The following is a 265,834-nucleotide window of genomic DNA, read 5'->3' as shown; positions in this document are numbered from 1 at the left end:
CAAGAGAGCTGCAATGCATCATTGCCAAGCAGCTGGTTTCCAGAAACTGATGTTCTTGCCTGTCCAGCTTGCTAGCGATCCCCCACACCGCATCATGCTCTCAGGGCTCCAGCGGAGAGTACATAGTACAAGGCTGAGATTTGGGACGAGTAACTATTTAAAATGTATCCCGCCCGGGGTGTGTGTGTGTGTGTGTGTGTGTGTGTGTGAGTGAAACACTTTAAAAAAAAACAATTCTCCATCTGCGAGAAGCTGTTTTGGAGCAATGCGAAGATTTGAGAATGGTGAGACGCGTTCATCAGACAAATTAAAAAATAATTGTACAATGGTCAACAATTGCACCGAGCTTTCTCTTCAGTTGTTCAATTTTGCAAAGCCCATTTGACAAGTGAAAATAACTCCGTCGTGCCATAACAAGAAAATTGTGTTCACCTTATTTAAATTTCATTTCATAGTTTGGGGGAGAGCAGTGTGAGGGGATTGAAGGTTCCCCCCACACACACTCTTTTTTTTCTTTACCTCAAACCCAGCTGGATTTTGTCAGGAGACTGCATGTGTTTTAAACCCTAAAGACTGAAAACAAAGGTGAGGGCTGGTAGTGTAAGCTGTCCAAAGTTCAAAGATGTGAAATCTCAGTGAGTTTCTATGTGAGGCGAAGAGGAGAAACACAAACAGCATGGAATGTCTTGGGCCAGAAAGTTGCACTATATTGAGAATGAAATGTAAGGTTATTTGGACTAATCTGTCTTTAACTGTTACTCTGTCACAAAGGGTAGAATAATTAGTGGGAAATAACCAGCCAGAACAAAGGCAGTGTTTTTCCTTATCACCCTCCCTTTTTAACTCGTTTTTCAATCTTTTGCCTCCTGAAAATTGACCTTTAGACCTTGGAAATTATAGACAATTGTTCATTCTGTAGTTATTAGTTGTTACACTTATTTGTTGGGAAATTTAGACTCCCGTGCTTTGATTAAGGAGCAATTACTTGACTTACAGCATCACCTGTAAATTTAGTCACCAAGTTAACTGATTTTTTAAGTTATTGATCGGCATCAAGCATTCTATACCCCCAAACTCCCAGTTTAATGCGAGTTTTTGCCTTAGGAATGGAAAATCTAGCCTTAACTGCACACACCAATCAGTATCTATAAGCTATTGTCATGTAATGCTACTTTGTTTATTTGTATATGTTTCCATTGCATGTGTTTTTCCAGTGGAAACAAATTCATATTAAATATATATGTTACTACATGCAATGCATGCATATAAATCCTATATCCCCAGAGAACGTTCCGCTCTCGGTATATAAAAGGGTAATTCTGGCTCATCATTAAGTCAAAATTAACAACCGAACGTGCACTAACAAGTGTGTTTTAACAAGTGTCGTTCCTGTCTTGTGTGTTTTTTAAAGAAACTGTTTCCAAACTGAGTATTTTTTAAAAATCTAGACCCACTATTGTCTCATAGCAAAAAGGAACAGTTATTATGTACACTGCTACTGCAATCAATTGTTTTTACATATAATATTGCTGCAAAATCAACACCCATTCAATTGATTATTTTAAAGGCTAGTTATAGTTACAGCGGAGATAGTTCACTTAGTTCAGGATGCATTGGTTTGTATTGACTGATGATTGACCAATAAAAAAAATCAACCCCTCCCCCCAGTCATTTTAAAACCAGACATGGACATATGTTAAAGTGAGATGTGTTTTCTCGGATTTGACCATATTTACACTTTATTGATGCAGCAAAATTTAAGGCTAAAATAACAGAAAATTCGATTTCTCTCATGATTCCATATAGCGGTTTTTAACTAATTTCTTTCAATAGATATCCACTCTACAATGGTTTTGCTGTTACACATACCAATATTGACCTTGTAGATCAAACAAAACCGAAGAGATATTGTTATATTCCTTTCCTAATATCGATGTGTCTTTCTTCCCACCCATTCGTTGAGTTTCACGATTTCATTGCCCTTCAAAGAAAAATAAGGATTTCCCCGTTTTAAAAAGTGATGCAAATTTAGGGCCTGATCCTGATCTCGCTGCAGTTACTAGTACAACTCCAGTCGTCTTCCGGGGAGCAGGATTGGGCCCAAATTGCTTTATGGAGGAAAAAAAATCCGTATTTCCTTTTAGACCTATGACAATCTGGGCGTGTGTGATTCTTCTCGTTGCTTATAAAACTTGCCAAAGGTACGTTTACCTAGTGTTTTAAAATGATGAAATGAAAAAATTGCTGGCACTGCTTAGGTTGTGCCAGAAGACAAGGAAAGCATGGTCGATTTCCAGATTTGGATCTTTCAAACCATCTAAAATCCACTTAGACCGTTTAAGAGGTCTCATAATATACTGAATTACTCCCTATTTGCATTTAATTAGGTTAAATGAACCTGATGGTTGCCAGTGGTTTTAGCTTTCTAGCATGTGGCTGATTAAAGATAACAGCATTTTTAAAAGGCAGAAATTCCCAGATAAACTGGAAAATAATGCCCGAAAGTCACAGCGCGACTAATCCTGAATTCACCCATTTCCTTGGCGTCCTGTAAGGCAACAGGGAGTAAGACACCGGTCGTTGAAATATAGTAAAACCATGCTCTACAGAATTAATTTGATCCTGGCAGAACAATAGAACTGGCTGAAAATAAAAGCATGAAAGTGATGCATTCACTCCTTCCCATGCAGTCCTGTCTCGAGTTTATTTTTCTGCTGTTACTGAAGGCTTCTTGAGCAGAGGTGTAAAGAGCAGAAGAAGCAGGCACCACAGAACTTGATAGCTGAGCATGAAGCAGAAAATACACGACTTTCCTTCCTTTTTGGTGGCTCTGTCTTGAACTAAGCACAAAAACTGTATTCGCTATATTTAAAAAATATATGCTTTTTACATGCTGGCAATGAATAATTTCCCCTCTACTCTATCTATATGGTTCCCCCATCGTAGTCACTGTTGCTCCATTATAGAAAACAGAGATTCTAACGTAATATCTAATGCATAGCCTGGAAATATATATTATTTATAGTGTAGACTGAATTATAGCTAGATACCTAGATAGCCAGATAGATCATTTTGAACCAGAATGGTCTGGTTAATCATTTTACTATACACACCCATAGTATTTCTTCCAGGCCGATTACATCCTGGCTGTATTCCACAGCTAAGGTCTGAATCCTGATATTTAACCGCTGCGGGTCAATTAGGTTTTCTGTGCAAAGCCCCAAAGCGCTGCACCCGTGTTTTCATTTTGAAGTGGAGTATTATCTTATAGCACTGTTCTATGGAGGACTGGGTACATTCTACTTAAAATGGGCTAGACTGTGTGGTAATTACTGGGGTAAAACTCCCTTTGACAGTGAGTTAGGGCGGCAGACTAGGGCTCATCTGGCCTGATTTGCAGTGGTGCTGAGCAGCCTGCAGCTCCAGGCGGCATAGACAGTGTTATGCGGCGGGGCTGCAAAGTAATGTCATCTAGATACACCGCTAAACATCTCATGTTGCCTACCAGGTGTCGGTTTGCATTCCAGAGTGTTCTACAATACATGATATATCATTTGGAAAACTCATTTTGTAAATCTATATTTGATCAAATATAAGTATGTAGCAAAAGGTGGAATTTATTTCACTGTGTGTGTCTATGTCCTTACACCTCCGTCGGAGTACGGGCTTTCAGTGAATGATCAAACTATTTTTTTAAAGCCCAGAGCTGCTTGCTTTTATATATTTTCCTTTCCTTCTTGGCTGGGCCGCAGGGTTTGAAGAATTGGTTTTGCTATGGGATTTCTGAGGTCCCCCCAAATTTAGTTTGTTTTCAATTTCCCCGACCAGTCAGGGGTCAATTATGTGATAATTAAGAGAATTACACAGTTCTTTTATCTCCTGTTCTTGTATGAAGTAGGCTGATCAAAGTAAAATCTGTTCAAGTTCATACCCCTCGCGATGATGCAGTTCACAAACAAGTGTTGCTTGCTGGGGATCAGCGTTTGCCAGAGCTGTTGTTGTTGTTATTGATGTCAATCTGAGCAAGATCTACAAAGAAGTAGGTGGACTGGAAACTGAGCCTAGTATCTAAGGAGATTAATGATTTTTGTGACTTAGAGCAGCATGTTGGTGTGAAGTTGCATTTAAGAGATTTTCTTCAAGTGTAACAATGACCAACAGCTTAATTCCTGGAAACTGCATCTTTAGAAGAATAGGTACAAAATGTGTTTATACAAAACCACACAGCTGTGTTGCATTCTATACTGCAAACAGTTCTGCATTTCAATACAGAGAGGAATGCACGCTGGCATACATAACAATATCAGCTATGACCAATTCATATTTAGGAACAGCGTTAAGAAGGACAAGCATGTTTTGTTAAATTAGTTATCCACAGCTGCACTTGGAAACATCTGCATAATTTGCAATAAATACAGATTAAATATACAGTAGGTGGCATCGAATGGCATTTAAAATAAAAGCATCCTCTGTTGTGGATTTTTACCGTTTAGATAGTGTAAAATGTTAGTTTTACTTTCCTAGTAAACAGTACACACACTGAGATACTTTCAGTTTCTTTCCTGCCCTAAAATGACAAAAGATTCACAGCACCGGTTAAGATAATTTCTAAACTCTGTAATCTTAAAACTCTAAAGGAAAGGGATATTATACTTTCATCTAATTGCATTTTTTCATAGCAAGTGAATTTTAAATTTAAAGTGGATGTTTATGCATGAATATATTTGCTATCTATAGAGAGCTTGTGTGGTCGGTCTATCTATCTATCTATCTATCTATCTATCTATCGATCTAATCTAATAAAGCAGATATCGCTTTCCTTATTAACGCTAGCATCCCCGTTATGGTTTACAATTTTAGAGTTATTCAACGTTGAATAAGTCTTTCGTTTAAAATTATTATGCCTTCATATCCACCCTCTATTTTTATATTTTATGTAAGTCTATTCTATCCTTCGCACATATGCAATTGAAAGAAAATAGCAGAAATCATTCATTGTTAACATTTGATTTATTTAAAGTCCTTAACTGCAAATGATCAAAAACATACTTCACGGCTTAAATTCTCAGTTATCATTTTAAATCAAAATATTTTTCAATTACAATCACATTTATAAAATTAACATTTTTAAAAAAAATTCATGTGTAATTTTTTACTGTTGTTTAAAGCAATTTCGGCTGTAAAGAAAGAAAATATAAACCATGCAATAAATTAAGAACATTGAGAAAGCGAACAGGAATAATAATAAGACCCGTCTGGCTATGCTAACACCGTGTAAAACTGTGGAAAGTGCATTAACACTGGATGAAACAAGCTAACAATGGCAATAATTAAACGGCCATAAAAAATTCTGGACGTGTTATTCTGAAACACATATAAGGAGAGAGCGAGCTCTCTCGCCTCTTTCTTTGCGTTGGGCTAATAGTCAATATTTTCTGGAAAAAATAACGTTGTTATACATATATAGGTCTAATTTGTACACAATGAAGAGACTCAAATTAAATAAGCATATCATCCACATGTTGAAGAGAGTTCCTGATGAATAAGAATCTTCAGTAACAGCTTGGGAGGAAAAAAATTCAACTGACTGTGACCTCTGTAACTTTATATTAAATCCCAAGGCAGGTAACGCTGGGAAATATCTGGCCCAAATTCTGCGCTCCAAAGCGCCCATTGACATCAATGAGAGTGCAGGATCCGGCCCATGCATCTGTGCTGATGCCTGTTCTGCTACCCGAAGAGTATTTGGCAAGTATCAAAAGGATAATCTGAGAAAGCAAATAGTTTTCTTGTCGCTTAGAGATTAGTGTTTTGCTACTTCACAGTATTGTCCTTCAAACCTTTTTAATTAAAAAAGAACCTTATATGTCTACTTGCTTGCTTCTTCATCTCCGTATTGTTAAAAGTATTGCCACATACCTGTAAACTTGCATGAGATTATAGAGCACAGAAGTGGGGAGTGGGTAGGGATGGAAAAGCACAAACAAATAGTTTACAAGCTCAGCAACCTTTTCTTTCTCTCTCTCTTTAACGTTAATAACACCCTGCAAAGGCTACCGCGATCTTTGGAGGGGCAGAGGCGAGGGGCGGGGGGTATGTACAATAGGGGGTTCGCTCAACTTCGCAGGAGGGCCTGTTTTATAATAACATACACAGCGCGTTTGAATACAATAATAAAGTAACAGTCCTTTTGCACGGAGCGGGCGGAGACGTGACAGTTTAGTTACCGGGCTAGAGAGAGGGAGAATCAGGCTCGCCGTGCGGGAGGTGACGGAGCAGAGCTAAGACGTGTTTAGCACAGGTCTGGAATACACACCTTGATAGTAGGAAGGCTCCAGTGCCGAGGGCTCAATACTACTCCTACCGGCCATGGAGGCGCTGCTCAGCGGCAGCCCGCCCGGGATGCCCGCCCCGTAAGAAGAATATTGCAGAGCCTGCTCGTAGGCTTTAAAGTCCAGCTTGTGCTGCTGTTCCGAGGAGGACATGAGGTTGTTGATAGAAAAGGGGTGGTTGAAGGAATAATGGGGATCGCCTTTCAGGTGGAGCTGGGACTCATGGGCTAGGGAGTGCGGCGGGTGAGGGACGGGGGCCAAGGCGGGGACTGAGCTAATGGCAGAGGCCGCCGCGGAAGCCGAGGTCTTAAGCTCAGTACTTGCTCCATTGTGGTCCATAGACGGGGGGCTGGTGGAAGGGTTGGGATGGGAGACGGAGGTTGCGGTTTCCAGCTGGGCAGGTTTATTGTGACCTCTGTGTAAAGGGGAGTTGGAGCTGGAATTGGAGGCGCCGGAGTGGTCTTTCCTGCCCTCCTGACCGGCTTTGCCGTTCGCCTGCTTTTCGCATTTGAAGCGCTTCTGCCGGCGAAGGTAGCAGCCGTTTTCAAACATGTTGCCTGAATCGGGGTGCAGGGTCCAGTAGGATCCTTTGCCGGGTTTGTCGGGCGAGCGGGCCACTTTGACGAAGCAGTCGTTGAAGGAGAGGGAGTGGCGGATGGAGTTCTGCCACCGCTGCTGGTTCTGCCGGTAGTAGGGGAACAGATCCATGATCCACTGGTAGATCTCGCTCAGCGTCAGCATCTTGCTGGGAGCCTGCTGGATAGCCATTGTAATCAGAGAGATGTAGGAATAGGGGGGCTTGGCATGGGGGTAGCTTCGCTTAAAGGTCTTGGTGTCTCTGGTCCTGGTGAGGTTGGACTGGGCGTAGGCCATGGGACTCATGCATGGGTTCATGCTGGCATAAGGGCTCAGGCCGTTCATTGAAGCTTGCTGAGCCGACATGGCATTCATACTGGTCGGGCTCAGCGCAGTCCCCATGGCCGTCACCCCGGCAGTCATGCTGTTCATGGCGCTTGTGGAGCCAGCAGACATGCCTGCCATGGCGCCCGGGCTCAGTCCTGCCCCAAGCCCTGTGTTAGCGTAGGACATGTTAAAGGAACTGGAGGTCATGTTGCCACTGGTAGTCATAGTGTTCATGGTCATGTAGGTGTTCATGGTGTTCATGGAGCCCAGTCCCGAGTTCATGTTGCTGACGGGAACAGAGGAATAGGCCTACAGCAGGGACACAAGATTAAGAGAGGCGGTTAGCGGAAGAGAAGGCAGGACACTTGATGAAAGCGACCCCCTAAGAGTTCATTACACGAGGGGCCGGGGCGATGTCTCACTGCCTTACACAAAGCCAGAACGCCGCCGAACCCCAGGCAAGTTACCACGGCGATTCTGCAGGCGAGCTGACTGTCCGGGGCAAGACAAGACACCCGGGCTTCATTGAAACTGATTGGCTTCTATACCTCCAGCCTATTTACATACAAAAAGTAATAATATAGAAAAACGAGTATTAGCTGACGTGTCTTACAAATTGCCAGCCAACGTGAATACCTTGTTGCCTTTGATATTGTGTCACTTCATTACTATAATACTGAAACGATGCTGTCTGTATTTTCAGCTGTTTCGTGCACAAGGGTAGTGGGGTGAGAAGAACTATTTTTACACAGAGCTTATCTGGAAAAAGCGCTTGTATTTGTATCCCCAACGGCTGATGCATACGGTTATATTACAAAGTTACGCTAAAGTACCATCTCACCTTTTTATACCAAAACAAGTCGCACACGCACCATACTTACAAATAATGGCAAAACAATTGGCTAAAACAGGATAGATTTTACTCTTAGAATGTGCCCATATTGTTAATGTTTTGATTAGTTAATAAAACTAATACAGCTAATAAAAATGAACAAACGTCTATTTTAGACAAGGCTGAATTAAATTGCCTAGGTTTTGCTACAAAAGAATCATCATACATATGGCTGCCATGTATTTAAATTTGTTGATAAGCAAGCTAATAATATACCATTTCAAGAAATCCAGCAGTTCGTGCTCAGACGGTATTATTTTATTAATACATTTCTGAAAGATAACGTGTGTACCCTTATTTGTGTTATATCTAATGTGTCACATTATTTAACATTTAAAAACACTTCCCAAAGTATAACTACTCTGAATTCTATATTGTGTTTCCTTATGATTTTCTATCATCTTTTATTTTGTGCAATATAATTACGACTCTGACACATTTCAGAACTGTTATAATCTATCGCCAAACTTAGTAAAGGTATAGAAACCGGTACTAAATCTAATTTAATAGAAATGGGGTCGAGGCCTTTTTCGTTCATTTACAATTAAGAGTGAACAAATGCAACTCTGTTAAGTTAAAGCTATGCTTAATTATTTTGTTGATGGACTGTAGTATTTGCAGCTACTTATTATAAGCAACCATGCCTTTTTCTCTTGCAAGCCTGATTTTAATTTATATTGAGATAATTATTTCCCAGAACAGTTTAATACAGGAATGCGTTTCCCTTATAAAAATCTGCACAGTGAGTTTATTATAGTAACAAATAAGGACAAGCTATTGTCGCTAACATAGTAAAAGGGAGGCTTCCAGAACTTTATGGTAGTGAATATTGAATACAGAAAAGCTAAGTATTTAATATGACTTTTATTTTCCCCTTCAACATTATAAATCAGTATATGGGAACACATATACACTCATATATGTGTGTGCAAATATTTAGTATATATCCCGCATTATAGCCCTACACATGTACAATTCTACTGTGAAGTGTCTCCTTTTTATGACTGTAGATATTCTGTTACTTGTCTAATGCTAAGTGTGTTGTTTTTCACAAATATTCCAGTGTGAAAGCTACACGGCCACATCCACAAATGTGCAAACAGCAATCGCTGTTGTGTTTTAATCCATATTCCAAGGGGAGGTAATTCACCCCGTAATGGTGTTTTATTTGCCCTCTATCATTGTTCATTTGTTTATGTTTGATCCTTTCTTTCTGTTCCTTCTGAGCATATTGTAAAAATAAGAACAACATGGAAATGCAAAGGGAATGGAGAAAGAGACAGGTTCCCCGGTGCCAGCCTGATCCGACTCTCAGCAGCGCCACCCTCCGGTCTCAGGCAGAAGCGCACCCACGTTTCAAAAATCTTGTTGCAAAGTGCGAAACGACTGATTATTTTGCCCAGTAAATCACCAGAATTAACAGGTGAGGCCGTTGAAAACGGTGGGTAAAGAAGGCCTTAAAATTCAAGCTCGTCCACAGTGACGGAAGGCGCTAGTGTTTTTCAAGAGTTTTTGCAACTCGTGGCCCTCACACTGCACCATCTGGAGAGCCCAGGGCTCAGGGCGCTCAGAGCTCGGGCACAGTCCTATACACCGAGCCGAGAGTTTACGGGGCGCTTTTGTGTGTGCAAAAGTACAAATGACGCTCCTTAAACGAGCTCGCTAACTCCCCCCTGCACTCCCACTCACTCCAAGCACACGCAGCAGCCCCATTATCACGGAAACGCCATTGGGCTATTGGAAAGCGTGGCGATTTCTTTATTGCTTGGCCGGCTTCAGGGTTGGAAAAGGCACGTTTGCACTGGCAGGATCTAGAGTGCAAACCGCTTCCCCATATTGTTACACACACACCCAGCTCCCCCACCCCCCTCCTCCCCTCGCCCGCCACAGCGGCTCAGGGGCAGCAAACAAGGGAGCTCTTATGATTCACTCACCTCCTGATTGTCGGTGTAGTAGCTGCTCCAGTCGCTAGTTTCATGCCCTTCCATTTTCACAGCACCTAACATCATGGAGCCAACCTGCCCGGTGTAACCATCCAGCCTTTTTGCAAGAGACAGGCAGCAGGAAAGGGAGCGTGACACAGCCCCAGCCTAGCAAGAAGCCAACTCAGGGGGCGGGGGGTAGGAAGGGGGTTGAGATCTGGTCTATAATAAGCCAAAAAGGAGGCAGGGAGCGGTGTGGGGCGAGACACTTGAGAAAGTGAGGAAGTGCCGGCTGGGATGTGAGTGGAGTTGAGCTGATGTGGATCTTACGTCGCAGAAGTGCCCACCTCCTCCTCCTCCTCTCCCCATTTGTCCGCCGCACAAAGACGTTCGCACCTACAAAGCTGGAGATGCACCTGCAAACAAGGCAGTTCCACTCGCTTGCAACTCCCCCGGGGCGTCACTTTATTTGCAAAGCAGTGTAATTGGTTTAAGCTACGGGGAAAGAAGGAGAGACAGAGGTGGGAGGAGGGATGGGGGGGTTGGAGAGTAGAAACGGAAAATACCCTCCTTTCAAATGGCCAGTAGAAATGCTAGCAGGGATCGTTAGAAATTACACGAAGTAGATAAGGAAGGGCAGCCCCCGCTGTTTGAATAGAATACAAAAGGCCACCCAGCCTCCAAACTCGGAGATTACCGAGCTGTGTTTACTGAAGTACAGTAGATGCTCCTTTAACTAGGCGACCGGCATATATTTCAAAGTACTGACTGAGGACTGCAGCCAACACACACCAAGAAATGAGAACTAGTCTTATGATCACATCACACAATACTTTCCACCCCACCCCCCTCGCCTCCCGACACACCAAGACAAATAACTTTGGTGCTTCCAATTTCAATCAAAGTGCTCGAACATGTGTTTCCAAAATTCTACTGACATGTTCATGGACTAAATCCAGTCCAGTCCTTCATACAAGGCTTCGATGTAGCTGTATATTTTATTATTCTTTTACTGTGTCGCACGTTTAGAAACTATGCCATGTGAGTCACAGCGGTGAGGCATGACGCTAAGCCATCCAATAAACACGAACACCGGCTTGAATGCGGATCCACTGACATTAACCTATATTTGACAAACATCAGGTGAGTCACTGAAACCATTTTATATCTTTGTTATAGAAAGCATTCAGCCCAGAAGCTTGCTTGGAAATAGTCACCCACAGTAACAGTGATAATAATGAGTAGCGGATGCCTGATTAGTAACTTAAATTGTGCATTATTCTGACTTCTCACAAGAAATGCGGGTGCCTGCCTGATAATGACCTTACTTGGCTAAAAGGTGAAAAAGCACGTGAGCGATCCATCCAGCCCTTGTAGGGGGGTGAACTGGGTGAACTAAGATATCAATTTCTAGCTTTTGTGATTCTCTGATCTGACGTCAAGATCACAGACTCTTCTTGGGTTTCTTAGCAACATCCTTTATGTTTGTCCCGATGACAGAACTTGTATTACTTCGTAGTAAAAAGCCTTCGGGGAAAGGCAGGGGACAGGGAATAAACCACTTCATAATTTCCTGGACGTTTGAAAATCGATTATATACGAATCATAGCAAACAGATTAAAAATACACAAGTGATCTGAATTTCTTTACCAGTTATCAGATGGGACATGTACAACGGCTTTTGGTTGCTTCCACATTTAACTGTCCTTGTATTTTTACTATTCTCGTGCATCACACCTTAGACAACTTTCTTATTGAAGTACCTAAAAATAAATTAACATTCCAATATATAGTCTCATATATAATATATCTGCTTTGAAGAAATAGGTTTTAAGTTGTCTAGTAAACGCGTTGTTATCCCATCCTTTGTTCTTTTTCTTTCCCTTTTTTCATTAAATCTGGCAACAGAATTAAGTTAAATCCTTGACACAAACAAAACTCTGAAATCAGCAGGCGAGAACAAGGGATGAAAATGTGCCGTTAAAGAAATAAAAAGATAAAGGCATTGGATTACAATCCGCTTTTTAAAATGGCCACACTGTAAATAAAAGATTTAGGTTGAAACAAAATCCACATGGAACGTACTAAGAGACAATATCATTAAACAATGCAGGATCTATCTATCTATCTATCTATCTATCTATCTATCTATCTATCTATCTATCTATCTATCTATCTATCATATGAGTACTAATCAATCTATGAATTAGTACTTTTTGAGTCATTTGTTTATTTCAAAATTTTTGGTTCTGTTTGGATAATACACAAGTACACACAAATGCACTATGAAACTTGCGGGGTTTTCAGCAGCAAAAGGTCCTCTCTATTTCAGGTGACTAGACTACAAACTACTCTTCGTTTATGTGAGATAAGCAAGATAGTATCCTATTTTCCGCAGCAATGTAATTCTAGTGAACAACTGTCTAAATATATTAGCTCCCAAAAGAGATCAGCTAAAACCCACGAAAAGAAGATGACTGTCGACGCCACATGTTTGCTAGATACACTTGCAAAATTATATAGAAACATCACAAGGCAAAGTGCAGCAGAAATATTAGCTGGCTCAAAAGTCAACCTGTTTAAAATTACATTCTCCGTCCATCTAAAACACATAAGCAATGATATCAGCACACATAACTGATTAAAGAATCAGCCCCCTTTTAAATAGTAGGTTTCCTCTACTGAAAGGCAACTGTGAGACAATTTTGTTGCACTGAAATTATAGGTGTACAGGAGACTTATTTGACTAAACAAAGTCACAGCGCCTCCTGTTGTCCAGCTGCTACGTCAAACTCACATACCTGTTTTAAACACAACTACAGGGTGTAATAGCACATGAACAACTGCAGTTTATAATCTTCTTACAACAGTTTTCACTTCTACAAATCAAGCTACCTGAGGCAAAGAATCGGCCGCTACTGGAAATTCCCGCAATGCCCACTCCCCTTTACTGCACTGCAGCCTGCAGTTTGAGAGACTGGCTTCCCATACACTTTCTTGAGTGTAGCGGTGGATCTAACCTTGGGGATCAGGGCGGTTATCTTTTGCGGGTATTTAAAAAGGGTACATGTCAATCGATCGCTCTAGCCAGCTAGCTGTTGAAACGCTATGTAATAACATGCCCGATGATCTGGACGTCAGCTGCATACTTTTAAGTCACTTTAGGCAAGAAAGAAAGGAGACTCTTCTTAAGATGTGAGTGGGTGACTCCAGATAAAACCTCTTGGGATGAGTCTAGTTGCTGAAGTGTGTTTGCTAGGCTATAACAGTGTATCCCTGGTTCCTTCCCTCTTATCGAACTAGTGCGGATTGTGCCTATTTATAACGAATCCCTGAAATCATTTTCTTCAAAGTCGTTTGTTTTGCAGAGTAATAATACAGAACGGGGAGGGGCTTTGAATTGTCTGACGGGGGTCAGAGTCTCAATTCCTTTCAGTGATTTCTCCGCATCAGAATTCGCAGGATGTTGCAGATGGGGGGGGGGGGAGGAATAACAGGATTACAATTAGAAAATATGTTAATGGAAGCTGTTCTTATAAGCGAGTCACAACTTATCCTACTTATTTTACAGAAAACACACAATTTTTTGTACACACAATCAGTTTTGTGCACTATTTCTGAGTAAGGGTATTCCCGGCAGGCCTCAGGTAGGGAAAAAATGACAATGAACAAGGTGAAATGGCATATTTTTGGACTATTTGTCATCTCATTTACTGAAGAATATAGTTGGGGGAAATTAGTGTTTGCCATTCATACTAACTTGCCAGATATAAAAGTTATTTTTATATTCCAACCTCTCCACAGTTTCATTTCTTCACAAACCCTCTAAACCCAGAAACAAAACTTTAAATTATCAGGAGTTATTTTAAAAAAAGAGAGAGAGAGCCAGAGGGGGAAAAGCTGTTTAATTGTTTTTCCTAGAACAAAATAACTTTGTCGCTTAATTAAGGAGAGAGTTTGCTTTTGAAATGGACAGGACCTGCAGGTAATTCTTCAGATTTAATTTGAAGTGGCTTCTTGGTTTTAGCCAAATGAGATCGTCTGATCGACATTAAACAGATGTTCTGTTAAGGGACACATCACTAACATGTGCAGCTGTTTCAATCATCTGTCGTTTTCCATAAAGTTAAGGATATTTTTCTTTTACATTAATGTATAGACTTCGTTTCATTTTCCCGTATATAAATTTAATTGCAGATCTGCACCTTAGAATTGGTCATTATCAGAAAGAATTTCCATATTATTAGAGTATTATGGGGAAGGGTTAAAGTTGTTTGGTCTAAACTTGGTGATGGTATCTATCTATCTATCTATCTATCTATCTATCTATCTATCTATCTATCTATCTATCTGTAAAAAGCAGCTTGCTTTTTTTCTACAGAAGAGAAGAGGCAGAAACAGGAAAATCCTATTACTTCCATTTCATACAAAAACGCACACGAATGGCAATACAACGAAAATCCTGAAGTTGCCAGATCGCAGAGTGTAGCAAGTGTTTCCTTTCAATACTGGGCAGAGACAACGCAAACTGTGAAAGCCTGAATCCTCCTTTCTCACTCCCAGAACGTACTTCGATTGATTTAAAGAGCATCTGAATTCCACGAAGAATCCGGTAAATACCAAGACAAAATGCAATTTTATGCAAGTATCTAGACTGAATAAAACCACTTCGGCAGTGAAATGTCAACAGTGATGAAAAGGTTCACCATAGCAATTTTTGGGCAAAATATAGCGTCGTGCATTTTAACATCTCCCAGGCCAGCCCAGCATATGAAATCTCTTTATTTTAAACGTATGCCTCAGACTCACACGATACCCATTTTCGAATCTGTCTTTGATTTAAGGGCTGAACTCTGAGTCGCTCAGCAGGAGGAGTTCACGAACAGGTGAGATGCGATAAGGTTGCATTTACTTTCCTCTCTTTTGGGATCAGTTTACCTGCCTCGACAGGTAAGAACACTTTATTGGGTCAACGGTTTCTTTTAGTCTTTTCCACATGAACTTTTCTTGCCTCGGATTTTGTCAGTTAAGTAGTTTTTCCTTAACTAATGATCTGCCTTGAAATAATGGAGTGTCTCTTCCCCTAGCTTCTGCTTGCTTTGTTTATCCTGCTAAACTGTAAAAGGAATTTTCTTCTCCTTAAAGTGAACATACAGGGAAGTAGATTTTAAATGTCTGATGAATCATTTGTACAAGTGACATTTAACTACACTACATGGTTCCGTGATCTCACTCAAACGGACAACACTCTTTTTCGTTCTGAATTGAATCCTTTATCTCCTCTGGTGTCTACAGGCAAAAGCCCATTTCGAATACAATGGTACATTTGAAAAATAAATCTCGATTAAGCTATTCAAATGAATCGATTCTTCTACCTTTAATTTCACTCTCATGCAAATAAAGAGGTGTGATTGTAAGATACAGGATTAAAGCAGAACTGTTGTCAACCGCCAGGGCTTAGTGCTATTTCCATATTACAATAAATCCAAACGGAATGGGCGCCTGTAACTATAGACGGTGACAACATATACAGTCCAGAGTCACTCCTTTAAAGAGGAACTATACACAAGTATAAAAGGGACACATTATATGAGAAATTCTGCAAAATTACCAATATTTTGGAATTCACGTGTTATTAATAATGGGTAATTAACTATTACCCGGATCAGGATTCTGGAGAATTGCCAGGAAGTCTGACTGATGAAATCAACACAAATGTCACCAGGGAATTCGTGTGTTTCGCCTCCATCCTCCTCTCCTACCCCCATTTTTGTCGCGCCAGTTGGGTGACTGACTCGCAGATTGTCCAATAATAGAGTAGTCTCCAGCATTTAACCTGTTCTCTTGTATTTTCTCTCTCTCTCTGACACCCCAAACTAGACAGTATGTTTTCCTAATAGAGGAAGCAAAGAATTTGTAGCGCAGATGCACAAGAATTCTTCCCACCAAGCAGTAGTAGGGGTTCCCCGAGTTCTTTATTTTAAATGAAGCAGATAACTTTGCAAGTTGAAGGTTCACCGATAAGTTATTCGCCTACACAGGGCTCGATCCTGCTCACATTGCAGTCGGTGAGAACAGGATCCGGTCCATCAGATTCATGAAGTATCGAGGGGGGAGAAGATATAAAAGAAGACATTGGTTTAGAAAACAGTTACTTCTGGTCCCGATCCTGATCGGTGCTGAGCAGCTCCTGAAAGATGTTGAGTATCAGCAACAACACCGCTAAGGATCCGGCCCTAACAACTCCGGATTCTTTAATTACTTGATTGTGACAATTTAGTCACGTAACAAAGTTCTTTTTTTCCCCCACAGTCATGGGAGATATCGCTTTGCACATTGTTGTAGCGATGCTGTACTGCCAGGAATTTTTTTTATCCTACGTTTTGGATTGATTTGTTAGCATCCATTCTTTTTCTAGATTTAATTCCGGTGTAATTTAGGTATCAGAATATATCTGGTTACATCGTCCACATTCCTGCTCTAAAACCGATCAGAGAATATCTGTGTACTAAACCAGTTACAGAGGGGAACAGATCTTTAAAATTAAAACTACAAATAAATAGTGGCTGTCCAATCATTACAATTGGACACAAAGACCATTGGATAATAAGGAAATGTATGTCTTATTTGTTTAAAGCAACATACTTTTTGGTAAATAGTTTACCATCCAATTAAGCTATGTAGTACATACCTTAAGTTAATTTTTGTGAATGCTGCTAGATATATACATGTTATTTGGATATTTCAAATTGTCAGGATACCCACATTTATATGTGGCCTGGGGTCGATCCTTTTAAGTATGGAAACAGACCTGTTAAAATACATTGGCTTTTTTTCACCAGTGTCAAAAATAAGCATTTATTTTGAATGTTGGGTGTAATGTTTATATTATAATTTATGGAACTGTAAAAATAAACGTTTATCTTGTATATTGGGTGCCCTGTACCCATTCTCACAAATCCAATTTTCAAAACACATTGTTTATTTTGAAAGTTAAGAGTCATAATTGTGCAGTGTGGCTGAAGCTCTGGTGGTCTCAGGATATTAGAGACAAGGTGGGTTAGGTAATATCTTTTATTGGACCAGCTTCTGTTGGCGAAAGAGACAAGATTTCAAGCTTACACAGATCTCTTCTTCAAGTCTGAAGAGCTCTGTGTGAGTTGGAGAGCTTGCCTCTTTCACCAATGGAAGCTGGTCAATAAAAGGTATTACCTTACCCACCTTGTCTCTGGAGTTATCGTAACATACTAGCAGTAGCTAAGGAGAGAATTTGAGTAAAACATGCACAAATCCCTATGGTTTCCTACTGTGGAATCCAACTCAAACAACAAACATGATCTTTCAGGCTTCAGGTGGGGCTTTCAACAGAGAAGTAAGGAAGCAAAACAATCACTGTTATTGAACTGGACCTTTAGCCCTAACAAAGGACCTATTAAATAGGAAATATATGTGGTTTTCCAGGCAAAATGTTGAAATCCTAGAATTGCAGCAGGTTTACCTATCCTAGAAAAAGGTTGGCTCAACTTTAAAGGCCATAATACATCAAATAATTCCATACCACTATAGGCACAAGCTGCAGAACTGTCCGTGGCTGGCAGTGCTTATGCAAATGCTACTAACTCTAGGTGAAATGGCTCTTCTTGAGGGAAGGGTGGGTTTGATAGCTCACATTTTGGGTGATGGGGATTGTGGAAGGTTCTTCCCTCTCACCCCAGGGCTGCCCAGAGGATTCATGGGGCCGGGGGCAAAGCAATTTCGGGCTCCCCTTCCATAAAAAAAAGTTGCAATATTATAGAATACTATATTCTCGTGGGGGCCCCTGCGGGGCCCGGGGCAAATTGCCCCACTTACCCCCCCCCTCTGAGCGGCCCTGTCTCACCCCACCCGATAATTCTCCCACCCCACAGGACTGTGTTTGGACCTTTCTTCCTGGGCTGATGGGGCCTATTCTTTAAGTCAGCTAGAAAGACAGATTTAATTCAGCTGTGTGCCTCTAGCTCTCCATCAGTATTAGAGGGATGTGTGGTAGAGACCAATGGCTGTCATAAATGGTTGTCCTGGAGTGATTTCAGTTTTGAATTCACAGTAATAGAAGAGTTGAATATACCAAAACACAGGGGTAGTTTATTTAAAGTTCCTCCCTGTCTAATGCTACCAGAAATGCTACTCATGCATTTCACAGTTCATAAAACACAAGACTTTCTGCTACAAAAAATTCAGGGCCCTATCACAAATGAGATAAAGATGAATCTCCTTGAGCTGAGTTAGCAATGCTCATGCACTGTGGGTAGTGGGGAAGTATGATTACATATGCAGGAGCAGGTGTGACATTTCATCTATCAGAGGAACACCCTTCACCTCCACTAGCCTCTGCAGTGGAACATCTGTAGCCCCCTTTGAGCATGCCCAGTGGAGTCTATGGAGTACAGGACTTTACTGAGGGGAAGTGAATGTCAGTGATATTTCCTTAGAATAGGAGTCCCAATGAGATTCCATGGCATAGTATGCAGAGGCTGGTTTTGCTTAGGGTTCTATCCAGCTCATTATTGCCCCAGTGACTCCAGGGATCACCCAAGTTCTGTGAACCTCCTGAGCACCACAGCCCTGCTAGCTGTTCCCTATTCTGAAGGTTAGTTCTCCCCTGTAGCTGGCTGTGTGAAGCAGATTTTGGCTTTACACAGCTTCCCCAAACGAAGGGATGGAGCTTCTTATGATACTCAGGATCTAGGAAATCACATCAGAAAAGGCACTTACTACACTAAGTGCCTTCCCTTACCTCTTCATGCGGCATCAGTTCTTCCTCAGCTAAGAGGCAGTCAGTGAAGAGTCAAGCAGCATGAGACCCTCCCACAGGCCGACAGCTCCAAAAGGGAGCTCTCTTTAAAGAGAGATTCTGGAATTTACCCAGCTTCAGATTTCTTCCTTCTCCAAGTGATGAGTGAGAGAAAGCGCCCAAAACAGTGATGGAGGGAACCCAAATTTCTCAGATAGCCCCTAATCGCTGCTGTTGGGAAGGGTTCTATCTCCCCCACACTAGTTACAGGATTGTGGACAGAATCCTTTCTTATTATCATCATAGGGTCGGGGCAAGAGGCCCTTTCCCCATCACCTTTTGCAGGATCACTATCAGGGAGTCGCTCTCACACCAAACCTCAGCCTCTGCAGGCTCACAAACAGAATCCCCACAATTCTTTTTAACAACTTTGGCCCTGGACTCTCCAACCTCTCTGTACTGCTGGAGCCACAGCAGATTTAATCCTCTCTATGCATAGGGTTGACCTTTTAATTGCATAGTCTGCATATATGGGGCTTGTATGCCCCAAAAGACTGAGCTTTTCAGCTATGAAGTCAATGAGAACTACACACACATATATATTCAAGGTCAAAATGTAACCCTTTAGGGAACAGATGAAATGGACTGGGACTGAAGTCTGGAGAATTTGCCAGGATAACACCAAGAAAGTGGAGAGCAGCCAGTAATAAGGTCAACCTTAAAAACTAAATTAAAAGTTCAGGGCTATATCCAGCAAAGATTTCTGCAGGGGCTTAACTTTAAACTCCTGCATAGTCTCATTGAATCAGTGCACAATTAGAGCCTTAATAGATAAATAAGATAGCATATTACCTAAGTGAAAATGCTTTATTTTTACTTGTTGCTTTTGACTTCTATCAAAACAGGAGAGGCTCTGCCCTTCTCACTGTAAGGATTACGACTAACTTGTAAAAGTAAATCAGATATTTTCTCTTAGGGTACGTAATAATATGACACTTACTTAGATTATGAATGGCACAGTTAAAATCTGCCAGATATAAACTTTTGGTTTGTGTTCACTAAAAATGGTCGTAATGTCTCATTAAAAATATTGCTTGAAAATTAAAGGTCATAATCAAATTTCCAACTTTTTAATCAACTCTGCTGCTGTCAAGGACGTGCCAGTGTTTAAATAATATGTTTAAATTGGCAAACAAATAAAGTAAAGCCTAAACACTTAGGAGGAAGAGATATTTATTTACAAAACTATTTCTATTGGTATCATGTTGGCAAGCACAGATATTGTGGAACCACAGAGGAGCTTATCAAAGAAGAGTGTGAATATTTGTTGTGAGTCAGAGATACGATATAATGATTAGAAGAATTACAGCAAAGAATCAGGATTCTTTGCTGCTTTTACAGATCCAGACTAACACGGCTACCCCTCTGATACTAGAAGAATTACAGTTTTCTAAGTACCATAACTCTCAGAAGGTGATGGTCTGAGCTACTTAAGGTACTGAAACTGTAGACCCTTACTACTTTGTATTGCTATAAGTAATCCCAATAGGGGTTGATCAAACACCCATACACTGACACTGGAAAAGCTACCAATGCCTTATACTTCAATGGAGCTGGAGCAGGCTTTTGTAGTTAATGGGACAACTCATAATATTAAGTACTACTCTCAAGAGGTAGCATTTACAGGATTGGGCCCTAAATCAGGTAATTTGAATACCACTATGTATTTTTGCCTGGAATATAAAGTGCATTATTTTACAGTCTACCTTCTTGTAATTCATCAATGATTAAAAACTGCAGTGTTGTTGCAAGTATACACAAGCAATGACAATAACATGGTTTTCCGAGGATAGTTTGGGGCTTGCTACAATAATAATTATAGGCCAAATATTGATTATGAACTTGCAGTTCCCATTAAGGTAACACACAGAAGACATAATTTAGTTCTAAATCAGGCAATTTACAAGTTTATGAGTGAGCACTTTTGCTTGAATTCATGGACTACATATAATGCTATGGTCATAATAAAATCCCATTTCAGGTGATAATGATTTAGAGGCAGAGCAGGTCTCATTGCAGGGCAGATGCCCAACTCAGCCCCTTTTTCCAGTACCACAGAGACTCCCTTGCACAGCACAAATGGCTTCACTAAAACACTGCAGATGAGGTAGTCCTAAATTATAGCAACTAGGAACTGATCAGTTTCCTAAGGTTAAACTGGATAGTGGTTTGTTTTGGAATTTATTTTGTTAATTACCACTCATATGGATTATGGCATTTCAAGAATTAATACTCACTGTATTTATTTATTAATAAGAAGTTGTCTTTGGGATGCTTATGCTTATTTGATTTGTATATATGAGAAAACTGAAATATTAAAATAGAGTTATTGATTTATTTAAACAGCAAATATAGGATTACAATCTGAGTAACTGTATAAAGTTTTTCTATTTATCTGGGATAGAGGCTGTAGAAGAGAAGCACTGTACTAGAAGTTAGGGGACATGGATTCAATTATTGAGTCTGACAATGACTCTCTTTGTGGCCTTAGGAAAGTCATGAAATCACGTTGTACCTCAGTTTTCCAATCTATACAATGGGGATAATGTTACTTAGCCTTCTTTGAGATTCTTAGTGAAAAATAATATACAAGTGATAAAGAATATTATTAATTATTATAGTGGTTGGATAGACAGGTGATTCTGTGCAAACATACTGTTTTTTGCTACAAAGCAGATAATTTCTTTTCTTTTAAAATTATTACTTTTTAGCTTTCCTAGGAATGTTTCTTTAAAGAGCTTGTGTTAATTAGAAACAAAGGAAACTGGTTTGCATTTTCTCTCCATCCAACTGAACACTTTTTAAAAATCACTTTTCTTTTTAAAAGAACAGAGCCTTCCTTGTAATAGTAGTAGCCTGCTAACCTAGAAGGTACAATTTATATGAAGTTAGAAAGCTTAGTAGGCAAAACTCACTGACTACAGTGGAAGTTCTGCTTGGATTATATGTTTGGGCCCAAATTGGTGCTTTTATATAATTTTTTTGGAATGAAAATTGTAACAGTGCTATTGTACAATCTGTTTAGTGTCAACTCATTAGGGCTAGGAAATACAGATCAGTTTCTTACCAGAATATATGTATGTCATACTTTTCCTACAAAAAACTACTCACAGTTTTTGATGTGATTGTCCTTAGGATGAGTACCATGGAGACAATTCACTGCAATATCTTCAGCAGCTATATTAATCCAAGGCATGGAGAAAGCTATTTGCAGCATTATTTTACTTCTCCCTGTCTCAGTGAGACTCATCTGTGTTATTGTTTTATATGTTTTTATTTCAACAGACCTGTACTTTTCATAGCCTTTTGTCTTTATTCCCCTTGAAATGAATCAATGGATCAGTTCAGTCCCCAGTTGCAGTCGTAGCCATAAGATAAATGTCCTGCTCAATACTATTACTAACTTTTCTTGTTTTTTTTTCCATTACACCTCTGACTTTTGCCAGGCTCTTAATCCAGGCATTTGTTCTGCATTTTCTCTTAGCTGTTCCTAGAATCTGTTACATCAAGGGTCTCAGCACTATCTGTATCTGCTGCTCAGTGCATTTGGTTAATTTTCATCTCTCTGCTCCTTAGGTAAATTCCTTCTCTTCAGCTGAAAGTCAGAAGCTGAAGAATCTTATTTGTCTCATTGTGTCTCAATTTCTAAAGATGCTCCTGACAGCTCTGAATCCCCTACCAGTCATTTCCATTATTTTTTTTATTCCAGGGTTCATTCTTATTCACTGTTTCATGTCCATGAACATATGTTTTCTCTGGTAGAGTTCTTTCAGTGATCATCTTGTTGGGCTTGCACTGCAGGGTAATCTCAGACTGGCAAATAGCAAAGGTAGCATGGCCACCCTTAAGCAGACGAAGAAAGGCAAGGTGCTCTCAGAAATGAAAGTGAGAGGAAACTAGGGTGACCAAATGTCCCAGTTTTATAGGGACAGTCCTGATTTTGGGGGCTTTTTCTTATATAGGCACCTATTACCCCCCACCCCGTGTCCCGATTTTTCACACTTGCCCTCTGGTCACCCTAGAGGAAACACCTGGACCTGATGAAATCACAGTTGACAGCTGAGAGCCGACCATTCATATTTTTCCTAAACTGCTCACAGTAGGTCAGCTTCTATCCTTGTCATTCCACATGCAGAACTCCCACTGTTATCAATTAGTTGTAACACCACTTGTTCTTTTACATCTTGGCATACGTTTTCCCATTCCCTGCAAATTTATCTCTCTTAACATTTTATTTTAATCGTAGTTTTTTCCTCACTTTTATCTATGTCATATATAAGTGATCCTCCCCAGAACAATCTCCTTTGGATACTTTCAACCAGGCTCAGTGAGCCTATATACAGCTCTTAAATTTAGACCGAGATCTAGTTTTAGACATTGGATTAAATTTGTGTAGACAGAACATTTTGATACTATTAAAATCAATGGCATAAAAAACAGAGCTTAGAAGGGTGTCAACACAGGGTTGTCCCCTGTCCCTTCTGCTTTTCACCTTGGTAATGGCACTATCTGCCTAGAGGATAAGGGACAACCCTAATATAACTGAAACAGAAGACAGAAAGTAACAGCCCAATATGTACATAATATCATGCTGATGACATCCCAACAGCCCTCTTTCTTCTGGAGTTAGTCCATGAAAAGCAGACACGGTAGTGTCTGGAATTCAAGTAAATCACTAGGTGATAAATTGGCAGCGCTGCCTTTTGGACTAGCCTCTGAGGACAGCCCTACTCACAAAGGAAACTAAATGATATTTGCTATTTAACTTGACATTAGCCCTACAAATGTTTTGCAATGCTCGTTTTCATCTTTCCATCCTCGGTGCCATGGGTGCTGACCCCAGCTAGCTTGCATGGCATTGAGGCCAGGTGGAATAAGGGGAAAACATATGCAAAATAAATCTTGGGCCTTTCTGCAGCCCAAACGAATACTATTAAAGGGGATCCCAGTTTTGCTGGAATCAGTCCCGAGAACGGAACAGATACAGGATGGACAGCATAGAATGCTAATTTTCCTGTAGTGCTCCACCATTGTATTACAACCCTGACCTGGAAGAAGCAATCTCTAAGGTTTTTCCCTCCTTCCTGAAACTTCCTGATGCAAATACCTCTTTCCATTCAGTGCCATCTTCCTAAAGCTTCCTGATGCAAATACCTCTTCATGTTCAGTGCCCTCTCTTCCATCCCCCACAGTGACTCCTGCAGAGAACTATCAAAGATAAAGTGAGATGCTGATTTATTATTTACCATTAGGTTAGTTTGGGACTGAGCTGCTTCCTAGAATCCCAACTATATGGCTCAGCTAATGAGTCTTACCTCAACGAAGAAAGCAATCTCTATCAACTTTTGCTTGCATTCCTATTGTGCAGAATAGTAGCATGATGTCTTGAATGATTAACTAGGTTACTGCAACATAAAACAAATAGCTATTTGTTAATGAGTGTATTGGGGAGAAAGGGAAACAAAGTACGGTACATAGAAAAATAATGGGCTGCAGAGGGCACCCTACACTGATAGACTACTCCATGCTGAAGTCATGCTCCCCAGAGCAAGCAAAAGTTCTTAAAGCTTTAATCACTTACCTTGCTAGTAGGAGCCCTTCCAGTAATCCTGGGTGTAATGTGACAGGCTCATGTTCTCTGTGCTTTCACACATCCTTTGTTGCCTGAAAAAAGTAAAAATCTACCTTCTCGCTTAGTCTAACTTGAACTATTTGGAAGAAATACATTTGTTACTCCCTTGAGCTATAGGAACACAAATAGGTAGAAAAGGCTTCTCAAGGCTATACAGTCAGAAGCAGAATAATCTGAAAAGATACTTACCATATAAAAACCATCATAATATTGGTTCTGTGCTTTTCACTGCCTTTTCACCACTTGGGTCACTAGTTTGAATCTGGTGCAAGTAACTTATCACAAAAGTTCATTATTATCAGACAGATGTTTGGGGACCATGACGAGGTGAAATAAAAGCATCGATTTATAGCGACAATCCATAGACATGACTATATTATGCAAACAGGTATGCAAATTTGCTGCAGCCACAAGGATGACTGACAGGTATGGAAGGAAGGGTATGTGCTGTTTAGAAAAGACCGATGCAAGGTAAAGGTGGGGAGTACTGTATATATCAAATATGAGGTAAAAATGTAAATGAGATAACTAGCGCTGCATGACACAACGGAGTCTGTTTGGGCAATGGTCACACTGGGAAGAAAACTACCAGAGCCTCATCCAGGATAGTGATTGGGAACTGCTTGATCATGGGGACTTTAACTTCCAAACAAATGCAAGTATAATAAATAGGGCTCAGCTTTTCCTAGACGTGATAGCTAATGAATTCCTTCATCAAGTAATGGGAGGATAATCAATAGTGCATCTGAGACTAGGGGCTAATTTTTCAAAAGGCGACGGCCTGTTAGTCTAACATCTGTAGTATGCAAAGTCATGGATCTCATATATCTCTATTTATTGCTGACCTGGGAACGATTTATGACCTTGTAAAACTGATTAGTAGTAACAGGATGAAATTCATAGTGAGAAGTGTAGGTTATGCATTTAGGGATGTCTAACAAGAACTTTAGTTATAGAGTCCTGGTTGAAATTCAACTAGAACAGGTACAAAAGAGGGGCCACTAGATGATCCGAGGAATGGAAGGCCTTTAACCAAAAAAAGGATAAGAGGAGATATGATTTACTCTTTAAATATATCAGAGGGAATATAAAACTCAGTCAGGAAATTCAGGCTTGAAATTATTACGAAGGTTTCTAACCATCAGGGAGCCTTTTTGATTAATTAATTAAGATAAGTTTATGGAGGATGGTATGATAGGATAACGGGCTTAGTCAATAGGTCAAATTATGTGCCTGGTATGATGTAACCTTTTCCAGAGGGTTTGCTGGAGAGTCTAGGGAAGATTGGCCTGCATCTTGCAGGAGGTCAGACTAGATGATCATAATGGTCCCTTCTGATCTTGAATTCTATGATTCTGTGATCCTGGCAAATTGCAACTGTGGCTCTATGTCACAAAAGTGGGACACTTGCCTGCTTATATGTTGATGCTGCAGAGCACCAGGAGGCCAGGGATAACTGGACTGTGGATCCCCCCCCCCCCCGGGGTATTATCTGGTATGTTTAATATCAGGAGATTATTTTAAAGGGAGAAATTAATAAAGGACTATTAAAGGAAAAGCAGGTGCAGGGTATACAAGCCAGTGAATTAGCTGAACTTCAGAAATTTGGCGCTTGGAGCAGCACAATAAGGTAGAAGTCAGTTAATTAGAATCTTGTTAGAGTGCAATGGAATTTCTGCCTCTCAAGGGAGTGGAGAGTACTAAACCCTTCACCTAAATTCAGATTATGGTAAATTATGTGGGGCTTTGCTTTGTATATTTTTCTAATGCATTTGTGATGGCCACCATCTTGGCCAACACTAGAGACTGAACTGATCTGGAAGTGTAAATCTCTAGAGGTTGGGCTAAAGAGCTCTGTAGCTGGGGCCTTAGTAAACTCAAATCCTCTGTTGATCCAGCACAGGGAGGACCTGTAACACACACTGACCTTCACCTCTGGGTTACCCAGCAACCTGGTTTGTTTTGTACATAAATATTAATGGGGGTAAGCACTGTAGTACATAGCAAAACCACTAGGTTGAGAGCCTTCCAAATAGTTTGCACATTAAGTGAAAATAGAAGGAATAAGCATAAAAAATGGAAGGGAAGGGATTCTGCTTTGTATCTGTCACTTGGGTTTGAGTGTCTCTGAATTAAGTGGATTCATCACCAAGCACCTGATGCCTGTCTCCCGGATGTTGTGAACCAGAAATATTTCATCTATGATTCTTCTAGCTTGAAAGAAACAACACTTGCTGAGGCAGTTTCTTTGGAACTTCTTGTTGGTTTCTTTCCCCTCCTACCTTAAAGCTGAATGCAGTGAATGATGACAAACCCTCTTAGAGAGGAGAGAATCATTTTCCATCTTGGGGGTAAACATCTTCCTGAAAATAACAAGACATTTTCTGGGCTTAGATGGACTATCAAAAGAAAATGGAAGGGCATAAGTGTTCAAATTCATTAATCTGTCTCTGTTCTTTCTCTGGGTTCTGTCTTTTGGGTTCTCTTGTGAGAAATATTGCTCTTCTTTCATTTTGAATGATATATAAACCTTGGTGGCGAAGACCATTTACATCAATGATGGGCCAGCCTCAGAGATACCCAGGTTCAGTTTGGATAAGTATCTAAAAGGTTTTGCTATTGCATTGGGTGTGATTATTTTAAGGAAGGGATCCCCATCCTCCCAAATCAGAAATCTCCAAAAGGATTAGTGTTAACATGGAACTCTCAGATCTTAGCTATATCAGGTATAGTGGGTACCTCTATGGATAGGTAACTAGGTTATTATCCACAACCACAGGCACAAGGAAGGCTCCCATTCATAACTGTTTTCTCTACTTTTGACTCCGGTTAGCACTGCAAAGTGGAAACAGTTCTGGGAGCAGGACTGGATTCTGTTCTGTCCCACGGGTCCCCAGCCACCGTTTTAGTTAAATTCCAGTGATCGAAACTTTATTGCTGCTGAAGAATGAGCCAGAAAGAGCCAAGTTTAACCTTCAGCTCCAGGCTGAGTTTGCAGGGCTGGCAGTTAGAAAGAGGTATTTGGACTTTATCTGGAAGTCTCTGAGAGGTAATAAATATGAAACCCCATGAATGCCATTTTGACAGTCAGTCTCAGAGTAGAAATGTCATGGAGCCAGTGCGCATCATCATCCAACGCGCAACAGAGTTTTCTTTATACAGAGATGAAAAGAGGCTGAAGGAAAATCCAGGATTAGACTGAAGGTTGCTTGCTCTCGTGGGTGGGAGACATCCGACCCTGGTCGCTGCCCCTCAGCCAGCGGGTAACCTCAGGGGAAAGTTCCCACCGCTGGATCGCAGCTACAAGGTTTCCCATTGCGTCCCCGCGCGGGGCTGGGGAGGAGACACTCCTCACGCAGCCCGGTGTCCAGACCGCTCCGCCTGCCTCGAAGCCAAGTGTCCCCCTTCGTCGGGTGACCCCGAGATTAGCAGAGCAGGGGCCATATTGGGGGCTGGCCTAAGCGGGTGCAGCTGCACCGACTGCTGGAGGAGCTGGACCCGCTCCGCAGTGAGTCCGGCACCGGTACCCCGCGCTACTCGCTGAAGCCTGGATCTCATCAGCGGGAGCTGCTTCGCCTTTTGCATCCCCGCTGAGACCGGCACAGCTACCGCCGGGGAAATGCAGCCGGGGCCGGGGGAGGTTAATGCGGGCAGGGCTGGAGCATCCCCCCCTCCGCCCTCCATCGCCCCCGTAAGGCGCGCGGCGCTGGACCCTCCCCGGCTGCAGGGGGCGCTCTCGGGGAGCAGGCGCCCCGCGGGTCCCACTCTTCTCCCGCCGGGCCGCACGCACCGAGCCGAGCGGGTCTGTTGCTAGGTTCCCGAGCGCGTCCCCCCGCCCCCCGTCCCGGCCCTGTGTGTGGGCAGAGCCGCCGCCCCGCGGGAAGGGCTGTGGCTGGGGCTCTCCCTGCCCTCCAGCCCGGGGACGCAGGCTGTGCCCAGCTGTCTCCCCGGGGGCAGGTGAGAGCTCGGTCTGGGGCCTCGCTGACCCTTCAGCGCCACGGGCTGTCGTTTAGCCTGCGGGCGCGTCCTTTGGTGGGGACAGCGGGGTACGGGGGTGTCTTGGGGCGGGCCGGGGGACATTTGGGGGCTGGGTGCGTGCTTAGGAGGGGTCCCATCTGGGGGACTTGGGTGGTATATTTCATGTTGGGGAGGTCAGGTTGTATCTCTTTGGGGGTAGCTGGTTTCCTCTGGGGCTGTATCTTTTCCAGCTACTCTTTTAAAGGGAGGTTTCTTTAGGGGGATCTTTTTCTTTGATGGGAGAGAGTAGGATATTTCTGGAGGGGATCATTTATTATTGCAAGTGAAGGCTCCACCTGTTTTTTTTGCGTTTAGGACTCTCGTTTTTAGGCCTCTCTACACAAAATTTCTAGCAGTGGCAGCAATGGCTGGAGTTGCTGTAGATAAAGTGCTAGTGGCTGGTCAGACGTGTTTAACTGTACATACTGTGAGCAGTCCTGTTGAAATGAATGGAACTAAGCGCATTGCATAAAGTTAAGCATGTGCACAAGTCTTTGCAGGCTTGGGGTCTATGCTTGTATATAACATACATAAACACATTTCTGTTTTGCTTTACAGGCCACATACATTAAGAGGAAATGGCTAGAAAACATGAGCACTTTGGACTAAGTTATCTAGAAGAACTAAATATGATTAAGGAGCGTGAGATTATATGCAAGGAATCTCGGCAGGATTTTCTTAAATTCAAACAAGCAGTAGCTACTGCTCATACAAATGTGAGCACTCAGCCCTTACTGGAAGATTTAACATCAGATCAGTCCCATCAGTTAGAGCAGTATCATCTTCAGAGGTCAGAGAGTTCACATAAGCCTATCATTAATATAAATAAAAATGTCCCCAATGAATTCATTGGCAGTTCTGAAATTCACAGAAAAGTAAGGCTCTCTCCTGAAGTAAGAGACATGAAAAAACAAACTCATGATCTCAGTATGATGACTCAAAGAAATAAATCTTCTGTAAAAGAGGACAATGCTGACAAAAATCAGAAAAGTTACTCTGAAAAAATAAATATGGAAAATAGTAGTTGTAGTCATGAAAGTACAAGTGTAAAGATGCCAGTAATAGCATCTTTAGCAGGTACCACTAAAAAAATCACTATGTTAAAACAACCAGCACCACCTCGGAAGCCTAAATATCGCAAACTTATTCTTCGTCCAAGACTAGTAACTTATAACACCCCCATTCAGTTACAGAAAGTCAAAGATACTAGAAAAGTGCAGAGCAAAGCCCATTCTCTAAAAATAAACGTTCAGACTGTAAAAACAAATAGAACTGAAGAAGCTAGCAATGACAGTAAAGAAAGTGATGAATCTAGTTCTACAGATTCTGATTCAAGTGAAAAGGCTTCTAAAAAGAAAAAAGTTATTAGGAAAAAAGATAAAAAAATTGTATGCAGAGAACTTTCAAAAGCAAGTCAACAAGATTCAGTTGTTGAGCTGGGAAGAGTACTGAGTAAAAGAAGCAGTGTCTCCTGCAGCCATCCAAGTGTGAGGTCTGCTTCAGAGCAGTTGGAAGAGACTAGAGACATAACTAGACCAGACACTTCAAAAATATATGAGGAGAACTTCCAGCAGAGCAAACCAGAAGAGCTTACTTCCACACCAAAGTTGCCTGTGAGAGTGGTTGCAAGGTCTATTGATGAAATAATTGCTTCTCTGCAGTCTACTTTTCAGTCTCCCTCAGACCAGATGATCAAAGAACTCCTGGAGAGTGTTCTTGGCCGGAACTACAGCATAAAAATGGAAGTAGGTGAACCAGAACAAGAGCAATATTTTCTGTTAAGTAAATATTACTTTTAGAAAAGTTGTATATTTGTTTTTCAGATCCTACAATGTGTTATAACACAGAGGCCAGACAAAACAAATGGATAAAAACACTGAAGTGTCATAGAACTTCCTTCATTGTTTCTTACTGTCAATTTGCAGTGTCCTTTAAAAGTAAAATCAAGCCAATATTAAAACCAGTTAAAATATAACTTCATTTAAGGGCCTCTTTTTGGACACTGGCCATATTACATTGCTTATAATCTAGATGGTTTTTCTGTTTCCCCTTTAAAGGGATATGCTTGATATTGACAGATTAACAGAAGTGTTAAATGTATTTATAAGCTAACAATATTAAGGGTGTCAGTTTTGAGTTATTGCTTAGTATTGTGAAATCACAGTAAAATTGTTAATATGTTACTGTTAGATTTATTAATGTGGTGTTAGAGATTCCTCTCATCTAATGTGGTAGTGTTTACAGTAAAAGACTACAATAAGGCATCAAGCATTAAAAAAATGCTTCAGAAGACTGTTAATTGGATACGGAGCCTTTTACTTGGCGATTACTGATTCAGTTCCTAAACAGGACAGTAGATATTACTGTCAGATGGCTCTTAGGCCTGTGTGAAATAAGTTGATGAAAGAAGATCTTATTCCATTTCCAAGCGGTCAGGTGATCACATAGAATCCAGTGCCCAGGAATGGGCAGGGAGACTGAACTACTCTTTCATGCAAAGGTGGTTGCTTTAGAACCAGGGCCGGCTCTACAGTTTTTGCCACCCCAAGCAGTGCGCCGAATTGCCGCCACAGGTGGCAGGGGCAGTCCGTGTGCCCTTAGGGCGGCAGGCGCGTTTCCGCGGTGGCGGCAATTCGGTGGCAGCTTCTATGTTTAGCTGAAGCCGCCGCGGAAACGCGCCTGGCGCCCTAAGGGCACACGGACTGCCCCCGCCGCCTGCGGCGGCAATTCGGCACGCTGCTTGGGGGCAAAACAAGGGGGACTGCCGCCCGTTGCAGATTGCCGCCCCAAGCACCAGCTTGGAATGCTGGTGCCTGGAGCCAGCCCTGTTTAGAACAAGGTGAGGCAAATTAGTGGAGCTGTGTGACTGTATGCATGTTATGGCTAGGTAGAGAACATCATTCCCTACGGAATGCAATTATGATCATTACATTCACTTGAGATAACCAACATCATGTAGTTTGATTAAATGCAAAAATTAGGACAGCTACAATAATTGTGTATATTAACCGAACTTCAGTTATAAACAGTAATATATGTGAGCACATCCCATTGTGATTTCCTGTTCAATTTGCATGAACAATTATTATTAGTTTTATGCTATGGTACTTTTTGTCACCTATTTATAAGAACTACACGTCTTAGACCCAATTTTCAAAAGGGCCCAACAACCTATAGTTCCCATTTAGGCACCTAAATAAGTGGCCAAGTTTTTAACAAAGCTCAGTCCCCAGTTTGAGGTGGGGAGGAGAGATTCTCCATTGTTTTCAGTGGGAGTTGCTAGGTGGAGAGCACTTTTTAAAATCTGTACAGTAATCTTGAATTCCTTTCACTTAAAACTTTTCATTGACAGGTTCAGGTTAAAAAAAATCTAAAATGGAGGAGAGTCTTTGCAGGTCTGGTTGTTCTTTAGCATTTTCATCATCTAGAAGATCTGATCCTTAACAAGGGTGATTGCTGCTCTAACAATTGGTGATTAAGTTATGTAAAGTTAAAGGCAGTTGCAGCATGTATTTTCTCAACTGAAGTGACTTTTAAAACAAGATGAAGAATTTATCAATTATTTTAATCTGTTATGCATAGCTTATCTAATATATATTGCTGAGTTTTAGTCCTCGTCTTTACAAACAAGTTATGAAATTTGTTCTTTTAGATGAAATGGAAATATCCAAGAAATATATTTATTGAAATGAAAACAAGCTGTTGTAATTAAATGAGATTTTATTTATTTACATATTTTTCCCTTCTTATCTTATTCTTGATTGGCATTGGCTACTTAATGTTGATAGCTTAGTGTACTGTTACAAGGTTGACCACAATTTACCCAGCACCCTTAAAAAGACACTTGTTATCCAGGGAAAGGTATGCCAGTCCAGCAGTGGGACATGACCCGTCAACCATGTTTTCTTTGGATTCCTCAAGGGGAACTACAGTTGTTATGAATAATAGTTCCCATCATGTTTTGTTGAGAAGTAGAATTTAAATTATAATTTTAATCTGATTGTCAGTGCTTGCTAACTCTTAATATACTGAGTTACCAAGTTACTGTGAGAGGGAGTTTATATTCATTGCAGAAATGTTTTGCTTTTGTTCAGCATTTAACAGCCTGCAGCTGATCATCTTTATTTTTTTCAGTACAATAATTCTTCGGCGGTCCAAATAACCTTCTGGGGTATATGGATGGAAGAAAACCCATTTTGTTAGTAAAATAAAAATCTTGGTAAAATTACCACAAAAATTTGAGCATGCAAATATTGTTATTAAACAAGAACTGTGTAATGAACAGTATCAACCCAACACCAAATATACTTTTATCTTTTAAAATTATGTGTGTGTGTGTCTGTCTCTGGGTACTGTGAGTCCATGTCAGAGTGATGGCCTGTTGAGATCTTCTCCATTATGCTTAACAGTTTGGCTAGTCACACACTAGTCTTCACTACCGGCCAGATCGGCGGGTAGCAATCGATTTATCGGGGATCGATATATCGCGTCTCATCTAGACTCGATATATCGATCCCTGAACACGCTCTTGTCGACTCCAGAACTCCACCAACGTGAACGGCGGTAGCGGAGTTGACATGGGGAGCCGCGGATGTCGATCCCGCGCCGTGAGGACGGTAAGTAATTCGAACTAAGGTACTTCGACTTCAGCTACGCTATTCACGTAGCTGAAGTTGCGTATCTTAGATCGATCCCCCCCCCCACTGTAGACCTGCCCTTACTGTGCTTCAGAAGTGAGTTGATAAGGGTTAGTCACTGTTGACCAACTCTGTTTCCCTTTGACATTTACATCCATTCATGCTATTTATGTTATTTTAATGTTTGCTATTTACATTCTTTATGTTCTAGTTGAGGTTTAAATTATAGTTCAGACATAAATGACTTATACTTCTTGGATAGATCTATGTATGGTTCACCATTAATTGAGAAGGAATTCTTGTGGAAGGTATAAGATAGCTATACCTGCAAGCTTAAGCGGCAATGCTGAAATTGACAGCATGCATTTCCCACCAATTAACCACCTTTCATATATTGCTTGCTGGTAAAGTGAGAACAGTTTCATACAAACAGAGACTATATGCAGATATTTTAAACTTTCTCTTTTTCACTGTTTCCTTGTGGACCAATTCAACTCCCATTGAAGATAAGGGAGTCTTTTCATTGATATGAATTGGATTTGGATCAGGCCTTTAAGAAGGAAGGTCAGACTCTTCGCAGCTTCCTTATTTTCTAGTTAGAGTAGATTTGTGGACTCGGCTCCTACTTGGCTCCTCACTGTTCTTCTGTAAAAGAAACATAATGTTTTTTTCATTACAAGTTTGATTACCAGGGCTATTTGTTGTCGTGGAACTGATGTCCTTACTTTTCTTCATTCTTCTACTGCTTTTGCTTTTTTGTTTAAATGCTAAAGGAATGGTAACATTATTTTGAAATGCAAATATGAGCATCCATTTCATACTGTGTCCAAATGTCTATAACATCTCTAAAATCCAGTCTTTTCACTGTTGTTTAGGCTCTTATTCTTGCCCATCTTGACAATTGCAACCTCCTTTTCTCTGATCTTCTTGACATTCACCCTCGCTTCCCTGAGGTATATTCAAAATACTGCTGCTAAGGTCATCTTCCTGACCCATATGTCTGAACACATCACCCTGCTCTTTGAGTCCTTCCACTGGCTTCACCTTCAGAAGTTCCAGACTTGTTAAGGCTCTTCTCAGTTTAGACCCATCCTTCTTATCTGTATTTGTACTTTATTGTGTTAGCGCCCCATGTCCTCTGCTCTACTAATAATGCTGTTCTTTATACTACATTGGCCAATTATTCACTTGCTTCACAAGCAACATCACACAGTCTTCCATGCAACCCGTATGCATGGTAAACTGTCCCTGAAATAGTGTGGTAAGCCACTACACTTTCCTCCAAATTTCTCTTCAATACATGTCTGTCATGATGCTATGGAAAATTGCCTGGTGTGCCTGGTGATGATGGTCTAGGGACCTCTGATGTTTAAATTATTTGCTTAAATCTTCTTTAAAAAAAAAAACCCTAATCAGCTCCAAATAATTTAGTTATGCAAAGAGATGTTCTATATAAACACATGTTCTTATGCATGCATCCAATGAAGTGGGTATTCACCCACGAAAGCTCATGCTCCAAAACTTCTGTTAGTCTATAAGGTGCCACAGGACTCTTTGCTGCTTTTACATGTTCTTATTACTGTTTCCCTCATCCTTAGTATGCAGGTCCTGTGTGCTGTTGGTGGCCTGTGAAACATACTCTTGGGGGAATTCTGCGCAGAATTAATGGCCCCTGCAGATTTCTTTGCTTCCCCATAGAAAAATGACTTTCTGAAAGGGAAGCTGCAAGAGCAGTCACACACCACTCCCTAGCTGTGCAGGTACATCATTTCAGGCACCTGGAGCAGCCAGTGGAGAGGTAAATCAACACAGGGCTGGGAACATCCCAGCCAGTGGCTCCTATCCTGACCCAGGATCAGGTGTTAATCCTGGCTGGGCGGGAGGCAGGAGAGAATGGGACTTCTTCCCCTGCAAGGAGTGGCTGGGGCTGCATCAGACCCATGCCCAGAAACCTCCCCCAGCTGCAGGAAGCTCAGCATCCTCCCCTGCTTCTTGCTCCCATTGCTCCTCAGCTGCGGGGAGGAGGACTCACCGTATGGGGAAGTGCTCCCCCATCCGTCCAAATCAATTTGGAGTGGAAAAGTTCACTGTTGGGGCTGTATTACTCCAAGCCCTGGTCTACACTATGAGTTTAGGTCGAATTTAGCAGCGTTAGATTGATTTAACCCTGCACCCATCCACACGATGAAGCCATTTTTGTCGACTTAAAGGGCTCTTAAAATTGATTTCTGTACTCCTCCCCAACGAGGGGATTAGTGCTGAAATTGACATTGCCAGATCGAATTTGGGGGTAGTGTGGATGCAATTTGACGGTATTGGTCTCCGGGAGCTTCCAAGAGTGTTCCATTGTGACCGCTCTGGACAGCACTTTCAATTCAGATGCACTGGTCAGGTAGACAGGAAAAGCCCTGCGAACTTTTGAATTTTATTTCCTGTTTGGCCAGCATGGCAAGTTGATCAGCACAGGTGACCATGCAGAGCTCATCAGCACAGGTGACCATGGAGTCCCAGAATCGCAAAAGAGCTCCAGCATGGACCGAATGGGAGGTACTGACTCTGATTGCTGTATGGGGAGATGAATCCGTGCTATCAGAACTCCGTTCCAAAAGACGAAATGCCAAAATATTTGAAAAAATTTCCAAGGGCATGAAGAACAGAGGCTATAACAAGGACCCACAGCAGTGCCGCATGAAACTTAAGGAGCTCAGGCAAGCCTACCAAAAAACCAAAGAGGCAAACGGGTCAGACTCCCAGACATGCCACTTCTATCAGGAGCTGCATGCAATTCTAGGGGGTGCCCCTACAACTACCCCACCCCTGTATGTGGACTCATGCAAGGGAGTGTCACACAACAGGGATGAGGATTTTGGAGACAAGGAAGATGAGGAGGAGGAGGAGGAGGTTGAAGATACCGCACAGCAGGCAAGTGGAGAAACCATTCTTCCAAATGCCAGGAACTGTTTATCACCCTGGAGACATTACCTTCTCAACTCGTGTTCTTGGACCTTGAAGGCGGAGAAGGCCCCTCTGGTGAGTGTACCTTTGTAAATATAATACATGGTTTAAAAGCAAGCATGTTTAATGATTAATTTGCCCTGAAGACTTGGGATGTATTCGTGGCCAGTAAAGCTACTGGAATGCAGTCAAGCAACATCCGTTCTTTATCTCTCTGTGTTATTCTGGTTGAAATAGGGGAATTTTATTAAGGGGACATTCAGAGGTGGCCGTTCCTGCTGGGCAGTGTGCCTGTGGCTGAAAAGAAATCATCCCTGCTGTTAGCCACCACTAGCTGCAGATGTTTCAACGCACACACTATCTTCTCCTTGCCAGAGGCTAGTGAAGATTAGAAGGCGAAAAAACCGCACTCGCGATGAAATGTTCTCTGAGCTCATGCAGTCCTCCTGACTGAAAGAGCCCAGCTGAATGCATGGAGGCAAACAATGTCAGAGTCCAGGAAAGCACAAATGAACACAAGGACAGGAGGGACGTGCAAGATGAGAGGTGGCGGGAGCAAGAGGAGCGGTGGTGGCAGCGTGATGAGAGGAGGCAGGAGGCAATGCTGAGGCTACTGGAGGAACAAACTGATATGCTCCGGCATATGGTTGAGGTGCAGGAAAGGCAGCAGGAGCACAGACCACTGCTGCAGCCCCTGTGTAACCAACCACCCTCCTCCCCAAGTTCCATAGCTTCCTCACCCAGACGCCCAAGAATGCAGGGAGGGGGACTCCGGACACCCAACCACTCCACTCCAGAGGACTGTCCAAGCAACAGAAGGCTGGCATTCAATACGTTTTGAAGTGCAGTGTGGCCTTGTCCATCCCTCCTCACATCCTCCACCACCCCACTTGGTGCTTCACTCCTCCACCCCCCTTCCCAGGCTACCTTGGCAGTTATCCCCCTATTTCTGTGACTAATTAATAAAGAATGCATGAATTTGAAACAACAATGACTTTATTGCTTCTGCAAGCAGTGATCGAAGGCGGGAGGGGAGGGCAGTTGGCGTACAGGGAAGTAGAGTGAACCAAGGGGGTGGGTTTTCATCAAGCGGAAACAAACAGAACTTTCACACCATAGCCTGGTCACTCATTAAACTGGTTTTCAAAGCTTCTCTGATGCACAGCACACTCTGCTGTGCTCTTCTAACCGCCCTGGTGTCGGGCTGCGTGTAATCAGTGGCCAGGCGATTTGCCTCAACCTCCCATCCCACCATAAACGTCTCCCCCTTACTCTCACAGATATTGTGGAGCACACAGGAAGCAGTAATAACAATGGGAATATTGGTTTCGCTGAGGTCTAACCGAGTCAGTAAACTGCGCCAGCGCGCTTTTAAACATCCAAATGCACATTCTACGACTATTCTGCACATGCTCAGCCTATAGTTGAACAGCTCCTGACTACTGTCCAGGCTGCCTGTGTATGGTTTCATGAGCCATGGCATTAAGGGGTAGGCTGGGTCCCTAAGGATAAGTATAGGCATTTCAATGTCCCCAACGGTTATTTTCTGGTCTGGAAAGAAAGTCCCTTGCTGCAGCCATTCAGACAGACCAGTGTTCCTGAAGATGTGAGTGTCATGTACCTTTCCCGGCCATCCCACGTTGATGTTGGTGAAACGTCCCTTGTGATCCACCAGTGCTTGCAGCACCATTGAAAAGTATCCCTTTCGGTTATGTACTCACTGCCTTGGTGCTCCGGTCCCAAGATAGGGATATGCGTTCTGTCTATCACCCCAGCACAGTTAGGGAATCCCATTGCAGCAAAGCCATCCACTATGACCTGCACATTTTCCAGAGTCACTACCCTTGATATCAGCAGCTCAGTGATTATATTGGCTACTTGGATCACAACAGCCCCCACAGTAGATTTGCCCACTCCAAATTGATTCCTGGCTGACTGGTAGCTGTCTGGCGTTGCAAGATTCCTGAGGGCTATCGTCACTTGCTTGTGAAATGTGAGGGCTGCTCTCATCTTGGTATTCTTGCGCTTCAGGGCAGGGGAAAGCAAGTCACAAAGTTCCATGAACGTGCCCATACGCATATAAAAGTTTTTCAGCCACTGGGAATCATCCCAGACCTGCAACACTATGCACTCCCACCAGTCTGTGCTTGTTTCCCGGGCCCAGAATTGGCGTTCCATGGCATGAACCTGCCCCATTACCATCATGATGTCCAAATTGCCAGGGCCCGTGTGTTGAGAGAAGTCTGTGTCCATGTCCTCGTCACTCTCATCACCGCGCTGCTGCTGCTTCCTCGCCTGCTTTTGCAGGTTCTGGTGCTGCATATACTGCAGGATAATGCGCGAGGTGTTTACAGTGCTCATAACTTTCTTGGTGATCTGAGCGGGCTCCATGCTTGCTGTGGTATAGCATCTGCAGGAGAGTAGAGTGGCAGCAGAAGCGTGATAATGTTTTTTCAGCCCAGTTGTACCATCAGCTGCCAGAGCAGGAGAGCAGAGTGGCAGCGGAAGCATTACGATGGTTTGCAGCCCTATTGTACCGTCTGCTGCCAGCAGCACACAGGACACAACAGCGGTGGCTGAGCTGAGCGGGCTGCACGCTTGCCGTGGTATGGCATCTGGGCGGAAAAAATGCGTAAAACGATTGTCTGCCGTTGCTCTCACGGAGGGAGAGGCGACCGATGACGTACCCAAAATCACCCATGACAATGTTTTTGCCTCATCAGGCAGTGGGAGCTCAACCAAGAATTCCAATGGGTGGTGGAGACTGTGGGAACTCTGGGATAGCTACCTACAGTGCAATGCTCCGCTAACCTCGGTACTGTCAATGCTAGGCTCGGTACTGTGGATGCACTCCACCAACTTAATGCGCTTAGTGGGGACACACACAATCGACTGTATAAAATTGCTTCCTAAAAAATCGACTTCTATAAATTTGACCTAATTTCGTAGTGTAGACATACCCCAAGTGTGCAGGGCAATAAATTGCATCCTCCTGCATAGGACCGTGACTCTGGGAAATGTGCATGAAATAGTGGATGGCTTTGCAGAGATGGGTTTCTGATAATTGTGGTGGGGCGATTGATGGCACACACATTCCAATTATAGTGCCAGACCACCTTGCCTCTGAATACATCAGAAGGAAGGGATACGTCTCATGGTGTTGCAAGTGCTTGCGGATCACCGGGGGCATTTCATGGACATCAATGCAGGCTAGTCTGGAAAGGTGCATGACACATACATCTTCAGGAATAGTGGCATGTACAGAGCTGGGGACTTTCTTTCCAGACCACAAGTTCACAGTGGGGGATTTGGAAATGCCCATACTAATCCTGGGAGACCCAGTTTACCCCAACAGCCCTGGTTCATGAAACCTTACACAGGGCACCTGGACAGCAACAAGGAGCATTTTAACAACAGGCTGAGCAGGTGCCGCAAGGTAGTCGAATGTGCCTTTGGCCGTTTGAAAGCTCGCTTGAGGTGTTTAAATGGCAGGGCTAGACCTTACCAGGGATAATATTCCCATGGTCATAGCTGTGTGCTGCACTTTGCATAATGTGTGTGAATCTAAGGGTGAAATATTTGCTCAGGTGTGGAGCACTGAGGCAGAGCACTTGGCTGCAGTTTGAACAGCCAGATGCTAGGGCTGTCAGAGGACCCCGGGGGCTGCTATTAACATCAGAGAGGCTTTGAGGAACCACTTTGACAATGAGGGGCAGTAACACATGTCTGCTTTGGAGTTGCTTCCCTGTTGCATCCATGTACAATTTTGGGGCCCAAGATCCGTGCAACACAATGCTTTAGGAACCTGTTCCCGAGAGTTAATTGACTGCTATATGCTTTTGTAGAACACACAATAAAAACACTTTACCATTAAATACCTTAGCCTTTATTTATTGTTAAAAAAGGTAAAACCTCACAACGGTGTATAGCTTCAGCTATCATTGTGCAAGCTGTGAGAGGGGTGGAGTGATGGGGAAACTCAGGAGTGCTGTGAAGTGAAAAGGAATGTGTGGGCATAGATGGGGGTGGGGTTGGCAAATAATTGTACATCTGCTGCAGTGGCGCTCAAACTCACAGCTGCAGATTGAGCAGACCCATCAGAGACTTGAGCATCTCTGTATGATCCTCCATAACTTTTATCATCCGCTCTGTCGCTTGCCTAGCAAAAGCAGCATTCTCTTTTCTGTCCTGCCTTTTGGCTTCCCAGCAGTCTTTCCATTCCCTGGTCTGTCTCTCATCATGCTGTATAACCTTGTGGAACATGTCATCTTTGCTGTGCCTAGGCTTTTTCTTATGTGCCGCAGCCGGTCTGCGAGGTTGCGTGGTGTCTTCTCCAAGGTCTGTGCTGAACAGAAAAGGGATTGTTACATTTCAGCAAACAATTGAAACATTTTAGTAAAAAGGGTATTTTGCTAGTAGAAATCACTTTCTCTCTGAGACTCTAGGCAGGCACACAGCTCCGCGAGCACCCCAGTCATGGTGAGTTTCGGGAGTGGGGGAACGCTGTTGTGCATATGGACAAAAAGGTCATGGCTTGCAGGGCACCTTTGCAGGGATCTCATTCTAAAATTATCCCACACTTTTTCACAAGCAGCTAACCTGCTGGCTGACATCTTGCTGCTGAGGGTGACCAGAGAAACCAGGGCTCAGCTGCTGAATGCTTGCGGCTTTCACCTCGGTCTATATGCAGCTCAGCTATGTGCCGTTTTGGTCCCAGCTACAGTGCTCGCTAAATGGCATGGTACAGTTTCCTACAATGGAGGAACTAACAAGGCTGCAATCCCTTGGAATCTGCGGCAGAGGATTAACAAGTACCTCTTGGAAACTTTCCAGAGCCTCTCCCTGGAGGATTCCCTGCAGGTCTCAACGTCCATCGACACCCTGCCTTCATAAAATTTTGAAACTCCTGAGAGACGAACTGTGGTCCGTTGTCGCTCACAAGTTGTTCTGGCAGACCGAAACGACTAAAGAGTCTCCGTAGTTTTTGGATAGTACTCTCTGCAGTAGTGGACTGCATTATATAGACTTCTGGTCATTTAGAATGGGCATCTACCACCACCAAGAACATGCTTCCTTCAAGGGGGCCAGCGAAGTCAACGTGAATACATTTCCACGGGTTTTTAGGCCAGTCCCAGGGGTGTAGGGGCACCCACTGGCCTGCATTCCTGACACCCTGACATGACATACAAATTCTTGCCTTCTCTTCAATAGCAGTGTCCAATCCAGGCCACCAAAAATAGCTTTGTGCAATTTCCTTCATGCGCTCTATTCCACAGTGACCGGAATGTAGCTGTTCTAACATCTGTGATCTCAGTGGTGGTGGGATAATGACACATCTCCCCCAAAACAAACAACCAGATTGGATTGATAACTCCATTGTCTTGGACATGTAGGTAACAAGGTCAGGTGAGACTGGAGAGGTTCGTCAAGATTTGCCATGCATCACCAGATCTGTAACTTGGGACAATACTGGGTCAACGTGAGTTGCCTTCTTTGTCTGAGTAGCAGTGATGGGTGTATTCTCTCCCTGTTCAAAGTAGAAGATTTCCTTTTGGGCAGTATCTTGATGTTTGACTAGCAAAGGCAACCTTGAGAGACCATTTGCATTGCTGTGCAGAGTGGATTTCCTATATTTGATTTCATATATGTGCGCTGAAAGTAACAATGTCCAGTGTTGCATACGACTAGCAGCTAATGGGGGAATGCCTGTGTAGGGTCCAAAAATTGATGTCAGAGGTCTGTGGTCTGTGAGAAGAGTAAACTTCCGCCCAAACAGGTACTTATTAAACTTCCAAATTCCAAAAACGATTCCCAACGCCTCACGTTCGATTTGGGCATAGTTAGTTTCTGCTTTGCTTAGAGTGTGTGAAGTAAAAGCAATAGGTCTTTCTTCTCCCGAAGGCATAATGTGTGACACGACTGCTCCCACTCCATATGGGGAGGCATCGCAGGCCAATTGTAGGAGTAAGGATGGATCAAAGTGTGTTAGAACTTCAGAATTTAGCAATGCATCCTTAGCTTTATTAAATGCAACGTTACAGGCTTCAGTCCCACTTCTGCCCAAGGAGTTCGTGAAGTGGTTTTAACAGTGTGAGATGAACTTTCCATAATAGTTCAATAGTCCTAGAAACGAGCGTAGCTGGCTAACATTTTGAGGTTGGGGAGCCTTCACAATAGCCTTAACTTTTGCAGGGGCCTTATGAAGACCCACAGCATCAGTGATGTGTCCCAGATATTCAATAGAGGGCTGGAAGAATTCACACTTGTCTTTGCGGACTCATAGGCCATACTCTTCCAGTCTTTGTAGGGTAGCCTCTAAATTCTTTAAGTGATCCTCTTCATTTCTTCCAGTGACCAGGATGTTGTCCAGATAGCACTGAACTCTTGGCAAGCCACACAAGATCTGGTCCATAGCCCTCTGGAACAGGGCAGGAGCAGACGTTATTCCGAAGGGTAGGCGACAGTATCGATAAAGCCCCTTATGAGTCACAATAGTCAACAGCTCTTGGGACTTTTCATCGGCATGCATCTGCAAATACGCTTGACTCAGATCAATCTTACTGAACTTTTGTCCCCCAGCCAGGCCTGCGAAGAGGTCATCGATGCGGGGAAGTGGGTATTGCTCTGCACACAACACCGGGCTGACAGTGACTTTAAAATCACTGCAAATCTGGAGGGAGCCATCTTTCTTCACTATTGGAACTATAGGAATGGCCCATGGGCTAAGGGTAACTGGTATTAAGACTCCATTGGTGACCAGGCGCTCCAGGTCCACTTCAACTTTTTGCCTGATGGCATATGGCACAGGTCGGACTTTCAGATATTTTGGTTGACTGTCAGGTTTAATGTTCAATGTCACAGTGATCCCTTCATACTTCCCAGATCCTCTCCAAAAACAGCAGCATGTTTCCTTAGTATAGTAGTGTGATGAACTGAGACTGTTCTTACTGTGGTCTGTGAATGCTGAGTGGGGAGTGTTGGTCTGGGAGGACGATCTATATTGGGGGATGGGAGACTGGCCTTGAGGGATGATGCCTGAGCATGTAATGTGAGAACCCAGGAAGGGGTTAGAGGCCAGGTGACACCTCTGTCCGGGAAGCTGAACAAAAGCTGGGGGGAGGAGACGCTGGGGAGTGAGAGGGGTTTTCAGGAGTTGGCTGGGGAATGGAGGGAAGCACAGACAGGGCTCTGACCCCCCAATGGGGCTGTGGTGCTCCTTGGACCCTAAGATGGACCTAATTGGGGAGGATCCTGTTGTCTGTGCCTGCAAGACCTGTCTTGGACTGTGTTCCTGTCATCTAAATAAACCTTCTGCTTTGCTGGCTGGCTGAGAGTCATGGTGAATTGCAGGAAGCCGGGGGTGCAGGGCCCTGACTCCCCCACACTCCGTGACAAGTGGTCAGTCTGGTTTCTTCTTTAGTCATTTGGTGCACTTCTGTCCAGTTCAGTTGAATCTTCCCAAGCCAAGACCTACCCATTAAGGCTGGGTAATTACCTCTCATCACAAACAGTGGCAATTTAGCAGCCTGTCCATTGAGCTCCATCTTAACATCAATAGTGCCCAACATGGGCACAGCTTCTCCTGTATACATCTTCAGAACAGTTTTTGTTACTTTAAGTGGAAGATGCTGTAGCTTTTCTTTATACACAGTCTCGGAGACTAGCAAGACAGCTGCACCAGTGTCCAGTTCCATGCGTATAGGTTTGCCATCCAACAACGGGGTTACCCAGTATTCATGTGAGCCCACTGCCAAAGACAAAACATGCAGTGGCACTTCTTCTTGTGATGAGGTGTCACCTTGGTCATCCTGAGTCTGCTCTAGGGTATGCAGGGTTCCCCTTTTGGTCGGCCAGACCACAGGCCTCTTTTTCCTTTGTTTACAGGCACACACAATGTGTCCCTTTTTGCCACAGTGTCGACACACCAGGTCCTTACACCAGCATTCTGATGCCTGGTGACCCGGCTTACCACAGCGGTAACATTCCTGACTCTGCACAGTTTTGTGCATAGGTTCTTGTGACACTTTATGCACCTTAGGAGATGCACAGATGTATTGTGCTTCCTTTGTAGCCAGTTCCATGGAGACTGCAATATCAACAGCCTTCTGTAAAGTAAGCTGAGCCTCTGTCAGTAGGCGCTTCCGTATAGCTTCACTGTACAGGCCACACACTAACCTGTCATGCAGGGCATCCTTTAACATCTCCTTAAATTCACAGTGTTCTGCTAGCTTTTTTAAAGTTGCTACAAATTGTACAACTGTTTTATCTTCTTTTTGGTCTCTTTTGTGGAACCTATATCTTTCAGCAATTACTAGTGGTTTTGGGGAAAAATGAGACCCCAGGATTTCCACAATGTCGCTGTAAGATTTGGTCTCAGGCGTAACAGGGTGTAGTAAGCTGCGTAGCAGGGAGTAGGTTTTAGTTCCTACAACACTTAAGAATATTGCACCTTCCTCGCTTCCGTAATGTCATTTGCAATAACAAAAAGCTCAAAACGCTCAGTATACACATGCCATTGCACCATATCTTCCTCAAAAGGTTCCAGTGGCCCTGTAAGTGTAGCCATGGTTTTAGTTTCAGTTTCACAGTTGGTGCCAGCAAGAAGCAGCTAAAAGAGTTTGGTGGTAGTCTTTTTTTTTTCTTTCTTTACCTTGACTTCTACTTCCTTCTGTTGCTGGCGCAGCACAGGTGTTCTATCCTCATTGCCACTTTGTTGTATCCTTGGGGGGCAGCAGGTTTAGGAAGAAATCACTGGAGACCAGAGAGCTGTAAGCCTTAAAAAGCAACCATTTATTTACACACACTGAACTAACCAAACCAGCCAAAACTGGCTGGGCTATCCCCTAATAATCTAACTCAGTTGCCATAGCAACAACAAGGGGCTATTACCAGGACAACCAAATACACAATACTAAGCATACTGATGGTGGCCAGTAAATGATAGTCCATTATTGACTATGCTTGCAATATGTGCAGATGTTGCAAAAGGAGGAAGGTTGTGTGTTCCAGCTTGGGAAGATGATGTTGAATGTGTTCTATCTGTTCTTATATGTCAGGAGCTATTATCTCATTCCACTGCTTTGATACACTTTTTGATCATTAGTAGGATGAATAGCAACCTCTTTATATACTTTTATTGCAAACCTGAAGTTTTAAGCATATCTACTACTCAAAATGTGTTAGTGGGATCTTCATGATGTATGTTCCATGTTATGACTCCCACAGAATGCAAACATGTTTTGGGCCAGCTCTTCAGCATGTGTAAATCAATGGAGCTATCCTGATTTAGTACAGCTGAAGCGCTGGTCTTTGGGTTTTCAGGACATGTCTATTCAGTGAATATAAATAGAATATAGATTAAATATAAATATAGATTTTTCCTTAAACTTATTTTAACATTTTCTATCTTATCGAAGAACAAATGTGATCTCTTGTGTAAAATAAAACTGCTATGTAAAATATAAAATTTTCAGACATAGTGAGATACATTTATTAAAGGTTGATAACATGAGCATGACTTTAGGAAGAAAAAAACTGGGAGATTAAACAGAGGAATTTATTTTAGTTACAATAAATAATCTGCACAGTTCAGTTCCTTGCCTTTGAAGCAGGGAAAAACTAACGATTGCCTTGACAAGCATAGTTTTTCCTTTGTTTGTTGTAGCAAGTCATTGGTGAATTATAAAGGTTGTTGTAATAAACATACATCAGGGTCCCTTTCAGAACATTGTATAGCTTTTCAGATTAAATTTGTGGGGTAGGAGCAGACCCAGCTCTCTTTTTTTTGGCCTCTGGACAGCTTTTTTACTCAACATCATTGATAAGTCACAATTTCGAAAATACATGGTCTCTGATGCTTATTTTCAATGTACTCTCAATTAAATGTTACTCGGTGGATTAAAATTAAATTGAGTATTACATGCAAAAAAACTATTTGCGTGTATATTTTAAAATCTTCACTATGCTAGATTGAAAATGTACCCAATAAGAGAAAACTGCATTGTCTTGAAAAATTGTACATTTAACTTGAAAATAAGTGGTATCAATCCCAGTAGGAGTTTTGTTGCTGAAGGGTTCTTTTATCTTTTCTTCCATTTATGTTCTCTAACATGTTTTGTTGAAGGCTTTAATGAGCTCTTGCATTTACTTGCGGTTATGAATTGTTTAGATTATAAATGTTTCTAATTTCTTTGTGATTTTTAAAGCATTTTAAAGAAACGTTCTGAAATAAAAATATAGCTTTAGCTATAAAACTCACACTAGCTAGTGCTGTCTTTAGGACTTGACCCCAAAAGCAAAATGGCATATGTTGAGCACAGACATGGTATGACTCCACACCCCAACTTTACGAGAGGATGATTGGTTCTGCAAGGAGCTGAGCACCCTTATAAAACCCTGTAGTAACTCTTTTGCTGGCTCTGCCTGCAGAATTCTGCATGTGAGGTGGTTCGTCAAGAAATTACTCAACATCCTGCTCTTGAGGGCTCCGATCCTGCAAATGCTTTTGCATGTGCTTAACTTTACTACCATAAGTAAGTCCATTGAGGGATTACTCATGGTAGTAAAATTAAGCATGTGCAAAAGTGTTTGTAGGATAGGGGCCTAAGATCATTTGTCCATAAACGTACTTACTAGTTTCAAAATAATTAATCAGCGTTTGCAGTGAAAAACAAAACTCATGCTGATGAGAATATATCACTTCGTTGGTGTTTTGTTTTGTAGGATAAAAATATAAGTCATAAAATCATACTTAATTTTCTTTCTTCTTTGCAAAGCAGACATCAGCTGAATCTCAGGAAAAGAAGACTGAATCTGAAGCTAATGAAGAAGTAGTGACAAGTTTTCAGCAACCGAGCCTGGTAAAGTTCAGTGTTATCTAGGAATGTTAAAACATAATAAGTTATTGTGCTTGTGTTTGCTTGCTCTCTTGCTCAGATAGGCAGTTCATGTTTCAAACTGATAAAAGTGAAAGGAAATGAAATAGTGTTTTACAACATTTATAATACTGCATAAAAGTCAAATATGCAGTTCTTTTTCTTGCTTTCTTTTTCTCTGTCTCCCCCGGGATCTGATTCTCCTACTACTGGACATATGCAAAATCCCACTGAAATCAATGGCAAGTACTTTTGAGAGCCAGGACAGTACACTACTCTGTACAGTGCCAGCGCAAGGGGTCCCTGTTCTTGGTTGGTCCCTAAGCACTACAAATAATAAACATGATTAATCAGTTATTCGAGTTAAGTGCTTGTATTGAGTGGGCCCTTGAGTGAATAAAAGTTCTTATATATTTGTGTGTATATTTTATTTTTCTGTAACCTACATTCTAGCTATATATGGTTACACATTTAAGCTTAGACAAGTTCTTTGTGTTGCTCACAGTTGTAAACTGAGCAGCTGAGAGATATATAATGTATTTGAGTAGTATATGTCTTTGTTGTATGTCTCTTTTCAAGTTTTCAGGTCACAGATTGTAGGAACCATAGACGAGACCATGCCATCAATTTTTCAGCAAAAATCCCCATTAGTATTAATATTTAGAGCAATTGATTGTAGTTCCTTTTGGTTACTATTCCACCTTTCTTTGTAAGTCCATTTATCCATAGAGGAATTGATTGCTTTTAGTCTTAACTTATCAAATACTGCAGATGCTGTATAAAATAAATATAGGCAATGAAGGAAAAATTGCACAGCAGGAAACATTATGTTGAGAAATTTGTCCTGTAGGATACAAATATCTGTAGCCTAGTGTCTCGTGCAGTTCTGGATGCCTGGGTGGCTTACATCTCTCTGCAGCTCATGGAGGCTGATCAGTGTTGTGGCGCTGCCTGGTCTGGCCAAACTCACTGTACTTCTGCTTGCCACCAGATTCTCTGCCTCTGCATCAGAATACAGTAGCAGTTTCGTTTGCTTCCATCCTTACTCCTTCTATTTTAACTTTTCTGTTGAGTTTTCTGGGCAGTGGGGAGCAGCGCTCCTCCCTGGGTTGGTTAACTTCTCTGGTTTAACGCTCTCTGAGTTTCCACTACAGTGTCTTCCCTGCTGGCTATTCTGACCCTTACAGGCATGGCAGAGCAGCCAAGAAAGCACCAGGTCAAATCCAAGTGGTGCTCTATATATGAGGCAGCCTTCTGAGGCTCGGAAGATAGTGAGTTGTGTTCACCCTGCTTCCAGCCTCTCTTAAGTCCCGTGACTACGAGTCAGACAGGTGGGTGAGGGTCACCCAGTCACCGAGGCAGCCATGATGCTAATTGGGGAAAAATGGACCAGGAACCCCCAGTGCAGAGCTAGGAGAGGCTCAAAAAACAAGGAGGACCCGGACCACTTGATTCAGGGGTAAATACTAGGGGACCACTGCAGAACAAAAAGAGGAGGCTTTTGGGGCCACAAGTCCCATCCCCCACACTCGTAAAGTAGGTCAGAGCACCATGGGGAAAGAAGCAGGGCTTCTAATAAGCCCCCTCCCTTCCAAGCTCAGGAAGGCTCTGACAATGAGTTTCCCCCTCCCTGCTCTGAGAGGAAATGGGACCCAGTAGGCAGATTCTGAGACAGACCTCTTGAGAGGATTCCAGGTTCTAAGGAAAACAAGCCACAAAAGTCCTCACCAAATCTGCAGCAGAGCTTCTGTGCTACCAAAGAGCACAGAAGGGTTTAAAAAAAATCTAAAAAGGGAAAGAAAAAGTTCAAAAAATTCAGGTGATATAGGTTCAAAACTCCTCTTCCTCCTTCACTCCTCCTCTGAAGAAGGTGAGCTGTCTGCCTCTGAAACCTGAGCAGGTTCCTGTGAGTAAGCCCCAGAGTAAATTTCTCCCCTCAAAAACTTCCCCTGAGATGGCAATAGCCCTTCACTCTGCCTTCGATGAAGTGTTTAGGAATGAATGGAGTGAGCCTGATAAGGCCAACCACATTAACAAGAGTGACCTCAGGCTATATAATATTCAAGAACTAAAGGGCTCTATTGCAGACACCCCAAAGGTGGATGCCACTGCAGCATCCTTTGCCAGGGATATGGTATTCCCTTGGGGAGTTCTACCTTACGGACCCCACAGATATGAAGACGGAGACCACTTTCAAAAGGACTTTGAAGCCTCCTCTGAGTGTCCCTGGCAACTACCACTTTGCAGGAGCATCTTGTTCCTGGCTGAATAATCTCAAAGCTTTAAGGGCAGAGATCACCTTGACTTTGGCTCCACTTTAAAGAAAGTCTCCCTAGCAACAGTATTTGCAGCTGATGCATCAATGGATGCCATGAGGTGTCAGCCTGATTCATGGCTTCCAGCTCACTAGCTGGGCACACCTATGGCTTTGTCCCTTGAAGGTGGACGCTCACTCTAAACAGGTCCTATGCTTGGCCAAGTTTACAGGCTCCCTCCATTTTGGAGAAAAGCTGGAAAAGATGGTGGCTGATGACACAACAATATCCAAACAGTGTCTCCCTTCCCCACTAAGGGTGCTCAGGAGAGAGACTATAGACCAGCCTTCAGCGGGAGGCACTTCTTTCTCTCCTTGTCCCTTTGCTGGTATCTCTGTGAGGACAATAGATTCCCCACTGGAAAACAGTGGAATCGAGGTCTTGGAGGGAAATCCAGAGGGACCTCAGCCCTCCAGAAAAATCCACTTTACGACAAAAATTGCACAGGCCTCTGCCCAGAGCAGATGTTATGGGGCAGGTTTTCCCATTTCCTAGAGGAATTTTTCATTGACCACAGAAAAGTGGGCCAGGGAAATAGTGAACCAGGGATGCTCCCCGAATTGCAGGCTCCACCCCATGCATTCTTCATCCAGCTACAACGATGCCATATAACACAATCTGATCCAGAATTAATTATCTCATCTTCTGGATATCGGACTAATAGAGAGTGTTCCCTCAAAAGAAAAGTTATCTGGGTTCTACTCCATCTTCTTCATTGTACAGAAGTATATGGGGGGTATCAGAGCTCACCTCAAAAGGCTCAATTAGTGGATGAAAAAAATGAAAGTTTTGGATGTTGATACTGGCATCTATGATGCTACCCTGCCCCCATACCTATGGTGGAGGGGAGGAGACTTCTTGACTTCAGTAGATCTAACGGTGCATATTTCCATATTCCAATCACACCATGCCACTACAGCCTTCTGAGATTCACCTATGTCAGGAGACATCAGTACTGAATGCTCAGGTTCAGCCTGTCCTTGGCCTCCAGGATTTTGATAAAGATATTAGTGGTTATAATCGCCAGAGTCAAGTTGCAAGGAACTCACCTGTACCCCTTTCTGGATGACATCTAATCAGAGCTCCATCACAGTCAGCAGTGCACAGGTCCCTATGTTGGATGTTGAATTGCCTCCAGGTGCATGGCTTCCTCATCAGTGCCAAGAAAAGTTCTCTGGTTCCACCCAGGAATTTATTTTCTTGTTCCAGAGTCACAGGAGGTCCACCATAGAACTATATCTCCAACTGCTAGGACTCCTGATGTTATGCATAGGGATTGCTCCATGGGCAGTCACACATCAAAAGCCTTCATACTAAAGGTCTGGGACCACTCTACAGAACCCCTGAAAGATCAAGTATGGCTCCCAACATAGGTGTTCAACTCTTACAGTGGTGGTCAGACCATGACAAGGTCGTAAAGGCATGCTGATCTACCTTCCAGCTCCTTTAGTCCTCACAACCAACGCTAGCGTGGAGAGCTGGGGAGCTTACTTGGAGATCCAAGCAGCCAATGGCCTCCGAAGGAAAGAGGAAAAATCTCACAGGATAAAGTTTCTAGAGCTGAGAGAGGTCAAGCTAGCACTGAACAGGTTCCAGCCACCCTAAAGGGGGACTACATTCTGGCTCAATCAGACAATACAACTATGGTCATGTATTTAAACAGTTAAAAGGGAACAAAGAATCTGACACTACACACAGAAGCAATAGAAATAATGAGGTCGGCAGAACAGTTTCTCCTTTTCCTCAGAGCGATCCATATCATAGGGGACCTGAACCAAAAAGCAAACTGGCTCAGCAGGTGTAGGGTCAATAACTCTGAGTGGTGCCTAAATCAGTTTTTCTATCTCATTGTTCAGGTGTTTGGCCTCCCTTCAGCTGACCTGTTCACAAAAAGAGGCCAAAATATTTCACATACAAGGCAGACCCCAGAGCCATTGGAACAGTGCCTTATCACACAGTTGGCCATAGGGCCTATTTTATGTGTTTTACCCTTTCCTCTACTGTGGAAGGTTGTCCAGAAAATAAAATGAGCACAGGAAATGGGTAATACTGATAATTCCTCATTAGCTGAGGAGACCTTGGTTCTCAGACCTGATAGAGCTGATGTGAAAGCTCCCACTCCAGGTTTAATGGAGACTGGACATTCTTTTGCAATATCCTCTCCATCATCTGGATTTGAAACAGCTCACCTAATAGCCTGGCTATTGAAAGGGAACTACTAAAAGGTCTTGGTCTGTCCTCCACTGTTATTAAGATATTGCTTTAATTTAGGAGGGTATCAACACTAAAAGCTTACTCTTCTATCTGGTCCAGAGTTGTCAACTGGTGCCAAGAGCACAATGCAAATCCCAGAAATTCAGGAATTCCAACTGTTTTGGACTTTCTACAAGAAGCCCTAGACAGATTATCCCAGTACCAGTGCACATCGGCTGTCTGCTTTTAGTAGCATACTATTTGCAGGATCCTTGGGCTCCCTGGCAAACAATCCACAGATTCCTTTGAGCACTGGCAGTCGATTAGTCAGGCCACTCTTTCCAAAATGGGACCTTCCACTAGTTTTGAGAGGCCAGCCAAGGTATCCCTTCCAGTGTCTGACTTCAGTGTTAGCCTTTTTTAAAAATCCATTAAAACTTGCTTCCTAGTAGCTGTCACATTCACAAGGCATGTGTAAGAGCTGGCAGCTTTATCTATACAGGAGCCTTCCTGCTTGTTACATGAGGACAAGCTGGTGCTCAGAATACCAGAATCCTTTCTTCCTAAGGTAAATTTCTCCTTCCACACTTCCAAAGTGGTTGTGCTTCCTTTATTATGTCCCAAACCACAAAATACAACTGAAAAGGCATGGCATATCTTAGGCCTGGTCTACACTAGGGGGTGGGTTCGAACTAAGGTATGCAAGTTCAGCTACGCTACTCGAAGTACCTTAGTTCGAAGTACTTACCCGTCCTCACGGTGCGGGATCGAAGTCCGCGGCTCCCCCATCGACTCCGCCACCGCCGTTCGCGGTGGTGGAGTTCCGGAGTCGATGGGAGCGCGTTCGGAGTTCGATATATCGCGTCTAGATGAGACGCGATATATCAATCTCTGAGAAGTCGATCGCTACCCGCCGACCCGGGCGGGTAGTATGGACGTACCCTTTGATATCAGATGAGTGTTGAAAAATCCATCTCAGGCATGCAGAATCCATGAGAGGATCAGGTTCCCTATTTGTGCCCTTTCATGCGAAATTCCAAGCCCTCCATTGCTATGTGGATTCAACTATGTATTGTGGAATCCTTCAAATCAGAGGTTCCTGTCTTGGAAGGTATCAAGGCACGCTACATGAGATCATTAGGAGCATCATGGGCAGAACGAACAGGTGTGTGCACTTCAGAAATTTGCAAAGCAGCCACTTGGTCTACAGCTAACAACTTTATTATTCACATATTCTGTCTTCTGCAGAAGGTCTTCTTTGGCAGAAAGATGCTGCAGGAGGTAGCCCATAAATAACACAAACTTTTGCATGACCTCATAAAAAAGGGGGATACTTCTTTCCTACCAAACTTTTGTCTCATAACCCTTCCTATATTTGTTCACTGCTCGCTACTTCCCAGTCATTGAGAATTGTGAGAGACGCTGGGCTTCAGAATATAAAATTTCTTACTGATAATTTCCTTTCTGCTAGTAGCGTTTCTCACAGTTCTATCCACCCTGGATGGCTCATGAACAAAGGATCAGATATTATGTGGAACCATTACCATATGACAGTCTTCCTTGTTCTAATGTACCTAGTTATTTACTTATCTCTGGAATATTTGTTAATAATGATGTCATGCAAGTTTTATAGCATGGGAATAAGTCATCTGGCAGCATGAGGGAGCTGAGTTGGTGTGGTCAGACCATGTGGCACCAAAACACCGAACCACCTCTTTGAGCTGCAGAGAGAATATTTTAGCCTAAATGTTCAGAATTGTGGGAGCTGCTCCTAGCAGAAAGGAAGTAATTGTTAGAAATTTTCCAGTCTCAGCACAAAATACATCTCAAGCTAAAAAAGAACTACTAACAGATTTTCAACAACTGAAACAGGTGAAGTTTAACACTATTATGGAAGGACAGTAGAATTTCCATAGTTTAGATTATAGACAGCTACTATAAAAAAACCTTATTTAGGTCCCCTTTGTGATTTTGGTTTAAAAAATTAGTTTGGCCTTACAATTGTTATGTGTATTCTGAAGGCCCTATTCTGAAAAAATAATATTTGCCAGTATAGGCCCTAGATTTGTAAAATTTTTGGTAGGGGTTAGAGGGCAAAGGGGAGTAAGGTAGAGAGTCCCCTATATTTGGGAGTCTGGGGAAGGGTGAAGCCTGCCAGGTAGGAATAAAATTGGAAAATAACTTCTGGACCTGCATCCATGCTCCAGAAGGAAAGTTGGCAGCTCAGTAACCTGGGCACAATCCAGGGGAAACTCCTGGCTTGGCTTCCCACTCCATTAGGAGAGGTCATAGAATCACAGACTCGTAGGACTGGAAGGGACTTGAGAGGTCTTCTAGTCCAGTCCCCTGCACTTAGGGCAGGCGTTAGTATTATCTAGACCATCCCTGACAGGTTTTTGTCTAATCTGTTCTTAAAAATCTCCAATGATAACTTCCCTAGGCAATTTATTCCAGTGCTTACCACCTTGACAGTTAGAAAGCTTTTCCTAACATCCAACCTAAACTGCTCTTGCTGCAATTTCAGATCATTCTTGTCCTAATCTCAGATGTTAAAGAGAACAATTTTTTTTCTCTCTCCTCCTTGTAACGACCTTTTAGATACTTGAAAACTGGCATCATGTCGCCCCTCAGTCTTCTCTTCTCCAGACTAAACAAACCCAATTTTTTCAGTTTTCCTTCAGAGGTCATGTTTTCTAGACCTTTAATCATTTGTGTTGCTCTTCTCTGGACTTTCTCTAATTTGTCCAAATCTTTCCTGAAAAGTAGCACCCAGAACTGGACACAATAGTTCATCTGAGACCTAATCAGTGCAGAATAAAGTGGAAGAATTTCTTGTATCTTGCCTATAACACTGCTGCGAATACAGACCAGAATAATGTTTGCTTTTTTTGCAACAGTTTTACACTTCTGACTCATATTTAGCTTGTGGTCCACTATGACCCCTAGATCCCTCACCAGAGTACTCCTTCCTAGGCAGTCATTTCCCATTTTGTATGTGTACAACTGATAGTTCCTTCCTAAGTGGAAGGATGGTGGCTTGGTAACCTGGGAAGACCCCTGGGGAGCTCCCAGACCTGGCTTCCCACTCCAGAAGGAGAGATGGCAGCTCAGTCACCTGGGCAATCTCCAGGGCAACCCAAGAGCGTCCTCAGGATTTGGCTCCCTGCTCAGCAATTACAGGCCAGTAAGCCTGACGTCAGTACTGGACAAGCTGGTTGAAACTATAGTAAAGAACAGAATTGTCAGACACATAGATGAACATAATTTGTTGGGGAAGAGTAAACATTTTTTGTAATGGGAAATCATGCCTCACTAATCTACTAGAATTCTTTGAGGGGGTCAACAGGCATGTGGACAAGGGGGACCCAGGGGATATAGTGTACTTAGATTTTCAGAAAGCATTTGACAAGGATTCTCACCAAAGGCTTTTAATCAAAATAAGCTGTCATGGGTTAAGAGGGAAGAAAAGATAGGAAGCAAAGGGTAGGAATAAATGGTCAGTTTTTAGAATGGAGAGAGGTAAACCATGGTGCCCCCAGGGATCTGTACTGGGACCAGTCCTATTCAACTTATTCATAAATGATCTGGAAAAAGGTGTAAACAGTGAGGTGGCAAAATTTGCAGATGATACAAAACTACTCAAGATAGTTAAGTTCAAAGAAGACTGCAAAGGGCTACAAATGGAGCTCACAAAACTGGGTGACTGGGCAACAAAATGGCAGATAAAATTTAATGTTGATAAATGCAAAGTAATGCACATTGGAAAACATAACCCAACTATACATATAAAATGATGGGGTCTAATTTAGCTGTTACCACTCAAGAAAGAGTCATTGTGGATAGTTCTCTGAAAAATCCACTCAATGTGCAGCAGCAGTCAAAAAAGCAAACAGAATGTTGGGAATCATTAAGAAAGGGATAGATAATAAGACAGAAAATATCATATTGACTCTATATAAATCCATTATACGCCTATATCTTGGATACTGCCTGCAGGTGTGGTTGCCTCATCTCAAAATAGGTATATTGGAATTGAAAAGGTTCAGAAAAGGGCAATCAAAATGATTAGGGGTATGAAATGGTTTCCGTATGAGGAGAGATTAATAAGATTGGGACTTTTCAGCTTGAAAAAGAGACGATTAGGAGTGGATATGATAGAGGTTTATAAAATCATGACTGGTATGGAGAAAGTAAATAAGGAAATTTTAGTTACTTCTCATAACACAGGGGGTCACCCAATGAAATTAATAGGCAGCAGGATTAAAACAAACAAAAGGAAATATTTCTTCACACAATGCACAGTCAACCTGTGGAACTCTTTGCCTGAGGATGGTGTGAAGGTCAAGACTATAACAGGGTTCAAAAAAGAACTAGATAAATTCATGGAGTATAGGTCCATCAATGGCTATTAGCCAGGATGGGCAGGGATGGTGTCCCCAGACTCTGTTTGCCAGAAGCTGGGAATTGGTGACAGTGGATGGATCATTTGATGATTACCTGTTCTGTTCATTCCCTCTGGGGCACCTGGCATTGGCCACTGTCAGAAGACAGGATACTGGGCTAGATGGACCTTTGGTCTGACCAGCTCTTATGTTCTTGTGAGTGAGGGCAGCTCATTAAACGAGCCACCTTCTCTACTTCTGGAGCAGTGAGCTGAGTTAGAAGTACCAGGCTATGTTCTGGCTCCCCCCAAAAAGTGCTGGAACGCTGTTACACAGCTTGAGCTCTGGTATGGGCCTTTTTCCTCTGAGTGGTGCCAGCTCCAATCCACTCCCAGGATATTGGTGGGGCCTTGGCCCAAAGGCCCATATAACCGGTACCCATTTTTGCTTGCGCTTGTGAAGGCCTTGTGTTCATTTTGATGACATTTCTCTGTCTATCTGTGACACAATAACTTTTGAATTCCAAACCTGATCATTTTCCTAATTTCAGGGCATGTTCTAGGCATCTGTAGCCAGAACCCTGGTGATTCTAGGTGCAATCAGAACACAGGAAGAAGAAAAATGGAGGACACTTGTAGTTGCTATCGTCTGCTTAACAGTACCTCTGATCATTTTGCCAATAGAATTCAACATGTTGACACCCTGAATGACAAAAGAGAAACAGTTACTCTCTCTGCTTGGAGCTTTTGAGCAGGTATTCAGCCAGCAGGGGCAGCCAGAGAGAGAAGAGAGAGAAATCTTTCTTCCTTGCTTTGTAATGTCCTGCCTTCTCAAAGCCTGTACCAGGTGTGGGGCGAGAGCACCTCCTGGCATCCACCCCTCCCAATCTAGGGGAATGAAAGGTACTTCGGGGGCAAAGGGACGAGAGAGACACAAAGCCCTTAGCACAGTGCAGATAAGAGGGGACCTTGGTGTGAGGGAAGGGGAAAATGGTGGGGGAGGGACTGTACCCTTGGCATGGTGTAGAGAATGGTGGGCCCTGCTGTGGGGGAGGGAGAGGAACAGAGCCCTTGGCAAAGTAAAAAGTACAGAAAAAGGCAACAAAAATGATTAAGGGTATGGAACAGCTTCCTTATGAGTGGAGATTAAAAAGACTAGCACTGTTATGCTTAGAAAAGAGACTACTAAGGGGAGATATGATAGAGGCCTCTAAAATCATGAATGGTGTGGAGAAAGTGAACAGGGAAGTGTTATTTACCCCTTCCCATAACACGAAAACCAGGGGTGACCCAATGAAATTAATAGGCAGCAGGTTTACAACTAGTATAAGGAGGTATTTTTTCACACAACACACAGTCAACCCGTGGAACTCATTGCCAGGGGATGTTGTGAAGGCTAAAAGTATAACTGGGTTAAAAAAAGAATTAGATAAGTTCCTGGAGGATAGGTCCATCAATGGCTTTTAGCCTAGATGTTCAGGGATGCAACCCCATGCTCTGAGTGTTCCTAAACCTCCAACTGCCAGAAGCTGGGACTGGACGATGGAATGGATCGCTTGATAAATTGCTCTGTTCTGTTCATTCCCTGTGAAGCATCTGGTCACTGTTGGAAGACAGGATACTGGGCCAGATGGACAATTTGTTGGACTCAGTATGGCCATTCTTATATTCTTCTCTGAATGATTATTATCTATTTCAGTCAGGAGTGGTAACGGTTGTTTATGATTCTCTTTCACAAGCCAGGAAGGGCATGGGTCAGATTTCCCAAGTTTTGGGTTGAGACTCCTTTAGGGTGTCCAGAACTCCTTGCTGAGGGAATGTTCTGAACTCTGGGAATGCAGGTGGGCTGTTGGATAGTGGGTATAGGCAGCATGGATCCAGGCTGTTTGAGGAGGCTTCCTGAATTTGTCTAATCTTTTCAGAGAAGCAAGATGATAGGTCTTTGTGGTGCTTGATGCCCAGCTCTAATGCAGGTTGTGGGCATTCAGGATTGATAAAGCACTTTACCACCCTTGGTAGCCCCTTGGGACAGGATTTGGCAGCCTCAGTGCAGGCTGAAAGAAAAGTTCTTTTGGCCTGTTATACAGCCTCAGCTTTGAGGAATTATTGCATTTCATCTTGTCAGAATCAGCCTTTCTCCCCCACCATTAGCACTTGAGTTTCTGCTCTTCTCTCTTCAGCTGGTGCAGGGTCTCAGAAAACCAAGGAGATCTGTGAGTGATGGGAAGAAAGGTGCCATTTGCAGGCAGACATGTTAGTTGTTGAGGCTAGTGTAGAATGGCAGTGATTCACCAGGTCATCAGCTCCTGATCTTATGGCTGGAGTGCTGTCATCCCTTAGCAGGTTTTGTAATTTGTTGGAATCCATGGCTGAATCAGGATAATTGCTCTTTCTGGTTGCCTGGGCATTGAAAGATCTCTGACCAGTGCTTTAATGAGGTGATGGTCTGTCCAAGACAGTGACCGAGTTGTTATGTCTTCTATCTTGACATCTAGGCCAAAGATCAGGTCTCAGGGGTAACTAGCTGTGTGGATGGACCAAAGATCACCTGTGAAAGTCCTAGGGACATAAGTGAGGAGATGAGTTTTTGGATCCTTAGTAAGGTTTTTGAGTCTTTTTCTTCCCCTCCTCCATTTTGATATTGTTCCTCTCTTCTCTGTTTTACTAGCTACTCTTTCCTTTCATTCTTCAGTTTCTTGGCTCTACTACCTCTCTACACTCTCCTCCATTTCATGGGCAAGCATCTAAGTGAAGTTTAGTAGAATCCTGATTGTCTGTAGTACCATTAATCAATGCTTTAGTAAGGACTTTCACAACTTTTCTTCAGCTGTCAGCATATAGTGAGGGGCAATGTGGGAAAACAGCACAAGAACATGGATTCTTAAAATAATTGTTCTGAAGGATCTAGCTCTTTAAAAGAAGACTCCTGAGAAGTCATGAACTTTTAGCCTAAACCCGCCAATTCTCTTCTTGTGTACATAAAAAATCATCATGATATCATAGCAATGTTCATGGCTAAAATACCTTGAACTGTTCTGAAAATTAATTTTAGGATTTTAATGGTCTTTTGATGATTTTGTGTTTACGTTCTATATTTCAGAAAAGTCATATTAGAAGTATTAAAATGTCATGTCTACAAAAAAACAAATTTTTAACTTTTTTTCCCCTCTTAGACCAAAGAATCACTTAGTGGAACAACTCCTTTTGAGGCACCAGGAACTTCACATACACTTTCAGAGGATATGCCTAGTTCTGTAGAAACTGAGGAATATAAATTAAAGTTCTCTTCTTCAGACATTTCACGCTTATATGAACCAGCTTTTCCAGTGCCCAAAATTTCAGAGGATGCAGAGAGAAAACAAGAATCACAGACATCTATAACATCGCCTTTAGAGGTAACATTTGTATATCTAATTAATTATAGTCTTAGAGGTGGATTGTGTTGTGCCTCTCTGGTTATGTCTACATTGCAGCTGAGAGCATGCTTCCCATGTGGGTAGACTGGCATGTGCTAGTTCTGCTTGGGTTATTGTGCTGAAAATAGCAGCATAGCCAGCATAGCTGAGGCAGCTGGGGACAGACTACTGAGTACAAACCTGCCTGGACCCCTTGGATACGTACTCTATGTAATCCCCAGATACTCCGCTGTTTGTAGTGCTCTACCTCAAGCAGAGCTAGCAGGTTTGTCTACCCATGTCGGGAAGCACACTTCCAATCTCAGAGTATGTCTGTGCTACAAACCTAAGTCAACCTATATTAGGTTGACTATGTAATTACTGTGGTGGTGCATGTCCATACTACCCTCCTTGGGTTGGTAGTGCATGTCCTCCCAAGAGCGCTTCCACTGACCTAAGAGGGGCAGTGTGCGGAGCTGAGAGACGGGTTTCTCAGCTCTGATGGCAGCTCCCTGACAGAAGCCTGGCTGCTCCACAGGCTCCCGGGCTCCTGGCAGGCTCCCCCCCCATTACTCCCTGTTCCTGGTAGGGAGCTGGGGAAACCACCCAGGGTTTCTCATCCCTTCATTTCCCGCCAGGAGCAAGAGGGAAGCTGCCTGGGGTTTCTCTCCTCCCTGTTCCCCACCGTGAAATTGAAAAGATAGCTGATGTAACGGATGCAGTGTCTGTAGACACTGCATCTCCCTAAGTACACCAACATAAGTCTTATGCCTTTTGTGAAGGTGGAGTCAGTGTACTTACATTGGTGGGAGGAAGACTGTAGTGAAGACACTGACATAAGGCAGCTTATGTTGACCTAACTGCGTAGTGTAGACCAGCCCTCAGTGTAGACATACCCTCAGAAAGTAAAGCCTGGGGAGGAGCATGGCAAATTTGTGCCTCCCAGATTCTGGATTTCCCCTGGAGCTGATGTAACAAATGGAGTAAGTTACAGCAGTCACTATGGCTACTCTAATTTATAGCAACCTTAACTGTCTGCTATGGTTTGCTCTGAAGTGTGGAATTGCCAGAGTTCAGAGTACTTCAACATGGATAAAAAAAATCCATATACTATTTAGTTTTTTATAATACGGTTTTTACCCTTCAGCTTTATTGCTTTTTAGGCTGTAGCCGCAGACATACTACAGGTGAAAGGAGAAGCAATCATAAAGGCTAAACCATTTGAAGTTCAGCAAAAGCCATCAGAAGAAGATCTTCAGCAACCGCAATCACTGTCTTCGCTGTCCACATGGACTCCAGAGATCAAGTACCTTTTAGAACATTTCATTGCTATTGAAGTGAATGTTATGGAAAATATTTTTGCAGTTATTTTAAACACTGTTGGAAAAATTAGTATAGTACATGTTTAAAGTAGGCATAGGGCCATTTTCTAAACTCTGGATCTGAACATCCAGAACTTTGGAGAAGTTCAGATTCAAACTTTGTAGCTCAGAATCAACTGTAGTTTGAATTTGCTGTTCATCTTCTTAAAATAGTTTTTAGTTACAACTTTTTAAACATATAGGCCCAAACTCAGCCCTGGCATTGACTCAGCAGGAGTTGGAGGCACTTATGCTGGGGTAGAACTTGGTCCATACAATCCTAAACATAATCTAATTAAAATATTAAAAAACAAACTATGGAAAATACCACAAATGTAATATAAACAATTCCAGATTTTAGCCATCTTCTTTACTTATGTACTAAGAATTCGTTGACTTGTATTTGTATTACAGTCAGTGCTTATTATTTCAGGTGCAGCAGTAGAGGCGGGTGAAATATTTTGGATGAAATATTTTTAGCTAAAAAATGTAGATTCAGGTTGACTGACACTTTCTTTAATTCATGTCAAATTTGCCATATTAAACACAAATTCAGAAAAAGTCTAAATGTTTTGTTTCAATATTTTTTAAATTAAACACATCTTCACATTTTGATTGGAAATTATTTTTCATTTCAGATTTTACTTGCATTTTAATTATTTAAAAAAGGCAAAAAAAATCCACCACCCTGAAGCAAAATGAAATGATTTATTTTGTGTTAAATTAAACAGTCATTTCAACCCAAAATTAATTTTTTTAGACTTTTTTGGTTCACTCAAATTTGTTTGTTTTGGGTTGACTCAAAACAAAATTATTTTGTTTGGTTTTTTTTGGTTCAGCTACCGAGCCAAAAAATCAGATGTTTGTACAGCTCTATTTAGCAGTTTTTAGTTGAAGAGCTGTAATTTGAGGACAGCTCCTATTTATCCTGCTGTTGTCATAGGTGGCATATGTCGTTCTGTAGCACGTGTGCAGGTATAGAAAGAAGTACAGTTTATACACTAATTTGTCTGATCCTGTTCACTTCATGACAAGTGATATTCTCTGGTTTTACAGTCTTCCCTGTCAATTAGATCTTTATGGCCAGGTTGGTTTTGGTGTACCTTAAGTTGTGCCTCCATTTCACTCTTTATTGAGGTGAAAAAAAAAAAGCTTTAATTATTAGCTTTTGTTGGGCTTAAGGCCCTGAAAGGTTTGCTGGACACAGAAGAGAGCCTTTTTATGGCAGGCCTAAAGTTTGTAAATGGATATTACTTTCAATTAAGTAGCTGAGACTAGACTCATGGTAAAAGAATGCCTAAGTTTATGAAACAGTCAAATTGGTATTTAAGTGACCCTCTGCATGCCATTGCTTATCTACATGGCTTAAAGATCATTTGGTTAGCAAGATTATATATTAAAACAAATAGTGACTGCAGACAATGAGTATTTTACCTTCAATAAATAGTTATTGTCAGATTATCAATGGTGCAGAAACTGCATGATTTTCTAAAAAAACTTTATTTAGTGCATTAGATGAAGGTAATGTAGGCCACACACATAGTATTGTTTTTTCATGTCCTCTTTTTCAAAGAATGATAAATAGTCTTCTTAAGGGAGACTGTGCTGTAAAAACACACCTTTACCTGCAACATGCCCCAAATATTTTAGTTTTTATTGCTTATACTTCCAGCTTGTCCATCTAGGGAAATGATGAACTTCTGTACTAGAAGAATAAGAATATGACCCAATTAAATTTATACTCAGACTGTTTTTATCTATTTAAAATAAGTAAATGAGAAATTTTCAGTTATTTCACTTTTCTTTATTTACAGAAATTACTGAAACGAATATATCTTAAAGAAAATTTAAGAAACTCTTTGCCCTTAGATGTCTTATCTCTCTCAGTTATTTTTTTAATTTTCAGGTGAATTGTACTGTGGGGAAAATGTAGTTTTAGTGATTGGTTTTAAATAAGCCAGGCTATTGCATAAATTTATGGAGTATATACAATATTTCCCCCTTTTAGAAATACCGTGTCAAATCTTTCTTCTCTTCTCTAAAATAAACCACTGTGTAAGCGTCTCATTAAAATATTGGTCTGCAATTTCACTCTCCTGAATCTAAGCTGACTCTGCTTTCAATCCTACTATGCTGCAAAATTTATGAAATCTTGTCCTGAAAATGTCCCCTCCACTGCTTGTGTTTCCAGGGGGTATCCTTTAATCCAGACTAGCCCATTCATCTCATGTGTGCCATGCCTGTGAATCCCCTTCTTTCATGGATACTCCTTTCTTTTTTATCCTTTTAAATTTTATCCCAAAGGCTTGATTCTGTACTCTTTATGCAGGAAAAGGTCCTACTGAGTTCAGTGAGCTTTTCCTTGGGTTGTAGGATCTGGTGAAATTTTGCATTGTTGTATTTTGCATTGTTGAGGGAACTAAGGCCTTGTCTACACCACAAAAGTTGCACTTGTTTAACTAAAATCAGTTTTTAAATTATTTTAGTTAAACTGGTCCAAATGCTTTTGTGGGTGTTGGCTGAAAACTATATTTGTTTAACTTGTGCCTGTACATTTACTGACACATGCTAAATCAGTATGAACCAGATTTAAAATTACAAAAGAGTGTCCACACAAGGTTTTGCATTAATTTAACTAAATCATTTTAAAAAACACTTCTTTAGTTAAACCTAACCTTTTTGCATAGAATAGACATAAATAGTTTGGTTTCCCACCAGGAATGGTTTCTCTTTCATATAACAATTAATTAAAACATATTGAAGTATATTCCCAAATAAAAATTAAACTGTAGTTTAAGGTTTTTCAGATATTGACAAACTAAGTGGGTGCTGCAGTTTTCTTTAAAATCCATTGATGTCATTGCTGAACTGTATGATAACAATTTTCTGGTTCTTGAGTTGTATTATTTTCTTCTGAGTGTTGTTGTATGTTATGCATATCACCTTGCCTTCATTTTCTATGGCTTCTTTATCTTTTCTCTTTGCTTTAATTCTTTTTGTAATATTTTTATAACGTAAATATAAAATAGTATTTTAGAACATGACAAATATGGCTTTGGGTTATACTAACCTCTGTATTTTTCTAATTTCGTTGTCATTATTAGTACTGCTTTTCCCCTGCATAAAGTAAAAAACATTATATTCTAGTTTGTGGAGTTAGGCACAGCCCTGAGCAAGAGGGTGATGTGTAAGCTTCATGACTCTAGGGGTAGCCCTGTGAGGTGTCAAGTAAGTTACTTGGTGTAACTTTAACTTTGAATTTCCAGCATTTTCATACAGATGTTTCCCTTAAGTAATTGATAATCTGGAATTAAGTTTGTAAATACAAAATAATTTTGTTTGCCTGTTAATTTCCTTAGATCCTAAAACGAAAACAAAAGACAATATATGTAAGAACAATTCAGTGAAAGGACCTTTGGTAGAATTTGTAACCTGCACAGAGATGGATTCTGCTTCTTTCTAAAAATCCACCCTCTCTAAAATCCACCCTTTCTCTCACTCACTCTCTGACCAAATGCCTCTTCCCCATTAACCCCCTCATGGGTCTCTGCTACCCATTTTCTTTCTTCATGGTAATGGCTTCTTTGCATCTGGAGGATGATGGGGTGCATGTAACGTGGAAACGTGGGAGTCTCTGCATCATCACTTAGACCCTCTTTACTTCCCAGACCATCCTCATTCACCCCAGTTTCCTGCCTGCCAGCGCCCCCCGCATCATAGCTGTCTGCATCCTGAACATTTATTAACTCTGTGGAGCTCATAAAATGGATGGACATGCCTTTTAGGTCCTGATACATTGCCAGTTAAGTTAGTAGAAAGAATCTCATTGACTTCAAGGAGTTTTGGATCAGGATCTTAAACGGTGGAAGTAAATAATTTTAACTTTCCAAAGTTAATCAAAGGCATCAGGTCTTACAAAGCCAACAGATGAAAATGAATGTATAGTTTATGTGACAGACTGTTTTGGATTTATGAACTGAAAGAAGTTAGGAAAATGTTCAAGTGAAGATAGTATCTCATTAACATAATTAGCTCCAAAACTTTATAAACATTATTTTCAAGGAACTCTGTCAAAAGAGTTAGGGTTCATCTACACTGCAGCTAGGAGCGTGCTTCCCAGGTAGACAGATACATGCTCGCTTTGCTCAAGGTAGTAGTGTGGCTGTGGGTAGAATGGGTAGCTGCCTGAGGACAAACCCACCTGGACTCCTTGAGTGGCTAGCCCAAGTTGCTGCTCATGCTACTTGCAGCTACACTGCTATTTTTAGCACTCTAGCTCCAGCAGAACTAGCATGTGTTTGTCTACCCACCCTGGGTACACACCCATAGTCTTACTCATGAGTTTGTGTAATGTTTCAGCATATTTACATATGTGTACAATTTAGGGGTCTGATCCTAAGTACTTACACAAGTGAAACTCTCAGTGAACTCATGAAAGTTGTGCTTGAATCAGAAGAGTATGACTTTGTCCTGTGTAATTACTTTCTACTTTAAAGCTGTTGTCAGGGATTTTAGCATCTTCTTTTCTTTTCTGTTAGTTGTACAATAATTTTTGATAATTATAGGTATTAAAACTTTAAATACAGTCTGTGTGATTCTAATGCAGTAGTAGAATAATCTGTGTATGTGAAATCTAGATGTTAGAAGACTGTGAAAATGCTAAAATAGTTGTTTTTTTTGTCCCTCAGAGGTCAACATTATCCAGTTATTCATCATCTGTGTACTGCTTCTCCTAGTTATGCATTGCCTGCTGATCTACAGCTGGCTTCAAGAGTATATCATACTTTTGACAGAAAAGGGCATTATCTTTTATTTACTGCAAAGGATCTGGACCACCAGGAGGAAGCATCACTCTGCTCAGAAAATATTACTTTTGAAGAACAAATAGAAAGAAATAGGTATGAATCGATAATCTGTTTTCAGTTTTATCTTTGTAATTATAATTTAGTTTAAATGAATATTAGTTAAAGAATAACTTTTCTGAAGGCTTCATTATTTTAATATTATTAAAGAAATGTTCTGGAAACAAAATATCTTAATAGATTCTGTATTAGGCTGGCACTATAGACATATTTTAATATTCTTGTTTATATTAATCTTTAAACCACAGACACCTAGAATTCATATTGCTCAGAACATTAAAGATATTGTTTTGAATTTGACTTATTAAAACAAATCAATTTTTTAGTCGTTTTTCAGTGAACATTTCACAGATTTGGCCTCAGTCTTGCAAATGCTTATGCTCATGCTTAAATTTACAAACTTGAGCAGTCCCATTGTTGTTAATAGGACTACGTAAGGGAGTCCTATTAACATTATGCATGCCTATACGAATTTGGACTTCAAAGCTCAGTCCCACAAACCCTTACTCAGAGAAGACCTTACTCACACAAGTCCTGATTCTGGAAGCACTTACATTTCTGTCTACCTTTAAGCATCTGATTAGTTCCATTGATTTCAATGGAAAATGCATGTACATAAAGTTAAGCACAGATTGTGAGTCAACAGGATTACTTACGTGAATAAGGGCTACTCATGGGAGAATGTGTTGCAGGATTTTAACCTTTAATTTGTGAGTAATTTATTTAAAATGAAGTGACTGTTATGTAAAATATTTTAAAAAAATCTAAGTTAACAATGATAGTACAACATACCAAACAACAGGATGATCTGTCAACAGATAATTTGTTTTACAAGGAACAGTGATGAAATGTTAACAGTACTCTGCTTTGTTGTCTGCCTACTCATGTTTTATAGTGTTGTCACAACACTAATTTATGTCTTTCCAGTGTCATTCAGATTAGTTCCTAAATCTTTTTCAGATTTTCATATAGGTTTTTGCAGTTCCTTTCTCTTAATTGAAAAAAAAAGATAATTCTCATTTATATTTATCTTTCACCTTCATTGTGTAGTGATTATTTTAGTTACATTTTTGCTGTATTTATTTTTTACTTACTTTGTTCTGTTGATGCTCAGGAGATTTAGGATTGGACATCTAATACTTTCAGATATTCCTTCACAATTTTCAGACTGGCTGTTTCCTTCGTATGGGTTGTTTAGATCCCCAGATCCAGTCATACTTACAAAAATATAAGATCATTTCTGATAAGTTTGCAAATGACTCAAACATTTGTTAGAATGGTAAATAATGACGACAGGTTAGTTCTACACAGCAATCTGGATTGCTTGCTAAGATGGGCTCACTTGAACAACATGCATCTTTAAAAATACAGGCACATGTAAGGTTATACTGCTGGGAATAAAGAATATAGGTCATGCTTGCAGGACGGGGGACTATATTTTGGAAAGCAATAACTCTGAAAGGGATTTAATAGTCATGGCAGATAATCAACTGGACATGAACTCCACAGGAATACACTGGCAAAGATAGCAAACATTATCCTTCATGTATATGCAAGATGATATTGCATAGATGTAGGGAGGTGATATTACCACTGTGTATGGAATTAGAGAGACTATTACTGCAATACTGCAGTCCGTTCTGGTGTCCACACTTTTTAAAAAGGATGTTGACAAATTGGCTCAGAAAATAGCTATAAGAATGGTTCCAGGTCTGGAAAACCTCTTGCCTTATAGTGAGAAATGAACAAAGCTCAGTTCATTCTGTTTATCCAAGAGAGAGTTAAGAGGTGGCTTGATCAAGGTCTATAAGTACCTGCATGGGGAGAAGGTTTCTAAAGAGAGCCTTTAATTTAGCAAACAAAGGAATGTGAGATTCTCTGTCACTTGAAGTGTTTAAATCAAGACTGAAAATCTTTGAAATATAGGCTAGAGCTCAACCAGAAATTATAGACTTGATGCAAGAATCATTTGGTGACATTTTATGGCCTGTATTATGCCAGAGGTCAGACTTGATGGTCATAATGATCTCTTATAGCCTTAAAATCTGTGAGTCTATGCAAACTCTTGTGCTGTCAAGATGACAGTAGTTTTTCTTGAGTATTTTTGCTACTATGTTAGGCCCTTTCTTTCATTTTGATCTATGTAGACTTCTTTTCCTCCCAGTAGACTAGTATTGCTCCTTTCGATTTGGGTATTCACCAGGGGTGAAGTTGTCTTAGAAGCTCAGTGAGTAAAATTAGCAAAATAGAGATTTTGTGTTTGTTTTCCCAGATGTGGATCTGCTCCAATGAATGTGTCCATCCCATTCCAAATCTAATCGATCATTTCCATAAAGTAGATAAAAAATTCCTAATGTGTGAATTATCTGACTTTGTTTTTGAATGGTGACAGCTAGGATTTATCAGGCTATCAAATACCTGGAAATATGCCACCTGGTGAAACTTTGTGAAGTAAATGGTGAAGTAGGAAAAACCTTCTGTAAAGTAAGCTCTCTAACACATGACAGGTGAAATTTCCCAAGCCTCTAAAGTTTTTTTTGACCCCTAAGGGTCATGGCTAGGAAGACAAGTCATGCTCCTTACTGTTGGCTGCATAACACCCATAAACTAAACTCTGTCCTTGGAACCATTCAGTCAGTTCCTTTCAGACCATAATAAGAAGGCCTTCTCCAATTAATGGCTTAATTGATGCATGGAGACAGAGTCGGATTAAGGGTTTGTGGGGCCTTGGGCCAGAGCAAGTGGGGGCCCTGCCCCACCCCTTCTGCCTGAAGTCCCCCCTCCCCTGCCTGGCCCTCCTGCCTGGGAAATGAGGCATGGGGGCAGCACCACCCGCTCAGCGCTCCGGCCAGGGAGTGGGGTCAGGATGCGGGAGCTTACCCGCCTGGCACTCCTGCTAGGGAGCAGAGTTGGGATGTGGGGGCTTCCTCTGCTCTTCAGCAGGAGTGCTGGGTGGAGCAGGGCAAGCCTCCGCACCTTGAGACCACTCCCTGGCAGGAGCACTGGGCAGGCGGAGCAGGGCACAGGCTGCCCATTTTCCTGGGGTCCCCCAAGTGGCTGGGCCCCCTGGGCATGGGCCCCGTTGGCCCAGTGGTTAATTCATCACTACATGGAGCATTGTCCTTGTCACCAGTGCTGCTGGTACCTTGTGTACTGAAGAGCTCATTTCTCCTAGATCTTCCATCATTGCATCATAATCAGTACCCAAATTGGAGCAGAGTGGTGACCAGGGAGATGACGTTTGCTAGCTGTACTCTAATGAGCTGGTGTTCTAATTTGTTGCCAAATACAGTTCTGCTGCAAAGAAGCAGGAGGATAGCAACTCTGTGACAGAGGGTCTCATTTTCCCCCAGTTTTTTAAAAAGCTGGCTATGTTGGCTGACCCAGTTAGCACGGGGCCAGGAATCGACAAGCGTTGTAGCCAAGTGATAACTGAGCCATGCAATAGGATTGCTGTGACTTTGCAAAGTATGTTGCGCCAGCTGGTGAAGCATTTATAGCTGCCATCTTGTACTGTCTCCAAGGATCTTCCCTGAGGATGCTGCCAGCTATGGGTCCTACCTTCTGCATGAAAGAATAGTGATTAAAATGGCCATGGCCAAAGGAAAGGCCAGCTAAGTATGTGGTACTACACCTCAGAACTCTAAATTTGAGTTATAGGATTCATTTGGAGTAAAGGGTTTACCACTCCATAGCTGCAGCCCTTCCTGACTAAAAGGCAGGTTAAGGTCCTTCAGAACAAGCACCAGGAGCCTAAAAAGCTAGTTCATGAAGGTGTAGACCTGGCCTGACACCGGACATTGGCACTCGTTGATGGGGGTGATACAGTACAGAAAATTATTGATTCAGTTTGATGCCAGCAGGTGCACTTGACTGCAAATGTCTGCATTCCACTGGGAGGTTCAGAAAAATCTCAAAAACCTATTCCAGTTCATAGAGTTTCTTTGGTAACAGGTGGAGACCTCTGTACAGAAAGCAAAGGAGTTGAAAATGCTTTATATAGAAAGGCTTTCACATCAGTAGCTGGTTTCAGAAGACTCATTATCCCAGTGTATGTGGCATGCAGCTTAAAAAGCAGAAGCCAGAGATTCCTAAAGCCATTAGCTATAATTACTCTTCCTCCCCCTCATTTTCTTTTCAAGCGACTTCTGGAAAGATCCCAACAGTTTAAGATTTATGAGTCAGAGAATGTTAAGTAAAAATATTTATCAATATATGATGCTTTTGTATCTTGGATGCAAGAATCTAGAACAACTTTTGATGATTTTAATATTTTCAATAGTTGGCTAGTTTTCTAGATTTCATGCGACTCAATTTGTGTTATGGCCTCAGTTTTTCACCTTTTTATTTACTAGGCATAGAAGTGACCATTGTATTCTATGTTTATGTTTTATCTATATGTCATTGATGTTGATGGAACTACTTGCATGCTCAAATATTTAAGCATATGCCCGACCTTGCTGAATTGAGGAAGTATAGAAAACTCAATCCTCTGGAGCACTGCCATCTTGTGGCACCACCTACTGCTTTGAAGTTGCCTGGTTTTAAATCTTTTTAAATCTACGTGTCACGTGAACCTGCAATCTCATAGGTACAATTTGTCCTACACTAGATAAGGCTTCTTTCAGTATATAATTGCACACACTGAACTACTGAGACATGACTAGCTCCTGCATTTGACAAATTCTACAAATACAAAGAATCAAATTAGAATAAACGTGTTTTTCTGTGCAATGGATAGTCAAATTCAAATTATACTGATGTCTGCACTTACAATAACAATAGTTTAGTTCTCTTCATGTGTTGGTGCTAGTTTTAAGTACTTAGATTGACATTTGTTTGCTTGTAACAAAGACCAAGGAAATCTGCAGTGGTCTATTATAGAATTTTATAGTGGGACTGATCAAGAAAACTATAGCTTCAAGTTTGCCTAAGATAGTAATGCTTATTTCATTCTTCTGTTTATCTTATGCACCAATATGTTCAATTTAAACATTAAAAGAGGTATTTTGTCACCCCATTTCCAGCAAAATATCCTACAAGAATTGTAAAAAATGTCATAGATATAGTATTGTATTTTATAAAACTCCTTTCAGCAGGAATTTCTGTACTTCTCTGGGAGTGCAGATTTTACTTTTTTGCCAGCATATAGAAACACAATACCTAGCACTTTCCTCAGTTTGTTTTTGTCTCCAGAAGGTCAAGTCTGAAAGGCATTTCAGGTTATATCAACTTTTTATTGTTTGACATAGACTTCTTAATCTGAAAACTACTTTGATCAAAAGTGCAGTTTTTGTTGCTCATTTCAATTACTTTTTAACTCAGGTGTCAAAAGTGTGTTTTACTCAAGGGTGTTTTATATCTTTTATCATTTTAATTTATATTCATTCTACACAAACTCTCAACAGGAGTCAGAACCTGCAAAATCTTAGAAATAAAGAGGAAACTTGAACAGATGAAAGGCCAGACACTTGCCAAAAAGCTAGTTCCCCCCCCCACCCCCATTAAGTTAAGTAACAGATCTTTAGTTAAGACTTCTATTTGAAGAAAGAGAAATCTCAGATATATTTCAGAGACTGTTCAAGATCACATTACTTTCAGGTCCAAAGCCTTTCTCTCTGAGTCTCTAAGTAAGGATTGCAGCTTCTTTTGCCCCAAAGCTACTTTTTTAGGACTCCTTTCAAAAATTAGCAAAGAGTCCTGTGGCACCTTATAGGCTAACAGACGTATTGGAGCATGAGCTTTTGTGGGTGAAGACCCACTTCGTCAGATGTATTCACCCACAAAAGCTCATGCTCCAATACGTCTGTTAGTCTACAAGGTGCCACAGGACTCTTTGCTGCTTTTACAGATCCAGACTAACATGGCTACCCCTCTGATACTTTCAAAAATTAACCACTCCAAATTAGAAGGCACTTTGTTTTAAACTGATACTCAGGTATGCTAAAGCCCCTTTACACTGCTCTGGTAGTGTAAAGAGGTCTTAAAATGGGAGTAAATTACATATAGTGTAAATGAGAATCAGGCCAACTATACTGTATGTTAGTTAGATTACAAAGAAATATGAGATGAAATAATAGAAACTTAATTGTATGAATTCAAAGAGAAACGTTGTTGTAGCTGTGTTGGCCCCATGATTTTAGAGCAACAAGGTGGGCAAGGTAATATCTTTTATTGGACCAACTTCAGTTGGTCAGAGACAAGCTTTCAAGCTGCACATGGCTCTTCTTCAGGTCTGGGAAAGGTACTCAGAGTGGCACAGCTAAATACAAGGTGGAATAGATTGTTTAGCATAAGTAGTTAACACAAATATTACCTCATTCACCATGTCTCTACAAAGAGAAATGTCATTATTAGTTCAGTCTAGTGGTTTTCGATCTGTGGTCTCTGGACCCCTCTGGGTTCGCAGACTATGTCTAAGGGGTCCGTGAAAGGTTGTAGTTAGCATAGAACAATGGTTTTCAACCTGTGGTCCATGGACCCTGGGGGTTTGCAGACTATGTCTAAGATTTCCAAAGGGTTCCACACTTCCATTTGAATTTTTTTAGGAGTCCGCAAATGAAATAAGGTTGAAAACCACTGATTTAGTCTTTTCAAAAAACAAAACTGTATAAAGCCAGCAGATGTCACTCTGAGCATGTACTAATGAGGTCAGAATGATCAAGAGTCTAACATAATATATATTTTTGTGTATACATAGATATTTAGCAATAAATTCTCTCTTGTGTGTGTGTGTATATATATATATATATACTATGTTTTATCATTTCCATTTAGTTATATATATTTTTGTAATTATATTATTTCCATAAAGACTAATTATAACCAAAAGGTTGAGTATTCAGTGTGTTATGAAATCATGACAAAAATATAAATTAAAACAAAAATATAAATGTAATCCTTACTTTCTATTAAGTTAATATATTTAAAAATATGAAGCAGACATTCTCTATCAGTATAAATTATCATTTATCAAGCCGAATGCCTTTTAAAAATAGCTACTTAGCTGATAAATATTAATCAAACCTGGAAGAATGAAAATAGTAGTTTTTTTTGGGCAACCCCATCATCCCCACTCCAAATCTGTTATTGAAGAGCTACCAGGCACAAAGTGAATAGAGGTAGAGAATGGCAAAAATTGTTATTCAACCTGACAATTGTATATATATTATGTAAGAAGTGGTTAATACATTTTAATCTGAAACATTATAAAAGGTGCAAAATGTATCAAGACACATGGCTTTTTACTTCTTATCTTAAATACTTGAGAATGTCACTTTCTAAAGTGAGATATTCCATTTGTGTGCCATTTGTAGTAGGGGATTTTATAAAAAATAAAAAAAAAACCCTCCCAAAATCAGAATCCAAATGACAGGATAATCACTTAGGGTATAATCCAAAACCCATTGAGGTCAACGGAAAGCCCTCCTGTTGATTTTACTGCACTTTGAACTTAAATATGTAATGGAAAGTATGTGAGTAACTCCATTGACTTCAGTGGGACTTCTCTTTATGTTTAAAGTTATGCATGTACTAGTTAGGCCTCAGTGCTGCAAACACATGCTTAAATTTAATTCTGTTAAAATAAATGGGGCTACTCACAGGCTTAAAGTTAAGCATATTCATAAGTGTTTGCAGGCTCAGGGCTGTAGGTCCAACATGAATGTGAAATACTAGTGTGGCCCTCTTGTGTCTTCACATAATGTACATCATGGGTTTGGTCTCACAAGCTTTCCTGAAATCACTTCTTTGAGTGTTTGCACATGTCCTTTCCACTGGGTGTGGGCATGCACAGTTGTCAGAACTTTCCCCCTCAATAGCACCCACTGGGGCGGCTCAAATGCCCCCTGTCACCATATACCACTGCATGTTAGTATAAGAGCATGGAGCTGTCCCCAACCCCCTCAGTTCCGTCTTACTGCCAGTGATGGTTGTCGGAGTAATCTCAGACTTGTCGTCATAAGCTTCCCTCACTCTTTTGTATATATACTCTCTTTTATTGTTAGGAAGTAGTTAAGTTTGTTAGTTTTAGTGATAGATTTTAGTTGTAGGTGTTTTTGGACTAGTTTTCGTTTTTTGATATTGGGATCGGCACTGAAATGATGCTGCATTTACCAGGTTTTAAATCCTGCCACACTTGCACTAAACCTGTGCTGGTCAGTGGTCCACACACTGCCTGTTTGAAATGTTTGGGAGAATCCCACATAAGTGACAAAAGTCACATTTGTAAGGGATTTAAGCTCCGCTCAAGGAGAGTTAGAGTGGTGAGGCTCAAATGTTGCTCTTGGAGGCAGCACTTTGCCCCCCATCGGACTTGTCTCATGCAGAGAGAACCCCAAGTACATCAGCCTCGGTATGGAGCACACAGGAGGTGTCTGCAGCTCCTCAGTCCCATTTGCTGGTACTGAAGAAAAGATTTACACCCTCCTCAGGCTTGGTACCTCACATGGGGATGTTGATGCCGAAGCCTAGTAGAAGTAGAGACTTCAAGACACAGTCAGAGTAGAGTCTCTCACTGGAGCACTCTTCAGCTAAGAAGAAGGAATCACTACCTCCAGAGCTGTGCAGGTCCATTGAGGGCATCCCCTGAAAGATCTCTGCAGCAGAGCCATCAGTCATTGCTGCTCCCAACCATCCCAGAGGCATAAGCAATCACAAGGGACTTGCTTAGCCTTTTGGTAGTGGTGTCCCTGGAGGTGCAAGAAGGTTTACAGTCGGTACTGATGCATGCGTCACCTTCCTCTCCATGTCAGGAATTCACAGTACTGTTACCCCCCAAGCTTCCACAAAGGCTGGTGCAGTCAAAGGGCAAGCCTCCAATGATATCCTCAGTACCACATCCATCATCTCCAAGCTTGGGCTACCTATCCACAGTCCCAACAGGTTTTGCACTCCCAGTGTCAGACATTTCAGATTCTTCCTCTTCATACTCAGAGGTGCATTACTCTGTGTCTCATCCAAGACAGAGGGCATACCCTCCATCAGACCTTGGGTCATGCAACAGTCAAAGCACTGGTCTCCTCCTCCTATGGAGCAATGGTCCAGTCAAAGTGCGGTTCCAGGCCCATATCAGCAGTCGTTCTTGACACCGTGGGGTGTCCCTGATCCTGCAAGAACCTCCCCGCAACCATATCATCTTTTGTCATTGAGCTTACTCTGGGGGTATCAGAACCAAGAGTATCATTCTCCGGTACTGAGCACTGAGGTTACAAAGGTGGCTTCCTCATCACAAGTCATGGAGCAGTTACCACCTTGGAATCCTGTTCTGTCCTTTTCCTTGTTGCCAGACAAGACTGTTGGGGTGCTTTGACTGAAAGCATAAGCTCTCGCATTGGCACACAGATGCCTCAGCCTCCTGGGTCACATGTCAAGATGTACCTATGTGGGTTAACACACCAGGCTGCATCTCAGAAAGCTGCATGCATGGCTAGTGTTGTTGAAAACCCCAAGTAATCATCATTTGGACTAGATGGTTCATGTGCCAGTGTCAGTTTTGTGGTCTCTGGATTGGTGGATGAACCCTCTGAAAGTCTGTGTGGAGGTCCCTTTTATTCCCCTGCTACCAGCCCTCACTTTAGTCACAGATGCATCAGCTCTGGGTTGCAGGGCTCACGTGAGCCTCTGGGTCAAGGTCTCTGGTTGCCTCGGGATCTGATTGCTCATATAAGTATCAGGGAGTTAAGAGTTGTGCGACTAGCCTGCTCAGCTTTCTTCTGATATATAGAAGGAAAGAACTCGTTAATTTTAACAGACAACTCTGTGATTATGATTTACATAAATAGTCAGGGGAGTGCAGTCATGCCAGGAGGCAATTTGCTTCTGGGACTTTTGTATAACCAATTCAGTTAATCTCAGGGCTGCTTACCTTCCAGGGAAACAGAATACATTAATAGATTGATTGAGCAGGACTTCTCTGATCATCACGAGTGGTCTTTATGCCCTGATATCACCAGATCCATCTTCTAGCTCTGGGGGACTACTCAGTTGGATCTGTTCACAACAAAGTCCAACAGAAAATGCCATTGGTTTTGTTCCGGGGAGGTGTCAGACCAGGTTTGTTGCCAGGTGTTTTTGGTTACCCTGGAAAGACCCCCTCCTGTATGATTCCCTTGCTGTCCAGAATTTGTTCAAAGTCAAACAAGACCATGCTCATCTCATCCTTATAGCACCAGCGTGACTTCGACAGTACTGCAGTCAAGCCTCTGTCTCTCCCACTGCATCAAGTTGTGATTTTGCAGGACCGCAGCTGCCTGCTCCATCCCAGCCTACAAGCCCTCCATCTGACAACATGGATGCTTCATTACTTAATGCATTGTTAACACAGCTTTGGAGAATCCTGTTCTAAGAATGTCCCTGAAGTGTTACTGAATAGCAGAAAACCCGCAACTAGGGGCATATACCTTAGTAAATGGAAGTGCTTCTCCATTTCATCCTGTCAGAAAGGCATATCCCCGGAGCATGCACCCCTGAACCTCATACTGGACTCTCATCTATACCTAAAACATCAAAGTTTGGAGATTAGCTCTGTAAGAGTACATCTGGCAGCTATCTCAGCCTTTCACATCTCGGTGGATAATAAATCTCTTTTCTCCAACCTATTGTTACCAGATTCCTAAAGAGTTTGATCAGATTGTTTGGCAGCCGCCTGCTTTGTCCACTGGTTGCAGGAAGATCAGCCTGTTCGGGTTAACTGGTGGGGGCTTGGAACCAGGGTGGACCGGCAGCCCCCTATCAGCTTCACACTCCCCTAAGTTCCCTGTGTGGCAGCCGCTCAGCAGGCTATCAGTTGCCAGCAGTTCAGCTGTCCCTCCCCCCACTGCCATGTGCTGTTCCTGCCCTCTGCCTTGGAGCTGCTCTTTGGAGCCTCCTGCTTGCTGTGAAAGGGGGGGAAGTGGAGGGTTACTGTCAGGGTTTCCCCCTCCCCCTTGCTCCTGCACCCCACTTACCCCATTTCCAGAGATCAGGAGAGACACAACAGGGCTCAAGACGGAGGGAGCTTGCTGGCAGGAGCTGCTGTCTCAACTTGCTGATCTATTTAAAAAGGCAGTGTATTTAGAGTGGGGTCAGCATACTTAAAGGGGCAATGCATATCTCCCTCTCACATGATGTGTGTCTCTGTCTGCCATACTGTCTCCCCTCCCTCCATTCGTGCTGCCTGGTAGAGTGCGAGGCTACATTAACAACAATGTGTTAACCCTTGAGGTCTGAGCCGATTGCTAGTTCATCATTTAGCAGTAAGGCATTCCTTGGGAAATATCCCACCCTCTGACTTCACCACTTCAACCAAGCTTCACAATCATCATCACTGATTAAATTGTTTGTTTAAAACTTATACTGTGTGTGTGTGTGTGTGTATATATATATATATAGTATAGTCTTTTGTCTGGTGAAAAAAATTTCCCTGGAATCTAACCCCCCATTTACATTAATTCTTATGGGGAAATTGGATTTGCTTAACATTGGTTTGCTTAAAGTCACATTTTTCAGGAACATAACTACAACGTTAAGCAAGGAGTTACTGTAGTCTTTAATTTTCATGCTAACCAGGCAGTCTTTTTGCCTACATTCTTCCTGATACCCCATGTGCATAGAGATGAGGAGAGAATTCATTTGTTCAATGTGAGAAGGGCTTTAGCTTTTTATCTGGAGAGTACTAAGTTCTTTAGAATCTCCATGCATCTGTTCATTATGGTTATGGACAGGGTTAAGTTTTCACTTAGAGAATCTCATCCTGGATCTCTTTGTTCATTTGTTTATGCTACCAGTTGCTAGAATATTGATGCATTCTACTAAAGCACAGGCAACTCCGGTAGCTTTCTTGGCACAAGTACTGATGATAGCTATTTGTAAATCAGAAACTTGGTAATCAGTTTACAGTTTTGCTTCTCATTATGCCATTTCCCATCAGTCCAGAGAAAATATCAATTTTGGACAGGTTGTCCTTCAATCAATATTCAGGTAGACTCCGAGCTCACCTCCATATTTGTCTGCTTGTGAGTCACCTACAGTGAAATGGACACGTACAAGCACTCGAAGAAAAAACTGTTACCTACCTTTCTATAACTGTTGTTCTTTGAGGTGTTTTGCACATGTCCATTCCATGACCTGCCCTCCTTCCCCTCTCTATCAGAATTACCTGGTACGAAGAAACTGAGGGGGGTTAGGGGCAGCTCTGTTCTGTTATACCAGCACGCAGTAGTGTATGCAACAGAGGGAGTTCAAGATGTCCCAATGGATACCACTGAGGAAAAAATTTCTCTGACAACTATGCATACAGTGCACACACGCCTATAGTGGAATTGACATGTGCAACACATCTTGAAGAACACCAGTTACCCAAAGGCAGGTGACCATTTTATTCTTGACTCCTCCCCTTCTAAAGAAAGAACTTGAGTAATTTTATTTTATTTTATTTATTCCTTCACCTTTGGTTTAATCACAAGGAAAATTAATTTAAAATTTGAATTAACATTACATTATTTTTCTTAATATTTCAAGTAACTGACATTTGAGTAGTTTATTCATATTTTATTCTGCTTTAGAATTTGTTGTTATGGAGTTCCTGTTTCAGAACTATACCAGGATAATCAGAAAGATGGAATTAATGTTTTGCCTCCTCATACATCAAAAAGTCTAACAGAATGGCAAAAAGTAGCTGCCTATTATGTTGAAAAGCCACGACTGGAACTGTTAGGAGAGAAAGTAAGAATTAATTTTGATAAAAATGTACACTGTTAGTGCAGTTTTACAAATAATTACACAGAGCCTGAAAACAAATTCCTAATTTATTTTGTTAGTGTGTGTCATTCAGGAATTAAATGCCACACACTAATGCCACATTTTATGTGTCATTTATATGTTGTAATATGCAGTCTTTTATATGCTGTAATAAATCACCCTCATCCCCAGTTCTTTATGTGAAATATTATTACATGGGAACATAGGAATTTCCCTACTCAATCAGATGTGGTCCTAGCATTCTGTTGCAGTCAGTGGCTAGTACCAGATGCTTCATAGGAAGGGGCAAGAGTCCTTGGAATAGCAGATTTTGGGATAAACTTCCCCCAAAGAGGCTTTCTCATAACCCCCAATAATTAGAGGTTGGCTTGTGCTCTGAAGTGTGAGGACTTGTATCCCATCTAACACTTAATTTTAAAAATATAATATCCTAGTATAACTCTGGATATTATTGTTATCCATACATTTTTCTAAACCTTTTTTGAATCCTCCTAAGCTGTTGGCCTCAATTATATCATGAGGCAATGAATTCCATATGGTATTTGTGCATTTTGCTAAAAAGTATTCCTTATATCTGTTTTAAATTTGCCAGCTTATTATTTAAAGGGAAACTGCACTGGTTTTGGTTGCACTGAACAACAGATATTTAAGATGGTAAGAAATATTTGTGGCCATATATAAACCAAAATGTTTGCTTTAAAGTGGCACTGTCAAGCGATTAAAATATTAATCTTGATTAATTGCATGATTAAAAATATTAATCTCGATTAATCGCACTGTTAAACAATAATAGACTACCATTTATTTAAATATTTTTGGATGTTTTCTATATTTACAAATATATTGATTTCAGTTACAACGCAGAATACAAAGTGTACAGTGCTAACTTTATATTTATTTGTGATTACAGATATTTGCACTGTAAAAATAAAAATAAATAGTATATTTCAATTAACCTAATACAAGTACTTTAGTGCAATATCTTTATCATGAAAGTTGAACTTACAAATGTAGAATTATGTACAAAAAATAACTGCAGTCAAAAATAGAACAATGTAAAATTTTAGCGCCTACAAATCCACCCAGTCCTACTTCAGCCAATGGCTGAAGTTTGGTTACATTTGCAGGAGATAATGCTGCCCGCTTCTTGTTTACAATGTCATCTGAAAGTGAGAACAGGGATTTGCATGGCACTATTGTAACCGGCGTTGCAAGATACTTACGTGCTAGATACACTAAAAATTCATATGTCCCTTCATGCTTCAACCACCATTCCACAGGATGTGTCCATGCTGATGACGGGTTCTGCTCGATAACAATCCAAAGCAGACGAACATGTGCTGGGTCATCATCCGAGACTGCTATAACATGAAATATGGCAGAATGTGGGTAAAACAAAACCGGAGACATACATTTCTCCCCCAAGGACTTCAGTCACAAATTTAATTAACGCTCTATTTTTTTAACGAGCATCATCAGCATAGAAGCATGTCCTCTAGAATGGTGATTGGAGTGTGAAGGGGCATATGAACGTTTAGCATATCTGGCACGTAAATACCTTTCAATGCCAGCTTCAAAAGTGCCATGCAAACACGTGTTCTCACTTCCAGGTAATGTAAATAAGAAGCAGGCAGCAGTATCTCCCGTAAATGTAAACAAACTTGTTTGTCTTAGCGACTGGCTAAACAAGAAGTAGGACTGAGTGGATGTATAGTCTCTAAAGTTTTACATTGTTTTGGTTTTGAGTGCAGTTATGTATCAAAAAAAATCTACATTTGTAAGTTACACTTTCATGGTAGAGATTGCACTACAGTACTTGTATGAGGTGAATTGAAAAATACTGTTTCTTTTGTTTATCATTTTTACAGTGCAAATATTTGTAATAAAAATAATATAAAGTGAGCACAGTACACTTTGTATTCTATGTTGTAATAGAAATCAATATATTTGAAAATGTAGAAAAACATCCAAAAATATTTAATAAATTTCAATTGGTATTCTATTGTTTAACAGTGCAATTAATTGTGATTATTTTTTTTCGACAGCCCTACTTTAAAGTTTTCTAAAGCTAAGTTTTTAAGTACATTGATCATGTCTGAGCCAAATGCTGGAACCTGCCATCTTCTGAAAAGTGACATCACTTGTAATATTGGCAGTGTTTGAGCCATAAGAATCTGCTAGTTGGTTTCTTATCTACTTTATTATTGATTTAGCAATAAGAAGGAAAACTTTTAATATTTACAATTAAAAATATTTGTTTTGCGTATTAGGGTTTTTTAAAATTGTTAAATGATTAGTAAAACAGGTTAGAAACTTGTAGTTCCTTCACATTGCTAGTGCCAAAAATGACCTCACTTTTCTGCATGATAGCCAATGCCAGCATTAGGTTGAGAAATGCCAATTAACAGTGAATTAGAAAATTTAGAGAGCTACACTGAATAGTTTATTTTGGCATAGAAGTGTGTCTCATGTCTTGAAATTTCATTATTCTGGGTGCAGCTTTCCTCAAAAGCATAGTAAGTGGACTTTGGCATTTTGTCACCAAACAGTTATATTCAGATCATAATAATATAAAGACATTTAATGTTTGGCTTGGTTTTAGTAGCTAACTGCAGTTTGTTGGTTTTGAAGGTTTCTGTTTATCCAGGAACTCTAAAAATGTTTTGGGCTCCAGCTCCACCAAAATTTTCTGCTCCACTATCTTTCATGAAGGAAACCTTATTTCCTACGTATGAGGTAAACATTTTAAATGTTTTCTGTGTATTGCTACCTTTTGAAGATACATACCACTCTTACTGTAGTTATTCATACTACTATTTTTATTAGAGTTTCCGTATTAATATCTATAGATGATAATATGTATAATCTGTTGTATGTATTGCATAATTTGCTGTGGTTTTAAGTTCAGTTTCTGGAATAATAGAATTTCCAGTAGTAATTATGCTACATGTTGTAGTCGCCACGTTTGATATAGTACCGTGTTTATTTTTATTACATTTTAATTAATACTACCTTTCCCCCTTAATGCTTTTATATTCTAGTACGTTGTTTTTAAATGTGTATTCTTTCTTTTAGAAAAACTTATAAGCCTACTTTACATGAAGTCTCTTGTATGGTATCCTATCACTAGTTCCTATTAAAACGTGATAACCCCTTCTCCCCAACTCCCCAGCATTTTAGACAGAGAAAACAATTTTAGAAAATGTCAGTGTGTTTTAAAACTTTGTAATGCTGTTGTGCAATAAAATCTTTGTAATACAAACATGTTTGGCAGCTGACATGCCATCCAAGCTAATGGACATATCTAGTGCCTGGTGCTGGCACTCAAAGTCGTTACTCTGTGCCGGGGCCAGTGGCTATAGAGAAGCCAGCAATCCATATACAATACTCCTCCAGTGCAAGAGATGCAGTAAAAAGAGACATTCTTTCTTATGCATATGGGAGTCTACAGCAGGAACAGACCTGACATAGTTAGCTCCAATGCCACTCCCTCTCAGTCTCATCATGAGGGGGTACAGCCAGAGTGAGCTGTGCTCTGGCTATCCGTAACTGTTACCATTGCCTGCGGACATAAATTACCGAGGCCAATGAGGAGCTGTTTAGAGAATCAGGGAGCACTAGCCCAGCTTGGCAGTAGCCTCACTCGCCGTCACACCAAATAGATTTTGACCATAACAGACAGATGTGTCTGCACATCTTAAATGTGAACTAAATAGTTATTCTGTAAGAACTTTAGTAGGGCTGTCAATTAATCACAGTTAACTCATGTAATTAACAAAAAAAAAAGTAATCGTGATTAATCACACTTTCAATTGCACTGTTAAACAATAGAATACCAATTGAATTTTTAAAAATATTTTGAATGTTTTTCTACATTTTCAAATATATAGATTTCAATTACAACATAGAATACAAAGTGTACAGTGCTCACTTTATATTATTTTTTATTACAAATATTTGCACTGTAAAAATGATAAACAAAAGAAATAGTATTTTTCAATTCACTTCATACAAGTACTGTAGTGCAATCTCTTTATCATGAAAGTGCAACTTACAAATGTAGATTTTTTTTGTTACATAACTGCACTCAAAAACAAAACAATGTAAAACTTTAGAGCCTACATGTCCACTCAGTTCTACTTCTTGTTTAGCCAATCACTCAGACAAACAAGTTTGTTTACATTTTCAGGTGATAATGCTGCTCGCTTATTATTTACAATGTCACCTGAAAGTGAGAACAGGCATTCATATGGAACTTTTGAAGCCGGTATTGCAAGGTATTTAAATGCCAGATATGCTAAACATTCATATGCCTCTTCATGCTTCAGTCATCATTCCACAGGACATGCTTCCATGCTGATGATGCTCGTTAAAAAAAAAGTGTTAATTAAATATGTGACCGAAGTCCCTGGGGGAGAATTGCATGTCTCCTGCTCTGTTTTATCCACATTCTGCCATATATTTCATGTTATAGCAGTCTCGGATGATGACCCAGCACATGTTGGTCATTTTAAGAACACTTTCACTGCAGATTTGACAAAACACAAAGAAGGTACCTATGTGAGATTTCTAAAGATAGCTACAGCACTCAACCCAAGGTTTAAGAATCTGAAGCATCTTCCAAAATCTGAGAGGGAGGAGGTGTGGAACATGCTTTCAGAAGAGTTAAAAGAGCAACACTCTGATGCGGAAACTACAGAACACACACCACCAAAAAAGGAAATCAACCTTCTGCTGGTGGCAACTGACTCAGATAGTGAAAATGAACATTCATTGGTCCACACCGCTTTGGATCATTATCAAGCAGAATGCATCATCGGCATGGGCACATGCCCTCTGGAATGGTGGTTAAAGCATGAAGGGACATATGAATCTTTAGTGCATCTGACACATAAATATCTTGTGATGCCAGCTACAACAGTGCCATGCGAATGTCTGTTCTTACTTTCAGGTGACATTGTAAACAAGAAGCGGGCAGCGTTACCGCCTGCAAATGTAAACAAACTTGTTTGAGTGATTGGTTGAAGAAGAAGTAGGACTGAGTGGACTTGAAGGCTCTAAAAGTTTTACATTGTTTTATTTTTGAGTGAAGCTTTTTTTGTACATAATTCTACATATGTAAGTTCAACTTTCACAATAAAGATATTGCACTAAAGTACTTGTATTGGGTGAATTGAAAAATACTATTTATTTTGTTATTTTACAGTGAAAATAATATAAAGTGAGCACTGTACACATTGTATTCTTTGTTGTACCTGAAATACATATGTTTTAAAATGTAGAAAATATCCAAAAATATTTAAATAAATTGTATTCTATTATTGTTCAACAGTGCAATTAATCACAATTAATTATTTTAATCATGCGATTAATCACAATTTATTTTTTTAATTGCTTGACAGCCCTAAACTTTAGATTAGCTATAATATGTTCGCATATTGCTATATTTACTGTAGCTGACTAAAATTTTAATAGTAATGTAAAATTAATATTAAATATGTTAATATTGCAGAGCAATGTTATTGAGGGTGTTGTAACTGAAGACTTTTCTGCTGACCTTCAAGATGAAGAAGACTCAAAGTCTGAGGATGATCTTGACATCTACAATTATATGGTGGTATGTATGTATCTCAATAAGATAGCTTTAAATTTAAATTATTCCCAAGTGCATCCTTTTCAAGAGTTAAGGGCTTACCAAAAACATTTTTAAACTTTGGATAAATTTGTTATACTCAAAGATACTTTGTGTCAGTTAACTGTTTCCCTGTTTTTCCCTCTTCTGGTCCCAGCCAGGAACTGCCCTGCTCAGCCCCTGCAACTTCTTTTATCTGAGGCTGCTGTGCTCTGATTTGCTTCCTCCCTGCAGCCTTTCTAGGCAGGCCTGGAGGACCTACCTTCACTGCTCCTTTCCTGGGGCAAGGTGTGGTAGGACTGAGAAGCCTCCAGCAGGGAGCCTCAAAGGGCCTGGTTCACCCTGTCACACTATTATAAAAGTATTATATGATACTGTAGGACACTCTGTAATGCAATTAACAGTTGTTTTGGAAAGAAGTTTAACTGAAAGGAGTTTAACTTCTGAGGTTTGTCTTCACTAGAAAAGTTGGCTGTTAGAACACAATTTTGTGTCATGTTAACTAACGTGCTGTTAAGAATGGCTTTGCAGTCAAGGATCTCTGTGTTTAGCATTGTGTCAGCTGATTGTGGGTAAACTTCTGGAACCATATATTTAACCACGACAAGCTGACACAATGCTAAACATGCCTTGTCCCTGTCTTTACTGTCTACTTAAAAGCATCATTTAACATCAGGTTAACTAATACAACTCCTCAAAGGCATGTTCTAACTTAATTTAATTTTCAAGTAAAGAATAACCCTTTAATGACATCACTGCACATTCTGGCCTTACCAGGAGTACAGCAGGCATACATGCTGCTTCTGGGACAATTGCATTAGCTCACTAGAACACACCTACTGAAAAGCAGTATATACCTCAGCTTCATCCAACTCTTGCTCACGTGCAAAACTGTGATGGCAATCTCAGCAGAATTAAGGCACAATAATTTCCAAATTAATGGACTATTGACCACTTTGTAGGTAATGTGAAGGTGGGAAGGAATGTTAGAGACTTTACCTTTAGCTTCTTATTTACATGCTTTCAAGATTTAAGAGAGGTGAGTGTGTCCTCGTGCAACCTAAGCTGTCAAACTAAATTTTTGTTTGTGGTAATATTTTATGGTATGTATTTAATAACATAACTAGAGCTATATTAAGCTCCATATCTAACAAGAAAACCAAGATTTGATAAGAAGAAATATGTGTAACACGGCTACTTAACGTTTTTCTGCTTTTGTTTTAATTTTAACTTTGTAATCCTAGCATTTTGTTAACATAGTTTTTACATGAATTCATAACATCAAACCAGCTCTAAAACAGAAAGTTTGTCAGGAAGAACTATCATTCTAATTGAAAATAGTGTAATTAAGAACGAAGTAAATGAAGACTCCACTTTTACTAGGTGTGGACTATGATAGACCTATTTTCATTTTGTTTTATTTGTAGGCAAAAAGCACACTAAGAAGATGCCATTCCTGCCCAGATTTTTATGCCACTGAAAAATTAAAGGTACTGTAATTTAGTCACTTTTATTTATTTTTTCCTTTAGATCTTATAGACCAGCTTTTATCCTTTTGGTGCTTGATTGTTTCAATCTGCAGTAAATTTTAAGAAAGAAAACTTCCAGCATAATAATACTATATAGGAAATATTTAAAGTTAACTGCTTTTCTAATATCAGCAGAGTAGCCATGTTAGTTTGGATCTGTAAAAAGTGACAAAGAGTCCAATGGCACCTTATAGACTAACAGACGTATGCGTCTGACGAAGTGGGTATTCACCCACAAAAGCATATGCTCCAATACGTCTGTTAGTCTATAAGGTGCCATAGGACTCTGTTGCTTTTCTAATGTTTTCCTTTCTGCTTAATTTAAAAAAATGAGATTAAATCAAAGTTCTCTTTCAAGTGGATTGCTTGGAATCTTTTAATATCAAAACAGAAAGCTGGAGGTCTGTATTGAGAGTCTCCTGTTGACTTCAGAGGGAATTGGTTAGGGCCTTTATTCATGCGAGTAGTCTTTACCTACTTAATCACATATAAATTGGACAAGATCTATGAGTAAAGGTTTGCTTCTTAGATTCTAAACAGATTAGAATAGCGAGATTGTGGGTTTTTTTCTATCTGTAAAGTGCCATGCACATTTAAGGTACTATAGAAATTAATAATATTTCTAGCAACCTCTCACATTGCATAAGACAGCAATAAATTATGCATATTTTGTTTACCAATCATACAACCTATGCAAGACTTTGACCTTAACAGCATTATAAGGGTAATATTTTTTAAGGCAGATCAGTTTGTGGACTCTATTTAAGATGACCCTTTCCTGCCAGCGCTCAACAAGGGAGGGATTGTGAATAGATTGCAGGGGATGTAACATGGTACCTGGAAGGGGTGTGTGTGTATGATGGGGAGGAGAATGTGAAAGCAACTGGCAAGAGGTAGGGCTTCCCACCTCCTTGGGAAGTCAACTCCCAAGCTGGCCTGGGAATCTTGGTGCTCTGGGATACCCAACACTGGAGCAAGGAGCCTCATCAGTTGCTTAGTGAAATTGACATTCTTGTCAGTTTCACTGCTGCACTACTGCTGGACCTGGGAATTTATTTCATTTCAGAAACACAATATGTTGCTGTTTCTGAAACATTTTTTCGGGTTTCTGGTTTGCAAGAAATTTTGAAAAATTTGGTTTTGTTATTCAGAATTAAACCGAATATTGAAATGCTAAAATTTCTTGGGTTTTATGACCCATAGTTCTCAAACCCACGCCTGCAGGTTTCATGGCAGCAGCCACGTTTCAACCTTCTACCTAGCAGTCTGCTGACAATCACTTACCTGGAACCATAAAGATCATCCCCAGTGTGAGGTTTGGAACCTGAGGTTGATTGGCGGAGTCCCAGAGCTGCTGATTGGCCTGCTCCACCTTGCTCTGGACTTTCTGCCTTGTGCTTCCTGCAACTGCTCCACCTGCTTGATTTCCAGGCATCCTGACCTGGCTTGACTCCAGGCATCTGACTTGGCAATTTTTGTGGTTCCTGTTTCTCTTCAGCCTCTGACCTTCGGGTATCCTGACCCAGCCTGACTCTAGTTTCTGACTCATGATTCTGATGTCCAGTTTGTCTTCTGTCTCTGACATCAAGGTGACTCTGGTTCCCAGCTTGGGTTCTGATCTCCAGTTGAGCCTTTAGAGAAGAGAACTTCCCCATACCTTAGTCCCTTACTGAGACACACCCTGAGCCCTATCCAGGGACTTTTCATTCGCAGGTACCTATCCAGCTGCACTTCCTGGAGGACCCACAACAGATGCCCCACAAACAGGCCCGCATCAATTCGGGAGCAGCGGACAATTTAATGGATGCAGGTACAGCTTGGGTCCTACAGATTCCTGCTGCACAAGACCATGCTTGACATGAGTGAAACTCTTAATGAAACTGTCTTCAGGTCCCGTTGTGGAAGATACTCTCCCACTGGAGGCCATTATTGAGGGACACAGAGAAATAATGCAATTCAATCTGATCCATTGCCTGCATTTTCCCAGATCCTTGGCATCTCCTGGCTGAACTTCATTCATTGGTGAGAGCGGAAGGTCATTTTCCTATCAGAATTTGGTGGACAGCATGGCCAGGGACCAGTGAATGTTGTATCCAAACCCAAGTAGGCTCAAGTAGGTGTGGTTGCCTGCATTGAAACACTTGCTGGGGGAATGATGGAACTTCCCTCCCAAGCACCACAAATATGTCTTTGAGAATAACAATGCAGAAATCCTCCCTCCACAGTGGGACAATTACTGAGCCCTAAATAAGATAACAATATGGAACCATTACCCACTACGTTGATCCCTGAGTTCTTGGACTATGTGGAAGCTGCCCGCATATTCACTAAACTGGATCTCCAGAGAGTTTACAGTCTCATCTGTATCTGAGAAGGGGATATACGGAATACTGCCTTTCAGACCTGCTATGGCCATTTTGAATATTTAGGTATGCCTTTTGGACTGACCAGTGCGCCAGCATTGTTCCAGCACTTCATTTACAATGTGCTACAAGACCTACTGGACCAGTTTGTGATAGTATATTTAGATAATATATTGATCTTCGATGATCTGGACCAACACACCACTCATGTCTGTACAGTCCTAGAGAGACAACAACAACACACACTCTATGCTAAACTTGACAAGTGCACATTCGATCAGACTTCTTCCAAGTTCCTGGATTTCATCCTGTCTCCAGAAGGAATCAAGATGGATATGTGCAAGGTCCAGGCTGTCTGCAACTGGTTAGCCCCCTGATGTGTGCATGACCTGTAATATTTTTCAGGCTTTGTGAACTTTTACTAGAGATTCATTTTGAATTTTTCAAAACAAGCCAAGCCCCTCACTGTCCTACTCTGGAAAAATGCCTGGTTCCATTGTTTGCTAGAGGGCCAGCATGGATTTGAACAGGTGAAGCTCGCCATCACCACTGGTCCTGTATTGGCCATGACATGATATAAGCTTTCATTGTGGAAGCCATTTCTAGTATGGCAATCAGGGCAGTCTCTCCCAAAGGCATGCACCTGAAAAAATACCACACCTCATCTCCTACTGCTTGAGGAAGCTTACCGCTGCAGAGTGAAACTATAAAATCTCGGACAAGGAGCTCCTGGCAATTAAGACTGCCTTTGAAGAGTGAGGACACTACTTGGAAGGGGCCTGTCTTCGGATCCAAGCATTTACTGATCATAAGAACCTGAAGTACCTGTGCAGGGCCAAGGCCCTAAACCAACAACAGCTCTGGTGGGCCCTATTTTTCTCCTTGTTCAACTTTATCTTGACATACCAGCCCGGAACTAGAAATGGCAAGGCCAACACCTTTCCTGAAGATGTGGCTGTGACTCAGGAGGGCACCAGTCCAGAACCAGCCAATGTTCTCAAGTCCAATAATTTCCTCAATGAGAGTTGCTGCCAGAACCTGCTTGCACTCATCCACTTTGCCTGTCTCTGGAATTTCACCCCAACAGATAGCCATTATCAACTGAAAACAACATGACATCCTGGAGGCGATCACATTTAAAAGTGACTGCATCACTAGGACCTAAAAGAGTGGCGGTTCTTCAACTATGCCATGCCTCCACACTGGCAGGACACTTTAGGGCAATATAAAACCTCACAATTAATGTCCTTCTTCTTCTTCTCGACTGTGCCCCCCAATAGAGACTTTTATAGCTTCCTGCCAGGTGTGCGTCGACACCAAGATTCCATGCCAGAAACTGTGTGGTCTCCTCTAACCTCTGGATACCTCATCTTGGCCCTGGAAGGAAATTTCCTTAGACTTTGTGGTGCAACTACAAGAATCCAGTGGTTTCACAACCATTCTGACAGCGATAGATTGCTTTGCTGAGAGGACTCACTTCATTCTTTGCATGGGTTTACCCTCTGTGGGGGAAACCACCTGACTCTGCATAAACTATGTAGTCTGCATTCATAGTCTCTAGTATCACATCACTTCCGACTGGGAACCACAGTTTACAGCCTTATTCTGGCATGAAGCCCTTCATTAAACAGGAGTCCATATGCACCTGTCCTCTGCCTACCATCCTCAGTCTAAGAGTCAAACAGAAAGAAACAACCAGATCCTTGAACAATATTTATGATGCCACATCAACCATTACTAGGATAACTGGTCTTCATTGTTTCCCTGTGCTGAGTACTTGTACAGTAATGCAGACCATTCATCCACAGGCCACAGCTCCTTCTTTATCAATTGTGGGTAGCACCCTTGATGTCACCATAGCTACCCACATCTTCTGCCAACTCTGCATTGGACTTAGTACAACACATCTATCACATACAAGATGATGTGATGGGACACCTTAAAAAGGTGAAGGAGGACTATGAAAAATATGTGGACAAGTGTAGACAACAGGGCCCTGCATGATCTGTAGGACAAAAGGTATAGCTTTCTAGAGAACACATCTGCATGGACTGATCATCTCGGAAACTAGGCCACCGATTCCTTGGCTCGTACTGGATATGGCGACAAATCAACCCAGTCACCTTTGAGTTCCAGCTCCTTTGATCTCTTAGAGTCCATCCCATATTCCATGTCTCACTTCTAAAACCATACACTCCATAGAACCTAATCATTGCTCCCACCGGTGAAAGTATAGGTCAGGAGGAGTACATTGTTCATTAAGTTGTCAATTCTAAGATCGAGTGGGGCAAATTATGGTACTTAACTGATTGAGAAGGTTACGACTCAGAACAATGCATTTTGGAGCCAGCTAAAAACATTCATGCTCCCATCCTGGTTTGGGCCTTCCATGGGAGCCACCCTGAGAAACCTGTACCCATGTCACATGGAGAGTGCCCCTAGGGGAAGGGGTGGTGATATGACCTGTGGATCTTGAGTCCAGTCCACAGAGGTCATGGGAGCAGGTATGCTTCAACCCTCCACCTAGAAGCCTGCTGACAGTTCTTTACCTGGGACCCACAAATCCCAGCCCCAGTGTGAGGTGCCACCCCTGAGGTCCAGCTGGCAGAATGCCAGAGTGGCTGATTGGCCTGCTGGCCCCACTTAAGTCAGCAGCAGGAACAAGAAGCTGTCTGAACAATTGAGCTCCACATTGCTACCCGCTCCCCCAGCTTGATTTTTCTGGCATCCTGACCTGGTTTGCTTCTTGGCATATGACTTGTGGTTCTTGACTTCCAGTTTCGCTTCTGCCTCTGACACGCTGGTATTCTGACCCTCTCTGACTCTGGTATTCTGACTCGTGGTTCTGATCTCCAGTTTGTCTCCAGCCGACTCTTCACTTCTGTCTCGTGACTGCTAGGTCTGGCCCATGACCTGGCCATTGGATTGGGGTTCTCAGGGCTTCCAACTGTAGAACCAGGAACTGAGCCCTGGTTAGAATCGGGGCTTCCGGGGTCCTTGCTGTGGAGCTGGGAGCCCTGGAAATCCTGAGAACCCCTGTTTGAGTCAGGTTTCCTGGACTGCCAGGCTCCCAGCTTAACAGCAGGAAGCCTTGAACCCCTTGAAGCTCTGGCATAGCAGGGCTGCCCTTGAGCTGCGGACTCTGGAAACCTGGGGTACCTGGCCCTAGGTCAGTCTGCATGGCAAGGCTACCCAGCAGTTTGTGTACATTTTTAAAGTAGACCAGTGAATTGGAATTAACAATGTAAAATCTTATGGCAAAGCAGACTTTTATTATTGCAAATTATACTTGATTTATAATTATTCAGTTGAAACACCAGCATGAAACAGCTGGTCTGTATCCCTGGATGTAATCAGGTTGTGTTTTTTCTGTTTACACAAAGTATAGCAGTGTACAGTTCCCCTCACATTTTTACTCTGATTCCCTGTAGCACAAATTGCAATCCCTGCAATCTCAGGGTGGGGAGACTTTGTCTGGACTGGTGAGGAAGAAAGGGAAGTAGCTCCTTTAAGGGTACCCCCCTCCAGATTTGGGTGCGGGGGAGAAGGCATCACCTCAGATGGTGGGCAGGCCATTGGGGCTAAGATAAACCATTGTCTTCTGCACATCTAATGGAGGGTATATAAACCTTGTCCCTCCAGTCGGAGCCCCCTCTCATGCCTGGTTAGCAGCTCCCCACCCTCCCATCCCTGGGATTAGCAGAGGACTGGATTTTTGGTCTGCTGTGAGCATTGTGTTCTTCACCTTTTTGAGGACAGGAAAGGGATTTTTCTCTCACTGCCAGAGTTGCTAGAAGGGGTGGGTTTTTTCACCTTCCCCTAGCAACTCAGAGACCTAACAGGGTAGGCCAGGAGATATGGGTCAAGTTGCAACAGTTTAGCAGGTATAAGGTGTCCAGTGCAGGTACTAATCTCAAAGAGCATCCAGTTTCCTGATAAATTAGAATTGGAAGTGGATTTAGGGGAAGGATGTCACAGTTTAGCGCAACTGCACCTGTATTCGCCCTCTGTGGTCCCTCAATGACACCCACTCTAATCTCTCGGCTCCTCAGCCATCACCTCTCTAGCTCCTGACTGGGGTTTTTCCAGGCTGTACAGTTCCCCGCCTATACTGTGATATCCCCAGCAAGCCAGATTGCCTTACCAGATGAGAGTCTGTGCTTTGTTTTCTTTCCAGAGGTTATGAACTGCTGTAATTGCCAGCAGTTACAAATTACCACACAGCTTTTTTTTAAGCAAGCATATTTAATCTTAAAGTGAAAGCATTACAGAGAAAACATATTCAAACAACAAAATAATCTATGTGCATGCTAATAAGTTTACCAGAGATCATGCCCAACTGCAACAAGGGCTCTGATAGGAGCCAGTCTTTCAAAGGGGTTTTTCTGTGGTTACAAGGTGGAACCAGCCTTGGTTCTGAATGAGAATAACCATGAATAGTTGAGTCTTTTCTTGGTACAGCATGGATCTTTGATTTTGGCCTCATGTAACAGGTGACCAGGAGACAAAGGCCCTCTCCTCACGGGGTAGCATAATTGGAGGTGGGGAATTTGCATTAATCTCCCATAGATACTTCCCAGAAAATCCACTTCATATGTCCCAATAGATCAGTGCTTCTCAAAGTCGGGCTGCTGCTTGTTCAGGGAAAGCCCCTGGCGGTCCTGGCTGGTTTGATTACCTGCCATGTCAGCAGGTTTGGCCGATCGTGGCTCCCACTGGCCGCAGTTTGCTGCTCCAGGCCAATGGGGGCTGCAGGAAGCAACGCGGGCCGAGGAATGTGCTGGCTGCCCTTCCTGCAGCCCCCATTGGCCTGGAGCAGTGAACTGCGGTCGGGGGAGCCACGATCAGCCAAACTTGCAGATGCGGCAGGTAAACAAACCGGCCCGGACTGCCAGGGGCTTTTCCTGAACAAGTGGTGGCCTGACTTTGAGAAGCACTGCTATAGACTATTTTTGTCTGCCACACTGTTCAATGTAGTCCTTTGATCATCCAGACCCGCCACAATAATACATGAACTTTGCATTAATACAATGTACTCCAAAGATACATACACTTGATTCAATAAGGATTTCAAGGATAGTGCAGGAAATTGCCATATATGTTACAAACATTCCTTAAAGTAGCTGGGGAATGGGCTAGGGACTCCTAATGTCAGGTACAGGGAGGACATAACCCACTTTCCCTAGCCCGTTAATCCTCATACAAGGGACAGTGATGGGGTCACAGCAGTGGGCTGAGACTAGCTGTGGAGGGGTAGGGTGGCTGATGGCAGCACTCCACCAGGTAGAAACAATTAAGGTAGGAATCATGGCCTACATCTTATCTACAAATTATCACCAGGTAGTTGCCAGAAAAGTAATAAATTTTTGGTCTAATTAAACCACATTCCTCTCATCTTGCCTCTCTTTCCATGTGTCTAGGATAAACAGAGTCTCACTAGTGCTGATTCCATGCCTGTCTCAATACACGTTTCTATGGTGGCGCCACTGATGTAAATCTTTTGGTTTGACTAAAATTAAACTTGAATAAAAGATAGGAGGGCTCCATCTTCATCTCTGGTTCCTTGTAATACTTCACTGTTAAGATTAACATCTTTCAGCTTCAAATAATGATGTATTACTGCATAGGCTTACATATTTTCAAAAACATGTTGACAAATGTAGATATAATGTAGTTGGGGGTTTTTTAGGTTAAATACTATTTTAAAAATGTTTTGAATAGTATAGCTTCTATGAAATTATGTATCTTTTTTATTATTTTTAAATTAAATACTAAAATCCAATCTACTAAAATTCTGTAAATGTAATACATAAATCTTGTTTCAAATGAACATTAAATAAATTCAGCTTTCTTTTTTCCAACAGATAAGTTTTATTAAAAGACCAGTCTCTGCACCAGATATGTCTGCTTTCAAAGGCAAAACAATGTTAAAGATTTCTGCTAATTTCAAAACCAGCATGAAAGAGTTGAAGGTTATGAAGGAAAAGATATCTGAGCCAGAGGTTGAGACAGAGATTGAGAAAAGCTCCCCTACTAAGGACCTATTGACTAAAAGCTGTGATGAACCTTTACCAACACTGGTAGACATACCAATGCAAAGAACACCTATTTTCACCGGACAAGAGGATAGTGATGATGACATGGTTCTTGCTGAGATAGCTCGAAAAGCTGGGATTAAATACATTATTTTCCCCCCAAAAAAGAAAACAAAGAAATCAAAGAAAATGATAGACCGTGGAAAATTAGAAGCTATGGCTAAGGAATTAAAACAACCCTCGAAGATTCTTAAAAGGTTTTCTTTAATTAATATATACTGCGTTTGTAAACCATTTATTTAAATTTGTGGTCATATTTTTTATTTTTGTATTTAATCTTTTTGAATGTGAAGTGTTACACTGAAACATAGAATTATGTTCAGTTCATTAAAAAGGGAATCCTATACTTTAATTAATTAACTTATTTATAGAACAATAGCCAGTGAATACTGAAGTTTAAAAAGTAGTGTGGCCAAAAGCTTAGTCTAGTTGTTATAACAGCACAATTTAAACTGAGATTTCTTTCCTCTGAAAGAATAGAAAGAAATCCTGAGGTTACAGGAGATTGAAATCCTAGGCTGGATTACCCTCTTGTGTTCTGTGAGGTTGCACAGTTTACATCCAAGACTCTCTTTATACTCTTCAGACTTCATGTATCACTCTAAATATATTCATTATCATTGCTTATTTTTATTCATTTTATTATATAGGATATAGAAGAGATGTAACTTTAGGAAGTAATCAAGCATTTAAAAGGCTATAGATGCAGTAAAAGAATGTTAATACTCTTACTTAACAGTTTTGTATTAGTATATGAAATGGGCAACAAATTAATTCTTAAGTCTGATGCATATATCTTCACTTTTGGATTAAGTTGTGTGTGTGTGTGGGCTTGGGAGATACTGAAAAAATATACACTATCTGCTTGTGCACTGATTGATGAAAAATGTGCACACACTGTATATAAACTGGTCTTTCAGTTCAGTTTCTTCTTCCAGCTAATTGTTTTTCTCTGTAGCTATCTTTCATGGGCTGTTATGAGTTTGTGTTTCTTTTTTCCTCGTGTTTAGCTCTTAGATTTTTCTTAGCTAGCAAAATTGAGTACAGTGTGATTTACTGTGATGGTACGTTGAAGTGGTGGTTTGTTTTCAACATAACCTTATAAACAGAGATGCTCTGTGCTTTTTGTTGAGACTGAAGTTTTCATAGCACTTTTGCTGAGAGTCAGGGCTTTCTACCTCTGTATGGTGTGCTGCGTGTCCTTCACCCTAGAGGTGGCTACATTTCAGTGGTTTTGTATACAATTAGATACTCTTTTAATTGGGATTTTTAAGACGAAAGAGTCTGTATAAATGTAACAACATTCCATTTTAGCACTATGTATTTTGGTGACACAGAGAATATTACAGCTACAGATAAAGACTTCTATATTTCTTTGGCATTGAGTGGCTTGAAATAGGTCTTAAAACTGACACAATCAGCAGATTTTGATGTTGAATGTTGTCGAGACTCTCATCTTGGAGGCTATGTACTGACTTTACAACGAAATTATCACTCTGGGCTTGGTTTTGACTCTGTCCTTGGCGATTATTAGCATGTTCCATGCATTACAATTTGGATGATGCACCTAGGTATATATTCACTGACCTCCTCAGAATCCCATTAGTGTGTCTCATCCATCTATTTAATCTAATCTTATAGATTATTATGCAGCTCTTGAATTTGGTCCTTTTCTCAGGTCTAGCTTTGTCCTTACATACCTCTATTGAGAACTTTCTGAGAACATAAGAACATAAGAATGGCCGTACCGGGTCAGACCAAAGGTCCATCTAGCCCAGTATCTGTCTACCAACAGTGTCCAATGCCAGGTGCCCCAGAGGGAGTGAACCTAACAGGCAATGATCAAGTGATCTCTCTCCTGCCATCCATCTCCATCCTCTGACAAACAGAGGCTAGGGACACCATTCTTACCCATCCTAGCTAATAGCCATTTATGGACTTAGCCACCATGAATTTATCCAGTCCCCTTTTAAACATTGTTATAGTCCTAGCCTTCACAACCTCCTCAGGTAAGGAGTTCCACAAGTTGACTGTGCGCTGCGTGAAAAAGAACTTCCTTTTATTTGTTTTAAACCTGCTGCCTATTAATTTCATTTGGTGACCCCTAGTTCTTGTATTATGGGAATAAGTAAATAACTTTTCCTTATCCACTTTCTCAACATCATTCATGATTTTATATACCTCTATTATATCCCCCCTTAGTCTTCTCTTTTCCAAGCTGAAGAGTCCTAGCCTCTTTAATCTTTCCTCGTATGGGACCCTCTCTAAACCCCTAATCATTTTAGTTGCCCTTTTCTGAACCTTTTCTAGTGCTAGAATATCTTTTTTGAGGTGAGGAGACCACATCTGTACACAGTTTTCGAGATGTGGGCGTACCATGGATTTATATAAGGGCAATAATATATTCTCAGTCTTATTTTCTGTCCCCTTTTTAATGATTCCTAACATCCTGTTTGCTTTTTTGACCGCCTCTGCACAGTGCGTGGACATCTTCAGAGAACTATCCACGATGACTCCAAGATCTTTTTCCTGACTTGTTGTAGCTAAATTAGCCCCCATCATGTTGTATGTATAGTTGGGGTTATTTTTTCCAATGTGCATTACTTTACATTTATCCACATTAAATTTTATTTGCCATTTTGTTGCCCAATCACTTAGTTTTGTGAGATCTTTTTGAAGTTCTTCACAATCTGCTTTGGTCTTAACTATCTTGAGTAGTTTAGTATCATCTGCAAACTTTGCCACCTCACTGTTTACCCCTTTCTCCAGATCATTTATGAATAAATTGAATAGGATTGGTCCTAGGACTGACCCTTGGGGAACACCACTAGTTACCCCTCTCCATTCTGAGAATTTACCATTAATTCCTACCCTTTGTTCTCTGTCCTTTAACCAGTTCACAATCCATGAAAGGGCCTTCCCTTTTATCCCATGACAGCTTAATTTACGTAAGAGCCTTTGGTGAGGAACCTTGTCAAAGACTTTCTGGAAATCTAAGTACACTATGTCCACCAGATCCCGCTTGTCCACATGTTTGTTGACCCCTTCAAAGAACTCTAATAGATTAGTAAGACACGATTTCCCTTTACAGAAACCATGTTGACTATTGCTCAACAGTTTATGTTTTTCTATGTGTCTGACAATTTTATTCTTAACTATTGTTTCAACTAATTTGCCCGGTACCGACGTTAGACTTACTGGTCTGTAATTGCCGGGATCACCCCAGAGCCCTTTTTAAATATTGGCGTTACATTAGCTAACTTCCAGTCATTGGGTACCGAAGCCGATTTAAAGGACAGGTTACAAACCTTAGTTAATAGTTCCGCAACTTCACATTTGAGTTCTTTCAGAACTCTTGGGTGAATGCCATCTGGTCCTGGTGACTTGTTAATGTTGAGTTTATCAATTAATTCCAAAACCTCCTCTAGTGACACTTCAATCTGTGACAGTTCCTCAGATTTGTCACCTACAAAAGCCAGCTCAGGTTTGGGAATCTCCCTAACATCCTCAGCCGTGAAGACTGAAGCAAAGAATCCATTTAGTTTCTCTGCAATGACTTTATCGTCTTTAAGCACTCCTTTTGTATTTCGGTCGTCAAGGGGCCCCACTGGTTGTTTAGCAGGCTTCCTGCTTCTGATGTACTTAAAAAAATTTTGTTATTACCTTTAGAGTTTTTGGCTAGCCGTTCTTCAAACTCCTCTTTGGCTTTTCTTATTACACTCTTGCACTTAAGTTGGCAGTGTTTGTGCTCCTTTCTATTTGCATCACTAGGATTTGACTTCCACTTTTTAAAGGAAGTCTTTTTATCTCTCACTGCTTCTTTTACATGGTTGTTAAGCCACGGTGGCTCTTTTTTAGTTTTTTTACTGTTTTTCTTAATTTGGGGTATACATTGAAGTTGGGCCTCATTATGGTGTCTTTAAAAAGGGCCCATGCAACTTGCAGGGATTTCACTTTAGTCACTGTCCCTTTTAACTTTTGTTTAACTAACCCCCTCATTTTTGTATAGTTCCCCCTTTTGAAATTAAATGCCACAGTGTTGGGCAGTTGAGGTGTTCTTCCCACCACAGGGATATTGAATGCAATTGTATTATGGTCACTATTTCCAAGTGGTCCTGCTATAGTTACCTCTTGGACCAGCTCCTGCGCTCCACTCAGGATTAAATCTAGAGTTGCCTCTCCCCTTGTGGGTTCCCGTACCAGCTGCTCCATGAAGCAGTCATTTAAAGTATCGAGAAATTTTATCTCTGCATTTCGTCCTGAAGTGAAATGTTCCCAGTCAATATGGGGATAATTGAAATCCCCCACTATTATTGGGTTCTTAATTTTGATAGCCTCTCTAATTTCCCTTAGCATTTCATCATCACTATTACTGTCCTGGTCAGATGGTCGATAATAGACCTAATGTTATATTTTTACTAGAGCATGAAATTTCTATCCATAGAGATTCTATGGAACATGTGGATTCGCTGAAGATTTTTACTTCATTTGAATCTACACTTTCTTTCACATATAGTGCCACTCCTCCCCCTGCACGGCCTGTTCTGTCCTTCCAATATATTTTGTACCCCGGAATGATTGTGTCCCATTGATTGCTCTCAGTCCACCAGGTTTCTGTGATGCCTATTATATCAATATCCTCCTTTATCACAAGGCACTCTAGTTCACCCATCTTATTATTTAGACTTCTGGCATTTGTGTACAAGCACTTTAAAAACCTGTTCCTGTTTATTAGCCTGCCTTTTTCTGATGTGCCAGATTCTTTTTTATGTGACTGTTTATCATCTGATCCGGCCCTTACATTATACTCTTCAGTCCTCTGCTCCTGACTATAACCTAGAGATTCTCTATCATCAGACTCTCCCCTAAGAAAAGTCTGTGTCCGATCCACATGCTCCTCTGCAGCGGTCGGCTTTCCCCCATCTCCTAGTTTAAAAACTGCTCTACAACCTTTTTAATGTTTAGTGCCAGCAGGAGGAGGTGTGTGTGCTTGGAACTGAGCAGCAGGTACGGATTTATTTTGATGTGTGAGCATCATTTATCATACCTGTGCTCACTTGTGACTAATTTGTAATTCTATTGTAATAAATGGCTCTTAGACCAAAAATATTATAGTTATTAATTAAACTAGTAAAGTAGTTAATTGAATATTTATTGATCACCAAATTGTCCGTATCATCAGTATATCTAAGAACCTGTAGTTAACGTAATCCTTTTTTCCTTCCTGATTCAGCTCTGTATCCCTTGGAAGACTGCATATAGAGAATAAATTCAGTATCAGAGTATCTCCAGCAGTCCACTGTTATCGAAGTCCCAGTCTCCCTTGTTTGTTAGATTTTGAGAAATTTGCAAAAAGTGAAGGTGGAATTCCAAAAGACCTTGATGTTCGTGAGTGGGTCAGAGGAATCTGGAATAGCTGGTTCGATGAGGCTTTCCCTCCTAGTAGGGCTTCTACTGAGGAAAAAGATGTGAAAGTACTAACAGACACGAAGAAGGTGGACTCTGCAGAACAAGGAAAACCTGATCTAGAAATAGTTCTAATGGACTCAGTGAATCCTGTTTTGGTAGAAGATATTGCTGATATTGAAGATTTGGAAACAGAAATCAATAGACTAACATTGTTGATTGAAAACGAAGGAAATTCTTCAGCGTTTCACTATTGTAGACGTGGAGCAATAAACAGGAAATTAGGCAAGTTAAAGTCAGCCATGGATGATTTGGAAAAAGTAAGTTTAATACAAAATTTGTTTACTACCAAGACCTAGGTGTTTTTTGTTACCCTGTTGGGCATCTGAGTTCTCCCAGGGCTGGTAGAAAGCTGATATCCAGCTCTGTTCCACCTTCTTTTGCCTTTCTCCCAGAATGGGATGGTCCCAGGTATCTATGCGGAGAATGGAGATGCAGGGCTAAAATATGCTGTGCTCTAGCACCATAATGTTTCTTTGGAGTCCGTAATAGCTGTCTCAAGCTAGAGAAGTTCTGAATTGGTCCCTGGCTGAGAAGAGAGAGTGTAGAAAGTTGGCAGTAAGTTTTTTTTGTTCCCAGCTGCTCCAAGCACTACTCTGGGCACAGCTGATGATCAAGCCTTTATTTTCTATAAAGTGCAGTATAGTTATTATACATTGTTAAAATAAATGTTCTTACAATAACTAATATTTATAAATTAACATTGGTATTTGGTATGTTTTTTTGAAGACTGTTAAGTCTATAAGTAATTTAGAGGGTATCCACTTCATAGAGAAACTCTTCACCTTCACCCAAGAAACTACACAATGTAAACTAAGCATAACAAAAAGAGGATTAAAATAAATTATAAACAGCAAAAATAAAAAGATAAAATCTGAAGTACATTACTTGAAGTGTATTTAATGTAAAAATCTTCACTTACAGCTGATATCACAGTTCTTAATATTTATACTTATCTTTTACTATATGTTTTTACAGCATCTAACATGTAGGGGCCGCATACTGCTTGGTGTCCAAGCACTATTGGAACATAAATGTTAAATCACGATTATGATGGTGATAATTCATCCCAGCCCACTCAGTATAAATAAAATCTTCATACATGTTTTTTAATCCTCTGTGCTGTCCTGCTCTCTCAAGATCTACAATGTGAGAAAGGTTTACCCTCCAGTCTGTCTTTGTTGGGGGATCTTATTCTTTATTAATTCAAATTTATCCAAGCAGCGCTCCTTCAATTTCCTTATCTATTTTAGGTATTTCTAAGGTGCCTATCACCAAGGCATTTCTTGATGAAATAGTCTTCAGATCAGTAATACACCTCTACCCTGATATAACGCTGTCCTCGGGAGCCAAAAAATCTTACTGCGTTATAGGTGAAACCGCGTTATATTGAACTTGCTTTGATCCACCGGAGTGTGCAGCCCTGCCACCCCAGAGCGCTGTTTTACCACGTTATATTCGAATTCATGTTATATCAGGTCATGTTATATCGGGGTAGAGGTGTAGTGTTTATTTTAGATAGTTTCAGTAATTATAAATTCCACATCCACATTGCTCATCTTTCACATCACCTGTTCTCATTATGCATAGATCCAAAGCATGTGAGTAAAAATCTCTTCACCTGGTTTTGATACTTCCAGCAAAAATGTGCCAGTTCTGGACCCACTTTACTTATTGTCTCCAGATTCCAGTAAACATTTATAAAACATTTAACTTTAAATTTGACTGTTACTGTTTTATAATTAAGAAACTCGATCTTTTCCCACAGACTTTCCATGTAAAGTGATACATAAGTGCAAAGTATGTATTTGTTTAATTTATTTTGATTTATACAATAATATAGGTATCTGTTACAAGCTCTCAATCTTTACAGTACATTACAATACACGTCACCTATAATCTCTTAGATATCTTCTAGTCTATCTAAAATTACCTGCACAGGATATTCAGTTTATCTTTTTAATTCTCCATCGTTATCATCCTCCAAAGCCTTAGAAAACAGGTGAGCCTTGCCGTGTGTCTGGCAGGTTTACAAATCCAGACTCTATAAGACCAGTGGCAGATTTGTATACTCATGTAAATTTTCCCTATGCTTATGTTAGCTTATATTATGAGCACCATGAATAAAATGCATAAGAAATTATTTGCTTGGTGAGATCTCATTAATGTGGTAAGATCACAGTCAAATGCTTTCTTTTAAGGAATCAATAATGTTTTTCATAGCAATAGCAATAATGCAGTTTACATTTGGCCAACACTGACATTTTCTTATAAACTGGGAAATGCCAATTATTTATCACCTTCAGACAGGTCAGCAATGTTCAAGATACCATTTTGTGTTTATCCCCTAGAATTCAAGTATGTTTTACTTGTTAAAAAGTGATAAACTGTGTTGATTTCTCTGGCTAATATATATTTCAGACTGAATAGTTCTGAAATTAAGGACAATCCTGCATACGCTTAAACACGTACTTAGTTTGAAACATGAATGACTTCAGTAGGGTTACTCGTGCTTAAAGTTAAATATGCACATAAGTGTTTGCAATATTGGGACTTCACATTTTACTTGCATAATATCTGTATTTCAAATGTATAGAACTGTATACTCTGCAGGGCAAGTCTTTGACATCCTCTGTGTTCAGGGAGCTCCTAGCTCATTTAAGAAACTCCTATCACTATCTAAATAATAAATTAATATTTATTTTGCATTTTTCTTTTGTAGGCCATAAGCTTAGAACCACTTCTACTTAATGCTTATTGGCACAGGCATTTGATTTACCTCTTTCAAGAAAAAAATCAAGCTGCCTTGGATGACCTGAATTTTATAATTAAATGGAACAAAAATAATGCGGGTAAGTATCTATTGAAATATGACTGATTTTTTAAAAACAGTTTTTTCTCACAAATGCTGTTTCTTCAGTTGTATTAGGCCCCAGTATTGCAAAGACTTATGGACATGCTTAACTTTATGCACCGAGTAGTCCCATTTACTTCAATAGGATTGCTTATAGTTTGTAAAGTTTTGCATGAGTATAAGTCTTTGAAAGATTGGAGCCTAAATCAGTATTTCTAAAATAATAACTAAATGTTTTATTTCAATACATACACAATTGTCATGACATTATATCCATTAATATTTCAGGGAAAGCTGGTAACGACCCTGCCTAAGGATTTCTATTATAAAGTGTTCTTTCAAGCTGTTTTTTTTTGTTTGTGGAATGAAAGGAAAGGAGCTGCAGTGGATGCTACTCAAAGTGCTTGGGAGCTTCCAGAGCAGCTGCAGCAGCATGGGTGAGGTTGGGGGAGTGTGTTCTGCTCCCAGCCTTCCCTCTAGACCCAGGCACTACATGCAGCAGGAAATTCCTCAACTCCTTTGGTGGGGAACAAAGAGAAACAGGCTTCCCCAACTAGCCATCTGAATCCAGCATGTGGCCCCAACCACCCATCTACTGTCCTCCCAGGGTACAATATGGAGCAGGAGATTCCCCGCTTCTGGGGTGGGAAGTGGGAGAGAGATAAGCCAGACTCCACCTAGTGATTATCTGGATCAGCAAATGGTCCCAGAGGTTCATTCCCTGTTTTGGGGGCTCCACATGGGGCAGGAGCTCCCCAACTCCCACAAAGGGTGGGGGAGAGAGAGAGAGAGAGGGAGGTGGACCAGGCTCCCCAAAACTATCTCCTGGCCCCAGTAGCTGGCCCCAGTTGCCTGTTCCTTCCCACCAACTGCGATTGCAGCCTTCTTCTGCCACTAACTAATGTTATTCTTGTAGTGCAAATGGTAAAAGACTGTGCTGTGGTACAGAAGGTACAGGGCTCAGAATAAGTTGAATCGTAGGACTGGAAGAGACCTCGAGAGGTCATCTAGTCTAGTCCCCTCACACATGGCAGGACTACGTATTATCTAAACTACCTGAAAGGTGTTTGTCTAACCTGCTCTTAAAAATCTCCAATGATGGAGATTCCACAATCTCCCTAGGCAATTTATTCCTGTGCTTAACCACCCTGACAGTTAGAAAGTTTTTCCTAATGTCCAACCTAAATCTCCCTTGCTGCAATTTAAGCCCATTGCTTCTTGTCCTATCCTCAGAGGTTTAGAAGAACAATTTTTCTCCCTCTTCCTTGTAACAACCTTTTATGTACTTGAAAGCTGTTATCATGTCCCCTCTCAGTCTTCTCTTTTCGAGATTAAACACACCCAATTTTTTCAGTCTTCCCTCATAGGTCATGGTTTCTAGATCTTTAATCATTTGAGTTGCTCTTCTCTGGACTTTCTCCAATTTGTCCACATCTTTCCTGAAATTTGGCACCCAGAACTGGACATAGTACTCAGTTGAGCCCTAATCAGTGTGGAGTAGATCGGAAGAATTAGCTTCTCGTGTCTTGCTTACAACACTCCTGCTAACACATCCCAGAATGATGTTCGCTTTTTTGCAGCAGTGTTACAGTGTTGACTCATATTTATCCTGTGGTCCACTATGATCCCCAGATCCCTTTCTGCAGTACTCCTTCTTAGGCAGTCATTTCCCATTTTGTTTGTGTGCAACTGATTGTTCCTTCCTAAGTGAAGTACTTTGCATTTGTCCTTATTGAATTTCATCCTATTTACTTCAGACCATTTCTCCAGTTTGTTCAGCTGATTTTGAATTATAATCCTATCCTCTAAAGCATTTGCAACCCCTCCCATCTTGGTATTGTCTGCAAACTTTATAAAGGTACTCTCTATGCCATTATCTAAATCATTGATGAAGATATTGAACAGAACGGGACTCAGAACTGATCCCTATAGGACCCCACTCGTTATGCTTCCAGCATGACTGTGAGCCACTGATAACTACTCTCCGGGAATGGTTTTCCAACCAGTTATGCACACACTTTATAGTAGCTCCATCTAGGTTGCATTTCCCTAGTTTGTTTATGAACAGGTCATGCGAGACAGTATCAAAAGCTTCATTAAATTCAAGATATACTGCTTCCTCCCTATCCACAAGGCTTGTTACCCTGTCAAAGAATGCTATCAGATTGGTTTGACATGATTTGTTCTTGACAAATCCATGCTGACTGTTATTTATCATGTTATTATCTTCTAGATGTTTGCAAATTGATTGCTTTATTATTTGCTCCATTATCTTTCTGGGTAATTCCCCGATTGTCCTTATTTCCATTTTTATAGATTGGAAAAGGGCAAATATAGAGCCAGTCTTATGGAAGACAGGAGATTCCATGACTTTTCAAAGATAATTGCTAATGGCTCAGATATCTCCTCAGTCAGCTCCATGAGTATTCTAGGATGCATTTAATCAGGCCCAGACATCTAACTTGTCTAAGTAATTTTTAACTTGTTCTTTCCCTATTTTAGCCTCTGATCCTACCTCATTTTCACTGACATTCACTGTGTTAGAGGTCCACCAACCTTCTTGGTTAAAACTGAAACAAAGAAATCATTAAGCATCTCTGCCATTTCCACATTTTCTGTTGTTTTTTCTCCCTCATTGAGTAACGGGCCTACCCTGTTCTTGGTCTTCCTCTTGCTTCTAATATATTTGATGTTTTCTTGTTACCCTTTATGTCTCTAGCTAGTTTGATTTCATTTTGTGCCTTGGCCTTTCTAATTTTGTCCCTACATACTTGTGTTATTTGTTTATATTCATTCTTTGTAATTTGACCCAGATTACACTTTTTGTAGGACTTTTTTTTGAGTTTCAGATCATTGAAGATCTCCTGGTGAAGCCAGGGTGGTCTTGCCATACATCCTATCTTTCCTACGCAGTGGATAGTTTGCTCTTGTGCCATTAATAACGTCTCTTTGAAAAACTGCCAACTGGCTTCAACTGTTTTTCCCCTTAGACTTGCTTCCCATGGGATCTTATCTACCAACTTCTCTGAGTTTGCTAAAGTCTGCCTTCTTGAAATCCATTGTCTTTATTTTGCTGTTCTCCCTCCTACCATTCCTTAAAATCATGAACTTTACCATTTCATGATCACTTTCACCCAAGCTGCCTTCCACTTTCAAAATCTTAACCAGTTCCTCCCTACTTGTCAAAATTAAATCTAGAACAGCCTCTCCCCTGGTAGCATTCTCCATCTTCTGAATAAAAAAATTGTCTCCAATACATTCCAAGAAGTTGCTGGATAATCTGTGCCCTGCTGTGTTATTTTCCCAACAGTTGTCTGGGTAGTTGAAGTCCCCCGTTACCACCAAGTCCTATGTTTTGGATGATTTTGTTATTTACTTTAAAAAAGCCTCATCTAACTCTTCTTCCTGGTTAGATTCTTTGTAGTAGATCCCTACCATGACAGCACCCTTGTTTTTTACCCCTTTTATATTTACCCAGATACTTTCAACAAGTCTGTCTCCTATTTCCATCTCAACCTCAGTCCAAGTGTACATTTTTAATATACAAGGCAACACCTTCTCCCTTTTTGCCCTGCCTGTCCTAGCATTTTGAGTTCTTCCTTCTTATTCCCCATACTTCTCACATTAGTACACAGACATCTAAGATACTGATTTGATTTCCCCTCCGAGTTCTGTCTTGTCTCTCCCTTATCCCTGCTATAACAGCCCATGCTCCCCCCCCCACATTCCAACCCTTTTCTCTGGTCTCCATGGTTTTTACTTACCTGTGGGGTTTGGTCACCTGCCCCCTTCGAACCTAGTTTAGAGCCTTCCTCATGAGGTTAGCCAGTCTGTATCCAAATATGCTCTTCGCCTTCCTATATAGATGGACCCAATCTCAGCTTAGCAGGTCTTCTTTCTGAGACAGCATCCCATGGTCAAGGAACCCGAAGCCCTCCTGGCAACACCATCCTCGCAGCCATGCATTCACCTCCTGGGCCCCTACCTTTGACTGGAAGGATCAAAGAGAACACCACCTGTGCTCCCAACTCCTTCACCCTTGCTCCCAGAGCCGTGTAGTCACTCATGATCTGCTGAGGGTCATACCTCACAGTATCATTAGTGCCCACATGGATGAGTAACATGGGGTAGTAGTAAGAGGGCCAGATGATCCTCGACAGTCCCTCAGTAACATCTCAGATATGGGCCCCTGACAGGCAGTATACTCTCTGGGATGCCACGTCAGAGCGACAGAAGAGATTCACCAGCCTTCTCTACGTTTCCTCCTGGGAGTGGTGGCTGCGATCCTCCCAGCCTTGGGGGTACATGGCTTCTCCTTCTCCACCTTTGGGGGTGATTCCTCATCGTTCGTTGCTAGGGCAGCATAAGGGTTTTCCATCACCATGGTGGTTGGTTTGGGAGTAGGGGTGGCTCACTGCCTGCTGCCAGAAATAGCCAGCAGCCAGTGTCCTCCCTGTAACAGAGCCATATCCTCCTCCCCTGGTGGTGTGACACACTGGATGGTCACCCCCCCCAGCCTGGCTTTCTGTGAGCGGGGAAATGCAGGCCACAGTCTCTGCAAATCCACACCAGGATCTGGGTAGAGGCATCCATGGTTAGGTTGTCTGTCTGGATATAGGCGCAGGTGGAGGAGACTGGAGCAGTGTTGGCATTGGTGAGGTATCCCTTCCTAACCATTGCGATTATATTACGTCTCCCTCCCACAAACTCCCTCTCAAACTCCCCTGTTTGTGGTTCCCTTTTCGCTAGCTCCCCTTGGTTGCTTAGCCTCTGGCTTTTAAGGCCTCGTCTCCAAGGTCAACTCTACCGCGTTGTTAATCACACAGGGGGAGGGTGATCACAAGGCTGATTGAGGCTAATAAAAAATGATCAAGGATGATCCAGGGAACAAAGGCTCAAACAGTCCTCAGACACTTAATCTCAACTGACCCTGTAACTGAAATAACCTGAAAGAGAGAGAAAAACCACAAACAGCCAAACAAACTCGCTCACCCCAAGATTAGTACTCGCAACTTGTTCCTTCAGCAGGGGGATCTCCTTCTCCCTCTCTCAAACTCCCCTCTTTGCGGTCCCCTGTTCGCTAGCTTGTGGCAACAAGCTCCCCACAAACACCTTTCACTTGACTGCTCCTAAGCCCTCCCTCCTCCCTGCTCTCACCCACCCAGGGTCCTGGCCATGACAGGCCACCCCTGCCCCCAGGGCCTGTGAACCAATCAGCCTGCATCTTGCCATCGGCGGCCAATAAACTCTCCTACCAAGTAGGTTCCCCCCTCCTAACCAGAGTGAGGGGGTGTGGGCTGGCTGAGAAAGGGCCCAATCACAGCAGCCAGCCATGCCCTGCCCATTTGCAGTGCTCTGCCCTGTGCAGCCGCAGCTTGTGGTAGGGCTAGAAGCTGTTGGCATGAGTTCTATGCCCTGACGGGGCACTGTGCAGCTGGAGGGGAGCGAGGCAAACCAGGGACACTCCCCCACCAGATGTCATAGCCTGTGTGCCCCAGGGCTATGGCTTGCTCTGCCCTGACCCACAGCGGTGATGGCTGAACCCTCTGGGGAGTTTACCTCATGGCCACATATGCCTCCTGCAGAAGAAGATAGAAAATTGCGGTAATCAGACTTTTGGTGTCCAGTCAGTACTTCTGACTGGAGACTGTACAGGTCCCCTTAAAACTGGACTTTCTGGTTGAAAACCAGACACTTGATAACCCTAGGTGAGATTGTTGTAATTTTTTATCTTCCATTAAAAACAAACAGAAACCTCAGGCCTGGTCTACACTAGAAGGTTATGTCGAATTTAGCAGCGTTAAATCGAATTAACCCTGCACCCGTCCACACAACGAAGCCTTTTTTGTCGACATAAAGGGCTCTTAAAATCGATTTCTGTACTCCTCCCCGACGAGGGGAGTAGCACTAAATTCGACATGGCCGTGTCGAATTAGGGTAGGTGTGGATGGAATTCGACGCTAATAGCTCCGGGAGCTATCCCACAGTGCACCACTCTGTTGACGCTCTGGACAGCTGTCCGAGCTCGGATGCTCTGACCAGCCACACAGGAAAAGCCCCGGGAAAATTTGAATTCCTTTTCCTGTCTGGCCAGTTTGAATCTCATTTCCTGTTTGGACATCGTGGCGAGCTCAGCAGCACCGGCAACGATGCAGAGCTCTCCAGCAGAGATGTCCATGCAATCTCAGAATAGAAAGAGGGCCCCAGCATGGACTGATCGGGAAGTCTTGGATCTGATCGCTGTGTGGGGCGATGAGTCTGTGCTTTCGGAGCTGCGCTCCAAAAAACGGAATGCGAAGATCTACGAGAAGATCTCCAAAGCCATGACAGACAGAGGATACAGCCGGGATGCAACGCAGTGCCGCGTGAAAATCAAGGAGCTGAGACAAGGCTACCAGAAGACCAAAGCGGCAAACGGACGCTCCGGATCCCAGCCCCAGACATGCCGCTTCTACGAGGCACTGCATTCCATTCTAGGTGCGGCCGCCACCACTACCCCACCACTGACCGTGGACTCTGAGGATGGGATAGTGTCGATGGACGGTTCCTCGGAGATGTTCGCAGACGGGGAAGATGAGGAAGGAGATGACGAGGACGAGGCAGTCGAAAGCGCTTACAACACTGATTTCCCCGACAGCCAGGATCTCTTCATCACCCTCACGGAGATCCCTTACCAACCCTCCCCAGCCGTTAACCCGGACCCTGAATCAGGGGAAGGATCACTCGGTAACTGCTTTAAACATGTAAACATTTATTTCTAACAGAACAGGAATATTAACTATGCAAAAAGAAGGTCAATATGAACGTGGATAGAACAGAAATCCTCTTCGGAGATCTCCACGAAGCTCTCCTGGAGGTAATCGAAAATCCTCCGCGTGAGGTTCCTGGGGAGAGCGGCCTTATTGGGTCCTCCATGGTAGCACACTCTTCCGCGCCAGGCTATCCTCTGGTACTCTGGGATCATAGCCTCGCAGAGCATGGCGGCATAGGGCCCTGGTTTTTGCTGGCTTTCACGCAGCATGCGGTCTTTATCAGTGGCAGTGATCCTCATCAGGGTGATGTCGCTCATGGTAACCTGCTTTGAATTAGGGGACTGTTAGGATTGGGACTGCTTGCCTGTTCCTTTACATAACTGTAACCGGCGGTTTACAGCCACGCGGTGGAGGCGGGACAGGGGCAGCATACAGGGATCTTTCCCGGGGACAGCCGCGAGGGGGTGGGACAGGGGCAGAGTGCATGCTTTCCGGATTGCCAGCAGCAGGAACTGGCCAACGCTAGGAGCATTGCTTTGACCGTGAAAGGAGGGCACTGCTATAAATTAAGTTTTAAGCAGCCAAAAGTCTGCGGCTTATCATGTCTGCCTGCAACACGAATTCTGCTGTCCTGCCCCGCTTGTCTGATCTCCACTGAAAGGCCCCAGGCACTGAATGCGAAGGCCGAAAAGTCGACCTTGTCCTGAGTGCGCATGAGATAGGTGCTGTGCATGGTCTTGTTCACAGAAACAGACTAGACTATGTTCAAAAATGTATCTTTGTAAGGAAACACTCCCTTTTTCCCATCACACAGCTGCGGCTGTCTCCCGACCTACCCCGGCATCCCCCTCACAGCGGCTGGCGCAGATTAGGCGGCGAAAGAAAAGGACACGGGACGAGATGTTCAAAGAACTTATGGGCTGCTCCCAAGCCGAGGCAGCCCAGCAGACCCAGTGGAAGGAGAAAATTTCTCAGTACCAGCGCTCACTCAGCGAACGGGAGGACAGGTGGTGGCAGAAAGACCCGCAGGCGACTCAAACGCTGCTTGGACTAATGAGGGAGCAAACGGACACGCTCCGGCGCCTTGTGGATGTTCTGCAGGACTGGAGGCAGGAGGACAGAGCCCCACAGCAGTCTATCTCTAACTGTCCTCCCCCACCACAAAGTTCCATACCCCCCTCACCCAAAGTACCAAGAAGGAGGGGCGGCAGGGGCCGTGAAAACTGTCACTCCACCCCTACAGAGTGCTCAAGTACAAGAAGGCTCTCATTTCCAAAATTTTGATAAGTCCTTTCCTTCCCGCCTCACCCAAGCCCCCATCCCAGTTTCATCCCCTAACTGTGTAGTTGATGATAAAAAATACTTTTCTGTTAATTACTGTTTCCGTCATGTTCTTTTAGAGGAGACTGTTTGAAGGGGGGGAAGGGGATTGGTAATTGGACAGGACAGTCACCTTTACCAGGGTACAGACACGGGGGCAGGTTCAGCAGCAGGTCACACACACAGTGCAGTCACTAGGCACCCTGGTCAGTCTGGGAGGTGGTTTCCATGTTCTGTGTGGGGGGGGCTATGTGACTTTGTGGCGGGGGAGGGTGGTTAGAGATCTTATGCAGCGGTCCTTATCCTGGATCACAGAGCCACGCAGCAGGGGATCTGTAACCGTCCTCCCCCGCCACAAAGTCACATAGCCCCCACACACAGAGTCCCGAAAAGGAGGGGTGGCAGGCTCCGTTGAAACAATCAGTCCGCCACTGTGGACCGCTGTAGGAGCAGGAGTCTGTCATTCCTCGAGTTTAGAAGCGATCTTTACATCACTACCCACCCTACCCACCACAGTCTGCGTCCCAGTTTCAACCCTTTACCGCAAAATCAGTAATAAAGAAAACGGTGTAAATTAACAAAGTTCCATGTATTTTATTTTTAAACGTGTGTTGGAAGGGGGTGAACGGGGTATGTAACTGCAGAGGATAGTCAACATTAACTGGGTAAAGAAACGGGGGCAGGTTCAGCTTCTCTGTAAACAAACTTAATAGTCACAGGTTACCCTGCTCCCTGAGGAACCTTGCTTTCAAAGCCTCCCATATGCACAGCACTTCCAGCTGGGCTCTTCTAATCGCACGGCTATCTGGCTGGGCGTAATCAGCAGCCAGGCAATTTGCCTCAACCTCCCATCCCACCATAAATGTCTCCCCCTTGCTCTCACAGAGATTGTGGAGCACACAGCAAGCTGCAATAACAATGGGGATATTGGTTTCGCTGAGATCTGAGCGAGTCAGTATACTTCTCCATCTCCCCTTGAGACGCCCAAAAGCACACCCCACCACCATTCTGCACTTGCTCAGCTGGTAGTTGAAGAGTTCTTTGTCACTGTCCAGGGCGCCTGTATAGGGCTTCATGAGCTATGGCATTAGCGGATAGGCTGGGTCCCCGAGGATCACTATAGGCATCTCCACATCCCCAACAGTTATTTTGTGGTCCGGGAAGAAAATACCTTCCTGCAGGCATCTAAACAGACCAGAGTTCCTGAAAACATGCAAGTCATGAACCTTGCCCGGCCATCCGACGTTGATGTTGGTAAAATGTCCCCTATGGTCCACCAGTGCTTGCAGCACCATTGAAAAGTAGCCCTTTTGGTTAATATACTGGCTGGCCTGGTGGTCCGGTCCCAGGATAGGGATGTGAGTTCCATCTGTAGCCCCACCGCAGTTTGGGAATCCCATCACGGCGAAGCCATCTATGAGGACCTGAACGTTTCCCAGGGTCACTACCTTTGAGAGCAGTAGCTCAACGATTGCGTTGGCTACTTGCATCACAGCAGCCCCCACGGTAGATTTGCTCACGCCAAAGTGGTTCGCTACTGACCGGTAGCTGTCTGGCGTTGCAAGTTTCCAGAGGGCTATGGCCACTCGCTTCTGCACAGTTAGGGCTGCTCGCATCTGGGTGTCCTTGCGCTTCAGGGCAGGGGACATCAACTCACACAGTTCAAGGAAAGTTCCCTTACGCATCCTAAAGTTTCGCAGCCACTGTGATTCATCCCAGACCTGCAGCACTATGCGGTCCCACCAGTCCATGCTTGTTTCCCGGGCCCAGAATTGCCGTTCCACAGCATGAACATGACCCATTGCCACCATGATCTCCACGGCGCGGGGTACCGTGCTGTGTGAGAGGTCTGTGCCACTCTCTGACTTCATGTCCTCACCGTGCTGCCGTAGCCTCCTCACCTGATTTCGCAGCATCTGACTGTGAAAAAGGTGGACGATAAGGTGCGAGGAGTTGACAACGGCCATAACTGCAGCGATGATTGCAGCGGGCTCCATGCTCGCAGTGCTGTGGCCTCCGTGCTGTCACTCACCAGAAAAGTGCGTGAACTGTTTGCCCACCGGCGGGAGTGACGGTTGAATGACGACAGTTACCCAAAACCACCCTCGACACATTTTTTCCCCCAGCAGGCATTGGGGGCTCTACCCAGAATTCCAGTGGGCAGTGGGGACTGCGGGAACTGTGGGATAGCTGCCCACATTGCACCGCTTCCAATGTCGACGCTTGCCCCGTTAGTGTGGACTCACAAAGTCGAATTACTGTCCTTAGTGTGGATACACACATTCGACTTTGTAATATCGGTTCCACAAATTCGATTTAAGTAGAATCGAACTACTCTGGCAGTGTAGACATACCCTAAGGGATTGCATACAATAAAACCTGCATGAAAATAATGTTACTTAGGGTGCACTTGAAAGTTAAAAAATAACAAATTTACGGTAGTCCATGCACCCTTAATTTTGTCCCTTTGTATGTTATGGTTAAAATGTAATTTTCGTTATTAACTCTCTTTTTTAACAGTTCTAAACAGACAAATTAATTTTAGGTTGCAGTTTTCCATGCTTGAACTTTGCCTGAAGCCAATTTTTTTTTTGCCTGAAGCCAGTTTTTGCAAAGTTCCAGCAATATCTGTTCAATGTTTTGAGGTGTGTGTATGTGTGTAAACACTCTGCCATAAGTTTTAATCAGGAATTTTACAAAAACATAACTAACTTGTGACTGATATTATTTTGCTCAAACTTGCTTTGTTTTGAGTAATACATTCTAAGGAGAGATAAGGAAACATGCCGTGTTTGAAATAAATTGGTGTAGTAATTTTGAAGTTGCTGGAACTTTTTTGTGCATGCATAGGTTTTTTTATTTGATCTTTTTGCTCAATCTACAGATTAGAATGTTGTCAAGAAACATTCAAAATAGGCCTGTTAGGTTATTTTACTCAGGCTAAAATGGCTTTGAATATTTGGATCACTTTGAAGTGCTTTACATTAATCTGAGTTTGTAAAGACTGAGAAATCTTACACAAACTATCTGTCAGGAGGACTATGGAGTTAGAGGACTGAGCACAGATCTGAAGTTCCAGTACTTTTGCAGTGTATCACCCAGAGTGAAAAAGAATTGGTCATGCTTTACTTTCATGCTTGTATTATTTTTCTGCAGATGGCAGGTGAATTGTCAATATTTTGTGCTGCTAAATGTTGTATTTTATATTTTATTGGTTCTAGATGCATATCTGTCAAAGGCTGAAATTTACAGAAATCAAGGCAATAATGGATTGGCAATCATAAATTGCTCTTTAGCAGTGAAATGCAACCCTACAGATGATGACATTTATTTCAGGAGAGCTGAGTTGTTGGAAGAGGAAGAGGAATTATTATTGGCAATGGACGATTATGCCAAAGTAGGTTTTCCTTTTTCTAGTGTAACATTATTATAGTAACATCACTGAATTACAGTAACTCCTCGCTTAACGTTGTAGTTATGTTCCTGAAAAATGCGACTTTAAGCGAAACGATGTTAAGCGAATCCAATTTCCTCATAAGAATTAATGTAAATGGGGGGAGGGGGTTAGGTTCCAGGGAATTTTTTTTGACCAGACAAAAGACTATATTATATACACACACAGTATAAGTTTTAAACAAACAATTTAATACTGGTACACAGTGATGATGATTGTGAAGCTTGGTTGAGGTGGTGAAGTCAGAGGGGGGGATATTTCCCAGGGAATGTCTTACTGCTGAATGATGAACTAGCAATTGGCTGAGCCCTCAACGGAAAACCCATTGTTGTTAATGTAGCCTCACACTCTACAAGGCAGCACAAATGGAGGGAGGGGAGACAGCATGGCAGACAGAGACACACACCATGTGAGAAAGAGATGTGCATTGCCCCTTTAAGTACGCTGACCCCACTCTAAGTACACTGCCTTTTTAAGTAGATCAGGAAATTGAGACAGCAGCTGCTGCCTCCATCCTGAGCCCTGTCATGTTCCCCCTTCCATGGAGAGGGACAGCTCAGTGGTTTGAGCATTGGCCTGCTAAACCCAGGGTTGTGAGTTCAATCCTTGAGGGGGCCATTTAGAGAACTGGGGTAAAAATCTGTCTGGGGATTGGTCCTGCCTTGAGCAGGGGGTTGGACTAGATGACCTCCTGAGGTCCCTTCCAACCTTGATATTCTATGATTCTATGAGATGGGCTCAGTGGGGTGCAGGAGCAGGGGGGAGGGGGAAACCCTGACATTAGCCCCCCATCTTCCCCCTCCCTGCACAGCAAGCAGGAGGCTCCCGGAGGGCAGGAGCAGCACATGGCAGTGGGGGGAAGAACAGCTGAACTGCCCGGCAATTGATAGCCTGCTGGGCTGCTGCCACACAGGAAACTTAGGGGAGTGGGGAGCTGATAGGGGGCCTGCCAGTCCACCGCCCCACCAGCTATCTCCAACCGGCTGCTGTTCCTGCAAGTTTTGGACAAAGCAGGCAGCTGCCAAATGACGTTATAAGGGAGCATTGCGGAACATTAAATGAGTATGTTCTCTAATTGATCAGCAACGGAACAACGAAACAACGTTAACCAGGACGACTTTAAGTGAGGAGTTAGTGTACAAATATTTGGATTTATCTGGCACATAGCTTTCAGAAACTTATATCCTTTTAATCAAACAAATCTTCCGTGTGATGGAGTTAGTACATATTTTCTGTAATTTATCCCGGACAGTGATTCATAGCTAAATTAAGAGTCAGTTTATAAGCTTGCCTAATTGGTTATGTGTTCCAGTTTTACAATTGAAGGGAAAAGAATGGCAACGGAAATTAAAGGACAAGGAAAATGTTTAAAATAATGGAAGATAGTTTATACTTTAAAAAAAAAAGTATATATTATTTGGTACCTTTTCATTTCAGATTTTTAATTTATAGGAAAATAAGTATAACTATTACGCAAATATTATGTTCTTCTTAAATTTTTCAATGTAGTGTTTTCAATATAATCCAAAAAGAACAGATGCACTTATGAAACATGGAATACATTTCTTTGAGAAATCAGTTTGGACTATAGCTCTTCAGGATTTTACAGCTGTGATTAAGGAAGATCCCAGCAATGTTCAAGCAAGGTAAAATATATATTCTGCAATTATTATTCGATTATTAAAATAGCATTAAAAATAATATGGTAGCATCTCATCTGCAAACACAAATTAAACCACCATATCAATGCAGGTGACTCACAGATCTCTGTCTCTACTCCAGACCTGTCTCTGTCTATCCAAACTAAAATCTCAGCCTGTCTCACTGACATCTCCTTGTGGATGTCTAGCCATCAGCTTAGGCCTGGTCTACACTACGAGTTTATGTCGAATTTAGCAGCGTTAAATCGAATTAACCATGCACCCGTCCACACAACAAAGCCATTTACTTTGATATAAAGGGCTCTTAAAATCGATTTCTATACTCCTCCCCGACGTGGGGATTAGCGCTGAAAGAGATATCGCCGGTTTGACGGTATTGGCCTCTGGGAGCTATCCTACAGTGCACCATTGAGACCGCTCTGGACAGCATTTTCAACTCAGATGCACTGGCCAGGTGTACAGGAAAAGCCCCGCAAACTTTTGAATCTCATTTCCTGTTTGGCCAGTCAAGCTCATCAGCACAGGTGACCATGCAGAGCTCATCAGCACAGGTAACCATGCAGTCCGAAAATTGAAAAAGAGCTCCAGCATGGACCATACGGGAGGTACTGGATCTGATCGCTGTATGGGGAGACAATTCCGTGCTATCAGAACTACATTCCAAAAGACGAAATGCCAATACATTTGAAAAAATCTCCAAGGGCATGATGGAGAGAGGCCACAACAGGGACTCAACACAGTGCCGCATGAAAGTTAAGAAACTCAGACAAGCGTACCAGAAAACCAAAGAATCAAACGGATGCTCCGGGGCAGAGCTGCAGACATGCCGCTTCTACGCTGAGCTGCATGCAATTCTAGGGGGGGCCGCCACCACTACCCCACCCCTGACCGTGGATTCCGAGGAGGTGGTACTCTCAGCCATGCCTGAGGATTTTGCAGATGGGGAAGATGATGATGAGGAGGAGGACGAGCTTGAGGAGAGCACACAGCACACCGTTCTCCCCAACAGCCAGGATCTTTTTCTCACCATGACTGAAATACCCTCCCAACCCTCCCAAAGTGGTATCCCGGACCATGAAGCCGTAGAAGGGACCTCTGGTGAGTGTACCTTTGTATAATATAATACATGGTTTAAAAGCAAGCATTTTTTAATTATTAATTTTCCCTGAGGACTTGGGATGCATTCACGGCCAGTACAGCTACTGGAAAAGTCTGTTAACGTGTCTGGGGATGGAGCAGAAATCCTCTAGGGACATCTCCATGAAGCTCTCCTGGAGGTACTCTAAAAGCTTTTGCAGAAGGTTTCTGGGGAGAGCAGCCTTATTCCATCCTCCATGGTAGGACACTTTACCACGCCATGCCAGTAGCAAGTAATCTGGTATCATTGCATGACAAAGCCTGGAAGCGTATGGTCCAGGTGTTAGCTGGCAGTCAAGCAACATCCGTTCTTTATCTCTCTATGTTATCCTCAGGAGAGTGATATCGTTCATGGTAACCTGGTTGAAATACAGGAATTTAATTAAGGGAACATTCAGAGGTGGCCATTCCTACTGGGCTGTTTGCCTGTTGCTGAAAAGAAATCCTCCCCATAGTTAACCAAGTGGTGGTGGTGGTGTGGGGGGCATTAGTGCTGAGCTGTTTGCGTTTGGCTATCAGGGATCTTCCCTGATACCAGCCATGCAGTGAGGGGAGGGGTAAAGCGATCATCCCAGAGAATTGGATGGTGTGTGTGGGGGGTTAGTTTGGTTTCTGCTGCTGTACATTAACACGAAAACCGCAGCACTCAACGGGCTTTGCTTGGTATGTGGAAAGGAGGGCGCTGCTTTTATGAAGGTTGCAGAAGCCGAAAGACTATGGCTTACTATGGCCGCCTGCAAGCCAAATTCTGTTTCCTGGCCCTGCGTCTGTGATCTCGAACACCAAAGCCGCAGGCACTCAATATAAGATGCAAAATGCGACCTTGTACTGAAATCACCTGTTCTATGTAATGTGAATAGTGTTGTTCACCGTGAGAGAGTATATCCATTGTTCTGTAAAATGTATCTTTTAAAATACTTCTCTCCCTTTTTTCCCTCCTGCAGCTGCAAATTTTTCAAGCCTCCCTCCTCCGTCCCGAAGGCTATCTCAGATAAGGCAGCGAAAAAAACGCACGCACGATGAAATGTTCTCTGAGATCATGCAGTCGACCTGCAATGAAAGAGCTCATCTGAATGTGTGGAAGGACACAGTATCACAGTAGAGGAAAGCGGCCAATGAACATGAGGACAGGAGGGACGAACGTGAGGACAGGAGGGATGATCGAGATGAGAGGTGGCAGCAGGAAGATCAGAGGAGGCAGGATGCAACGCTGGGGCTACTGCAGGATCAAACAGACATGCTCCGGCGTCTGGTGGACCTTCACAAACGGCAGCAGGATCAAAGAGTGCCGCTGCAGCCCCTGTTTAACTGCCCTCCCCCCTCCCCAAGTTCCATAGTCTCCTAACCCAGACGCCCAAGAACGCGGGGTGGGGGGAGGCTCTGTGCACCCTGCCACTCCACCCCAGTGGACAGCCCAAGCAACAGAAGGCTGTCATTCAACAAGTTTTGAAGTGGCCTTTTCCTTCCCTTTTCCCCTCCTCCCACACCCCACCCGGGCTACCTTGTCAGTTATCTCCCTATTTTTATAATCAATTAATAAAGAATGCATGGTTTTTAAATGATAGTGACTTTATTTCCTTTGCAAGCAAGCTGTGATCAAAGGGGAGAAGGTGGGTGGCTTACAGGGAATGAGTCAACCAAGGGGGCGGGTTTTCATCAAGGAGAAACAAACAGAACTGTCACACCGTAGCCTGGCCAGTCATGAAACGGGTTTTCAACGCTTCTCTGATGCTCAGTGCTTCCTGGTGTGGTGTAATCGCCCTGGTGTCTGGCTGCGTGTAATCGCCCTGGTGTCTGGCTGCGTGTAATCAGTGGCCAGGCGATTTGCCTCAACCTCCCACCCCGCCATAAATGTCTCCCCCTTACTCTCACAGAAATTGTGGAGCACACTGCAAGCAGCAATAACAATGGGAATATTGGTTTCGCTGAGGTCTGAGCGAGTCAGTAAAGTGCTCCAGCGACCCTTTAAACGTCCAAATGCACATTCTACCACCATTCTGCACTTGCTCAGCGTATAGTTGAACAGTTCCTGACTACTGTCCAGGCTGTCTGTGTATGGCTTCATGAGCCATGGCATTAAGGGGTCCCTAAGGATAACTATAGGCATGTCAATATCTCCAACAGTTATCTTCTGGTCTGGGAAGTAAATCCCTTGCTGCAGCCATTTAAACAGACTAGTGTTCCTGAAGACGCGAGCGTCATGAACTCTTCCTGGCCATCCCACGCTGATGTTGATGAAACGTCCCCTGTGATCAACCAGTGCTTGCAGCACCATTGAAAAGTACCTCTTGCGGTTTACGTACTGGCTGGTCTGGTGCCAAGATAGGGATAAGGGTTCCGTCTATTGCCCCACCACAGTTAGGGAATCTCATTGCAGCAAAGCCATCTAATATGACCTGCACATTTCCCAGAGTCACTACCTTTGGTAGCAGCAGCTCAGTGATTGCTTTGGCTACTTGGATCACAGCAGCTCCCACAGTAGATTTGCCCACTCCAAATTGATTCCCGACTGACCGGTAGCTGTCTGGCATTGCAAGCTTCCACAGGGCTATCGCCATTTGCTTCTCAACTGTGAGGGCTGCTCTCATCTTGGTATTCTTGTGCTTCATGGCAGGGGAAAGCAAGTCACAAAGTTCCATGAAAGTGCCCTTATGCATGCGAAAGTTTTGCAGCCACTGGGAATCATCCCAGACCTGCAACACTATGCGGTCCCTCCAGTATGTGCTTGTTTCCCGGGCCCAGAATCGGCGTTTCACAGCATGAACCTGTCCCATTAACACCATGATCTCCAAAGCGCTGGGACCTGCGCTTTGAGAGAAGTCTGTGTCCATGTCCTCATCACTCTCATCACCGTGCTGCTGTCGCCTTCTCCTCGCCTTGTTTTTCAGGTTCTGGTTCTGCATAAACTGCATGATAATGTGCGAGGTGTTTACAATGTTCATGACTGCTGCATTGAGATGAGTGGGCTCCATGCTTTCCGTGGTATGGCATCTGCACTGAAAAAGCACGAAACGATTGTCTGCCGTTGCTCTGATGGAGGGAGGGGCGACTGACGACATGGCTTACAGGGAATTAAAATCAACAAAGGGGGTGGCTTTGCATCAAGGATAAACACAAACAACTGTCACACAAAATGGCCCCCTCACGGATTGAACTCAAAACCCTGGGTTTAGCAGATAGTTGATTTCGCAGAGGGAGGGGGGAGCAAATGAATACAAAACAAATCTGGTCTAATTCTTGTTTTGATCCACTCCATCTATCTTATACATCTTAGGCTGGCAGCAGACACGACTGCTATCCATCGTCATCTCCTGGGTGCTTGGCAGATGCTGCTGCATTACAACTGCTATTCATCGTCATCTCCTGGGTGCTCAGCAGAAGATGCTGCATTACAACTGCTATCCATCGTCATCTCCTGGGTGCTCGGCAGAAGATGCTGCATTACAACTGCTATCCATCGTCATCTCCTGGGTGCTCAGCAGAAGATGGGAATGACCTGGCTGAGTCACTCCCATGTCTGCCCAGCTGCCCTGACCGACCTCACCGAGTTTGGCTAAAAGAGCACCCAGGAGTATAATGACGATGGCTACCAGGCGTAATGCATCGTCTGCTGCCAAAAGGCAATGAGCTGCTGCTGTGTAGCAATGCAGTCCCATGTCTACCAGCACCCAGGAGACATATGGTGACGGTCAGCTGAGCAGGCTCCATGCTTGCCGTGGCATGGTGTCTGCACAAGTAACCCAGGAAAAAAGGCGTGAAATGGTTGTCTGCCGTTGCTTTCACGGAGGGAGGGAGGGAGAGGGGGGGCCTGACGACATGTACCCAGAACCACCCACGACAATGTTTTTTGCCCCATAAGGCATTGGGATCTCAACCCAGAATTCCAATGGGTGGGGGAGACAGCGGGAACTATGGGATAGAATACTCCTGGGAAAATCATTTCCCAAGCCCATCACTTTATTATGTCCCCTCTCTTTGAATTCATTCACTACCTCCCTCTTCTTTATTGTTTCAAACAGAAGCTTCTTGTCTTCACTGTCAAGACCTTTAGTGAGCTATCCCCACCCTACCTGTCATCATTCATTCAGTATCTAAATGTCTACTCCCACCTCTGATCGACCATTGAAGTTAGGCTCTATTGCCCACTTGTTAAATTTGCAAATAAGCACATTTGTGCTTTTGCCCATGCTGCCTCTCATGCCTGAAACAAGCTCGCTGTAAACATCCACAAAAAAACTCATGATCCTCCTTCAACACCCTCCTTAACTCTCTCCTTTGCCGTGAGACCTATGAAAACATAGACAATGGTTTGACTGCTGGTGTGCTGAGACCATAGCCTACCATGCTGACCATATTGTCTCATTGTTTCCTTGTACTCCATCATCTATCTGTATCCATCTGTTGTCTTTTATCTTAGACAGCAAACTCAATGGGGCAGGGACTGTTTTTTTGTTTCATGTTTGTACAGTGCTTTCCACCGTGGGGTCCTGGTCTATGACTGTGGCTCCTAGGTCTTACAGTAATACAAATAATAATATAGGATTGACAAATATGCATTAAATAATAAAAATAATTTAGTTTCCAAAGAGATTTTTCATAGAAGTTGAAAAGTAAGTCTTCTAGGCTAAGATGTTCCTTAGGGAGTGTGTCCATTGATTTGATGGACTTTGGATCCCAATTCAGTAAAGCACATAAGCATCTGCTTAAATCCAGTTGAAGAGGTTACTACAGAGTCAGCTGGATTTAACCACATGCTAAAGTGCTGAATAGGGATGGATTTAAGCACTTGGTTAAAGTTAAGGATGTACTTTCAGTTTAGTTGGGTACCTAATTCCCTTAAGTTACCTTGAAAATTCCAGTGTTAGTGCTTTTGCTGAATTAAGGTCTTAGTTCTTTAGTATTTCTTTTATGAAGCATCAAAACCTGAATTCAGTTTTTTCTTTGTTTCTAAGTTGTAGTGGTATTTGAGGTTTGAGTTGTGTAGGTTAAGGAATAAGCCCTATGTTTTTGCCAATGTAGAGTTTGCTCTCTCTTTTAAGTACCAATCACACTCTGGAGCGGACTCTCCAAAGTGGATATACGCTGGCAAGAAATATCTAGCAGAGAATTCTCCACCTGCAGAGGGAAGTTCTCCAGTGGTCGAAGGGGCATAGCTGCCTCCTGCATCAGCCACTCCCCATCCCCCAGCATAGGGAACATGGTAGAGCAGAGGTCCCCTACACCCAATATTCCTCTGGCATATGGTCACTGAGAGACCTTATGCCACTGATATAAGTTACAGTTGCTCTTCAGCAACTTGAACTTAGTCTGGAGTAAGACTGTGCAGGATCAAGAGCTACAAGATCCTTGTAATCCTCCCCCTGCCCCTGAAGTTCAGAGGCAGATGAGAATTTAGCCCTATGGCTAGTCCCATTGACTTCAGTGGGACAACTCACTGTATGTACATAAAGTTAAACACATGATTAAATCTTTAAAGGAACACAGTCTTAATTTGTGTGTCTTTTTAATAGGTCAGAGTTAATACATATTTTAAGTGACCTTTTTGAATAGAAGTAAAGTACTTTTATTATGTTTTATGGAATGCAGCATAAGTCCCACTGGATGACATAGCAATGGAGAACTTCCCAGAAAGAATCTTAACTGCAGGGCTTTCCAGTCAGCTCTGTTTCATCTGAGCCTGCAGTTTACTTAAGTATGTTGCTAGTTAACTGAAATTAAGGTAGTAATATTGTGAAATTAAGAGGCATCGATGGGTACCAATTCTGTAAACTGCATTACCTGAAGGAAATATCGAATGACTATAAATGTTTATAGGCAGTTTTTGTGGTAGTAAGCAGAGCTCCATTTCTTTTCTTTCAAATCAGTGTGAACTGAGTAAGTCTGTATGAGTCTGATCCTGCAAATTGCTCTGTACAAGTGTTCAGCTGCACTCACACAGAGCCCCATTCGAGTCTGTGAAGCTCCATGCAGGTGCAAGGGTCCATTATGCAGAGCCCCATCGACTTCAGTGGGGCTTTGTGCTGGTGCAGTAGTCTGCCCATATGAATCCATAGGCAGGATTTGAACCTTTCAGAGTTGTTTTGTCACTGCTGATTTAAACAAGAAAGAAAGAAAATACTTCTGACAAAAGAAATAAAACTCTTACTACCACTAAAACTACCATTAACACTTATTCTATCCTTTGACTTTTTCTTCAGATAATTACTTTAAGACTATGCAGCAAAGCAGCAAATTAAGTACTATTAATGCTAAGATGATCCAAATATTCATATTGTAGATAGCTTCATATGGCTTCATTCTATAAGTATAATTTTTGTATGGAAAACTGTAAATTAAAAAATTTTTTTCTCTGTACTAGGATATATCGAGGAAGAACATATGCTAAACGACAGCAGTATAAAAATGCAATGGAAGACTTTTCTGCTGCAGTTCATCTAGACCCTTCTAATTGGTTAGCATTCTATTCCAGAGGTTGCATACTGCGAAAGATTGATCCAAAGAAAGCTCTGCAGGACTTCAGTGTTTCTGGTATTATTTCCTAGTGTCAATACTGAAAGGGAGAGAAGTTCTGTACTGGTGCCAGTGCTGTTCAACATATTCATAAATGAGCTGGAAAAATGGGTCAACAGTGAAGTGGCAAAATTTGCAGACGATACAAAATTAGTCAAAATAGTTAAGTCCAAAGCTAACAGCAGAGAGTTACAAAGGCATCTCACAAAACTGGGTGACTGGGCAAGAAAATGGCAGATGAAATTCACTGTTGATAAGTGCAAAGTAACGCATATGGGAAAAATAATCCCAACAAATCATACAAAATGATGGGGTCTAAATTTAGCCATTACCACTCAAGAAAGATCTTGAAGCTATTGTGGATAGTTCTCTGAAAATATCTGCTCAGTGTGAAGTGGCAGTCAAAAAAAGCTAACAGAATGTTAGGAACCATTAGGAAAGGGATAGATAATAAGACAGAAAATATCATACTGCAACTATGTAAATCCATGGTATGCCCACACCTTGAATACTGTGTGCAGCTCTGGTTGCCCCATCTCAAAAAAGATGTTAGAATTGGAAAAAGTACCGAGAAGGGCAACAAAAATGATTAGGGGTATGGAACTGCTTCAGGGATGACTAGAGGAGCGACATTACAGAGATTTATAAAATCTTGAATGGTATGGAGAAAGAGAATAGGGGAGTATTATTTACTCCTTCACATAACACAAGAACTAGGTGTCACAATGAAATTAATAGCAGGAGGTTTAAAACAAGCATAAAGAAGTACATCTTCATACAGTGCACAGTCAACCTGTGGAACTTATTGCCAGGGGTTGTTGTGAAGGCCAAAAGCATAACTGGGTTCAAAAAAGTATTAGAAAAGTTCCTGGAGGATAGGTCAATCAATGGCTGTAAACCAAGATGGTCAGGGATGCTGTATTCACGCTGCACTTTGTGATGACTTTGTCCCTTTTAGTTTGTATTAATTTAGTGTTAGTATTGGATATTGGCTGTTAGCCATTTTCAGTTGTTTCCAAATTCCCCCTTTGTTTTATTTTAATCATTTGAGAGTAGAAGTAATAAAGAATTATAATTGTATACTTGTATGTACTTGCTCCATTTTATACATACCATTTTCCATAAACTGGTTTCTTTGCATGGTGGTCCCACCAGTTAGTTTATACTTCACGTATGATATTAAATATAACACTGAGAGCTAGAATAAAAGTAATATGCAGATAAGCTATATAATAAACAACTAAAATTTAGATGTGAATATTGAAAAGTTACAATTAAAATATATTCTTTTTCCCCCAGTGCTCCTCAATGAATCTTTTGAAAATCTCAGTTCTTTCATTCACCGTGGGATCTTATACACAGAACAATGTCAATGGTCACTAGCAATCTGTGACTTTGAAAATACACTGGCTCTGGACAGGTGATTGGACTTTTAATATAGATTGTATACCACTTTGAATTAGCTAAGGGGGAAAACTTATGTACATATCCATCCATCTATGTCTGTCTGTCTAAGTACTGCTATGACCCCCATCAGTGTAGACTTACAAACATTTATGAATTTTTCCTTTATGAAACAGGAAAGCATTATTATCCCTATGTTAGAGATAGGGAACTGAGCCAACAGAGAGATTGAGTGGGATTTTCAAAAATGTCTAAGTGACTTAAGGACACCTTTTGAAAATTCCACCCTCATTGACTTGCCAGAGATCACATGAGAATGCTGTGCCACAGCTGGAAATGAAATAGGGTCTCCTGCATCCCAGTGCTGTTCCTTAAGCACAATATTATCCTTCTTCTTATTTGTTGGAAAACTATACGTATTTTCTGCAGCCCACCATCTCCCACAATTCTGGACATCTGAGCTGCTCACCTCTGTCTGCAGCTTCACAGAGAAAGAGCAGTGTTTTGGCTCCACATCCCTCTGCTCCTACTTGCTGTCAGAGTCTCTGGCTCCATGCCAACAGACAGTGGCAGTTTCTGTTGCTCCTGCTCTTACCTTGCAATTTGAGCTGTTTCTGCCCAGCTTTTGGGCAGGGATGACAGCATTCTCCCTCTCCAACATTCCTCCCCCTCCCTAGGTCAGTTAACCCCTGAGGGGTTTAATCCTCTCTGAGCCTCCAATTCAGTGTCTCAGTGCTGACTCCTCTGTCCCTTGCAGGTGTGGCGAGCAGCCAAGAAAGCACAGGGTTAAATCCAAACAGTGCTCTGTTTGTAAGGCAGGCTCCAGGGTGAGTAGTGCCCAGCCTGCACCCAGCCTTCTGTCCCTGTCTCTGTTAGGATTCAGGGCTACGAGTCAGACAGGCAGGTAGGGTCCCCAGTTCATCAAGGCAGCCATGACTCCATTGCAGGAAAATGGACCAGGAACCCTAGTGCAGAGCAGGAAGAAGCTCTAAAAGCAAGGAGGACCCAGACCACTCAACAAAGGGGATAAGTCCCCAGGGACTCCTGCACAATGAAGAGGGGAGTCTGTGGGTCCACAGATCCCCCAAGTTGTGAAGTGGATCCCAAGCACCCTGAGGAAAGAAGCAGGCCTTCTAATCAGCCCCCCTCCCTCCCAAGATGACACAGAAGGCTCTGACTGAGGAGTTTCCCCCTCCCTGGGGGTTGGACACAGTAGGGAGGATTCTGAGACTGACTTCTTGAAGGGGCTCCAGGCACTAAGGAAGGCAAACAGCAAAAGGCCTCATCAGAGCTGCAGCGGGGCTTCTATAATCCCAAAGCGCACAAAAAAGGTTAAAAAAAATTAAAAAGGAACAAAACGGAAAGAAAAAGCCCAGAAAGTCAGGAAGTATGAGTCCTCTGTCTCCTCTTCCTCCTCATCCTCCGCCAAGGAAGGTAAGCTGTCTGACTCTGAACTGAAACAGGATGGGGGAAAAATGCAGGAAAGATTCCCTCCCCCCCCATAAGAAATCTCAAACTATGTGCAATCAGATTGTTTCCAGGCTTCAAATGCAACCTGAGCAGGCTCCCGTGGGTAAGCCTGAGTACGTTTCTCCCCTCAGGCAGGATACTCCTTCAGAGAATTGATTAGTGATGAATGGAACAAACCTGATAAGATATTAACAAGAGTCACTTCAGGCTATATAACATTCAGATGGAGACACTGGCCTCTGTGGTGTCATCCCTGTCTCAGTGGGACTTCTTGACGTCAGTAGATCTAACGGATGCATATCTCCATTAGATCATGTCTCCTCATACTTCTGAGGTTTGCTTATGGTAAGAAATGTACTGAACACTTCCATTCAGCCTGTCCTTGGCTCCCCCGGTTTTTTTTATGAAAGATGTTTGTAGTGATAGTAGCCATACTCAGGTGATAGACCCACCTATACCCTTTCCTGGATGACATTCTGATCAGAGCTCCATTGCAATTAGCAACGCACTGTGTCACATCTTGGATGTTGAATCTCCTCCAGGAGCATGGCTTCATCATCTTTGCCAAGGAAAGCTCCCTGGTTCCATTCACCAGAATAACCCATCTCCTATTACCCCCACCCCCTGTCGTGATTTTTCACACTTGCGTCTGGTTACCCTACTTTAAAGTGACCTGACTGGAGGGCCAAGTCACAGGAAGAGGCAGGCCACCACAAAGGTGGTGCAGCCATTGGCAGGAGACGCTCTGTGGGGAGTGAGCTGCTATGCCATGCTCAGCCACAAGGTGGTGCCTGTGGTGAGTCAACCCCTTCACAATACCCTAGGCGGTGCGGTGGCACTTCATGGTCTATAGCATCAAAGGCAGCTGATAGAATAACATCAGAATGGAGATGTGGTGGCAAAAAATCAACAACCAAAGAAACTAATGAACCCTCTGTACTAAATTGAGCCTTGAAACCAGACAGACAGGGCTCTAGGAGGAAGTCAGGGGAATGCTGATGAAACTGGACTTGCATATCTCAGCCTTCTAATAAACATCCATCAAAAAAGGTACAGTCCGTGTTTTGGAGAAGTCACTAATCATGCATATATTCAGCTACCAGTGTTCAAAGGAATTAAAAAGGGAATTAGTAATGCATTTGATGTGTGTTATGCAAGCAAATAGGTGTAACTCAAAGCCTACCTTTTGACTGCTTACAGATGTGTTTTTATAATACTATAGTAATTAGATGAAACATGTTGTATTGGACATTGATGTATACAACAAAGTGTTTCATATTGTATGACAAAATGAAAAATAAGATAATCTTTATTTTTTTTAGTGGTATTGCCTTGGCTTACATAAATATTGGTTTGATATTACTGTTACATCTGGATCATTACTATGAAGCTATTCAACAGTTCTCTAAAGCCATTGAAGTTGATCCCACAAACGTTAGAGTTTATTTATGTAGAGCTCAAGCATATCGTCAGGTATTTTATTCTTTTTGGTCTTAAATATTGTAACACTACTTTTACATTTTATAGTTGCTATGAAAAACATTTTAATAGATACTTATGCCCTGGTCCTTCAAAGACTTACATACATGCTTAACTTTTTGGACAATAAGTACCCATATTGATTTCTATGGGACTATGTGCAATGCATAAAAAGCACATATGTAAATCTTTGCAGAGTTGGGATCAAAGTCAATAACAGATAATCCTGTCTGTAGTAACTGTAGTTGTAAAGCCTTCCTCCATGAGCTGAATATTTAGAGCTCTATGGGTTTTTTAGGGCCTTACCTTGCCATCAGTCAATCCTCAAAAAGTGGAATGGATAAAATAATAGTAGTAAGCGGTAAGATTAATAGATAAGCTTTTGTAAAATATTGTAAAAGCCGTTTAGGAAGTTTGCATATTTGTATCTTTTGTCAGGATTAAGGATCTCTGTGCTGTTTTAGGCATTTGTTTTAGTGTCACCATTAGATGTAGGGAGAATAGAAAGTCCTGAAATTGAGTGTTGGTATATAAGTAAAGCAGAAGCTGATTAGCAAATACTTTGTTTTAAAATGTATTTATTCATGATATGCAAGTCACTCTATGTATTCTACTATTATTTAAAACTTAAAGAAAAAGACAGTATAGCCATTAATTTACATATTTTATTACAAAGAAATCTTTTGTAGGGAAGAATACACTCAGTGGGGTAGAAAAAGTGATTAAAGAGTATGTACAAGTAACTGAATTGTTTTTTTGTAAATAACAGGTGCACAATTTACAGCGTGCATTAAGAGATATAAATCAAGCCATTCATCTTTATCCAACTGAATCCTATTTATACATAATAAGGTAGGAAAATTATCATTTAGAACTTAACAAGTATTCCACTTTACAACTGTTGTTTGAAACACAGTAAAAACATCAACTATATTAACACATCTACTAAACAAGCCTAGTTAATTATAATAATTAGAGGTAATAATATTTTAATAGCACTTTTAATCCTTTGCAAATTATATCCATGTAGTAGCACCTCACTGGTGTTACCTCTGGGATGGAGAGAAGGATCCAGCATGATATACAGGATGCTGCATGACAAAATACATGCAAGGTATGGGGAGGGGGTGGGTGAATATGAACAGTGACAACAGGGCACACCTATACTCTTCTAAATAATTTAACTGTCCTTTCAGAGTGGATAAATATTTCGGTGTCTTATCTGAAGAAATGACCTGCACAACCCCACTCTTGCTATTAAGGTAACAGAGGTGGGACTGACTGAAACTTAATAAACAACTCTTTTGATGATGAACAAGAAGGACTAACTTTTCGCCCATTCCCTCTTAAGTTTGTTGCAGCTCTGAAGTGCTGAGTCCAGCCTTTCCCCTAGGCTTGAACCTATGAGTTCCTCTGAACAGAACCTATGAACCTAGAGAGTAAATATTTCAAACCTGATATTTAGCTGTTCTCTTCAGCTTAGCCTAAAAGCTCCATTTCTGTGTAGCTTTACTCATTTTCTCTGTAAATCTGTTTCTCTCTTCACAGAAAATAATTTTGCTAAAGATCTTCTCTCTCATAGTCTTTTTTATATACTCGGAGAATCTCAGGGTTCTACCACCATTTGTTCTTTTTTCCTTTTCTGGTCTTTATTTGGTCTCAAAAGCCAAATATGAGCTTCCCAGACTGTTCATGAATGTTCTTAGTATTTTCTGCATAGTTGGTGGGTTTTATTCAAGCTTCTTATGGCTTGTCTAGAACCAGTGCACCATTTGGCATATGTAAATCCTGCCTGTCACTACAGGCATGTGCAGTTTGAGAAACTCTCCTTTGGCTGGTGTGGATTTCCAAAACTCTGTGAAAACTGACGTATTGACTAATGAATCCATATGGTTCCTAATGTATGCATAAAATACATTTTTAATCATGAACTAATTCCTTCACTCCACTCCTTCCAAATTAGTGAAAGGTACCAGCCCTTACTAAGTCAAACAGATCAGCCAGTTTTCATCTGAGGGGAGCCAAATAAACTGTAGGAAATGTTTAAAAAGTGAGGACATCTCATTGTCATCTCAGTGCAGAAGGCCCATTCACTGATCTATGCATCAATTAAAACTCACATTAAGGACTTAAAGTGAGGCTGTACTCTAAATAGTAAATATATAAAAATGTAGTCTTAATCAATGTTCCTTGTGTGCATTTCAAGTCCTCTCTGCTTACTTGAGGAACAATAAGAAGTTTTTACTGCTTTTTACTCTTATCAGTACTATAGAGCTGCAACAAACTTAAGAGGGAATGGGCAAAAAGTTAGTACTTCTTGTTCATCATCAAAAGAGTTGTTTACTAAGTTTCAGTCAGTCCCACCTCTGTTACCCCAATAGCAAGAGTGGGGTTGTGCAGGTATCTCTGAAGGCCTGATTTGGCTTGCAAGTACATTTACTACTAATGGTGATGCACGGGAAAGAAACAAACCTAGCTTGGCTTTCAGAATCAGATTGAATTTACCTACAACCACTCTATGGCAAAACAACATTGATTTTAGAACTAGCATTATTAACAATATTTGCATAGTTCTAGTAGTGTGTGTGCTATTACTGTGGAGCCCACAAAAAATGTGGGCCTTGCAATTGAATAACTATAATTTTTTAAAATTTCTTGGTGATAGTGTTTTAAAAAGGTATGTGCAGAAGGAACAAGAGGAAAAACCTGGATGGTATTCCTTTGAAAACGTGATTCTTACTAGAAACTTTAGACTTTTACTTACTCTTGCTTTATTTGTACTTTTTAAAATACTGCTTAAATAAGAAATCTCAGCCTGAAAAAATGGTTTTACAATGAGCAAATTACATACAACAAAAATTTCTTTTGTTACAGGGGACAATATTTAATTGAGATGAAGGAATATAAACTTGCAAGCTTCTGTATTCTTCAAGTAGCAGAAATGGGTGATGGTAAAGTCAGTTTAATAGTCTAGGTTCTTATTAACCATAGTATCTGAGCCCTAATGTAAGGAATGATTTAACTACTGTAATTTATTATAAGGAACCATGACACTTCCTTATGTTGCTTGCAGTTTTTTCACTTACTTTTCTTTACTTGTGCTGTTTCTGTTTATAATTAGACTTATAAATAAGGCTACGTTTTAGTAACATCTTTGTAAAAGTCATGGACAGTAAACAAAAATTCATGGCCCGGGACCTGTCCATGTCTTGTACTATAGTACAATAGACCCCTGACTAGATCTTGGGGTGGGGGCAGCCTGAGGGTGCCATGGTTGCTCGTGGAGGGGTGCCACGGGTGCTCAGGGGTGGCCCAAGACCCCTTGCTGGTGCTGGGGGGGGGAAGGGGGCAGGGTGGGTAGGCGGCGGTGCACAGCCCAGGAAACCCACCGGTGCTGAGGAGGAGGGTTGGTGGGGCTGGCAGGCTCCCTACCTGGCTCTGTGCCTCCCCAGAAGCAGTGACATCCCCCTCCCTCAGTTCCTAGATGGAGGCACGTCCCAGCAGCTCTGCATGTTGCCTCTGCCCTGAGCGCCGACTCCGCAGCTCCCATTAGCTGGGAACCATGGCCAATGGGAGCTGCAGGGGCGGTGCCCGCAAGCGGAGGCAGTGTGCTGAGACCCCTAGCTATGCCTTTGCCTAGGTGCCGAGGGATGTCGCCTCTTCCGGAAAGCCCCCTGAGATAAGCGCCACCCAGAGCCCTCACCCCCTCCTGCACCCTAACCCCCAGCCCTGAACCACGTCCCATACCCAAACTCCTGCTGCTGCTGGGGGAGAGGGGTGTGGTGGCCCAAGACTGCCCCAGCAGCGGCCAATGTGGCTGGCCCAGGGGCTGCCTGAGCTGCTCATGTGGCCTCCGGCCAGCCACACCAGCTGCTGCAGGTCACGGGCCTCCATGACAAATTTGCAGCCTTACATATAAATATTGGTAATAGAACGTTATGTGGAATTTATGGTTATACTTTGTATTTACTTAGGACCTTGCTTACTAAGATATCAACAGGGCCGGCTCCAGACCCCAGCGCGCCAAGCACGCGCTTGGGGCAGCATTTTGCCGGCAGGGCGGCAGGCGGCTCCGGTGGACCTTCCGCAGTCATGCCTGCGGGAGGTCCGCTGGTACCGCGGCTTCGGTGGACCTCCCGCAGGCATGCCAGCGGATGCTCCACTGGAGCCGTGGGACCAGCGGAACCTCCACAGGCAAGTCTGCAAGAGGTCCCCTGGAGCCGCGGGACCGGCGACCGCCAGAGCGTGCCCCGCGGCGTGCCGCCCTGCTTGGGGCGGCGGGATTCCTAGAGCCGCTCCTGGATATCAAATAGCTTTTCAAACATTAAGCTTCATAATACACCTGTAAGGTAAAATACTACGGCTATAGTAACCCTTGTGGGTTGTAATAGTGGTCTCAGAGTGGCAGAACAAGTGCCCCATGCCCTCAGTGGGGGATGATTCTGTTGTTCAGTTGACCCCTCAGCAATTCCTGTGTAGTTGATTGAGGTTGTTTTTTTTCCTTGCTTTCTTTGGAGAAGGGAAATTTGCAGATGCCCATGATTTGACCCTAACTTTGCTGCTTATAGTTGAAGTTTTCTACTCCAGGCTGTGATGTGAAAGGTTAAAACTCAATTCTTAAAAAATTGTTTGTGTTTTGGTATAGCAGTTAAAGCAAACAACCTTGGAGTCTCATGGATTTTTGAACAATGTAAAGTTTGTTTATCCTATGAAATTACCTTATATTTAGAACATGCAGTGTGAAATGATATAATATTGTGACCATTGTTTGTTTGTCTTTCTTATTTTCAGTATCCTTTAAAACCTCTCCTGTTCAGCAAGCGCTCGTTCTGTCATTTTGTCAAAATCACAGTAAAGCTATAGAGTGCTTACTTGAGGTTATTGCAGATCAGCCTGCGCCTTCCATGTTTGTTCTGCTAGGAAAAATACAAATGAAAGCCAAGATAACCAAGGTTAGAAATTTTTTTCTAAACTATTTACAGCAAAATGCCAAGCAATACAATGTCTTGGTTTCTATAGCCTTGATGCTTTAAAGAGTATCTCATTTTATCAAATATTCCCTGCACTTCAGTGTTTAAATTACAAAAGGGAATAGTAACACTCTTTTCAGCTTAATGCTCCTGTACTAACGTTTCAGTAAATATTATGCAGTGTTGTTTAAAACCATGTACAATTCAATTAAAAGAAATAATTATGTAGGCTGGAGTTCAGTTAAATTTAATAATGTTGCTTTTTTCAAAACATAAAAAGAAAGCAGTGTGCAAATACTGTAATATCTAATTGAGCTAGAGGCAATACAAAAGTTTGGTTGCTTCATATTTGTAGAATGAATGTATAAGAATTTTCAGAGTGATTACTGTATAACCAGTCTCTCAGCTTTGTGAATACAGTACTTGCTTCCCATTGTGTGTTACCAGTAGAAATATCATACTGTTGCTCCTTTGACCCAAGCAGTTAGACAATAATCATGGCCTTGCAGGGTTGTTATCATTAGGAGGAGAAATAGACGATAAAAGTCAGGCATTTCTTTTGGTGCAATCCTGTTTATTTACAAAGAATGTACAGCAAGCCCTGTTTCCTCAAACACACTAGAAACAAACTGTACCTGGCAATTTCCTTGTTCAGAAATCCCCAAGTCTGCCTCTCTAGCAAGTTCTGTGTCCTAGAAACTCCATCCCTCTGCTTCGTCTCAGGATCATGCTCATAACTGCTTCTCTGGCTTTCTCTTGTATTGCACAAACATGCACATAGCTTGCAGAAACAAAACACTTACATCCTGTGTTTCCACTAGGCAGAACCCCTTGAACCACATCATCATACAGCCTAGTACCTTAGGCAGTAGCCTCCATTATTACATCTATTTCACCACAGAAAAAGGGCTTAATTTTTAACTTATACTGCACCTGAGAGAAAGGTGATTAGCTCATCCATTGGCTTTAACCATGGCTGTGATAGTTTTTGGATCAATGGCCCCTTGATGGAGGCCATTAGTAACTTTCAGCATAAGAGTACCCTAGGCATTAGAGATAGATCCTGAAAACATGCTGTCATGGTTGCAGGTCTGTCTGTACCATTATCTCCTTTCTGGTCTTTCTGAGTGCACCACCTCAGATGTCAAGCCTTGTGCCTTTACCTCTCCCAGAGTGGAATTCTGCAATTCTCCCACTCTTAGCCCTGGTCTACACTACGAGTTTAGGTCGAATTTAGCAGTGTTACATCGATTTAACCCCACCTATCCACATGACAAAGCCGGTTTTTTTACTTAAAGGGCACTTAAAATCGATTTCTGTACTCTCCCCTGACGAGGGGATTAGTGCTGAAATTGAACTTGCCAGGTCGAATTTGGGGTAGTGTGGTCACAATTCGACGGTATTGGCCTCCAGAAGCTATCCCAGAGTGCTCCATTGTGACCGCTCTGGACAGCGCTCTCAACTCAGATGCACTGGCCAGGTAGACAGGAAAAGGCCCAAGAACTTTTGAATCTCATTTCCTTTTTGGCCAGCGTGGCAATCTGCAGGTGAGTGCAGATCTCATCAGCAAAGGTGACCATGATGGAGTCCCAGAATCACAAAAGAGCCCCAGCATGGACTGAACGGGAGGTATAGGATCTGATCGCTGTATGGGGAGACAAATCCTTGCTATCAGAACTCCGTTCCAAAAGACGAAATGCCCAAACATTTGAAAAAATCTCCAAGGGCATGAAGGACAGAGGCTATAACAGGGACCTGCAGCAGTGCCGTGTGAAACTTAAGATGCTGAGGCAAGCCTACCAAAAAACCAGAAAGGCCAACGGCTGCTCCGGGTCAGATCCCCAAACATGCCGCTTCTATGATGAGCTGCATGCCATTCTAGGAGGTGCCCCTACAACTACCCCACCCGGGTGCTTTGACTCTGTCAATGGAGTAGTACGCAACAGGGATGTGGGTTTTGGGGACGAGAAAGATAGCTCACAGCAAGCAAGCGGAGAAACCGTTTTCCCTGACAGCCCAGGAACTGTTTCTCACCCTGGACCTGGAGTCAGTACCCCCCGAACCCACCCAAGGCTGCCTCCCGGACCCGCCAGGCGAAGAAGGGACCTCTGGTGAGTGTACCTTTGTAAATATTATATATGGTTTAAAAGGAAGCATGTTTAATGATTAATTTGCCCTGGCATTCGTGGCCGGTACAGCTACTGGAAAAGTCTGTTAACGTGTCCGGGGATGGAGCGGAAATCCTCCAGGGACATCTCCTTAAAGCTCTCCTGGATGTACTCCCAAAGCCTTTGCAAAAGGTTTCTGGGGAGGGCAGCCTTATTCCATCCTCCATGGTAGGACACTTTACCACACCAGGCCAGTAGCACGTAGTCTGGACTCATTGCATAACACAACGTATGGTCCCAGTGTTTGCTGGCATTCAAACAACATCTGTTCTTTATCTCTCTATGTTATCTTCAGGAGAGTGATATCATTCATGGTCACCTGGTTGAAATAGGGTGATTTTATTAAGGGGGCATTCAGAAGTGCCCATTCCTGCTGGGCTGTTTGCCTGTGGCTGAACAGAAATGTTCCCCTCTGTTAGCCACGTGGTGGTGGGAGGGGTAAAGTGATCATCCCGGAGAATTGTGTGTGTGTGGGTGAGGGGGAGGTTAGTTGGGTTTGTGCTGCATGTTAACCTGAAAACCACAGCCCGTCCTTTTAAATTGCCAACCCATTTTAAATAAAGAGTCTACCCATTGTTCTCTAAAATGTGTCTTTTTGACTACCACTCTCCCTTTTTTTCCTCCACCAGCTGCAAATGTTTCAACGCTCACACTATCTTCTCCATCCCAGAAGCTAGCGAAGATTACAAGGTGAAAAAAATGCACTCACGATGAAATGTTCTCTGAGCTCATGCAGTCCTCCTGCACTGAAAGAGCCCAGCAAAATGCATGGAGGCAGACAATGTCAGAGTCCACGAAAGCATAATATGAACGCAAGGACAGATGGCGGGCTGAAGATGATAGGTGGCGTCAGCTTGGTGACAGAAGGCAAGAGGCAATGCTGAGGCTACTGAAGAAACAAACTGATATGCTTCGGCATATGGTTGAGGTTCAGGAAAGGCAGCATGAGCACAGACCACCGCTACGGCCCCTGTGTAGCCAACTACCCTCCTCCCCAAGTTCCATAGCCTCCTCACCCAGACGCCCAAGAACGTGGTGGGGGGGCCTCCAGGTACCCAACCACTCCACCCCAGAAGACTGCCCGAGCAACAGAAAGCTGGCATTCAATAAGTTTTGAAGTGCAGTGTGGCCTTGTCCTTCCCTCCTCCCACACTCCACCAGGTGCTTCCCTCCTCCCCCACCCCTCCCGGGCTACCCTGGTGTCTGGCTGCGCGTAATCAGTGGCCAGGCAATTTGCCTCAACCTCCCACCCCGCCATAAACGTCTCCCCTTACTCTCACAGTAAGTGGAGTGCACAGCAAGCAGTAATAACAATGGGAATATTGGTTTTGGTGACGTCTATCCAAGTCAGTAAACTGCGCCAGCGTGCTTTTAAATGTCCAAATGCACATTCTACTACCATTCTGCACTTGCTCAGCCTATAGTTGAACAGCTCCTGACTACTGTCCAGGCTGCCTGTGTACGGCTTCATGAGCCATGGCATTAAGGGGTAGGCTAGGTCCCCAAGGATAACTATAGGCATTTCAACATCCCCAATGGTTACTTTCTGGTCTGGGAAGAAAGTCCCTTGCTGCAGCTTTTGAAACAGACCAGAGTTCTTGAAGATGCAAGCGTCATGTACCTTTCCCGGCCATCCCACGTTGATGTTGGTGAAACATCCCTTGTGATCCACCAGTGCTTGCAGCACCATTGAAAAGTACCCCTTTCAGTATATGTACTCGCTGCCTTGGTGCTCCAGTGCCAAGATAGGGATATGGTCTCCATCTATCACCCCACCACAGTTAGGGAATCTCATTGCAGCAAAGCCATCCACTATGACTTGCACATTTCCCAGAGTCACTACCCTTGATATCAGCAGCTCTTTGATTGTGTTGGCTACTTGCAGCCCCCACAGTAGATTTGCCTACTCCATATTGATGCCCGACTGACCAGTAGCTGTCTGGCATTGCAAGCTTCCACAGGGCTATCGCTACTTGCTTGTTAACTGTGAGGGCTGCTCTCATCTTGGTATTCTTGCGCTTTGGGGCAGGGGAAAGCACGTCACAAAGTTCCATGAAAGTGCCCTTACACAGGCGAAAGTTTTGCAGCCACTGGGAATCGTCCCAGACCTGCAACACTATGCGGTCCCACCAGTCTGTGCTTGTTTCCTGGGCCCAGAATCGGCATTCCACGGCATGAACCTGCCCCATTAACACCATGATGTCCACGTTGCTGGGGCCTGTACTTTGAGAGAAGTCTGTGTACATATCCTCATCACTCTCATCACCGTGCTGCCACCGCCTCCTCGCCTGGTTTTGCTTTTGCAGGTTCTGGTTCTGCATATACTGCAGGATAATGCGTGTGGTGTTTACAGTGCTCATAATTGCAGTGGTGACCTGAGCGGGCTCCATGCTTGCCATGCTATGGCGTCTGCGCTGAAAAAAGGCGCAGAACCATTGTCTGCCATTGCTCTGATGGAGGGGGGGTGACTTGGCTTACAGGATATTAAAATCAACAAAGAGGGTGGGTTTGCATCAAGGAGAAACGGACACAACTGTCATACACATCGGCCCCCTCAAGGATTGAACTCAAAACCGTGAGTTTAGCAGGCCAATGCTCAAACCACTGAGCTATCCCTCCCCCCATTATTCAGGAAGGGAGGGAGCGGGGAGCAAATGAATACAAATGAATACAAAACAAATCTGGTCTCTTTCTTGTTTTGATCCACTCCATCTCTCTTATACATGTTAGGCTGGCAGCAGACGGTGCAGTATGACTGCTAGCCATTGTCGTCTCCTGGGTGCTCGCCAGAACATCGTGATGTACGACTGCTAGTCATCATCGTCTCCTGGCGGCTTGCCAGAAGATGGTGCAGTACGACTGCTAGCCATCCTCGTCTCTTGGCTGCTCACCAGAAGATGGTGCAGTACGACTTCAGGCAGGACTGAATCTCCATGAGACAAAACTTAAAAAGAGAATGACCTGGAGTCACTCCCATTTAAGTCCAGGTGCTCACCACCCATGTCTGCCCCGGCTCCCCTGACTGACCTCACCGAGGTTGGCTAAAAGAGCACCAGGAGACGACGATGATGGCTACCAGTCGTAATGCACCATCTGCTACCAAAAGGCAATGAGCTGCTGCTGTGTAGCAATGCAGTGCCACGTCTGCCAGCACCCAGGAGACTTACGGTGACGGTGAGCTGAGCGGACTCCATGCTTGCCGTGGTATGGCGTCTGCACAGGTAACCCAGGAAATAAGGCTCGAAACATTGCTTTCACAGGGGCAGGGCTGACAACATGTACCCAGAACCACCTGTGACAATGTTTTTGACCCATCAGGCATTAGGAGCTCAACCCAGAATTCCAATGGGTGGTGGAGACTGCGGGAATTGTGGGATAGCTACCACAGTGCAATGCTCTGGAAGTCGATGCTAGCCTCAGTACTGTGGACACACTCCTCCGAGTTAATGGTCTTAATGATCTTGGAGTGGGGACACACACAATCAACTGTATAAAATTGATTTCTAAAAAATTGACTTCTATAAATTTGACCTAATTTCATAGTGTAGAACCTGTTTTGGCCTTTTCCCAAGGCCTGCAGCCTGGGGAGTTGCCAGGCTGGAGCTCCCCAGCTCCTCTTGTCTTTCCCCAGCCCTGCTCTGGTCCCTGTACCCTGAGCTCCCAGGCAGCCAGGTCCTTCTCCCTCTAAGGCTGGAGAGAGACTCCTCCAGCTTCTGGCCTACAGCCCTCTTATCAGGGCCAGCTGGGTCCTAATTGAAATGGCCCCAGTTGTGGCTGCTTCCCCAATCAGCCTAGCTTGGCTGCTTTTAACCCCTGTTCTGCAGGCGTGGGACAGTCGCCCCACTACAAGACCATTGTGATTATCTACTCTGACCTCTGTACAACACCAGCCATAGAACTCCCTCAAAGTAATGCGTGTTAAAATCCAATCTTGATTTTAAAAATTGCCAGTGATGGAGAACCAACCATGACCTTCGGTAAATTGTTCCAATGGTTAATTATCCTCACTGTTAAAATATTACTTGGCTAGCATCAACTTCCAGCCATTGGCTCTTGTTATACCTTTGTCTGCTAGACCGAAGAGCTCATTATCAAATATTTCTTTCCCATGTAGGTCCTAATAAACTGTGATTGAGTCACCCCTTTGCCTTCTCTTTATTAAGCTAAATATATGGAGCTCCTTGAGTCTATCACTTTAAAGCACCTTTTCTAATCCTTTAATCATTCTTGTGGTTCTTCTCTGAACCCTGTTAACATCATTCTTGAATTGTGAACTCCAGAACTGGACACAGTATTCCAGCAGCAGTTGCACCAATGCCAAATACAAAGATAAAATAACCTTTTTACTCCTACTTGAGATTGTCGTTTATGTATCCAAGAACTCATTAGCCCTTTTGGCTAGAGGAGTCACATTGGGAACTCATGTTCATCTGATCATGCACCATGATTTCCAAATCTTTTTCAGAGTTGCTGCTTCCCAAGATAGAGTCCTCCAAAAGAGTCAAGAGGCTGAAAGTTGCCAAGCAACTGCAACAGGAAGAGATTATTAGTCAGACTTCTTAAAGTTCTACTTTTTGTTTTTGTTAACACTTATTTAAACCAATGACTAATGAACATTTTGAAAAAAAGTTGTACTTAATCATGCCCACACCTTCAATTAGAGCAATTCAGAACTTCCAGCAAAACCAAGGAAGAGCAACCTTCACATTTCTTAAATGTATAAGGCTAAAAAAACAAAAGTACCTTCCAGGCCTCTTTTACATATAATAAAGAAGCAAAAAGGGCACAAGCCCATTTAAAAAATTCTGTGTATGTTGCTTTTAAAACTCACAGACTTTTTTTTTTTTTTTTTTTTTTTACTAACAGTGTTTTACAAATATTAGAGTAATATCCTTTGTTATTACAGGATGCTGTGGAAAGTTTTCAACAAGCATTAAAGATACTGACTTCTTCAGCAAAAATCTTGCCTAATACATTTGAGGCTGCAGAAATTTATTATTTCTTGGGCCTGTGCTATATGGAGCAAGTCAATTTATTACAGGTATGTATTTATTATTTAGAATATATTAGCGTTGTGGCTTTAAGAGCTGGAAACAAGATTGACTAAAAATTTTAAATATTTTAAAGGTTACTTTTCACTACTTTTTACATATTTTTATTCTTTAGTTGTTATCAGACCTTCTTGCCAATGTGTGAACAATTTTTTTCCATACCAGTATTACCATGTTTAATTAGTTATGCATACCTTTTGCTGTGTTTCTAATGGTGGGGAAATCAACATGAATATCTTATCTGTACATGAATGTTCTCACTATTGTTGTTATAAGCAAAGTACGCCATGTGTGGATAGCATCTTAGTTATCTGATTGCTATACTTTTACAGAGGTTAAAAAAATCCCCCAGCCAACCAATCCTAAACGTGTTCAGTTTTTGGCATTTATTTTACACATGATATAAATCTTTTTTTTTAACTAGGTATTTTTTATTATGTAATTTAATACATTGTTCTAGATGCATTTTAATATTAAAGCACTTTTTTGTTCTTTCTATGTTTTGAACTACAGTTACAGGCTTGCTCATTCACAGTCTGATCCGAAGTCTATTGCAAACAATGGGACTTCTTCAGTGGGCTTTGGATCAGGCCTTATATGAGTAGGATCCATTTTATATATTAATAATGCCAACTTCAAAAAGCTTATAAACCGTAGCCTTCCCCTCATTTTGAAGCGTTACAAAATTGACATTAGAAAATCTTTTTAAGAGTGCCTTTTTGATTATTGTTGCATCTCTTTTTACCATTCTTTCCTATATTCTATTTTTAGAGCCTAGTCTTGCAAACATTTATGCACATGTATAATGTCTTTGACCTCAGTAGCATTAGTTATCATTATGTATTTGTATTTCAGTAGCACCTAGCTGTCCCAAGCAAGATCGGAGTACATTGCTAGGCACTGTTCCAAAACACAATAAGAGATAGTCAGTAGTCTGAAAAGCTTACACTCTTATGTAAACATGAGAGACAAGCATGGGTGAAAGGGAATATTATTATCATGCTTATTTTACATGTGGGGAACTGAAGAACTGAAAATTTAAAGCCTTGATTCAGGAAAGCACTTAAGCACTTGCTAAGTTCATTCCTATTCAGCAAAGCACTTTAGCATATGCATAAGTCCCATTGACATCAGTGGGACCTAAGCAAGTGCTTAAGTGTTTTGCTGAGTAGAGATGGGCCTATGCATGTTTACAGTAAAGTTCATCCCTACCTGCTTTGCTACATCCGGGCCTAAATTTACTTGCCAAAGTCACATAGAAAGACTATGGAAGAGCCAGGAATGTATGCAGAGCTCCTGAGTCCCAGTTTGGTGCCCTGTCCACTAGGCCAGGGCTCAGCAACCTTTGAGAAGGTTTCGCGAGCCAGTAATACATTTTACATTTACAGGGAAGGTGGACAGAACCCCAGACCGGCAGCATGGGTGACAGACGGAACCCCAGACCGGCAGTGGGCTGAGCCACTCAGACTGCTGCTGGTCTAGGGTTCCGTCCGCCGGCCACTGCCAGGCGGGGTCCCAGTTGCCAGCCCCGCTTAGCCCGCTGCTGGCCCGGGGTTCTGTCCACCCAGGCTGGCAGCGGGCTGAGCGGGGCTGGCGGCCGGGACCCCGGCTGGCAGCAGAGTGTCACTAAAAATCAGCTCACGTGCTGCCTTTGGCACATGTGCCGCCGGTTGCCGACCCCTGCACCAGGCCAACCTTCCTCTCGTATGAGTAAAGTTAAACAAATGTATAAGTGTTTACAGGATTGGATCTTAGACAGATATCCTTAGGTAGGAATCCTATTTTTGAATAGTGCCTAGCATGCTCCAGGCATTATTTCAACAATAACAATATAAACATTAATAATTTCTTTAGTCACAGAAGACCAGTGAATAATATCTACAGTATATTCAAAGTGTCACTATTATATATGACTAAAATTTGAAATGTCACCTGGAATAGGGACTTCCCTCATACTAACTGTCCTGTTTTGGATAGAGAAGGGAGTAATATTTGAGCTGAATGGTCCTTCTGTTTTGTGGTTTACCTCCAAAATGGATCTGTTAGCCCAGGTTATCGCTAAATCTTCAGATCATAGCCACTTTAAATTCCCTGTCTGACTTGATGTTTAGTTGTGAAGACAAGAGCTCGTCTCTGTATTACAGTGTTGGGAGACTCACCAAACATAGTAGTATCACAACATTATTTTTATAACTCCGTTAGCCTCCTTTTCCAAGACAGTTATAAATGATAGTCAAGAGTGGCTGAAATACCTGATGTGGCATACCCTGACCACTAGGAATAGGTTACTTTCCCTTTAGAATATGTGACTGCCACCACATTAACAGATCCCAGAAAAATCTGTGTTTTTATACTCCAGTATGAAGAAAAAAAATCTGCAGAAGGACCTTAAAGAAATCACATTTTAAGTGTTTTCTAATGTAGCAAATAATTTTAGTATGTTAAGTATTTATGGTCACAAGACCAAATTCTGCCCTTGGTTATACCAATGTAGTCCCACTGAAGAAAATGTAGTAAGATAAGTATTAAATGAGGGCAGAATTTCACTTATTGTGTTTGTCTTATATGTTGTATTAAAATTTAAAAAAAGTAGGAGTAAAATAGTGAAAACACAAGAAAAAATATTACTGGGTTTTAAAAGTTGATATTCTGCCTACGATTCCAATTGTGCAAGTAGATTACATTAATTCAAACCATTATGTCATCTTTTAGGCCTATGAAGCTTTTAGTCTTGCTGTCAAGGTATACCCAAATTATTCTGATGCTTTTTATCAGCGAGGGCTGTGCAGAATGCAACTCAACCAAGCTAAGTGCATCCAAGATTTCAATCGAGCACTTGCCATTAATCCAAAACATTTTCAGGTAATACTGAATTTACAATTCTGATGGTTTTCTTTTGGGTAGGTTTTGAGAGCAGTTTTAAAGAATTCTGAAGTCAGGGCCAGTTAGGCAGGCAGAACTGCAGGGTCTCAATGCATGAATGAGATGTTGGTGTAGGGAGGAGGGGTTTAGATTATTAGAAACTGGGGAACCTTTTGGGAAAGGGGAGCCTATGCAGGGAGGTCTTTTATACTAAGGGCTGGGGGAAAGCCAAAAGGTCTGGAGGAGCACGTAGTTCCAACAGAGACATCCCTCAGGGGAGGATCTATTAATGGAGATTCTCTTTATCCTAGTAAGGAGGAGAGGATGGAAGATGATTAAATATGGGATGGATCTGATGAAAAACAGTAAAATGAAAAAGAGTCCAATTCAATTACATCACATAATGGCAGAAAGCTAAAAAGTGACAATTTTTTAAAGTGCTTATACACAAATACTAGAAATCTAAATACTAAGATAGGTGAACTTGAGTGCCTCATATTAAATGAGGATATTGATATAATAGGCACCACAGAAACTTGGTAGAATGAGGATAATCAGTGGGACACAGTAATAATACCAGAGTACAAAATATATTGGAAGGACAGAATAAGTCGTACTGCTGAGAGAATGACACTATATGTGAAAGAAAGTGTAGAGTAAAATGAAGTAAAAATCTTAAATGAACCAAACTGTACTGTAGAATCTCTATGGATAGTAATTCCATACTTGAATAATAAGAATATAGCAGTAGGAATATACTACTGACCACCTGACCAGGATGGTGATAGTGATTGTGAAATACTCTGGGAGATTAGAGAAGCTATAAAAAGAAACTCAATAATAATGGGTGATTTCAACTATCCTCATATTAACTGGGTACATGTCACCTGAGATGGGATGCAGAGATAAAGTTTCTTGACACCTTAAATGATTGCTTCTTGGAGCAGCTAGTCCTAGAAACCACAAGAGGAGAGGCAATTCTTGATTTTGATGGCACCTTAAAGACTAACAGATTTATTTGGGCATAAGCTTTTGTGGGTAAAAATCCCACTTCTTCAGATGCATGGAGTGAAAATTACAGATACCGGCATTATTATATATGACGAGAAGGGTGTTACCTTACAAGTGGAGAACCAGTGTTGACAGGGCCAATTCAATCAGGATGGATGTAGTCCACTCCGAATAATTGATGAGGCGGTGTCAATACCAAGAGAGGGAAAGTTGCTTTTGTAGTGAGCCAACCACTCCCAGTCCCTCCCAGAGGCAAAAAGGCATCCTTTAGAAAGTGGAAGTTAAATCCTATTGAACAAAATAGAAAGGAGCATAAACTCTGGCAAGTGAAGTGTAAAAATATAATTAGAAAGGCCAAAAAAGAATTTGAAGACTGGCTCTTTTCAGCTTGGAAAAGAGATGACTAAGGGGGGATATGATAGAGGTCTATACAATCATGACTGGTGCGCAGAAAATAAGGAAGGAAGTGTTATTTTCTCCTCATAACACAAGAACCAGGGGTCACCAAATGAAATAAATAGGCAGCAGGTTTAAAACAAACAAAATGAAGTATTTCTTCACACAACACACAGTCAATTTGTGGAACTCTTTGCCAGAGGATGTTGTGAAGCCCAAGACTATAACAGGGTTCAAAAAGAACTAGAAAAAATCATGGAGAATAGATCCATCAATGGCTACTAGCCAAGATGGGAAGGGATACAAAACCATGTTCTGAAGTGTCCTTAGCCTCTGTTTGCCAGAAGCTGGGAATTGATGACAGGGAATGGATCACTTGATGATTACCTGTTCTGTTCATTCCTTCTGAAGCACCTGGCATTGGCCACTGTTGGAAGACAGGATACTGGGCTAGATGGACCATTGATCTCAGCCAGTATGGCCATTCTTATGAAGTTCTTCATGTGTTAATCACTCTTATTTATTTTTCTGCTGTGCTTCTAATGGAGAAATAATTAAGATTTAAGGATTTTGTTTACTCTCTGTCTATACACCAGTAGCATAATTTCCATAAGAATACATAGTGTTCTCAGTTTGTTTTAGTTAACTATTTGAAGCAAAGTAGCGGAGGGAGTTTACACATTGTTTTTTGTTGTGTTGCAATAGGGAGATGGATATTAAAAAATCTGGAGCACATTTTCCATCAGGTTATAACTGTGTTGCTCCCAATGGAGGTGCAAGAACATGAGTACCAACCTCAGGGCAAACTATGAAAGAACCAGGACACAAACCCCAAATTGGTCATTAATTCTAAACTTAGATTTCACCAACCAATTGCACCAACTGCAAACTCCTCAGGCATATTAACAGCCTTAAACGAAGTCACAGACAGTCTCCTTGGGTCCTCTGGTCTCTCTTGTCACTCAGCTGAGCATATCTCTGTTATATGTGGCCCTTAAGGCCAAGAATTACAGCAATATTGAGGTTACGTCTAGTCCCAAAGAACCAGTCATTTACCCCAGATCATTTGTGCCTTGGATCTCACACAAAGGACAAAGTTTTGTAACCAATCCTATAATAAACTATATGTAGATTTATTAAATAGGAAAAAGGTAACTAGAGTGTTATTTACAAGATTAAAGCAAGCAAATATAGACACACATATGAATTACAGTCATAGGTTTTAAAAGGTAATAGAGGCTCTTCTAATCAGCATGCTCTTTTTGTCCTTTAGGGTTAATCCATGCTAACGGCTGATGATCTCTATGCCTAGAAACCTCATTGTCCCTCAGAGCCCCAGCAACATAGAGATCCTTAGTTCCTTTTGTTTGTGGTTTTGATCCCTGTCCTGCCATATGCTCTCAGTTGCAAAACTCAGCTGGTGGGAGGACTTCACTTGCATGACTCATCTTCACAGGGAGGAGAACAGAACAACAATAAATCTTTAGTCCTTTTGTTGACGATTCCTCAGTCCAGCTATAGGGAGTGTCCAGTTGTAAGAGCCAATCGTAGCCTGTCTGGTATCGATAGGGCTCCTCTTCTGGGAGGGGCATAATTATTTCTATAGAAGAGCAGCTCTTCACACTAATTAATGTCCCTCTCCTGTATGATGATTCATTCAGTCACAGAGGCTCCCACTACACCCATTCAAATACTACATTACAATATGGAATACAGATATTACAAGGAAGATCAATGCATGCAGCAACTCATAAGCATTGGACAGAGTCCAAACACTAAGCACTTTCTTATAATTCTAATATTTATCATATTAATATTAACCCACAAGTGAGCCAGAGAGATTCCAGCTATTTATCTGTCAGTGTTCATTTGAGACATGGGGACCTTGGCGTGAGCTGGTGCTTGGTCTGCCTGAGTCACAATAACAATTTCTAAATGGTAATTTTTGTTCTTAAACAGCTTAGTAGTTTCCCTTTAAGGGATGACTTGGACATCATTAGTATTGTTTTGTTAAAGTCTGTTTTATTTGTGTCCTTCCTTTTGTTTTTGTTTTTTTCTTTTTGTATTCCAAAGATCATTTTTCTGCATTTGATTTTTGTTATGTCTAATGGCATATAAGTTATTTCTCGTTTCAATATTCATGTTGTTTTCCATGATTATAACCAAGGTACCCAGTGTTCATTTAATTTGCTTGGTTTTCTTACCACTATACTTAGAAGTTTTAAGTTCTTTATGAAAAAAGTCATTTCTTACCTTTACTCAGTGGTTGTCCAAGATATTATCAAAAATTTTTTAGTATTTGTACTGCAACATGTTTCTGTCTTCATCTATAAAGGCATATTTAAGTCGTGCTGCTTACTATGGTAGCAAGGGAAGATACTCCAAGGCAATTCTGAATTGTAACGAGGCTATCAAAATTCATCCTAACAGTGTGAGAGCCTATCTCTACAGAGGAACTTTGAAATATCACAATAAGGTAGAGACGTATTTTATCTTTTGGATGAAGTACATGAACTATTTTTGTTATTCACCTGTAGAAAGAGCTAAAAGCCGGGGGACCAATTCTACCCAGGCTTGTGGGGAATTCCACCAATATAGCATACTTCCAGTTTCCCCAGTGCCTTGGAAGCCACTTTGTGGGGGGTGCTGTGGTTCTGGAAAGGGTGCAGTGGGTTGGGTTGGTTAAGCTAGCTAGATTTATCTCAATTTTACCCTCCAGGACCCATGGAGGAAGCTCCCATAAGTGAATTTAGCCACAGCAGCAACTGCAGTTCCATAATAAACTACCCTCCATGTTAGGAGATGATATAAAGTGATCATAAAAGAGGCAAAGAGAGGGTAAAGAATAATATAGCTAGATAACATTAATGATTGTCATAGTTGTATTACTTAGTCAATGACAAAAACATAAAGTAATAAGGCTCAGTTGTGCAGTCTTGGTCCATTCAAAATCCTATAGAAATCAGTAGAAATCCTACCTAAGGGAAGACTGCAATAATTGACCCATATTGACAAACTGATATGAGAGAATGCCTTCCAATACTGATGAAGAGACAAGAAATGTAAAACTGTGTGGTCACATTTTACACGATTGTGTTCTTTAGGACAGATCATATGATGCTGTGAATTATACAGTGTTTTTATATGCAATGTTTTTTATGTGCAGACATACAAAAATGCCATTGAAGACTTAACCAAAACTATTGACTTGGACAAAATCTGCGTTTTGGCATATTACAACAGAGCAATCTGTTATCATCAAATAAAGGACTTTAGAAAGGTATTATATCCTTTTATTCAAGAACACTTGATTATGCAGTTATTCAGAAATGCTAATAAACTGTTTCTGAACATTAGTAGCAAGCTTTCCTTTTTGCATCAACAATCCTTTACAACTGCATTGCTGTCAGTCGAAGATCTAAGTACCTGTTTTGTGGGTACACTTGGATGTATACATGACAATAAATTTACTCAGTGAAGGCCAGGTTGAAAATCTGGCCTTTATATCACTAACATTTGCAGTGCTTATTTCAGGATGTAGTGTTGTTCAGATTCATGCATTTCTGCTGTGATATGCGTATCACACACACATGCCCATCCACCCACCCACCAAAATCTTGCAGGGGAGTTCAGAAGGGGAAGGAAAGAAGGGGAGCATAGAAGCAGAACAGGGCAAGATGAAGGCAGTAATGGGTACTGTAAAAATTTGAGTCCATCTCTATCTTGTGGGATTGATCTGGTCCTGGTCCCCTGTGGCCCTGTCCTCATCCACCGCTCAGAGGAGCAGGATTGGGACAGAAGCTCCACAAAACCCACTTCATTTGGGAAAAAGACAGATGGCATGTCCACAGAGGTGAGGTTGGAACTTCATCACCATAGAGGTGGGACTTGGGTATCAACAGCCCCACGGAGCCTTTTGCTTGATTACTTCCTCCCTGCAGATCTTTTTGCTCCAGAGGGAACTGTGTTACCCCTATATAGCTTCTAAAGGTGCTAAAACATTACTACCTTGAGCTCTCTGCTATACTTATTTGCCTTTTAAGGCTTCCCAAATACCTGTTCCAGCCTACAGATCTTCAGTCTAGCCTTCTGCCCCCAATTCTCTTTGCTACCCAGAGACACCTCAGTCCCCATCCCTCACCTCCAAGTGACTACACAATTTTTCTTGTTGAATCACCATTCCAGTCCTTGAAGCCCATCCCAATAGGCATCAGGAAGTGGCAGAAATAGTGGTGAGAGTGGAGCTGACCCATCAACTCATGTAGACTCACAGGAGTTAGGGATGGAAAAAACCTTTTAGATGAATCCAAGGTTTGCTTAGTCTAGTTTTAAATATCACTAGCAGTAGGATTTCCCCTGGGTGTCTATTGTACAGCCTAATACTATCAGGAAGCCTTTCATGATATGAAGGCCTAAACTGTCCTAATTATCCCACACTAGTTATCACTTGACTTAAGGCATCTACTTTATTTTCTGATTTAGAGTTGGTGAGGTACTGTCCAACTTTGATAAGTTTGTGAATTGATACCTGCATTTCCATTCCACTTATTCATGCCATTGTGTTCTCGACTGAGATTTAGTTAATAAAACTAGACTAAGACGACTTTCCAGTAGTCTTAAATTAATTTAATTTTCAGAAGTTTCTTAACTTTATATTAAAAATGCTTGATGCATCTAAAATGAAGTTAAAAAATTAAAATAAAATGTAAACATGAATATGGGAAAGACCAAATTAGATATAGAAAGAATAGCAGTTTTATTTCTAAACATATAACTTTTGTAGCCTCAATGCAGACTTAGTCTCTTTGCTATTGTGTTCTGCAGACAGGGGTATATCTAAGTAAAGAGTGAAGTACAGAGAGGAATAGGCAACGCTGTGAGAAGAAAGTAACTGCTGTATTGTGTTCCTCTTTATCATTTAGTCCCTAGTCCTGCAAACATTTAAGTACAGTATGTGCTTAACTTTTAGCCTCTGAGTAGTCACACTGAAATCAGTAGGACTACTCAGGTACTTAAAATAAGACATAAGTGTTTGCAGGATTGGAACTTTAGATTGTAAACTTAAGTATCATAGTATGCTTCTCAGTAAAATTAAATATTTGTAATTTTTTTTAGGCTTTGACAGACTATGGAATTCTTCTTCTTCTTGAATCGAGTAAGGAAATTGTCTTGACCGTGTTAATTAACCGTGCACTACTCTATGTGGAACTGGAAGACTACTCTAATGCATTAGAGGTATAAGATTCTCTTTTACATACAAAATTTCACATTTCATGTTTATTTTATGACCCATATAGCTGACATGAAGAATAATGTGCAAATTTAGCAGTATTTCTAAGGGCACATCTACACTACAAAATTCGGTCGGCTTAACTACATTGCTCAGAGCTGTGAAAAATGTGACAGGAATGATTTCAGCATGGGCACGCTGCAAAATTGGGTAGTTTATTTGTTTCAAAGATAGATATCCTACGTAGATGCAAGAATGAAGACGAGTACCTTTGTGATGACCCAGAAATGTCCCACTAGAAATGCATGGGACTACCTTCACACTTGGTAGACCTTGCATAGAAATAGCTGAAACAGAACAATTACTGCATAGGTATCTGTCTTATGCTTCAAAATGTAATTAATCAGAGAGGCTCAATGGAGGGACTCAGATGGTACATATTTTGATGTGAAGTAGCTCCCGATAGAAGAATAGGGACTCATAGTAATGGGGTAGAACCAACATGATCAGGAAAAAGTGTTAACTCCTGAATGAATTTTAGAAAGACTGATTTACAAAATGAGAGTTGAATGTTAGAGACTCAAAATCCTAATGCATCCCATGTAGCTAAATATTTTCACAAGATTATATTCTTCCTACATGTAATTTAGAGAATCTGGTGTACAAATCAGTTTTGTTAGTGTGCTGCTGGAGGGAGCTTTCAGAGCACCCACACAGGAGCATCGCCAGCTTTTTTGCCGCCCTAGGTGGCGGAAGGTCCCGCCCCCGAAATGGCACACCCCAAATGTTAGTGCCCTAGGTGACTGCCTAGGTCGCCTAATGGGTTGCACCGGCCCTGCACCCACATGTACTATGGCTGTTGTGTCAGGAGGTAATCTTTTAGGTCTCAGTCCTGGAAGATGTTTTCTGCCATGATCTAGCAAGAGAAACAAGGTGGATGAGGTAATACTTTTTGTTGGAGCAACTTCTGTTGGTGAAAGTGAAAGAGAAGCTTTTGAGCTACACAAATCTTTTCTTCAGGTTTGGGAAAGGTACTCAGTGTGTCATAACTACACACACACTGTGGAACAGATTGCTTATCATAAGTAGTTAACACATATTGTAAGAGACTAATCAAGGTGAAGTGGCCTGTTAAAACCTCTGCAGTCATAGGACAAAAAAGTGGAAGGAGAAGTTAATAGTTTACAGATTATTGTAATAAGCCATAAATCCAGTGTCTTTATTAAGACCATGATTTTTAGTGTCTAGCAAAGTTATGAATTTAGGCTCCCAGGCCTATCTTTTGAAGGTATTATGTAGGTTTCTTTTGAGGATGAGGACTGCTAGATCAGATATGGAGTAATGTTTTTGTGAAAAGTGTTTGCCCACAAGAGTTATGGTCTTTTTATCATTTTTCTATGTAAGTTCATTCAACGGCATAGTGATTGGTTTCACCCAAATAGTTGTTGTTGTTGTGGCATTTAGTGAACTGGATGAGGTACACCACAGGTTGTGATAGGCATGTGTAGGCCCAGACATCTTGAAAGGTGTGTTGTGGGGTTTGTTGATCATAGTAGCAGTGAAGATATGTCTGCAGGTTTTGCATGTGTTGTGTCAGGGTTTGATGCCGCTTTGTGTTGATGTGTCTTGGTCTGTGGGGAGCTTGCTTCTTTTGATGGATTTGGCAAGGTAAGGGAGTGGTTTGAAGGCCAGGAGAGGGAAGGTTCAGGAAAGATTTATTTTAGGATGTGGTCCCCATAGAGTATGGATTGTAATTGCTTAATGATACCTTGTATGGCTTCCAGCGTGGGCTGGTAGGTGACAACTAGGGGTGTGTGGTTGGAGGTTTTTTTTCCCTGTCTTGAGGCATGTTGTCTTGGGGTATTTGGGTGCCCTGTTCCATGATGAAATCTACTTCTCTGGTGGAGTGTCCTTGTTTGGTGAAGGCAGTTTTAAATGTGTTAAGGTGTGTATCCTAGACTCTCTTCTTGGAGCACAATCTGTGGTATGTGAGTGCCTGGCTGTAGATAACAGGTCTCTTGGTGTGTTTGGAGTGGTTACTGGATCTGTGAAGGTAAGTGTCGTGATCCAGCAATCAGTTAAGCATGTGCGCAAAATTAGTAATGTGAGCAGTGCCATTGACTTCATTAGAACTATTTGTGTGCTTACAGCTAAACACGTTTAAGTGCTTTGGTAGGTTGGGACAGAATGTCCAGCCCTGTAAGGAATGGGCCTTTATTTTACAATATTTTAGTTACACAAGTAAAAAAAATTGTCACTACAAAAGAGGTTTGTACTAACATAGTACAGTAACTCCTCACTTAAAATCGTCCTGGTTAACGTTGTTTCGTTGTTACGTTGCTGATCAATTAGGGAACATGCTCATTTAAAGTTGTGCAATGCTCCCTTCTAATGTTGTTTGGCAGCCGCCTGCTTTGTCCGCTGCTTGCAGGAAGAGCAGCCCGTTGCAGCTAGTTGGTGGGGGTTGGAACCAGGGTGGACCGGCAGCCCCCCTATCAGCTCCCCGCTCCCCTAAGTTCCTTGTGCAGCAGCTGCCCAACAGGCTAGCAAAATTGCAGCTGTCCCTTCCAGGGCCGGCTCTGGCTTTTTTGCGGCCCCAAGCAAAAATAAATAAATAAATAAATAAAAATGCAGCGCGGCGAGGCTGGAGCGGCAAAGCAGGGTAAAAAAATTAAATAAATAAAAACCCCTGCGGCACGGCCAGAGTGGCAAAGCAGGAAAAAAACAAAAAACCTGCGGGGCAGCCGGAGCCAGGATGCACTCAGTTTAATCCTATCATTTATTTTTAAACTACTTCAGTTTACTTGTTTATAAATACAGTAGCAGAAGGGAATGAAAAAAGGTTATGTTTTTATTACTGAATTTTTTAATGAGATTGTGTAGGTGTTTCTATACAAATACTGGAAGTAATATTGCATCCAGCTCTGTAGGAAATACCCAGATATCAAATATATTGTCTGACTAGAAAGGCTATGTTCCCCGAAGACCCTGAGCATTAATTATGGAATGGAAAACAGTAAGTGCATTAACTCTCCAATTCTACTGAAAACATACTGTGTTCTTGTTTAGGTTTCATCTCCTTGTTGATAAAAAATTGATTTGCTAAGGCCACGTTATTGAAGCAAAACAAAACAATACAAACATATATAATTTAGTTTTTTTTTCAGGACTTTCAAGCGGCTTCATTGTGTAATCCAACAAATAGTGAGATCTATCAAGCTATTGGAATCTGCTACCACAGGTATGATATGTGGTTCGGTATGGCATAGGGTAGGAGAAGAGAAATAGAGGGGGAGCTGGATGGTGTTCCAATGTATCTTTTAATAACAGTCTGAGTGAGGACTGGATAAGAGAAAAGGAAGAAGGGAAAGAAAAAAGAGAGATGAGTAGATGTCAGTGCCGGCTCCAGCGTTTTTGCCGCTATCGGTGGCACTTCGGTGGCAGCTCTACCTCCGTCATTTCATTCTTCAGCAGCAATTTGGCGGCAGGGACTGAGGGACCCACCACTGACTTGCCACCAAAGAGCCGGACCTTCCACCCCTTTCCGTTGGCCGCCCCAAGCACCTGCTTGCTGGGCTGGTGCCTGGAGCTGGCCTTGGTAGGTGTTTGTCAGATTTGCCATTGATGTTTCAGTCTCACATGGGATCATCCATTATCTAACAATAAGATGTTTATAGCAGCAGAGAAAAAAAAAGGCATGACTGAAAAATTGAAGCTAAGAAGAGAACCAAGAGAGATGAAATAGAATGAAAGGTGTGAGGAGGTAGAACAGAGCCAGTACTGCCTGTAATTATGGCTCCATGTTAATGTCTCCATAATTTTAGTAGTGACACAATTTCCATTTTAAGCCTATGCCTCTTCCTTTTTACAAAACCACCTCTGACTTTTTAACTTGAAATTTTTCATGTTTAGTCTCAGCTAGCAGAGATATATTCTGAAAGCTTGAAGTAAACCTATTAATCATTTTAAAAGTATATAATTTAGAGGCATTAGAGTGTACACTTAAGTTATTCTATTTTATCACAGTGATAATCAGTAAGAATGTAAAAGCAGCAAAGAGTCCTGTGGCACCTTATAGACTAACAGACGTATTGGAGCATGAGCTTTCGTGGGTGAATACCCACTTCGTCGGATGCATGTCAAATGCATCCGACAAAGTGGGTATTCACCCACGAAAGCTCATGCTCCAATACGTCTGTTAGTCTATAAGGTGCCACAGGACTCTTTGCTGCTTTTACAGATCCAGACTAACATGGCTACCCCTCTGATAGTAAGAATGGTAAGTCTCTACTTTTTAATGTGGAAAGGAAGGTAGGTTATAGTGTGATGTTGGTTGATGAACTATGTATTAATTTACTCTTATCTATTGTATTCTAGGGTCTTCTCTAGCACCTATCACTGTATTATATAAATGCTGCTTAGGCAGTCTTTGGGTGGGCATATTTAAGATCTGTCATCAGGAGTCTTGCCCGGCTATGGCTGATTTGTGCTGCTCTGGTGATACAACTGGCTCCCTGATTCTCCTTTGTCAGGGGAGTTGTGAGAGGGCATAGACCTGACACAGTGGCGCTGTGTTTTCTGGAGTGCCCAGGTGCAGTGGGTATGACTGGGGTGTCCCTATGACTAAGAGATCCTCAGCTTCTAAAAGAGCTTCTCAGGGCCCATTATCAGCTAATGCAAATTAGAAGCTGTTCTAAATTGTGTCTTGGTGCTGATCCTATAACTCCAGAATCAGGGAGTCCCCCTCCCTTGAGCTTACATGAGTGCAAAAAGGGCCATCTCAGAGATTGAAAGTGTTTTACTTTTAAAAAATTATTTAGATTTATAACAAAATCCTTGTCCTGAATCCTTGTAGTTGCATTTTAGCCATATCTGTTAGAGCTGTTTCTGTGTAGTAAAGAATTCAGTCTGTGCTTCAGGTAGAACATGGACATCTAATATATCTTTCAGTGTCTCCTTGGTAAAATGACTACACACTTTGGCACAATCTTGATCTCCAAACATAAAAGAACTTTTGACATAAATTAGAGTTCCATGCACAGATTGTTTGCAGACTTGATCCCTTTAAAATACATTTATTTATGTCACCATCTGAGTACACATTTTTGCCATTTGCAGATAGGGTAAATATGTTTTGTATTCATCTGTCACTGTTAAAGGGCTAGCTGCACCTCTGTCTCTTTTCTGGTCTCTATCAGTGCACCTCCTCAGCTGTCAGGCCTCCTGCCTTTACCTGTCTTGGGGTGGAATTCAGCAGTTCTCCCACTCTTAGCCCAGACCCTGGGCTACAGTATCCTGTTTGTTTACGGTGCTTACCCAGAAGGTCTGACACAGTTCAGGCTTATGCAGTTCTTCCCTTCTGGAATCTGTGACCAAACAACCTTATTTTTTTGTGTGCAGTGGCAACAAAGCTTTTAAAGATTTTAAAAAAACAACAACAAACACTCTACACACATGCCCATCTTATCTAAAGACTTACCATCCCTATTGGTAACCTAGGCAGGCCTATCTTTTTCAGTGGGATCTTTTGAATAGGTCTGGTTTCCCCCCCCACCTTCTTCTTCCCTGAATAACTAGTGCCTCTTTCTTGAGAGAGTGACTCTTTTTATTCCTGCTATTGTTCTTTTGTTCTTCTTTGTTTGCCTGCCTTTTCCTGCCATGATCAAAACCAGCTTTGTAGGTTTGCTGAAGACAGAGGCAGAATCTTCAAAGCACTAATAGTTATATCATTGCCCCTTAACAACTCATGTATGTTTGCCAAGAGGTGGCATCTTGAGCCATTCTTTTCTTTCCTGCATATTTTTCCAGACTCCTGTTGCATTAAAACAATATAGTCGTACAGAAAACCCATGTTCAGGAAAGATGAATTCAAAATGGAACAGGTGCAGAGATGAGCTACTGGAATGATCAGGGAAATGGAAGACCTATCTTACGAGTGGAGACTGGAAGAGCTTTCTTGTGTAGTTTAGCAAAAAGAAGTCTGAGAGGAGATATGATTTATCTCTATAAATACAACAGCAGGGGTGGGGGTGGGAAGGGGAAGGAATACCAGGGTGGGAGAATACCAGGAGCTATTTATGACAAAAGACAATGTTGCCAAAAGACAAATGGGTATAAATTGGCCATGAACAAATTCAGGATGGAAATTAGAAGATTTATAACCATCAGTGTTCCATTCTATGCATCTGAAGAAGTGGGAGTGGAGACTGGAAGAGCTTTCTTGTGTAGTTTAGCAAAAAGAAGTCTGAGAGGAGATATGATTTATCTCTATAAATACAACAGCAGGGGTGGGGGTGGGAAGGGGAAGGAATACCAGGGTGGGAGAATACCAGGAGCTATTTATGACAAAAGACAATGTTGCCAAAAGACAAATGGGTATAAATTGGCCATGAACAAATTCAGGATGGAAATTAGAAGATTTATAACCATCAGTGTTCCATTCTATGCATCTGAAGAAGTGGGCTATAGCCCATGAAAGCTTATGCTCAAATAAATTTGTTAGTTTCTAAGGTGCCACAAGTACTCCTGTTCTTTTTGCTGATACAGACTAACACGGCTGCTATTTTGAAACTCATCAGTGGAGTGAGATTCTTAAACAACCTCCCAGTAAGAGTTGTGGTGGGGAGCAACTTAATTAGTCTGAAGAGAGAGCGATTTTTATGATAGGGTTGCTTGCGATAGTAGGAGGCAGTGCCCAGTAGCCCTGGGGCTCACTTCCAGTTTATATATTATGTTCCCAAAAGCTCATGCTTCAGGTTTTCAGCCAGCCACCTGTGGGGTTAGGAAGGGACTCTCCCTCTTACTCCCCAACCCAATGTATTCTTTTCTCTTTTATCTCCTTTTTTTGAAGCATCAGGGATGGCCACCGCTGGAGATGGATGCTGGACTGGGTGGGTCAGGGCTCTGAGGTGGCACCAAGCATTCTCGTTCTCTCAGGTGCTTGGCTAGCTAGTTCTTGCTCACATGCTCCAGTCTAATTGATCACCATATGTGGAGTTGGGAAGGAATGTTCCTCCAGGTCAGGTCAGTGACCTAGGTGGGGTTTCATCTTCTTCTGCCCCATTTAAGTGCAGCTCACTTGCCTTATTATGTGGGTGTATCTCACGTAATCATTTCCATGCTATTGCTGGGGCCTTGGGCATTGGTGCATATCAGTCCCTCCTGTTCTCTGCCTTTGGCACATAATAGTCTAGTCTCCTGTAGACTGTAATACTGTAGTTTAATTTTGTTTGCTGGATTTAGTGTGTGGGTGGTGTCGGTGGCTGTGTTATACAGGAGGTCAGACTAGATGATCTGGTGGTCCCTTCTGGCCTTAAACTCTATGACTGCAAAACACCCAATAACCAGGCCAACATACAGTATTTATAAATTATCACAGGGAAGCTCCAAACCCATCACATCATCTATACTAATAAGAAACACATAAGACATCAAATGTTAGTTTTGAGCAACAGCTCCAAAAGGTTGCTTTAAAGTTACTAATATTAATATATTTGTATTGCCTCAAGGGGTGTCTACACTTCGCTTTTTTGGCTCCAAATTTTCCATGGTTGCTTATACTGTTTTAGCTCTGGATTAGCACCAAGGGGAGGCCTAATGTAGCCTGGGCTCCAGGTGGCTACCAATGTTTTAAGTATTGTGTTGTCTAATCCTGCCCAGCGCAGGTCTGTGCAACACAAGGCTTTGAAATGTTAGCTGACACCAGAGCTTTGTCTATACCAATGCTCCCACTATTGATGGCACAAGTGGAGCTGAAACTCTAGTGCCAACACTGCAGAATTAATTTTAAGGAAATATTCCATAGAGTAGACAAGAGTTAAGGGTGAGGATAGTATAATCATTGAAACATCTTTTGTAATCATAAAATGAAAAGTTTTCCTGTTTGGTTCGCATTTATTTCCCCTTTACATTTTTTGTTCTTGGAACTTTGGGAATAATGACTTCGAACTAGGTGGTAGTGGTTTCTGGTCATTTTCTTGTGGTTGCTAGGAGACAACATCCCTTAGGCAGCATATGTGACTCATAGACAACTCGTGCCTCTTGATAACACTTGGAGGGGGGGGGGACAATCTAAAGGGGAGGACACGTGACTGCCCCATGTGTCTCCTCTGCCCAGCAACCCCCCTGCCCTGTGCCCAGCCTGGGGCTGCTGCACTCTACCTGCTCTGCCAGAGTTTCCTGCAGGGGGCAGGGAAGGGAGGAGCTCTGTCCTTCTCTCACTACTCCTCTCCCCGCCTCCACACACCCCAACACATTTGGCCACTCTCTCTGGCAGCCAGGCCGGGAGAGCAGGATGGAGTCACTTCTCACACAGCTGAAGCTGGCTACTGTGGGTTGCTGACTCTGTGCAATGTGGCGGCTTCCTGAGCAAGAGCCTGGCTGGGGCGGCAGCCCACTCCGCCGTCTCTGCCCCCTGCCCAGGCCCAGCTGCCAGGGACAGGGGCTGAGTGAGCCGGTAACTCCTCACCCCCAGCACGTTTCTGACTTGCTTGTCCCCTGTCCCCAGCAGCTGGACCCAGGTGGGGAGCAGAGAGGGCAGGGCCACCGCCCCAGCCAGGCTCTTTCTCAGGCAGCCGCCACACGGTGCAGAGCAGTGATTTGGACTGGCCCCACCCCTTCCACTCTCCGCCCAGGCCCAGTTGCTGGGGACAGAGGACGAGTGTACTGGGGGATAGGTGCATCTGGAGAAGGGAGCCCTTTTGCCTCCGCCTTGGCAGGCCAAGCAGAAATCTGGGGTGACACTTGACCCCCCATGTTCTCCCCCGCCATGTTGCTTATGGTGTGACTGGTGCCAGATTTGGCAAAGCAATAGGCTTGTTATACACATGATTATAAAGTTACTTTCACAAATCATAGAAAATGAAAAATCTCCAAGAGTCTATATATGTGGCTCTGTGCACCGAGTAAAGGTCCTCCTCTATAAGCACAATAAATCAAATGTTTCAATCATATACATTACCGTTCTTAAATAAATAGGAGAGCATGCTTGAAGAGTTTTACTCTTGAATGCTAAAGATCAAATGCTGCACTTTTGGATGTATATGTTCATAACAAGCATTTTGATGGATCTCTGCCCAGGACAGTTGCACAAAAATGTGTGGCACAGCCAGGAACTGAACCCAATTCTCGAATCCCAGTGCCTTAAATGCAATACTATCCTTCCTCTCTTTTTATTATTTGAGAGCTTTGTGCTCACCCAGAGCTGTGCAGTCATATAAGAAGACACAGCACTTACCCCAAAGAGTTTACAGTATAGTTTAGAAATAGATCAAATAGTTCAGACATTTTTAGTGCACTGGGAAATTGTATTTGTTGAGATGGTGCAGATGTTATAGCTGAACGTCTTTGCATAAAGTGTATTTGAAGGAGAAAAGATAGTCTGAGGAACAGAATAAGTGGGAGTCTTAAATGGGTATTGGATCAGGGCTAAAAAGAGGGAGTCAGTTCCAAATTTTACAGGCTAACATGAAGAAGAAGGGGCAGAGATGAGATTGGGAGAAAGATTAAAGGAATTGGTGAGAGTGAGTCTTGGAGGAGTGAAGGGAGTAAGAGAAAACAGGAAGAAGAAGGTTTATGGTAGAAGTAAGCTACACTTGGTTGAAACAGCTGAGTCTGAATAGACTGGCACAAAGTGTGTTTGGTATTGAAATTGGGCAGTGTGAATGGTTCAGCTGGAAATCTGAACCTGAACAAACCAAGCAACATTGGAATCTGCTGAGTGTAATCCTGGCTCCACTGAAGTCAACAGGAGTTTTGCCATTGACTTTATTGGGGACAGGATTTCACCCTAAGTGTTTACAAGTTCACAGACTAACAGCATTGGCCTCTGTAATGATCAAGAAAAGGACTGTGCATGGAGAGTTAATCAAAGTCATATTTTTTTAACCATTGTCCCTGAAAACCAGGATTAATGTACTTTCTCAGGACAGACTGGGGAAGTGTGCACTGCCAGTGCTTTCTGTTTCGTGGATGAAATGAGAACCTAAGTTTCTAGAGCTGTAAATCTGGCACCTTTCATTAGCAATTAAAATCACCGATTAAAAAAAATAAAACACTGACCATCAAGTGTATATTTATTTTTAGACTTGAGCAGTATGAAGAAGCTGTGAATTCATTTACCCAAGTGCTTAAATTAGATCCCTTTTCTCTGGATGCGTATGTTGCAAGAGGAAATTCATACATGGAATATGGTCATGAAGTTGGCAACACCCAAGCACAGAAAGATTTCCTGAAAGCACTGCATCTTAACCCAAAGTGTGTGAAAGCCAGAATTTGCTTAGGATACAATTTACAGGTAATACACCAAAGATCATAGTCTGTAATATCCTGTGAAAAAGAGTGGAGCATTATTTTTCATATATAAAATTGTTTAGTCCATACTCCATACATAATAATACTGCAAACTAGTTTAACACTATTCAGCCAGATAAAATAACTTGTATCCTTAATGGAACCCTTTGTTACTCTCTATTCTTTCCCTAATCTCTTTAACTATTCTTTTCAATTAAAGGGATAGGCTGCAATTCCCTTTGAAATGTGTCTGTGCTGCATCTTACTTGATTGGTGGATTTACTGTTGAGTACCAAGAGACTTGATCTCCTTAGTCAGCCCAGAGAAAAATAGAGTCGTATTGGTAATCATGCCTAGATACCTTGTATGGTATTGTAATAAAAAACACTAGACACCAGGCTGCTACATACAAAGTGACTTAGATATTTTTGGTGAATCTATGTAAAGGAAAATCTTGTGTGTTAAGTCAATCCAAAACAAAGTGTTAACAAATGTATTAAGCCCCTTCAAAAAGGGCTTATATATAATGAAATCTGAAAACCACTTAGCTATACCCCCAAAAGAACAATCCTGCATTAGCAAAGTCATGTATGAATTGACATATTGTGTGTTTTTCTCCTCTCTAATTCCCATGATTTTATAACATTGTTACTGTGCTTTGTTGTTATACCCATTTGTCTGAAAAAACTCTCTTTCCAACGAAGTTGTGAGTTAATTTCGTGCCTGTGTAAATGAAGGACTAATTTTATCAGCCTGCATCAGGTTTACTTGGGTAGACCATGTGCAAATTTCCTCACACAGCTCTGCCAATATGTTTTAATTCTAATTAATTAATATTTGCACTGTGCTTTATAAAGTACTATCTAAGTATTGCGTGTTATCATCAGTCTTACAAAGCAGTCTTCCTGACATTGTTTTCAGTCATACAAGGAAGTCTCTTTCAACAACAGAGTGCTGGTTCTGCTGAATGGATCCAAATTGTGTGACTGTTTCTTGGGGAATCAGATGAGATTACTAAATTTATTTGTACTTGGTCAAAATTCAAATCCAGGTCTTCCAAGGTAGAATGTTAGTGAACCTGTGAATCAGTCATCAGAACTTGAAGAAGTGGGGTCTAGCCATTTACTTCTCTCACATCTTTCTATTCCCCTTCACTCAACAGCTTATCCTGCCCCATTCATATTTCCACCCCCCTTTTAGTCTCACATCTCTTACTCCTCCATAACCAGTGGGGCTGGGCCTACTTCCAGCCTGGGGATAAAATATCAGATCACTTGTCCATGGGCAGCTAAGACCTCAGATTTGGCTATATGACAATAAAACATAGCTGTCCCAATGTTAAGGTTATAGGCTCATATTCACAAGTAAACGAAAGTGAGATATTGTTGCTGTCTAACAGAATTTCTGTGCTTTCTTCATATACTGTTTTGAACAATTATGATGGTGTTTCTCATTTTTATTCTCTCGTATTTAGTGAGTGGCTCTCACTAGGTCTAATGTATTTAGTTTTTGATAGTGTGTAACCCAATGATTATTATTGTTGTTATTTTAATATCTCCAGGGAGAGAGGGTCACGACAAGACATTCTGATGTTATTGTGGGAAGGCAGGTGCATAGAAATGAGTCTTCACTTCATTATATTATCATACAGGGCAGACATTTAAAACTTGAGGCCAGAAGCCCAGGTACAACAGCAATTGCATGTGCAGTTCCTGCAAAGGTAGCATGTAAATGCAGTGGGTGTGTGGATATCTAACTAGCTATTTGCATGCATCTTTTCCCAATTTGTGCACAAAATTAAATAACTGAATGTGGCAACCTAGGGGCATGTGCAATTTTTCCATATGCCTATAAATTTTGAAAATATGGCCATTGGTACGTGGTATGTTTAATAATATTCATATGTTAAAACTCTTTTTAGGCCTTTGGAAAGTTTCAGAAAGCTTGGAATCAATTTACAGTTGCCATTGACATTGATCCAAAATGCCATATTGCCTATGATGGACGAGCTGTGATCTGTCTTCAGATGGGTGATACTTTTGCTGCATTTCAAGATACAAATGCAGCCCTAAAGGTAAATGTTGGTTTTCAGTTGATTTATAAATACAAACCTGCTATTATTAGGCTACTGAATAATGCACATAAATTTGAAGAACTGTGTATGAATAATTGTAGATTTAGATTAGGAGGTGCTTTCTATTTTTATATGTTTCCTTTAAAGAAAGAGTCTTGTTACTAATGTAGAAATGTGGACTTTGTTCAGATAAGAGTGCATATATTATTACATTTCAGCTCACTACCAGTGCTCAGCTGCTTACAAACCGGGGTGTCATTAACCAGTTTATGGGTTACTTAAACTGTGCTATGAAAGATTATCAGCAAGCAATTTCCATCAACCCTGGCTATGCTTTAGCCTATTTCAATGCAGCAAATATCTACTTTCATCACAGGCAATTTTCACAGGTAGGTCTTATGTTCTATTTTCATACCATTCTTAGAACACTTTTCCTTGACTAAGGAATAATGTCATTGATACAAATTAGTGTATAAATGTAAGATTTTCCTTGAATCTTTTAACATGTAATTTAACAATTTAGCTGTACTCTGATAGGGTATGAATTAATATATAGTAATGAGTAATATATAATACTACTATGTTCTATTACTGTCCGTTTTATCTGACGATCTCAAAGTGCTTTACAAATATTTATGAATAAAGACTCACACATTTTGTAGATGGGGGCCAAAATCTTCAAAAATTCCTAAGTAATTTAGAAACCTAAATCTCACTGCCTTTCAATGAGACTTAGGCTACTGAATCAGCCAGGTGCTTCTGAAATTTTTGCCCTGGAGACAGGGGCGACTCTTATGTTTTTTGCTGCCCCAAGCATGGCAGTCAGGCAGCCTTTGGCGGCGTTTCTGCAGGAGGTCGGCCCTGGTTACATGGATTCGGTAGCGTTTCTGCGAGAGGTCCGCCGGTCCCGCGCCTTTGGCGTACCCACTGCTGAATTACCACCGAAACCGTGGGACCGGCGGTCCTCCCGCAGAAACACTGCCGAAGGCTGCCTGACTGTCACCCTCTCAGCGACCGGCAGGCCGCCCCAGGCACGCGCTTGCTGTGCCGGTGCCTGGAGCCACCCCTGCCTGGAGACTAAGGCAAAGAGAAGTCAAGTAATTGTCCTAGTTTACACAGTAATTCAGAGACAGAGTGAGGAGTAGATCCCAAATCTCCTGTCTCACAGGCCTATGCTTTAACTACTAAGCCAGGTTTTCTCCCTGTTGTAATACACTCAGAGTCCTGAATCACTCCCTTCTGCAGAAATACCCTGGGGAGGGCCTGAGGTAATCAAACACCGAAGTTCCCCTTGCCACATTTTCCTAGTAAGCTTTTTGGAGGCAAGGACCATTTCATACTCTCTGTACAGCCTCTAACATAGTGGGAATAGGGTTGCCACCCGTCTGGTTTTCTCCTGGACAGTTTGGGTGTCCAGGTGCCATTTAACAAACCCTGATGTATGTTTTTTTTTAAACCTGAGGTGGAAACGGCAGAGCAGGGGTGGGTACTTGGGGAAGGAGGTGGAGAAGTAGGTGGGGCCTTGAGGGAAGAGGTGGAGCAGGGCCAGGGCCTTGGGGGAAGAGGCAGAGCAGAGGGAGGGGGCTTGGGGAGTCCAGTTACCAGCCATTAGAAAGGTAGCAACCCTAAGTGGGACCCCCACTCCTGATTGAAGCCTCTGGGTGTTACCACAGTACTACTAATAAATAATAGTAAATCATTCTGTTGCGAAAGAGTCGCTGAATTCTTCTTCTCAATGATCCTTGCAAAAACCTTGTCATTCTTGCAGAAATCCTGTGGATTTCTTCTGCCTTGATTATTAATACAATATAAAAATATATACAGCATTTCAGAAGTTTACATGGTGCATAATATCTTCATTTTATATATTTCACAGGCCAGTTCCTACTATTCCAAGGCATTACAGCTTGACCCACGGAATGAATCTGCAGTCCTGAATCGAGCTATTACAAATACATTATTACAAAATATCGAAGAAGCAAAAGAAGATTTTGAGAAGGCAATTTGTCTCTGCCCTTTCTCTGCAGCAGTGTACTTTAACAGGGCAAACCTCTATAGAACATTAAAGCAATATGAGCTAGCTGAGAAGGATATTTCAACAGGTACTTTTTGTTTAGTACCTGGCATAGTTTCAGCTTTAATAATAAAACAAATTATTTTGCCTCTATTTCACAGTTCAGAAAGTATTAGCAACTATTTCCATTTATGTATTTAATATATTTATTTAAGTTCTTAACTTCTATAGTAGTGGCTATGAGATTGAAAAGGGAGTTGTAATGAAAATGCCAGCTAAAAATTATTATTGTTTTTCTAATGAAAATTAACTAGTAGAACTGGGCAATTTTTTTTGGACAAATAATTTTATTTGCCAAAAAATGCAGTTTTGAGTCAACAGAAACTATTTGTGAATTTGAGTTGAATTTGACTAATGATTTTGGCCAGAAAAAAAACTTTTTTGAAAAAGTCTAAATGTCTCCTTTCACTGTTTTCAAAATTAAACATTTTGACTTTTTGTTTTTAAACAAAGCTTTGTTCTGAATTTATCTAGATGTAATTAAAAATCCCCCAAAATGATTATAACTCAAAAAGCCTAAATGTGTTATAAAGTTATTTCACTGGATTTTGATAGCAAAGTCCTTGAATCACAGCCCTATGCAAACTAGAGTACCATTGTTATGCTACTGTCTGTACTTTGCAGGGCCGGCTCCAGACCCCAGCGTGCCAAGCGCACGCTTGGGGCAGCGTCCCGTGGGAGGGCGGCTCCGGTGGACCTCCCTCAGGCATGCCTGCGGAGGGTCCGCTGGTCCCGCGGCTCCGGTGGAGCATCCGCAGGCGTGCCTGCGGGAGGTCCACCGGAGCCACGGGACCAGCAACTGGCAGAGCACCCCCCCGTGGCTGCCCCTGGTACTTTGAACCAATTAATAGTTGATTGCAAGTGCAATAATTTTTCCACCAACAATAAATATGATCAAGTCTTACTGAGAAGTTAACCAGTACACGCTTACAATATAATTTTGTCTAAATTATATGAAAACATGACTTGGGTAAAGATGTATAAAATTCCTTATTTTCACTGAATTTTTTCCATTAAAAGTAGATTATGAAATCTTATCTAGGGAGTTGATTACTGTAAAATAGGGAGTTTACTGGGAACTAGACTCTTTAAACAATAGATTAAACACTTTCCAACAGTTAGTTGTTTAAATACCTTTGAACAATAGGAAATCTGACTCTGAGACAATGTACATTGCTGGCCCCGAGGAATAGATTGATAATCATTTCCTACTGCTTGATTTTTGTTTTGGTGTTGAACCTGATTTGGGAGGGAGAATATGGCTTCTGATGCTTCAGCAGTTGCTAGAGTCAGATTTATAAACATGCCAGGATGATATCTAAAATCAAGAGGAGAAAAAGGAGAGACAAAGGGAGACAGTAAAAGTATAAATATCTTAACAAAACTACTTAGCTCCTGCTATAAAAATAATAGGAATTGGACATATGTATTTCCTATTGAGAGCATGTGGGTTTTGAAATATACTTTGTCTCAACTTTCAGATGGGCTTTTAGCATGTGCTATTTTTTATAATAATAATCCTAACAATCTTTTGAAATTTAAAAATGCCTTAACATTTATTTTTCATTTTTACAGCATTGTCAATTCAACCTAATGATGCTTTGATGTATAAACTTAGAGCTGATGTTCGTGGTAAAATGGGATTCAGTGAAGAAGCCATTGCTGATTACAAGCAAGCAATCAGCATTCAAGAAATGATCGACGCAATGTGAAAAGATTCCAGTTCCTGCAAAACAAGATAACAAGTTAGGTCTATTTACAGAGATTTGCCTTATTTAAATGAGAGAGATTCGTTTAATTACATCTCAAATACTATTTAGAAGAATGTATTATGTTAGCACTAGGCTTGGCACAAAAGGTTAGTTTTGTATACAAGAAAAAATTGTTAATGCTGTAATAATCCATCTTCATTTTTAGATGAATTTCTGCACGTTATCTTCCTGAATAATTTAATTGCTTGATTCAGTGCAAAAATTGAACAGAACTATTTAAGAACAGAATGCTAAAATTAAAGAAGTAATTTCACAAAGCGAACATTAGATTTTCTTTATTGATTGGCACCAAATGGCAGCTGGAGAATGAAACACAGACAAAGGAATAAATATAATTGGGGAAGGCCTCATCTTTATTTACTTGAGTCCAATGTGACGTTAATTGGCAAAATAACCAATATTTAGGTTTGGCCCCCTTTCATCCAACCCTTAGGATTCAGCCCACCACTGATTCCTCTCTCTCTCGCTCTCCCAGTGAGAGGGAATGAGTGTACACACAAGGTGTACCTGAGTCTTTGCTGACTTCAGGTCTTCCTTTCTACCTTAGGTTAATATGGTCCACCTGCCATCTCTTGGACCTCTTACACATTTGGACCTGAGAGCTGGCTCCTTTGAGGTTCTTACCTACACTGGACACCAGCTATAAATTGCATCAAAATTTACAAAATTTACAAACTCCACTGGTTAAATTTACAATGTGTAAATTACTGTTCTTTCTCTATACTAACCTAGAACAGGCCCCAGGATGCTGCTGGTGATCTAGTCAGACCCACTGCAGTCTTGTACATAGTTTGAATTGTATTTCTCTCAGTTAGAGGATGGGGGAGCAAAGCAGCAACAGCAATAGGATGGCTGCTGCATGCCAGTGAGGATGGTGGTGTATGAGTGCTAATCAGCTATCCCTTCCTCCTACAGTCCAGCAAATGGGTGGCAGGAGGAAGGAGAGAAATCTGTCCTTCCGTGCCCTCTCCAATCTCTGCACAAGCAGTGTCCATGTGCATAATGGGCAGGAAGGGTGTGGGGCAAAGTTCCAGAGCCGCCAAGCCAGCCTCTCCCTTATTGTGGAATGCTCATGCTGCTGAACACAGAGGCAGGCGCGCGCGCGTGTGTGTGTGTGTGTGTGTGTGTGTGTGTGTGTGTGAGCAAGAGAGATTGCTGTGCAGAGAGCTGGGGAGGGAGGCAGGGGCTGATGGGGTTTCCCCCTCCCTGTCTCAGGACTGGTTGCTTCCTGCTGCTGTCTAAACTTACAAGGCAGCACGCTGACACACTCTCTGTCCCCCAGAACACACTGTCTCTCCCGCCCCCATACACACACTCCCTATCACACACTCTCCCTCTCCTACCTCAGTTGAAAAGCAGCTGGCAATGCAGTAGGATGCCCATGGAACAATGGGATTGGCAAACCTGCATCATGTGACGCGGTCATGGCAAACCCTTTCCAAAGCACCCTGCAGCCAGTTGCACAGTGGGATTGCTACCACAATGCACTACTCTCTTTGCCATTGCAAGAGCTGCTAATGTGGAGCACAGTGTGCACATGCAACAGTGTCTACTCAGGATACTCCCTACACTAACACCGGAACAAATCAACATACCCTTAGAGCCCCGACCAGGGTTATTCTATCTACTACCCAAGATCCACAAACCCGGAAATCCTGGATGCCCCATCATCTCGGGCATTGGCACTCTCACTGAAGGACTATCTGGATATGTGGACTCTCTACTCAGACCCTATGCCACCAGCACTCCCAGCTATCTCCGTGACACCACTGATTTCCTGAGGAAACTACAATGCATTGGTGACCTTCCAGAAAACACCGTCCTAGCCACCATGGATGTAGAGGCTCTCCACACAAACATCCCACACACTGATGGAATACAAGCTGTCAGGAACAGTATCCCTGATGATGCCACAGCACAACTGGTTGCTGAGCTCTGTGCCTTTATCCTCACACACAACTATTTCAAATTTGATGACAATATATATCTCCAGATCAGTGGCACCGCTATGGGCACCCGCATGGCCCCACAATATGCCAATATTTTTATGGCTGACCTGGAACAACGCTTCCTCAGCTTCCGTCCACTCATGCCCCTTCTCTACTTACACTACATTGATGACATCTTCATCATCTGAACCCATGGGAAGAAGATTCTGGAAAAATTCCACCACGATTTCAACAGCTTCCATCCCACCATCAACCTCAGCCTGGACCAATCTACACGGGAGGTCCACTTCCTAGACACCACGGTGCAAATAAGTGATGGTCACATTAACACCACCCTATACCGAAAACCTACCGACCGCTATGCCTACCTTCATGCCTCCAGCTTCCATCCCGGGCACACCACAAGATCCATTGTCTACAGCCAAGCACTGAGGTACAACTGCATCTGCTCTAACCCCTCAGACAGAGACCAACACCTACAAAATCTCCACCAAGCATTCTCAAAACTACAGTACCCGCACAAGGAAATAAGGAAACAGATCAACAGAGCCAGACGTGTACCCAGAAGTCTCCTACTGCAAGACAAACCCAAGAAAGAAACCACTGGCCATCACATACAGTCCCCAGCTAAAACCCCTCCAACGCATCATCAGGGATCTACAACCCATCCTGGACAATGATCCCACACTTTCACAGGCCTTGGGTGGCAGGCCAGTGCTCGCCCACAGACAACCTGCCAACCTGAAGCATATTCTCACCAGTAACTTCACACCGCACCATAGTAACTCTAGCTCAGGAACCAATCCATGCAACAAACCTCGATGCCAACTCTGCCCACATATCTACACCAGCGACACCATCACAGGACCTAATCAGATCAGCCACCACCATCACTGGTTCATTCACCTGCACGTCCACCAATGTAATGTACGCCATCATATGCCAGCAATGCCCCTCGGCTATGTACATCGGCCAAACTGGACAGTCTCTACGGAAAAGGATAAATGGACACAAATCAGATATTAGGAATGGCAATATACAAAAACCTGTAGGAGAACACTTCAACCTCCCTGGCCACACAATAGCAGATCTTAAGGTGGCCATCCTGCAGCAAAAAAACTTCAGGACCAGACTTCAAAGAGAAACTGCTGAGCTTCAGTTCATCTGCAAATTTGACACCATCAGCTCAGGATTAAACAAAGACTGTGAATGGCTTGCCAACTACAGAACCAGTTTCTCCTCCCTTGGTTTTCACACCTCAACTGCTAGAACAGGGCCTCATCCTCCCTGATTGAACTAACCTCGTTATCTCTAGCTTGCTTCTTGCTTGCATATATATACCTGCCCCTGGAAATTTCCACTACTTGCATCCGACGAAGTGGGTATTCACCCACGAAAGCTCATGCTGCAAAACGTCTGTTAGTCTATAAGGTGCTACAGGATTCTTTGCTGCTTTTACAGACTAACACGGCTACCCCTCTGAGGCTGTGGCTACACTTAGCACTTCAAAGCGCTGCCGCGGCAGCGCTTTGAAGCGCTAAGTGTAGTCAAAGTGCCAGCGCTGGGAGAGCGCTCTCCCAGCGCTGTCCGTACTCCACCTCCCTGTGGGGAATAACGTACAGCGCTGGGAGCCGCGCTCCCAGCGCTGGGGCTTTGACCACACTGGCGCTTTGCAGCGCCGCAATTTGCAGCGCTGGAGAGGGTGTGTTTTCACACCCTGCTGCAGCGCTGCAAATTTGTAAGTGTAGCCAAGCCCTGATACTTGATATGCAACAGTGGTTTAATTTCAGTGCTTTAATAAAAGTTGTATAACTTGTTGCGCAAAAACATTGCAGTGTAGGTATACCCAGACTCGAGTATCGTCAAATCCCACTGTTGTCCCCCCACTCCCATTGAGGAACAACTCTTGCAAAGTCTGATATAATGAGAGTGACTGGGTAGATCATAACTGAGGTCTATAAAATGTAGAGACAGGAGTTCCTAAGAAATATATTGTATTCCATTTCTTTGAATATTCATGACTGATATCACACTATTATATTTTTTAAAACAATATTTATAAATAATTACTAATGTTCCTATAGGCTGCTGGAAACATTCTCTGTTTAGGCATCTTATTCTTCTAAATTTAGAAGGAGCAAAATTTTGGAGGCAACCCTTATCTATTAGGTAATACATATATCAGCTAAATATATTTTAATCCACTTTTTATAGTAACGGCTTCCATGCTTGACTTATTTAAAATCCACAAGAACGAATGGGTATAAACTGGATATGAACAAATTCAGGCTGGAAACTAGAAGGTTTCTAACCATCGAAGGAGTGAGGTTCTGGAACAACCTCCCAATAGGAGTTGTGGGGGAGAGAGAGCTGGACAATTTTTTTGAGTGTGATTGTATGACGGGGTGCTTCTGATGGTATGTGGCATCCCTAAGGTCCCTTTCGCTTTATGTCTCGTGTTCCTAAAAGTTTATGCTTCAGGACTTCAGACACCTGTAGGGATCAGGAAGGGATTCCACCCCGTCCCCCAGTATATTCTGGGTTGTTGGTTTTTTTGGTATGCTTCTTCTGAAGTGTCAGAGATAGCCATGACTGGAATGGGATACCGGACTTGGTGGGCCAGTGCTCTCAGATGGCACCGAGCATTCACTCTCTCAAGTGCTTGGCTGGCTGGTTCTTGATCACATGCTCAGGGTCTAACAAATCACCATATGTGAGGTCAAGAAGGAATTTCCCCTCAGGTCAGATTGCAGTGAGTTTTGTTGTTTATTGCCTTCCTCTGCACAATGTGGGTGCAGGTCACTTGCTGGTATTATCGGGGTATATCTCACTTAATCAATTCACTGCCTTGCAAAGGCCTCAGGCATTGGAGCACCTCCATCTGTCCCACTCTCTGCCTGTGGCACATAACAGTTTAGTCTTCTGTGAGTTGTAAAATTTTGGTCTAATTTTGGGTTGCTTGGTTTAGTGTGTGGTGCTGAGTGGTGCTGGTGGTCTGTGATATATAGGAGGTCAGACGTGATGATCTGGTGGTTCCTTCTGGCTTTAAGCTTTATGACGGTGACAAAACAAATGGTGAAACTGTTGCTTATTCCAATGGAAGGAAAAAAGGATTTTTATGTATGAGTTAAATTTAGAAATTAAATGTAGAACCTATAAAATATTAGCTAGACTTTTGTTCCAGTAATCTTCAGCAGATACAGTTCACATGAAGGACAACTGTTGTTTTTAATGGGTGAAATCCAAGCTCCATTGAAGTAAATGGTAAAACTCCTATGGACTTCAGTGTTTCAGCTGTACCAATATGGTGTCTCTTTGTTCTGTACTGTGGAACTTCACAATACAGAGGCACTAGAATATTAGAAGCATAATACTTGATGTCAGCAGCACATCACCATGTATAGATAGTTTAAATTGGTTTCCACTACACTAGAGCTTTAAATAGTGGACATTTATTTGATGGAGAAGCTTTTTCTTAAATCTAAGAAAGAATATATGCCAGAGAGGTAAAAGTGGCTGTCAGTCTAGTTTATTAGAAAAGGGGAAGCTCAAAGAGCAATTCCTGCCTCCAGCTCTGCAGTAATAAATGGGAGATTTATAGTATTTCTACAATAGTCTGTAGAATTCTTAGGTTTCTGACAGATGACAAAGTCAAACAGTTTCTCTAGAGTTTGTAACCTCAATAAAGATAACTCCTGAGACTGACATTACAAAAGACAAACTCTTTGTCCCTATTAGGAAATAAATTATCTGCCCAGCAAATTTGCTAAAACATCATAGTAACATAGCTTTCTATGGCCAGTTCTACTCTTCAGAAATTTCACTTTCAGACTCAGTGACAATGGCTCTTTTATTACTGGTTGTTTGCTCAGCCCAGGATGGGCATACTCAGTTCTGGTCACTTGGGGGGGAGGGGGTTGCCCCATTTTCTTGTTTGTTTTCCCTTCTCTACAATCTCCCTACTCCTACTTTACTTCCTTTTGAAAAGCTGAATATTGAGTGATGGGTTTGTGATAATAGAGACCGAATTAGTGAAGGCAATGTCCTCCACACCCCCACTCCGAGTTTACAAAAAGTGTGAGTATACTTGTGCCCCTATTGGTATGTACAATTGTAATGACTGAATATGCAAATAAGGTTATTTTGCACCTAATTAACCATATATACACACATTCTCAACGTAACTGTGGTAATGGGGTGTACAAATAAGTATTCAAAGGTATTTTTGCATGTTTTATGTTACCATAACAGCAGTTTTTTGGCTGGTGGGATGTTAAATCATATGTGATATCATGGCCTTGTCCCTTCTTATTCTTTTCCTCCTTCCACACTCCTAAGAAAGGCTCAATTATGGGTCATGAGATTGCGACAGTCTCCTTGAGGAAATTGCAACATCAGAGTTAAATCAAAATGAACAGAAATCAAACCTGTCCCTTGGATGGTTTCTTTGCACTATCCATAGTAGATTTTTAAAAAAAATGTAGTCTTGCCATCACCTTTGAATGAATATAGACATGGACATTTTATAAGCATTTTAAAAACTCTTAAACCAAATACTATCATTTATGATTAACTGGACAAATCTCCCTTTGCTTAACATTGGCAGGTTCTGGCTATTTTAAATAATGCTGGCTATGTGCCTTGTTTTTCCGTTTGTTCTATCCTTTATGGTAGTTACTGTAGATTTTACAAAACCTGAATACTGAAATATTTTCACTTCTATAATTGGCTGAGTAATGATTCATTTCAATACATTTAATCTATCACACAGTACTAGGGGGATGGGCTAGCCTTCCTATTTCTATTTTCTGTATTTGGCATCGCTGCCATATCACTGACAATTAAGGAAGTATATCAACGGCCTTTAAAATTAAACAGGAAATAGTTGATGATCTTATGTATCTGAGGGGCAGCTGTGTTAGTCTGGATCTGTAAAAGCAGCAAAGAATCCTGTGGCACCTTATAGACTAACAGACATTTTGGAGCATGAGCTTTCGTGGGTGAAAGCTTCTTGCTTGCATATATATACCTGCCCCTGGAAATTTCCACTACTTGCATCCGATGAAGTGGGTATTCACCCACGAAAGCTCATGCTCCAAAACGTCTGTTAGTCTATAAGGTGCCACAGGATTCTTTGCTGCTTTTGATGATCTTATTTGCACAATAGAGCAGCGGTTCTCAAATTGTGGGTTGCCATCCCAAAGTGAGTCATGAAGTTGTTTTAATGGGGTTGCCTGGGCAGGACCGGTATTAGACTTGCTGGGGCCAAGGCCAGAAAGCTGAAGCCTGAGCAACTTAGCTGCATGGGGCTCTGGGCAATTGCCTTCTTGCCACCCCCTAATGCTGGCCCTCTTTCTAAGCATTTTTTTATTTAAAATATTAACTATTCTGGGGTCATGTAGTGATTTTTGTTGTTAGGAGGGGGTCACAGTGCAATGAAGTTTGAGAACTGCTGTAACAGAGCATTAAAACCTTGAGCTACATGAATCAAAGCTCACTGGCTCATTTGAAGCAAAGTGGCAAGTTTCTGGTAGCTCTCAGGTTCTTTTTCTTCAGCTCTTACTTTGATTTTCTTTATGATCCAAAGAATTTTTTTTAGAACATTTTAAAAAATAGTGGAAAGGTTTGTATGACAAAACTAATTTCAAATCTTTTGAATAAATCAAAAGAGACAAAGTCTGTGATACCTCTAATAGTTATTGCTGCCACTTATAAATGAAGGTTATATTTGGTAGGCTATGGCTATGCAGTAGCATTTGTGCCCTCTTGGTGGAAGGGACTATGAATGATTCATGCCATTCTGAACTTCGCCTAACCTGGTATGATTTGGATTCCCCACAGCACCACTGTGATTATTACAAGTATCATTTTAAATCAGTATTTGTAGCTAACTTTTTTCACAACTGTTTTTTTACATTGGGTATTTTTTCCCTAGTTGGGCCAACAGCACACACTGGGTATGTTTTGACAAGGAAAATAGATTGTATTTAAAAACATCTGAGCTAATACATTTTAACTACCAAGTTTTTAAACACTAGTGTAGATAGAGTTGTCCACAGTATTTAAAAACATGGTAGTTAAACTATATTAGCTAACGTTTTAAAATATGACCTATTTTCCTAGTCTAGACAGGTCTTACAGACTGCTCTGTCCTCCCTTTGTGGTATTCAGAAGCAAAAACATTGCATTTACTCTATGGAATACTGCAAGTCTGACCATTCCTTGTTGTTCAAGCACTTGTCCCTGTGTGGAACGTATAGAATCCCATAATGATGTGATCAGATTTTACCTGACCCTTGTATAGCTGTATCATGGGGGTGGATAGATGCAAGGCACCTTCTGACCCATTGTGATTGCTTCCTCATGCAAGGACCAGGAAAAATCCCAGCTTTTGCATTCAAAGGAAAGGTTCAATGAGGGTGCTGCCCCTGAATCTCTCCAGCACACAGGACGTATTGCAGCTTCTGAAACACAATCCATCACAGAGATCTCTCTGAGACAGTGCAGCTCTGCACTGCCCTCTACTCTGGGCTGTGGCTAAACACCACAGTCTAGCCTTATATATAGTTTGACCTGGGAAAAATAAATTTTCTGCATACAGCAAGTCCTGGTAGAGATGTGTGGGAGGTTGAATAATTGGAGATAAATCCTGAAATTCCTACTCGGATCTTACTCAGATCTTACTTAGGCAGACTAAAACCAATGTGCATGTTGCCTGGGTAACAGCTGAGTAAGGATTTCTGTTGCACAACTTCTCTCCTCATTCATTATTCAAGATCTAAGGTCCCTCACCCGTGGAACTTGGAGGTGGTCCAGTGTTGTTGCTGGAGGCTCCAGGACTAGAACTCTTCTTCAGCTCAGCCCACAGATTTTCTGCCTCCAGCAGTGGAACAAGTTGGTAGTTCAGTTTCTCCCTACCATTCAGTTTTAAAATCTGTATTTTTATTTGTTTTCATGTAGTTGCAACTTATAATCTTCCTCCCCTGGATTGGGTAACTAGCAGCGTTGTGGTTTCAGCTACCTGGATCTGCTGCTGCAGTGCTTCTGTGATGGGCTCCTCTGTCCCCACTCAGGCATAGCAGAGCTGTTCTGAAAACACCTGATGTAAATCTAAGCAGTGTTGCCTGTGAGATAGTACTTACAGGCTAAACAGAGACTGAATTATGCCCTGCCTGTGGCCAGCCAGCTGACCCTTACACTGCCAGGGTAGGGGACTCAGAGTCCAACTGGTGTGTTGGGTCCCCACCCTACCAAGGAATCATGGCTCCAACACAGAAAAGCCCAGTCGGTAGCTTCTGAGGACAGAGTCTAAGGCTAAGGAGGAAACTTTCTGTCTAGTTCGGGAGGCAAGTCCCACATCAGATCTGGGCTGGAGGGGGAAAACCCTGAAAGGATCCAGAATTTCCTCTCTGATACTGAAGTGTGCCCTAGCTCCCTGGGGAAAGAAGCAGGGCTCCTAAACACCTCCCCTTCTGTCCATTGTGAACCAGGGGAGTCTCATGGTACTCAGAGGTAAGGCCTACAAATCCCACAGACTCCACAAAAGGCAAAAACAAATGTGTCCTTCACTCAGCAATGATTAGTTTGTTACTGAAGAAGTGGGGGTGAAAATGAGGGGTTAAACCCCTTCTCCTTTGTCTCTCTCCCTAAGGAGTATTACTGGGGCTTTTCTCCTACACACAGCCTCTCTCACAGTGCTCTGTGACAGAGCATTGAGCAACAGCAGCTGAGCCAGCACTCTGGTCATTGCAGCTCTAGTTACAGCAGAGGCTGAGCAGATCTCATTAAGAAGAGCTGTGCCTTACTGATGAGCTGAGGAGAAATAAGAAGCTAATTAGGCCATTAGGCAGATGGTACAAAAGACACAGGAAGACCGTGGGAAGCAGATAGCTAGAGAGAGAGAGATCACTTATCAGTCACTTGCTCACTCTTCCCTGCTCGCCTCAGGAGCTGAGGGCTCCTCAGAACTGTAGGATTGAGGCTATATAGAGTACAAGAGTGGTGGACTGGACTGGGTGTTTTACCAGCAAAATGGTGTCCCAGCTTTTTGTGGACCCACTACACATGCTCACTGCCCCTTCCCCATCCTGACCTGAGCATGTATAGGCATGCAGAGAGGCCTGCACCTCCTATGTGACTGCAGCCCTGCCTTAGGCTGCAGCCTGATTAGGGTTGCCAACTGTCTAATTGCACAAATCCAAACACCCTTACCCCTCCCACTACCCTGCCCCTTCTCTGAGGCCCCATCCCCTGCTCACTCCAGCCCCCCCGCCCTCGGTCGCTCGCTCTCTCCCACCCTCACTCACTTGCACTGGACTGGGGCTGGGGGGTTGGGGTGCAGGCTCTAGGCTGAGGGGTGGGGCCGAGGGTTTGGAGTGTGGGAGGGGGATCTGGGATTAGTCTGGGGCAGGGGTTGGGGTGCAGGAAGGGGTATAGGAGGGGGGTGCAGGCTCTAGGAGGGAGTTTGAGTGTGGCTGAGTCTGGTGCAGGAGGTGACTGGGACAGGGGGCTGGGGTTCAGGAGGGGGTTCCGAGTGCAGGGTCCGGCTGGGCAGTGCTTACCTCAAGCGGCGGCATGTCCAGCTGCGGCTCCTAGGCTCGGGGCAGCCAGGCAGCCCTGTGTGCTGCCCCAGCCCGCAGGCACCACCCCGCAGCTCCCATTGGCTGCGGTTCCTGGTTCCTGACCAATCGGAGCTGCGGAATTGGTGCTCAGGGCGAGGGCAGCATGCAGAGACCCCCTGGCCCACCCTGCACCTAAGGGCTGCAGAGAAATGTGGGCCGCTTCCAGGAGCAGCGTGGAGCCAGCGCAGGTAGGGAGCCTGCCTTAGCCCTGCTGCACCCTGGACTTTTAGTGGCCTAAAATCTCCCAGTTTGGCTTCAGTAGCCTCTGGGAGATCAAGCCCAATTCCGGGAGACTCCCAGCCAAACCGGGAGGTTTAGCAACCCTAACTTGGATGCTAGCCAGCCTGGTGGAGCCGGGAGGCAGCCTTTCAGCCTCCCAGGGACATCTAGCAAGCTACTTCCACTATTGCGGTATGGGTATCAGTACCCTTCCTCTGTTGTGTGGGCTTCATGCCAGGATGAATAGTGTACTACCTCCCCTCTGTAAACAGCCAGGGGAGGAAGTACTACACATGCATCACACATCACCACCTCCAACAACAAAAACCCAAACCACAACCCTACAGGACTTTTCCAGGACAGTGATTCCATGTAATCCGGTATCCAGTCTGTGACCTTGACCACTACCAGCTGCCTCAGTAGAAGGTGCAATAAACCACATAGTGGGTAATCAATGGTACTCACAGAGGAAGTCTCCTCCTACTTCCTGTTAGGCATTGGCTGATGATTGAGGCATGAGTGTTTAATCCCTTCCAAAGCTAGGAAGTAACCAGAGGTCAAAGCTTCTCTGTGGCAATATAAATAATGTTCTGGTTAGAGAAGAAACTGCTCCCTTTCAAGACAGTTCCATAAAGGATACAGAAAAGAGGAAAAAGAAGAGTTGTGGTTCTCTTCCTAGGCCTCCACTGGTCCAGAAAGCACTTTGGACTTGCTAGACAGCCAAGGACCCCACACCAGAAGACACCAGAGCTTCTGACACAGGGACTCTTTCAGTTAGACTGGGAACACCTACAGTTAACAGCCTGGGCATCAGAAGAGAAGTGTATTTCAGCACATGGATTCTCCATTAACCTCTCATACAGTTTGGTCTCCAGATAGAATGCAACAAGCATAATTATTTAACTGAGCTCGTCAAATTTACATTTCAGGTGTGTGTGTATGAGGTGGGAGGGGAAGCTCTTTGTGCAGTGCACACCACAATGGGGCCCTGACGTCTAGATACTATTGTGATAAAAATATGATAATAATCCCAAAGTTCTTGTGATCTTAGTTACTCTAGGGTTTTTCCAGGAGGTTTGGTTGGAATCCTATGCCTTAGAAACATAGATACCAGTCATAGCAGCATTTTGTAGATGGACACATTGGATTCTTCATTTGAGTAGCAGGTGCTAAGTTCAATCACAATGACAAATTAGACAAGCCTGTGACTGGCCCTTCTAGTCGCCGTTACCTCTGAAAGGCAAGTTTTGAAATGAGTTCCCATAACCATAGAAAAACCACATTGTCTTTGAGGAAAAAATATTCTTATAGCTTCAGAAACCTTTCTGTTCAAGGAAAGTTCCTTTTTCTACAGTTCCTGGGAAATAGTTCTCCCATCATTTTCTTCTAACCTTTGGAAGGTTGTGGCACAAATGGGCATTCCTAGAGCTCTACAGATGTATCTCAAGCATATGGAGTACATACACCTATTGGATCCCCTTCATCTCATTCTATCCACAATGCCAAGTCCTTTGGGCCTCAAGGTTGCCATAGGCAAGATGTATAAATCCTGCACCAGTTGGCATGCTAGGCATCTGGGAAACTATTCACAGAAGTCTCTAGAAACATAGGGGGAAAGTGTATGAGGATCGTCTGAGGAAAATCTGCAAGTAAACTTCCATTCCTCTGCAAAGACATCCTTTGGTAGGAAGGTGCTACTGCACTGGTTCCCACATAACCCCTTAGTTTATAAAGTTCTTGCTTTATCCGGGGGAACTTCAATTCCTGCCTATTACCCTACTATAATAATTGAATTCTGTTTGTCCTTTCCCTCCCTGCTTGGATTCACTGCTCGCTACTTCCCATGAATAAGACAAAGATTTTGTCATGGTTATTTTTAGTAAAAGTCATGGGGACAGGTCATGGGCAATAACCAAAAATTCACGGAAACCCATGACCTGTCTCTGACTTTTATTAAAAATAACTATGACAAAATGGGGAAGGAGGAGGGTCCAGCACCCATGACTGCCGGGGCTTCAGGGTTCTCCCAACCAATGGTGGCTGAGAGCATTGGGTTCCCCTGACCCGCAGCAGCAGCTTGGAGCTGTGGTGTCTGCCCTTGGCATTTTGGAGCTGCAGGGTCCTTCCTGTGCCCCGTGGGACTGGGAGTTGAGGGGTCCCCCCAATGCCCACAGTGGCAGCTTAGGGCTCTGGGGTCCCACCAACACCCATGCTGGCAGTTTAGGGCTGTGGGGTCTCCCTGATGCCTGTACCAGCTGGGGGCTGCGGGGTTCCCCCGCTGCCCATGGCTTGGAGCTGCGGGGATCCCTGCCAACTGCAGCGGCAGCTAGGAGCTGTGGGGGTCTCCATGCTGCCCGCAGTGGTGGCTTGGGCTATGGGGTCTTCCTGTGGCAGTACCACGGCTTGGAGCTGCGGGGATCCCTGCCAACCGCAGCGGCAGCTTAGAGCTGCCTGGGGGCCCTGCCACCTGTGGTGGCTGGTAGCTGCGGGGGGAGTTCACTGGTTGACAGTTCCAGCCCCGTTGCCATGGGTCTGAAGCAAAAATGTCACAGAGATTTCTGGAAATCACAGATTCCTCAAAATCTCAGCCATACCCATGAGTAATGACTGAGAAGAGAAGCTGTGCAACAGAATGAGAAATTTCTCACCTGATAATTTTTGTTTTGCTAGCAGCTTCTCTCTAAATTCAACCCCCCCCCCCCCGTTGGCCAGTAAGTGACCAGACTATAAATTAAAGATTTTCTCTAAAGAGAGACAGACATATATTGTCTCAAGGTTAATTTAATACATTATATCAAGTTTAATACATTATATCAATGCTAATAATTGGTTGCTGAAGTGTTTCTACAGCTGTGGAAGAATTCTTCTGCTGGCCTGAGCTGAAGGGCAGAGCCTAGTCCTGGAGCCTCCAGCAACAATGTTGGACTGTCTCTGAATTCCATGGGGGTGGGGGTGGGCCTTAGCCCATGAATACTGAATTTGGAGAGCAGCTGCTAACAGAAAGACAATTATCAGGTAAGAAATTTCTCATTTATGATTTCACTGAGAGTTTTGATTTGAATGAGTTAGGACTTCAAGATTTGGTCCATTGCAATTGCATGAAAGGATTTCTGCAGACTAGACTAAACCATTCAAAATCAACTGCATGAGTGTCTCTGCAAGTTCAGGATGTTTACTGAATTAGAAAAAATTGGAACTTCTGTAATTCTCCTCTAAACGAATCATTCATTTTCTGTTATCCCAACACTTGGATGCAAAGCTTATATCTGAGGTAAAGATGTGGGGGTGTTTTCTGTCTCTGTTGATAAATTATAGGTCCAGAGATTTGCTTATTGGAAGCATCAAAATGATTTTGCTTTTCAGATTTACTTAGTATAAGAGAAGATGGTGATCATCACCAAATGATCATAACGGTCCCTTCTGGCTTTAAAATATATGAGTCTCATTGTGATTTTATTTTCCTGCTTCTTCATTCCTTTTTATTTTCTCCAAGTAGCTAGAAAGCCAGATTTACTAAGAAGCTTTGCCTTTGTTCAGACAGATAGGGAAACTGCCACTGTAAACATTCTGCCTCACTTAACTTAAGAAAAGTGAAGATACATAAGTAGTGGCACATCCTTCCGGTTCAATATCATATTTATTCATTGAGCATTGCCCTTACCTTTTTTCCAAGATATTTTACTAGTCGTTTTGTGCTTATAATGCTGTAATTTTACTTCATTTTGTAGTTGATCATTCAGCAGAAATAACTCAAAAACAATTTTCCTGTGTAATATGCTTTATCAAGGAAATGATATGAGAGAGGTATTGCAGGCTATTGCTTCAGAAAAATTATCCTTGTGATTGTAAGTAACACCGGGGGGAAAAACTAAGAGTTTTCAGCTTCGTATTGACAAAGAAAGACAGAAATGTCAGCATTCTTCGGTTTTACATGCATGCCACAGTCATGGTGATGTACAGGCCTTATAAAAATCAAAGTTTCAAGAAGAATAATTCCATGCTCACTTATGCATAAGTGTTCAAGAAGTTATATCAAATTGATTGGAGGAATTACGGAAAAAGATCTTTGTCACCTAAATACAGGTCTATGTATTTAAAGGACTGAAGCATCTCTTCACCACCACCACACACACTCTCTTCGCTTTAACACACTGACAGATATATTAGCAGAAAGCCAGTTGCTCTGAATTAACGAATGATTGAAAATTAAGTTAGGCGGTATTGGGAAGAAGCAATGACACTAGCAGAGTAGAGAGGAGGCAAATAAACTTGCACTTGTTTCTTAAATGTTGGCCAGACAATACAAAATGTCATTACAATCCTGGATCAATGCCTGCCTCTGAATTTAGGTGATAAAAGGATCTCATTGATTTGATTCAGGAAGAAGACTAGAATGTTTTATGATAAGCTACTCTAATTTGATAGAAATATCAGTCTTCAGCTCTACAATCAATCATAGTAAACTAGGAGACTAAAATTAAGGCTCTGGGGTGAGGCTAAAGGGTACCATGGGTGCTGTATTAATTTATTGTATTGATTTATAAAGTGCCTATTGCTGAAGCAACTAGACCAAATCCTCCATGGTGTTGAAATCAATGGAAGTTAGGAGCCTAAATATCTTTGAAGATCTGGGCTCTGGGTGCTTATTTACAAAATTATAAACATAATTACAATGGCTAGCATTAGGGAATTACTGCTGCATTGTACAGAAGTGTAAGCAAACTCCATGGTCATTCTGGATATTAATATTTTCCCTAACTAATGGGCAGTGCCTTAGTCTGCATGGATGTGGGACACACCTTTGTCATGTGGATTTGTGCACTCATATTTTATAGCGACTTTACAACATAATAAAAGAAATATCATCAGCGGCTATCTGGGCACATGGGAAATCCCCATGAACACATTTGGATATCTGTATCTCCTAGACTATTTTAAAAATAATTGAATCCTTGGTTCAGCTTGTGGGTGCCTGACATTTTGGCTGTGAACAAGTGCACTAGGATGTTTGAAAGCATGTCATGACAACCTAAAGGTTAAGGCGCAGTATTTATTATTTTGTACAACACTGTAAACCAAAGAAAGAATATTGACTGATATAAACTGCCAAGGATGCATTAACAGCAATGGTTGTAGTATGAGACACACCTTGATTGTAGTTAAGTAGACTACCCAGACATCTGTTAGTTGATATCAGCTAACAGATCAGGATGAGCTTGTAGTTAAAGCATAGACTTTGGAGACAGATATGGGTTCTCTGTCCAAGATTTACTGTGTGACCTTGGTCCAGTCACTTAATCTCTTTCTGCCTCAGTTTTACTGTAAAATAGGGATAATAATACTTCACCAACTCTCCAGGGGCATTGTAAGTCTTAGTATTTTTAAAGCATTTTAAGAACTTTGGCTGGAAAGTGCCACAGAAGTGCTTTTAATTAGAGCTGATAAAAAATGGAATTTCCATTGACCAGGAAATTTCAGAATTTTGAAATTTATTTTCATCTCAAATTAGAATAAGATGGTGGAATATCAAAACTTCAAGCAGAACAAAAGAGTTGAAATAGAAATTTGATTCTGAAAAGTCAAGGCATTTTGTTTCAACATTTTTGATTGAAATGGAGCATTTAGACATTCCTTAATTATTTAGATTTTCCTGATGGAAAAGGCCACCAAATCTGATCTTTTCCCACAGAAAATTTCAGCTTCAACAAAATCCCATTTTCTGATGGGAAAATATTTCATTTGAAAATTTTCCAAGAAGCCCTACTTTTAACATTATCAGTTAGGCTAGAGTCACATTTTGTGAACATAATTTTAATAACTCCATAAACTGATTTTCCCAACTCCAACATCTAATTTATTCTGTAGTTCTATTTAAACAAACGAACAAACAAACAACAAAAAGAACTTTGTCTTCATTGGGAAAAAAAATCCAGTTTCAGAGGGAATATCACTTATATTCAGTGACAACTAGCAGCCAGACTCTCTCTGAGTAAAACAAACAGGACTCACAATTTCTGCTTTTTCTTTCTTCACAGTACACAAATGGCAAATATTGGCTGTTTTTCCCGCCCAGTGAAATAAAGTGTATAATATTTCATTGAGAAATCCTTTCAAATATCCCTCTTGGTGAAAATGGTTCAGGTTCATGGCAGTTTAGCTTGAACAGAGGGATAAGTTGACATAGCTGACAGAAATATAGCTGTCAAAGGGAAATGGAAGTTAAAGAAACAAGTCAAAAACTGCCAACATCAACAAACAAGACAGAACAAAAGCAAAAGAAAATGTCACCGCTCTCTCTATAGGGCCATTTGTTGCTCTCAGGTGATTTGGATTTTTTTTCTAATGAAAAACATAGCTATAAGATAGGAAACTTGAGGAATAAAAAACAGGTACCGTCCCACCCACTCATCTGTAATAGGAAACCTAACAACTAACAACAATAACAACGTAAATTGGTAGCTGGCACATAGAGGTGTCAGCTCTGCAAGATTGCCAAACCGATCAAAGTGAAAAACATGAAAATGTACTAAAAACACACTGACTTGGCATGAGACAAACTCGTGTGGGGTAAAGCTGCCTTGGGGAAAACACCCTTATTAAAAAAAGTGTGTCTGGTAGTGGAAGAGTTTTACAAGATCACCTGAGCAACACAGTCACCGTTTAATCAGTGCTAGAGCTACAGCTAATCTAGTGGTGGATTTGAACTTTTTGTTTATTTCAGCCTGAGACCAACCATACTGAGAATCACAAAATATCAGGGTTGGAAAGGACTTCATGAGGTCATCTAGTCCAACCCCCTGCTCAAAGCAGGACTAATCCCTAGACAGATTTTTGCCCCAGATCCCTAACTGGCCCTCTCAAGGATTGATTTTATAACCCTAGGTTTAGCAGGCTAATGCTTAAACCACTGAGCTATCCCTCTGCCCTTCTGAGAATGCCACACTCAGTGCAGATTGCAAGAAATAGGGCAGACAATCCCCCCAAACTGGTGGTTTATTTTATAATTAGATTCACCAATGCAGTAACAAAAGAGCTTCTGCAATACCACACTGGTTAACCAGAAGCCAAACACAATACCCTTTAGGCATTCCAGCCCTTGGTCTCCATCCAGACAACCTACTCTAATATAGTGAGAGGTTATTGAAAACCCATTTCCTCACATGTGAGGTTCTTTCTAATCCCAAAGAATCAGTCACTTATGCCCAGGTCAATATGCATCTCGGATCTTATCCAAATATCACGCTGTCAACCAATCCTTAGTAAACTACCTAAAGATTTATTAATAGAAGAAAAGAAGAATTATAAATGGTTAATAGATCATATACATACAAATAATTGCAAAGTCCTTATATGAGAGTTTGTAGCAGTGACGGAAGAGACTTCTGGCTTGTAAAGTTTCTCTGGTAACTTCCAGAAGATTGGAAAGTCCTCAGGCCATAGTTCAAGAGGCTACTTTTTGTTGTAAATCCACAGTCCAGAGAATTAGAGCAGGAAAGAGGCAAAATGGAGGTGTCTCAGATGTCTCTTGTATCCTCTGTCATGTGGCTGGAAATGTACTATCCCAAACAAAGCCCACACCCCAGGTGCATGGAAAATTACTGGCCCAAGATGGAGACCAGAGTCACATGTCCTTATCACACGTGCTTGCATGGTTTGCTGAATCATAGGGGGTGGACATTGGCTCCTTGCTGTCTGAAGCATCCTTAGGAAGAGCTATCTGGATGGGATGAGTTTCTTCAATGCCCCATTGTGAGAGTGGAGTGTCCTTGATGGGACATCCACACATAGCTACCTAGCCCTAACGTAAATTCTATCTGGGGAGTGTCACCCAAGAACAAACATGTTTAAGATACAAGTACATAGCAAATATTCATAACTTCAGATACAAAGATGACACGTGCATATAAATAAGATAATCATACTTAGCAAATCATAACTTTTCCATTGATACCTTACATGACCCATACTTTGTATAAGATTTGTTGCAATTATATAACAGTGGTAATATCAAAATGTTCATCTTTAATCATACAGCATCACACAGCTTATCTTGTTTGGGCCTAAAAATATACAGCAGGCTGTAATGTACTACTGGCTTTGTGTGTATGAGTGAAGGAAGAACATTGCCCTCTAGTGGCTGTCTCACAAGACGCAAAGGGACTTATTACAGCTACAGTCTTCCTATAGGTTAAGTGGTAAAGGTTTGTGTTTTCAGAGTGGACAGGTTCTAGTCCCTGCTCTTCAACAGTGCCGAATTAATGCATAAGCTAACTAAGCTACAGCTTAGGGCCTTACAATATGAGGGGCCTTTAAAAAAGAAAAAACTGACGCCATTTCAAATTTTATCAAAATCAGTTGATAAATAAGGGAGATATGGGAAAAAGAAGATTTTCTCTAAATATAGACTTTTTGTTCAAATATGACAAAAATGCACACATCTGGCAACACAAATACCCTTAACCTACCCTTACCCTTCTCTAACTGTTCATTATTGACAGGCGGGAGACCAAGGCTGAGAAAAAAAAAACATAATTGCATAATTGCATTATGCTATCAGTCTCCTAAAGCAGCATTTTGTTGGCCAGCTGCTACTGGTAAAATTCTGACTGTGCCTTCCTAATTTATCTAAATAAATAAATAAATAAATAATCCCACTGCTGATAAAATCAAGAAAAATGTGAGGTTGGAGACGGCAGTGTTGTGAAGCAATCCTGCTAAGTTCATACTCGTATGGGAGTTGTCCCAGGAGTGACATCATGTATAGCATCCTCCTTGGCTGGTAATAGACGGAAGGGTGCCATCTTTTGTTTACAGTTCAGCACGCTCAGTCGTATACTGCCTTCGCTCCTGTTTTTCTTCATTTTCTTAAGTGTTAGTGTTAGTTTCTTCTTTTGATCTGTACATACGTACCACTGTGTATTTTAGTGCGCATGCTGCTTTCTGCTTCATGTGCTATCCATGCTTCACATGATTAAGTTTGCAGGTGATTGGCTTATGGCCTTGGATTGAGTGGATCTAGAGGAGGATAAATTTGTGTTGGGTTCCCTCTGTCAGTTTCGGGATCCTTCACAGTAAATATCAGAGAGTGCTGACGAAAGGATAAATAGAAGGTTTTGAGAGAAGTGAAGGAAGATACACATATATATTAAAATATTCTGAGTACTTGGTGAGCAAGTTATTTCAAACTATGTGCATATATGATTTATAGGCTATTAAATATTCATTATATAATCTTGACTATAATCTTGACTATAGGCTAGGTTTTCTCACTTTCTCAATGATTGTCTAGAGATTACCAGTCTTTTTTTCTGGTAAATTCTTTCTTTCATGCATATAGCTTGTTGTCACTCTGTGTGTCCAAGGTGTTCACTCGAGATTAATCAGTGGTCATGGGGGAAACAGAGGACAGAGAAGCGAACATAAAGAGAGATGTGTGCCTAGAAAAAAGACTGTGATTTTTTGCTTGGCGGGTTTGGAGTACTCAAGATAATATTTTATTATAGGTTGTATGCTATATAAAAATTCTTACATAGACTTATAAATCACATATCATATGTGTAATACATTGTATTTTTATAGTATGGCAAAAGAAAAACCCCAGCCATTCATTGTTTGTAGCAAAAATTAAATCGGAATAAACATTTGTAAATATATTTAATATATATAGTCTCGATAAACTTTGTATTTCTCTAACAAAATTAATCAAACATTTTTTCATGTATTCATATGAAAAGTAGGATAATTTTCCTTATTCGTGATGTAAAAAACAAAAGATATATCCTCAGGCATATCAGGCATATTGCAAGACATGTATTTTAGTTACATTATTATTCTATTTTTACAACTTCACCTTTGGATATATGCAAATATAAAGCTTTTGTGTTTCTATAGTTAATGTCCTTTCTGAGAAAATAATAAATTCATTTTTTTTCCTAGTATGGGGCCTCTTACACTTGACATAGCTTAGGGCCTCAGAATGTCATAATCCAGCCCTGCTCTTCAGGTCTGTGCATGTGATTTGTCTGCCTCTGTCTGCTGCACATAGACTTTTTTGTGACGCTCCCTGGTAAATCTACCTGAAAGTATAACAGGGAATATTATCTCAAGAAAATTTCCTTGGCATGAAAGCTCAGACTTGTCCAAAGATTGGAGGATGACAGTATTTAGCAAAATGAAATATCACAAATAAGGCCCAGTAGTATTTAACAGGAAGGCTGTCAGTGTCTAGTGCTCTTTATGGGGCTGATCCCACATTCCTTTAATTGAAATGCACTTAAGTTTAATGAGAAATTTGGGTGTACGTGGTGTGCAGGATTGGGACTTGCATGTTTTCTACTAAATATTCTGTGGGTGCTTCCAAATACTAGTTATATACTTGGTAACTCAGCATACTCAGCTCTTGTGCACTATCCCCTTGGGAGTGCTTGCAATATTTTGTTTCATGTGTCATGCACATCAAAAGAGCTAGAGATATTTCACACATATGCTTGAAAACTGTAGTAAATCACCTATGCCTGTATCATGCTACTGCTAACGTGACACATTCTAGGTGTCTTGCCCAGTCAGAAAACTTTGTGACCTCACACTAGATCCACTGCCATGCATGCCACGTACAAGTATACAACCTCGTGGGCCTTTTTCCGTAAGCAGTTTCCACTGTGGTGTGTTTGTTTGCTCCAGAGTGGTGTTCTAAAACAGCAAAAAGGAAACTTTATTCATTTTGCTTATTCCAAATGAATAAAGTTCCAAAAGATAATGATAAATCCACTCTCATATACAGTGTTTTGGTTTTTTTTACTATTTTCATGCTTACATTTCAGTCTATACAAAGTCTTTCCATGGAGTATGAAGAAAATAAGTAAGCTTTGAAAATATGCATTGAAGAATACAGTGTGAGTAAAGCACAGAGTATTAAACTTAACTGTATGAAAGCTACATACTGTGACATCCATACAAAGAGTGAATTATAGCAGAACCACCAGTAGTGGCAATGTGGAAGCGCTACTAGTACAACCTTATGAGCTGTATAATAAGAGATGCTGGAGTCATAAATATCAGTTGTTGGTACCGTAACTATTCTTAGTAGAATGTTACAGTATCATGTCTCCAGGTCAATTGAATATATAGTTCTCTCTCTGTGTCTGATATACAGTATAACATTATTTGATATTTAAAACCAAAACCAAAAACAGAAATGAAGGCACCATAGGTCTGACATAGCTACTCATTTCTTGCTATGATTTCCTCTGCCTAGGTTGGATTTATTGGTCTTTCCAAAGAGAGGGATTCAGAAAGGGAAGGAAAACAGCACAGAATCTTCTAACCGTCTCCAGCAGTTATATTTTCCAGGCTGTTCTTTTTGATTCATTGCCCCAGTGGCTGTTTTATTTTCACAGAAAAAGAAATTGCATACTGCACCCGAAGGAAACATAAACAGAAAAAAACCCTGAAAAGCAAGTAAAAAGAAGAGAAAGACAGCCCCTTGTCTGTGAGGCAGCCATGCTCCCTGTTTGAATTGTCCATCCTCCCTTTCTTGCCACTCCCTCCCCAAAAGAGATCATTAAAAGGGAATGAATGTTACTGATTGATAGTAATGCTATGCCAGCTGCAGCTGGTTCTCCTTTATTTTACTTTACAGAAACAAATCTGGCTGCTTAGTTTCTCTTTTAAGTAAAAATAAAAATCCTAGAATGGAAGCAGAGTTTGAGCCCCTCCATGAGAGTTGCTGTCAGTCTCTATAAACAAAGGGAAAGCAGATATTATACATACTAGAGGCAGCAAGAAGTTCAGGGACCTAGTGTCCCTGCTGAACAGCACTTTTAGCTGTGCTGCATGTCTCATTTTTTTGTAAACAGGCGCACACACAAACCACCCATTAAGATCCTGATCCAAAAGCTATTGAAATCAATGGAAAGACCCTTAATGACTTCAATGATCTTTGGATCAGAGTCACAAACTGCAGATTAACAACAAATACCCACCCACACTTTTGAAAGTGAAATGGACAGATTGAACTGTCAGTTGAAATGAGAACGTTATCTATCCTCTGCCCATGCTGGCATGATTGATTGTGGCCCAGTGTTTGCTGAGTGTTTTAATCTCTGACACAGACATCCATGAATGGTGGGTGTGCATGTGTTTCAGTCATCAGCTCAAGAACTCTGGAAGGAACACTAAGGTCACAGCTGAATGCAAGTGAATGTTAAAAGCCTGATTCTTCTTAATGTTACACCAATTTTATCCCAGTGTAATGCCATTGATTTCAACAGAGTTATACTGATGTGGTGACACGGTGGAGCGTCAAGCCCTCTAACTCTTAATTAATCCCCAAACGTGGTAGATGGTGCCATGACCCCATTTCATTTTGCACCACCCAGTCAAGCAGAGCCAACATAGGTTTAGGAGAAGGTGTACAGGCTGTGCTCTGTTCAAAGAGTTTGGTTCTGGCAGCAGCTGTGTGCACTGCACTCCTCCAGCAGCTCCCAAGCTTCAGGCCCAATGCCTCCAGGAAATGTCTCTGCTATGGAGCCTGTCCTCACTCTCACCCTCACCATGGGCTCTGGCTTAAAGAACATGGTCAACTGAAAAAAAAATCACACTTCTATCTGAAAATTCAATACCAAACTGTAGTAACAAATAACAGCTGAGATGACAAGTGAAAGAGATTAGAGCTAAAAGATGAAGTTCTTCCGTTCTCTATGTGATACCAAGTGGCTTTAAAATGGCTGGATATGGCTAGTGGAGTATTTTCCCTGTGTGATACATTGAGAACTGTCCTGGAACTGCAAGCTCTCACTTTAAGGGTGGGAAGAGTGTCTGGCCATGCTTGTGGGCTAAGGGTCTGTGTCGGAAAGCAAATGGTAAGAGTCATTCTGACTCTTGGAAAGAACTGACTTAAAGCATGGTGAGGTGAGTTGTGCCTCACTGCCTTAGGGGACTGCCTGTTTTCCCTCTCTCTCTGCTTTTGGTTCTTGTGTGTAATCCTTCTGAATTGTAAGAAATAAAGTAATGTTTTGTTGCAACCTTTCAGCAAGAGTAGTATATGTTTTTAATCTAACTTCTCTATGTGTATGTCATGAACATAACACCTTGTGTAGGTGATCTCTCGACCTGCAGAAAACTGGTGGTGCAGAAGGTGGGTATGCTGCCTCCAGCTAGCCGCCCTCATACCACCAATGCTGGCATAAGGGTAAGAAAGGATGTTGTTGAGAACATGACTCTGCTATGCCCAGTCCTCCCCTAACTTTCACCAGAGCCGGTGGCTACAGAAGAGAGAGCCACCCCATGCAGTTCCCCATCTTCACTCACTGGTCCTCCATCAGTAACCCTTCATACCCTTGATAAAATATTGATGCATATTAGATGATCCAGTATATTTTTGAACTGCTTAGATTTCAAGTTGATGGTGTTCCTTTTTTTAAAAAAATCACATATGTCAAAAAGTAGATGTTTAGGTTAAGTGCAGATCTCTTGGCTGAAGTTTTCTGAGATTTAGTTGGGGGGTGGGGGGAATGACCCTGGGAGCCCCTCTAGGCCAACTGGGAGATGAGCCATCACATTGTAACTCAAATCAGGCCTGACACTAGGGTGACCAGACATCTCGATATTATTGGGACCATCCAGCTATTAGGGGCTGTATCTTATATAGGCAACTATTGCTCTCTTCCTGAAAAAGAAAGTGTCCTGATTTTCCATACTCACTATCTGGTCACCCTACCTCACACACTCATTGCCCCAAACACATAATTGCCATAATAAGTAATTCAAAGGTGTCATGTAAGGTATCATATGTAAACTGGTGACATGCTGGTCTCAAAAAATCAGTGTGATGTATGTATGGGTTGTATACAAAGAGTTATATAGATGTGTGTTGGAAATATATTCTTCAAATGTGCTTGGGAGGCAGAGCTTGAATCCAGGCTGCCCGAGACTAAGGAATGTGTATTTACCTGTCTGACTGGCTTGATTATTGACAGAGGACAATGAAAGTACATTGACATATAAGGTAAATAAAGCCATCAAGCTAAATGAGTTGGGGAGAAGGCAGTTTAACAATCATGTGAGGGGAAAGAATCTGCACCCCTGGAAGCCTTCCTGGCTCTTGAGACAAAGACAATGGACTTTGACTAATTTAAGGGTTATCCATCACTGGTGGGACATAGGGTACAGCACCCTCCGAGCCTGTGAAAGTTAGATCCCCTAGTCTGGATGGCTAGACATGCTGATAACTTGATGTAAGTTAGAAAACTGCTTATGTAAAGTTTGTGACTTGCTAAGATTACTTTGTAGTCACTGGAAAGTGTGTTTTGTTTTGTTTTTGTTTGTAACAATACCTGTCTCTTTTTATCTTGCTTAGTATCAGTTAAATCTCTGTTCTTTGTTAATAAACTTATTCCTGTTTATGACAAAACCATCTCAATACTGTGTATTAAAGTGAAGTGTGAGTCTTCAGCTAACCTCTCAGGCTGAAGTGTTCTCTGTCTCTTTGGAGGCAGCAAACTTAACAATTTCTGTGAGTGTCCAGCGAGAGGGACAGGACACTGCAGGGAGACATCTCTAGGGAACTCAGGAATTGGGGCTCAGTGATTAAACCTTGCCTTGCAGGTGACAGACTGGCAAAGTCTTGAAGAGTTTGCTGCCAAGGCAGACAGACCGGTATATCAGGGAACTGATACACAGCTTAGCTGCAGCAGAGCTCTCACTCTTGCTAAGGCAGAGAGGTAATACAATGGCTCAGTTCTAGGTGTCCTGAGGATGGCATCATAAGGGGGTTTAAAGATGAACAGAAACAATAAATTGAAATTCATCTGAGCCCAATTTTATGTACTGAACTCTCTCAATAATGGGGCTGTTGAGCGTAGAATACATTGTAACTTCTGACATTCCTTAATTTACTAAAGGTATGCCAGAATGTGTCATTCTGTGACATCACTGATTCCCTCTGTTGGCAAGGACTACTGCTACCAGTGATGTCACAGAATTGTGACATCAGTCTGGACTATGAGGAAGAAGAAGTGGTCCCTAACCTAAATACGCCCCATGGTCAATAGACAGCACAAAGTTAGAAGGGACACAGAATAAGCTAATACTTATGCTTACTAAAACTTGAGGCTATTTTATACATTGATGGAGATGATAAGCTAGCATTAGAAACAGATAGGAAAGGATACTACTCAATCATTATGCAGGCCTTAGTTATCCATAAAGGGAGATTTTTGAACACCATTGTGTTGGGTTCATGACACCAGGGTGTTCCAGAGATCTGGCAATTATCTATTTGGACAAGGAAGGGACTTTATTCCCTCTTGATAATATGGATCTCAATGGGGCATCTGTGCACACTGCTGTTTTAGGGAACCCAGCCTATCCTCTAATGTCTTAGCTTATGAAGCCCTACCTTGATGTGAGGACACCCGGCAGATGAAGCTTTAATTAACCACTGAGCAGTCGCAGGATCATTGTGGAATGAGCATTAGGTGGACTGAAGGAAAGATGGCACTTCCTACAAACCCATTTGGATGCCAGTGTGCCCAATGCTGTTCATATAATTGGGGCATGCTGTGCACTGCAGAACATATGGGAGATCAGAGGAACAAATTTAATGACTGGAACTGTGTAGTGATCTACAAGGAAAGCTGTAGTAAATTTGTCCTGCTTAGGAACCTCATGGATGATCTGGAGTTCCTCCTCTATGAAAAGTTCTTCTGCATCATCATGCAGGAGTGGAGTAAACTTCAGGGAACATAAACAGGTTGCTGAACTAGGATGCAGAATCTTGCTTACATGAGATATGCCTTTGGAACCTCTTTTCTGATCTTTACAATTATACCTATGATAATCAGAGAGTGGCCCAGCAGTACCAAGAGACTTTGAAAGTGCTCTGGACTTAATACAGCCACAGGTCATGCAATGGGACTTAAAATCTAAGCTTCCTCAGATAATGCTTTAATGCCAGTGTCAGTGTGAGGAAAAGCACACCAGCATATAGAGAGATATGCACATATGTGTGTGCATCATGCATCCCTGTGTCTGCAAGCATTGCTTGGCTTGTACTAGTGTTCTCTGCTTTGAATGCATGCAGAAGTGCGTGGCAGAATAAATCAGTAGTTGCATGTTTTCCCCTGGTTGGAATCCATCATGGTTCAGATGTGTCTGGGGAAAGGGTGTGGGAAGAAAGGGGGAGCAGAGATATGGCATTTCTTTCATCCTCAGCTAACTTGGCCCTCTGGCCAGGTCACCATTTAGTCCATCCCTTTTGGGGTTAAGAAGTCCAAGAGAACACCCGTCCAAATACAAGATAGTGTTCAGGCTCTGTGACACTATACCAATGGCTGGCAGGAGAACTCAAGCCTGCCCACTACATGAGTTCCAGCCCAGGGATCCTACAACCAGCAATCCGGGTTTGCTCATTCCCAAACCCTGTTTCCTTGGGCTCCTACCTGTTCAGCCTCTCTACCTTCTCTTGCCTGCTTCTGAGTATACCTCAGGCTCTACTCCCTGTGGCTGCTTCACTCCCCACCCCTTATTAGCTTCAGGGCAGGTTCCCAGGACTTACTCTCCCACTAGACTTCCTCCTTGTTCCTGGAGGCCTCCTTCCTCCCAGGAAGCAACTGCAGACTCATTCCCCTTCAGCCCCCTTCTACTTTCAGCCTCTGGGCTTTACAGTGCTGGGCTTCACTCTCAACCCGGCGTCAGGCCAAAGGAGGGCTTGGATACACTCAAGGAAGCCACACCAAGTGTATAAGTCTAACCAGTTTTATTGCCAAAGTATAATAAGCTTCCCAGCCTTCACGTGTTACTAAATATGTGCTTTCCAGCAGCCAAGCAAGCAAGCAAGAATCAATGCTTACGCCCCTTCTGCTACAGACAGTCCCAGACCCTCCAGCCTTGGCCTTGAGGGCTTGTAGTAGGCACTGCTCCAGCATGGGGAATTCCTGGGCACCCACAAGGCCAAGGTCCGCAGGTGAGACCATTTGTCTAAAGCAATTCTCATAGCCGTTTTTATCATCATCTCTTTCTAAGGGTGCGAATTCATTCACAAGCAGGAAACACTATTGCTTTCTATTCCCACACTTAACACTCCTAGGCCTCCTTCTCTCTTTACTCGTTTATCCAGTTGGAGTGGCTGCAAGCCAGCCCGGCCGGTCAAAGCCAGTTCACCACTAGCTCCACCTGGACCATTCTGTAACAACAGGCCAAGGTAACTTGCAGTCAGCCCCAACACCCTGGCCCTCCTTTTCTGAGGTGGTGCCAGGTGACCTAATTGGCCTCTGAGGCCCTGATTTACCCTATCAGGGTTGGTGTGGGATGCACACCCAATCATAGGCTGTTAGAGCTAACATTTGAGTAAGAGCCCATGCTAACTCTGCAGTGAAGACATACACTTAGAGGCACAACATGGAATTTCCCCCTTTCTCTTTCTATTTGGTTTTTACACCATGCCCATCACCATGGTATCTGATTTGCTATAGCAGTGGCTTTTTGTAGAATAATATATTGGTATTGATATTTCTGTTTTGAAATGATTGGAAGATGCTGGATTATTATGAAGATGGGGGCCATATAAGTGCCTAAACAGATGGATAAAAGTGGCTCTCCCAGGTACATCTGCAGTGCTTTCTGTCAGTCACTGAGAACAAAGCTCACTTGTAGATGAGCCCACTCAACCCTGCATGAGGCTTCACAGTTCACTAGATCTTGTTGCTAATTCTTCCTCTGCTTTCTGGAAAATGATAACAGATGGATAACTGGGTTAGAATAAACAGGGAGGCCAATAACACTTCACCGTCAATAGTGTTGATATCCTAATAATCTCCTGGCAATCTATTAGGTCAGTTATTGCCATGACTTCTTTGCCAACTGGGAATGGGCTGTGCAGTCACATGTGGATGGTGAAGCTTTACCAGCTTCTGTTCTGCAGACTAAATTGTCAGGATTCCCCCAAATAGTTTATTTCCTCAAACAAAATGTAGTAATTTAAAAAGTAAACCACTGAGCCGAAGATTAGAATATTTTGCAGGTCCTCACTGAAAGGGAAGAGAAAGGAAAGTTCAAAATGTGGTGACAAATTTTGTTTTAAGGTAAAATTTTCAAAAGCACCTACATGACTTAGAAGCCCAAATCCCATTTTCAAAGGTTCTTAGGCATGTAGGTGTGTTTGAAAATCCCATAAGGGCCTATCTGCAGGTTTAGACACTTAAATATCTTTGAAAATCTGGTCATTAGACTCCTAAGAGCCTGGCTCACTGAAAATCAATGAGACTAGATCTGGTTGGGAATTTTCTGACAGAATGTTTTTCCACTGTAAAATGCCAATTTATCAGATGTGAAACATTTTGCGGAAGTGTCCATTTGGAGAAACTTTCATGTTGAAAAAAATGACCTGAAATGTTTTGACAATGTTAACATTTTCAGAACAGAACGTTATAGTTTTTCGTTTTGAATTTTTTTGTTTAGAAATCTTTTTATATTATACCTCTACCCCGATATAACATGACCCGATATAACACAAATTCGGATACAACGCGGTCAAGCAGTGCTCCAGGGGGGCGGGGCTGCGCACTCCGGTGGATCAAAGCAAGTTTGCTATAATGCGGTTTCACCTATAATGTGGTAAGATTTTTTGGCTCCCGAGGACAGCGTTATATCAAGGTAGATGTGTATTAAAAAAACTAAATATTAAATATGTTAAAATTAGAATGAAATATTTTGATTTGATCAAAAAGAAATATTTCAACGGAGTCACTTTTTATTTATTTATTTATTTATTGTTAACATTTTCGCTTCACAGGAATTTTTTGTTTTCAGTCTCTTCATTTTGTTTTCATTTTCTGGAGGAGAAAATATTTTCAAACCCATGGAATTGCCCATGTAACAGAAAATCTGTTTCTGTCCAGATTTAGGCATTTTTTTAAATTTTATCTTTAAACTTTTAATTCTTTGGCTGCATTGTTGACAAGTCACTAGTATTGTTGTTGTCTTGGCCAGTGCTACGTCTTCCTCTACTATATATTCTGAATACTGTACATTCCTTTTCTTTTTAAAAGCTAATGATGTATTTATAGTGTGCTACAAACTATACTTGTGTGCATAAAATTATTATTGATTCTATTATTTCCATTCCCAGTATAGTTTCTTTTTGTGGATTGGGACACACTGTGGTGTATAAAAGAGCCATTAGAACAGAGGAGTCTGTATTAGGAAGAAATCAAGGTTACTATGTGACCTTGGGCAATACGCTGTTCCTCCCTGTACCTCAGTTTCCCAATCTGTAAAATGGAGTAATAGTTTCCATTGAAAGCACTTTGCATCTGTATGGATGTCTTTCATCTTAGCAAAGTGGTAGCATTATTATTTATAGATTGCCTCCAATGACAGTTATAGTGGGACACAGGGTGATGAAAATGCAAAAAGATTAAATGAATTTGTCTATGATTAGGCTTAGGGAAAAATGGTAAAGAATATGCTACCCAAAAATCTTATTTACATAATAGTACCAGACAGCAAAGTGTCCTGCTATTTTTGTTATATTATCCAGGAGAAACAGATAAACTGCCTAGAATAAACAAAACAAGGAAGAATCATGCCTCACAGGAAGTAATATCTATGGGGAGATCAAAACAAACTACCGTAGTTGTGATAAGCACATCTGACGTCTTACTATGATGAAAATATTTATTTTAATTTGTTAAACATTATGAATAAAGAAGTCTTAGGATCTAGCACGTTTATTTTTGATACTAACTGAATTTTACTTCCATTATTTCAATCACAGACAGAACCCAAATTTGATGAAGTTCACTGGCCATCCACATAACAATGTTTGTTTTTTTAGCTATTTGTAATTCTGTTGTTTCTTTAATACAAGTTTATTTAACCTGCTAATGAATATGTTATTAGAATTAGTGAAAGTCAAAGGGCATTCTGACCATAAATGCAGATTGCAAAGTAGCTTGATGGTGTTGCATGCTGTACATATTTGTGTCAGGCTGAGGTCAGTGTTTGCATCCTGTATTTCTTGTGCCAGAAGCTAGCACAATGTTTATTGTAGAGATAATGCATTTGGCTTCTGGCAGTAAAGAAGGTAAGAATTGATGATTTATACATGAACCACCAATGGTTGGTATTAAGGATTATTAAACGTATGTGCTAGCTGAAAAAAGGAGTCACTTATCTTGACTAATTTAATGGTAAATACAAAAGGTGTTTTCAGCTGGCAGCTAAATCGGGGAGATAAACTCTAAATTTAATCTCTAACCTATTTTTTAGAACAAATATTAAGAAACTGGATATCAAACATATTAATGATAATTTCCCTTGTGATTTGTTGCATCCCTTTTTTGTTTTTCATTATAGGAAGTATCTTAAATAAAGGATCAGATTACCAAATGTTTTTAGGTAATTGCAGAACACATTAATGTTCACTGATTCAAAGATTCTGGTTACAAATATCTAAGAAAACAGAAATATTGGATGTCATTGGCAAGTAAAACAGGAAACAGTTTTGCATTTTAGCCTGATTTATTCATGGCAATGCAATTAATTCTTTATTTATTTATTTGAAGGTCATACCCTTTGTTTGACAATTCACAGAGTTCTTAAATCTATCTTCCTTAATAGACATCCACTGTCCCCTGCATAGCTATAGTAAATAGTCTACACAATATAAAATATGTTATTCTCCACTTTCAGTAAGAAGGTGGTTCACTGGGCAGTTACCAAAGAGAAGGTTCTGCCAGTGCCTGGTTTGCAGAGACCCAGAGTGCTACCATAACAAGGATTTGCCACATCAATTTAAAATGTGTTTGGCATTTCTGGGGAATAAGATTGATCATGAAGATTCACATGCAGGGCCGGCTCTATGTTTTTTGCTGCCCCAAGCAAAAAGCAAAAAAAAAAAAAAAAAAACACCTCCGGGAGCGCAACTGCTAAAGCAAAAAAAAAAAAAAGTGGCTGAAATGCCACCCCTGGAATTGTGCCGCCCCAAGCACGTGCTTGGTTTGCTGGTGCCTAGAGCCGGCCCTGTGGACATTCATCATGTTTGCGGTGATGCTTATAGTTCTTCAAGTGGCTCTGCATAGTCCCACTTATTGGTTTTGAGCCACCTGGTGGTGCCCAACGGTAGAACCTTCTCCAAGCAATGTCTGTTAGAATACAGGTTGTACCCCTCTTACCTCTCCTCTCAGTGTCATCAAATGTTCTCAGCCCAAGGCTATTTAAGGGGCCAGTGCACCTCATACTGCTTCAGTTCCTTCCAGCCTCTGCAGCAGTTGGAAATGAACTGGTCTGAGCCATTTGGATCTCGGATTTTTCTCCACTGAGCCTGTCTCAATAGTCTGTAGTTTATAACTGTTAATTTAGTTTACGTTCAATATAAGGTAGTGCTAAGTATAGATAGTTTAATGGAGCTTATGGAGTTGGTTCCATGTGATGGCGGAACTACGGAAAAAGAAGTCGTGTTTTAAGCGATGCTTTTCATGCCCAGATGTCTTCCTGGTATTAGATGACCATGTGAAGTACCTTAAATGTCTGGGTGAAGGCCATTCTCCGTGTGGGTGTTCCATTTGCCAGACTTTCACATCCAGCACTCGCAAGGAGAGGCAGAACAATCTGCAGGTGCTTCTGCTTAAGGAAACTCTTGCTACTGAACTGTCTGGTTCCAGAAGGTCATTGGATCTGAAGTCCAATAGGCCTGTTTCAGCTCTAGTAGCTTCCTTCAGCAAAGTTAAGTTGTGTAAAGATTCCCAATCATTGGGACCATCATCTATTCTGACGCTGGATCCTTCTTTCAAAGCTGTCAAGTCTCTGAAGGTCCCAATGGTGGAAAAAGGATGACTGCCACATCGTCAGTGCCAAGTATATTATTTTCCAAGAAGGCCGGGGAAAAGAGAGACACTTTTAGTAGTAACAGATCCTGTGCATCAGATTTACTAAAGCTGTCTGATTCTGACATGACCTTTACGGTTCCACCTCTGAAGCCCAGGTCAGTTCTGGTTTCAACTTTGAAGAGCAGAGGTGCAGTACTGAGTATTTCACCTGATCTAATACTCTCCAGGACTCTTGGATGCCAAGAAAATCTGATTTCCCACTTTCAGCTTCTGTTTCCTCTGTTTTAGAACATTTAATGTATTTGAAATCTGACAGTTTATCTAATGCTTCTTTAAGAGTTCATTTGGCAACTATTTCCACTTACCATGCTTGCTTTGACGGTAGATCACTGTCTGTGCATGGTACAATTAAAAGGTTTATGAAGCAGTTGTCCAATTTGTATCCCTTTTTGTGGGATCTGATCCCACCTGGGACCTCAATTTGGTCTTGTCCATCATTATGAAAACACCGTTTGAACTCTTCACAGAGTGTTCCTTATTTTATTTCTCTATAAAGATGGAATTTATTATTCTTATATAACATCAGCCAGAAGTGTGAGAAAATTACATGCTCGGATGGTGGATCCGCCATTTACTGTATTTCATAACAACAAAGTGATTCTTAGACCTGACCATAGATTTCTACCAAAGATAGTATCTGAATTTCACATCAGTCAAACTATTAATTTACCATTTTTACTAAGTCACATGCTAATAAAGGGGAATTATTGGTGTTACACACTTTAGATACTAGAAGGATTCTGGCACATTATTTAAAAAGAATTAAGATTTTTAAAGGGATTTTATTGGTCTCATGCTAAGAAGCATCTGGTTAATAGTGTGTCTATTCAGACTAACCTTCATTTTTAGTATGGTGATGGAGACATTAATTTGAATTAAAAATATGTAGCTCTATCCCCTGGATGGCTATGAAAATCTCCATCAAGTTTGCTTTAGACTCATAGGTATTGTGAATGTCTTGTTGCAGGGTCAGAGTTAAGGATGTTTGTGTGAGAATTATTTCCTCTTTAATCATCTGTGTCTATGAATCGAATATTAAGGTTTGTGTCAGAATTGTTTCTGTAACTTAGCTTATGATCTTCATACTTTTTAATGTTTGCATTTTTTAAATAACATGTTTAATGGGAAATCTTTCTTAAATAGCATATAGCAAACTGAACTCTAATTTTAAAAGGTTGTTGGTGTGAGGTGTTGGCTCAGTTTCCTATTTTTAAAAACATTTGAAAAACATGTTAGTGTTTTAAATGCTATTGTGATGCTGTATAGAAAAAAAGCCACGTGTACACTAAGGTGTAAAGGTGTAACTGGTGATGTATCACCTGTTACACAATTCTGATACATTTTATACAAAGTATTACTTGTAAGGTGTCAATGAAAATGTTATAAGCTGCTAAGTATTATTATAGTGTTTAAATCCATGTGTCATTATTGTATCTGAAGTTATGAATATTTGCTATATGTTTCAAATGTGTTGTGTTCCAGGGTTACACCCACAAGACAGATTTACATTAAGGCCAGCCAGCCATGGTTGATGGGCCATTAAGGAGAATCAACTCTTCCAGTGGGCCCCTCCTGAGGATACCTTAGAGAGCATATGGACAATGGAGGCCCAGTGGCTCAGCAAGGCACATAGAACATGTGATCCCTGACTCCATGTTTGAGACAGTATCTTTCCATGCACATGGCCCAGGGAAATATAGCAGCATTGACGGGGGTTACAGAGGAGCTATTACAGGGTCCCTGGGGTGGGGCCCAGAGTAGAGGGTGGCCCAGGTCCCCACAACTCACCACGGGGGAGAGGCTGGACTGTTGGACAGAGATATGCCCTCCCCCCCCCCCCCCGAAGGAGGAAACACAGATGACAACATGGCTGGAGGGCTGCGTTGCAAAGAGGACGCTGCAGTTCTTGAAGGAGAGAGAGGAGCCATAGGTGGGAGTAGATACAGAGCCGGTGTGCAGACTGCAGATGTGGGCATTGGCCTCAAGCTAATCCCCTGCATGACCAGGAGGAGGCACCAGTCCGGCAGTGAGGCCTGCACCCCATGACAACATGGTGGAGAATGCAAGCATTCAGTTGCCTCTGAGTTAAGGGCATGGTGCAAAGGACTGAGCACTGGATGAAGAAATGTATAGGAATTGAGAGAGACAGTACTACATGGTCACTGCTGACACAAGGGAGGAGTGTGGTTCATTGCAGGAGAGACTCCCTGAGGTGAGGGAGGAAGAGGAAAGATGCACAGAGTTGCATTGGGCAAGGGCACTCTTTGCAGAGGGCAGCAAAACCTTCCCAGGCTGGGCTCTTCATTTGCTACCCCCAACAAAGGAGATAGACAAATAGCAAGGGCGGATCCAGGCCCTGCTGACACAGGTGCTGGAAAATCAGCGAAGACGGTGGGAGGCGAAACAGTACCTGTAGGAGTACTTGCTGGAGATTATGGCACAGCAGTGGTACTTATTGAGGTGTTGGAAGGAGAAAAATAGAAAAGGCCATAAGGGCTGGGAACAGGGAGGAAAGCCCAAGGCCTGGAGCCCAGCCAAAATGTTGGTGTGTCTGTAGCCAGAGCGGATGCCTACAAAGGCAATGCCCCTATGTGAGTTGTAACAAAGAAGCTGCCCAGGAAGGGAAAAAGCAAGGGTGCCCAAAAGAGGCCCTCCTGTTAAGAGACTGGGAGGCGGGCTCTGTTTTTTATGTGGGGACTTGGGGCACAGAGAAAGGAAGTGCCCACATAGGAAGAAGAGGAATGGCTCAGAGAGGGGTAAAGTTCCCAGGAAGGGGGAACTGGAAGCACATCCTGGCAGTGCAGAGAAAGTGGGTATAACCACAGAAAGGGCAGAGGCTCCATCCACACACTTGGCTGGGAGTAAGAAAGAACAGAGAGACAAAAAGACTGAAACAGAGTGGGCCCAGAAACTTGTAGGGGTGAACCCAGTGGCACAGCAGGCTGCTGTGGGGACCTAGACCCTGGAGGGAAAGGGACTGGGGAACCCAGAGGGGCAGGTGAAGGAGCTGTGGGAGAAATTGGCAGTTGCTGAGGAGGCCCTGCAAACAGTGGAGGGGAACTTAGAGTTCCAGAGAAACCAGGTTTGACATGCCAAAGAGGAAAAAGAAATTGTGTTTCCTGCTGAAAGGTGTAGAGCAGGAGAGGGATGACCTACAAGCCCAGCTGTGGCAGATACAGGCTGGAGGCATCCTTACCCCGATACTGCCTTCAGAACCCTTGGGTGAATGACATCTGGTCCTGGTGACTTAGTACGGTTTAATTTATCAATTTGTTCCAAAACCTCCTCTAATCCGCGACAGTTCCTCAGATTTGTAACCTAAAAAGAATGGCTCAGGTGTGGGAATCTCCCTCACATCCTCAGCCATGAAGACCAATGCAAAGAATTCATTTAGTTTCTCTGCAATGGCCTTATCTTCCTTGAGTGCTCCTTTAGCATCTCAATAGTCCAGTGGCCCCACTGTTTAGCAGGCTTCCTGCTTCTGATGTACTTAAAAATATTTTGCTCGTACTTTTTGAGTTAATATCATTGACGCCTACTTAAGAATGTCTTCACAAATACAGCTGTCATGTTAGATCTGTGGCTGCTTGTCCATCCTGCTTTTTACTAGTTCGTTCATAAAAATGTTCTTCAATAGCAAATGCTTTACAAATTCTGGAAGCAGAAAATTCCTGCCAGAAGTGCTGCTCGGGATGTTTAGGGGTTTTTTAAATTTTTGCCCAATAGATTCCTCAAGCAATTGTGAATATTTGCAGATAATCAAAAAACAAACACCCCCCTCCCCAACCCTTTGAAGCTTATTTTATCCAGGCCTGGAACAGAAACAGCACCATGTAAGTTAAGTGACCCAACTGCAAAATAACAAATATCATAGTGATGGTCACTCACGTGTTTTCTCACAATTACCTAAATCAAGTGCCTGTGTTTCTGTCTCGTTCTCTAAAATGGCATAAAGTACATTCAAAGAAAAATCATTTCAGTAAAGGCATGTATAGGACTATTTAACATTCAATTTGTCTGTTGTAAAAAAAATCAGTGTGTTTTCAAAATTGCAGTACACATGATTATGTCTTCCTTTTATGATTCAATAGTTATGTCACTGCTTCTTCTGTGAATGACTTTTGGGAATAGATATTTTGGAAAAGATATTTCCTCAATAAAAACCTAAATTATCCTTTGATAACACATGAAAATTAACTCAGCTTCTGATCTCTGAAGGTTTCTCTGTCTTAGGGGGGTGATTTTAGTGCAATAACAGATGTACCACTTAATAGAACTGCTGGATACAAATATACCAAGATGACTCAGGAAAAAGGGCAGAAATGTAGACCTTTGTAAATATCAAAGCGAAAGAATTGTCTGAAGCATAATTACATGCAATCTGTGTGTGCTCTTCCTTTCACAGTATTTCCAGGTATTTCACCATTATGGTGCTTATGTTACCAGACACAGTCAAAAAAAAAATGCTTTCTGAAACTAATCTCTCTTCATTACGCTTGTTGCATTATCTGGCAACTTTCTAAATATTAGTGAGGATTTGGGGAAATTAACGAGCACTCTAATTAGATGAAATTTGGAGGCCCTATCACTTAATTACTGCTGCCATAAACAGTCTTGGGGGCATTACTAATTCAAAGGAGTCTCAAATGGCCTCTCATATGAACATTTCATTGAGATAGTTACTGTCTGGGTAGAGAACAAAAAGAGCATTAGGAAAGGACAGCCAAAGACGCAATTAAACGAAAACATTATTTATCTACTATATAATATAAAAATTATAATTTCAAAGCTTAGTGCAATGTATTCTTAAATTGTCCAATTTCTCAGATGCTGCAACTAAATCAAATGCAATCGATATTCTTTGAAATCTACTTTTCCTTCATCTTCCTTGAATTTTCACCACATTGACAGTGTTGTTCTGGCATGTTTTGCTGCTGGAATGTATCCATGTACTTGATCATTCATTAGGGGAATATTAAATGTAGCAAAATTGATCACAGCTGTTCTTCTTGTACAGAGTTTTCACATATTACAGCTAGAACTATTTTTCAAGCCCCCACAAATTAAGAGGAATTTATCTCTGCCTCTTTCACAGTCTCTCATATATAGATCAAGAAACCCAGTTGCATTCAAACTTGCAATTTCTGAGTAGCAATGAGCACTGTACTGTAGGACGAACCTGGAGACCTGCCCTGTCCAGAAAAATGAGAAAACAAAGATGAACAAATGTATCTTTTAAACCATTCACAGCTGTTAATTTAACAGAATGGGCTTCTAGATGTAGAATCCAGGATGGACCAGAGATTGTGAAAACGAGTATAGCCTGATGGTTAGGGCACTCATCAGGGAGATGAGACCTTGCTCCAATGAAGAGTTAAGTATATTATACAAAGTGGAAGAGCTTCAACAGGAGAGGTTGAGTGAAACCTACCCCAGAATGCCCAATAACGCAGTGGCTAGGGTACTGAGGTAGGAGAGGGATAGCTCAGTGGTTTGAGCATTGGCTTGCTAAACCCAGGGTTGTGAGTTCAATCCTTGAGGAGGCCACTTAGGGATCTAGGGCAAAAATTGGTCCTGCTGGTGAAGGCAGGGGCTGGACTAGATGACCTTTAAAGGTCCCTTCCAGTTCTAGGAGATTGGTATATCTTCAATTATTACCTTTTTTTAGGAGACCTGAGTTTGAGTCCCTACACTGAATCAGACGAGTGAGATTTGAAACTAGGTGTCCCACATCCTGGGGGAGTACACTAACCACTGGGATATTGAGCATAATACCAGCACCACTGTTTTTTTGTGAGAAAGGGCTCACCTGGTTAAGGTGCTAACTCCAGGAGCGGGTTCGTAGCTGTAAATGTCAAGCAGAGCTAGGCACCTTCCTCCAGTCTGGAGTTAGGGGCCTAAGTCCAACCTCTTTTCAGGGATTAGGCCACATGCCTCTCTTCAGCATTTCCAGCTGGCTAAATTAGGCATCTTCCTGTTCTGTGTGCGGCTTCTCTGACACCTATTCCTAGGAGCCTAACTCTCCCCGTATATTGATTGGGAGCCTGGGGGCCTGACCAGGGCGCCTAAAGTTAAATGTTGCATCACTGAATATAAGTCATCTTTTCGGATATAGCCCTGAGGCTCTAAACCACCAGAAGCAGCAGAACTTTGTTGACCAGCCTGGAAGCTGCAGCAGAACAGCGAGCGGACACAAGAAGAAACATTCTCAAAAGTGCCCATATGTACTACACATAAACACATTCCTCGAGCCCAGGGGTAGGCAACCTATGGCACGGGTGCCGAAGGCGGCACGCAAGCTGATTTTCAGTGGCACTCACACTGCCCAGGTCCTGGCCACTGGTCTGGGGGCTCTGGATTTTAATTTACTTTTAAACGAAGCTTCTTAAACATTTTAAAAACCTTATTTACTTTACATACAGCAATAGTTTAGTTATATATTATAGACATAGAAAGAGACCTTCTAAAATGTTAAAATGTATAACTGGCACGTGAAACGTTACATTAGAGTGAATAAATGAAGACTTTGCACACCACTTCTGAAAGGCTGCCAACCCCTGCTCTAGAGCAGTGTTTCCCAAACTTGGGATGCCGCTTGTGTAGGCCGAGGGACGTACTGGCCGCCGCTTCCAGCAGCTCCCATTGGCCTGGAGCAGCAAACCGTGGCCAATGGGAACCGCGATCGGCCAAACCTGCAGATGCGGCAGGTGCTTTCCCTACACAAGTGGTGTCCCACATTTGGGAAACACTGCTCTAGGCGGTTTCAAAGCAGCAGCACAAGGACAGCACTGCACTGCCTGTCAGGCACAGCAGCAGCACTGAGGTGCACTTTCAAAAGTACCTGTAGTAAGTTCATGTAGAAAGTCACAGTGCTCAACCCAAAATTTTAACTAAGAGCAGCTATTCTTGGGTGGGGACAAAACTAGGCAATACAAGTTCACTCAATCCCAATCAAAACCACCCCTGGTTTTGGATATCTCTGTTTGAAACAGAATGGCTCAGATCAGAACCAGTTATCCAGACATCTCCCTTGTCCCAAAATTTCGAGTCTGGCATAAATGGGACTCTGGTTTGGGTTTTGTACACTAAAACCCCAAACTGAGAGCCAGTTGTCTCAAGTTCTGGCTATCTCCTTTTACAGCTCTGCATTATGAAACCCAGATTCAGTCCCCTGCTTTGCCACAGGCTGCCTGTGTGACTGTGGGCAAGTCCGTTGGGTCCAGATTTTCAAAAGGCATGGAGGCACTTAGGAGTCTGAATCCCATTGACAATTAATGGGATTTTGGCACCTAAGTGCCTAACTCTCATTTGAAAATGAGAGTCAGGTTTCTAAATGAATTAGGTGTTGCAATGCTGAGCATAGCAATGCCTAAATACCTGTAAACTCTGGGCCTTACTGTATCTTATCCTCTCTGTAAAGTGGAGATAAACCACTTCCAGTGTAAATCCATTAAAGCTTGTGAGGTGCTCAGACACTGTACTTTTGGGGGGTCACATAAGTACCAAAGATAAAGCTAAAATTTTACTTAAATTGTAAACTCTCAGGATATGGATCGTCTTTTTGTTATATGTTTGTACAATGCTTAATACAATGGGGCCCAGGCCTCTAGGGGCAACTATAATACAATGAATAATAATCAGCACTGGCTGCAATACAAGGTTTAAGGTTAAAATGTTTATATTCTTAACATGTATATTAGAAGTAGGAGAGCCCGACTATTACTATTTGGTTTCTATATGTAATTTTTCACTAGGTGTCCTCATAGGATCATGGTTGTTGGATGTTTTCATGATCATGTTTTGGGGGCAGTTATATTTGTCCTACGCTGGATGGTTATGAGCTATAAACTGACTCTAGGGAGGTGTATTTGTCAGCAATCGAGTTGGAAGATTTTGAAAGACAGATGGAAGGGGCCAGCTTTACATTAACATTTATTACACTTCAGGTTTAAATCCTTTCTGGCTTTCTCTGGCTTTGCACAGGCTCTGCTGCTGTGTAAGATACTGAACTCAGATAGATAAAAACACATTCAGTCACTAACAGCACAAAATAAGTAGTTGAGAAGTTGGTGAATATACTTTAGATTACATGTAGACTAGCTGAATGATATTAGTCTCAAATTAAACATATTAGTACTTCAGGAAAATGTTTTACATTACACAATAATAATATTACTATTTTGTTTATATAGTAAATTAATACTTATTCATTTTCTGGCTTTCTTGATTACAGTGGCCAAAGTTAACTCATTTTCTTACTGAAAATGATTGCCAGAATTGCTAGCTTATTTCTGACTTCCTCAATTTATGCTTCTTCTGAGACCATATCTTTGAGCTAATCTGCTATGTAATACAGATCCACAGATTTCAAAGCCAGAAGGGATCATCTAGTCTGACCTCCTGTAACACATGGGCCATAGAATTTCCCCCAGTTACCCCCGTACTGAGCCCAATACCTTGTGTCTGTCAGGGGTCAGACTAGCTAGGACAGTGGTTCCCAAACTTTTCATGTTGCACCCCCCCTTATTCTGGTCTGCACACCCCCTCTCCTCCCTGCTGTGTCTGGGAGCAGGGCTCTGGCTCTTTGAGGGGGGCAGACAGGGGTAAGGGGGGGCAGGGCTGGCCGTGGAGCCATAGCCAGGACCACGGCCAAGTACGGAGCTGGGGGTGGGACATGGCTGAGGATGGGGCTAGAGCAGAGCTGGGGGCAGAGCTGGGCTGGGTGGCACTGCTTCCCCGCTTCCCATGGAGGCTGGCCTGGGCCTGCCTGCTCCCCGCCCCCAATGTTCCTCCATGCCCCCCTAGGGGGGCAAACCCCACAGTTTGGGGACCACTGAGCTAGGACAGCTGCTGGCCTGCTTCCCCGCTAACTTCACTGCTAGGTAGTTAATAGGCCCAACTGCACTGCCCTGGAACTGCCTGATTAATCACGGTGCTTGATTAGCTGCAGGGCCAGCAGCCTGATTTATAAGCCCAGCAGCAACAGCAGAGCTCTGGCTGCTCAATGCACTTCTTGCCTGCAGCTGTGCTTGGTCCTGTCCCTGCCTCTAGCCCTGCTCCGGTTCCAGCCTGTTACCTGTCCCAGTCTCCAGCTCCGTGCTGGCTTCAGTCTCCTAGCCCTGATCCTCAGCTACACTTATGACTGTGAAGCCTTTGGCTTCTGACCCTGGCTTCTGACTCCTAGTCTGATTCTTGGCTACACCTCCTGACTGCTACTCTGGCTTAGCCTTCACCTTAGGCTTTGGCTTTGACTCCTGCCTCTCACCCTGGGCTCCACTTGAGGACCTGCCCCTTCTGAGTTCAGGTCTAACTGGCTGGCCAGACTCTTGCTGCAACCATTAGGCAAGACAGCCCATAAGATGCTCATTGACAGTGTTCCACTAAAGTATGTCTTCCAGAAAGGTATCCGTTCTTGATTTGAAGACATCAAAAACCGGAGAATTCACCATTTCTCTTGTAGTTTGTTGCAATGGTTACAATGTTGTAAACCATCAATAAATGGAAATTATAATTTGTGCCTTTTGTAGGCAACTCTAAATGGACATCTGGAAACTTGTATCAAGAAAGAGCACAGGAGTCCACATTCTTTGGTATGGCCAAGATGTATTTGGTACATGACTAATGTTAGGTGACGGATAAAAAGGTGTCTCTGTGCCACATTTGCAACTCTTGTTCCTGAGTCCAGCTAAAGACCAATCTTGTCTCTGGTATAAATTCAAACAGCCTAAAGACAGTCCAAACTGTGGTGTATTGAAAATTGTGTTAAAATTACAAGCTAGCACTTTAAATTCTCAGGAACTTTCCTGGTCCTGCTTCCAGACTAGGGGATTCTGTAACAAAGCCTGCGATCTGGGTCTTTCTACCGTCTGTCTACAAAGAATCAGCCTAGAGCAAGTTAGGGTGAGTTGTGTATCTCTGCATTAAGACGCTGCCTACTTTTCTTTCTCTATTTTTGGTTCTTGTATGTTAAGGTTCTGGGTTTTAAGAAATAAGGTAGTGTTCTGTTGCAACATCCACAAAGAATATTTTATGTTTTTATCCAGCTTCTCTGTTTACATGCCATGAATATAACACATACCAGCCATACTCTCTGTGCAGAGGCTAGGAAGGGAGTTGATGCATTGCTGCTAGACTGGCTTTTGCTGCCTGGAGTCAAGGCAGCTTTGCATTTGCTTTAAACCCAGAGTAGGGACCAGAATTTGCCTCCTTGGGACACTCAATTACTACCCATTGGTGGCTGTAAGCACAGCATCAGCCATAACAGAATTAGGAGTAGTGCAATAGAATTGTCCTCAATAAAGTTCTTAATTATTTACACTGTCTGACAAAGTCCCTGGGGTGCCTTGAAAATTGTTTCCGGGAAATATCACTAGTATAACATACACATATTTTTTTAACGAAACAGCTGTTTTGCATAGTAAGGAAGCAAAACAATTGGCCTTCAATAAATGTAATTCTATCAAAGTTGATTTTGTTGGATAAATGTAAAAATACAATTTGTTGGAGTAGTCAAAATAAGTAGCTATTTAAAAAATGCAGTAAATAGTGACATCTCAGTTCTTATAAAATGCAAGGATTTTCTCTTCTTTTCTACTGAGGTTTTTTACCGTGGCTGATACTAAGGTAGCTGATCACCTTCCAATGATTAATTAAACAATATGACTAGCATCTGTCACATGTAGTTCCTTCTCCATCCTCTCAAGGGAGAAAATTGCATTTGGCTTTTTACCCCATGTGCTGTGTGCTTTAATTTGAAAAGGCAAGAGACAAAGTTCTATTAGGTCACTTGGATTGAAATTCTTGACTTGAGATATAAATCTCCAGCGGGAGCTGGGCCCTGGTGAGGGTTTGCTGAAATTGAAAAAACCAGTAAAGCACCTGAGTCACTATGCACTTTTAAATCTAATGCAATAGCTCTGTCTAAAAAGTCAACTGGATGTATTGGGCACAACAGTGATAGCTTCTGAGGGGCTTCTTTATAGATTAGCAGTACAATATTTTAGATTACAAAGGCAGTATGTAATAGTTTTAAATATAAGTGTTGGTAAAAGATTTTAAAATCACACGTTAACCAATAATAATTATACTTTGTTCTTGTCTAGCAGGATGTCAAAACATTTTATGAACATTAATGAATCCAGCTACAAACCAAGTCTGTGAGGTAAATAACTATTTCATTTCCAGTATGTAACCAGAACTAGTAATAGTGAGAATGGACTATTAAATTGATTGGTAACTTCTTAAAAACAAACCATAGGCTATGTATTGGCAGTGATTTATACTGGTCTTCTCAAAATCTTACTAGAGAATTTAATTCAAATTGGCTTGGATATAAACCTGGTCAGTTGCATTGCAGGGTAGCTGAGAAAAGGAAACAAAGAGTAATGATCAATGGCAATACCTTCAGCTGGGGCAATGTACACAGAGGATGCCATAGGGAAGAGTATTAGGCCCAGTTTCATTGAAGAAATCTGTAAATGATCTGGAAGTAGGAAACAGTTCATTAATCCTCTGAAGATGACAGACGTGGCTAGATCCTGGAAATCAGTGCACAGGCTGGGTAAACAGGAAGTGCATTCAGGAAATTAAAAACAAAAAGATACAGATCAGAGGTGTTCCATGTTCAAGCATAAAAAGACAGAGAGCTAAGGCAGTGCACATTCAGGTTTTATTCCCTTCTCCACATGTACTGTCCTCTCTCATCAAGCTCTTCCTGAAAGTACAGATCTCTAAGCTCTTAAGCATTATCCTATACACAAGGAAACTATCATGTCTCTTATGGGGAAGCTACTGTAGCAAGAGGGACAGAATCCTTGGTTCCAACATGCACTAGCCAGTGCTCATCTGGTTTACAGCTGCTGTTACAGGACTCAGAGAAGGGAGTAGTGGATCCATCCTATTGCTTCCCACCTTCATGGGGTTTGGGTTTGACAATTCAAATTGTACATGGACTCATTTACCACCCTATTGCCATTCTCCCAACATACACACCCTTTCCCCTGAAGTATAGAAAGAATACTGTAGTGCACAGGAAGTGGTGTAGGCCTATGTACTCTCTGTTACCTGGAGCCTAGTGTAGCAGGAATGAGGTATTTCTACTATATCTGGGCTTTGTGTAGTTGTACAGGGCCACTAATGTAAGTATCAAGTATCGGGGGTAGCCGTGTTAGTCTGTATCCACAAAAACAAGAAGGAATCCGGTGGCACCTTAAAGACTAACAGATGTATTTGGGCATAAGCTTTCGTGGGTAAAAAACCTCACTTCTTCCGATGCAATGTAATGTAAGTATATGTATAGTTTCACAAGCCCCATTGCTGCTCAGTCCTTTCAGGGCACACAGAACTCTGCAGCTGCAACCAGTCCAGAACTGCCCCTTTTGTCCCCCTCAGCAGACCTTCATTCCTTAAAGGAACAGGGCACAAGTAAATAGGATGGCCTACTAAATGTTAATGTAACCCCAGACATGGGATGTGGCTGCAGCCTTCTCTTTTCTCCTCAGGGTCATGAATCCTGGGTTCACCTATAAGGGTGCCTTGTGCCTCCAAACAATGAAACCCCTCCTAGTGCAGAGAACACAGAAGGCTTGTTCCTTGGGAAAATATTTAACACACAATCTATTACAGAGGCATGTAAGTAAGAGCACAAAAATAAAATAGCTATCACAATTCCTAGAGTAAGACAGCTGTAACCAGGGCTTTATTAGGTATGGGGAACTCAGGACAGGGGATAATGGAAGAAGGGATCAGAATAATAAAAGACAAAAATGACAATACCTAAACTCGACCCTTCCCAAATGTACAGCCAGTACAAACCACCCTGTGCTCCCTCCCAGCACCAGCCTAGGCAAATAGTGAGTTTAGGCTACGTCTTTGATAGGTGGCGCAGAGCTGAAGTCGGTGGCTGGATTAAAACAAAATAGGAAAATAAATAAAAAGCTGTGTTTTTACAAAGTATCCACGCCAAGGATAGTAAGATTGTCCTTGTGGATATTTGTCTGGATTCCAATGTGAAGTTAAACTGGCTCTTCATAGCTTGACCATGATTCTCTTTAGCCTTCCAAGTTTCTGGTCTCTGTGTAATGACACTTTCCAATGGCCCAGAAACCCCAAAGGGACTCAAAATCTTTTGGTAGGAATGTGGCAGGTATAAGGTCCTTCCTGGGTGTGATGCTTCTCTCCCTGCTACACTCCAAACGCAGCCAAAACTGAAAATGAAACCAAACCATTTGTCTCTGAGTTCTGCTTATGATTGGTTCTGGTAGTGTACTCCCTGGATCCTAGGCAATCTGGGAAACGGAGTCCTAAACCTCTGTAGCTATTGCTGCTGTAGTCCAGGGGTGAGTCCCCTAGAGGCTCAATGTGGTATTTCAGGTGCACCATCTCCAAAGGGTTTAATAAATTTGGCTAGAAATACAAGAATAAAATAGTAATTTCCTTTAAGGGTTAATTATATTCACAGATAATACTAACTGGGAGGTGTTGAAAACATCAGGAATGATAGAGCAATTTTACAAAAATAGAAAAAATAAATTGAGGTACTTCCAGGAAACAATACATTGAGGTACTTCCTGGAAAATGCAATTAGAGAAAAATATCATGAATCACAATGGGACAGCAATACCTAGGCAGTAATGCTTGATGACTCTCTCGTCCCCGCTAACCCCCCCCGCCCCAAAACAACAAACAAACCAGAGCTGATAGTGATTGACAAATTAATAATGAGCTTGGAATGCAGTATAGTATCGAATATAAGAAGAAAACCCTATGGAAAGTTTGAGTTGCAGATACCAAAATATCCCATTATGCTAGGAAAGGAAATGCCATCTGTAGAGCTGGGCACATTGATTCCAGAAAGATGTAGATGTTACATTCCCAGACCAGGGACAGTTTTAAAACTGGAGATTTATTAAATTTAGTAGATTAAAAAAAATACAGCTTTCACAAGCCCCATTGCTGCTCAGTCCTTTCAGGGCACACAGAACTCTGCAGCTGCAACCAGTCCAGAACTGCCCCTTTTGTCCCCCTCAGCAGACCTTCATTCCTTAAAGGAACAGGGCACAAGTAAATCTTACCCTGATAGTCCCTTATGAGTGCTACACTTCCCGCTTTGTAAATGTAATGTCATCCTGACATTTCTATTAACAAAATATAACGTATAGTGTATTTATTTGACTTATTAGCAGTAGTCCATGAGTTTCACAAGCTGATAACTCATTTTTAACTGAGTCTTTAGGTTTCTCCTCTTTCGCAAGTTCTGATGGTGAAAACATCAGATGGTGAAAACATCTGCATCTCTTCCCAGTTTATTTCACATTAAGCAGAAAGTTTCTGTGGCAATTATAGTTCCGCTACCCCCAAAAAATGTAGCCAGTTCAGAGTAGCTTAACTTCCAAAATATATTCCTATCTTATGAAATAACAGTTCTAATATGATCAATGATATAACTACATAATTCAAAGTCAACGGGCATATGGCAAGCTATTAAGAAAAGCATCTACTAATTTAACATAATAGCAAGCTACCCAGAACTATACAACACTTTATTTTGAACAATATCCATGAATCAATAGCACATCATTTAAAAATATTACATCACTCTTGGATAGAAATCAGGATAAAGTGCAAGAATAGATATTAGGCATGTGACAAACATAAGGACAACCCCATGGTGTATTCACCAGTCCAATCGTTAGATTTAGACATTGTCTCAAATCAAGTGCTCGAAGTAGGAAATCCTAAGGTGCGTCTTCTGGCTCTTGTGCTGCTCTTGAGAGCTGCAGGTAAAAGTTCAGATGTACCTTTTTCCTGATAATAGGATCTAAAATGCACCTCAGTTTTGGCAGTCTCAGATTAGTTTTTCCTTCCAAGTAGCTCCTGGGGTCAGCCCTGAACAAACTGCCCTGATTACAGTTTCCATTATCTCTGCCTTGGTACACCCCCTTTCATATTAGGTTTAACCTGTCCTTTTGGTGGGAGTTCCCAATCTGTCAGGTTACTTTAAAGCCTTTCTTTAAAATTGGTTCTGTTTTTGGGGCAGGGCAACAGGGATAGATTTTCCTCAGTGGTTTGGCTTTTAATTTCTTCCATGCTTTCCTGAAACTGTATTTCAAGCAATTTGAATTTTTCAGCATACTGTCTTTGAATTTTCTTCAGTTGTTTTGGTTTGCTCCTCTTTTGCTGTAGCAATGAAGGATAAAAATCTTATCTTTTAATGCCAGCAATCAGAACAGGCACTAGGCATAAGCGGACTAAGCAATCGCTTAAGGCCCCAAGCTTGTCACGTGTGTTGTGTGTATGTGTGTTGGGGGGGTGGAAATATTCCTGCTTATGGCCTGCAATGGGCTAGCACCAGCACTGCCAGCAATGGAGACAATCCCTGATCCTTCGACTCTTCTAGCTCATATATCTTATATATCTGATTGAAGCAAAATGGCTTTTTGCTGCAGTTTCACTGTGACTTGTCCCAGAAATGCCCAGAGAGTCACAGACTTCTCTAAAATGTTCAACCATTAGCTGGTATAAAAGTCCTACTGCCTCCATATGCAGGTTCTCTAACTTTCTCCCTGCCATAGCGCTTCAAATAATTAAATCTTCCCTGGCGGCTTCCTGGAATAGTTTACGGCAGATTCCATGTAGTTTTGTCTCTCAAAGAGGGCAGATTATTGCCATGTAGATTCTCGTGCCCATGCTCGCCAAATGTTACACTTCCAGACAAGGGATAGTTTTAAAAATGGAGTTTTATTAAACTAAGAATTAAAAACAAACAACACAGCTTGCACATGCCCCATTGCTGCTCAGTCCTTTCAGGGACCACACAACTCTGCTGCTGCAACCAGAACTTTCCTCTTCAACCTTTAAGGAGACCTGAATCCTTAAAGAGCCAGGGCACAGGTAAATCTAACCCTGACATTCCCTTATAAGCGCTACACAGATAAAGTAGAGAGAATCCAGAGAACAGCAGTATATAAAATGACTAAAGGTCTGCAGGGATGGATTTATGAGAAAAAAATCCAAAGTCAAGAAGGAAGGAGGGGGCTGGTCAAGAAGTCTTAGAGTATTGGAGAGTGGGAATTGTAGCCCACCCTAAGGATTATAGTCATCAGAGGGGAGATGTAGGTCATTAGCTAATATCAGAAATTGTAATATTTCCTGGGGTGGAAAGAATGGTTGAATAGATATGGCATTTGGCTAGAACTCACAAGATGTGGGTTTGGTTCCTAGCACAGGCACGGACTCTCTGTGCAAGACTTCTTTAGCAAATCACTTAATCTAGGCTGTACCTCAGTTCCCCATGTGTAAAATGGGGATAGTACTTCCCTATCTCACAGGACTGTGGTGAGGGTAAAATTCATTAGTGAGTCTGAAACAGGTATTATGGTGGTGATAAGGGACATATACGTAGATGGGTGTATGGTCCTACTGCAGTACAGTCTGGTAGCACATACTGCTTCATCTGCAGCTTGTCCCTTCTTATATGTTGGTGAGAGAGGACTTGTAATTGTTATAGTTTCAAAGGATATAAAAGTTGTACTTTAAAAGCCCAAGGCTGATGGCAATTCACGTGTCTCTTTCTGTCTCCTGAGCTTTGTTCTGGACTTGTAAATAAAACTCTTTTTTGTTCTTTTCAACTGTCTAGATCAATTTTTATCAACTATAAACATTTTTCACAAAAGTAAACACTCACACTAAGTGCTGTGTTGGAGTTCAACCCATGTGTGTTCAATCCACTCTCCATCACTTTTCTTATCTTTTTATCTCTGGTGCAGTCATCAATTTGGCCTCAGGAAAAGTCCTATTTTAAACCGAGATCACAATGTACTAACCTAATGATGAACATGAGTTCTCATTCCAATGGCTTATAAAACTGAAATGTTAAAAGTTAGTTTTCACCAACTCAGAATCACGATGTTTAAGGTTTTCTTTATGCTCTTGATTAGGATCCTGGGGGATGAATTCTGGCTTGAAATGAACAGTGCCCACCCAGTGACATTTGCTGAGCAGATGCTCACAAGTTTTACGTGATGAGTTTGTTTGAGATCACTGGTGTGCCTAATAAGGTTTACCAGATGGAATTAGACATAAACATAATAATAAGGCTACTGTTTATTTATTCCATTTGTAATATTTTATAAACATTCTAGTCAACTGCCAGATATTCCACAAGCAAATTCCCTAATAGCTACATACTCTGGCCCCTTCTCTCCTTCTAGAGAACATTGTTTTCCTTTGGTTTACAATATTAGCAGTTAGTTACTTCCCATAAAATAATATGAGAAACAAGCATAAAATACTGCATTACAACAGCAGAGCTTATTCTTTGAAATAGCAGAATTTATGACCTTCTAGGTCACCAAATGGTGCATGTTTTGAGTTTTGGGAACATAAAAATCCATCACTGTGTCATAGGTGACTATCTGGAAAATGAGCTATCCCTCCCCCCTTGACTCAGAAGGACAAATCCCCCTAAGCACCTGTCTGCATATTTAGGTGCATAAATACCCCCCTCAGCTGTGCTGTAATATTTTTGAGCTGCTCAATTGGCACTAAGTGACCCTTAAGCTGTCCTACTAAGACACAGGAAAACCACCTTAGGCGAAGGAATACTCCAAAGTTACACAGCCAGCCTCGTGATTCATATATCACTCTACCTCCTTGTAAAACAACGAGGAGTCTGGTGGCACCTTAAAGACTAACCAATTTATTTGGGCATAAGCTTTCGTGGGTAAAAAACCCACTTCTTCAGATGCATGGAGTGAAAATTACAGATGCCGGCATTATATACTGACACATGAAGAGAAGGGAGTTACCTCACAAGTGGAGAACCAGTGTTGGCAGGGCCAATTTGATCAGGGTGGATGTAGTCCACTCCCAATAATTGATGAGGAGGTGTCAATTCCAGGAGAGGCAAAGCTTCTTTTGTAGAGAGCCAGCCACTCCCAATCCGTATTCAAGCCCAAATTAATGGTGTTAAATTTGCAAATGAATTTTAGTTCTGCAGTTTCTCTTTGAAGTCTGTTTCTGAAGGTTTTTTTGTTGAAGTAGGTATTCACCCATGAAAGCTCATGGTCCAATACATTTGTTAGTCTATAAGGTGCCACAGAACTCTTTGTCGGCTACTTTTAAATCTGTTATAGAATGTCCAGAAAGATTGAAATGTTCTCCTACTGGCTTTTGTATGTTATCATTCCTGATGTCCGATTTGTGTCCATTTATTCTTTTATGGTTTGGCCAATGTATATGGCAGAGGGGCATTGCTGGCACATGATGGCATATATCACATTAGTAGATGTGCAGGTGAATGGGTCCCTGATGGCGTGGCTGATGTGGTTGGGTCCTCTGATGGTGTCACTAAAGTAGATACGGGGACAGAGAAGGCAACGAGGTTTGTTACAGGGCTTGGTTCCTGGGTTAGTGTTTCTGTGGTGTGGGGTGTAGTTTCTGGTGAGTATTTGCTTCAGGTTGGGGGGCTGTCTGTAAGCGAGGACTAGCCTGTCTCCCAAGGTCTGTGAGAGTGAGGGATCATTTTCCAGGATAGGTTGAAGATTATTGATGATGCTCTGGAGAGGTTTTAGTTGGAGGCTATATCTGATGGCCAGTGGTGTTCTATTATTTTCCTTGTTGGGCCTGTCCTGTAGTAGGTGACTTCTGGGTGCCTGTCTCGCTCTGTCAATCTGTTTCCTCACTTCCCCAGGTGGGTATTATAGTTTTAAGAATGCTTGATAAAGATCTTGTAGGTGTTTGTCTCTGTCTGAGGGATTGGAGCAAATTTGGTTGTATCTTAGGGCTTGGCTGTAGACAATGGATCATGTGATGTGTCCTGGATGGAAGCTGGAGGCATGTAGGTAAGTATAGCGGTCAGTAGGTTTCCGGTATAAGGTGTGTTTATGTGACCATCACTTATTTGCACTGTAGTGCCCAGGAAGTGTGTCAGTATATAATGCCTGCATCTGTAATTTTCACTCCATGCATCTGAAGAAGTGTTTTTTTTACCCACAAAAGCTTATGCCCAAATAAATCTGTTAGTCTTTAAGGTGCCACCGGACTCCTTGTTGTTTTTGTGGATACAGACTAACATGGCTACCCCCTGATACTTGCCTCCTTGTGGCCAGCTATGGGTCATGGCTGGGGAAAATGGGTTTGGATAGAGTTTCCCTGTGCCCTGGCTGCCTGAACTTGAGTGGACTATGCAATGCCCATTAAGGAATTCAGTGAATACTTTGACCCTGGGGGTGGGGGGTGTCCCCTGAGTCCCCACCAGCCCCCAATTCAAGTTGTTTATAATATTCCTCCCTTGTTCATGGCACACGAGGGGTCTCCAAACAAAATAAATGTCCTTTTCTCTTTCTTTCCCTTGAGAGAGCGGGGAATCAGAGTAAAAGAAAAGAAAGGCAAAGGTGGTATGCTTCTGAGGTAATCTTTTGGGGTTACCCCTTTGGGGCTTGGTTTATCAGCAGGCATAGTGGCTTTAATTAGCATCTACCTCCAGCCCTGCCTCTTGGGGTACCCTGCTTTATAGCTGGTCTCTGCAGTTCCAGAGGCAGTGAGGCCTGGGACTGTCTCCCTCTTGGCTGATCTGTATCTGTGGTCAGCTGTCTCTGAGGAACAGAAGTCTTCTTCCTGTTCACCAGCCCTTCCTGTGGCAGGTTTTTCTTTTTTAAGCTTCCCTCTGCTCCAGGCACAGCAAGCCTTACAGGTGCATCTGGCTAGTCCTGAATGAGCCCAGAACAGTTTGTTAGTCTCCTTTCTACTAGAGTGAGGGTGGGCCCCTTCACAGACCCCAAAACTAACACTGATTATCAATTGTATATATACTTACAAGCAAGACAATACCACCACCACACAAAATATTAAACACCTTTCACATCTGGCTACTCTAGCTAGCTACTGTGTACATCTTTGCTGATGTGGACATAGAGAGGAAATCTCAGAGAGTCCTAAATTGTGCCTCTTCAAGGCTACAAATGTGGGCTTTAAGAGAAGAAGCCAAGATGCACCAATGACCTCCTCAACATTCCCTGTGCTTTTGGAATGTTGTGGCAGTGTATGCACACCCCATCCCCTGCCGGCTGCCAGGGTGGATTATGTGTGTGTGGACACCACAATTATTGCCTACCTGACTGTCTCAGACCTCAACACACTGAAGTCCAAGGGTCAGAGTGAAAGCAGTGTCCCTTGTGTTCAGAGCAGCGTGACCTAGTGGCCAGAGTAAATACAGCAGCCCTTGTGTTCAGAGCAGCACGGCCTAGTGGCCAGAGTCAATATAACAGCTCTCGAATATAGGGCAGTATGGCCTAGTGGCCAATACCTGAGGGGCCGCCATCAATGGGATGGTGGCCCGGGTAGGGGGCCTGGGCCCACTGACTCCACCGGACCCCGACTCAGAGCCGTATCAGTGGCGGAATGGTCTGCCACTGGGCCAGTGGGGAATCCCACCGAAACATGCTGATCTTACATGGGTGGAAGATACCACTTGCTCACCCTCCCTGCATCACTTTCTACTGTGCTTCCTGAAGCTGTAGTCCATGGAGTATCAGGGTCTCTGGGTTCCTCAGCATGGGTAATTCCCTGAGGCTCCATTGGCCAGAGATATCCAGTCTGGTTCCTGGGATCTCCAGCTCCTGCAGGCAAGGGCTGTGATGGCTTCTCAGCTGGAGACTCCACCAACGGTCCTCCCTCTCCAGCGGTCAGTCAGACTGAGCCGGGCTGCTCCCTTTTATACTGGCATAGCACTTGGAGCATGCCTACTATGGTCTGAGGGGTGAGAATTCCTCACCCACAGTGTGGTGTTAACTCCTTCCGGCCCAGTGTGGGGTATGCACACCCCGTCACAAATGTCAAAACAATGTAAGCATCTGGTATCAAGAACAAGCCGCAATCCTTAATCAATATGCCATAAGCAGCAAATCTGAGAGAGAACAAAATGGCTCACTACTACAGGCTGTACAAGTCTGGGCAGTAAGTATGTGCTGAAATGTTGTGGTCCCTCTCCTCATTTAGGAGGACATTCATCCTCTCTAGCAGAAGAACAATCTGCAGATCCCATGGCAAGACCAACTACTTTGTATGACAGGTTTCAGAGTAGCAGCCGTGTTAGTCTGTATCCACAAAAAGAACAGGAGTACCTGTGGCACCTGAGACTAAAATTTATTTCAGCATAAGCTTTTGTGGGCTACAGCTCACTTCTTCGGATGCATAGAATGGAACACACAGACAGGAGATATTTATACATAGAGAGAACATGAAAAGGTGGAAGTATGCATATCTGCTGTCTGTGTGTTCCATTCTATGCATGTGAAGAAGTGAGTTGTAGCCTACAAAAGCTTATGCTGAAATAAATTTGTTAGTCTCTAAGGTGCCACAAGTACTTTTTATGAGAGTCTATAAGTCTCAAGACGCTTGGAGAAGGTGAGGGGAGTTGTACCCACACTGAGGTTCCCCCATATTTGGAAAGGAATGTCAAATTTGACAAGTAAAATTACTCCATGACACAATGTTTATCCCAATGACAGAATCCTAACCCAAGTCAGGAAAAGGGAAGCCATCAGCTATGGATGAGACAAATATAAAGCTAAGGTACAGGATCTTCAGGCTTTGTCTGGAAATGGTGACAAAAGATCATGATACTGACTCAGAGGAAACCAAACATATTATCTTACAACTAAAGGAGAGGTTGTGGCCTGCCAGAACTGCAGAGCTCTGAAAGCAGAACTGTAAGAGAAAGGGAGCTTTAGGTATGCCAGCAGCATTATCTGGACTATGCTCATGTGAGAGATGAATGCAAGAACAGTTATGCTATGAAGAAGAAATTGAAGAAACTGAAAGATGCTGCTACAAAGCAGAATAGAGATTTCAAGCAGCTGCAGGCTGAACAGAAAGTGTTTGAAAAAGTAGAAGGTACAAGAACAAATTGACCAAACAGAATAATAAAAAGATGTTAAAACATGCAGCGACTCAGAGTGCCAGTGCTGCTGTGTGGGTAAACACAGACAGAAAACAAACAACACAATTGTTAGAACACCTTTGGATGTGCATTAACAGTATGGAATCAAGTGAACAGTTTCTTACCGATTATTTGTGTGTAATTCCTTGAGGATGATGGAAAAGAAAAAAAATCACTTTGATTTCTGATATGTGGGTTCAGTCAGATGCTCTCTGAAGATCCGGGCCTAGATCCTCAGGTGTGTCAGAGTTCTGCTCAGCACAGCTGAGGAAGTGAAGGTGGGGGAGCCATGGTGCTGCTAGAGGCTAGTTTGACCTTTGCCATAATTTGGAGCTGCCTCAGATCTTCTCTTCAGATACATCTATACTGCGCTTTTCTTTTTGGCAGTGTGTAGTGCACATACACAGGTAGATGCCCTAGCATGGGTATAAATAGCAATGGAGATGGTGAGGCACTGTTTTGGAGAGTAAAGACACCCCTTAAGCCTGTCAATATGTACACGAGTACGTACCCTACACAGCTCTCTACTCACCCCAGCTGTCTAGTATCCCACTGCCTCCCACGTCTGGAGTCTTTCCCTGCAGAAGGGAAAGACTCCAGCAGCAGGGAAAGGCTTGGTAGGCAGGAGACAATATAGAAAGGGTCCGATGGCTCCCCTCCAGCGGCAGCTTTTCCCCACTGCCAGAGCCGTTCACTGATATGTAGCTACGCTCCAGTGTGGATGCAGCTTGCTTTTCACTGCGGTGTGTTGCTACACAAATTCTATATGCTGCTGGCACTGGTGTGCAGTGTAGTAGCCTAAATTACACTTCACAGCACATCCACCAATGGGTCATTTCACAGCTACGAGTACTCAAAGTATAGTGTGTGTGTTGTGCCTCCAACATGCCTCGTATATCCAGCTGTAAGAATTTCCATTACAAAGAGTCAGGGGTCAAGTATCTGAGTCCCTTTGGATATAAAGTGCATGGTAGAAAGATCAATTTTTATACCTCTGTTCCAGATTCCTCCTTCGCTGTCTAGTCAGCATTCCAAAACTGCCTTTGATCTAATTGGATTCATGTTGCTAACACCAAACATGTGCCCTCATTACTAATATATTAGGAATGAAAAGGGCAGATGTTTGCTTCACTGAAATTTTTGCAGCAGAACTGAACATGTGTGAGGCATTTATGAAACACTGTTATTGCACGAATTGGCAAAATTCCTTTTATACATATCCTCTGTGATGTACAACTTGCACGTACCCTCATTGGAAAGTCTTTCAAAAGCTAATTTCGCTGGCAAAAAGGGTGCTTCACTTATACCAAAATAAGAAATACTGAAGCTTGCAAATCTGTCAAGAAGCCAAAGGCCAAAACTTTTGTTGTATGTTTCATCTTTTGAAAACCACCTCCTGACACTAAACTAAATCTGAATCTTTCCTGCACTGTCAGACATTGCTTATGTCATGAATGGGGCTCTGCCATCCTTGTCTACCCTTGGCCCTTCTCTGCAAGTCCTCTGTCTTGTTAAATCCCATACGTTTCCGCACACTAAGTACTGTTCTATGGAGGAATTCTTTCAGTCGGCCCCTTTTGTGTGTTTCTCCAGCTGCCAAATGGCACGGGAGGCACTCTGGCTTAATTCTTAATGCGTGTTCCAGATATTTCCTTCTTCTGTTCTGGATACTGTTAGAGATAGGGGGTTGTTGGGTTCTCAGATGAATCTCCTCAGTTGTTATAAATTCATTCCATTTGATAGCTAGCATTTCTCCAAGTAATTTTTTTTACACAACAGAATAATATTCAACTGTATCATTACATGAATTTGTTTCTTCTCTCCAATTATTTTTATTGAGCATTGGTGCTAACGTTTCTGTCTCTGGCCTTCATTAGGATGCAGTCAGATGAAGAGGCTGATTAGCTATACTTCACTTATATCTGCAAGAAGGTAAAGTAGCAAGAGAGAACAATGCCAGTACTATGAAATGGGTATTCTTCAAATAAACACCAGTCTGAGAGCCTGGAGTGAATTTGGAACACTGTGGACCAGATTCTTTGTGCTGCTCCAGCAGCAAAAAGGAGCCATAAACTGGGCAAAAAAAGCTCCCCGGGAGTGCATATAAACCTTACCGCAGCATGATCCCCTCTCTCCCAGCACATACTGCTTCCAGTGTCCTTGCAGATGCATAGGTGAAGAGATAGTCTGTCACCACTCCTGGAGGGAATTCTTTTCCTGGCAGGACTTCTACAACTTAGACTGAAGTTTTCTCACTGTATGTATGTCTTTGTGTGACAGCCTGTACCCCTATGTTCACCATTTTTTCAAGTCTATGATAATTTTTGTACAAAGTATGCCTGGTAAGGCATCATTTGAAAATTCATACTTCACTGATTATTATTGTCCTGGTAAAATATGTGTGGCAATATTGTATGTAAAATTATAAGATTCTACTGTATGATGTTACTAAGACATATTCCAGATTTGGGGAAGCATCCCAAACCAGTTCCTCAGAGACAAAGACAAACTGACGCCAGGTGTCAACAAAATCAAATGAACTATCACCTTGGTAAGTGGCCATTCTCTGGCAGGAAGAGGGGTGTGAGTGAGAAATCTACATCTTGGCAACAGAACAGTTGGGGGTTCCCATGTAAACAGACTGGTTGTTGCCTGAATCCCAACTGGAGATGATTCTCAAAGAGGAGGAAAAGATATAAAAATGAGGAACAAAGGCCTCAAATCACCTCTCTTCCCTCATCTTTACTCACAGCATCAACAACGTTTGAAAGACAAAGGAAGCATCAGTGAACTGGTGGAGTGGTCCTGACTCAAGAAATCCAGCCAGACTGCTGTGAACATATGGTTCGCTTAGCTTGTTAAGTTAGGTATTACTTTGTGTTATACCTTTTATTTCTTCATAACCAATTCTGACTTTTATGCCTCATTGTTTGTAATCACTTAAAACCCATCTTTCTGTAGTTAAAATGCATGTTTTATTGTTTTAGCTACATCAGTATGTTTGGATTGAAGTGTTTGGGAACCTTCAATTGAGATACTAGGGGGTTTTGCATATCATTTTCTACTAATGAAATGACAGACTTTCTATGAGCTTGTACTGTCCAGAAGGAGAGAGCTGGCTGGTACAAGATGCACATTTCTGGGGACAAGTCTAGGACTGGGAATTTGCTGGTGTGTCTCTGCAATATAATTCAGAAGTGGCTGGCTAGAAGCACTCATATACTCAGTTGGGAGTAATTTACATGCTGGAGGCTGTGTGTGAGCAGGCCAGGAGTGGCTCCTCTCACAGCAAAGCAGTGTAAAAGGCACCCAGACTGGAGAACTGAGGGTGTTCAACAATCCGGATTGTACCCTGGGGAATGACAGTTTGTGAGGAGAATAATCTTCATTATAACAAAGGTCTGTTTTATATGTGCCTGGGTATAGCACCATACTTGACTACGACCTTTATGCAGGGTCTCTGGGGCAGATTATTTCTGCTCCTCACAGGAATAATCTGTGATGGGGTGGATCACAGAAACCCCCTTGGGTCTGCCAACCAATGTGCCAAGACTACTTCTGCCCCTGCCTGCCTGCCCTGGCAGCTTGGGACTTCAGTGCCCTGCCTGGTTTGAGCCAGACCTGCTAGCCTGCTGCAAACCCAGACCCAGGTCTGAACCACATCCCCTAACAGCTGTAGGCTTAAACTGAAAGCATCTTAAGTGTTCCTGTCCTTAACACTCAGAATCCCAATCCCCAAATAAATCCATTTTACCCTGTATAAAGCTTATACAGGGTAAACTCATAAATTGTTTGCCCTCTATAACACTGGTAGAGAGATATTCACAACTGTTTGCCCCTCAGGTATTAATACATACTCTGGGTTAATTAATGCCACAAGTACTCCTTGTTGTTTTTGCTGATACAGACTAACATGGCTACCACTCTGAAACCTGCCAAAGTTCTTGGTAGGAATGCATGTTAGGGACATCCTTCCAGGCAAAAGACTCCCATTGATTTCAATAGGTTTAGATCAGACCCCTTAGAAATATGGATTTTTAAAATATGTTTTAAAGTTGGGAGAGCTATTCCAAACTTATTAACAATTTTAGTTGTTTGGTTTATTGGTCTCTAAAAAGTATGGGACCTCATTTGGGGGAGATTTTCAAAGACAAATTAAAAGTAGCAAGTCCATCTCCCACTGACAGTCCCTTAATTTTTTCCACTTTAAATATCCACATCTCCTTTAGGAGGCTTTTTTCTATGAGGTATCATGCATTTCCTTCAACCAGGGACAATGGTTTTACCGTGTTTTCTCTCTTTATATATTTTAGCTCTTTAAACTAAAATAAAAAGAAAAGAAAAATATTAAGGGTCTGATTTTCAGAGTTCCTGAGCATACCAACTCCTTCCTTTTGTATGGCAGCACCCCTGAAAATTAGACCCTAAATGACTGCTCTACTCGGTGTCAGCTTTTTGTAAGATTATTGTGACATTGACTATGAAGTGGAAATGAGAGGTAATATTAATAATGGAGAGCTGTGGAACTAGCACTTCTATGTCAATTAACATGTAACCTGCTAGAACAGGACACACTTTGTGAACCAAGCACCTTAAAAATAGACTTCCCGGGTGCTCACCCAAAGTGTAAAGTGGCACAAAACGCTTTCTAGTCATCACCCTTTCTAGATAATTTCTTTCCTCTCAGAAATAATTAGTATTCATCTCCCTGAGTTGTGCAAAAAAATTGTGCTACTTACTAGCTACGGGTTTCAATCTTTAGCCAAAGCCTTTGCTGACAGATCTCTAAGAGGAGCATCTTAGTTACAATACCTTCCATTTATATAGCACCTTTCTTCTGGATGGAAACCAAAACACTGTACAAAACACACAAAGGAATCATTTTTTGTCCACCACTTAAATGCAGCTACCTCTGATGAGGAACTTGGAAGCTGTGTAACAGCACACAATGAAACTATTAACAGGTCAAGGAGTGAACAACAGTACCCTATCCAATTGGATATACAGAGATCATTTAGGCAGGTGGAATGCAGAATTGAAACTTGGCCACAGAGGCAGATTAGTGTTTTGTGGGGCGCTGGGCCAGAGAAAATGGGGGCCCCTCCCCACCTCTTCCACCTACAGTCCCCTCTCCAGCACCCACATATGCAACACCCTGGATTTTCCAAAAACTTTCCTAATACTTTGTTTAGCTTGCTATATTTGAAGAAGTCACAGTACAACATGGTGCATAACCTGGAAATAAACTAATAAACTCTTGGGGGGATTACACTAGTATAATAATTTGACAGTAATGTGGACACAGAAGAAAAGTGAAAAACCTCTTTCTTGCCTCTCTCTTTAACATTTTCATTCCAAGAGTAAGCGAATGTGTTATGGAAGGTGGTAGTGAGATGATATATTTTCCTGTGTTGAAATTTGAAATGGAGACTGAAGAAATAGTCACCAGGAGGCTACATATATTTGGGTAAATTTACTAGGTTTTGTGTTTTCTATACTGATATTTTAGAATTGTTTAATTTTCTTTCACTGTTCTTACTTACAAAACTGAACCAATGATGCCAGAGCCGAAACACAGACCTGCTGCAAGTGGGTGCAACTCTGCTGGTATAAGTGAAGTCAAGCTATCTTACACTAGATCTGAATTTGGCTCCATGAGTTCACTATGGATTGTGAATTCCGTATTTCCATTGACTTCAGTGGAAATGCTCATGTGAATAGCTGCTGACCAGTGGCAATAAGGGATTCGGATGGCTGTTTGTAATCTGATCAATGGTGACAGATTATGACATGTTGGTTTTATTTGATTATATCAGTAGGTACTTTAGTTTGTTTTGTTTACAAAGATGTTAGTCATTTTGGATTTTTGTTTTAATGATTAAACTAGTTCTGATTCGAGTTAAAATAGATGTGGTTTTGTCTGTGCCACAAAGTTTTCTGAAGTGCTGCAGAATCTTCTGATATGTTATGGGTCTCTAAAGTACCAGTCCTCCCTACCAACATCCACACTTTCATCCAAAGTGTATCATCGTTATTTGGCACTTCACTACAGAACCTGCTGGGTATAAAGAGCAGCAACATGGTACATGAGTGAAGTGTTTGTGGCAGTAGCACACCTCCTTGGCTCTAAAAATGGAGGGATTTTTAATGTTACACCGGGGAGATGAATCAAAAACTCTAACCAACAATGTTGGTTTTAGTAATTGCAAGAGGACTACTATTTAGCCAAATTAAAGCAAAACACCAAAATGTGACAAAGCTTTATGCTACATGTAAGGTATAATTGGATCACATTTCATGAGGCATGGCCAATTATTACTGACCAAAATAACGAATACGTGCAATAATGTCATTTTATTTTCCTCCTTGAGAGGAATGTTTTACCTGTATACATCAGTTTAAATCATCTGCACCAGTTTGTTAGCAGACCAAGGGCCAGTTTAAACAGAACATCAGGTAACCGTCTCTGTACATCAGGGCAATGTTCAAGATCTTTTAGTTTTCCATTTCAGCATATTGTGCTGTTGGCAATATCGGGCTTTTCATTGTATTGTTTGTGTGAAGGGTTTTTTGTTGTTGTTTTGGTCTTACATGAGTAAGACCCTGAGTAAGCACCTGAGTAATTCCACCCCCATTCAACAAAGCACTAAGCATCTAGTAGGTCATCATGTGCTTAAAGCTAAGCATATGATAAAATGCTTTGCTGAATGGGCCTTGGTCTGTATTTAAGCCCCAAATACTGCAATCAGCTCTGTATTACTGAAGCACCACGCCCATGTGGAACCGCACTGGCTTTAATAGGGTGCTCAGCTGCACCAGAGGCTTGAGCCCTAAATCTTTTTAGAACACTTGAATGATACAGATATTGGACTGAATCCTGCTCCCATCAAACTCAATGTGAGTTTTGCCATTGATTTTAGTGGGAGTAGGATCAGCCCCCCAAATCAGGAAGTGTGATTCAATTATACTGTCTATAACACTGAGGTAGTTTTACAATTATATGACAAAGCATAATAAAACAAACTTAATATGGAATACCTGAAATATAGAGTAGTGTGATGGATAGTGGCTTTCCAAGTTACTTTCTAAAACACTATATTGTATCACAAGCACTCAGAAAATATTACTCACTAAATCTATGATTAAGCAAAACATTTATTGAGTAAGGTATTCTGATGCTTAAAATATGAGGAAAGTGGTGGATGTGATTTACCTTGAGTTTAGCAAAGCTTTTGATATGGTCTCCCACAGTATTCTTGCCAGCAAGTTAAAGAAGTATGGATTGGATGAATGGACTACAAGGCAGAGAGAAATCTGGCTAGACCGTCAGGCTCAACGGGTAGCGATCAATGGCTCAATGTCTAGTTGGCAGTCAGTATCAAGTGGAGTGTTTTGTTCAATATCTTCATTAATGATCTGGATGATAGGATGGATTGCACACTCAGCAAGTTTGCGGATGACACTAAGCTGGGGGGGAGAGGTAGATACACTGGAGTGTAGGGATAGGTTCCAGAGTGACCTAGACAAATTGGAGGATTGGGCCAAAAGAAATCTAATGAGGTTCAACAAGGACAAGTGCAGAGTCCTGCACTTAGGACAGAAGAATCCCATGCACTGTTACAGGCTGGGGACCAACTGGCTAAGCTGCAGTTCTGCAGAAAAGGACCTGGGGATTACAGTGGATGAAAAGCTGGTATGAGTCAACAGTGTGCCCTTGTTGCCAAGAAGGCTAACAGCATATTGGGATGCATTAGTAAGAGCACTGCTGGCAGATCGAGGGAAGTATTATTCCCCTCTATTCGGCACTGGTGAGGCCACATCTGGAGTATTGCGTCCAGTGTTGGGCCCACCACTACAGAAAGGATGTGAACAAATTGGAGGGAGTCCAGCAGAGGGCAACAAAAATGATTAGGGGGTTGGGGCACATGACTTATGAGGAGAGGCTGAGGGAACTGGGCTTATTTAGTCTGCAGAAGAGAAGAATGAGGGGGGATTTGATAGCAGCCTTCAACTACCTGAAGTGGGGTTCCAAAGAGGATGGAACTAGGCTGTTCTCAGTGGTGGCAGATGACAGAACAAGGAGCAATGGTCTCAAATTGCAGCGGGGGAAGTCTAGGTTGGCTATTAGGAAAAACTATTTCACTAGGAGGGTGGTGAAGCACTGGAATGGGTTACCTTGGGAGGTGGTGCAATCTCCATCCTTAGAGGTTTTTAAGGCCTGGCTTGACAAAGTCCTGGCTGGGATGATTTAGTTGCTGTTGGTCCTGCACTGAGCAGGGAGTTGGACTAGATGACCTCCTGAGCTCTCTTCCAATCCTAATCTTCTATGATTCTATGATACTGTGACAAAATTCTCATCACGTATGTCATTATTGTATTCAAAATGGAGAGAGCAATAAGAAGACAGATGTTGGTATAAAAGGATTAAGAGCATTTAAGACTGGCATGCACACACACAAATCCACTAAATAAATTCAGGAAAAAAAAAGATTTCTTACACATAATTGTTGAATTGAGGAGAGATTAATAAACTGGGACTTTTCAGCTTGGAAAAGAGAGGACTAAGGGGGGATATGATAGATCATGACTGGTGTGGAGAAAGGAAGTGTTATTTACTCCTTCTCATAACACAAGAACCAGAGGTCACAAAATTAGATTAATAGGCTACAGGTTTAAAACAAACAAAAGGAAGTACTTCTTCACACAGTGCACAGTCAACTTGTGAAACTCTTTGACAGAGGATCTTGTGAAGTCCAAGACTATAATAGGGTTCAAAAAAGAACTAGATATGTTCATGGAGGATAGGTCCATCAATGGTTATTAGCCAGTATGGGCAGGGATGGTGTCCCTAACCTCTGTTTGCCAGAAAGTGGGAATGGACAACAGTGGATGGATCACTTGATGATTACCTGTTCTATTTGTTCCTTCTGAATCATCGAGCATTGGCCACTGTTGGAAGTCAGGATACTGGGTTAGATGGACCTTTCTATGACCCAGTATGGAAGTTCTTATGTGTCAAGTTAGTTTCATTCTCTCTTCATAATCATAAAAGGAGACCTATAAGAATTATACTTCAATCTGAGGCATGACATTGATAAAGGCATCTGGGGTTGAAATATTGATTATCATATTATGACTCCTCATAGATGGTTTTGCTATGAATCGAGAGTAAATGAACCTTAATTCAACTTTAATGTATAACTAAACGTTCTCGTATGCTGCTATCTGCTAACTGGGATTTAGTGTGTGCCCACAGACTCCCATTGATTGGCAGCCCAAAACAAACGGCATCACCTGAAATCTTTGGGGCAACTAATGCTTTGAATCAGAAATTTTAATCTTTAATTCTGATTTTCACTTTTGCAGTGGTTCTTTTTCTTGCTTTAAAAAAAAAGGAATAGTGAAAGTGCTTGGCTCACAGTCAATTTGAAAAATAAATTAAAAAGAAATGTATAAGAGAGCTCTCACCCAGGATAATCTTCTTAGACTAATTTTATACATGGCCCCTGAAATGCCTTAATTCTACAAAAAGACACAGTGCAGCCTCCATTACATACCAGTTTAATCTTGTTTTTGAGATACTGTTCTATGACCATTTGTTAGTGCTTTACTGTCGTATGCCATAGGCACATGAACTTTTCTTAAAATTTCAGGCTATAAATGACATCAGTCAGGATATTTCGCTGGTTTAAAGTCTGAAAATTAGCTTTCCACTTGATGAAAATGACGCTGTTGGCTTATTGATATTGCAGCAGCATTCAAACGGCCAAATCAGCATCAGGGATCTATTGTGCTAAGCGCCGTATAATGAGAATCTTTTCATTGGCTATTCTGGGTTTTGGATCAGGCCCCAAAGGAATTGTAAGAGACTGTCCTTAACCCAACTGCTGCCCTAGAAACCACCATCCTTTGATTTTGATTAGCCTATTGATTAACATCATTCTGAATGAGGGCTGAAAGGGAATATTATTTAAGAAGTACAGTATATGCCCATATAATCCAATATACTCCTTTCATATTCCAAACTCTGGTCAGTTCACGTACCGGAGCCATATCTGATTTTCTGCAATGAAAGGTAAAATATATGATGTTCTGTGCATTATGGTGATTGATATAATTATGCTATTTTGTTATGATATGGAGCTATGACCTTCCTTAAAGAATGTGATTTTTACATTTGACTGGTATACATCAACATAATTAACTAAACATGCTAAGAATCAAGATGGGTAATAAACTGTTCATCACCCCATGCAGGAAACCAATAGACAAAAGTAACTGCTGTTATGAGGAAAATTATAATTGTAATTAAAAAGAGCTCCTTTGTATTTGGTGGGTTCAAAATGAGTGACTGCAATTGTAGAGACAGACTGCAGGACTTGATAAGTGCTGGTGACAATGCATTGTAATACAGATCACCTCCAGGATTTTGCAGCTTCTCTGTAGTATAATTCTCTGCCGACACACTGCTGCAATATGATTGTGATTTTTTAAAAATAGGTGACGTTCACAAGAAAAATACCTAGGAAAAGCCAAAGGGAAAAATACAGCAGAAGAATGTAGAAAATCTAGACAAGAGAATTCTGTGTCATCTAGCAGTGCATTTTCATTTGAGATTAACAAGATTATAAAGATCCATTGGCATGTTTGTAAACCAACAATATATTAAATGAATTTTCTCACTCCCTCTTCTGATTTCATATAAAGGCTTCCAACTCTTGGGGATAGTCTGACATGGAGATGCACACCCTCCTCCCACTTTTTAATACATTTGATTAGATGAAGTGTTACATGGCATAATTTTGTCTGTCTAGGGGCCATCATTTAATTAAAAGCAATATAGTCCATCACCTCTGCCCTGGCAGGAAGTATGGCATGACTCAGAGGATCACTCCTAACATGGACATTGTTTATATCCCTGCAGTTCATTTAGAGAATGAAGGTGAAATGTTGAAAAATCTGCTGGGTAGGATTTCAGAACACAGGAGTGAAATAAGAAGGCTTGTTAAAAAGTCATCCATAGTGAGGCATTTTAATGATTGGGAACATTCCTAGAAGAAGGGCACATTATATGGTGAAGGAAAGACTGGATAGATTGTAGAACTGTCATTTAGGAAAAACATACCTACTGTGATAAACTCAGGACAGATAGCTACAAGAGGGAGGGGGTTAGAAATCAGTCTCAGAGGGTTAAAAGGCCCTCCTCCCTATCAGTTGGGGGGGGGGGTAACTACAGGTCAGTCAGGTTCAGCTGAGAAGGGGTTACCAGAGTATCAATTAGAATCAGCTGAGAGGGAGCTACCTGAGGTTAATTAGGATCAGCTGATTCCAACTAAGGACTGCCTGAAACCTTTTTAAACCCTCCCCTAAGGGAGGGAGGGAAGGAAGGAATCCTGCTGCTGCTGCTAGCAGGCTAGGAGTAGCAAGACAGTGAGCCTCACCAGGAGGGGAGGTTGTATTCCCTCCGTAAGGGAGAAAAACAAGCTAAAAAGACTGGTGGAGGGAAAGAGCGGCCTTCCCCTGTGCCACCAAAAGGGATTATTTTACCAAGCCTGTCTTGCCAGGGCTAAAAGCAGCGGAAGCTGGGGAGACCGAGAAGGTGCCTTGCCACAATACACACATCTAGGTTGCTTTGAATCTAGCACAGTTATGTAGGGAATCCAAAATCTGGACCAATTGATAGCTAGGTTTGGTAGTATAATGAACTGAGTTGGCAGTCTCCACCCACTTCCTAGTGAGCAATTGTCTCTTTAAAAAATACTGTTGTCTCAATCAGCCCTCCCTTACAAGTCTCTGTAGAAAGGCCTAGGAGTGACCAGTATTGGCACTATACTGAGTTTGCACTCTTAAAAGGGGTTTCTGCCAAACAGAGTTAAGGCACAAATGCCAGCCAGTTTAATGGATCCTTCACTTCAGCTTCCTCTGCTATATCTATTTTACAAAGGACTTCAGTCTTTGGTGATGGCAACTTGATGCATTTCATTTCATTTTAAGATCAAGCATTCTGCAATTACAGTGACATTTATGGGGTTAGATTATATCCCAGGCCAAGAGGGAAGGAAATAAAAATCGAATAATGTACAGGAAGGTTGTAGTTTGGATTGTCTCTTTGGTACCTTCAGTATCTTCAGGACTGAATGAGAGTTCAGTTGCAAACTCCTATTTAGGTAGCGGGTAAAAAGAAAATATTACAGTTATTGTTTTTTGTGTTTACCCTATGTGTTAGCCAAAAGGGCTCGTTTCCCCCTGGAGCTTACCTAATTACACCAAGGAGGCACGGAGACAGGAAGACGAGTACCACACCCTTTATTGATCGGTCAGCTGAGCGGGTGCTCCTCTCGGCTAGTGCCAGAGAAAGAGACACACCCCACATGGCCAAACGGGCCTACCTTTATACCCAGTAACAAACAACTTTGTTGACGTCTCATTTACGTTATTTGGCTGACCTATAGACCCTGTACATGGATCTATTAGGGTATAATTGGGTACGCAGGATACATATATCATTTTGTGGGGGCTACAAGATACATACAGCTGTTGAGGATACATTTGTCATTCTGAAGGGGAAACAAGATACACCTGTTGACCCTTTGTACTAGATGCTTTGGATACATACATGTGAACGCAGCTGCATACACTTGGGGAGCCAAACAAGCTGATAAGCAAAATAGCTGACATAGGTAAATACACGGCCTTCAGTCTAATAAGTTCTGTAAGCTTTCCAACACGGTTTGGGCAAGCATAGCATAACTTTGGTTCACTCAGGCCTAATACAAAAAGGCTTCATTAGCACTATGATTTTCCAACATATGGAAAAACATTGTTTAAACATAGTTGCTAGAAAATGGGCCAGTGCAAAGGCAGAGGTCTGAGGACATGTACCCCTGCATTTGTGCATTCGAATCCATTAACTGCATAACCAGTTAATTATGCATGAAAATATCCATTTGCATCTGTAACAAATCATTTGCACTCACAGCTGATGGACTTATGCACATTTTTGTTCATGAATCTCAGCCTACACTCTTTAAAAATCTGACACTTTGTGTGTAAGGAAGAACCCCCATTGATAATACTTTACATTCATATACTAGTTTAGCTTCTGTAGATCTCAAATTGCCTTACAACACTGAGCAAACATTATTATCCCTATTATAGAAATGGGTTAACTGACACACAGGGCGGCTAAGGCCTAAATTTTCAAAAAAGTCTGTTGATTTTTGTTATCTCTTTTTTTGGATGGCCTATTTATGACAGATAGAGCCTGGTTTTCAGGGGTGCTGAGCATCTGCAGCTCCAGTTGAAGTCAATTTGAGCTCCAGTGGGGTTACTCACATACTTAAAATTAAGCATACACTTAACTGCTTTGCTGGACTGGGGACAGAGTGCTCAGCACCTTGCAAAATTGACTTCTTTATGTAGCAAATTTTCAATAATAGGCACCTGAATTTTACCTCCAAATGTATTTGCTTGGGCACAGCATATAGGTATTTATATACCTATTTTCTCTTTTGCACAAGCAATTACTTGTTTGCAAGGCCACACAGAGGTTTTTTTGGAGACCGGGGCAAATTCAGAAACTGAGGCCACCCACCCTTCCAAAAGGTTACCACTGAGGAGAGGCTAGAGGGTGGGGTGAGCTGGATAGCAATCCTGCATTCACCCTACAGCAGCAGATTGGCTCCTGTCAGGTGGGGCTGGGCCAATCTCCCCCCTCTGGGTGTTGTGACCAGGTTGCAGCACCACTCAGTTTGGGAGTCCCTCAAATGGGTCCAGGGCAAACTGCCTTCACTCCCGCCTGGGGGCCCCTATCTGTTCAAATCCATGTATGCACATTTTATGGGTGCAATTTGCAATAGATGCATATACCTGAAAACTTGTCACTGTAAATCAATATATTAAAATGCACCATATACAGATCTGTGAAAGTGCTGCCACTGCAAGAATGCTTCCTGTTTCATGTCATCAAGCTGGGATTTCCTCTCTTCAGGGGAGCAAGATAACACGGTGAGTCTCATAACCCTTCCTAATGTTATTTCTGTTACTGGCTTTTCATGAAATGCGACAATTTTGAAAAGTAGATTTTCAACTGCAAGAATGAGAAAATGTGGTTCATTGAAAGAAATGCTTTATGATGTCTTGATATAATGTGGCTGTCTTAAAATGTAAGGCAGTGAGATATTTATGAAGGTGACAGTTGAAATGTGTAATTCCCTGCAGTGAAGGATTTATGAAATTCTACAGGGGGTCAGGAAAGTCTACATTACAATGTAGTGTTTCCCACAGAGAGGGATATTACAAAATCTAATATAAAATTGTGAAGTCACTCTAAGAGGCTAGCAACATCTAAAATAAAGTACACATATTTTGCCTGTAGCAAGTATCAGGACTCTTGTTTTCATCCTGTGGGGACCACATGGAAAACCCAGTAGAAAGAGTAGCACATTTCCTATATGTTCGATCTATGTTGCCATACCACTTTGGCTTGGGGTCTCATAGGCTAAGCAGAGCTTAGCCTGATCATTACTTTAACTGGAGATCTTCAAAGAAAAACTATATACCCTGGTTCGTTTTTTTCCAGATTGTTTACTTTGACAACACCCTGTATACAGTCAATATAATCAGATGGTTAGTTTCCTGTGATGTTTTGTGGGTATTTCCTTCAGCAACAAGAAAGGATTTTTTTTTTTTAGTAAGACAAGATAAGTGTAAAACTGGCAGGGGATTAGTAGATTCAAGTTGACACAGTCCCCTTAATTTAGATCAATAATTAGTAATATGATCACTTTAGAAAAAAATGCATGATGAATAGAATGAAGTTATTATCTTTTGCAAGTTCTACATTTAGTAGTAAGCTGGTTATCACATACTCAAAACATATCTGCTATATATAAACTGTGTTTGGCAGTTCTTGGGTTTCTGGTTTAGTATCAACATTGAAGTCATCTTCGAGCAACAGGAGCTAGTTTATTTTTAAATAGTTCTGTAGAGTCTCACAGTCTACTTGAGACCAGTTTATAAATAACATAATTAAGACTAAAAAAACCAAAATGTTTTTGGGAGCACTATCAAGACCTATTGTACCTGCAGTCAAAAATATAATTCTACACATATGAAAAGCGTTTATGATGGACTAGTGGTAGTTGCTTCCTAAAAACGGAGATAGAAAAGGCACAAGAAATATTTTCTACAAAAGTTGAATTTGACAAGGGGTTCCTAAATTGAGAGTCACTAAAGACAACTGTGTTCATCAGATTTAAAAAATACTCTGATTTTCTTTTGCCACTTTGCAGTGCATGCATGCGTGCTCAAACACACAATACTGCGGGAGACAAATAAAATTTAGTTTATTGGACTCCCCTAACCAAAAATCTATTTTTATGCTTTTTTGTTTGATGCCAGTTGCAGCATGTGCAGCAGCATTGGGTCCTGAGAGCGCCTGAAAAGGAAATTTGGCTTTCACTAAATCCTCATCCCCATTAGGGAACCGTTGGATATCCTGCTTGGGAAACAGGTTGGGCGAGTCTGGGGGCATTTATCAAGACCTTCATTCAGCAAAGCACTTAAGCATGTGCTTAACTTTGGAACTTCAATGGGACTTAAGCATATGCTTAAATGCTTTGCTCAGCTGGGAACCCCTTTATTCAGTGGTTTGGTGAGGATGCTGTTTGGGACGGTGGGTTGTTGATAATAGCTAGAGTTGGATGAAATATTTCACACACAACTATTTTTGGCAAAAAAAATGCAGATTCAACAACACCAAAACATTTTGCAAATTTATGTCTGTTTCATCAAATTGTTTGTGTTGGAGGGAAAAATAATCAGAAAAAGTGAAAACATTTTGTTTGGTCATTTTTTAAATGAACGCTTTCAATTGTTTTAGTTCAAAATTAGTTTTCATTTCAAAATTTCCTTCAATGTTATTTGCTAAAAATTCAAAAACACTAAAAAAAACCACTCAGTACTAAAACAAAACATTTTGTTTGACCCAAATCTATTCATTTATTTGTTTTACTTTTCAATTCATGGAAAATTTTTGAAAAATGTAATTTTTGGTTTGACCCAAATGAATATTTTTTTCCAGAAATTTTTCTATGTGTGTAATTGCCAGTGAACCAAAAAATCCATTATTCACAAGCTCTAGTGATAACTAGAGCACTTACAGGTTCCAGTACCAGCAGGGCAGTATTCTTCTCCACCTTAGACACCTGAGTTCTAGAAACAGAAAAGGAGCCATGAGTAGGTGCCTCTCCACATCAAGCAAGTTTGAGGAGATGGACTTTCATCCCCCTCCCAAGCAATTCAGCCATAAGCAGTGATTGTGACATAACTTGGGTATTAGTGCTACAACAACCTACAGGAGAAGGGTTGTAGAAGTTGGCAATGTGTGGTGGTGAGGTTGCTTTGTGAGGAGTAGTGCAGCCTTTCACAAAGTGCATTGTTCACACTGGAGGTGTGAGGCATGGGCAAGCAGGCTTCTAAGGTGAGATTTCTGAAGGGTGGACCTGTCATACAAAGTACTGGAAATGACTGAAGGGTGGGGAGGATCCTCACTTGCTCTCTGGCCATTGCCAGGATGTCTTGGTCTCCAATTCCCATTATTTATCCAGGATAGGGAGTACTGAAACACCTTTCATTTGACTTACTGCTCCCTGCACAAATGCCAACATTGTGCCCTCTTTGGCTTAGCTCTGAGATTCAGGTCCCTCCATTTTTTTGTCCTCTACCTGTCTACCACTGCCACTATTGCATTGACTTTGTTGAGGAACTGACCCCTCACCTGCTTTTTTGAGACTCGTGGGGTATTCCTGGACTGGAGACCCAGAAGAACAATATGATATTAGCAGCAGGGTGAGGACATCAACTCTCCATTTCCTGGATATCTAACTTTTTCTTTTTAATGCTAGTGTTCTTGAAAGATAGTAGTCACTTAGAGAATTCATAACTGCCTGTGACCTTAAACGTCAACGTAACTCATTATTTGTGGGTGTAGCGGGGTGGTCACCCCGCTCCGGCCCTGAAGGGGTTAAAGCAGCCCTGGAGAGGGCTGCAGTGGGAAAAAGGTAGCCTGATGGCGAAAGCAGACACAGCTGTGGCCAGCTTAATCAGGGCCCAGCTGGCCCTTATAAGAGGGCTGTGGACCAGAAAGTAATACACACTCTCTCTCTCTCTCTCTCTCGCTTCTTGAGAGAGAAGGACCAGGCTGCCTGGGAGCTGAGAAGGGTACCTGAGGTGGAGCAGTGCTGGGGAAGGGCAGAGGGAGCTGGGGAGCTATAGCCTAGAAAAACCCCAGGCTGCAGGCCTTAAAGAGGGCCCCCAAATAGGTACTGGGACTGCACAAGGGCAGCCCAGAGATAGGCAAAGGCAGCCGGTCCTAACCCCCTTGCCGATGAGTGGTTTACAGACTGCAGTCAGCCCCAGGGAGTGGGGGCTAGATGGTGACTGGCAGTAGCCACTGAGGCAAGGTGGGTTTAGACAGGGCCGGCTCTACATATTCCGCCGCCCCAAGCAGTCATGCATGGGAGGCGCCCCGGAGCCCCGGGAGCAGCGGACCTCCCGCGGGCTTGACTGGTGAGGGTCCGCTAGTCGCGCGGCTCGGCTGGACCTCCCGCAGCTGCGGGTGGTTCGCTGGTCCGGCGGCTGCGGTTGAGCTGCTGCAGTCATGCCTGCGGGAGGTCCAGCCGACCCGCATGACCAGCGAACCGTCCGCAGTCATGCCTGTGGCAGGTCCGGTCGTCCCGGGGCTCCGGTGGACCTCCCGCAGGCGTGACTGCGGCAGGTCCGCCGGCCCAATCTGCCGCCCCTGCCGGCAAGTGCCGCCCCACGCGCCTGCTTGTCGCGCTGGGGTCTGGAGCCGGCCCTGGGTTTAGACGGTTGGGGGTTCCCCTGGGAGGGGGGACCCAGAGCGAGGGGGTACTGTGGTGGGCACAACCCCTGGGCAAAGGGCACCAGGGTCTGGGAGGGACATGGGGCCAGTGGCAGGCGAGACACTGGCCCACAGAGGGCAATCCGGGCTGGAAAGAGCTAATTCCCAAGATGGCTAGCAGGAGGCGCCATGCCAGTGAGTCCTCGCCCTGCCACAGTGGGATAACAGAATAGAATTGAACCATCATAACAATGATACACATGAACAACAGCTGGAGTTAGATTTTTTTCTTAGTGTGCAGCCCACTGACATTTCCAGTTTTAGAATAAATGGGCCTGACGCAGCAAACTATTGAGTAGGAAGACTGCATACATGATTTGCTACAAAAAGGACTATGGTGCTTACACTGAATCATTTTCAGACTTACAGACATCTCTCTGCTTTGAGCTCCTTTTACTCAGATGACATGTGCTGGGCAAGATGAAAGCAGTCAATGTCTTTTTGTGAAATTTCAGGAGAAAATATTGAAAATTTTTCAGAGCCAATTTTGCAGCCCCAGAATTTTTCATGAGCAGATGTGATGTTTTTGATATTCATTTAAAATTTTTGATTTTTGAGCAAAAGTATCCCCCCACACTTTCACAGATCTTCACCAATACTGAATTGATTTTGTGACATCAAATGAAAAATGTTATTTATTGTTAGTTGTGAATATTTCCCATGCCAGTTATGCATATCTAAGAACAATCTCCCCTGTACTTGCTCTGCCTTTTCCTGTCAAGCGCTCCAGGCATATTTTATATCAGTGCCCTGTGACTTGTCAGAGCTTTAAAGAAAACTTCAATGCAATACTTCTAGCTAAATATATGGTGTGAGTCTTTGTAAACTAGTTCTGATACTGTGAATCTTTTAGAAAGAGATATTTTGGACTTTTTAGCACTATAGTAAGAAGATGGGGAGAGAAGAAGCCCACCCATATAGTTTTTAAAACATTTGAATCTTTTGTGAGTCAAGTTGTATGACCTTTATGCCATTCATGAAGAAAAAAGATCAGCTTTGCATGCAGGGTAACTAGACAAAAGGATATCGATTATACATGAGTCCTTAACAACAACCTCAAAGTTCTACAAAATATTTTCATCTACTGCTCCACCTCAGGTACCCAATTTCATGTCAAAACTCTACCAATGGCACGATTGCTGTGATTAATGTTAAGTACACATGTAAGTGTTTGCATGATCAGGACATAAAAACATTAGCTGATTTGACAAGGAAAAGTAACTAAGGAGCCTGGCAGGGCAGACATCTTTTCAGTCACATGTCCAGGAAGGGGCCTCCTCTCTTGCACAGCTTGGTAGTTCCAGAGGCAGTTCCCCTTGCACACTTTAGGAAGAGTGTATGTCCTGCTCACACTTATAAGGTTGATAGCGGAAAGAGTCACTGTTGCATATCTCCAAAGTAGGGGAGCCTTGGTGCCACACACTTTGTAAGCTCTGCAGGGGAAGGACTCAGCATCTGAGCAGCTTGGGTGAAATTCATTCCTGGTGCTCAGGGCCAGTGCAAGTTGTCCACACAATTATCCCTGCCACCATGACGCTGGGGAGAGAAAGGGCATCAGTCAGTTAACATTTGCATAGAGGATAGTTTGTGCTCAGGCCTATGCATGGTATCCTTAGTTTAGTGATTACTGAAAGGGTAGGCTATCCCTTTAAAGATAAGCCTCAGACCCTGCACTCTTTCTAGTCTGCTGGCCCAGGGCTAAGCATTCTGGGCGGGGTTTAGTTCCCAGGATGACCGATGGGAGCTGTAATCTGAGAGTAAAGCCTGATGATGGGAAGGCTAAGCATTATAGAAATATGCTATCTGTCCTCAGAGGAAGCAGAGACATGAAGCTGGAGTGGTGTTCTGGTGAGCAGGGGACCAAGGACTGAGCAGCAGAGGGCCTGTGGAAGGATTATTGGTATGTCTACACTACAAGAGTAGTTCGATTCAACTTAAGTCGAATTTGTGGAATCGACCTTGCAAAGTCGAATTTGTGTATCCACACTAAGGACACTAATTCGACTTTGTGAGTCCACACTAACGGGGCAAGCGTCGACATTGGAAGCGGTGCACTGTGGGCAGCTATCCCACAGTTCCCGCAGTCCCCGCTGCCCATTGGAATTCTGGGTAGAGCCCCCAATGCCTGCTGGGGGGGAAAATGTGTCGAGGGTGGTCTTGGGTAACTGTCATCATTCAACCGTCACTCCTGCCCTCCCTCCCTGAAAGCGCCGGCGGGAAATCTGTTCACGCACTTTTCTAGTCAGTGACAGCGCAGACGCCACAGCACTGCGAGCATGGAGCCCGCTGCGATCATCGCTGCACTTATGGCCGTTGTCAACTCCTCGCATCTTATCGTCCACCTCTTCCACAGTCAGCTGCTGAGAAATCGGGCGAGGAGGCTCCGGCAGCACGGTGAGGACATGAAGTCTCAGAGTGGCACAGACCTCTCACAAAGCACGGGATCCCACGCCGCGGAGATCATGGTGGCAATGGGTCATGTTCATGCTGTGGAACGGCGATTCTGGGCCCGGGAAACAAGCACGGACTGGTGAGACCGCATAGTGCTGCAGGTCTGGGATGAATCACAGTGGCTGCGAAACTTCAGGATGTGTAAGGGCACTTTCCTTGAACTGTGTGACTTGCTGTCCCCTGCCCTGAAGTGCAAGGACACCCGGATGCGAGCAGCCCTGACTGTGCAGAAGCGAGTGGCCATAGCCCTCTGGAAACTTGCAACGCCTGACTCGCTCGGATCTCAGCGAAACCAATATCCCCATTGTTACTGCAGCTTGCTGTGTGCTCCACAATCTCTGTGAGAGCAAGGGGGAGACCTTTATGGCGGGATGGGAGGTTGAGGCAAATCGCCTGGCTGCTGATTACGCTCAGCCAGACACCCGTGCGATTAGAAGAGCTCAGCGGGAAGCGCTGTGCATCCGGGAGGCTTTGAAAGCTAGGTTCCTCAGCGAGCAGCGTGACCTGTGACTGTTCAGTTTCTTTACAGAGAAGCTGAACCTGCCCCTGTTTCTTTGCCCAGTTACTGTTGACTATCCTCTGCAGTTACATACCCCGTTTACCCCCTTCCAACACACGTGTAAAAATAAAATACATGTTCCATTGTTACTTAACAAAGGTTTCTTTATTAATGACTTTGCATTAAAGGGTTGAAACTGGGATGCAGACTGTGCTGGGTAGGGTGTGCAGTGATGTAAAGACAGCCTCTAAACTCGAGGAATGACAGGCTCCTGCTCCTAGAGTGGTCCGCAGTGCCGGACTGGTTGTTTCAACGGAGCCTGCCATCCCTCCTTTTTGGGACTCTGTGTGCGGGGGCTATGTGACCTTGTTGCGGAGGAGGATGGATACAGATTCCCCTGCTGCGTGGCTCTGTGGTCCAGGACAAGGACCACTGCATAAGATCTGTAACTGCCCTCCCCCGCTACAAAGTCACGTACCTCCCCACCCACACAGAACCTGGAAACCACCTCCCATACCGACCAGGGTGCCTACTGACTGCACTGTGTGTGTGACCTGCTGCTGATCCTGCCCCCGTGTCTGTACCCTGGTAAAGGTGACTGTCCTATGCAATTACCAACCCCCTTCCCCACCCCACCCCTTCAAACACAGTCTTCTGTACAAAAACATGACGGAAACAGTAATTAACAGCAAAGTATTTTTAATAATCAACTAGACAGTTAGGGGATGAAACTGGGATTGGGGTTTGGGTGAGTCAGGAAGGGAAGGACTTCTCAAAATTTAGGGAATGAGAGCTTTTGGGTAATTGAGCACTCTACTGGGGTGCAGTGACAGTTTTCATGACCCCTGGCGCCCCTCCTTCTTGTTATTTTGGGTGAGGGGGGTATGGGACTTTGTGGCGTGGGAGGGCGGTTGCAGATACACTGCAGTGGGGCTCTGTCCTCCTGCCTGCGGTCCTGCAGAACATCCACAAGGCGCCGGAGCGTGTCCGTTTGCTCCCTCATTAGTCCAAGCAGCGTTTGAGTCGCCTGCTTGTCTTCCTCACACCACCTCTCCTCCCGTTCGCTGTGTGAGCGCTGGTACTGAGAGAGGTTCTCCCTCCACTGGCTCTGTTGGGCCGCCTCGGCTTGGGAGCAGCCCATAAGTTCAGCGAACAACTCGTCCCGTGTCTTTTTCTTTCACCGCCTAATCTGCGCCAGCCTCTGTGAGGGGGATGCTGGGGCAGGTCTGGAGACAGTCGAAGCTGTGTGATGGGAAAAAGGGAGTGAATTCCTTGCAAAGATACATTTTTGCGAACTATGAACATAGTCTAGTCAGTTTCTGTGAACAAGACCATGCACAGCACCTATCTCATGAGCACTGGGTCTTGCACTGGAGATCAGACAAGCGGGGCAGGACAGCAGAATCTGTGCAGCAGGCAGGCATGGTAAGCCGTAGACTTTAGGCTGCTTAAAACTGAATGTATGGCACTGTCCTCTTGCTGCAGGCAATCCGGAAAACATAAACTCTGCCCCTGTTCCACCTCCTCGCGGCTGTTCCCTGGGAAAGATCCCTGTATGCTGCCCCTCTGCAGCCTCCACCACGTGGCTCTAAATGGAGGCTTATTGTCATGCAAAGGAACAGTCAAGCATTCCCAATACTAACAGTACACAAATTACTCTAATTAAATGCAGGAGTCTCCGAGCGAGATCACCCTGAGGAGGATCACATAGCGAGATAGAGAGCACATGCTGCGTGAAAGCCAGCACAAACCAGGGGCCTATGCTGCCATGCTCGTGGAGGCAATGCTCCCAAAATACCTCATGAAAACCTGGCGCGGAAAAGTGTGCTACCATGGAGAACCCAATAAGGCAGCTCTCCCCAGGAACCTCATGCGGAGGCTTTTCGATTACCTCCAGGAGAGCTTCGTGGAGATCTCCCAGGAGGATTTCTGTTCTATCCCCATATATATAGACCTCCTTTTCACATAGTTCAGATTCCTGTTACATTAATAATAAAAGTTTACATGTTTAAAGCACTTACCGACTGATCCTTCCCCTGATTCAGGGTCCGCGGTAACTGCTGGGGAGGGTTGGTAGGGAATCTCCGTGAGGGTGATGAAGAGATCCTGGCTGTCAGGGAAATCAGCGTTGTAAGCGCTGTCGACTGCCTCCTCCTCCTCATCTCCTTCCTCATCTTCCCCGTCCGCGAACATCGCCGAGGAACTGGCCGTCAACACTATCCCATCGTCGGAGTCCACGGACACTGGTGGGGCAGTTGTGGCAGACCCACCGAGAATGGCATGCAGTGCCTCGTAGAAGCGGCATGTCTGGGGCTGGGCTCCGGAGCGTCCATTGGCCGCTTTGATTTTTTGGTAGCCTTGTCTCAGGTCCTTGATTTTCACGCGGCACTGCGTTGCATCCCGGCTGTATCCTCTGTCTGCCATGGCTTTGGAGACCTTCTCGTAGGTCTTTGCATTCCGTTTTTTGGAGCGCAGCTCCGAAAGCACAGACTCATCGCCCCACACAGTGATCAGATCCAAGACTTCCTGATCAGTCCATGCTGGGGCCCTCTTTCTATTCTGGGATTGCATGGACATCTCTGCTGGAGAGCTCTGCATCGTTGCCGGTGCTGCTGAGCTCGCCACGATGTCCAAACAGGAAATGAGATTCAAACTGGCCAGACAGGAAAAGGAATTCAAATTTTCCCGGGTCGTTTCCTGTGTGGCTGGTCAGAGAATCCAAGCTTGGACTGCTGTCCAGAGCGTCAACAGAGTGGTGCAGTGTGGGATAGCTCCCGGAGCTAGTAAGTTCGATTTGCATCCACACCTAGCCTAATTCGACATAGCCATGTCGAATTTAGCGCTACTCCCCTCGTTGGGGAGGAGTACAGAATTCGAACTAAAGAGCCCTCTAGGTCGAACTAATTAGCTTCCTGGTGTGGACGGGTGCACGGTTAAGTCAAATTAACGCTGCTAAATTTGACATAAACTCCTAGTGTAGACCAGGCCTTATGGAGGGCATGGTATCTGCTATTATGGCACTTGGATGTGGTGGGGAATACCCCAGACAGGGGTGGCTCTAGCAATTTCGCCACCCCAAGCACGGCGGCATGCTGCGGGGGGCGCTCTGGCGGTCGCCGGTCCCGCGGCTCCAGTGGACCTCCTGCAGACGTGCCTGCGGAGGGTCCGCTGGTCCCGTGGCTCCGATGGAGCATTCGCAGGGTGTGCCTGCGGGAGGTCCACCGGAGCCGCGGGACCAGCGGACCCTCCGCAGGCACACCTGCGGGAGGTCCACCGGAGCCGCCTGCCGCCCTCCCGGCGACAGGCAGAGCGCCCCCCGCGGCATGCCGCCCCAAGCACGCGCTTGGCGCGCTGAGGTCTGGAGCCGGCCCTGACCCCAGACTTCAAGAGGGGTTTACCCTTGTACCCAGCAGCTGGATGTCACACAGGCCCTAGAGAGAGTCGGAAGCTCAGAAAGGGTGAAGTTCCGTATTATTTGAAGCCTTTTGTTTTGTTTGGTCTTGTTTACATTGGATGGGGGGAGGGGTTGTACCCTAGCACCTGAGAGAAAAATGAAGGATAAACTGAGGTAATGGCTGTACGTGATGACAAGGAAGTAACCTGCCTACCTGCAGATGGGCTGGGATGTTCTGGTGGGTGGGCCATTGGTCCAGTGGCCCCAATATTCTGAATGATCAGTGAGTAGGAGAGGAGATGCTATTGCTATGGAGGAGCTGTACAGCAGCCTTACAACCTGCTCCTGGGTCGAGAGGGGTGCTGCACCTGCTTGGAGTCCTAATACTTGTAGGTGAAGAGAGAATCACCTTGTATGGGGTGCACCACAGCAGAGCAACTGCCATGCTCCTTGCTCACCTCAAGAGGCACACAGGTGGGGAGTTCCTATTTTACAGAACATAGGTCCATGGCAATGGGCCTGCCCTGCTGAACACCTGCTAAGATTAGGGACACTAGAGGTTCTCTATTGCTGACTTTATGAAGCCTGCAGAGAAGAATAGAGCACTTGCATAAATGATCATAACTGATCTCTTCCATCCCTTTTAATGCTTAGGGTTTATTTATCATACAGTGCTCTTCCTCTAACTAGTTAGATTATAAACTCTTTGGGGTAGGAACTGTCTTTTTGTTCTGTGTTTACATGGTACCTGCCACAATGGTCCATGATGAAGGCTCCTAGGTATTGTAAAAATGCACTTCTCATATTTTAGTATAAGGATTATGTTATGTGTTACCTATACAGTAAAATGTATATTGCACTTTCAGGTACTGTAGATATAACTTACTAGTGGTATCTTATCGTTAACTTTATAGGCTCTTTTGAATGTGAAGGTATTAGAACAGCTATCCAGATTTTAGGAATAGACTTAAAACCCATTGGTTTAATTTAACTATTTAATTATTTATATTTTAATATAAACTTTATTCAGAACCCTGGGGGCACTCCATCAAGGGTGTTTAGAAACGCACAGTGAATGAAGTATTTAATTTGGCAGAGCATATTTACAAGCACGAGAACAAAAATTAAGTAATCACCTTGATTTTTTTTCCTCACATAAACATCAATTAATATGTTAAGAGCTTTAATATATCATTCATTATGTTAATGCAGAAGTGTCTCATTTCACAAGCTCAATCTCCCCACTCATAAACCACTATTATATATTAATTTTGCAGAAAAAGTCAAAGTATGCAAAGAAGAGAAGTTTATAATACCTGGGAAAATACAACTGAAGCAATACACCACCTGGCAAATATTACTGAGATGAAGCTCACTTTCATTTAGGCAGAACAATCACAGTAGAAAGCTTCAAGGTGTCATGATATATTATCAGCCATCTGTTTAAAGAAAAGTTAATTGCTGTGGAACAAAAATTACAGTCCAGCAAATTAGCTGTTAGTAAAGCAACCGGTAAATCATTCATACGATGTTTCAGACTGAAGTGTAGCTGGAAATTATTATTGCAGAGAGTCCACCTGGCACACACTAAAGCAAAAGTTTATTAAAGGCCTAAGAAAACGAACAAATAAATGCAGCACAAATTGCTTTACAACTAAGGGAAAAGGGGAAGACCATGACATTTTGCTAACAGCACAACATATTTGCCCTTTTTCTTTTTAACTTCATCTAAAGCTTAGTTAGGTACAATAGAGCTGTTAAATACAAAGGAAATTTTACATGTTTACATCAAACAAATGTAAAAATGACAATGGCTTGACAAAAATGTGTGTGTGTGTGTATGGTGGCTTACACGTGTAAAATGTGTGGATAAAGTATAACACTGCTCCACACTTTCATACTTGAATAGTTTTCTTTAGAAGTCAGATTTAACTGCCAGTTGATTAACTGTCCAGCTATATTAGCAGAGTATTTGTGACTTACAGTGGCTAGTAAGGTTTGTCACAGATCTTAGGGAGCGCCCCTTCTTGGCCACACACTAGGACTGCTGTGTGGAGAATCCAAGCCTTGGGTGCTCTTGATCATCTGGCGTGTATTAAACTTATAGAGCCTGAACAGAGTCTAGGCACTGCCCCAATCTTGGGGTCCCCAGGCACACTCTCAGGGTGCAGGCCTATCTGGCACCCCCCTTCTGAGTGTCCAACTGCCTACCCCCTCTGGGCAGAGCACTGACCCCTCTGATTCTCCAATACTTAAACGCATCCCTGTCTCAGAACTGCCCAACAGGTGTGACGATTCTGGTTTACAATTTAATTCCCCCAGGGGCACACTAGTTGTGAAGCAGTCAAGACACACACATACACTTCAGTGTATCCACTTTATGCTCTTTATATTTAATAATATAAAGCACCACAGAGTACAGATCACATAAAACAAGAAAGCATCCTAAACACAGGTGTCCCTCACTAGCTCATCCTTCCCTTGGGTGCTCATCTATGTTCCAACATTGCCTACCCTGCCCCTAGAGCAGCCTCTGTCACCTTACTCTGATGCAAGATGGCACTTGTTCCCAGTTCCCCCTTCTGAGTCCCTTTATAGACTCCTCCTGGAGTCACCTGCTTATTTAGTTCTCTTCCTGGTAACTTTCCATTACTTCCAGCCCATCTCCACCCTTCAGACAAGAGCAACAAGTGTCTTTTCCAAGATAGAGCAAACTCATTGTCCCAGGGAATTTTACTTTGAATAGAAAATGCTGATCACTCATCATTGTCTCTGGCCTTGCAGAGACATGACACAGCCCTGCTTACTCATGGGGGATCCAAATACATGTAGACTTCCCATGACAATAATTTCATAATACTATTTCATTAAATCATCCACAAGTCAGAAGTGACACAGACAGAGCCCCCAGTTTGTCGCAAGATTCATAACAAGTACTTGTTTCCTGTATAAAGTGCATATCTCTGTAGATATGTAAAAAAGGCATCTCTGGTTTTTTAATGCATGCCATTCTGACTTCATTTTTTCACAGCTTTCATTGCACAGAAAATAATCTCAGAGGAGACATTGGAAGTGGAATTAGAAGTGAAGAAATCAGATCAATCTTTTGTTCTTCTAATTTAACTGCTTAATCCACAGTGCAAAGAATTCTTTACAGTACTGTGATTATTTTTTTTACAACAACGTATCAACAAAGACTGCCAGGGTAGCTTCCTTTACTGCTATTTCTTGAACTGAGTCTCTTTATCTCTCTGCTATCAAGCTACTTCCAACATATGGCAAGGAGAAAAACCTCTTCTTGGCCTCTTAGGATACCTGGCAGTGATCCGATGCCCAGGCAAGCCTCAATATTGGCTCCAGTGCTGTTCAGGGTGTATATGCTTGCACTAATATGCTGGTAAACCATCTTAAGGGCATCTGAAATAGGATGTCTCAAACTAACAAAAATTAAGAAGATCTTTTTGTAAGCTCAAAAGCTTGTCTCTCACCAACAGAAGCTGGTCCAGTAAAAGATATTACCTCACCCTTCTGGTCTCTCTAAAATGTAAATTCTCACAGAACTGAAATTATTCTTTTTGTCTTGTCTGTGTACTATGAACGTAAATTCTAAACAGGTGGAAAGAAAAGCATGAGAGAAACATTCCTTCCTGCTCTTTAGTTTTCCTTAAAATGAATTTCTGTCATATTGAAAAGCTAAGTTTCTCTGATATAGATGACAATTTATTACTGGGTGCATTGCACAGGAATCTCCCTATTGAAAAGAGCATGTGGTGCAGTCATGGTGCACACAGCATAGAATTAGGAAGGGGCATATCTATCCCAGTGTTTTCTGCCAAATAAAACATTTCCAAGTGTGAGTGCTGCTTCTACACTGACAGCTACAGACAAGTGCTCTGATGTTCAGAATTAGCTTTTCATCCAGTCACCGAAGTATTGGGCAGTGAGGTGGGCTTGCCTGCCACTAGAAAACTATCTTCTGCAAATAAATGCATTTTCTTTGTTCCTGCAACTGTGCCATGTTGGATGGATTGCAAGAGGCTGTTCCATGAGTAGCAGTTAAAGTTTCCTATATGGAAATCTAGGATGTGAAAATCTGTATTCCTCCTTCAGGATTTCTAGAACTGCACTATAGATTCAAAATTAAAGGATTTTGAGACGTGTGAGTAACACAATTAAAATTTACCTCCAATCGTGTGGCATTTACCATTCAGAATGGTATATGACCAGCCCAGAGTGGTCAGGCAACTGCCTAACTTTGTAGTTAATCTCTCAGCATATGCATAGTGTGCCTAGCCATTTGAGAGCACCATCTTCAGCCAGGTGAAGAGCCGGTAGTCTGGCGTCAAAGTAAGTCAACGAGCACTCATCAAGGATATGCATCGTAGTCTTTGCAGTTAATAAAAACATTTGAATCACTGCATTTGTTTGTGCAGTCTAACATATTTTTAAAAAAAGATTCCTTAGAGGAAAAATTCATGACAGAGAAAAGTTTTCCTTTCAGCCTGGAAGAATTTGAAAAAGAAAGTTCCAATAATAGAAATGCAGAGAGTCTGTTACCTAGCACATTTTAGACCCCTTGAAGGCTCTGAATGAGTTCTCCTCTGACAGCTAGTTGGGGAGGGGGAAAGATTTCAGGAGCAAGTGATATTTACATGAACACCTACTCTGCCAAGATATCCAGGTGATAGAGCTGTGTTGCTCAAAGTGATTAACCTTGGCTGGTGTTGAGTTACAAATCACTTTAATAATGAATGCAGGGATAGTTAAATGTTATCAATTTTGTCTTTATTGTATGAATAAAGGGGAGCAGAACAGTGTTTAACCTGTCCCAAATGAGGGGGGTCACCCTCAGCTGAAAGGACCTCATTAAGCCAGGGGCTCGAATGCCAGAGCCATGTGAAAGTAAGAGGGGTGGGGACAGGTATTCCAGCCAGGAGGTAGAGCCTTTCCCTAAGGTCTGGTTTAACCTGTTCCTCCCCACTATTCAAAGATAGAGCTAAATAGGCTTCATAAGGAGCCTTTTAGTTATTTTAAAGTGCTCAGATGAAAGCTGAAATAACTTGTGGAACAGCATTTCTGCCCAGCCTGCAAAGAGCAGAAAATCACTAAGAGACTGACCTGCCAGGATCTCAGCAGAGAGGCATGTGGCAGCAGGTGACTGACAACTGGCTGGCAATGCAGCCAGTGACAAGCAGGTGGCAAGGCCAGCGGAGAACATGAGGCACAAAGCACTTCCCCAAATACTCTGGGGCAGGGGTCCTGCTCACGGTTTTATGTTTATGGATCCTGCTTGTGGTATTTTCCCTAATTAATGTCAGATGACTTCCCTCCTTTCATTAAAAGTTTCTTTTCTACACTCAGACTCTGTGCTTGTGAGTGGGGAAGTATTGCCTCTCAGAGGTGCCCAGGGGTGGTGTGTAATTTTCCCAGGTTACTGGGTGAGGGCTCGAACCAGTTCTATTGTTGAAAAGGAACCCCTAGATATTGAACCCAGCCCTGGGTGCTGCCAGCTCCACTTGACATTTTTTTAACCTAAACCAACCCTGTATTGTGTTTAAACTGAACTGTTTGGTAACTCCGGTGAAAGTGGCAAACTGTTGAATATTGATTCTTTATAGGAGCAACAGACGTTAATATCTGAACTGTCCAGGAGACAGCTGGGAAAATTTGGGACTGGAAGTATGTTGGGGTCACCTTGCAAGTAGTAACTAAGGCTGATGGAAGCCAGAGTCTGACTGGCGTGTTGCTGACAGGGTGCTGGGGTCAGAGCTGCTGAAACAGGGCTACAGATGTACACAGACACTAATGGTGTGACTTATATGCTATTTGGCTGTTCTGTGAGTGGCCCAGGTTGGGAGCTACAACAGCAAAACATTGTGAGGCACCCAAGGTTGCAGGGCAGGTGGTGACAGAACCACTCACAGGTCTGGATGACACCCCAGAATGTGACAATCTTACATATAATTTTATACCATGCATTAGGTGTCTTGAAGGGAAGTTGCAGAACAGATGGCTGCAGTCTGGATCCCTCACTATCATATATACAGACCCCTAGGAGGCATTGTGGAGGGAGGAAGCTTCTGAAATCTGCCTGCGTCGTATGAGATACCACAAGACAAAGGTCAGCCACACCTGGTGTGGGTGCACCTGTCCACCCTTCAGCATCCTGCCAATGAAACACTTTTGAAGCTGTGCTTCCAGCATTCCTCTCTTTGGGAGAGACCCCAGTATCAAGGTTGCTCTCTGCAAAAGGTAGCACAGCTTGGGGCTCTCTCTCTTCTGGAGTGGAGTTACAGATGAGCAGAGAGATGCTTTTCCCAGCTCTGGTCCATCTTCAGGCTCTCTCCTTACGAGAAAAAGGCAGTAGTGTCAGGGAGGTAGCATATCCCTCCACTTTGACAGAGACTTGGGAAATCTGCAAACAGTCCCTTCTGTATGTGGCTACTGGGGATACGTCTGGGCCCAAGATGGACATGACTCTTCAGGACCTCCCTGGTATGCAGTGAGAAGGTGTGGCATGCATTCCCCCTGAGACCAATCAGAGAGGGAATGTGCAAACCCATATGAGTGTCTAAAGCTCAGGACAGCACATGGACTGTAATTGGCTGCTGCTTGTGCAAAGGATGGGAGAAGGTTCTTTGAGCATTACCCTTTGTAGGAGCCAGCAACAACCTCTACTAAAGAATTCCATTAATGAAAGAAAAAGGGTCCAACTAAATAGAAATAAGGACAACTACTGATATAACCTTGGGGATTGCCTGTATAGGTGCTGCATTGAGTACTGCAAACATCTAATAGAGGGTCCTGATTCTGAAACCCCACTCACGATTAGCATTTACTTGCTATTCACTGTGAGTAAGAATTGCAGTATTGGGCCCACAAGTGACAACGTGTATGATGGCTGATCAAAATTGAAAGTGGCATCTTAATAGATTTGCCATAGTCAGTGACGGAAATATTACCTGTCATGCTTTGAAAGCAGCCTCTGCCTCTATGGTAGTCTGAAAAGCACTAGAACGCTTCCATGTGGTTCTAAAATTAATCTTGTCCCCAAAGATTTGAATTTTTGTGACTAATCCCTCTCCAGACCTATTTAGAAATTCTCACAAAATTACTTCCCTTTGCCTGTGAGGCTGGGGATGAATAGCAAACTGTGCTAAGCCTTTGCTGACAATTCAAGCTGCTCTGAGTCTGGGAATGAATAGAGCAATTCCCAGTCTGCTGACGCAAGGCGACAGAAGAGAACTGAGAATGAGATGACTGTATCCTACCTAATCTCACTCTGATGGGGATTCACTTGCTGCGCAGGAGTATGGAGGCTTAAAATTAAAAGCTTACAAGTTCCTAAATATTTTTTAAAAAATTCAGTTCTGGGACCATGCAGGCAAGAGAAGACCTTGGACTGGTGATAGGCCCCAGGGCAGCCCAAATTCTCTGGAGCATCAGATTTTGGCTGTAAATCACTGTAGTGTTTACAGTCTTCCAGAGAATGTGCTGGCCTTCATTTTGATATTCTGAGAGTCCCATCTGACCCCATCCCATCTGAGATCCCATCACAGATAAATCCTGCCACTTTCTAATTTAAGTTTGTTAAAAACAGGAGAGAAATCAGAAACTCAGATAGAACATTATTTAAGAAATGTTTTCTTACAGCTCATACATTTAAAATGTAAGGTATTTATGGACAAAACATTTTCAGTGCACTCAGTTCTGATTGGGTCTCTATTATTTTGATAAAATTAAGTATTTAAAATATATCTACATTGAAGTTTTTTTTCTCTTCCAACTACTTCAACACTGGAGAAATCCTATAAATTCACTTTAGATTAGATTATATCTGAAAACGTGGGTTTACGCAGATACTCTCTGGTAAACATGATGGCCTGGCTTAAAATCTTGCCAATTGCCTGAGATAAGATTCAATACTGTGAGGGACTGAAAACTCATGGGGCGGGGCAGGGGGGGGAGAGGGTAAGAGAAGTGCTAAGCAGCCTCCACGCCCATTGAAGAACAAGATACTACTCCATATGATAAGGATGGCAGAAATGAGTTGTAAATGTGCCAAATTTTCAAAACTGGCTTATTTGTGTGTCCCTAAAAATATCAGGATGTTTTAAGGAAATGGCAGAAGTCTCCAGATACCACAAAGGAGGTTGTTCCTGCAGAAATTCCAAATGGACCAGAATTGGGAAGCATTGGAAATTTCAGGAGCGCCTGTTTATGTGAAATTTGCAACTAAGTTTAAAGACAATATATTTGGCAAAGCAGTGGGATGCTTATCTGAAACAGAGCATAACTCTGGGCCAGATTCTCTGATCTGTTGTATCCTTTGTATATGAGTTAACTTTTGGGGGAGGAGGGGAGGACTTCCCAGCAGGGGTAGAGCTGGTATAGCTCACTCCTACGTGTCCATTGCACCAGTGGTTGGAGAGAGATGTGAGGACATGGAGGAAGTAGTGAGATGGGGGAATAGCTGGAATTCTTGGCACTTTGCCTATCCCCAGATGATGGACTGTCTTTTATGGGCTTTTGCCAGCTGGCATGAATTAGAGCAGTCTACCGGCTTAGATTCTTTAACGAAAGGCAATACAAAAGTACAAAGCATTATTATTATTTATTATTATTTTATTCAGCTAGTTTTGTGAACAGCTTAATTTTTCTCCCCATTTTGACTTCTCCCCAAAATACCAAGCGCAGTCTGGTTGAAAGAGAGTTTTCCTCAAACTTCAAATGCATTTTAAATCTCTGAGTTAGCTCCTTTGTTTTCCTAGTGGTACCATTTTTAGCCTGGGTCCATGGTTGTGTTAAGGTAATTATCAAGTTGTCTTTACTCATTTATGTGAACCATTAAAACAATGCCCTTTCCTGCCTCTGATACAATGGGCACTCATCAACAACTTTCCTATTAATTACATGCCTCAGTGGGCACTTCTTGATTGAAATATTCTCTCGCTTTTTCCTTTGTTCTGTGCTAGCTAAATTACTACTCCGTTTTGAACAAGTTATGTGGAGAACAATAGAGTCTGTTCCTACAACATGCTTCTACATTTTTGTACCCTTTGAAATGCTACACTCCAGAGCCAAAGATTAGCCTGGAAGGGATAATAGTAGGTGCTTCATCTGCTCCTCAAATCCTGCCAGTGAGGGAGGGTTTCCATGGGGCAAGAGGTTAGGTTATGTTAGTTCTCATGCTGTCTGGATAGCAGAGAGGCCACCGAATGCATTATGTGCCTCCTTGATGTTCTGTCCTGAGCCAAGTCTGTCACGTTACACAGTAGGTTGCCTGTGAGGGACAAGTGTCTGATGTCAACCAGCCATCATGTTTTAGGTCATCCGGGAGATGGTTTTTGCTCTGGTGAAAGCAGGATGGAAAAGTTGCGGATGAGTCTCACAGGGAAGTGGGTAAGCATTTGGAGCAATACCGCCCTAGATAAAATTGAGTGACAGTTTGAGAGATCGGGACCTGTTTAGTTAGAAAATAGAGCTCTAATTCAACTTGAATGTGTACCATTTGATGTTTTAAATCACTTGAAGATGCTTTGGGTGGATGGTGACCAACTTCTTTTCAATTCTGACAGTAAAGGGCCAGGTTTCAGTCCCAGAGGTCAGGACACTGATCGCTGAAGCACTATATATCCTCAGCTCTGACTCTCTACTTATCATAGGGCAATAGGGTAGATGGGAAGGATGTGCAGCAGGAAGCAATGTGAGGAGGCCCCAGATAGTGTTATAGCGCTCACTGAAGCGTATCTGCTAGACTTACTATTTTGATTTATACTATCTGTATTTATTAGCAGCTAATGATTCCAAACAAAGACTAGGGCACTGTACTAGGCACTGTACAAATAAACCACACATATTCCCTGCTCCAGAGGGCTCGTAGTTTAGGATTTATGCCATGCACACTAGATGAATAAACAAAGAAATAAGGGGAAGAAAGGCAACAGCAGGGACAGCTGTGTTACTATGTTAGTAGTCTCTAATTGGTGGTTCTCAACTTTATTTAGTCCATGACTCACAAGATGGCCTATCCCACAAGCAGGCGGCACAGCCCCTTGACATGCAGCTTCCCTTGCCTCTCACCTAAGCCCTGTGTGCTTTGTGGGGAGGGGAAGTGAGGAATGTTCAGCTTAGGGTGGTGTCAGCGAGAGGAAGGGGAAGAGAAGCAGCTCTTCCTCTCTCCACCTTGGTTCCCATTAGGTCTTAGATGTAAGAATTTTGCAACTTTGAACACATAGCTGCAACCCACACTCTTGGGTCACCTCTCACCAGTTGAGAATTGCTGAGCTGGGCCGTGGCAGGCTCACAGAACTGGCTTCTGGCGGCCACAATTGAACATGCATGGTCTGGTACAGGAGCTGGATCGTTGCCATTTCTAGAGTGCCAGAGAAAGCGCCTTTCTGCTAAAATGCTTCAGGAGATGCCTGTGGCTTGCTCGGGAGGGGAAAGGCAGCTGATGTTGTGACTGGAGTTAGGAGAACGCCTCTTCAAGAGTAAAATACTTTAATTCACTGACATGTAGCCCCCTATTCAGCGTGTATTTTTATGTGTCAAAAGAGAGAGCTCAGTTTCTATTAAGAAACCTTTCTGCCCCTTTCAGATTGTTGTAGTGTGTTATGTATATTTTGAATGATATGTTATGTACTTTGCTGAGCTTCATACTTACTCTATTTTACCTGTAACAGTTTTTAAATCCTTCACAGCTAGTTAGTTAGTCGATAGTATAATTATTTTAGAAGCTTGGAGGTGATTGGCCACGGCTTTTGTTTTTTGGTTTTTATCTTTTGGGAGAAGATGGTTGGCCACTTCATTCTCAGAAACTGACATCTTATCCTATGGGGCTATAGTAATATCTGCTTCATAATAAGGGTGGAATTCAAGTCTTATATGTCAGCTACAAAATTTTATATAAAAGAGTCAGCATTTACCAGCAATTATGACACCATGGTATTTTAAATATTGCAGTTATTTCTTGCTTTGAGTACAAGGGAAAACTCTAGTATCCCCGATAACAATGTAGGCAAACAGTAATATCTTCTAATGGCAACCTGTGTACTTAACAGCTATTGATACTGGAAACCAATGAATTGTGAAGTTCAGTAAAAACTCCTCTAAGCTGAGAGTGGTGGTTTAGTCCTATGGTTTGGTTCAGGCTGTTATGGAATTATGGATAAGCTGAAAAGTTCTTTAGGGTGGATAGTGATTTTACGTGTGTGTGTGGTGCCTAGAAGAAAATGGCCCTGCCTTTAGACACTACTGCAATACAAATAATAAAGTTCAGACCCAAACTTTCCCAGAGGTATATGGGTCTGTGTTCTCAGAGTTTCTTCATTTAGTAATGCATTATGTATAGGTCTATAAGACACACCCTAAGACAGAGGTGGGCAAACTATGGCCCTTGGGCCACATCCGGCCTGCAGGACCATTCTGCCCAGCCCCTGAGCTCCTGGCCTGGGAGGCTAGCCTCTGGCCCCTCCCCCACTGGTTCCTCTCTCCCACAGCTTCAGCTCACTGTGCTGCAGGTGCAATGCTCTGGGCAGCCAAGTGGCGAGCTCCTGGGGTAGCACAGCTGCAGAGCCTGGCCTGACCTGGTGCTCTGTGCTGCGTGGTGCGTGGCTGGCTCCAGTCAGGAAGGGGAGGGGGGGTTGGATGGGTCGGTGGGAGGCAGTCAGGGGTGGGGATTCTGGGGGTGGTCAGGGGACAGAGAGCAGGAGGGGTGGATGGGGCAGGTGTCCCAGGGGGGCTGTCGGGGCAAGAAGTGTTGAGGGTCAGATGGGGGCAGGGGCTAGGCCATGCCTGGCTGTTTGGAGAGGCAAAGTCTCCCCTAACCAGCCCTCCATACAATTTCTGAAACCCGATGCAGCCCTCAGGCCAAAAAGTTTGCCCGCCCCTGCCCTAAGACAAAGTTTCCCATAGTTTGTCACAGCACATTCCTGCCCCATCCTTATAAGCCCAACAAAAGTACTTTGGGTTCTTCTAATGTAAAAGATTTTTTTTTAAATCAATCTGCACTTTTATCTCATGTGCTGAAGACGAAAAAACTAGAAGCCTCATCCACCAGCAATGACAAGTATTTTTGAATTGTCCTTCATTGTGGGGTTCTTTCTTTCTTTCTTAAAGGTGGAATGAAGCCAACCCATATGTATAATTCAAAATGAGATACTCACAAATCCTTGAATAGTGAACTTCATTACGGAGATGGAAACCTGCCAGCACCAAGGAAGGTTGTACTAGCCTGTATTAGTTTGTTTGAATTATTGGAGTCACCTTCCCAGTGGTTAGGATATATGCTTCGGGCAATAAACAGGATCATGTTTCCATCTTAGAAGACGTAGTGTGGGCCCTACATAGGTAGCAAATCATACAATTGGCTCAAAGAGGTGAGCAGATGATACTGCCTTTTAATTAACAAATTTTCAACTAGCTAAATAAGTATGCCCTTGATGTTTTTCAGTAATAATGCCATTATCCTAACAGCTTTTTCTTAGAAAAAGACATCATGCATCCACAAGTATACTCACCACTGTAGGAGGAAAATAACATCAAGCAAACAGGTTTGCTTAACAAAGCCAATGATAAACTGTTACATGTTTTCAGTTGTCAGAATTCAATCTTTCTCTTAGCTGAGGCATTATTCAGGGTACCTGTGACAAAGAAGCTGCAACAGACCAAAGCTGAGCTATAAGAGTCAGAAAACAATTGCCAGAATGCATATTCAACAATCTACGTGTTGGCAAGTACTAACCTTTTAATGGCAACTGCTGTACTTGCCCAACAGTTATTTTGGTTTTCAGAATCCAAAACAGTGGTAACTTAACTGTTTCATTCCAGGCGGTTTCAGGAATAAATCAATAGGAATACAACAATTTCCATCTGATAAATAATTAATACTAGTAAGTGTGCTTTTATCTAAAACTACAATTTATTAGATTTAAGCACACACAGACATAGGCAATAGATAGGTTTCAGAGTAGCAGCCGTGTTAGTCTGTATCTGCAAAAAGAACAGGAGTACTTGTGGCACCTTAGAGACTAACAAATAAAAGCAATAGATAGTTACCCACAGTCTGAGATGGTTTTGAGTAATCACCAGCTGGACTTCCAGGGGCCCTCTTTCTGTCCAGCTGATGGGGATTTTAGATGTCAACTCTTTTCCTGGAGAAAGCTCCCTTGGACTGCTCTGAGGTATTTACTTTCACCTAATCTTTTATAGCTAACTCTAACAAAACATATAACCTATAGTGACTCCTAACGGGTCAGCATAATAACTTCTACTGGATCACCAATTCTCCTAATTTCAACAAACTACTCATTTTCTCAAAGCATTTCTAATATTTCCAGCCATAACAACAATATATCAGGGGCACCTAAAACCAAGATTGCTATTCACTCCCTCTCTTCCATAACTTTCTGTCCCATCCTCCCATTCTGATTAACAAACTGAAAATATGCAGCTTGTCTCACAAAGGCCTAAGATTATTCCTAGCTATGTGATGTTTGGTTTTCAGATAGCAGTGGCTGAATATACAAAATGGCTGACTGCAGTACTGTCAAGTTCTGGAATACATGCAGAAATGTCAAATTCCGGGGCAACAACTACACGGAAGGTATCTGATATTGCCAGTTTCCCCCCTATATCTATAAATTTCCTGTTCTGTAGTATCTGTTGGCAAATGCAAACATTAACCGGGATCACTCTGAATGCCCACCCGCCTGCCTAACCATAGCTCCTCCCCTCCAAGTTGGAATCTTATTCCAATAGACACAACACTCCCATTTTAAGCTAATTAAAAAGAAGGTGCAATAATAACCTTAAACAAAACCTCAGATAATTTCTTACTGATATTCTAGTACAGCCTAGAAGCCTCAAGCAAAATCAGTCTTGTTGTACTAGCTGATGTATGAATATATATAAAGAGACAGTTCCTGCCCAGCCTACAGGAAAGAATGGAGGCCCCAAAACAATTCCAATAAGGCACTGCATGTAGAAGGAAGTGCTTCTTAGTGGTTTATTGAACTGTTTTGAAACTAGACATTTTAGGTCAGTTTTTTTTTAAAGAAATATTCCTAACTGGGTCAAACCAATCTGAAATTAAATATCCAATTTCAATTTTCCTGACTGAAAATAAATAAATAAAAATTTCCCCCTATCTGTGCATTGCCTTATGGAGTTGTTTTTTTGGGCCCTCATTCTCTCCGACAGGCCTGGCTTCTTTGGAGGACTATATCTTCCCAAACTTCAATGTAAATTGTCCTCTGACTGAGTTCCATGGTGCACCACTGGAGTTACATGACTCTGCACATATTGTATGCTGGATGTAGTCTGACCAGGAAGCGTGACCAAATAGGGGAGAATGGGGACATCAGACTCCTGAACTACAACTCCCGTGAGGCAATGTGTCCTTAGGGGAAAATGCAATTTAACATTTAACTTATTCAAAACAAAGCACTTACGGTCACTTCAATAAACTGAAATAAAACTTCTTGATTTTAGGAATGCTGAAATTTTTCATTTAGGTCCAAAATGTTGAAATGAAACATTTTGACATCTCTGAATCAAATTTTTTCAGAGTTTCTGTCCCACCAGATTTTTGAAATTTCATTTTTTTGGTCTTAATTTTGTATGAAAACAAATGGTGAAATGTGCTGGGAAATGCTAAATTTTGCTTGCTTCTAAAAAATTCCCACCCCAAATGGCTCTTCTAAGGCCACAGAGGAAGCCTGTGGTAGAGCCAGAAATTGATCTCAGATCACATAAGCTCCAGGCTACTAGTGACTTACCACAGGACCATCCCTTCTCCCTGGAGTTGTACATCTTCTGCAACACCTGGTAGAAGTTTTACTTTTAGCACTGAAGATCCTGGATTCAGACCTAGCTCTCCACCCAAGTGGGGTCATTGTGCTCATTGCCAACCACATCATGCAAACTTTGGCATGCACCCTATTGAAATTCTGGGCAGCGTTGTACTAGCTGGCCATGTAAAGCAGTTCTTCATATGTGGCTTCCCCAAATATAATGTGGATTTTTTTCCCTATTGAGTATACGTACGTGGACCAAAAAAGAGTTAGAATTTTGAGGAGCAGCAGAGCCGTGAGCTGCATGCCTGAAAATGGTAAGTATTACTAAATCATCTGGGCTGTGGCATGTTTTTGTAGGTCAAGTAATCAGCAGCACTGAGATAGAGCAGCTGGCTATTGCAGCTCAGAAAAAATAAGTCTACGTGAATCTCCTGTGACTGAATCTGGAAGTTTCTTAGCAGTTGCTTACATTTTACAGATAGCTGAGGTATTGTTGTTTTGGGGCATATGCTGACAGTCTTGTTTAAACACGTTCTAAAATAAATAGCTTATTTGGTAAAAATGCTAATTATGAGCATAAAATTAACTTCATTGAATTTCTACAAACTTTATCTACCACTGCAGTTGAATTGAAATGCTTTCTAAGTGGCATTTAATATAAAATAGACTTTTCAGAAATATGAGCTATTTCAGATAGTTTAAGAGTTATTGAGCATGCAGATGCTTTTTTCTATATTTATTAGCATTTCTTTTTAGCCTTAAGTGTTACAGTATCACCTATTAATAATTATGACAGTTTTTCAATTGTGTCCTGGAATTTCTTACCGGGTGTCCCTGCCCAACACTGTTTGTTCATTTGTTATGTGCTAGGATATAGAAATAGAATTACATGTTCAGTGACTTAAGACGTATATTTTATTAGGTGGATATTTCAGTTTTCTGCGGCCCTTGACAAAATAGAACAATATAGTTAGCAATTTGCTGCCCTTGGAAAATGCAAGACATGAAATTGAGAACTAAAAGGCCTTTGGCTCAGTTACGCAACACTGGGAAATAAAGCCTCATTGTCTTTCACTTTGGGTGATCACCTAACTCTTTAAATCAACATCAGTTGGACAGAGCTAATTTTTCACATGCAAGCTAAAGTTTTCAGTGTGCTCTATATGGTACAAGGACAATGAATATGAATCTGCTCTCCCAGCAATGTAAATCAGGAGTAACTCCAATGAAGTCAACAGAGTTATGATAAGTAACCATGGTGTAAATGAGAGCAGAATGTGGCCTGTATCTTCCCTTCAGTGATATATTTATTACCTGATGCCCACCTAGACTGACAGCATGGAAGAGTTCCGTCTCTCCATTGCAAACTGTGCCACGCCTCTCCTGAGAGCTCCACGTGCCTCCCAGACTTCCTCTCTGCAACAGAGCATGTGCCTACTACTACCGATTGCTTTGTGTTTGACCCAGTACTGCAATCTGTCCACTTCCCTAATGAAAGGTCTGCAGTGAGGAACCTCACAGAGGCCCAAGGGCCTCATATACTGTCCCCATCTTCTAAGGGCTGGTCTACATTAGAAAAGCTACACCAATATAACTATTTCGATTGAGGGGGAGGGGTGACTTTACTGATTATAGTTATACCACTAGAGGCTCCAATGTGGATGCAGTAATAGTGGAATAAAGTGTAGCCTATAGGTCAGGGTTTCTTAAACATCATTGCACCACGACCCCCTTCTGCTAACAAAAATTGCTACATGACCCCAGGAGGGGGGACTAAAGCTTAAGCCCTGCTGCCCGGGCAGGGGGGTCAGGGACAAAACCAGAGCCCCACCGCTCTTGGTGGTGGGGGCCAAAGCCGAATCCCAAGGGCTTCAGCTACAGGTGGGTGGGGGAGGGCTGTAATCTGAGGCCCAAGGCTGAAGTCTTTGGGTTTTGGCCCCGGGCAGTGGGGCTTGGGCTTCAGCCCTGGGCTCCATCAAGGCTAATGCCAGGTCTTTGCAACCCCATTAAAATGGGGTCATGACCCACTTTGGGGTCCCGACCCACTGTTATAGGTATTTGTTAGGTCAGGCATAGGTATAAATTAAGGCAATATGCAATGAACCTACAAGCCTCAAGGCCTATAAAACGATAGCTTAGCTAAACTAATTAAGGCATAAGACAACAAAAGCCTTAAGCATAAGTAGCTAACCATGAGTAACCCTAGATCATAAGATATCACAAGATAAAATGCTGTAATGACTCAACTGCTGACAGGTAAACAACAAGAGGCTAGTTTATACCAGCTTGGGATATTTTATGCCACAAGAATGTCATGGTAACTAATAGATGTATATTTTAATGAACTTGAGGTAAAGGAACTAATAATCTATGGGAGATGGGCACCCCAACATTAGTAGGGTGAGGAACTGCAAATACAGAAAAGAAGCTGAAACCCCTACTGAGTATGCATTAGGCATGGCGGCATCAGTATAAGACATTATAAAAGCTGTATCCTGGCTTGTGTGCCTGGGGCGATGCCAGGATGATGACTACTGATGATGGTGAGGAATGGTCTAAGATGCTCAGCTCATTCTATACTATCTCAACCTACCTTGCTAGGTTGGAGTGTCTGTATCTTTGCTAACTGTGCAAATACAACTATTACATTTACAGAAGGTTTTTCCTAAGTGTGAGTGTCGTCATTTCTATGCATATAGGGTCTCCTACCTGAGCAGTAATTCAGATAATACTGGGCCTGATCTTGGGAGAAGAACCTACCAAATTTCAGCGTGTTAATTGGGGAAATTAAATCAGTGATATCATCAGTAGAGTAGGCAACAAAATATGCTTTACTAACTTATTTCATTCCCCAAACTGTAATAAGCTATACTGGTATAAGAGTACTTATACCAGTATAGCTGCATCTACACAGGAGTTTTCTGCTTCAACCATATCAGCTATTGTTAAAAGTGGCAAAACTTTCTAGTGTAGACAAGCCCTAAGGAAGATTACCTAGTGTTGCAAAAGGGTATAGTCTATCTCATAAGGGCACCACTCCTGTGGACCATCTTTCTCCTACCTGAGCTTTCCAGCAGCCCATCCCAAGTCATCTTATCCTTGGAACCCAGGAACACTCAGTCTGAGGTAAAAACAATAGCTTTGACTCCGGAACCACTTATCAAAGAACAAAATTCCTCTTTATAGGACTGTGTAGCGTGGCCGTCACCCTGCTCCAGCTCTGAAAGGGTTAAAAGCCAGCCCTTGGAGAGGGCTGGGGCTGAGAGGCAACCAGGAGGAGGTGGGAGGCAGCCAATCAGAGCTGGCCAAGCCAATATAAAAGAGGGCAGACCAGATGGGGTAGTCAGTCTTGCTCCAGCTTTGGAGAGAGATGGACCTGGATGCCTGAAAGAGCACCTTGGACAGTGCACTGCTGGGGAAGGGCAGGAGGAGCTGGGGGGACTCCAGCCTGGCAAACCCCTAGGCAGAAGCCTTGCTGTCAGGGCCGGAAGAGGTACTAGGGCTGTGGGGAGGCAACTAGGGGAGGAAGAGGCAGCAGGTCCAACTCCCTGGCTGATGGTGAGCGGCCACTTCAGAGTGCAGCTTTCCTCTGAGGGAAGGGGCTAGATGAAGACTGTCAGTGGATCACTGAGGCAAGGTGGGCTTAGGGAATAGGGGTTCCCTGGAGAGGGGAGGACCCTGAGTGTGGGTGCACAGCTGGAGGGCAGTACCCAAGAGAAGGGGCACCGCAGACTGGTGAGGGACGTGGGGCCTGAAGTACTGTGGTGGAGATTGATTAGGATGCCAGAGGTAAGATAAGTAGCGACAGCAGGAGAGACACCAGTCAGCAGGAGGTGCTTTGAGGCTGGGATGAGCTAATTCCCAAGGCAATCAGCAGGAGATGCCGCAGCAGTGAGTGCCTGCTCTTTTACAGACTGACTACTGTACATTTGAATGTGAAAAATGTGCTTTTCCTACCTGTAGTGATCACCCATGAGTAAAATAAAATAACATGTCTTTAGTCCCCTCAAATTAGTAGAATTACCTATTCTTAAAATCAAAGGTAAACTGTTCAAAGGCTGAAAGTAGAACTATATGAACTACTTGCAGTGAAGAATTTTTCTGAAGAATTGAACTCCTTTTACTGTTTGGAACGAATCCATAAATGGACTTGGATTTTTAGGAATTTGTTAAATATTGAAAATTATTTGAATGGTTTACGTACAGATATTTCAGGGGATAATCTTTTCACAAAATATTCAGTATTGCTTCAAGTATTCACTCTTTATAATTCATTGTTTACACTGTGTGACTGGTCAGCAAAGGCAAATGGTTGACTGGATGACTCCTAAACACAAAGTTGTCAAGTTAGCTGCTGAACACTTACAAGTGAATATTCATGCAATACATATTTGCATGTCTTCAAGTATTTTTTCCTCCCAAAAACATTCTTGTGAACAAAACTTCAGTGCTATGAATGTCCTTGAAGTGAATAAAAACCAGTCATGAATGCCATTAACGAAAATTTATGCTTTGTATCTAAAGCAATGCTCACGACAATTTCAGCACTATTTCCCCAGACATATGGGAAAGTAAGTTTCAGGGTAATTAGAGTAACATGTACAGTGTACTGGATTTAATTCCTTTCAGGCTGAATTTAGATTTTTCTCCCAGTATTTTTTGGATTGGGGAACCTTTTATATTTTTAATTAGATCTTTAATGTGGAGAACAGAACAATCTGGCAGATCATAACCAATATTAACATAACGTAAACACAGACAATGTGACACATCTTGGCTCCTTACAAGCAAGAATAAGAAATACAATCTTCTCACCAGATCTGCAAGGCATGCTACTTCCTTGTCAGTGGGTTTGCTAATGGCAGCATTCCATTTCTCTGGCTGTGCCCTGACATCCTCCTTCCCTCTTTAAGAAATCATTTGGAAGCTCTTTTTGCCTCCTGTAGCATGTTCTTTTGCACCTGCTATAGCCTCAGGTTCTTAGATTATGGGACAGTTCCTTAGTCTATATCAAAAAGGGTAAATTGGCAAAAGCAGCAAAGAATCCTGTGGCACCTTATAGACTAACAGACGTTTTGCAGCATGAGCTTTCGTGGGTGAATACCCACTTCTTCGGATGCAAGCAGTGGAAATTTCCAGGGACAGGTGTGTATATATAAGCAAGCAAGAAGCAAGCTAGAGCTAACGAGGTTAGATCAATCAGGGAGGATGGGGCCCTGTTCCAGCAGCTGAGGTGTGAAAACCAAGGGAGGAGAAACTGGTTCTGTAATTGGCAAGCCATTCACAGTCTTTGTTTAGTCCTAAGCTGATGGTGTTAAATTTGCAGATGAACTGGAGCTCAGCAGTTTCTCTTTGAAGTCTGGTCCTAAAGTTTTTTTGCTGTAGGATGGCCACCTTAAAATCTGCTATTGTGTGGCCAGGGAGGTTGAAGTGTTCTCCTACAGGTTTTTGTATATTGCCATTCCTAATGTCTGATTTGTGTCCATTTATCCTTTTCCTTAGAGACTGTCCAGTTTGACCGATATACATAGCAGAGGGGCATTGCTGGCATATGATGGTGTATATTACATTGGTGGACATGCAGGTAAATGAACCGGTGATGGTGTGGCTGATCTGGTTAGGTCCTGTGATGGTGTTGCTGGTGTAGATATGTGGGCAGAGTTGGCATCGAGGTTTGTTGCATGGGTTGGTTCCTGAGCTAGAGTTACTATGGTGCGGTGTGCAGTTGTTGGTGAGAATATGCTTCAGGTTGGCAGGTTGTCTGTGGGCGAGGACTGGCCTGCCACCCAAGGCCTGTGAAACAAATTAACATACCCTTAGAACCCCGACCAGGGTTATTCTATCTACTACCCAAGATCCACAAACCCGGAAATCCTGGACGCCCCATCATCTCGGGCATTGGAACTCTCACTGAAGGACTGTCTGGATATATGGACTCTCTACTCAGACCCTATGTTACCAGCACTCCCAGCTATCTCCGTGACACCACTGATTTCCTGAGGAAACTACAATGCATTGGTGACCTTAGACAATCAGACATTAGGAATGGCAATATACAAAAACCTGTAGGAGAACACTTCAACCTCCCTGGCCACACAATAGCAGATTTTAAGGTGGCCATCCTACAGCAAAAAAACTTTAGGACCAGACTTCAAAGAGAAACTGCTGAGCTCCAGTTCATCTGCAAATTTAACACCATCAGTTTAGGACTAAACAAAGACTGTGAATGGCTTGCCAATTACAGAACCAGTTTCTCCTCCCTTGGTTTTCACACCTCAGCTGCTGGAACAGGGCCCCATCCTCCCTGATTGATCTAACCTCGTTAGCTCTAGCTTGCTTCTTGCTTGCTTATATATACACACGTGCCCCTGGAAATTTCCACTACTTGCATCCGAAGAAGTGGGTATTCACCCACGAAAGCTCATGCTGCAAAACGTCTGTTAGTCTATAAGGTGCCACAGGATTCTTTGCTGCTTCTACAGAACCAGACTAACACGGCTACCCCTCTGATAAATTGGCAAAGACTTTTGGGTGGTTCAGGAATGAGTCCTAGTAGTTATTGGCCCAACTTTAAAAACCGAAGTACATATCAGAAGCATCTTTACTGGGACATGATCCAGAGCTTCCCTTTCTAAACGATTGCTCGGTCTCGGTCTCATGATCTGAGCTTAGGAATGCCATAGACCCCACTGCTAACTGGACAGCTCAATAGTTAAACAAAGAGGCAAGGTACAGGAACCGAAAACAAACTAGGGCCCCAAGATCTACTAGGTAAGGATGTTGCGAGAGACTTGGGGGAATTCTGAAGCAGGCGAAGGCTTCTGGGTGGGCAATGGTTGTTCAGGGGTGGAGAAGAAATGTTGCGTTGACATGACATCCTAGGC

The 265,834-nt window shown here is 42.3% G+C and overlaps 2 protein-coding genes and 1 long non-coding RNA gene across 7 annotated transcripts; 2 read left to right on the top strand and 1 right to left on the bottom strand.

The window, feature by feature from the left end:
* Positions 1-5,166: 5,166 nt before the first annotated feature.
* On the bottom strand, positions 5,167-10,437 carry FOXA1 (forkhead box A1). Its single transcript, XM_039533187.1, has 2 exons — positions 10,062-10,437; positions 5,167-7,544 (listed from the first exon to the last, which is right to left on the bottom strand). Exons 1-2 carry the CDS (start codon positions 10,134-10,136, stop codon positions 6,282-6,284), a joined length of 1,338 nt encoding a protein of 445 aa, XP_039389121.1. The 5' UTR covers positions 10,137-10,437; the 3' UTR covers positions 5,167-6,281.
* On the top strand, positions 9,383-14,667 carry LOC120402806. Its single transcript, XR_005597294.1, has 3 exons — positions 9,383-9,550; positions 11,079-11,192; positions 14,431-14,667. It is a non-coding gene; the product is annotated as an uncharacterized LOC120402806 (long non-coding RNA).
* A 13,672-nt stretch (positions 14,668-28,339) lies between these two features.
* On the top strand, positions 28,340-165,523 carry TTC6 (tetratricopeptide repeat domain 6). Of its 5 annotated transcripts, XM_039539077.1 has the most exons (33): positions 28,340-28,471; positions 29,090-29,267; positions 29,310-30,276; positions 46,899-46,982; positions 59,060-59,281; positions 60,445-60,587; positions 65,331-65,540; positions 78,047-78,206; positions 80,874-80,978; positions 83,755-83,859; positions 85,302-85,364; positions 93,631-94,058; positions 99,095-99,587; positions 102,050-102,179; positions 113,475-113,650; positions 115,217-115,353; positions 122,864-123,033; positions 124,315-124,435; positions 127,212-127,362; positions 128,138-128,220; positions 130,243-130,319; positions 132,160-132,320; positions 139,413-139,547; positions 142,270-142,419; positions 146,162-146,302; positions 146,993-147,106; positions 148,942-149,061; positions 152,224-152,297; positions 159,140-159,350; positions 161,268-161,420; positions 161,639-161,809; positions 163,297-163,522; positions 165,070-165,523. In XM_039539077.1, the coding sequence occupies exons 2-33, from the start codon at positions 29,110-29,112 to the stop codon at positions 165,204-165,206; spliced, it is 5,976 nt and encodes a 1,991-aa protein (XP_039395011.1). In that variant the 5' UTR covers positions 28,340-28,471; positions 29,090-29,109; the 3' UTR covers positions 165,207-165,523. The 5 variants fall into 5 exon arrangements, with proteins under 5 accessions (XP_039395011.1, XP_039395010.1, XP_039395009.1 ...); XM_039539076.1 differs by having other exon boundaries at positions 29,090-30,276; positions 46,902-46,982; XM_039539075.1 differs by having other exon boundaries at positions 29,090-30,276.
* Positions 165,524-265,834: the final 100,311 nt, after the last annotated feature.

Source organism: Mauremys reevesii, linkage group 4 (genome assembly GCF_016161935.1).
Source record: "Mauremys reevesii isolate NIE-2019 linkage group 4, ASM1616193v1, whole genome shotgun sequence".
Classification (NCBI taxonomy): Eukaryota; Metazoa; Chordata; order Testudines; family Geoemydidae; genus Mauremys; species Mauremys reevesii.
Note: the sequence above shows the minus strand (reverse complement) of the source record. Positions and strands in the feature narration are given on the sequence as shown.

Excerpts from the sequence above, each read along its gene's own strand:
- FOXA1 (XM_039533187.1), bottom strand. The coding sequence starts at position 10,136 with ATGATGTTAGGTGCTGTGAAAATGGAAGGGCATGAAACTAGCGACTGG. Across the intron at positions 7,545-10,061 it reads ACTACACCGACAATCAGGAG|GCCTATTCCTCTGTTCCCGT; the intron begins GTGAGTGAATCA and ends TCCCTGCTGTAG.
- TTC6 (XM_039539075.1), top strand. The coding sequence starts at position 29,110 with ATGGCTAGAAAACATGAGCACTTTGGACTAAGTTATCTAGAAGAACTA. Across the intron at positions 59,282-60,444 it reads CTATAACATCGCCTTTAGAG|GCTGTAGCCGCAGACATACT; the intron begins GTAACATTTGTA and ends ATTGCTTTTTAG. Across the intron at positions 78,207-80,873 it reads TGGAACTGTTAGGAGAGAAA|GTTTCTGTTTATCCAGGAAC; the intron begins GTAAGAATTAAT and ends TTGGTTTTGAAG.